Source organism: Pezoporus flaviventris, unplaced genomic scaffold, assembly GCF_033815535.1.
Source record: "Pezoporus flaviventris isolate CSIRO_AGI_PZ_B2104156 unplaced genomic scaffold, CSIRO_AGI_Pfla_v1 ptg000078l, whole genome shotgun sequence".
NCBI classification, from domain to species: Eukaryota; Metazoa; Chordata; class Aves; order Psittaciformes; family Psittacidae; genus Pezoporus; species Pezoporus flaviventris.
Genome location: NW_026892626.1, coordinates 10,451,941 through 10,715,713, shown reverse-complemented (window position 1 = coordinate 10,715,713; position 263,773 = coordinate 10,451,941). Strand labels below are relative to the sequence as shown.

General features: G+C 41.2%; 9 protein-coding genes and 1 long non-coding RNA gene across 20 annotated transcripts; 6 read left to right on the top strand and 4 right to left on the bottom strand.

Annotated features, from left to right (window-relative positions):
- The first annotated feature begins 57,693 nt into the window (after nt 1-57,693).
- On the top strand, nt 57,694-74,390 carry GPRC5B (G protein-coupled receptor class C group 5 member B). Its single transcript, XM_061473994.1, has 4 exons — nt 57,694-57,885; nt 63,771-64,784; nt 69,282-69,394; nt 70,750-74,390. Exons 2-4 carry the CDS (start codon nt 63,779-63,781, stop codon nt 70,792-70,794), a joined length of 1,164 nt encoding a protein of 387 aa, XP_061329978.1. The 5' UTR covers nt 57,694-57,885; nt 63,771-63,778; the 3' UTR covers nt 70,795-74,390.
- On the bottom strand, nt 65,634-114,746 carry IQCK (IQ motif containing K). 2 transcript variants are annotated; one of them, XM_061473996.1, is made up of 9 exons: nt 114,609-114,746; nt 113,193-113,248; nt 111,391-111,529; nt 109,496-109,593; nt 101,162-101,214; nt 100,943-101,020; nt 91,763-91,847; nt 87,819-87,930; nt 65,634-65,831 (listed from the first exon to the last, which is right to left on the bottom strand). In XM_061473996.1, the coding sequence occupies exons 1-9, from the start codon at nt 114,655-114,657 to the stop codon at nt 65,806-65,808; spliced, it is 696 nt and encodes a 231-aa protein (XP_061329980.1). In that variant the 5' UTR covers nt 114,658-114,746; the 3' UTR covers nt 65,634-65,805. The 2 variants fall into 2 exon arrangements, with proteins under 2 accessions (XP_061329980.1, XP_061329979.1); XM_061473995.1 differs by lacking the exon at nt 65,634-65,831 and adding an exon at nt 83,041-83,716 and having other exon boundaries at nt 114,609-114,745.
- Nucleotides 79,766-81,587, top strand: LOC133279823 (uncharacterized). The gene is made up of 2 exons (XR_009746989.1): nt 79,766-80,491; nt 80,536-81,587. It is a non-coding gene; the product is annotated as an uncharacterized LOC133279823 (long non-coding RNA).
- Nucleotides 114,747-115,595: 849 nt separating the features above from the next.
- Nucleotides 115,596-123,775, top strand: KNOP1 (lysine rich nucleolar protein 1). Its single transcript, XM_061474139.1, has 4 exons — nt 115,596-116,974; nt 120,488-120,556; nt 121,044-121,121; nt 123,423-123,775. Exons 1-4 carry the CDS (start codon nt 115,628-115,630, stop codon nt 123,732-123,734), a joined length of 1,806 nt encoding a protein of 601 aa, XP_061330123.1. The 5' UTR covers nt 115,596-115,627; the 3' UTR covers nt 123,735-123,775.
- A 3,135-nt stretch (nt 123,776-126,910) lies between these two features.
- Nucleotides 126,911-183,701, bottom strand: VPS35L (VPS35 endosomal protein sorting factor like). 3 transcript variants are annotated; one of them, XM_061473304.1, is made up of 31 exons: nt 182,986-183,701; nt 180,207-180,306; nt 179,084-179,251; nt 178,622-178,744; nt 178,239-178,263; nt 177,136-177,212; nt 175,930-176,058; nt 171,325-171,409; nt 170,306-170,365; nt 168,054-168,150; nt 167,610-167,657; nt 166,471-166,564; nt 164,418-164,495; nt 163,915-164,037; nt 163,152-163,198; nt 160,857-160,968; nt 160,533-160,649; nt 160,082-160,135; nt 159,584-159,664; nt 158,677-158,739; nt 157,790-157,875; nt 156,685-156,765; nt 154,233-154,296; nt 151,914-152,012; nt 151,005-151,082; nt 149,679-149,793; nt 139,645-139,784; nt 137,650-137,815; nt 135,750-135,868; nt 128,228-128,374; nt 126,911-127,677 (listed from the first exon to the last, which is right to left on the bottom strand). In XM_061473304.1, exons 1-31 carry the CDS (start codon nt 183,051-183,053, stop codon nt 127,579-127,581), a joined length of 2,943 nt encoding a protein of 980 aa, XP_061329288.1. In that variant the 5' UTR covers nt 183,054-183,701; the 3' UTR covers nt 126,911-127,578. The 3 variants fall into 3 exon arrangements, with proteins under 3 accessions (XP_061329288.1, XP_061329289.1, XP_061329290.1); XM_061473305.1 differs by lacking the exon at nt 182,986-183,701 and adding an exon at nt 182,890-182,914; XM_061473306.1 differs by lacking the exons at nt 167,610-167,657; nt 168,054-168,150; nt 171,325-171,409; ... (5 more) ...; nt 180,207-180,306; nt 182,986-183,701 and having other exon boundaries at nt 170,306-170,328.
- Nucleotides 183,702-184,394: 693 nt separating this feature from the next.
- Nucleotides 184,395-200,623, bottom strand: CCP110 (centriolar coiled-coil protein 110). Of its 3 annotated transcripts, none has more exons than XM_061473301.1 (15): nt 200,510-200,623; nt 199,503-199,659; nt 198,018-198,146; nt 195,003-196,644; nt 193,923-194,047; nt 193,595-193,778; nt 192,767-192,906; nt 192,445-192,561; nt 192,083-192,184; nt 191,681-191,797; nt 191,161-191,240; nt 190,518-190,580; nt 189,657-189,716; nt 189,041-189,123; nt 184,395-185,276 (listed from the first exon to the last, which is right to left on the bottom strand). In XM_061473301.1, exons 2-15 carry the CDS (start codon nt 199,647-199,649, stop codon nt 185,224-185,226), a joined length of 3,042 nt encoding a protein of 1,013 aa, XP_061329285.1. In that variant the 5' UTR covers nt 199,650-199,659; nt 200,510-200,623; the 3' UTR covers nt 184,395-185,223. The 3 variants fall into 3 exon arrangements, with proteins under 3 accessions (XP_061329285.1, XP_061329286.1, XP_061329287.1); XM_061473302.1 differs by lacking the exon at nt 200,510-200,623 and adding an exon at nt 200,330-200,414; XM_061473303.1 differs by lacking the exons at nt 189,041-189,123; nt 200,510-200,623.
- Nucleotides 200,624-202,608: 1,985 nt separating this feature from the next.
- On the top strand, nt 202,609-209,235 carry GDE1 (glycerophosphodiester phosphodiesterase 1). 2 transcript variants are annotated; one of them, XM_061473309.1, is made up of 6 exons: nt 202,609-202,911; nt 204,558-204,733; nt 205,711-205,816; nt 206,556-206,648; nt 207,628-207,839; nt 208,233-209,235. In XM_061473309.1, exons 1-6 carry the CDS (start codon nt 202,657-202,659, stop codon nt 208,378-208,380), a joined length of 990 nt encoding a protein of 329 aa, XP_061329293.1. In that variant the 5' UTR covers nt 202,609-202,656; the 3' UTR covers nt 208,381-209,235. The 2 variants fall into 2 exon arrangements, with proteins under 2 accessions (XP_061329293.1, XP_061329294.1); XM_061473310.1 differs by lacking the exon at nt 206,556-206,648.
- Nucleotides 209,236-211,391: 2,156 nt separating this feature from the next.
- On the bottom strand, nt 211,392-240,637 carry TMC5 (transmembrane channel like 5). 4 transcript variants are annotated; one of them, XM_061474223.1, is made up of 25 exons: nt 240,525-240,637; nt 239,806-239,937; nt 230,172-230,333; nt 229,408-229,607; nt 228,955-229,050; nt 227,346-227,438; nt 226,463-226,562; nt 225,811-225,904; nt 225,241-225,489; nt 223,897-224,048; nt 223,257-223,401; nt 222,523-222,678; nt 221,961-222,127; nt 221,373-221,451; nt 220,898-220,995; nt 219,150-219,245; nt 218,480-218,555; nt 216,902-217,035; nt 216,529-216,576; nt 215,590-215,763; nt 214,100-214,178; nt 213,696-213,788; nt 212,479-212,580; nt 212,145-212,190; nt 211,392-211,574 (listed from the first exon to the last, which is right to left on the bottom strand). In XM_061474223.1, the coding sequence occupies exons 3-25, from the start codon at nt 230,243-230,245 to the stop codon at nt 211,459-211,461; spliced, it is 2,667 nt and encodes an 888-aa protein (XP_061330207.1). In that variant the 5' UTR covers nt 230,246-230,333; nt 239,806-239,937; nt 240,525-240,637; the 3' UTR covers nt 211,392-211,458. The 4 variants fall into 4 exon arrangements, with proteins under 4 accessions (XP_061330207.1, XP_061330205.1, XP_061330208.1 ...); XM_061474221.1 differs by lacking the exons at nt 239,806-239,937; nt 240,525-240,637 and adding an exon at nt 237,901-238,011; XM_061474224.1 differs by lacking the exon at nt 216,529-216,576 and having other exon boundaries at nt 239,806-240,597.
- A 1,522-nt stretch (nt 240,638-242,159) lies between these two features.
- TMC7 (transmembrane channel like 7) lies at nt 242,160-257,572 on the top strand. Its single transcript, XM_061473195.1, has 16 exons — nt 242,160-242,279; nt 242,520-242,769; nt 244,935-245,083; nt 245,432-245,599; nt 245,783-245,868; nt 246,387-246,532; nt 247,135-247,282; nt 248,696-248,866; nt 250,273-250,430; nt 251,344-251,461; nt 252,022-252,119; nt 252,459-252,642; nt 253,488-253,618; nt 253,884-254,039; nt 255,463-255,541; nt 257,303-257,572. The coding sequence occupies exons 1-16, from the start codon at nt 242,225-242,227 to the stop codon at nt 257,360-257,362; spliced, it is 2,157 nt and encodes a 718-aa protein (XP_061329179.1). The 5' UTR covers nt 242,160-242,224; the 3' UTR covers nt 257,363-257,572.
- Nucleotides 257,573-258,707: 1,135 nt separating this feature from the next.
- COQ7 (coenzyme Q7, hydroxylase) lies at nt 258,708-263,371 on the top strand. Of its 2 annotated transcripts, none has more exons than XM_061473462.1 (6): nt 258,708-258,837; nt 258,984-259,045; nt 259,605-259,719; nt 259,825-259,964; nt 262,053-262,121; nt 262,777-263,371. In XM_061473462.1, the coding sequence occupies exons 1-6, from the start codon at nt 258,720-258,722 to the stop codon at nt 262,852-262,854; spliced, it is 582 nt and encodes a 193-aa protein (XP_061329446.1). In that variant the 5' UTR covers nt 258,708-258,719; the 3' UTR covers nt 262,855-263,371. The 2 variants fall into 2 exon arrangements, with proteins under 2 accessions (XP_061329446.1, XP_061329445.1); XM_061473461.1 differs by having other exon boundaries at nt 258,984-259,183.
- Nucleotides 263,372-263,773: the final 402 nt, after the last annotated feature.

Below are 263,773 nucleotides of genomic sequence, written 5' to 3'. Positions count from 1 at the left end.
TTCTGATCTGATCAAATAGTGTCTTTAAAATAGCATCCATTGTTATTTTTCACAAATATAACTAGAGGTTATGTGCAGAAAACATGAGCTGAAAGCTGCTTTATAGATTACAGCTGACTCAGGTTGGAAAAGTACAGCCTAAGTAAAGAAAACCAATTTACTTCTCATATGTTTTGCTTCTGATACATCCCAATACAGAAGAGTGTTTGAAATGAATCCTCCTCAGTGCCCAGCACAGCCCGCGCACTCCAAGTGAACCAGAGGTGGTTCTCCCCCTTCTGATGCTCCATGTACCAGCGGTGCGAGTGACAAGCAGCCCTGCGTGTGCTGGTGAGAAGCGCTGTGCCCAATTGCCATGAAAAGTACCACCAGCCCAACTGAGCCAAGACAGGCCCCACTACAAGTCATCCAAACCATCTTTTAAAGCTGCGTGCATCCCAGAGGATCTCCAGCAGACATCTGGCTACAGCTGGCTGCCTAATCAGCTGCCCAAGGGAAGAGGCACATGCATAATAAACCAATTTTCATTTAAGCCAATATTGCACTGGTGTGACCTTTTCCAGGAGTGTCTATGTGTAAACTCCAGCAATCAACAGCACTAATACTCAGCAGCTGCATGTGGGAAGGCTCATGCCTGACAATTCACCACTCGCAGCCAAACCCAGCATACACCAGAGAGAAGAGCACTTTGTGTTTGTGTCTGTGAGCACGGAGATGGTAGCAGGGCTCGTGGGGTGAAGATAAGGATACACATCTGCAGCCTCGCAGGAGAGACCTGTTTAACATGCAAAACCACCATGCTCTGTGTGAGCAACTGCACCAGTGATTCAGAGATGAGAATGAGTAAGGATGAAATCTGAAGTTTAATTAAACTACTAGGAATTATCAAAGTGGGGAAAACTGAGAAAAGGCACAGGGGAATCCACGGGCAGAAGGCAATGGCCATTTTGCTAAGCTGTCATCTAGTACAGGAGTATATTAGTATAAATAAAGGAAATCTAAATCTCAAAAGTCTCAGTGGGTCTCTGCAGGGAGGATCCGGAAGACAATCCAGGAGGCACAAAGATAAGAATTAGGACAGCACAGAATCATTTAGGTTGGAAAAGATCCTTAATACTGAGTACAACCATAGTCTAAAGTATCAGAAGGGCCAGCGTTCCTGTGGATCACCGTCTCAGAGGGGTCCTACCAGATCCCCACAGAGGCTGAGGGCAATGCAGACTGTGCAGAATGAGCTGTCCTTCAGGGGCCACCTGTTACAGCCAGAAACCATGAGAGTCCCTTAAGTGGCAGCCAGCAGATGTGCCACAAGAGGCTCTGCTCTTCTCCAGGCCAGGAGAAACCTCGGGAAAGGAAAGCAGTTTTGGAGACTAATGTAGCAAAACGGCACATGTGAGTGTGCCTTGATCCCGGGCGCTGCACGTTGCTGCTTAAGGGGGACTCCATGCAGCAATGCCCACAACACTGGCCCTGAGCAAAGGCAGGCCAAGCCTGCACAGCAGCAGCAGCACTGCCTGCATTTGTGGGGAGTGAGAATGGAGCTGCAAGCACATCTCCTCCCTCTGCACTCACTGAGGCTCACAGCCATCCCTCAGCGCAACCTCCCATGGTTACAGCCAGCCTCCCCTTCTCCTCTAACAGGACACAGGGAGCTTCCCACGTGGCACAACCACTTTCCAAGAGAAAGGCACATCGGCACACTGGTTTTAAGCATCTATGTATAATCACACACATTAACCACATCACTTCATGAAGAGACAGGAGCTATTGCTTGTTCGGTAACCACTCCATGTCTGCCAAATGGAACAATTACTGCATCACATCAAGCTGACATGCTGCAAGGTACCCCCTGAGCACAGAGTCAGCTATAATCAAGCAGAAAAAGGCAACGGCAGAGATGACAACTAATCAGTGCTGCTGATGTAGGTTAAACGAAAACAAACCATTCTCCATTGAGGCCTCTCTGTGTCAGTTATCCTCTTGAACTCCATGAAACAGAAAAGGATAAATATCGAGTAGACCCCCCCCCCTTCTTCCTTACAGCTAAGTCTGTCATCATCTTTTCCCTGTCTGTACAAGTCTTGGGGACTTTATGAGGACTTGTCCTTTTTTATGAGGACAAGTTATTTTCCCTGCAGGCAGTGATCCCTGGCCTTGCCCACTTAGAAAGTTATTTGATTTATAACAGGGAGAGAAAGCCCCAGATGAAAGATGCTGCCCACAAGCACCCCATGGTGCCCCCTTCAGCAACACAGGACCCCAAGGGTCACTTTATGAACACCAAGAAACTGCCAGGCTCTGCTCCCATCAGAGCTGTGGCTACACTCCAGGAGAGCTGAATGGGGCTGTAGTTGGAACCATACAGCTCTACATGGTTTTGAAAGCAGCTGCTCTTTTCCCAGGTCTTCTCTGGGCTCCCTCCCTAGGTGAGCACAGTTGTGCAGAACGGTTTGTTGCCCCATGCAGGTGAGTACCATTGGCACTTGAATTTACCACAGTGGGTAAAACTGGGCAAGAGTCCACCTTCTCAGGTGCAAACACCTGAAATGCTGCTGACCCAAACATTTGCTTCAGTCTGGGTATGAAGGTGCTCCACTTTACCAAAAACATTCATAAACCTAACCTCCAGGGGAAATTGCTTCTCCAGCGCCAATCTGCTTGGGTGCCTCTAAGAAATGGATCACACATAATGGCTAGACTGAGGGGCAGCTGGAGAATTTTAATACTTTTCATGCTAAAAAGCATATAAAAACTTCATATAATGGATTGTCTCCTCTATCTGCCCTTTACAGATTGCTTATCTCAGGTTTGTAAGCTTCCAAAATCCATGCCCCAACACACCAGTGCTCTGTTTGTGCACCAGACTGCCAAATCCCCTATTCTCTGAATTAGCACATGCACCCACACGTCCTACAAACTGGTATGGATCCAGACCTGAGTCACTGGGTGCCCATTTGATGAGACCCTCAAGCACAAAGGTGCAGGGTGCAGCCAAGCGCTCCCACAAAGCAGGAGTTGGTGGTAAGGAGATGACCAGAGCCCCGATGTCGGTAACAACCACTGATCAACAACAGCGATACAAGATCTTGCAGGATTTAGACACGGTATCCCTTAGCCTTCATGTTCCATGTGAAAGGGCACAGTGTTCACATCAGCTATTTTAGTGTCTGCTAGCATCTGGGTTCCCATGCTTGCAAGGCAACCAGCAAGAGACTGCACTGAATTGCCACTAAAAAACATCATCTCTTTCTACACTGAATTCATTCAGGTGAACAGCTCCTTTCCAAAGACAAACTTGCAAGCTGGACTTGAAAAAATAAAGCATTTTTCCTTCTTCTGTTCTAGCATTTACTACATCTGATACCAGGTTCTAAAAGCTTGAAGTGTTCAGGAGATGAAAGTATTAACTACTCAGCAAACCTCATCTCCACACGCTCACAGGAGACTGAGCATTTAAAATCCACGTTGCACACTCTTTTAGTATTTTCCGGAAAACAAACTAATACATTCTGAGTTACGATGTTTACTGCACTTTCCTTTGTCTATTTGTCTAACAGGCAAACCTCAGTGTGCACTTAGATTACAACATTCATTCTGCCTGCATCTGCAGCCATCATTCTTCCTCCTCAGGCCATTGGACATCCTTCTCAGTTCACAAGCCACACACCTACCCACAGCCAGACTGGGACGACACCGTGGTCCTTCCCCATCTATTTCTTTAATGCATCAGTGGTTCACAGAGGAACACAGACCCCTCTCATTAATCAATAGCTTCCGGCAGTGGGTATCAGGGAAAACCCAGCTTTTGCATTCTTACAGAAGACATTCTGAGTTTGGACATCTCCCACGAGCAACCACCACCCTCAGCTGGGGTCACACCAGCCTTCTGTAGCAAACACTTCAACTGACTCAACCCAAATCCCATGGGCCAGCAGAGTCTGGCAGTCTCAAACAGCTCTCGTATTATGGAGGAAGCAGGTGGAGAAATGAATGTTGCTGTGGGTTCTCAAACCAGCGAACCAACCTCTTGCTGGTTATAAATGCCACCATGCCAACATTACCTCCCACCAAAGCCGCTTCCTGCACCTGCAAAGCCCCATCTCCTCAGTACATTCCCAACGGCCGTGTGATGCTCACTGATGAAGTTTGTGACACAGTTCAGACAGTCAGGGGCTCAGAAATGGGAGGTGCTCATGTCCGGTGAGCTCCCAGCTAAGCAATGGATGATCGGAGTACCTATCCATCAAAACAATGTTTCAGAAGCAGCTCATCTGGATCAGTCTTTTGAATCACATCCTTCTTGCCAAGACAGCTCAGTTTTACAGTTCCTAAAGCAACCTTTCTTTCACATAAATAAACAACCAGGGGCTGAATGCTGCGTTAGTACAGAGTCAGACAAAAGACACCTGCATGCACACTAACGTTTTGTGAATACAGTTTATACCGAGCTGTGCACACTATTAAGGTTTCTCTGGCCAGGCTGGCCTCTCAGCAGGTATGGAGATCTGCTTCAAGACCTGGGGCTAGGATAGACAGCTGCTTTCCAGGACTATGGGGGTACTCTCCAGGCGCACTGCCTTCTTGTAAGTACTTTGCTTAGAGAACTGCAGTGCTGCAGAAACTGCTGTAAGGATGACTGCAAATACACAATCCAACATTAACAGCCACTTTAAAAGCCTATGTATGATCCAAACCACCTCTGCCCTCTGTCAGGAAAACCTGCATGAAGGGACAGCTGTGCTAAAGCCAGTGTTATCTGACAAAGCTGAACCAAGTTGAACATGACTCCATCAATACCAAATGCTGCTAGCACCACGTCTGGTCACCTGGGATAAGTTCCTGTGGCAAACACAATTGACTTCATAGCAAAACTGTAGAGAAAAAGCTGGGTTCCCTTTATGGACTGAAGATTCAGGACTAAGAAATCGGTACATGTTCCCTGGAAATATACAAACATCCAGGTCAGAAATTTAGGTCACGCTGGCCTTGCTACATTGCCATCTTCTGCTCTGTAACAAGCAGCCAGATCCAGAGGACACTACCTTAATATGCAAACGAGGTCATTAACAGGGAGAAGCCAAGAACTTCATTCTATGCTTTCTGCACTGAATGCAAAAAAAATGACTATGAAACACTAAGAGAAGTTATAAATGGACAGAAAGCTCCAGAATGTGCGAACAGAGCTGCAAAATCCAGGAGACCAGAACACTGTACTTTTCCAGGATGGCTATTAACATTCGAGCAGCTTCTAACCTCTTCTAATCCCTGGAGGAATACTGGGAGAGAACAAACCTGTGAGTCCTGAACAAACATGACATTCAAGACAAAGATAAGGTCTACAGTGGCTTGCCATAGAATCATAGAATGGTTAAGGCTGGAAAGGATCTTAAGATCATTTAGTCCCAACCCTCCTGCCATGGGCAAGGACACCTCACACTAAACTATGTCACCCAAGTCTCTGTCCAACTGGGCCTTGAACATTGCCAGGGAAGGAGCATTCACCACTGCTTTGGGCAAACCATCATTATGCTTATCAGGAAGCAAAGAAAACCAACTGCAATTACTAATTCTTACACATTAAAATGAGCAGTTGAGCTTTATTTCATATAAAATAAGAGCTGTAGCCCCAACTCCACTGCTGTGCCCCACCAGGGGTGACAATGGTAAAAATGGCAGGTGAACAAGGAAGAGCGGTTGCCCTTATGAGACCATCTACCATCAGAAAACCAGGTGACCAAGTATTCAATTCCCAGGTTTGGAAAAGCAAAAAATATTTAAAGAAACAACCCCAAAACAAATAAATGAAAAACCAAAACAAACCCCAAGAAAACATCCCAAAACAAAACCCATAACAACCCTTCTGCACCCTTCTGCTTCTGGGCACAACATAAGCTTGTTCAGGTCCAAGAACCAATAGTGTAATTATACCACGTGAACAACTCATATGGAGAAAAGCTGCTTTCTGCATCCAGCTTGGCAAGTGTCAGTAACGGGAACAATTGAACCTGATCATTCCCCAAAAATAAATAGCTTGAGAACAAAAGGATGGACTTGCAGTGTAAGTACTCAGGAGTTACAGCACTAGCAGAAGCAGAAAGAAGATCAGAACAGCACAGAAACAGAGCACAGCATGCTGGCTCCCAGCAGCATCTGGGACCAGCACTGGATGGTCTTGTTCTGCTATCTATAACTTGTCGTTGGGATTTCTAAGCCTCCAGTAAGACTCCCGCATGTCCCTTCACCACATTTCACATGTATTTTATCAACCATCAGGTTTCACTCCCAAGAAGAGGCTGTGCTGGCATGTTTTGCAGCCCAGCACAAGGTGGGAGATCCGCAAGCAAGAATGGGACATCTCAGCCACCCAGCAACAGGGCCATGACAGTGACTGCAGCTCTCAGCCTGACCATGTCCCAGACCTGGCACCTCACACCCAGCTCTCAGGACACAGGCAGTCAGGTAATCTTGTAATCATACACCCATAACCAGATGTTGTGATAACTCCACTGTCCTGGGAATAGCCACAGCTAGAGCAGATATTCCCCCACATCTGCATTTGCTAGCTACCTGCCTGCAGTGCATTGCACATACAGAGGCTCACTGCTACGCTCTATGTATATGTAAATGCATAGACCTGTATATGCTTGTGTATGCACATACACATTTGGGAAAAAGTGTTGCCAAGGGCACTGTCAGTAACTGCTTCAGTAACAAAGTCCAATACGAGACAGTCACATTGCAGACTTGATCCTCCACATGGCTGTTGGAACAGAGTGCTCCAGAGAGCCTCCAGATGGTACTTCTGGCACTGCTTTATTCTATTTGCCAGGGCCACCCTAGAAAACAGTATGCAGGCATTGAGCTAATAAAACCAGCTGCTAGGCATGAAGGGTTAACAGTTCATCTAGAAAGATTAATTTATGCTCAAACCCCATTCTGTTATCACTTACCAAGAGAAAAAAGTTAAGCACTGTAAAATGGGTAGCAATAATTGCATTTCCTTAAGGACGTGTCTGGCAGGAGGTTGCTATCTGTTCCATGAGGTACGTGACCATGATACTGTCATTTTGACAGCATCAATGTATGTAGCCATTAATCTTGCAAGTTAAAAACCCATAAATCTGTTAAACCCACTGTCATTGATTAAGAATTACATTACCACAATACACAGAAGCCTTTTAATTTTGTTTTTCCTCCAAAATGAATAAACAGGTCTGTTTGGTTTATCTCCTCCTATGCTGGAGCGATAAAGGGCAAAGCCATTTCATGGCTATGCATCATTGTTTTGGAACAAAATCATACCTAAGAAGCTTGGGAGAGGGGAAGATGAAGAAAAATAGGTTTCCAGGGAAATTCCAGGATAATTTAGCCCAACTACTTACTATGTTTTTTCAAAAGTATCAAACACTGAGGCAAAACATGTCAAACCTTGAATCTTGTAAATTTGCTTAACATAAAACCAGTGATCAGTCCAGGAGGTCTCCTTGTAGGAAAGAGAAGCACGTTTGTTGCGTTGGATCTTTATCTGTTGCTGTTTTTAATGCTCCTAGCTACTGGAAATATTCCAGATTGATCAGTTATCAATGTGGTGAATCAACCTTCCAAGGCAATGTAGATAGTAACACCTCATTACAGTAATGATGCAATAATCCACGTATATTATCAGGAAATCTACTTCCTGCTGAATTTTGACGTCCGGGTGCTGCTTTAAAATGTAAAAGCAGATGTGAACTTCAGCATACAGACAATTCCATTAGGGTCAGGATTGATGTGGTGGGAGTTCAACACAAGTGCTTTACTAGACCAGTGAACTGACTTCATTTTTCCTACAAAACCCCTATAGTTTTGGTGTGATCAGGTCACCACTTCATCTTGTTCAAGTATTTAATGAGTGTGGGGGAAGGGAGTGAAGCAAAGCAAGGTCTTTCTGATAATTAACTATGAAACTGAGAGCTACCGTTCAGATTTAACCATCTGCCACGTTTATTGTTGGTGGGTACATAGAAAACTTCTGAGAAGAAGGACACATTGACAAGAGCTTTCTGGATGATGTTTTTGTGAACAGCCAGTGGATACACAAGTGGGAGACTGAGCGCCCATGGGTACAGTCCCAAAGCTAAACCAACATCCCAGCTGCATTCCAGTAGTTCCAGTGGGAAATAAAAAGGGCTAAAGGACTGAAACTTGTTCAGCTCTCCTGCCTCTTCACTCACCTTTTCTTGCACTGCCCATCTCCTCTACCTATGGCTTCAAACAAGGAGAAAAACTCAACCAGCTTGTCATAGTTTGTATACAAGCACCTCAACAAAGGGTAATTAAATATAGCGTATGTTCTCTTTTAGTAGTTGTTTACAGCTGAAAGATCAAATGGTTTTCTCAGACTTTGATCTCGATGCTTCTCCTTGAAAAAACACACAGACAAGTTCAATGGACCCCAGTGGCAACTTCTTAGGGATGATGTTGATTGGATGCAGCTCCCTGTGACAGAGCTGCACGCCTTCAGGATGGGGAAACAAACTCAGTTTTCTGCAGTCTGTAAGGGACATATACAATCAGTTAAATTAAAAGGGAGTGGAAGCTCAGGGTGCAAACCCCAACAAGGCAGCTTAGGAGCAGAAGTTGAAGCAACAGCCATTCAGCGTCTCGTTCAGGCTGTTCTCACTGGTGTGCCAGGAGCTGCTTCATCCCATTCCTGCTCTGAAGAGCTGGCTGACTTCATCACTAAGTGCAGTACCACTGTTTCTTTAAGGGGAAAGGACAGATATTTTGTGCATCTCTTATTGGCACAAATGGGCCTTATGTAAGAATGTCATAATGGTTTTCTACAGTTATCATCAGGAAGTTTTTCCTGATTTTCTGGCTAAGCTCTTGCTCTAAGAACACAAGGGAGGTTGTGTAACTTAAATAGTCCCCAGGACCCAGCCCAGCCTAAGGAAACTATGGGAGACTGACAGAAGTCAACAATTTAATTTGCCTGAGGGCTAGAAAGTCAGAAAGTAGAACAAAATCCTCTGAACACCAAGTGGCCTTAATAAATATCCCCCTTCAGAATCATTACAGCTGAATCTTGCTTTTCACAGTATTACACAGACACTAGGAGTCACTTAGGAGCTTGCCAGCTCTCAAATTGGCCAGGAAACCAAAGTCAATCCAATTGGAATTGGAATAGAAACATTTGCCAGAGTGAAGTGGACCACCCAAGATCAATAATATAGATCCTGGGACAAGGGAAAATTACTGCGTCTGAAGAAGGAAACAAATGGGAAAAGAAAGGTCCCAAATCAATTATTACCAGGATCTGGGGGAAAAAGAAATAGAACATGGAAAAGCAAAATGGTAGCTGTGTGTCTAAAATGTGTAGACATGGGGAAAAACATGCAAATTATTTCCAGGAAGACTAATTCCCACTCCACATTCACACAGCTCCTTCCACAAACATACATGTGGGTCAAGAGGACACATGGACTGGATTCAAAGGAAAAACAGTGAAAAACATGATATAAACCAGGAAGGTTCATTCCGGCAAATGCACCTTTCCAAACAGCACAGAAGGAGTAGAGCCTGAGCAATCACTAAAAGGCTTTGAAAAGGAAACACTACTTCTATTTGCTTTCAGACCACTTTAAATACTAAATACAGGCATTGATAACCCATTACACTGCAAAAATATACAGATAACAGGTAATAAAAATAGCAGCTAAGGACTTTTAACCACCTACTAACCAGTGACAGAAGCCAGTTGCCAAGATACATACTTTCAGTATGGTTCAGTACAGTAACCCCTACAAAAATGGGGTATGGATAAAAATTGCAACTCCAACCCCCCTGCCAAGGGCAGGGACACCTCACACTAAACCATGTCACCCAAGGCTCTGTCCAACCTGGCCTTGAACGTTGCCAGGGATGAAGCATTCACAGCTTCCCTGGGCAACCCATTCCAGTGCCTCACCACCATCACAACAGAGAACTTCTTCCCTATATCCAACCTAAACTTCCCCTGTTTAAGTTTTAACCCATTGCCCCTTGTCCTACCACTACAGTCCCTAATGAAGAGTCCCTCCCCAGCATCCCTATAGGCCCCTTTCAGATACGAGGTCTCCACGCAGCCTTCTCTTCTCCAGGCTGAACAGCCCCAACTTTCTCATCCTGTCTTCATACGGGAGGTGCTCCAGTCCCCTGATCATCCTCATGGCCCTCCTCTGGACTTGTTCCAACAGCTCCATGTCCTTTTTATGCTGAGGACACGAGAACTGCACACAATACTCCAAGTGAGGTCTCACAAGAGCAGAGTACAACATCTCAGATGCCAGAAAAGAGAGAAGTGAAATTCCATTTTGAACACTGTTCAGTTTACATCACAAGAATTGCGTTTTATGGCTGATTGCAATGAGTTCAGCAATTTTCCTATGGGTATCTCAGTGACACCTGCCCTTCCAGGCAAACAAACAAGCAAAAGGTTTCATTTGCTCCCTCCACATGCTTGAATTGAGCTATAGCAAATGAGGTATCTTATCAAAGATCACAATATGGTTTGGAAGGGACCCTGGCAAACAAATGTTTTTCCAGTGACTAAAATCAGAGTTTCTTTTTGTTTGTGGATTGGTCAGCTGCTAAAGATAATTTCTTTATTATGAAGTTCATAAAGATAATTTCTTTATTTATGAAGTTTCACTTGCCAAGGACCCAACCATTTGTCAGTCACCACACTAATATTGCTGTCTTTCTGCAGCCAGATTCCTAATTATTGCAACTTCAAGAAGTCCTGTGAACAATCTCCTCTTATTCAGATAATTCCCAGTCACCCATGTGCTAAACCTAAGTCTTTACAGTCTTGGTCACAGCAGAGTACAGATTACAAGCCAACAGCTTTCAGCTGGCATAGCCTGCTCTGCATACAGTGCACTCCTTGTATTTCTTGTACATGTTCACTGAGCCAACAGGATTAATGGATGCTTTCCCCACACCAAATATGATTTCCATGCATACGGCACACATTTAGCAAGCATTCTGGTAATGCCTATTCATCACAGGTAGTGTCAGTGCAGAGATGAGCATCCTTCTTCAAACACACTCAACTGAAACCATACCAGCTTCAGGAGGACTGCATGGCTTTGTCCACATCCATTTGCTGAGTTCCTAATTTCATTTATAGAAAGTTCAAAAATTTCAGCACGTTTTTATGTAACAGGATTTCTTAGAACATAAAGTGGGTGCTAAAAAAAACAGTGTAAAGTTGGAACTAATGGGCGCCTCTGAAATAAGAGTACCAACTACTAAGTTAGCCTGTGTACAGTCAGCTAACAATAAAGATAGGTCTGTGACATGAGACACCAGATCATTTGCTGACACAAATCAGAGCAGCCCTATGGAAGAAGCTCTAATGCAGCCGATTAAAGGCAACTGAACATATGAACCAAAACTTGTCTAGCAGCAGCTTTCAAATATGGATAAAGACTCCTGGTGGAATTAAGAGCTTTTGCTATTTTAGAATGAGACAAAATAAAATTGTTTTGGAGCAGTGACCATTGTAAAAAGTTGTACTACATTGCATTTCTGTGTGTTTGTCAGTTCTGATGTGATGTTAATATCACTTGGATGAATAAGGACTAATTCAAGCCCATGAAAACTGAAAGGAATAAGTGAAGCCTTAAATAATGCAGGCATGAAACTAGTACTGAAGCCGCCTGAAATGGAGATCCTTCCCTCAAGAAGGTGCAGTGCACCCAAGCCATCATTTAGTACCTCTCAGGCAGTGTCCTGTGCTCTCAGGAGAGCAAGCAGGCTGCCTCCAGAGCTGATCCCTGACAGGGAGAGCAGCATCAGCCTCCCCCCTGTCCTGGGATGGGGTTTCTCTGCCAGGACAGTGCAAGGAAATAAACAAGACAAGCATAGTCTGAGGTCACATCAATATCCCCTCAACCTTACCATCACCCCATGCACTCCCCGGAGGTGCAGCCAGCCAGGCACACTGCTGCTCCAGGGCTCCTCTGACAGCAGGAACAGCACTGGACACTGAGGGTTTAGAGCATTCCCCCACTGCTGTCTCTGAAATAAGGTGAAAAGGATACAGGGAGCGAGCCAGCCTGGTTGAGGAAGGGGTGGTATGGGGCAGTGCTAGGGAAAGTGGGAAGCAAGTGCCCAAATCAAGAGTTCTGAACCAGAATCAGAGCTCTGCCTTCAACCCACCCCCTATCAAGAGGGGAGAAATGCAGTGACAAACTTGCAAGTTCACTGCATCATCTTTGGTGATGTGGATTTAATTTAAACCAAAACTTTCCTGGGATTGATTGTTAGGACAAACCGCTTACTGGTGTCTCTCCAAATCAATATCTCACTGCTTTCAAACCACTCGGTTGTCCTTCCCCACAGCAAAAGTACATGTGAAGTGCCTGTTAACTTTAGCAGTATTTCAGTAAAGGCCAGCAGTGCAGTTCCTCCAACATGGTCAATCAATCTTTATGGATTTCAGTGGAGTTACACTGATTTGCACTAGCTGAGTACCTGGACCAGCATTTTTCCCATTAGGAGCCTGAGGAAGCTTTCATATGTTTTTCATGTCACCTGTAAATCAAGATCTGGTGGCACCTGCAGCAAGCAGGTTTGCAGCCATTCATTTTGAGTAGTTAGCCCAGAGAGCCATAAACCACCACTGATGTCTGGTTCTCACCCCACATAGGGCTATAAAACAAAACCCCCTCTTGATTAAGAGAGTTGCATTCAGAAATGCTGCAGCTGGCATTTCACACAGAGATCAACTTGGTATTGCCTCCAAATCCTTCCCTGCCTCCTCTTCGAGGCTCTCCTTTGGAGCAGAAGCAGGTGCCCATTCTTTGCACTGCAACTGGTGGTGGTACTCACGCAGGCAGGACAAGGTGAAGGTTTCCCATCTCCAAGTGTGAGGAGGAAAGCCTGTGGCTTTGTTGGGATTCCCACTCACACCAGTGCCGGGGATGTGCAAGTGGTACCGAGAAGCTCCAGGTCTTCTGCATCCCTATGCCATCACATGGAGCAGAGAAACGTAACTCTGCCTTTACCATCTTGCTTAAAGCACGTGTAGAAAAGTCTCTCACCTACTCAGGACACTTGTGAGCTTGGCTGAAAAGGGTGATCAGTGACCTACAGGTAATTTTACCAGAAAATAAGAGAGGCAGAAGGACATTATTTTTCTTTTGCTCCGGCAAGTCTTGTCTCCCGGTGGTTACCCAGCAGACAGCACACAATACATCTGTCATGGCAGATCATTTCCAGCAAATTGGACCGTGGCATTTTAAGCTGGGAATATGTATATCATTTCTCCACTGCAGCTCTCCATGGATTTTACAGCTCTGTGGAGAGTAGTTGAGAAAACCTAAGGATATGTGAGCTTCTGCTAGCAGCATTGATGCTTTTAATTCCCTTTTCTCAGGCTGTCAAACTGACTGGAATGAGAAGTTCCACTTCTTATCCAGAAGGAAACCGCTATGGGAAAGCCAGGCACCCATGTCAGAGCTAGCAATGAGTGGCCAAGAGAGTCGGCCTGCACAAGTCCTGGGCTGCAGGCACTGCTGTCACCCTCTCTGTGCACCACTCATTTCCACCTGTAACTACACCAGACACTCAGACCACAGGACACCTTCCCTGCACACTGTCGCCTCACTACTGGTCTCCAGCAGCTCTGACAGGTCTGTCTTCAAAGATCATCCATCCTGTTGCCCATGCAGGGGCTAAAGACAGTTTTCCTCTTTTATGATGTGCTTTAGGCTATTGAAGTCTCTCTGACCACCGTCAAACAGTCATTGTACTTTTCTGCATCACCAAGCTTCTTGCAGCCACTTCAACCCTCTGCAAAAGGGCTCTTGCCCTGAGAGACAATAATTTCATAGGCTTTTTCACAGACAAATCAAAAGAAAATCAACAGGCAGTCCTTCCTGGCCAACACCTCCACCCAAAGGAGCAGGAACAGCCAGCCCTGCTAGGCTACCTTCGTGTACAGAAGTCACATTCAGTCACTGTAAGTCAAAACTCCCACAGTCCATCACACCCCTGTCCGCCTGAAATCTACAGTCTGAGCGTTCATCATGGCAAAACACCCCAACCAACTCTGTCCCCACACACAAGTGGGGAAGGAGCCCCGTTCTGCAGCACGGGTTTGCACCAGGCAGATTTTCAATTAAGCGGAAAAGGCAGAATCCACAAAATGATTAAACACCTGCCAGGTACTCACCCACTTGCCTGTGATTTCTTGCAAACGGCCAGCTTCCAACCATGACTCACTTCTGGAGGTAAGGGACCAGCTTTGTCTCTTCAGCTGACACTTTAAAGGTATTACTGAAACATATACAAGCCTGTTTTCTCCCCTACTATATCATGAGACAGCCTTATGAGCACTCAGCTTCTCAATGAGTTAATTGCAAAATGGACAAACACGCTGGGAGATGTCTGCAGTGCCCAGCTGCAGCACCAGCCCTGCTGGGCTTTGCTGGGGTGCCCATGGATGCGGGTCCCTTCTCACACCCTCGGATCTGCAGTGGCATCTGGCTGTGCCCAAATACCAAAGTTGCCCCTTGCATCATTAGGTAACCGCTAATTTTAGGCCATTAAACCTGTCCATGTGCCGAACACCAGCGTATTGCAGGCCAGAGCCCCATCTTAGCTTGGTCACAGCCATGGAGGGAGCAGCAGGAAGTCTCCTGCACGGCAGGTCTGGCCGTGGCGCAGCCAGAAACACAACACAACATATTGCTGCATCTGGGACAAGCCATTCACCCCAACAAGGGATCAGCAGAGCAAACTAAGGGCTCAGGCTGCATTCCCTTCATAGTTATGCAGTGCCCCAGACAAATCCACACAACGCTGGGCAGCAGGGCTGGATTCAGGCGCCTCCAAGGACTACAGCATGCTTTTGAACATAACAGTTACTCAGAACATACCCACCTCTGGGCAGCAAACCAACGGGTTTGTTCTCCTATATTTATCCAGGTCACTTGTCTGCCCCGTCTCCAAAGGAGCATGAGGCACGGCAGGCCCCCATGCAGGTCTGTTTGCTCCTCAGCACAGACTGTACCCGAGCACTCCCTGTACTGTGTTAGCACTCATCACAATATTTGCCTTTAGCACCCTAGCCTGTCTTAAACCAGCCTGGCTGTGCCTCCGTCTCGCTGTCTCGTTACACATGATTCTGTTTACACACAAGCTGTTAGTTCTTTGTGCTGCTCAGCACTGTCTTTGCAGAGCCTCCTCTGGGAATTGAGGCGTGCCCTACAAACTGCTTTTGGTTTATATCACCTCTCTTTGCATTCAGTATCATGCACTGCCCTACCATCTGCCAAGGAAGGGCTTGATCAAGCCAAGATGCTCTTATCACACCAACTATACACCGACACACCATTTACCACTCTTAGTTTGTACCAGACCCAAGGTTTTAACTTCAGGCAAAAGCACCACAGCAGCAGCTCGTAAACAGGGTCCAGCCCACTCTATGGACAGATGATGGCTGATGATGGAGGCATGGGGACAGCCTGGCTCCCCATCTTTGTCAATGCTGGCACCAGCTTCACAGCTAGCTAAGCTGCAATTTGGATGACTGCCACATCTCCCCCCAGAGATGGGCATCGCCAGTGGAGAGCTGGCTCTACACCAAAGCCCTATTTCCTCCCAGTACTATATTCCTCATATCAGAGCTTTTCAAGGAGTTCAGAATTTGGCACGAAATACTCATTTATACATAAAGCCTTTGGAACATCCAAGGGCTCCTCTGTCCTCAGTTTTTAATCCCAATTTCTCACATTCCGCAGTTGACAAAAGCATTGCGATGTGCTGCCCCAGCACAAGGGCACATCACCACTTACCCAAAGGGTCTGGATGAAGGGGTGGGAAAGACAAAAGCAGCATTTATGGGTGTAGCTGTGTTACTTCTCCCCTCCACTGCTCCCAAGACAGAATAAAGCCCTGGCCACCGTCTCCCTGCAGGGAGGCCAGCCTGGGCAGAGGACAGCAGCTTCTCCCCAGTTTTTGTGCTCCCAGCCTGAACATTTATGGGATTGATTCGTTCATTCTTCCTCTTCACCAAGCAATGAGATAAGAGCACTGGTCAGTGTTAACTGCTCCTGAATAACAAATGCAGTTGGCATTGGGATTGCTAAGGCTGGTAAAGAATTCGCTTGCTCAGCAAATGCATTATCAATCAGCACAGAAAAACACATTCCCAAAAGGGGAATGCTTTTACTCTTCAAGCCTTACTATTTCTTCACACAGAGACAGACAGAGGAGCCCATCAAAAGCCTTCAAAAGCACAGAAGAGGCTCTTAAGCAGTGTTCCTTGTTACTTGCTGTAGAAGGGAAAGCAATATTTAAAGCTCCTCCCAGAGATGTTCTGAGCCTCAGAAGGTGAGCAGTAATAAATACCCTGTCAGAGATGGTGGGTCTGCTGAGCACCCCATTCCCCTCCCTGCAGCCCTGAGCAGGGCCATGCACCAGGAGCTCACCTTCACACCAGGACAGGAACCAGCACAGGGTCACACACCCAGCACTTGCACCCCTTCCAAGACGTAGGTGCTGTCTTGTCTGGGTCAGTCTGTCCCAAAGGTTTGGAAGAGATGGGAAGCAGGAAAGCATTAAGTGAGAAAGAATCAAGTGCTGAGCAGTGCCAGGGATCCTTTTGCCAGGCTCAAACCCATGCACAGAGCTAAAGCCTTTGAAGGAAGATGGTTAGGCAACTGAGCAGCTCTGGAAACAATCACCACATTTTAGAATATTTTCCTGGCTGAGAAAAATAGGTAGAGAGAACAAATATTGCTGTGAGACCATGCAACATCCACAGTGACCAGGAGGTTTTAAGGGATACACGTATTTTCCCAGTCAGCGTAAGATGTGGTCCTCTCCTTTGTGCGAGATTTTGGTTGGAAGCTGAACTCTAAAACTGTTGCTGAAGAGAGAGGAGAGAGCCTGTATATGCTTCTTTTATTATTTATTTTAATTATTTATTATATGCTGCTTCTTTTATTGGCTTTAACTCAGCAAGGTCAGCTCTATTCACTGAAGTACACCAATATGCACATAAACACTCTTCCAGTTTAGGTCATAATTGTCCTGGGTTCAGCAGTAGCAGTCAATTTTTCTCCTTCTTGGTAGCTGGTGCAGCGCTGTGTTTTGACTTTCAGCCTGGGAACAGTGCTGATAACACCGATGTTTTTAGTTGCTGCTTGGTAATGTTTACCCTGACCAAGGACTTCGTGAGGCTCATGCTCTGCCAGGGAGGAGGAGAAGCCGGGAGGAAGCAGAGACAGGACACCTGACTCAAGCTAACCAAAGAGGTATTCCATACCACAGCACGTCATGCCCAAGGGGGTAACTGGGAGTTACCCAGAAGGACACAGGGTCTTCTGGGTCAGGCTCGTTTCAGTGGGTGGTATTGTATTCTCTTCCCTTGTTATTCCCCTTCTCATTATTATTATTGGTGGTAGCAGCAGTGATTTGTGTTATACCTTAGTTACTGGGCTGTTCTTAGCTCAGCCCATGGGAGTTACATTCTTTCAACTCTCCTCCCCATCCCCCTGGGAGCAGGGAAGGCGGGGGGGAAGGAAAGAAAGAGGGAGGAAAGGGGGGGAGTGAGTGAACGAGCCCTCTGGCTGGGTTTAAACCATGACAATTATGAAGAATGGGATTCACAGAATGTGATGAACATGAGTGAATTGTGTTAAAGGATCTGTCCTTACCAATATATGTAAAAGGTGCTAAGGTTAGGGTCCTATAGCAAGCTTATTTCTGCCCCACATAATGTGCCTGGACCTGAAGCCAACTACTTCAGCATATATATCATGCTAATATCTAGGTCAGAAGCATTTAAATTAAACAAATTCAAACTCCATTTGAATGTTTAGTCTTTATTGTGGTTATATATTTGCCTTAAAAGAAGTCTGGTTCTCAGAAAGTCCCAGGCACCTACTTAATAAATTGGGGCACTTACAGTCTCAAGTTGGGCACCCAGAAAGAGTGGGAAGGAAGCCATGAGACTTGCTGCTGAGCAGAGATTTGGTAAAAGAACAAACGCTTCCCAGCATCCAGACTGCAGAGAATTTGGGTTGAGTTCCCTATTTTGTGAAAGTGAATTTATTTTAATTAAAAAAAAAAAATTGGCATTATTTCTGTTACACACAGCACTGATGTTCTATACCCTGCTTACATTATTTTGGCCAAACTAGTAAATCTGATAATTCAGGACTGGATATAAGCAATTAGATTTACTGTATGACACACCATAATCTGATCAAGCAGTCTCAAAGGATTTAACTTGTTAGCATTTCAAAAGCATAGGAGGTTTTTGAATAATTTATTACATTTCTTTCAAAGCTCATCTTTGTTAATTCATTACGTAAAGATAAGGCAGATGTTTTACAGAGACTTGTGCCATATCTGTTTTAGCTTGTATTAATCTGTTTCCAAAGACCCAACTTAATCAGACAGCTCAGCTGAAAGTAGCAGGTACTGAAAAGCTTCAGAAGGAGCAGAGGGTTGTGGCTTTCAAAGCTCAGGTCCACAGATAAGGGATTTCCCCCACCCTTCAACTTTCTAAGAAGCTGTTTGCCTTTACTTCTCCGTTTTCCTGCTTGTAGCCTCTCTATCTCATCCAAGTTTGGGTTTAACACATCCACTCATGGTTCTGCTAGAAGCTGCGCTATTTCTTGCATTGAAATCTCCAGAAATAGAAACATTAGCTGGATTAGACAAATCCACACAACCACATTCCATCTGATAGAGGCATTATTTCACCCTGCCCACTAATGTGACTCATGAGCTGGCATTTGCTGAACCTGTTAACTACTAGACAGCACAAGCTCCTTCCCTGCAACACCAGTTGTTTCAAGGGAGGTGGCTTGCTCCCTCACCTGCATCCCAGGAGGATACCTTCATGCTTTGTTCTTGTCCTGCCCAGGAACAAGTTATTCACCAGAGGTTTGAATTCCTGGCAACAAACTTCACTGGGTTCATTTGGAAAAGGGCACACATTCATTACTTGATCCCTTTTCTGGGAGCTCGAGGCAGAATGATAACACCCAAGGGCTGCAAAACCACATCTTTCAGCACAGATCCCTCTCATCCCACTCTTAACTGCGTGATGGCACCAGAGTGGCTCTGTGCCCAAAGACACCATCTCATAGTGATGCAAAACTGAAGCATAACCTTCTCTCCCTTTACTGAGTCAGGATGCTAACTTTCCCAACCCACACTGATCTGACCACTCACTGTAAATCATTTTAACCTAGATTCCTTTTGCAGCTTAAGCCAGATACAAAGGGTATTTCTGTCTCACTGAACTCTTTTTAAGCACTCTTATCCCAAGTGTTAACTGCATTTTTGGTGATAACTCATTCTTTTTTGTAATGACCCTTACATGCCAGAGAATGTACCCATAGTATCCACCTCCACATACATCTGCATTATAACTATTATTACATATATATGCTGCTATTCCGATTTTACTCCAAAGAATCAGCTATACCTTGCCTTAGTACAGTTGGGTGCTGCATGCACTGAGACTGACCATAAAGCAGGTCTAGGCAGAGAAAAGGAGGTCAGCACCAGAAACCAGCCCAGTGCAAGTCACAGCATGCTGCTTGGCGAGAGGCACTGTGCCTCACATGGACAATTGAAATTACTTGGTGCATAAAAGGATGATTAAGCATCAAACATACTCATATCAGGAAACAGATATAAGCATCCTTCTGAAATACCTGTTCTACTGGAAGAAAAGCTCCTAATAGCAAATTCAGAAGTGTTTCTCGTGCCCGGAGCCCACTTTAGTCATAGGAATTTCCTGACGAGCTAAGCTGACAATCACTGAAGTAAGTGTGCAGAGTCACTCTGAAAATACAGAGCTCCCATTGTCACAGACTGTAACAAGCAGTCTGCTTTCAAGGACAATGTCTGAAGAGACCTATCTATCTAGAGTGCTTCTTGGTTTCTTTACTACCAGTGTTAGAAGAGGCATGATATTCCTCAGCTGCACCAAGAAACAATTTGTCTCCCAGTAACCAGCACTCATGACAAACACTCAAACCTCCTAACAGCAGTTTTCCTCACCTTTGTTGGTTGGCACAAAGAACACCAGATAATACAGGATTTCTGTTTCCATCTCTTCACGTCTCCCTCCTATCCCCTCCTCCAAAGAAAATCATCATTAGGTTCAGATACGAACTCAGAGTTTACCACTGTAGTGTATTAATCAGAACAGAGCCAGAGTATTGAATGTCTGTATTTAGATACCAAGTAGTCGCCAACTGTGGTCAGCTGGAAACCCAGGGTGAAATTCATCTCACCTAAGTAGCAAATAGTTATCGCAGTCTAAGCAAGCTGCTGCAATTCAGAAGCTTCTCTTGGGATAGAATGGATCTGGAGCTATTTCTCTCTACTGGCTGTAGAAGGAGCGTAGAGAACTATCTTAAACTTAGCAGATGTCTAAACTTAGGGTGACAGGAAACCCACTGTTCTTCTTTGGAACAGTAGCTAAATTCTGCGAAGTGATGCATGTTCACCTGCAGGTGTCCACAAGTAGCACTACTGATGTGTGTAACAAAGGTTATGGTCTTGCCCAGGGGGTCAGAAAGGGAAAGAAGAAATTACTTGGAGATTTCCTAGAACACTTCTGCAAAAGACGTCCAAGTACGCCAGGTCAAGAGATTTAGACGCAACGAGGAGGTGTTTGCTGGAGCTGAAGGCTACTTGGAAGCAAACTTATATTAGCAAAAGCTACAGACATGTAGATGAGAATTCTGTGACCCAGACAGTGTATGTTATGAATGAGCAGTACTTCTTTAAGGGAGGATTAGGCCCATTTGAGGAAGTTCCTGCTGTTTCCAGTTTGAAGATCAGCAGCTGAAGTTTGGCAAGGCTACATGACGACCATCTGCACCAAGCAGAAACATTTCTGTAGGCAGGCACATAACACGATGGCATTATAACACATACCTGCAGGAATGTTCATGTGCCATATTCATCTAAAATAGAAATCCAATGATAAAGCTGGAATGATCCCAACATTTAATACTATTCCTTAGTAATCCAGAATAATTATTTTTTTAAACAAAAATGAGCTTTGAATTAACTCAATAACCAGAAGCAAATTCTGATTCAGGAAGCTGTATTTTATCTTCATTCCATTTCCAAAGCCATCTGGACACACATCGCAGATAAACCAGTATCAAAAATACATGACTATTCCTAATTATGGTATGCTGTGTCATTTCTCCCACCACCTGCTAGTGATGACACAACATTACTCAAGAATAAAGCTTGATAGGCTCGATGAATAATTTTTAGACTATTTTCTTCAGCTTGCAAGTGATCTCTGAGCAGATTTTCCTTCCCCCCCCCCCCATACCTGTTATTTAAAATTAGTCACAATGGTTTTGGTGACTGATTTCTGACCTGTAACTTGTTTATGAGCTCCTCACTGCAAGTGTTTGAGATTTGAAATGCAAATCTTTGGTGCACAGTTTAGATTTGACCTCTGACTTGAGAGTGGTTTACTCCCGACTGAATAACACCACAGTCACCATCCCAGGATGAATTGTTGCATTTGTAGCCTCAAAGCTCACTTTCTACCACCTTGTAACAGTTCCTTACAGTTTGCTGCACCTTCAGACCATTCAGGGAGCACAGAAGCAGTGCAAACTTTAAGGAAGCTTGCAGGACAAAGGAAAAGGTGGGCGAGGTAAGGAATTGCCTTAGTTACTGCTATGTTTGAACTCCTGTAAAGCCAGAAACCAAGTCAGCTATTCCTAGCAATGCTTCCAAACAGTGTGTTCACCACTGGATCAACATAATATGGGACTCTGCAAGCACCTGCAAACCAAGGCAGAGACCTTCTGAAAACAACTGCCCTCAGCACTGTTCATCTCACAGCCATCTTCCTGCATAGCTAAGATTGGCCTCATTAAGAGGCCATAAGAAGTCACACAAGTGCACTGGTCACCAGATTCAACTTCCTCACATCTCCCATCTTTTAACCTGCATGACATTCACCAGTTACATTTTGAAGGTGGACATATTTGAAAGCACAACATCCACGAGCAAGGTGTGTTTCACGTGGAGACGGCTCACCGAAGCAAGCAGGAGTATTTCTACAATCCCACAGCTGTTCAGGCCCTGCATTTTGGGAGAGGTGTTATCACCCTGTGGGTCAAAAGAGACAACATACCTCCCTTCCTCTATAAGTCTCTTCCAGTGCAGCACAGGAAGTCTCCCAGTTTCCATACCACAGTTCCATCCAGCCCTGTGCAACCAGGACTACAGCCCTGAGTTTTAAGGCATCCCAAGATTGATCTTTTTCCTCCTGGTTTATCTTCTTTAAAAAAGATCTGATTCCTCCCAGTCAGGCTCCTGTGGAAGAGCTTCAAGTCAGCATGGCCAGGAGAGCAAAGACCCCAGCAACTTCTGCACTTTCAGAATCGTCCCTCGCTAGCTGGCCAAGTCCCTTCTCCATGCTTTTGAAACAGCACACTCCATGCCAGGGAACAGTCAGCACAAGGCTGATCCCTAAGGGAAGGATGAGCTCTGAGGGAACCCATAGCATGAACATCCTCACCCACCATCACACAGTCCCAAAGGCCCCAGGCACAGTGCACAAGCCACGTGCTGGTTCAGCATCCATCTTCAGCCCCAGACAGATAGCAGCCACCAAACACACTTCATTGTCACTAATATCAGTCAGCCCAACTATGCATCATCAGAGCTTCAGAACAGGTGCTTAGAAATAAAAGTTGCCATCTTCTATGTGCTTTTCCCTCACGAGCCATCAGCTTTGCCCATGGACTTCCCAATCATCTTCAGGCTGTATTGTAGAACTTGGTTGTTACAGTACCCAGTGCTACAGACCTGCTTGTAACTTCTGAGCACCCATCAGCTTTAGGTACATGTTCACATACTCCTCTTGCTTCCCAGGTGCATTCTGAAGGAGGATTCAGCACAAAACAGGTACCCACAGAGAGAAATGCTTTCAACTGATCCACGTGGAGCAGAAAGGTGGGAGAAGTAAGTGCTCTGCCTGGGACTGTGGAGCTGAGCACTGAGGAAAAGCACAGCCACTGGGGATCACACCTGCTGCCCATAGCCCCCACCACAGGCAATCACATTTCTGGAAACCAGCCTGTAGCTCAAGGTGGGTTAGAAAAAAAACCCTAAATCACCAGATAGCATCTCCTGGCCTATACTTCTCACAGGGTCTGCAGCACTCTAAAGGGATGCTAAATGAAACTTATGAGGAAGAGCTTGCACTTTCAATGCAAAACAGACTGGCTAAACTGTAAAAGATATAGCTTGTGAAGCAGCTATAGCATCTGCCCCAGATAGAGGATGTATCAGATAGTTACACAAGGTGTAGTTAACACCACCCTGCACCTGAGTGCTCTGTGCCACGTTACATCAATCCACTGATCTTGTAGGACTGATTACTTTTACACAATGGCACAAGTTGCTCATAAGGGTCCCTCCAGCCTTAGCTTATGAATATATCATCATAGAAGTTTCTAGAACTATGCTCTCCTGACTGCCCTGCCACAGGTACCTCAAAGCATGCAAAGATGTGCCATAACCAATATTAAACTTCACTACTAATTAAAACACCAGGGAAGAGTTAAAGTTCAGTTTTAATTTGGTCCTGTTAATTATGATTAAAGTATTTTTCACAACTTGCTGGTAGCATTTTGCTCATTCATGCAGTGATATCACTCCATTGTTTTCATCTGCAGTCAGACTCACACCAGCACTTGCGCTTGCCTTGTAAAAATAAATGAATAAAAAAAGAGCAAAGTCACTCTTCCCAGTGAAAAATCATCCTGTGGTCCTACCTGGGAGGTTAATTCAGCCATTCCCTCCCCAGCTGCAGTTCTGTGCTAGGGAGATAAAATGCATGGTCAAATTTCTTACAAGTTTAACTGAGTAAGACAGGACCACTTTGATGGAAGATGTAGCTGATAAAGGGGGAAAAAAACCCCAAAAGAAAGCTCAGCACTCCAGTGGTTGGCTCAGATTCACTCACATGTTCTGCCTGTTTCTCAGCTATGTAAAACAGCTGTGTGCAAGGTGGTTGAAAAAAAGAAAACCGGAACGTTTTTAGTCCTGGTTTTCCTGGGGTGAAGTGCTCAGGTTTCCATCTTCATGGTGATGCTTCCCAGCAGCGCACTGCTATCTGTCAAGGTGGTTCACACATTTAGAATAGAATCGAATCCTAGAATAGTTTGGGTTGCAAGGGACCTTTCAAAGGTGACGGAGTTCCAATGCCCCTGCAGAGCAGGGACTTCTGGAGCCCACCTTGCAGCGCAGGAAAGCTTTCAGGTTGGAAGGTCACGGCAGCATTGTCCATCTCATCTAACTCACACATAGGATCTGGCAGAGAAAGCTGAGCACATCAGGGAAAACACAGCTCTCAAAGAGTGCAGGCTAGGAGTCTTACAGGGTCACCTCTTTAAACCCAAAGTTTTGAGTAAAGGAGATACCCTAGATCAATGAAAACTAGCTCAAGAGAAGACATGTTGGCCTGATGTCTAGGCAAGAGAACAAGGTAACATGGGGCTTACTGAGACTGACTGCTAGTCCTGTGACAACACAGCAGGAATACAGAGATCATTGGGCTAGCTACTGTTTGGTGTTCCTCACCGGGAAACTCAAAGCTTCTGCCTTCCTTTGTATGATCTCTTTATCCTCAGATGAAGATTTACTTCCCAAGGAAAATTTTCTTTAATGGACAATAAATCAAACAAGGCTTTAAAATCATTTTGGAAATAAAAATACTACATCTGGCACAGTTAGGCTCTGACAACACATTTTACTGGCAGCAAAAAGTGGCTAAAGCAAGGATAACAAATGGGAAAGGATAAAACTCAAAATGTGGAGTAAGGACCTTGGCACTAGGACCATGGGCTGTAAGTTTGTTTCCTGCTGCTGTGCTTAACGCCAAGGGAAAGGTGAAAGTAAAGAAGTGAGGGTTGGGTGTCTGTGGGACTGGGAATAGGACACAGACTGTTGCCTCCAGATACAGGCTTGCCCTGCAATGCCAGGGCAGCAGTCACAGTGTTACTGCCCACAGTGCAGAAAGAAATTGGAGGGCATTTCAGGTCCTAGCCCAGTTTCTTGCTTACACACTTATCACCAACAGTGCTGCTGATATGGGATACTGGGACCTGCTCTCTGCCTTCCCAGACAGCCCTCACCACCTGTCCCCAGGGGCATGAGGACTCAGACATCAGGCCATTAGCTACTTTAAATAAACACTGCATTAGTTTAAGTCGTGAGGGAGGGGCTGGGTTTCAATCGCTTTTTGATTTCCTAATTGGCCCTGCCACCTCATTTAATTTCCTTCTTTTTCCCCTCCATTTTGCTCTCCTTATGCTGGTATGAAACATGTTTTATTGTCTCATTTGCTAGCTTCCATTTCTCAGGGAAAACAGAACACTGTGCTGGAATATCTCCCTATTCTCATGGTCTGTTTCATACAGTAAAATCAGCAGACAAAGTACACAGGGTACCATACATCTTGGGCAAAGATGTCCTCACGAGGCACAAGGTGAAAGGCTCCGGTCTTCCCTATAAATTGCAAACTACTGTAAAAGAGCCTAAGGGTGGAAAGAAAGAGGAGAGACTCATCTAATTTGTTAGACCTCTGTTACAGCGGCCTAACTGTTACTGGCTGGGGAAATTACTGTCAGCATGCCCAGCTCTTCAGCCAACTCATTCAGTGACATTACTCCTACTTGCAGTGTGTCTCACAGAGCTCAGGAAGAAAGCCTGTGCTCAAATCAAAGCCAGATACCTGCCACCAGCATCTGGCCTGAGAGAAAGACTGGTGGCTGCAGCGAGCTAAGGGCAGAGCAGAGCATCACTGACTGTCTGCGAACAAAAAATTACCTGGCTTAAGAAGAAATCCTTCACCATCCAGAGCCAGTAGCTCGACATTAACAGCCTAAAGGAGGTGCTGCAGTTCCATCATGGGCTACACAAGAGCAGCACAAGCGCTGGAGGTCAGACTAGGCGCCCTTTTTGTTCTCAGCAGAGCAAGGATCCATCAGGAGACAGAACTGGACCCAATCTTTGTGTGACACCATCTTCAGCTCCATGGCCATGTGAAGGGCACAAGCCCCTTGCAGCTCATCCACTGCCCACAGACCCTACCACCAGTTAGTCTTAAGCTGCAGATCCTCTAACTGATAGGAATGTCCTAAAAGAGTAAACCTGGGATAAAAAATAGAAGTCAGTTCTTAAAGTACTTTGACTCCAGTTGCCAGAGCAAAAGAAGCCCATCTCTTCACAGAGGAGCTTAGGAAATTGAACTGAAAGCCAGGAGAGAAGGGAAGGTAAAAAGCTGCAGAAAACAGCAGCTGACATGGGAGAAGTTAGATGGGAAAGTAGGTATTTGGCAAAGGATGTCTCAGCTTCTCTCTGCATCAGCTAGTTCCACTGATGGCCTAAAACACACGTGCATTGGAGAAAGGAGGGAATGGGAGGAGTAGGAGCCACAGATCATGAAACAAAGCCTTAGTGAATCCAGAAGCCTTGTTGACGCCACCAGCTTCAAGGGCGACTAACCCACAAGACAGAAAACACATTGCAAAGACATACCTGCAGATCCACCCACCAACATCCTCCTCTGGTTCTCCCCTCCGATTACCTGTCTCTCCAAGATGAAAAAGGCCACTTCTAACAAGCTGACACACACCAGCACACTAGACTGAACACATACGATGTTTTCCATGTAATGGTGAACAAGTACTCACATACAAGATGCTCTTAGGTTGCACAGAGAGTACATACAATACACCACAAAGTTACATGTCTGTATTTTACCTGCATGTCGTGTCTTAAGATTGTCCTGTACCAGAGACACCAACTGGGATCACTTGCAGGTCAAGGCTGTAGAAACAGGGTCTTTCCCTCAAAAGCACATGCTCAGAAACATCCTAAGGAGTCTCATTTTCAAAGTAGTTGGGTCCCCACACACCCCTTTACAATATGAGCCAGGACTTCACACCCAGAGGGCTTCTGAAGAGCCAGAGTCATCAGAACTATTTGTTCTTAAGAACAGCTCTGATGCTGTAGGAGCTTCCAGATTTCATTAGCACAACTCCCGTTCAGTTGAGAGCACCACTGACCACCAATCTATAAACCACACATCCATGCTCTAAAGGCAGTAACAAAGCTTGCAGTACTTACAAGCCACAAACATTAAACTGTATGTATTGTGTATTTAAAAGCATCACAAGGTTCTCATTTGTGCGATTAATTACCTGCTCAGTGCTATAATCAAATGAAAAGCACAGAACTCTGCTGACCCCAAAACACTCAAAACAATCAGTAACAGCTAAATAAGAACCCTCCTCCATTTTACTTTCCTGATTTACCTTTCCATAAAGCTTTATCCCCCACACAGCCCTCAGTGCCCCAGCAAGATGACATAAGTCTTTCCAGACCCTTAAAAGCATTTTCATAGACCTATTTTTAAGTCTACTAAAGTCACCTTGTTAACTGTGTCTTCTCAACTCCCTCAGATGACCACTGCAGAGGGTGACTTCACTTTAGGGAGGGATTTGACTGCTTATGTGGATATTCAGACAGCACAAAAAAGATTAGCAGAACAGACACTCTGAACCAAGTCCTGGTGCTTTATTACACATGGCGTTAACATCAGCAAGGTTATACTTTGGGGTTCAGGACTCAGTGAGCACCTGGGTTGATAAGGAAGGCTAAATAAACAGCACATGCTTGAAGTGAGTTTGCAAACATGCTTGCCATCTTCCCTAACAGCCAGAGAAACGCTGTGCATGACTTGGGTGTAAGAGTCAAGTACTGTACCTGAGCTATCTTTAAACTACCTCTAGCTGGACTTAATACAAGCCAACCGGAGCAGGAGGGAGCCTAGTACCTGAGGAGCAGGACCTGTACCTGACAAGCTACTTTATGCTGGTCTGCTGCTGGCAATAAATCAGTTGGTCTCACTCAGGGAAGACAGCACAAGCCACACTCACTCCTTTGACACAGCCTCAGCAGGTCCCACAATGGCATCGTTTCTTACTTGCCTGCAGGCCCACCATCCTGGTTCATCATGTCAGCTCTCCATTCATCAGAGCAGCAAGACAGGAGGGTGTTAGCTCTCTTTGCTTGCTCTCATCTCACTTATTCCTCTGAGAAAGTTTTGAGCCTCCTAACTCTTGCTGTCAGCTGTCAAGACAGAGTTACTGTTTATTGCAGAGCACTTTGATTGACATCTTTGTAAGAGTGCAGAGCTGCTGTCCTGCGGCAGAGCTGGAGAAAAGCATATAGTGCCAATAGTTTTGAGGCAGGCAGAGAAGAGCTGGTGCTGGGAATAACAAAGGATGTTATTCCTTTGGCTTCCTTTTTACAGCACTTATTTAACAGATGACGATGCAATTTCTTGCATTTAACTTTATCTCAAGTGGGTCAGACAGTCTCTGACTGCTCTTTCTCAATGCAACGGTACATCTGGAGAGGGAAGAACAAAGCCTAGGAAAACGCATTTAGCACTCCTTTATAAAGGGTCCCAGCACCAGTTTTGGGAAGTGTCACCAAAGCTTTTCCGACTCCAGCTTCAGGAGCTTTGCTAGGTCATTGCTTCTCAGTCATACACATTACAAAAGAAGAACAGATACGAACAGCTTAGAAGTATCTTTCCACAGGTCAGCACTGCTCCTTCCACTGGGTTACATCCGAGCTTTCCTGCTCTTTATCTGTAGGCATCTACTCCCCAGCTAATGTTTTGGTATGGCACAAACCCCCCAAGAACCTGCTTATATAAGGAAATGCAAGAGAACAAAACTTGCCTTTTAAGCTAAGAAAATAACATCCTGAAAGCCTTTGGTTTGGAACCAAAGTTGTACTACTGCTATAGTTCATAGTTCAATACTTAAGGTGACGTGAGTTACCATCAGATGGTTGTGTTCACGCAGGACAGGCACGGGTTTACTTTAATCTCAATTCTTTCTCCTCCATGCAAAAAATACCTTTCCCAAAATGCAAAGGTGGCATGGAAAGTCTCACCTGAAATGGCTCAGCTGTTGTAAAATTACAGCAAACCCAAACCTTATGCAATAAAGCAGCAAGTGTTTGGTAACCCCTCAGCCTGCTGTTTCTCAACAGATGTCCTGGCACACAATGTCTGACTCCTGAGCTCAGGATCAGGCTCTGACAAAGCCACCCACCCTGTCACTGCTCTGCTCCATGCCTCCAGTATTTATTAACAGGAAAACAATGCACAGCATCTGACTTCTCCAAACAAATGATTCTCATTTGAATGCACTATGAATCCCCAGATTGGATGCATTCAGCAAAAACCCCTGTCTTAAACAGCTGATCTTTTACCACCTTTTCTCCCACTCATTTGCTAGAAGGCATCTCCCAAGTGTTTTTCTCCCTAGCAAGATATGGAAGAAGGAAATGGATCTCATACTAAAAGGCATCCTCATCAGCAACAAAGAGATCTATGATCAATGGATATTTACTGTTTATGAAAGAAAAAAATAGACTGCTCTGTGCTGTGCAGATTAGAGATTTTTTCAAAGGTTTAAAACTGGAGCTCGCACAAGCCCAAAGACACCGTAGTTAGTTAAAAGGCAAGAAGTAGGATGAATTTTAATAATGGAGGCGGATTAGACCATTCCTAATTAACAACACGATGGAGTTCACACTGCACCAGGGTGACTTTGGGTAGGAAAAACACAGTATTAATAGTAAATGGGTATTTATATTTATTTTGTATTTACCCTTGGGCTCAGCATAGCAAAGCCCAGCCAGAACACACAGAGGAAAAAACAGAGTTTATTCATGCTCCAGCATTTCTTATGCTCCCCGTTTTCTCCTATTCCTCTGCAGAGTAACCCAGACCTCTGAGAGTTGGCATCATCAGCCCTAAGCTCCACACCTCCCCAGGGCTTCAGAAAGACACATGGAGCTGAACCTCTGCCTGGCAGCTCTGTGAGTGCCCTACTTCCCAAAAGCAGCACCAAAAGCACTCAAGCCCTCTCAATGCTTGCACTCAACTCTTCCTATAATAAAAAGATAAAGTAAGCCACATTACAGCCAGCAACAGTCAGAGCTCCTCCAGCACTTTCCGCTAAGCAAGGAGCATAGGGATGCGGAAGCCTTCTCAACTGCATCTCCATGCTGTAGTGACGCACCATGCCATGCCTGCACTGAAGGCAGTGGTGTGGTTTGATCCCTCAAAAGACATTGGCTTTCGCATGTGCAGATGCAGCACTTAAGGACATGATTTAGTAGAGGGCTTGGCAGTCCTGGGTTAATGGTTGGACTCAATATTAACGGTCTTTTCCAACCTAAATGATTCTGTGATTCTATGAGCATCTGCAATTAGCAGCACTTCTCTGTTTCATCCATCTCCAGTGCTCGAAAAGCCGACTGTCAGAATAGCTCCAGCTGTTTTAATAAAGCTCAAGCCTGCTGTCTAAATGTTAGTCACTTTCTAAACTACACTTCAGGTGGCCTGGCTTTGGGGGGTTACTTGCACAAAGGACTCTGCTTCCCTTATCCCTTTGTGATTTGAAGGCACAAAGCGAATAGAGAAACAGGCAGAGCTGGCAGGAGTAGTGCTGCAGCCCTTGGAGGGGAGGGCAAGAAGGACCACTGTTAAAAGCCTTCCAGCAGCCTGGGAACATGTGGTAAGCGCTCAGATCCAGCACACAGAGAGCAGGATTGATAACACACTAAAGGGTAGCTTACAGGCTGCTGAAGGAGGTAGAGACATGAAGGAGGTGACCTGCATGTGATAAGCAAGGGCTGCTGAACACCTCTGTGCCTCCACAGCAGAGCAGAGATCAGCTCTACAGGCTACCTTCCCTCCGCCATCCTCCTGAGCAGGCCAACCCAAGCCCCCACATCCTGCTCAGTCCTCCACCTCCATGGTACAATGCCCAAGACATAGATTTGCCTCAGGACCAGCAGCTGCATTGCCACATATCTGCCCACCCCACTCACAGCCAGCTCCCATTTGGCTTTTCCATTTGTGATGAGCAGAGAAGCAAACATCAGTAGGGTTACATGGCTCATAGCTATGCTAGATGTGAAGACCTGACAGTGAGGGACTCCAACTCGATTCCTAAAGCTAAGTCACCTACTGTCTCCAGTATGCCTGTCTCAGGAGGTCAGTTCAGGGCAGCACAGGCAGAAGCAGTGTCCCCTCTTTCCAGAAGGCAGCAGTCTCTTGTTCTATCAAGAAACTCAGCATAACATTGCGCCATTTCATTAATAATATGATTCTATGCCACTAAAATCAGCCTTTAATGACTTTTGCCAGCAACTGCCCTCCAGCACACAATCTCTGCCATCTCCCTTTAGACATTGTCATCCTTAGGCCAGTTTATTGTTACTGGTCCCTAATACCCACCCAAATGAAGCTTGAACACCCTTGCTAGGTGCCACAAGGAAAAGCCCATCAAGCTGCAGCAGCCCCTTTCATTCTCTGGAAGCATTTCATGGCAGCGCAGGGTAACCCTTGAAGCATCACAGCTGACCCCAGGTCTGTAGAAATGGGGCAGTTAGCACAGCTACAGGGAAGGCTGAGCTGGGAAGTCTGTTTGCACTTCCTAGTGATTGACCCAGCATCACAGCAGCAAAAGAATACAGATGCCTGAGGCTGGCACTCTGTACTGAGGCCAAACCCAGCAGCACCTAAAACTGCTCTCAGTATGAATATTTCTTGCATATATACATTGGCTTGGGGCAACAAAGCTTCCCCTGACTTCTAATAGAGGGTCAGGGATGAATTTCAAAAGGCACAAATCAAATCACTTGCACTGTAGCATCCTATAAAATATATCTGTAGGATATTCTTTATAGATGGTGGATTAAAAAAAAAGGCAGAAGACAATGCTGTAGTTAATACTAATCTAATGATGGACTGTACAGCAGAACAATGCTTAGCAAATTGGTGCACACTGACAATGGCAAGTCTAACCAAATCAGATTAGGAAAGGGGGAGGGTGGTGCCAATCATAAGACAGCAACAGAACTGGGTGCAGCCTCTCAATGTAGTACCATCCTGCCAAAAAACAGGCAGCCCATCTCACACATCAAGCACGGAGCATTCATCCCAATTCAGACCAGGCTGACGGGCCCTTAGTGCAGAATTTACACTTCTCAAGGTCTTTTTAGTCATTTCCTGTCTTTCTGGTCTGAAAAGAGGCACTATTCAAAAGGAAGAGGTAAAAATGGGACAGCATCTTAATGCAGAGAATGGGGAACATTTGCATAAAATGAGATTGGAGAGGCTTTCAGCACAGACTGTTTCTGGGTAGAGCAGGGTGGCTTCTGAAGTATCAATTTCACTGTGCCAGAGACTAAGGGGAGAAAGACTGGATGGTTTTTAAGACAGTGGCCTTGACAAGACCATTATTCTTTTCCTTTTCCCTAAACTGTGACATACATGCTTTGCAATGTCCTGCTGAGGCTAATGCAGCTGCAAGACACCAACACCAGCACTCCACAGAGAACCTGGGCTTTCCTTGGAGCCTTCATTACCACACTGGGACAAGCGTCTGGTGCTTTGCATGGTTTCAGTAAAGTGCCATCCACTGTCAAGCCTGCCCTCCTCAAGCAAGTCACGAGGACCTCAGGATCAGCCCATTTAACTCAAAGGTCTTTCATACCAACCACTCCAGCAACGCAGCGTCCATTGCCACATACTGACTTCATTAGAGTGGCAGTATCTTTCATATGCTCCATGCCTCACCAGCTAAAAGATCACCTTCCACTCCCTGCTGGAAGCTGAGAGGAGGAGAAGTTTTCTTGCTCTGTAGAGCTGGCAGAAAGTTTTTGATTCAAGGGGATCCGAGGAGTCAGGGGTTTTTATCTCTGCTAACAAGAGATGATACATTAAGAGCCACCAGCTATTACCACTGCAAAATGCTCACGGCCCATTCTTGTCCTGAGGACCAGATAAAGGGAAACTGGACCATGACTGATGCTAGCCACATTAATGCCTGGAGGGCTCAGAAACTAAAGATACAGATGCACGCAGCACAGGAACCTGTGTGGAGGAGGACAGGTTACAGGGCCATCCTCTGGTAAATTCACTCTGCTTGTCAAAACACAGGAACAAGGAAGTATTCCCACGGTTTTCCTCTGAGTTCTCATTTGAACACTCATTTCCCTACGGTAAGGCTCATACCCAGCAGTACATTTGAAAAGAGAGGAGCTACACAGCAGGCAGGAGAGTTTAGGAAGCTTGAATAAGGTGCAGTACCCAACAAGCTGAAATTCCCTTGGAAAGCAGCAGCCACAGACTCAGCAGCCAGTGTCACTGACACCAGGCAGCTCTAAACACTGCCATCAGCACGCACAAATGCACAGAGTTCTGATTTCAGTGTCTTGGCTGCGCTTTTTAAATGAAATAACCTTTTGGTCTAGGATGGGTCACTGTCCAATCCACCAGGGGTTAGGCAAAGAGCAAAACGGGAAGAAAGGATAAACAGAGTGCCAGTTATTTTTTCAGCTCATTTCAGATTCTCTCCATCCCCACCTTAGCCTCCAGCTCCATCCTTTGCAGCTTCTAGCATTTTTCCCCACCATCATGCATCACTTATCACTCCTGCCATTTGGTTCCTAATCAGTGAAAACTTTATCTGCCTCTCCCAAAGTCTCAGCAAACTGTTTTAGAAGAGATGCCAAGAGCATATCTTTCTGCTGACAGGTAAGTGTGGGAAACTGCCTAATCATGGTCGATACCCTGTATGACAGCCTATTCAATGCGTTATCTGATACTTTATGGTATTAAAAAGAGAACATAAGTTTTTTAAAAAGCTCCTGATGCCAAATCTTGGGAAGCATCTTCAGCTCCAGCTGCCCAAACTTACGCTTACTCATCCATTGTTATTCCTTGTCACACATTTTCTGAGCAGGAAGTCAAAAAGCTGAACACATTTTAACTTAAATAATCATGCACTGACACCAACAGCAGCAACTGCTCTAAATCACTGACGTGTCTCATTTTAGGGTGAAATAAGGATTTTTTGCACTGTATTTCAGCTGGTGCCTTTCCCAGGGAGAGGAATCAGGACAGCAGCCAGGCAAGGCTGGGATCAGTGCTGGGCAGGCAGGAGCAGGCAGACCAGGAGTGAAGAACTCAGAGTGATTTCTCCATAGAGGAACAAACTTGAATAAGAGGTAGCAAAATTTACCCAAGCATATAATGACATATTATTAGTATATACTTGCCATATTATAATGGGTAATAGGATAATGTATTTATATTATATAATAACCACCTAAGCCTTGAGTAATACATTAGCTGTAACCATAGAGCTTTCACTCTACATTCTGTGAGCCAGCCCAAGACCCCCCCCCCAGGCAACTCGAGCTGATCCAGCTCAGGCTGCATGCAGCAGCACAGAAGGGGAAGATGTACAAAGTCTCCCTTCAGGTCAGCTGGGGTTTCCCAGCTTGATGACTGCTCAGCAAGTATCTATGGCAGCAGCTACACACAAGCACAGATTTCTAGTTCCATCAGGGGAATACCTAATCCTGCCACCACCGCACTTCTGCTGCCACATGGCTTCAGTGGGTCCCCTTTGCCAGAGCCCCTCCTGCCACCAGGACACTGGGGGAACTAGAAGGCTCCCTAGGGTTTAGAAACCACAAATATCCACCATAAGGAAACTATTCCCAGCTTAGACAGCCTAGCAGGTCCTGTGGCACTGGACACCAGCACTTCATACCAGACATCATGCTGTGCTAGGTGGAGCACACTATACAGACCAACAGCAGTACTTGTTCAAACAGTCCCATGCTTGAAGATTTGGTTCTCATCCAAACCAGAACTCAACCTGGGCAAACCCAGGCACTGGGAAAAGCTCAGCCCTGAACTTTGCAGCTCGTTTCCACCTGGGTTGTCAATGCAGAGCTCCTCTGTACTTCAGGTGCACTTATGCACTCACCAGCTTAGAGGCCACCACTTACCTTTTGAGTCAGCCCTCGAGTACTCCCAAGCCTGAGTGCAAACAGCTCAAGAGCACATGGACTCCCTGGCTTTTAGTGCCCACACAGGCTTCCTGCCCTCCCACCCTCCTTAGGCTGGGGTTATATCCAGGTCTAGAAAGTGGTTCTTAGTTTCCACTAGTACAAATCAGAGCACATCGAGCCCCACCACATGACAGGACCCTCATCAGCACAATCTTTAATGAGCCAGCACTGGAGAGCAGCACTTTTAATGTACACAGCAACAAAAGCTGCAGCTGCCTCCCAGATAAGGATGCTCATCAGCACACAGAGCTGCCTCCATGCTGCTGCAGCCACCAGCCCAGGACTCACTGCAGCCTCTGTGCACTTCCCAAAGAGCTGCAACTACTCCTACCCCCTGCACGAGCATCCTCCAGACACACAGGGCTATTCCCTCCAGCAGCAGGCCAACACAGCCCTGCTCCACTCGGTTTGCTCCTGATCATCATAGTGTTAGCAAAGAGGAACAAGTGGGCAACAATCACTTTTCCTGCAACAAAAGAATTGTGCAATCATAGACTGGTTTGGGTTGGAAAGGACTGGAACATACCTTGAAGCTCATCTAGTTCCAACCCCCTGCCATGGGCAGGGACACCTTCCACTAGAATACACTGCTTAAAGCTCCATCCGACCTGGCCTCTTTTTAATGTGTTTCATCTGCTTGTTCTCACAACGCAATACAAGTTTTAATCAATCACTATTCAGTTATAGCAATTTTTTATTTCAGCTAACTCTGATAATTAGTCTCAAATTTCCTGCACACTGCCTACTACCCCTTCCTACTCCCAGCACTATTTTTCCATTACTTTACACTTGGGTTCTGCAGCAGAAGTGTCACATTAAACATTTACAACCAAAATACCCCCAGAAAGTATTGGTTTCCAATTAAAAAAAAAAAAAAAAAGATGTTCCAGTAAATGCTTTGATTACCTTAAAATAAGAAACTTGTAAGGAAAAATCTTTTTGGAGTATCTTTTCCTGCAGTTACTGCTTGTATCACTGGCAGGATGCCCACGGCAAGCTTTCTTGGTACAGGCTGGCTTTGAGCAAAGCACTAGTTTATAGCAAAGACCCTGTAATGCTGGACAAGAACAAGACAAAAGGCCAGGAACAGAAAGATGATGAAGTGAAACAGTAAAAGGAAAATCCTCTCCTTCCCACTGTGACAAGTTGCTGCCAGACGAGCTAATTACCCTGCAAGACCACGGGATACTGGTGAGGGACAAAGAACAGCAGCAATATTGAGCATTCATTTTACTGCTGCGCAGATGAACCCACAGCCCCTCCAGCTGTGCTGGGACCTGTACCCACGCTGCTCAGCAGGGAAGAGGAGAGGCTCCATAGGCCCACGGCACAGGGAGGCCAGGATGAAAGGCAGCTCTGGTGTTTGATTATTCTGAGTATGAGGGGTGCACGTACCCTCAGTGCTAGGAAGATACACAGACTGGAGCTGTGCAGAAGATACCCCGAGCATCTCCCTCTTGGTCCTTTGGGAGGCAACTGCCGGCCGAGTTCTGCGTGTCCCATCTCCTCGCTCCTAATTCAATGGTGCCACCTAGTGTCACCAGCCCTAGCACCGGACAGGGCAGCTCTCGCTGCAAAGAGATGCTTCACTTGCGCATCCTTTGGGATGCAAACTGGCTTCGGCCAGCCTGTTGTTCGCGCGGTTCTTCCACAGACAGCCCGCGGTGGGATGGGGTTTAGCACCCCCTGTCACGCTGGTGAGGGTGGTGCTCCAGCAAGGAAGGCATCAGGGGCAGAATTCCTCTTGAGCTTTGGGGTCCAGGGTCTCAGGGACAGGCTCTGGAGAGGGCAGCTATGGAGGTGCTCCTGCTCGCTGCGAGGGCTGACTGTACCCTGACTTCCCATCACCTGCCTTCACCTTGCTTCTCCCAGGGAAGGAGAAGGGGATAATGTGCCATCACTACAGCTCAGCCAAGCTTCCTCACCACAGACCCCTGCACTCCCAGGAGGGCCGGTCACCACTCACAGTCCTCCAGGAGGATTGCAGCTCAGGAGCAGCCAGAGGTCAGATCAGCACAAGAACAGGCTAAAATCGTACCCTTCAGGCTTGAACACCTGCAGGGTGTGATAGAGCTGTCAGACATCCCTGAAGCAGACGCTTATTATACCCAAGAGGGGCTGCGGGTCTGGAATCCTGGGGCCAGTGCAGATACGCTGGGCAAAAAGAAGACAAGTTCTTGGTGATGCCAGCGGAGATGAGAACCTCCAAAGGGCCCATCTATGGGAAGTCCATATGTGACAGAGTCACACGCTCAGATAACTGCAGCAGCAGAGCCATGTGAATAATGACACAGCTGAACCAGGATTGCAGATGGCATCAGTCCCGGCTGCATTAGCCAAAATCCCAACCAAAGACTGCACAGACACAAGGTGTGCGAGCAAGCCCCAAAGCTTTGGTGCTTTGCATGAGCAAGACCCTGTGCAGAGACCCACCATAGTTCAGTGTTTCCGTGTTCAGGCACAGGACAAACGCAGAAAACCAGGAGGTAGAGTGAAACCTCAGCCCCCCAAGACCAGAGCCATGTCCCACCAATGCTGCTGTAATGGCAGGATGCACAAAACAAGTTAAGATGAAGCAGCCTGTTTCTGAAAGCTGTGCTATGTGACAAAGGCTGGCTTAGGCACAGCTTACTGCTCTATACCCTGCTGCATATGAGCAGATATTTGCCTCTGGTCTCCCTGTGCTGTGAGCTGGAGCTCAAAGGCCAAAGGCAAAACAGAAGAAAGGAGACTGGCTGCCTTGCTGAGCTTTTCACCTGCCACACAAAAGTACAACAAAAGCATCACTGTTACCAAGGCTCTCCCTTCAGGATGGTACTTCAGCCCAAGAAATTACAGATAGTTGCAAAAGGCATTAATTTAAAGGGATACAGTACTCAAAAGTCATTTTTTTATGAATGCATCCATTATTAAGTGCATGATTATTAAGACTGCATCCACTGGGAAAACTCCTGCAGGAATACAGCCAAAATGTTCTTACTATTCCAAAGTGCAACCATGCATACACCCAGGTAATTCCAACTAAATTAAGTTGAATTGATCTTGGAATCATCATTTCTTCTACATGGAGGTAGAGATCAATTTTACTATCAGCATTAATTAGCGGCACTGGTCATTTGATTGTCCATTTATTCAAGAGTTCCCATTGGGTTTCTGGAAAATCAGCCCAGTCTCTTTTCCAGGGGTGCACATGACCTGAAAAGGAATCACTTGATTTCACAGCCTTCAGAGACAAAAAGGCAATTTCAGGTTTTGGCAAGAGGATGAAGTTGGATCTGAAAGATGGGGTGCTCATTTAGATCAGAGTCCTGGCCAACCAGCACAGTGTTGTCAGCTCACAGATCAATGCCCAAGCTGCTTTTTGGATCTCTTAATTGGATCTGATGTATGCTCTGAGACGCTGTTCATGGCTCCTGCACCCCTCACCTCAGCAACGTCTCCTGGTGACAGGAGCCACGCAGGCTTTGCAAGGGGCTGGGTAGCGACATAATGAACTACTGTAAAGCGAACTTGAATGTTACGTTCTTTATTTGGATGTATTTTCATTGCTTCCCTATAGTCTTTAAGCACTATTACTAGTCAACAGCAGCAAATTCATCACGCAGTGCGGGCAGGCTGCAGGGACACAGTGCCCAGATGAAGTGGCACGCAGGGAGCACGAGGAGGCTGTGTGAGCCAGCCAGTGTTTGTGTAGGTCTGCGCTCAGGCAAACAGCAGCCTCAGCAAGGCAGAGAACATCTACCCACAGCTGCTCCCGGCAGCACCCCTTTACCACTGCCTCTGCACTACCACCTCCCTGGGACTAATGTCACCGTGACACAACACCACCAGGCACCAGGATTCTCCTGACCTATGTCTGGGGCTAAAGAGCAGATAGCAGACATGTCAGTCCCACCCACAGAAGGACCAGGAGTACTCCGAGGGACAAGTGGATGTCACAGCACGGTGCGCCACAGCAGCTCCTGACCCTGCTAGACACAGGCTTCACTCAAATCATACACAGCATGTCTCAGACCCCCCTATCCACCTCCCTGAGGCACTGTCAGGCTGCAGATACTCCTGAGCAAGGCTGTACCAAAAGCAGGCTTGAGTTCAGTGTGCAAAGAGAGAGGCACCCACTTCTCTCCAAGCCAAAGCAAGGGAGCACCTCCCTGCCAGGGCGGGCTGAAGGGAGCAAGGACAGGAAGGTCCATGCAGCCCTTCCTAGACCAGAGCCAGCTTTACCTGAGCACCCTGCAGTCTCAGTGCTTCAGTGTTAAACACAACATGACTCTATATTCCCCAGGACATAACAGTTCAATGGCACTCTTGAAGACAGATTGCCACACAGCCTCGGTGGCAGAGGGGACAGGAGGTGACACTGACCATCCTCTCTGCAGCCCAGAGGCTGCAGTCCCTTGCCCTGCACCAGCAGCAGCTCCTAGCTGCAGAGGTCACAGCAAAGCCACCCTTACTGCCTAAAGTGTACCAGCTTCTTCTGGTGTTTAAATAGTCCTTCCTCTCCAGAGAGGCAGCCCTCTGACGCACATGTTGCTAACCCCAGTGCCGAGCAGGACTGCTTTCCCCAGACTCTTCTGCGGTCAAGCCATGAGATCTGGGCTGGGGAGATACAGAGTATTTATAACCTTCCACAGGACTCTGTGTGTGTTCAAGCACAAGATGAGACAAAGGGGCACAAAAATCACAAAATGGAATATAGAAACCTTTAGAATTAGTTTTAAGTAATGTTAAGTTTGATGGCTTTGTAACAGTAGCAATGGAAAATTAGCAAAGGCTCTGCGCAAGACCTAGGTGGTTAACAAGTACCTACTTGCTCACACCAAAGCAAGCAGCAGCTCTCAGTGCAGCCACAAAATCCCTGCTAGCCAAAGCTGTAGAAGCATTACGTAGTAGTGTCAGAGCACTGCTGGCTTTACCTGTGCACTCACTGAGACCAAGGCAAGAAATTGAGTCCTTATCAAAGAGTTCAGTTTCCCAGGATCATTCTTTGGCAGCCCCTGAAGATTTCTTCGTTTGTTTGTGAAGTGTCTGAAAGCACCAGATTTTTCAGAGGAAGGGCACTAGAAGGACACTGGTTTTAAATGAAAGAGATAAGAAGTAAGGTTACACGTTCTGACCCCAAGAGGCTTTCAAAAACGTGAACAGCTGATGTTGCACCACAGCCTTTATGTGGGGCCCCTGCAAACGCCTACATGCTCAGCCCAGAGCACATCCCTAATGCAATTCCCCCACTGTCAAGGGGGAAGCTCTCTACCACTCACAAATTCTTTGTGAGCTTTGCTCCCTGGCACAAATTTATCAGAGCAATCAGAGGGAAACAGAGTTTCTGAAATCACGCAGCAACAGGACCAGGTACAGAGAGGGGCAGCAGACAGGCACCCTGCACCTCCAAGGCCAACAGAGAGGAGACACTAAGCCACTCAAGCACAGCTCCCATGGGTAGCAGCAGGGAGCAGGCAGGTAAGTACTAACAGCACACATGTGGATGTACTTTTCTCCCCTTTCCACGAGTACTGATGAAACCAAACCACCTCTTCCCCACATAAACAGCATCTTCCCTTACATGGAGCATTTGCAGCATCTCTTGGGTCCAGGCACAGAGCACAAGCAGTAGCAGGGCACAGCAAGAGCCAGCTGCACCCTCAGGACCAAGCAGGATAGCAGCTGGCAGACCACCCCAAGTACCTGAGCATGGTGAGCAGGGCATGCACAGAGACCACTGGGTTCCAGCAGGAGTTGAGATCACCAGACAACTTCACAATGATGAAGCAGCAACCTGGCCAGGCAAAACATGGCTGTAGTTGAGCTGGAGACCACCATCCTTACAACATAGCTAAGGAGAAGCCTAATTCCACTGAGCTGAGCTTAAATAGAGCTCCTGGCCCACAGGTGGTGGAAGGGGAGGCTTCAGGTGAAGCTGACTGGGGACAATTAAGACCTATGAGCGTGCTCAGGCCCTGAAGGCAGCTGGTAGGAGAGGCAGTCTTCTTCAGATTGCAGGTGGTGCCTGATCTTTACTGTCCCTAGCTGCTGCAGGGCTAGAGGGGAAGTCTCCTGGGGAAGGTCCATGCAACAGGATCTTACCCCTCCTCCAGTGTGAGCAGATGGGCAGAATATGTAAAGGAATCCGGAAAGATTCCTTTAATCAGACACAAGAAACATCCCTCCATGGGCCAAATCGTCCAGGCAAGGATGGCTCCCTTGCCAGCATAACTGCTTATTACTTAACGTGAAGACTTGAAGACTCCACTGCTGACAGCCCTAAACCCAATGAGTCTTCAAAGCCTCAGGACATTAAAAGCCCTGCCATTATCTCATGAAAGAAAAGACTCAACAACATAAATAACGTTTAGGCAGAAGGAAGGGCGGCAATGCCAAAAGGCAGCCATGCAGTGTGGCAAGGGGCCGGCTGAAGTCCCCATGCTGATGGCATGCGGCATAGCTGCTCCCACATCACTGGATGTGCACTGCAGCAGTGATGTCGATGTCAAACTCTGGCAGGTCACAGCTCATCTGCAAAAGCAGGTGGATTAGATGGAGAGACCAGACAGGTGGAAAATCTACAGGCTGGCTCCTGCATAGCAGTGTCCTTGTTGGGCTGTTGGGGGTAAACACTATGTGCAGATTGTTGTGGGGAAAATAACAACCACCACAATTCAACAGGGAAACCATGGGGCGCAGGGAACTGGCTCTAAACGCTCTGCTCCATGTGTGCCTTCATCTAGCTTTTGGTGGCATCGCAGCACCATCTGTTGGAAATGCATTAAAACTGGCCAGCCTGCACTTCACGTTCTCAGCTGATGCTGAGACACAGACCCTGTCATGCTGACATGCAGAGTCTGGGCATGGAAGCCCCAATGCCTCAGTTCACCTGGGGGTTACCAACCAAAACCTATTAAATGTTTATTTCCCCAGGGGAAGACAACCTCCTGAAGCCCCCCCAAATCTGATGTCCACCACACACACCTGGGTGTTCCTTCCTGCTGCTCAACCTGGTGACCACATCGAGATGAAGACGTGAACGTGGTCCTCAGCAGTGAACTGCAAACCTAAGGGGTGTCCTGAAGACCTGTGTCACAGGGAGGTCACTGTGCCCCGAGCCCAGGCTGCAAGCTGCACAGACAGCATGGCTCACTGGGAACTGCACAGCAGATGTCATAGATTTACCTTAGGGACAAAATTTAGTCCTTTGTGGCCCTTTAGGTGGTCACAGTGGTGGACTTTACACCTGGCATAGGTTAAAACACATGAAGTATGTATGCTTTACAGCTTTCTCATGGGAGCTCCCTGATTTCTTGCCTGCAGTACAGCAGGACAGGCCAAGTGGCACAAACCTCCATCCTCCCCCTTCCTGCCAGCAGGCACAGTGCCATTACACCAGCGAGGCAGTGGTAATGCCAGGGCAAGACTGTTACAGATAAAAGTGAGTGTGCTGTAGCAGTGGAGCCCTCCTTGTACGCTGAGGAAAATCCATGTTTGGGTTTGGGCTGATCCTCTACTGCCTGCCCAGACAATTCTGAACTTTGTGTTCACAGGGAAAAACCTCTCTCAATCCCATGTGCCAGTTTCAGGGATTTCAAAGCTGTGGATCCTCCCCTGGGGATGAACTCCTGCAGCTGGAATATGTGCTTCACCGGGTATTCCTGCCTGTGTCCTCTCCGGGCTGCACACACGCTGCACCATTAAGCCAGCACTAGTACTTGCCCCCCCTCCTAGTGCTGCGCTGGCAGGACTGGCCCTGCTGTGTCCTGCAGCTTGGGGAAGATGTTTCTGTTAAAAATATCATGAAAGAAACAGCTTTCCAAAGACTGCACCTTGCTCACTGGGATGCTTCCTGGCCTCATTCCTTCCCAGCGCTTGCAGAGGCATTCCATATGGTTGCCGATGGCCATCCAACACAGGGGCTGCAGCTTGCTCAGTCAGCAGCACCTGGGGATTACTGGACATGCCTAACCATGATGAACCTGGTGACCCTTCTTCTGCTTCATTCCTCTCACCTGCGGGGACACAGGCTCCACTGCTACAAACAGATCCCTTCCCTGCATTCATTTGCTGCCTGCCTTCTCAGCATTATCATTTTATGTAATTGGCTGTGTCAAAAGAGCCCTTATATAATCACAGCCACCCCAGGCACATGTCTCCAAACACATGCATGCCTCCCCTCTCTGTCAGCTGCAATCTTTTGCACATGGCTGGATTCAACCCTTCTTCAGGAAACACTAAAAATAAAGAAAACACACTTGTGAGCATCAGGAACTCGCTGAGCTTGGTGTGTTTCGTGTCTCTCACAGGCAGGATCTGTATACTAAAACACAGAGATACCTGGAAACAACATATGCCAGTGGGAAAATAACAACTTGTTTTACTCATAGTCACCTTCTCTGTATTCAAGCGGAGCGAGCTGTCTTGATGAAAAAGTATGCTTTTAATCTTTGCAAGTGCACAGATCTGTGTACAAGCCATCCATACAGACCAAGGTCCTGTTCAGAAGCTAGAAACAATTTGGACCAAGTCATTTTAATCATCTAAGTGATTCCATTGATTTTTCTGGCTACTTGTATATCTAAATGATTCTGAACAGTTGCATGACTGCTGCCCAAAAGTTTACTGGCTAAAAGCATTGGCACAGTAACTTCCTCTGAGATCAACTTTACCACTGGCACAGGGAACTGTATTGACTGGCTCACCACTCTGCTCACATGGATCGTTTCCAAGGGGCAGGGTATCACTCATGGGCAAAACAAGCGGGAGCTTGCTGTGCAAAGGTGAAGTCACTGGCACTGACTTCAGGGAAAGCAAGATCAGGGCCTAGATAACTAAGGTCATGATTTGTTTGCAAAGCAAAAAGATGCTTATTCCCCCTGATCAGTCACTGCAACCTAACTTCGACAGCAAGATGTAGTTTCTTTTTCTCTTCATGCCCTTATTCTGCTACCACTTCCCATATGCCCTAGGCAGGTGTCGTCTCACCCTATCACCATCAGTAACTGCAAAGCTGCTAACTCCAGGTACATGCTACAAGCAGTCTGGATCAAATCACATACTGATTGTGGCCTCATACATGTTCCTGAATGTTGAAGACAACCAGTTGTTTCGTCCTTTTTGTAGTCAGCATTTTATTTTCCAAGGCTCATTACGACAGCCCTTCGGTGCCCACATAGACTCCTAAAGTGTTGTCTGGCACGAAAATCTTCCTAATTCATGAGATGATGACAAAGTCTTGGAGTTGTGGAGCTGCGCTGACATCACTCCAGCATTAGCTGATGGCCTTTTTGGAAGGAAATTGCTTTACTTTTCTCTTGGGCTATGATCACAGATTGTGTTAGCATTATTAACAGTGACCAGATAGAGGCCAATCATTTACTAATCATTTACTTACATGAATGACCTCTTCAGATCAGCAACTCAGATGGCACGGAAATGGCAGCGGCTTTCTCCTGCTTGGTTGTTGGTAGAGCTGAGCTTTGGCCAGGCATTGACATCAGCTTGATACCAACCCCTGGCCATGGCTCCCTCTTGGCCAGCAGCACCCAGCAGGTCACATCATGCAGGCCAGTGGAGATGACCAGCACTAAGATTAGCAGAAAGCCAGGAGAGCAGGGACTTTGGAGGCAGGAGATAATCTGTTCTGCGTAGAGATGTCTTGTTTTGCTATTTTCACTTTTTAAATTAACAGGATGTGATTTGAGTATAACTAAGTTACTGTGGTTTAGATTGTCCACACTAGAAAAATCACCACATTGGGCAAAACCTGTTGTGTTCCTGGTGGAAAAATTCAGCCAACCACATGTTTCACAGCCCTGCCTCAGACACGTGGATACTTGGCACATGTGGCTGACCTCTGGCTCCTGACCATGCAGGCACAGTAATAATCCAGCTGACGGGAGGCACACCTAACCCCAGCCCTGGCTCTCACAGAAACCACAGCACTCAGTATTTTGGCAGCAAGTTTTCAGCCAGCTCTAATGAAAATCAGGAATCCCCAAGAGCTGCTCTTGGCTGTCGTCTTCTCACCCCCTCCTGCCTTTTTTCTCTGGAGAGCTCGCTGTCTTACAAGCATTAATTAATTAAGCCTCTCACGCACTTCTGTTGCTTGCTGTGAGGTAAGTAAGAGATTTCTGGATCGCTTCACTGACGGCTGGAGCGCAGTCAGCCGTCCGAAGAGGAGCACAGCAGCCTCACACCCAGCTGCAGGACTGCTCCAGGTACCATCTGCTGCACCTGCAGCAACCCGGCACACCGTGCCAAAGCCAAGGCAGTCACACCAGCAGGAGCAATGGGAAAATGTGGGTCTGCACCCAACCGTATGTGCTGGGGAACTTGGAGATGGATGATGCAGCCACTAGAGTCTGCACAGGTCCAATAGCTTCCTCCTGTTGGGAAAAGTGGAGGGGCTTTTTGTAAACCGGCTGATATTCCCAGCGTGTATTTCATCCAGACATCTCTGCAACATGTCAGTAGTCTGAGACTAGGAATTTGCTGGAAGCTTTAGGAGCTCATTGCTCAGACCCAGCAGTAAGTACATCTGATAATGTCATTCTGACAAAATTATTTTACTTTAAAAGTTCAACCCTGTGGAGTAAGAGAACCGCATTCTGAAGGACCAGCACACTAAGAATTCATCTAAGCATTTTCTCCTACTTCTAGCACTGAGAAGACACTCTGTGTGATTTCCTTTTATGTTTTTCCACAGATACAATTTGCTCTGCCTAGGTCTTGGTTAAAGCAAAGCAAACATTGGGTAAGGGTAGGGAAGCACAACAAAGCAAAACTCAACACAACCTAAACACCGCTTCTCTCCTGGAAGTCTCCTGACTTCCCACAGGCCCTCCACATCTCTGCTCCCAAATAACAGGTCTGTCATAGGAATAAGACTGCATGTGCTGTAATGTGGTGGTATAGGCAGGCCCATACAAGCACAGCAAATGCCTTGCCATATTTACAGGGAAAAAAAAAGCATGAGCTGGGCTTATGTAGTTTCAAATAGCATGTGAGTTAATCCCCACTCCTTCCTGAGGCACAACAACCTTGCCTACCAACATGAGCTTACCCCTGAGCCACCCATCCACATTCCCAGTGTTGAAGTTAGGAACAGGGATCAGGCAGTTGTTATACGATACTGTGCAAACATGCAGAAAGGGAAGTACATGAGACATTAACGTAAATATGCTCCGAATGCCAGGGTAACACTGGGTTCTCAGTCATAACTCTTCAGAACCAGGCCACAGTGCTGGAAGGTGGTCAGGGTGGAAGGCAGCTTCCTGGCTTTGCTATGGGTGCTTAGCGCTGTGGTGTACACACACCATGGGCTCTTCATGTTCAGGGCAGTATTACCAGGTAATCTCTGGACAAATGACTTAGTAAGCAAGCTGCATGCTTTGGGGAAGGCCCAAAGTATCAAATTTGAACAAAATCTAAGAAATTGTGACCATTAAAAAGGTATTTTAAGATTTTGCTTTCACGGGTCCGGAAAGAAAATTTCTCATTCAAATTTACCTTCTTAGGCATTTAAAAAGTCTAAAAAGGAACTGAGTTTTTGGTTTAGGTCAAAATGTTTGATTTTTTTTGGTGTGTGTTTCAGTATGAAAAAGTCTCTTCAGTTTGAACAAAACAAATAACATTTTAACATGCTAACCATCATTTGTGGTCAGGCACCAGCCCCCCCTTTTCCCACACATCCACCTGCTTACACATTCCTGCTCTTAAATTTTGCTGAGGGATCTTTAAATCTGCACTTGGGCATTTTATTTTAACATCTTTATTTCCCACCTTCCTTTCCTTTCTCATTTCAACAGCATTAGATCAAAGCATTGTGATGCTCTATGGAAATGTTGTGAAATCAAAAGCCTTCCTCAGCAAGCTTTGTCAGCTTCCCCAGTTCCAGGAAAGTAAAGCTGGCTCGAGTCAACAGTGCAGCTTGTTACAGCACAAAGCATCCATCCCCGAGGATAAACAAGTTATTTGCATGCTTTTTCACTCTTACATCATCATGCTCTCCAGCCAAATGAAACACTGTAAATAGTAAAACAAAGCAGCGCTTCATCCTGCTGGCTAAAGACCTTTATCTTCTGAGGTTACAATGACAAAGAACAGACAAATGAAAACTCTCCCAAACCAAACCAGAATAATGGTTAGACCCAGATGTTGTATTTTTTTTCCATATGGGTATACAAATCCACCTGCCAGATTAGAAAAGTATAAATATCGTGTCTGTACATAGCTGCCTGCAGCACCTGGAGCTGTATTTGTTGTTCAGGTCCAACTGGAGGCTCCTGCTCAAAATCAGGAGTGGGACTCTTCTGTTTACCAGGATGTTAAGTCAGACTGAAAATACTTGACGCCTAAGGGGCTTGAGAACTAAACACAATGTACTTGTACTAACGTACTTGAACAAATATTTGCAAAATCAAGTATCTTAAAAGCACTTGAAGATTGTGATCTACCTGACTGGCTGCCCAGCTCCTGCCCTGCTGCAGTGCTCCTGGGCCAGCTGAACGCCGTCCAAGTTTGGGTTACACAGGCCAACAAATGCCCCCTTCCAGGGATGTGACAGAGACAGTCTGTGTGCACACAGCAGAGTAAACTAGAGACTTTCTGCTTGTGCAACACCTATTTGGATGTGCCCCATCCCTGGCAGTGTTCAGTGCCAGGTCGGACGGGGCTTTGAGCAATCTGGTCTAGTGGAAGGGGGTTGGAACTGAATGAGCTTTAAGGTCCCTTCTGACCCAAACCATTCTATGATTCTATTATATATCCTTCGTCAAGGCCAAGAAGTTCATGAAAATCAATCTAATATTTCTAAAACTAAGTTTCTAATTTTCTTCATTTTAGACCCTAAAGATGGAAAGGGCCTTTTATTTCTCCGTGCTACAAAATAAAACCCAAGGGAGACTAGAAACCAGAAGGAGCCTGGAGAAATGTGGCCCTCAGTGGCCAGGACTCTCAGAAACATCAGCTGTTGTCCAAAGCCCCTTTGAATACCAGCCAGATTTGCAGCCTGAGCCTGAACCTTAATAAAACGAAATTCCTCTGCACCGTGTAGGAAGAACAGCAGCTGGCCAAAGGCCACTTTCTCACAGCTGTATTTGATAGGTAGCTTTGCTAACAATAAATAGGCTTACCAGTGTGGTCCTGTCTGCTGGTACTGAGTGACCCTTCAGAAGCTGCTACCTCTTTTCAGACTCTTCACTTGATTGACTGTGCCTGCAGTAGAGGACAATGTGCCCTACCATAACTTCAGGAGAGGCAGAGGAAGGGCCATAAAATCCTGCCCAGGAGGCAGGAGGGAGCACTCTCGGGGACCTCTTGTCAGCAGGGTGGTGGTTCCTATAAAGACATCCTGCAAAATGGCCTTTCCCTGCCGCTGAGAGTGTGAACCCCACACAAAAAAAAAGAGGATGGAAGGTCCAGAGCTTTGAACTATGTACACCTAAACCTCTCTCTCATGGTGTGCTCCCTGAAGAAGATCAAAAAGCTTCTGACCTCAAACAGCCAGGTCTTACCTGGGAAAAAATAGATAAGACACTTAACTTTCTAAACAAATTCAAAGTCAAACTATCACTGACTGAACATGCAGATCTCTGCCTACCCTATTTCAGGACTTGGCTGCAAGTCAGTGACTTTTTGAGCTGCAGCCAGCAGTGCCTGTTCAAGTGAATCTCTGGGGAGACCCCGATTCTGGCTGCTTCCTGCCCACTCCTCTGCCATTTCTTGATCTCTGTGCCCGAGCTGATCCTGCTCCTGGGCTGTGCTTCCTGTCTTCAGTCCCCTGCCCAGCTCTCAGATCTTTCCTCTGAATGTGCTCAGTAGCACAAAGGGCAGCCTAATTCTGCATCTGGAGGTAACATCAGATCCAGCCCCTGCCTTAAGGAACACAAACATAAATGGGGTAAAAAAAAAGAAACAAGGAAAAAAGATACTCTTAGTGACAAAAGGCACGAAAGATCCTCCTTTGAATCTTGTGACTTCTGCACTACCCTGCAGTCCTGTAACACTCATGATTGAGATGGAGGTGACTTCCAACAACAGGGTGGATGCTCTGCTGCATATTCCTAGTCATGGCTGATCTTGCCCAGCAGAGAGCACCTTCCTCCAAGCTGCACAGCTCAGCTTGTGTGGTTTCCCCCCCTTCTCCCAGCCAAGGCAACACTCTAAAGGACATCTGCAAAGGGACCATCCTGCATCCCACAGATGTGCTGCCATAACACAACAGCTTCTCTCTCTTTCCTCAACAAACTCAGTCGAAAATGCTTTGCCTTGACCAAGTCACAACAACAATTTGTTACCCCAGGTTGTGAGCATCATTATAATCCTGGAATACAAGACCCTGGAGGGAGTCCTGTTAACTCCAGGAGTGTTTTTGGAGGGGAGGAACAAGAGCAGGATCTGCTCTTCTCACTGTGACGGCCCTGTCACCAGAAATATCACTGAGTCTAGACAAGCTTCAGGTGATTCAAACTCTAACACAGCACAACAGATTTTTTTCTGACCTTCAGTTCTCCTTTTGCTGAGATACATCACTGTGTTTTCACAGCTTGAGCAGTCTCTGCTTGCTGGATCCATTTGAGACCCATAATGTTTTTGCTCAACCTCCCTTCCTTCCCAAGCAGTAAGATCTCAAAGCAGTATGACTCAGCCTTCAATAAAACGCACATCAAGGACCATTAAAATTAATACACAGTGAAGGGATAAAATTCATAAGCTACATTTTCTAGGCTAGAATCTTCATTGCCCTTCATTTACCCTCAAAACCAGTATTAACTCATGTTGTATCTCAGTGTGAAGTAAATCTACCAGCAAAATAGAAGTTTTAAATGAAATCTTTCTCCAGTGGGGAGAGAATATCTCAATCTAATAAAGTGATAGATGGGACTGAAGAGGCTGTGTGATGGTCCTGGGGAGCCCACACTCCCGGGCCTCCATGGTACTTAGAGACAACACTCCTCAACCACCTTCTGCCTGAATAAAGATCGCAGCAGCTCCAAGGAAATGACTGACATTGAGTCATTTGAGTGTGGGTGGACAGCAGAGAAGGGAGCCAGGCAGAATTTTCTCTAGTGTTGTATTCACAAGTTGGAAAAGTGCATTTCGGGCAAAGACTTGTGTTCTCAATGAAGCTGAAAAGGCTCTGGTTTTCCCCATTGATGTTTGTGAGAGCTGATCCCAGGATCTACGTGGCTGTGAGCCAGAGGTTTCTAAGTCCTCTTGACATGGAATGGCCTTGAAGTGTTTTGCTCTTTTACAAGAAGTGAGTAGTGAAGTAACCTATAAGGTAGGTAAATAGCATTATTCTTCCTGTACAGTGTGGGGGACTAAGACTCAGCATCCCATACAAATGCACCACCCCCAAAGCCTCTCATGATTTGAAATTTGGTCCTAAATTCTTTGAAATTACTCTTTTCACTGAAATCAGTGGAATTTCACACAGACTCTAGTCTCCCTGGTTTTCTTTTAAACCAGCCACGTGCTTTTGTAAGAGAGACATCCAGGCACCCAGTGTGCTCGGACAACAATAAAGCTTGTAAGTGTCCAAGTTCAGGAATGAAGGGAAATAAAGGAAAACAATGTACCCATTTCACAAAATTACCTAATAAGAAATAAAAATTTGGCCACTTTGCACAAATTCAGTGCTAAGGACTGACTCCAGACAAGGTCAGGAAGTGTTTCTAAAGTATATGAAATCTATTTTTTACAGATGTGAACTAACAGGCGTATGAAAACCATCTCCCCTTTAAAGTTTCAGTACAACATGCAGCAGTGAGCTTGAGTGTCGCTTTAGATGTGCTTTCAGGCAGCAATACCCTTGTGTAACACAAAGTGAGCTGAGGATGCTTGTCATGAAACGGACTCTGTGGCGCTGGCTTTCCTTTCCTACCAGCAATCCCACAGCATGTCAGTAACACAGCTCGGTAACACACAAGAAGAAAATACAGATTTTTAGGAAGAGCTATGGAGTGATGCTCTATTGCAATAACCAGTAAAGATGAAGTTGTGCAGTTGGGCACCTGTTGCTCAGCTCAGCAACTCATTTCTGTGTCTTAAACAGAAAAACTACCAGCTGAACAGTGCATTTCAGCAGTGTGTTAACCTGCTTTCAGGTCTGGGGAGGAATCGGGGGAAGGAGGGGGACACTCCTTGAGACAGAGAGAATAAACCATCCTGCAGTGCTGTATTGTAGCAATGAATTCAGACTCACTCTTATTTATAACAGTTGAGATTCTGGCCCACAGACTGGCAGAAAATGAGCTAGCAGTGACAACAGATGTGAGGGCAGGACAAGGAGAAGGACAGGGCTAAAAGAGGTTTTTAGAGCAATTCTTCTCCTTTCCTATAAAAGCTGTAGAGTAGATCTTCTGTAAAGGCTCCTTTGATTCCTGTTGAGCTCTGCTGGTCAATACTAAGATGAGGCCCTTTCTTAAAGTCATCTTGTATCCATGGTACAATGTGATGAAAATCCACCACAAATAGAACAGCTGGTCCTTCTTCTTTTTCTTTCCTTTGAGTGTTGGTTATGGGTTATTTTGCTGTCATTATGTTTACTTAAACTAGCATTTTATTCCACATCTTCACTGTGATGAGACCCCGGTTACTTTTGCATTGAAACACCATGAAATCTGGATATTTGATTTGATAAATGAGGAAGATTTCTGGATTCCCGATCCACCTCCATTTACAGAACTACTGCCCTGTTTAGAGTTAAGACAAGCCAGGAACATCTTCGTGGTGTAATTTCTAAAGGCAAAGCTGGATATTTAACTCATCAGACTTTGTTCCGAGCTGCTGGTGAGCTGCTCGGTGGCCAGCAGGTGACAGTCTCCGCAACAGAAAGGCCCGGACAGCTCACAAAGGGGGTTTGTTCGGTGTTCTGCCGGGATGTAAATGTGATTTATTTGGTTTTAGATACACAGTCCTCAACAGCGGGTAATACTTCTCACCGAACATGCCAATAAAGAGGAAGGCAGCAAAAGTTCCTGAGGGTTTTTCCCTACCCCCCGGAGGAGATACTGCAGATGAGGGCACTAACAATCGAGAGGTACCAGCACAACCCTTCGCAGCATTCATTAAAAAACCTTGAGATCCCATTGCAGATGTGAAACTAGCAGATATAAATAAAGGCACTTACAAATCTAGCCCATTGGAAACACAAGTGCATTCAAGCCTGGCACAGTTACACTCGATGATACTTGTAATATTTTGATGAGGGAACAGGATGTAGAAAATCTCTGTGGTTTTAGTGATGGCAACATCTTCCTTCCAGCAGCCCTAGACAGGGCTCAGGGCACAACCACAGTCTGTGAACACAAGCATGTGCTTACAGCACACCTGGTTGTGATGACCAAGATAACCTTTGCAGCAAAAGGTAAGAAAACATTTATTCGTTCATTTAGACACACACTTGTTACTTAGAGAAATGGCTGCGTCTTGTTTAACATCTAAAGAAATACAAGATCTGCTTGAGTGGATGAGTCCGAACCAGGATGTGTGATTGAAGGGAAAAATGAGAACCCATAGTGGGTAGAAGGAGGTTTTCTACTCCACAACCTCTTCATGTTATTCCCTACTGCCGAGCTGTCACTACAAGAAACCTCACTGCACCCACTACCACCTACAGCTGCTCACTAGATAGAAGCTCCAGGTTCTCAAGCAGAAACTGCCAGTCTTGCCTGGGGTCACTACCTCCCAAACACATGCAGCTCTAAGGAGATGTTCTTATGCCATGAATCATTTGCCCTAACTGGTACTTTGCCTGAGGAAAGGTCAAGTATAAACTTGTAAAATTGAAATGGTTTGTCTGGTTTGAGAGGTATCTAGCTAGCTAGAGCCTCAGAGAGTGCATAACATTAATTCAATAAGTCAGAGGTATGCTGATTTAAATATCTCTTTCCAGAGGTTTCCTTGTGAAATGAGCATTTGAAGGTGTGCTAATTCCCAACCATAAGAATTTTAATCACATATGCCTGGTGTCACAGACCATTTTGATTCAAATTGTGTTTTAGTCAAATTTGACCAGATGCACTAGATCTTAAAACTTGTCCATGTTTCTCTGCAGTTTAAAGTAAGCATTTATGCATTACTAGTGCGATAAAGAAATGTGTTGAGAAAACAAATTAATATCACATTGACTGCATTGTAAATTGTGCCTGCATTGCTACTTTCTTGTCCTGGTGCTGAGAGAATGACTGATAAGCAGAGGAGAGTCATTGCCTCTCCATAGGGCATATGCCATGGCACGTAACAGGGTGACCTGCAGGACAGATTGTATTTATTACCAAACAGTCAAAGAGTTATTAGCAGGCACAGTGCTATACCTTACCTTGGTTTGTCTAATCCAAGTTGAAAAACAGGTGTAACTTGGATTTGAACTTGGATGTAACATCTGATACTATGGTTGTTCACCCACACTATCCATCCTGAAAGCACCTTTCTTTTGTGTTATGGTTATAAGTTCTTCTGGCTGACATCTCTCCTTAGTGTTTCAATAATTGTTTTTTTTCTCTCTCCCCCATGCATCCATCTCCTTCCTGCCATCCATCTTTTGTTTTGTGTCGATTTCAAGACTCTTTCTTTCTTTCATTTCTCCTCCTCCCCTTCTCCTCACCAACTACATTTGGCTACTCAGACCCACTTAAAGGAGCACTGTGGAGAGCACACTGCCTTTGGCAGTGCAAGGAGCAACCAGAGAAATCGTCTTGCAGTGGTCACACAAATCTCATCGGTGCCTTGGTGCTGCCAACCAATGGGAGCATCAGGATTTGTATCCTGCCCTGAGGAAAAGCAGGGCAAGTATTAGGCAAACTAATCACACTGCAGGGATTTATGTAATGAAAAGTACCTCTGCTTGGGGATCAGAAATGGTGTCAGTCAACCACACACCATTGGTTGGGTGTGCAGTTCATCCGATATCTCTTTATTCTCTTCTGTCATGTTCACTATTGCAGCGTCTGAACATCTAGGAAGTGATAGCACAGCCTGGTCACTCTGGGATTAAGGCACATGGTTTGTCACGGGGTATTACTTCAGAGGCTGCTGAACAAACTGCTTTACCAACTGCACTGCACGCAGGAGGGCTGGCTCCAGCTCGCATCCAGCAGCCCTGTCTCTGCTCAGGGCCTCTACATGTTTCCAAATGCAAACAACAGTAATGCAGACTTAATGATCATTGTCATTTCCATGTGCCTACACCGATCCCTTAATGAAATATTCTGTTTAAACTGCACTGGCACAAGCACAGTTCCATGATGGCAGGAGCCACAAACTCCCTCTACCAAGAGAAAAGGTTCTGCAGAACCTGCCATGCAGTAGGAAAGCTGATGGTGAAATACTGTGTGACAGCTTTTCTGCCTGCTCCTGCAGTAAGCATGACAGCCTCCTGTCTTCCTGGAGGGGAAAAGGGGAACAGAAGACAGAAATTGCCTTTATCCCAGGTTGGGACACAGAAAAAAGTCTGAAATGAGAATGAGAGTCTGTGGCAATGTGGATTTGGTACTTGTTAATGGGTCGGTGCTATCCACTCAGTGCTGCTGTAACAGCACAGCTCTTTGCTATGATGAAATCCTGCTAGGAGCACTGATGTAGAAGAGAAAACTTCACGACATGTAGCATCACAGATTCTTTGTTCACCTATTGGCAAAAGCAGGAAACCAAATAATGAAAAAAGCAGTAAAATTCTGTTCAATGACTAAATGTGAGTTGTAGGCAACAGGAAGAATAAAATTACTGAAACGTGGAGGGTTTTTAAAGCTGAGAATGTTATATGCCCAGTCTAAAATAAAGACAGAGATAACATTTGTACTCTTCGCTATTTCAGAGATGAACAAAAGCAGTGAGCTTACATCTTTTAAGTCATCAGCTCTGGGAAGTGTTGCATCTCATAAGCAGAGCTGTCTAAATGTCACCCTTACTTTGGTCCTGCACACCTTGGCCCTTCCCCAGTCTCCTCCAAGCCCTGGTGACCCGGAGGCAGTTGCTGCCTGCAGCTGCCAGAGGGTCCTGGGAAGCACTGTAGGAGCTGGGGGCACCATGTGAGATCAGGGAATTCGCACAGTCCACACAGGTCATAGCACCTACTCCATCCTCCCTCCAGCTCTCTTGAGGCAAGGTAATGCTGAAGTTGCTGGCGAGCTAGTGGCTGAGTGGTGGAAACACCTTTCCCCTGACTAAAAGTGTACTTTCAGAGCATATTGTCAAAGTTAACTGCTAATGAATTTAAAGCGAGGGCAGCTGTCATTTAGTCCAGCTACTCTACAAAGTTCTTCTACAATGTCCTTGATGATTCTGTCCGCTATGCACTTTCATGATAGCTAATGATAAAAGCTGCTTCGGCAGGACAGAAATCAGCCTTATTTGGTAGCAATCGGCCTGTAATAGTTGAGAGGGACATTTGCTTCTGTCACTGAAAGGCAAACAGGAGAGGCTGCTTCCTTTACTGTACCAGGGGCTGTGTGAGAGACACACAGGAAGAAAGGAACAATGACCAAGATTTGCATTTGCTGAGGGGCTGAGTACATTGCTCCCTTGTGAGCGGGCCAAGACCTTCAGCACATGAATTCTTGTGATTCATCCTCCCCCTTGGTCTACCTCTCTGCATCCAGCATGGTACAGAGAACTCTGTGTGTTTATTAAGACACAAAAAAGTCTTTGCTTGTTACTGTAGTATTTGGGTGCTTGGCTCAGGCTCCCAAGCTGAAGGGGAGTACAGACTGATCTGGTGAATCAGTATTTTCACTCTCCTGCCAGACCGCTGAGTGACCTTGGGCAGTTAGCAGCTGCCTCACCTCTCACCACCTCAGTTTCTGTCAGATTGCCCCCTTTTACTTTGAATAGCATGTAGGTATCGACTGATGCAAGGGCAGGATATTATCGCTTACGTGTGGCTCAAATAAAGCCAATGACTAAAATCCAGAATCAGCAAGGCAGAGAAATTGGAAGAGAAAAGGGCAGAAATGTGAAATCCTGCCTCTGCCTCAGCTGTTCTCTCCCCACTGCCCTGCCTGAACACTGGCAATTACAGCCCAACACACCATCCGATTTACTCTGTGCCAGCCATACTGAGAAGTTCAGGTAACCCCCCAAGGCATAATAAGTGACATCTAAACAAGCCCACGCATGTTAGAATGAGTCTGTTTAAAGGTTGCAGATCTTTTGTGCTGGAGAATGGATGTTTTCAAGCAGACGTCTGCCTTTGGAAGGCTCTGGATACTGAAGCCTAGTATCTAAAGGGGCAGGCAAGAAATCTGGAGAGGGGCTGTTTATAAGGGCATGTAGAGACAGGACAAGGGGGAATGGCTTTAAACTGGAAGAGGGGAGATTTAGTTTAGATATAAGGAAGAAATTCCTCCCTGTGAGGGTGGTGAGGCCCTGGCACAGGTTTCCCAGAGAAGCTGTGGCTGCCCCATCCCTGGCAGTGTTCAAGGCCAGGTTGGATGGGGCTTGGACAACCTGCTCTAGTGGAAGGTGTCCTTGCCTGCAGCACGGGGTTGGAACTAAATGAGCTTTAAGGTCTCTTCTGACCCAAACCAGTCTATGGTTCTATGAAGCCTGGTGAGAAAAGCAGCATGCTGCCCGCTCTCAGGATGGACAGGCATCAGTCCTGACTGCTGATAACACCATGTCAGCTGTAGCTGCCCAGTTTCTCATTAGCTCTTTAACATAAAACCGTGGATGCACAGTGCAATGTGGCTGCCAGTCTCTGATGTGTCTCACAAACATACTCGAATGACTTGAAAAGGCAAAAAAGTTTTGCTGCTCAGGAACATCACACACTGAAGCTGATGGTCCTTCCCTTCCCCAACTGACTCTTTACAGAGTTTCTAGGAAACCATGTCCTGGGCAGAAGGGTTACATCTGTCTCAAGAGTTGAACTGTGGAGAAGCTGGAAAGCTGGAGATGAGCTACATGCTGGGAGGTGGGAGGCAGACACCAAACAGATCCCAGCATTGCCTTTTCAGGGCCTCATGCACTCACAGGCCTGCTCCTGTGTTCTGCTGCCTAAGCAGACTGTAAAATGTCACTTGCACGATAAAGAGGCACTTCTCATTTTCCTCTTCCCAGCACTGAGCTGCTGTCCAGGGCAGGTTGGACAATGTGCATTGGAAGTACATTTAGTGAACGCATCCAGCCCATTGCAAATCTCCAATTGTCACAGGGCTGCAAATCCTCTCACCCCTGAAGTCCCCGAGATGGTGAGGTGTGCACACGCAGCAGCCCTGGGAGGTGATTTCCCAATGCACGCTGCCTGCACACAGGAATGCCTGCCTGATTCCGTGCCTGCTCACTGTCCTGTGTCCTGCCTTCCCGTCACCTTGCAGGAGCAGGTAGAGCTGCAATCAGACCTGTGCCACTCTGCACTCACAGAGGTGTACGCGTGCCATGCTGCACACGCAGGGTGTGTGTGTGTCTGTGTGTGTCTGTGTGTGTCTGCGTGTCTGTCTGTCTGTGTGTGTGTGTGTGTGTGTGTGTGTGTGTGAGCACACCCGCACTGCCCGGGTGTCCCCTCCCGGCGGTGCAGGCACCCCGTGCAGCCGGGACCGCTGGGTGCCAGGAGGGGTGCACTGACCCTTCAGTCCAACCGGCGGCACCGTGCCGTGCCTTTCCGTGCCGAGCAGAGCCGAGCCGAGGCGGGGCAGGGCGGGGCGGTGGGAGGGGGCTGGCCGCGGGACCGTATCGCGGCGGGGCGGCGGGCGCAGAGCGCGGAAGGCAGCGCACCGTACGGTAACGCACGGAACCGCACCGCTCTGCTCGCTGCGCACCGGCGCCAGGCGCTCCATGAGCCGCCGCCGCCGCGGGGGGGCTCGGCGCTACGCTCGCTCCCCGCCGCCGGTGCCGGGATGTGACTTGCGGCGGGCTGGCGGACAGAGCTGCAACAGCCAGCAGGTGAGTGAGCGTGCGGGAGGACCGGCCCCCGGCCGCGGGGCTGTCCCCGGGGCGTAGTGGAGCCCTCGCCCTACTCCGCTTCGTGCGCTGCCCGCGGAATTGGCCCGGTGGCCGCAAGCAGACAACAGGCTGGATGTGGGAGTCCAGGGAGGGATTAGGAGGGATATAGGGCAGGGCGGGGGGTTTGTAGCAGGGGCTGCGCCCCGCGGAGGGGAGTACGGCAGGCCGGCGAGGAGGGGAGAGGAGTTCGAAGACAGGATGGGGAAAGAGAGCAGGGACAGGCGGGGGAAGGAAAGACTGGGAAAAGAAATCCAAGAGGGAAATGAGCGAAGGGACAAAAGAGAGGAGGCTGGAGCGGGCTGCGCTCGCACGGGAGGAGGAGGAGGAGGTTGCAGGCGGATTAAGGGGACACCGGGGAGGACGGGGCTGCCGGGCTCCGCACCCGCGCCCTTCCGCGCCCGGGGGTAGCTGCAGCCAAGCCGGGCACCGTGTCGCGGTTCAACAGAACGCTTCCCGGCGGGCGCCCAAGGGCAGCGGGGCCGGGCCGAGGGCAGAACCTCCCGGTGGCCGCTCGCCGCCGGTGGTCGGTCCCGGGCCGGGGACAGTGAGACCCGCAGAAGGGCTGCCCAGCCTCAGCGGTTTTCTCTCCAGTGAGTAAAACGCCCTGCGTCTGTATTAGCGCTCCCCGAAGCCGGGCAGCGATAAGATTTAGCACTTAGGTGAACCCTTTGTTTACACCTGGCCTAATGTTTATCCCGAGGCTAACAGGATTTCCTGCGTGCTGAACCTAAACACCTAGGCTGGTTATCATCGCTCTAAGACTACTACTGCTCGGTGATATGCATGCTACTTACCAGGTGTTCTCTCACTGCATCAAAAGAAACAAAGTGAAGGAAATCCATCTGTCGTGAGGCTGTGACATGAACAGAAACAGTCTGAGAATTAGCAAAGAAGAACATTTATTATTATCACTGATTGCTACCAGTAGTATAAAGAACATTAGGCATTATGGTCAGAAGTATCTGGGCACGGGTGATGTACAGAATCTGACTTAAGAACATTGTGAGCACCTAGAACATTAGAAAGATCATATTATATTCAGAATTGCAAAGTATTTGTAAGTGAAAGCAGTGCTTTTTGTACATGTCCTTTTGGAGTGGGGTCTTGCTTTCTGTGACCGTGAGGCTGTACACAGCATGATGTGTATTATTCTAATGCAGGGGATGTCTCAACCTCTGCTGTATTTTTGCATACAAAGCATAATTGCACTATTAATTATTATTCTGGAAGTACATCTCTTGAGTAGTCTGAGCTCGGCTTGGCGCTGCTGCTCTGTTATCAGTCCTGAAGCTTGTTCTTCAGATCTGATCAAAAGGAGCTGGCAGAGATCCGTGCTGTGATTAATTCCTCCTCACTAGTGGCTCTCCACAACACTTCGTGGTGGGGGTGGTTTTCTGTCAGAAATTGTACAGTGAACCAGTCTTCTGCCTATGTGTGGCAAAGCAGGTTACTATTTGTGCTACTATCACTTTTATTTACTAGGCTGTTATTCTTCTCGGTGCTTGGAGGCATCTTCCTGTATCAGTTGATTAACATGAAGACTCAAAAAAGGGGAACAAATAATACATCTAACCATGAATAGCCTAACCTCAAATCTTTGCATTATTACAGATTTATTCTTTCTATATATTCTCGAACAGCATCTTTTTGACCAGATGATATTTGCAGTTGGAAGACTTTGACTATTGAAAGCCTCATTGATTTTTAACCATGACAACTTTTTGATGACAGCTGTGAGATTCTTCGTTTGTGCTTAGTTGCTTGTAATTGTACTTTAAACCCGCTGGGGCAGCTTTGTGCCTGCAATTTCTGTAGTGATTCTACACCAGTTAACATAGAGGACTTCACTCTGTTGAAAACAGAGAGAAGATTGTGAATCAAAAACTGGGGACTGGATTTGGAAGCTGTCCTGCAAATTGTTTGCTGCTTTTGCCTGAAGTGTGTGAGGGTTATTGGTTCATTTGATGTGCTTGTGATTGGTCTGGGTTTGGGTATATTGGCTTAATAGTTTTCATGAAATACAATTTTGGAGATGGATTTTGGGGAAACAAAAATAAATCTCAAGCTGATTTCTTCCTGTATGAACAGTTCCATTCAGCTATGTGGGGATATATCAATGTCACTTATGGTACCTATGCTAGAAATCTGTGACATTGCTGTGTTACTGTTGCTGTAGCTGTCCGGTAATATAAGTGAAGTGTCAGCCTAATAGAGTGCTGTTGTTACTACCGTCAGGTTGCATAACATTGCAGAGCTAATGTAGATACAGAGGTAAAAATACTACTCCTCTACAGTTGCTGATTTAGGTAACTGTTGGTGGTAGTGTGCAGACAGAGGATTTTACTACAAAATCTTGAGACACACAGGACTCTGCAGTTCTACCCCGGCACCAACTTGAGGAAGACACTATTTTAATAAAAATCTCAAAGTATTTTTCCAAAACAACTTTTCTGATGAAAAGACTTTCTATTTCCCCCTTAAATTATTGAATCTATGGCTTCTGCTGAAGTAGTGGCATTCCCTTGCCAAACTTGCATGTTGTAATGCAGTGTTTTCCCTTGTTCATACGACTCTCTGGGTCAATGCTGAGTACCAGTGCTAGACAGAGGATTTGGGTTTGGTTATTAACGCTGCCAGTCTTTACCTAATCAGGCAGAAATAAATAGTAAACAGGTTGTAAACATGGCTCTGTTGATAGCAGTGGTGAGGAAAAGATTCCTTGTTTGGAGATTTTTAGGCTTGCAAGCTTTGGTGTGGATAGGATCTAGTGTTTAGCAAGACTTACTTGGTAGGAATACAATTTCAGGCCAAGAATACCTGGCAGTATAAGGAAGTATAAGTTAGCAGTCCTAAGGACTTTGTGGTCAGTACTACAGCTAACTAGGAGCTTTCTAAGAGAATCACTGTTGATCTCCATCAGTTCTCCCAAAAGTAATTTCACAAATGGAAGTAACTTGGGAAAACTCTGGAGTTGAACGTCTCTGCATTTCTGACCATGTATTTTGAATTCTTAATATTTTGTCACGGATTAATTCCCCATTTCCAAAAGAAACTACTTCTTCATGGCAGGGGAAATACTAAAATTCATTAACCCTCCCTCCCCCTCTCCCAAACACTTCCAAATAGGAAGAGGAAACAAATGATGGGCTGACAATATGACTGCTTACCCATGCAGCACAATCTCCATGGAAACAGACTGTCCTAGAATAGCTCAATCACATGAGGGTTACATGACATGAATAAAGTAACCAGGAAACTGGAAAATATCTTAGAACTGGACATACTTCCAGTTAATTCATTACCCCGCAGGTCTTTGGAGGATAGCTAATAAACAAAGCTAGTATTGAAACTGGTTTAGTGCATGCATATCATAGTTTGTAATTGATAGGGTAGTGGAAAATTAACATAATCCTCACTTAAGGGCTGTTTATTGTTTTCAGTTTGGGGCAGCATCTAGAATGAATTTTGAGTGATTTTCCACATGATCCCGTCTTGAAATTGGTACCAGTGGTTCACAGCATTGCCTTAGTAGGTCCTGGTGGATTTCCTCTCTTTGTGTCAGCAGGTACTTACCGTTTCACGCTTTCTGGGACATTTTGGGTATTCTAAAGAGTGAATGCACTAGTTGGAGCAGGAACTGCCTGCGCACAGAAGGAATAGTAAAATCGCCTTCAGAATTTCCTTCTAGTTAATTATGTACTCACAGGGCAAGGAGATTTATTGAGTGTAACCATACTCAATACCAAAATGAATACATTTCACTGATGATTAGTTTTCTGTCTGTAAAGTCAGTATTTTTAACATGAGTGTGGTGACAGAGTCATTGAGAAGCCTGTTACACATACAAGATACAAACAAGTAAATATTCTACCAATTCCCCATAAAGAAAATAACAGCTAGGTATTAAAAAAAATAATCATTAGTCATTAGCTGCAGGTCATTGCATCATTAGAACACTGCGGCTCTTTCCACAGTGCAAGGATACTGTAATTTCTATGGGCAGGCACAGATCATCAATTACCCTTTTCCTGCTTGTCTAATCCCAGATTACCTTATTTGTTACAGTTTCTACTTCTGAGATGAAGTATTTGCTAATACTCTTTTTGTCTGCTGTATGAATGAAAACCATAAAGTCGTTATGCATTTATATCAGTACATTTGCTGTCTTGGTGTCTCTAATAGGAAACTGTAATTTCCATCATGCATCTCCTGGCAGAAGCCAGAATAGCCATTGGTCATTGTACTGTGAAAGGGGAATGAACATCTGTTTGAAGACTGGGATCCCCAAGATGTAACCTTGGTCATTACAGAACTGTAATGCACAGGAAGAAAACCTCTAGTTCAGAGCTGCAAGAGACTCTGTAAGGTTTTGGCTACTCTACATAAACAGGTTTTGTGTTGGTTATGACTGATGGTGTTCAACACAACAACATTGCATTGTTACTTTAAACCGCTTTCAATTCTCGTTAAGTTTTTGACATTTTCATTAAATATATTTCTGACTTCTGAAACATCTTTAGATGTGCAATCACTTAGGGCTGTTTGTCTAACTTACAAAAGAGGTACCAACAGTTTCTCTGCTTCTCGCTCCGTGTCGAAAACACATCACATGAGCCACTGACTAACATTACTGCTAGTGTATATGGTGCTTTTCTTCTGCATGGTCATACCATGCATATGGAAGTTAAACTCTGAACATTTTCACCTAGGCATGTTGCTCACATCAATGCACATAATCCTGCTGGAACCTGCAGCACTAACTGTGCAAGTGAAGGTTAACAGCGTCAGGTTTCATGTCTGGTGCATGAGTTGTTACTTCAGACTGCCCTTATAGGGCAACTATTGCTGGGACAGATTGCTCGTGTAAAGGTTACATTTTTAATAGTCTCATTTGCCATGCTTTGCTTCATAAAAACAAGTGCCATAACATATATCCTTTTAAAGCACTTAACCCATGTTCTTCCTAAAACTAAATTGGGATTCGTTCAGGCTTTTGGTCTTCGCAGTTGAGTGGGATACATTGTGTTCCTAGAGAGTTCGCCATTGTTTGCTCTCTGGATCAGGGAAGGTGATGCTCTGTTTTTTGTTGTTTGTTTCCTTTGAATGGCTTTAGACGTGCTAAGAAGCACAATGAGTCATTCATTTTTGATTACTTGATTCATGACACTGCATGTGTGCACCATTGTCACAGAAGATGGGATTTCTCTAGCCAACCATTCCCATTTGCAAATGCAATCTAATACCTGGGCTTTGGAAGAGGATGAAAGGAGTGAATAACTACCTATTGACTGAGCATGAAAACAAGAATTTCCTTTATCAAAAAAGCACAAGGTTTATTTTCCTGGGACTACTCTATCCTTAAAAAAAAAAAAAAGAAATGATTTGACTTGGCCTTTTTTCCAGTGAAAGGAGCAAGGCTGTGACTGAAACTATCTAATTCTGGTACAACTTATGCTTGCACCAGGCCCAGTGCAATTTACACAAGCTTTAAGCACCTGACTTTGAGCAGTAATGTACTCTAGATAATACATTATTTTGCAACAGAATACAGAATTTCCTCTGGTTGTCTTTTAGGATATTAGCAGGGGCAATGTTTGTAAGTGTTGTTTTCAATCAGTGCAAACACAGTAATGACTCAGTTGGCATTCAGAGCACAACAGGCAAAAGCAGCTTTCTGGGAGGGCAGCAAAGGGGACCCGGGGTAGGCTATTGCCAGCTGCAAAAACCCAGTAAACACAGGCTACTGAGACAAGCTGTGCTTCCAATTGCTGTGAAATCCTCCAAAATGAACTGTAGCTAAGCAAACAATTATTTTGTTGTCTCAGACAGAAAAATGAAAACCTACCGAGCCATTGGGTTCTTCCTCCTCTTCGTGATCAGCTATGGCTCTTCTGAAAACTCAAGTACATCTCGAGGATGTGGACTGGATCTTCTCCCTCAGTATATTTACCTGTGTGACCTGGATGCCATCTGGGGAATAGTGGTGGAGGCAGTTGCAGGGGCAGGTGTGCTGACCACGCTACTGCTGATGCTGATTTTGCTGGTGAGGCTGCCCTTCATCAAGGACAAAGAGAAGAAGAGCCCCCTGGGAATGCACTTCCTCTTTCTTTTTGGGACTCTAGGACTGTTTGGGCTGACGTTTGCTTTCATCATACAAGAAGATGAAATGGTGTGCTCTACCCGAAGATTTCTATGGGGAGTTATCTTTGCTTTGTGCTTCTCGTGCTTGCTAGCTCAAGCCTGGAGACTTCGTAGACTAGTTCGCCATGGGAAGAGTCCATCTGGCTGGCATCTAGCTGGTGTGGCAATCTGCCTAATGCTCGTTCAGGTCATTATTGCAACTGAGTGGTTAATACTGACAGTTGTCAGAGATAACAAGTTGGCCTGCAGCTACGAACCAATGGATTTTGCTATGGCTTTGATTTACGTTATGTTCCTGATGGTATTTACCATGGGATTTTCTCTTTTCACTCTCTGTGGGAAGTTTAAGAAATGGAAGAAAAACGGAGTATGCCTCATTATAACACTTTTTTTTTCCATTCTGATTTGGGTAGCCTGGATGACTATGTACCTCTTTGGTAATGCTGAGCTAAAGAGAAGAGACAAATGGAGTGATCCCACTCTTGCTATTGCACTGGTGTCCAGTGGTTGGGTGTTTGTTATTTTTCATGCCATCCCAGAGGTTCACTGTACCATCCTTCCATCACAGCAGGAAAACACTCCCAATTATTTTGATACTTCACAGCCAAGGATGCGTGAAACTGCTTTTGAGGAAGATATACAGCTTCCTCGGAGCTACATGGAAAATAAAGCCTTTTCAATGGATGAACATAATGCAGGTAAGAATTTACTATAGAGGACTATATGTTTCTGTAGTAGCCAAGAAAATGGGGGGAAGCAATAGAGAAAATACTTATGTTTGGTTAAAATGAGTCTTCTGCATGTTGTTTTTCATTGAAAAACTGAACAATTTCAAATGCAAAGCCAAAACTGAAAGCCTATAAAAATCCACTGTGGGGAAAAAAATAGCCCCTATTTTAAAATCATTTAAATAATATTTGTTGTCATTATTAGTTAACAACATTTAATATGAAATAGTTTCCAAAACCCCAAGAAAAAAATGAAGTGTTCTGTTACAAAATGCTCAGCCTCTTGAGCAACAAAGTAATTATTATTAATTGTATTTCCATTAAAATGGAATTTAGTGCCACTTTGTGACACTTGGGGGGGGGGGGGGGGGTAAAAAACGCAGAGTGGCATATAGACAAGGTCAAAGACAGTATTTATTCTTAATGTCTGAGCAGAATATGCACAGATAGAGGTTTTGAGGTAGTTGTTACTTTCCTTGTCATTGCTGTTTGGTGACATAGAGCCATGTTTGATGACCCATTGTTACAATTTGCAATGATAGTGGTTTTCAGTGGTTGATGGAAAGACCAGCAACAACTGGTTGCTTAAGAGATCCAAACCACTGCTAAATGCTTAACCCATGTGAGAAAATACACAGGGATGCTGATGTGAGCAGCTTAGGGAAGCATGAGCCAAACAGTCTTCTGTAGCGCAGGGCGCAGTCTGGTGCTGTCCCACAGTTGGATAAAGGATTTTGTTACTAGTCACACTGCTTTTTATTCACTCTAATTGAGAAGTGTGGTATTACAGCAATGTTCCCACATTGCTTTGGCAGCCCCCAAAAGGCACATTATCCAGGCACTTCACCTTCCTATTCATTTTTACATATCTTTTATTTCCTCTGAGTTTGATGTTTCCTCTGGATGTAGACCAGATGTGGAGGGAAACAGCACACTTGTCTGGCACGATGTCAGGTCAGGAGGGCGTTTTTCCTCTAGTTTAACACGAACTTTAAAGGTCTCCTTCTAGTACAGAAGCTTTGAACAGAAAGGAGTTAAGTTGTGTGAGTATAATTCCAAGGGCAGTGGTAAAACAAGTGAAAAATCACATGGATAAAAGAATGATTGTTTATTCCAAATGTTCCAGAGCCACAGAAGCAGCTTCATGATGAAAAAGCACTCTTTTTTCCTTTTTTTTTTTTCCTTTTTTTTTTTTTTTTAGCGTCCTCTATTCCCTATCACATTAATGTCCCAGTAGGGTAACTGCAATGGCTTCAGTGGAGCTATTTCTGACTAAAGCATATCTAAGAACAAAACCAGATCTTCCACTCTGTATTATTCCCATTCATGCATAGACTTTAAAAAAGAGCTGGAAGCTCCTTTTTAATCTGATCATTCAGTGATTAAGTCCTTTAGTGAGATGAATAGATGCATGATATCTATAAAACCATTGTCATGTCTATTATAGTGCAATTTATGTTCTCTTTTAATCTATCTGAATCTTACATAGTACAATACAAAATAGATTTTTCTTATCTGATGCCATTATGAATATTTTTCATAACAAATGCATTCCTATTCCTATGGCGTGTGTGATAAGGATACATACATTTTTAATAAATCAAAACAGATTTATTATTCCTAAAGTGATTCTTTACAGACTTACAACAACAGGGTTTGGAGTCAAAACTTTCTAATATGGTAGAGACTTAAAGTAAATACAGGTAGCAATATTCCAGTCCTGTAGTATGGCTGCTGAAGTGTTAGTTTAAGTCAGATTACTATACTGATGGGTGTCAGTGGCTAAGCAATTGGAATCTATTAGCAATTGTCTCTCTGCAGGTATGTAGAGAATGTTCTCATTTTTATCATTTAATTAACCTCAATTAAAGAATTCATCATTAAGAGCTTGGAAATGAAAGGAAAGGTACTTGCTTCAGTTATACTGAAGAATGATGTTTAAGAATGAAAGATCTACTAGTTGTAAAATTGTGGAAGACATGATAACCAGAAAACACCTCTTGGTTCCCTGACTAATATTTGTTTCCAGAAGTAGTTAGGTTGCAACAGAAAACATGCTTGAATAAACGTATTTTCAATTCTTGTTATTTCCATTAATACTTGCATAAAGAAGTTTAGTAATTTTGCTTCCTTTTTTCTTTCTTAAAGAAAAAAAAATATATTTTAAGCAGCATTTTAAGAATCTGAACAACCTTTAAACTGTGGCTCAAACAAGCGTGTGTTTTCCTAGTCTCTTTCTTAGCTCCAAGTTATACATAACAAGAGCTGCTATATTCCAGGAATATCATTAAGCATTTATAAAGCAAAACTATTTTAAAGTCAGTTATTGAAACATCATTTCAACAACACATGATCTGGGATTTTAATATTCATGATAGAGAAGTTGAAATACCTACTTAAAAGAGTTCTTTTCATACCAGTGTCTTGTAAAAGTGTTAGTCAAGTATTTAGAAACCCTGGAAAAAAGCAACTGGAAGTGCAACACACCAGAAACAAACATCAATAGGACAGCTTCTGTAAGGCAAAGAGAATTTGCCTTATATATGACAAATCTGGATGTGCAATGCAGAATGCTACAGCTGTCAGGAAACCCAAGCCAAAGCAGCTCTGGTACTCACTGAATTTCATTTAATAACTTCTAGCACTGCAAGTCACGCTTGGAGCCAATGCCTAAACCCAAAGTTAACAAAATATATGTGTTAAAAGGAAACTTTGACACGACACTCGCTCAAATCTTCTTGGCACTATTTTTTCTTCTTACCTATACGTACTCTATGTAAGTAGATGCATTCAATAGTAATGGAAAAAGTACAAGGAAAAATGGTAAAACTGGTATGAAGAAAGAAAAAAATCCACAATGTATAATTTGTCCATAAGCTTTGTCTCCAATTCTGATGTTTAAAGAATTTTAGACTTATTGCAGGAATAGGGAAGGAAAATTTAGCAATATGGAATTGAATTTACTGGCTCTTTAACTCTGAAATGACCATGGAAATTTTGTGTAAATATTTTAATGACGGTATGCATTATAAAGAGATTTTTTTTTTTAATGTGTACTAGCAAATACCAGTGCAACCATTTGTGTTTAATACACAATATGAATCCAAACTGCAAAGAAAGACTGCTACTGACCCCAAGATGGTTAAATGTAAAATAAAAAATAATAATTCTAGTTTAGGCATTTCTATCCATTATTCTCCCAGTGTTTTGCAACAGTATCTAATTTCAAACTGTAGAGAGAGTGAGGGTCTGTGTGCATCTGAAGTCAACAACTGAGCATTTGCAGGGCTGGATTTCTACATTTCTGTCCTAAATCAATAGCGCTGCTCATCTCGGTGCACAACCCCCAAAGAGAGGACTGGCAGTGGATAGATAAGAACATATGGCAGCAGGATCCATTTAAATCTTGTTCCACAGAGTGCAACTATATTAAGTCCTGGCTTCATTAAACCCTGTATTGAAATTCTTGTAAACTTCAGCTCATTCATGATTTCAACCAGAGTGTAGAACTGCCATTTGAATTAAATGTAAGAGAAATTCTTGCCCCAGGTGCCTGAACTAGGGGTGTTTCTATTTACCAGCTCACAGATGAGTATTGCCCATTGTAACCACACAAGTCACATGGATAGACGCGCTCTGTTCCCTGGCCACATCTGAGTTCAGTGAAGCCATTATTTACCCTGAAGTAAAAAGAGAGTTTGTATGTGCTAGTCCCTGGACTGATTTAGAGAGAAAGAAGCACATCCCTAGCTATGCATCTCTCTCATTCAGAATCTACATTTTGAATCCAAACTTGAGCTCAAATTAATGGAGAGGCTCGTGTATTTCTGGTATAAACATTCAGAAGGACAATCAGTATCTTCTCTTTTGCTTCAGTCCTTCGCCATGTTTAAGCTATTCAAAAGCAGTACTTGCTTCATGTTTCTAGTTTCTCAGAGTAAATATAATCTGAAACATCTGGAAAATCCTTATATGCTAGTCATGCTGAAGTAATGCTCATGGGGGTTGCGAGCATGCTTACTGGCTCGAGCAATGTTTTGGATCCCTGTCCTCTGAATTCGATAGAAAGCAAAATGTAAGATCATTTTACTTAACCCCACCGTATCCAGACCAATACAGTAAGTGCTTTGCAAAATACACTGTGCAAGATACATCAAAGGTTTCGTACTTAAAGCATTTAACTCGTATTGAAATGAGATGAAGCAAACTTCAACAATTTGCTTCCAATAGACTTTTTCCAGTTCCACAACAAACAATTTATGTAAAACTGATTCTTCTGAGATCCGTCCCCAACAATGTAAGAAAAACAGCTGTTGAAAAGCAATGTGAAAACTGGTATAGCACAGAAGTTAAAATTGGTGGCAGAGTTTCCTATCACTAAACTGGAAGCAAGACACTTAATGATTTCAAAGGCAATGCACAGCGTTAATTGTTTCCTAAGAACTATCTCTTTTTTTCTAAACACAGCACTAAGAACAGCAGGATTTCGAAACGGCAGTTTGGGAAGCCGACCCAGTGCTCCTTTTAGAAGCAATGTTTATCAGCCAACTGAGATGGCAGTTGTGCTAAATGGTGGGACTGTAAGTATCAAAAATATGATGATTTAAGAAATCCTTGATATGCACTGACATATACAACCACTGCTAACTAAAAACCTGATTTAAGCTTATTCACAGCAGGGGGGAAACCTTCATGTGAAACCTGTGGCAGCAAGTATGCATGTAATGCTTCCCTTCCCTCTAGAAAAGATGTAATTACTAAGTATTTTGCATTTCTTTACTTGGCCATTCACATTTTGCAGTGTAGCTTGAGTGAACCAAGTTCTTTGAGACTGTATGTTCAATAGCCCTTTCAAATTAAATCTGTGTTAAGGTATTTAACATAACTGTTAAGTGACACAATTTCTAACCTGGTTTTTTTCTCAAGATGATGTGAGTCACACAGATGTTTACAGGCCAGTACATTACTTTAAATAAGAATCACTGTTGCAGATAGTGCTGGTCTTTCACCTATCTTCCATTTTCTTGTAAAATATATGTAATTCTTTGTAAGGAAGTTACAGAGGTGTATATCTCTGGAAAAGAGATTAATAAAAGACAAACAGAACATTTTAATAGCATTGATTTTCCTTTCTTAGACAATAGTTTGGCATGCCATTCTTTGATAGACCTGTTTTTCTGTAGCCTGGTGGTTGTAAGAATGGCTTAGTGATCTGATGCCAGACTTTCTAAATGTTTTCCCCATGATGTGTAATTTATACTTGCAGACATTTCATATAGCAGACATACTGTTGAAAAAGAAGAATTTTCATCCCCATATTTTTCATGCATATCTACATGCTTCTTAAAAATCTACCCATGATCCAGTTTATACTCATATGAATTGGGTTTGCTTTATTTTGAATCATGAGCTGATTCCATAACTCAGCCTCTACGTTTCAAACCGAATAATGTGAACTGATTGCAGGTCTCTTTTGGCTGATTTTAGTGAACAAGAGGGACTAGATAGAAGGATTCTCCTGTAAGACAGTGGGAAACATATCAACTTAAATAAAATGAAAAGACTGGTGTTTTGCTGTCAGTAATGAATAGCATCCTCCTGATGCTTGGATTCATCTATGCCTATGTTTTCTGATACCAGACTATGCAGCTCAGGGAAAAGGCTGAGAAGCTGGAGGATTTCTTTTTGGGTTGGGTTTTTGTTTGTTTTGTGGTGGACACAAAGGTTAACGGAGATAGTAAAATGAGAGATTAATGTGTGCATATAGTCATGGTTTTTACAGAGACGTGAATGCTCTGTATGGGTGTAAGATGAGTTTGTATCCCTTTGCTGTGGAACCACAGTCTGGAAAGCTGTCATGTACATGTAGCATGGTAACACTGATTTTTTAACAGACTAGACCTCTCAGTTATGGGTTTATTATCCTTATTTCCAGATACCAACTGCTCCGCCAAGTTACACTGGACGACACCTCTGGTGAAAGGCTGTAGGCTGTAGAGAGTAAAAATCCTTATTGCAGATGTTGTTCCCTGGCAATGTGTATTTGAGGGAGGAATCCATAACAGTACCAGAACAAAGCAACAAACCATCCAGGATCTTTCGAAATCCTACAGAGGATTTTGTCTAAATGTGAACACTATTGAACTAATAAGATAATTGCAGAAACAAAATTGGAAAACTGAAGCTGAATCTAATTTAAAATAGCAGTAGGCACACCTGAAATTGGAAGAGAGGGATATTGTATTCTGAAATGTACGATATTCTCTTGTCTGTAACTAGTGTGTGAGGCAAGCCTGCTTTTGCTGGTTGCCAGTTGCTTGCAAGATACCCTCCTCTCACCTAAACTTAGTTCATGTTGCCACAAGAGATTGCCACCACAGCATGAAAACATGCCGGATTTCTTTCCATTTTGCTCCTTTTCCCCTCATTTCAGACATCATGAGAAGTATCTTGTTTGCTTCATTATCTAGCTGTACTGTACAGTCACGTAACATCGTGTGTAGATAAGCACTGTCACTCTGTGGCAACTAAATTACCATTACATTGTGGGCTGATACTCTTTAAAAAGCTGGTGTAGGAAATGCAGTTCTGGAGGGATGAAAGGTCTATGTATGTTTCAAGCAAGTTAATGGAGCTTCTTGAGGCAGAGAGAAAAAGCATAGGTCCAGCACAGAGGCAGCTCTCCTTGACCACATGGGACAGATTCCCGGTTATTCCAGCCTCAATCCTGGGTGCAAGGAAAGAGCTGCACGTTCTCACGTCTCCTACAGACGAAGCCATGAAGCAAAACTATGGAAGGATGTACTCTTGCAAAGACTTAGCTGGGGAGAGAATGTGTGACTCAAGTTTTCCAGGAGGAGTTCATTGTGATGGTGGATTAAAGGCAACCCACTGTACTGTCCAAGCCAGCCTGTTCTGGGTGCTGATGGTGCCAAGCAGGACAGCAGTGGCAGCTAAGAAGCACTGACCACCTTTCAGGAGAAACTCAGCAACAGATAGGGTCAAGACCTTCCTTTCTAATCCCTGTTCGTATGAGTAGTCCCCTTGACTGCAGCTGTTTGTGCATTTCAATGTGGTTGTGCATTTTAGTGCCTAGCTAATAGAATCTCCATGCTGGAGGTGGTTTGTTGTTGTTTTTGTGTTTTTTGTTTTTTTTTTTTAATGTGGTTTCTTCCCTACTCTTCCTCCTTCCCTCCACCTTTTTGGGTTGATAGAAGGCAGACTTTCTCAAAGCTTTTTCTTTGCTTTTTCTAGGTTATTTAAAAGGTTCCCATTGCCCATTGTTTGTGCCATGGTTTTCATTATGTTTAAGCAATCATTCCTTTATTTAACATTTAATGCATATCGGACGTTAAAAACATCATTGTATCCTCACTGTTTGGCCAATGTTAACCCTAGCTTTCCTTGATACTAAAAGCTAATTGTTTTTACTTGAGGGCATAGGAAACGTGTAACAATTAAACTTTGCATATGCTGTAATAAATACATATATTTTCAAACTAAAACAAATATAATGTACAAATAACTGAATAACTTGGTAGCTTCACAGACAGAAGTTACTTGCTGTATACTGCAAAAGAAAGACAAGCTTTTTATTTTTCAAGAGTCTTCCTGATTCTTCACGTACCTCCATTTCTACTGAATTAGGAACCTAGTCCTGCAGACTTGTACTCCCACCAGTAGTCCCATCAATACCAGTAGGTCTACATACAGGTACAGAGGCTGCTAGACCAGTCCCTAAGTGTTGCACACAGATATAGATGTATATATATAGAGAGAGAAAAAAATACATATTGCCATTCTTGCCATGATCATCTTATGGTGTTTTATTTCAAAGCCTTTCTGTTCTAGAAGCAATGTTTTTCTGTCATACATGAGTAAAGGAGTATGTTAACTCCCCCCTGCCCTTCTCGCCTCGAGGCAGACGAAGCATGTGCTTGGTTTTGGGATTGCTTGTTTTATTTTGTAAGTAACTAGATAGCCTTAGCAACCAAGTAGGGTAGGGGTGGATATTGCATGCTATCCAGTGACTTAGAAATACATTTTGCTTGCTTTAAGCAAAACTTTGATCAAATAAGATAGTATTTAAAATAATAATAGTTACCCAGAAGATGCATCATTTGGAACAACAAAAAATCTATTACCATCACTTGCCTGCAGAAATTTGCTTTTAAAAAACAATTAACACCCCCCCCCCCCCCAAACACGCTCATAAAACTCTATGGTAAAAACATATAAGATGACCATGGCATAAATGGTAGGACAGCTTTCTTTTCAAGAGTTTATTATGCTACAACCAAGATTAATGAATTACAATGCACATTTTTATAGACCTTGGACAAAATTGTACAACATATATTTATTTTAAACATTTTTTTATTTTCCTAGATGTGACTGATTTGATAGAGTTCCCAGTCCTGCTCTGACAAAGTTGTTTGGCATTTGAGGCCTGTACAAAGATATGGCCAGATCCTACAAGCTCCCATGGCTAGTCTCATTGGGTTAGTCATGTGGACTGTTCATAAAATTAAAAGTTAGCAGGATTGGGTTTAATTTGTGGTGGTGAAGGTGTGGCAATAGATTAGGAGGGTCTTTATTTTCCAATTTCATGCAATTAGTAATAAGCAACTTTTTTTGTAAGTTACTAGTCTGTGATGTAAAAATGCCCCAAATAAAACTGTAATTGAAGAAAGGCACCTTTATGTTAACTTGTATTTTTGTTACAGTATTTACTTTTGCCTTTTATGAAAGTTACCTAGAATGTAGAGCATCTGTGAACAACATAATAAGTAAGTAAGCACAAGCCTTTCACAGTTCAGTTAATTATAATTAGCTTTTATACTATAGAAGCTACTATGTTCTCCCTTGATGGTTATGTGCTCATGATATTCACATGCAGGAAAATGAAACCATAAAACATCTGATAAAACTACTACTACCAATACAAGATTTAGAACAACTGGGTTTTGATCAGTGGCTGGAAAAAAGGTCAAAGCTGTATTTTAGAGATCCTGTCTGCTTTCAGATGAGTTGAGGGAGCTTGACATTTGCCAGAAAATATGTAGTATTTTAAAAAGAAGACTCTCAGTACATACAGTTGTTTATAGTAACAAGGTACACAAACTACTATAGAATTAGATGTTTCTGGTTTTAGTCTAAATGGAGGCATCTTGGTTGGCTTTGTTCAAGCTTGATGCCTTGGGTTCTAACCAAAGGCCACGCAAAAGGGAGCATTGTAGCTTTTATAATAAAACAATTGGACTATTCTACCAACTTACAGGATTACAAATCAGGTGCTTTTTATTAATTGATGAGAGCTGAAGCTCATTTTTGATAGATAATATATATTTATTAAATATATTAATGTGTGTTTTATAACGTGCCCTTTTTTCCGCTGATTGTTGCATACTGGTATCTTATTAAATACATCTTTAAAGGATTTTCAAGACAATCAATGTGTAACATGATGACTGTACATAAGCATACAAAACTACAAAGGTTGTAAAGCATGGGCAAATGTTTTATTTTCAAAATGCTGTTCTTAACGAGAATAAAGGCTTTACTATTTACTTACAATGCTTGTGTTAACTTGGTGCTAAAATCTGCCTGAAATGTTTCTATTACAGTAAACTAATGGTGCTACAGATAGCACCATCCTGTGTGTGCTACCGTGAGTGCAATTCTGCAATATAAACTAAGTTAAACTGAAGGAGACTGGCTCTCAGAGGCTAGGGCCACATTCCTCCACCTCTGGCCACATTCCCATACTTACCCTTAGCTCTGGCACCTATCAGACCCACAGGGAGCCAGTCAAGGAGCTGAGCAGCCAAACTCTTAACACGAGCAGGGATTTTTTTTCTTCCCAGTTGGCTCAGCAGTTTCCTGTACTGGCTCAATTGCTAGTGCTTGTGAAAAGGAGGGGCGAGGATCATACAGCTGGGGTTGAAGAATGCAGGTTGAGAGTTTTTCTTAAATGGTTTGATTTTCCTGATCTGGTGCAACAACCAGCACCACCAACCAGGAAAATAATGAGGGCAGGTACTGGCATAACACTGAAGACAAGGTCCACGTAAGTGATGGAAGAAATCCATGTTGAACCACAGAAACAGCTAGGGGCTAGCCATGATTTATCATCCTTTCATTACAAACAACCAAACCTTTGATTGACTTGCATGGAATTAGTAGTAGAACTTGCAACTATCTTCTCTAATTATGAAATTAGAAAGGCCTAAATAGGTCTCTGCTCAACAAGACTGAGTTAAAAAAATAGTGAGGACTCCTTAGCCCCAACCTGATCTTTATTCTGCTCGCACTTTATGTAAGTATGTACACATAAACAAGATCACTGAAAATGCTCTCACTGTAATCTTAATTTTACACTTTCTCAGTACATGTGCTAAGTGATAACAAAAGGGACTTTGACTTTTCTCCCCTGCAGAAATGCAGAGCAACCCTCACTCATTGCTATCAGTTGGAATTAGAGTGGCACAGCCTTCCTGAAGTAAGATGGTTAGGAACAGAGCCTGGATTTATGTAAACTGTCACAGCTCTACAGAAGACAGTGAAGCGACTTTGTTTATACTAAACAAAGAATCTTGCCTTAGTTTTAAAACTTGCCTGCATGTGGGTGTAACCCCATTTGTTACATATTGAGTTTTGTCTTTATCAGAAAAGCTTGCACAAGAGCATTCAGAAACACAGACTCAGTATTTTTGGTTAAATGTGCACAATTCCATCTGGTTTAACAGAATTGTGCTCGCTTTGACTAGGGCTGAATTTTGTCTTGGCATGATCAGTCCTTACATAATCACCCTTTAGATTTATAACACCTCACATGTAGAAGTAAAACTGTAATGCTAAGAGCCTTTCTAAATCAGTACCACAAAGGTGAGCCCATGAGTCTTCTGTTTTGTGATACTGGTGAGAAAACTAAAATTGAGATGTTGAATCACTTTGTGTATGGTCTCCTAAGCCTTCCAATTTGCTTCCCACTGCAACCCCATAAAATATTACTTAACTTTCCAAAACAGCCACAGAAACCAAAAAAGCAAACATCCATACATCCACAGCAAACACTGCTGTTCAATAAATAATACTAACGAAAAAAACACCCAACCCAACAGACCTATTTCTTCTGTGCATGGCATTTTTTTGACACAGCTTCAGCACTCAAGATACTTGCACACCGTTCTCAGTGCCATCTGTGGGAGTCGTGCATGTGTAGCTAAGGGCAGAGTTGTTTGCTACTAAGAAATTAGTGGATTGTAAAAAAAAATTAGTGAAAGAAGCTCTTTGAGGTTTTTGCTTTGAAGAATTTTCAGTTAAAAGTCAGCACTGAAATCATACAGTTCACCTAGTATATAAATATATTTTTGTCATTTAGGACAACAAGCAAGGTCAATAAAGAATAGTTTTTCTATGATGTCTCAGTGGAAAGAAGAATGTTATCCATGTGATTGCAAAGGGTCTGCCAAATCGGAAAAATCAGTCAAACAAAGAGCACAGGGTTGCTCTCTGGAATAAACAATTCTAAATGAACAAAAGCTCTACATAAAAGTAGAATGTCCCACCCCCTACTGAAAGCTGTTTTCAAAGCTCTGTATTCTTTCAGAATGCTGTAATACAGATTAACCTAATGTTTTTCTTCTGCTGATACAACAGTCTGGTTCCTCGGTCTACTTCTGTGATTTCAGCTGTCATATTCTGTTCTTAATATTTTTGTATTTTACAAACTGCCTTTTAACTTATAAAAATCTGTTTTTCTCTCCCTACCCTTCAGAAAATGCATCTGTACCATCCACCTTTTACATCAAGCAATTTATATATATAAATTATGCTAGAGGCAAAGGAGGCCAAATAAGCCAAAAAAATCCCCTTTTGGCTATACAGTTTCAGGAGAGCTTACCTACCCTTCCCAAGGCATGCAACCAAAACCAAGCAAACTCAATCCTCTTGGTATGTGCCTGGAATACTGGGATGCATCAGACCCGTGTGCTAATTTAAGGTGCTCAGTGTGCTACCAACCTGGGAGACCTCAGCTCATTGAAAACATACAGGAAAAGCGATGTATGAGGAACAAAGACAATACCTTAGAAACCCAAAATATGACTGCAGTGACAGGATATGCCCTATGTTCTACAATGGTCAAGGCAGTACCTGTCCAGTGCCTTGCTGGCACAAGACCCTTCTTGATTTTAGGGCTTTTGTCTGTACAGCTGGTGAGGAGAAAAACCAGAGTGGGTTAAATAACTCATACAACTATGAACATCCCATGTACAAAGTACTAACTATTGCATTGGATTTTATCTAATACCCCTTGATGTGATGAGGCTGGCCTTTGCAAAGATTCCATAAAAACTGCAACAAGTTCAAAACCCCCAAAGCTCACACACACTGTTCCACATTAAAATGAGCAAGTTTTAGGTAGCTGCTAGCAGTTCTTTTAGTCAGGAGTGCTCATGTCTTACCATAACCTGTGTTACTTAAGCATAACAATTTCAAATCACGTAACACTAACCAGCAAGCACAGGTTGTCAGCATGAATCTGGAATTCAGACAGTTATTGAAATAGTTTTTGACGTAACCTTGCTTCCTATGCAGATAGAAAAGTAAGATGTCCTCAGGATTCGGCTAAGCTGGAAAGAAGCTCCCTAGCTAAGTCCTCTCACTAGAAATTTCCATTGGAAACTGTATTTTATGGGCTGTGACACTTCAAACTGAACGAACTTAACTAATATTCTGAAATTCCCAAGGAAGATGTTTAGTTTGTATATTAGCATTGCTCCTGTGAAGTTTAGAACAATTTATACCAACTCATAATCCAGCCCATTTCTTTCTGACAGCATGTATCTAAACCCAATGAATAGTGTAAATGTCAATATGAACAAGTAGCTTACAGCCATGCCATTCATATGCTGAATTTTAACCACTGCAGGCTTAGGAGTCCTGTCATTCCTTCAACAGAGCAAGAGAAAGACCCATTTCTAGTTTCAGTTGCATTTAAAAATATAATAAAAGTTGAACTTTAACAGCACAGTTCCCATTTTATCCCTCTATGTCCCTTGTCATTGTGTGCAGTTATGCTGGCAGATTCCTACCACGGCAGAGCTGCGATTCTATTGCAATGGAGACAATTTCTTTTTCTTCACAGAGATTTCCTGCATACTGGGGAAAGGCGTATGGACATAACGGGGCAGAACAAACTGCCTGAAGGTTGCAACTGTGCACTGCTGCCAGTCTCAGGGAAGTGCCAAGAGAACCATTTTCACAGGAGGCTGGATCCAGCTCCCATGAAAATTACAACCACCTTAACAATCAAGATATTTGTGTAACAGAACGTGTGAAAATTACCTACAGAGAATGCATAATCACTAACGTAAGGAGGTACAATGTAAGATCTAAATAGAAGTAATGCAATCATGATCATTGGCAGCATGATCACAGTATTGCATACAGTTTTAAAACATCAGCTCCTGTTTTGAGTCCTGAGACTGAGGCCCTTAAGTGCTATGATAGTGTAGGTTAAAAACCCCTGACATCTCACTTCCCGTATTACCGCTTCTATCTATATAGGTCATATAGTTTCTACTCTCAGGACAGTTGAATTTGTCAGCACTGTTTCAGTCTCATTACTCTTACTTTTTAATACAGAGCAAACCTGATTAAACTATACTTTAGTCGTGTGTTCTAAATCATAGGACACTATAACCACTGCTACAATAACAAGCACTAGAGGAGACTGTGATTAATTTCCTTGGGAGTGCGCTGGGGGTTGCTCTGAGGAGGTTAGCACAACTGTTAAGTGTTATTTTTGACTTGCTACTCCTACTACAATAAAGTTATCCATTAGTTTGTCTGCCACGTTCCTTGGAAATGCAGCTCATTTGACGTAGTTTCTCATGTATGTGTCGCAACGTGGAGGCACAGGGAATGGCTAAAGGAGGCTTTGAATGCCTTTGGATGTACTGTTTTGGTTAGCTGCTAGGAGTGGGATACTCAAAAATCTGCAAAACTCCTATTAGACATCTGAGGATTGGCCTTTGTTCTATTTACAAATGCATTAAATTCAAACATCTTTACCACCTATTCTGCATAATAGACACAAATTTCCCTCATCGTAATGCACAGGACTGGTGTTCTGGTTTGAGACTTAGTTGTTTCAGCATAAAAGGGAACAAACTGACCTACTTTGTACACTACTGTATAATAGAACTGATTTGTGGCAGTAGCTTATGAAAAGTTTATATACCCACACTGTTTTGTTTAAATAATAAGAAATATGAGAATGACTTTTAGTAATTTAAACATTTGACAACAGTAATGAAAAATACCATAGACCCAGCCAGTAAGAAGATGAAAATCCATTAAAGAAAATCTATTGGAATAACTTACTAGCAAGGGCTTATTGTAAAATATATATATATAGAATGGAGTTTCATCCTCACCTCCCAATGAAATGCCAAAGAAGCCTGAACATGAAATTGGAGCCACCAGCCATCTTTCTGAAATAAGACCTGACTTTTAAAGAGACAGTTCTTTATAAAGCCTAGATAATTTTAGCCTCTTACTACTAGAAGTCAGCATGTATGCAAGCATCAGTGAAACCTTTGACTTCAGGAAATCTCAGTCACCAGTGATAAGGAAATGATGTCTTGAAAAAAGGTTTATTAAACAGACAAATAAAATAATAAACCGGGAATAGTGCCCATAGACATTCCTTCTACTCATGGATCTGAAACAGAACTGTCAGAGGATCACTCAACAGGAGAGGCTTCTGCAAAATGGATATATAAAATTGATAGGACAAACATAATTCTCCAGATCAGCAACAGAGTTTATAAAATGCTCAGTCTTGCCTCCATGACTTTAGAGAACAAACAATTTCAGGGCATTTTCTAGTTCACTTAGGACCAGATTAGGGAAGCAAGAGCTGACACTGGGACTCCCAAACACCAACATCCACTAAGGGAGATGGGGAAAAAGATGGCAGAAAGAATTTGTCCAATGCACCATGCTTTCCTAGTATTTTGACAGAAAGATTAAGAATTCAGTTGGATATATCTGGATGGCATTTTAGAACTTAGGGTCTACAAAGAGAAAAGAAATATTGGAAGATACAAGCATTAGACTAGATGAAGAACTGACACGAACACCTGAGACTAGGAGAGAACAAACTACACAGGATTAGATGTACTGGATACTATATGGCTACTGATTATGCAAGTGCCCTCCAAATCACACAGTGACCTGAGATTCATGAAGAGACAGGCACAGAAACACAACAGCTGAGGAAATAAAACTGAGAGAAAGGTTCAGAATAAGGGCAACCAGCCCATCCTAAGTACATCTGATTAATGCAGGCTTTCTCCATGAAATAGTCAACATAGGAAAAGAGAATGGTGAAAATAGAAAGAACTGAGCAGAAATGAAGAGAAACCATTCCAGAATGGCAGCTCCCCAGCAAAAAGCATTTTGGGCTTTATAGGCAGAAGCCAACATAGGCAGAAAACCAGAACACCAGATTTGCTGGGCAGCTTCATGAAACCTTCATTTACACCCATTAGCCCCTCCTGTTTCTGAAATGTTTCCTGCTTGCAAAATATGATAGGTTCTGTAGTCATCAAATTTAAACTCTGACACAGACTAAAACAAGTGATTAGGTAAAGAAAAAAGGAACAGTTACACTGAAAGAGTATATATATACTAAAGAAAAAAGGAACAGTTACACTGAAAGAGTATATATACTATATATAACCTAAGTGGCTAATGCCAGTGTCTGGGTTTAAAGGGAAGTCTGGGGCAAGTAGCTGCATGTTCTGCAATCTGTCACTCACTTCTTGACTGATCTCTGAATCATATTTTAAGACTCCACTATCAGTTCATGGACTTCCTTTTCTTGCCTCCCCCCCCTGCCCCAAGAGTCTCAAGTCTGTTTTTCCTGCAGGGCTTTGGGGGTTTTACTTTTTAACTGGTGACAGTCTTTTCTCCAGGCTTTTACTGCATCTCATACACATAACTTTTGGGTTTACATCTCTAAATGACTAACAAAAAACACCAATGTATTTTTCAGTAAAATCTCTCCCATTTTTTCACTGTTACCTTGAAAAAGGTTAAAAGAAGAAAAAGAGAAAAAAGATTGCAAAACCCATGAAGAATTTTTCCTCCTTTGAAACAGAAAAACAAACAAAACCTGATATTTCCATAATCACAGAAAAATCACCACATTTCAATTGTCTCTTTTCCATTACAAATCACTATTAACAACTGCAGAGTGATGGGTAAAAATACCCCTTTGGTACTGGAGGATTAGTTCAGACTTGTGCCAGCAGATACAGAGCTGTGCCTCTGCAGCACAGTTCAGCAGATCACAGAACAGGTATTTTGCAGCTTATCTAAATGATCATCTTTCTTTATTTTTTAAACATTCCCAACATAGCTCCAGAAATTCAATGTACTGCAATCTTTCTAACTTTTCAAAGATGTCTGAGGCTGGGTGTGGACCAATAAAGAGGAATCTGTATCATGAGTCTTATGACTTTTATCACTACATTCTCAGCTGTTAGTGACAAGATTAAACTTCCAGAAACATCTCAAGCATCCTGAATGAGGTTTGATGAAAACCACCACATACTCAGCCCTCGGCACTGCTTTGTTCTTGGATTTGGTTTTTTTTCTTCCTTTTAAGAAGAAATATTAAGGTCTTCTGTGCAACTGAAACCTTATACATGTGCTTTTAAATCAAAAGCAATCAATACATGAACCTATTTTAAGCCATTTTGACTGCAGCACTTTTGTTTTCAGAAAGAAACAACCAAATACCTGTTAATACAGTAGTGCTTAAGGAAAAAGGAGAGCCAAATTCTTTTAATCGCAGTGTCCTACTGACAGCAAATAGCTGTCCACTTCAAACCTGTTTATAAGGCTCAGACTGAAACAAAATAATTTGAGGAAATACTTTCAACATGTCAGACCTCAACATAGATATGTAATTGTATATATGCTAGATAATATAACAGGTATATTGAAAGTGTAAAACCAGGAATATGGGCAGGTCACCTCTTACAAGAGCTCCATAATGATATTAACTGAATAATTGCAACTACAGTAAAAGGAGGGCAGAGGAAATCAGAAACAAATTATTTTGCTTAAAATCTTCCTAAAAAATTACAATATTCAACTCCCCTTCGTAAAAGTGAGGGGAAAATAAACCTGAAAGAAACTCTCACATAAACCTGACAAATTCCTTACCCTTTACTGAGCTAAATTTCCTAGATAATCCACAGAGTGGATCTTTAAAAATTTCATTGCTATTCAGGCTGTGTTTTCCTAATCCAGCATTATTACCTACAGTACATTTTAAGTATATTTTTTCAGCCTACTGTAAGATGTCCAATATAGATATATCCCCTTTCCAATATTTTCCTTGGGAAACTACTCAGCCCTGCAAACATGCATGTGATTGTAACTTCATTTATGGCCCCATTAGTAAGGATCTATTACAGCATGTGACTACACTCATGTTTATTTGTTTATGGAATGTATTCCAAGAAGTTTTACAGTGTAGCCTATTTGTTCTGGGTACTGAATTTAATGTTTTTCCCTTCCTCAATTCATTCTGCTTTGATGTGATATGATTATTTACTTTGCTACAATTACATGGAGCCATCCTTCATAAGGGTGCAGACCAGACTTCCCCTGTTCAGCTTGGTAAGCATATTTAGCTTTCGAATCCTTCCTCATAATTCAGGTGGAGACACATCACAGCTGCATAAGGAGCAACTGACTGTATTTCGTTGCTTCTTGACAGTATGCATCTGTTCCTGCTCTAGTGCTCCTAAAATATGCAGCCTGTTCTCCCCTTTATCTGCAATCTCATTCATATTTTCAAGGATTTTCCTGTGACAGAACAGCATGCTGCTGGTCGCATCTTCCCAAAGGAAAAGATTCTACCAAAAAAGCATTTGTAATATCTCTCAGTCTATGTGAGTAGTAACTTCTACTGCCAAAGGAGTAATACAGCTGGAAAATCGAATGGAATGTAAAAGAATATTCCCTCCTGTATCTGGAAATCACACCCCCACATACACCTGCTGTGAAGATTACTTTCTGTCTCAGTCTGGTTTAACTAGATTTTCCACAAACTGTGTACATTTACTGTCACAGAAGTACTTTGCAAAGCCAAGGCTATAGTTGATATGTAAGAACTGCTAGCTAGGAGGGTCACAACTGGTTTTTCCATAAAGCCAGGAATATTTATTTCTTACAGTAAGAACAGTGCTTTTTACAAATAAAATTTTGCAAACTTTAAGCAGGTAAGAAGAAAGCCCTTAGGAAACAAAATAGCTGAATGTACTAGACAGCATCTACAGAACCAACAGCCTTTCCACAGCACGCCAGCAAAGAAATAATCATTGTAACAGTGTCAGGAGAGTGTTTTGTTCACATAAGTGATGAATGAAGATTTAGGTATTTTCATTAAAAAGTTCAAATATTTTCAAATTCCTTTCATTAGGACAGGCATTTTTCATTTCCAGTGATGTCTCAGCAGTACTGCATCTGCATAACATACCGCTCAGAATCATGGCTAGATGGGGTTTGTCCACTGCAGGGAGGCGCAAAACAAATTAACCAGGTCATTAACAAAAACCCAAATGTTTCTTCTTGGAAACATGAAAGCAAAAATACAGCTGGAGCTATGTGGGATACCAGCTAGGAAGCCAGCTGCAGGAAATTATGTCCAATTTCAAATGGATGGTTTAGGGTGTAGATACTGACAGAATAGATATGGACAGCCCTAGATAAATGAATGCTGGGAAGAGTTCTCCTAAGCAATCTCATGGTAGAACATCAGCTGCATGAAACCAAAAGCAGATACTGCGATGTGCATGCCCCTGTGTCACATCCTGCTAAATAGGAAAACATAATCTCAAGTAACATGCAGGTTACATACATTTACATTAAAGTAATTTCAGCAAACAGGAATAATAAAATCAGAAATGACAATCTCAGAAAAAAAAACTAAAAAAAAAAAAAAAAGGAAAGAAAGGGAAAAAAGGGGAAAGAGGAAAGGAAAAGGAAAGAAAAAGCCCCCCATCTTATCCACTAATCACTCACATGCTCTGCAGGTTGTTCTTTATTGGCTGTGTTTTCTGTAAAAGGTAGTAGTATTTTTAAGATCTGTAAAATATTCTGGAACAAATTTATCCCATCAGCTGTGCTATACTGGGGAGAATGCTCTCTCCCTACAAGTCTAAAGCTGTGAGCCACTAAACTGAGTCTATAGTGTTATGCTTCTCTCTAAATTTTCAGTCTGAAACTGTGAAGAGTAAGGACTATCACACCTTAAATATAGATCGCTTTGTGGAATGTGATGTTACAGCCCTGGAGCAGTATAGCAAACAAAATGTCAGCTAAGAATGTGTAGCTTTATGATCTTAGGTAAAGGCTGAAAGAAACACACCTCCTTCTTGGCACTCAGAAAGAAATTTGGCAGGCATATGCACTAAAGAGGTCAACAGTCCTTGCAAAATTATACTTAGAATTTTCATGCAAAGTTTTCATACTTTCTACCCTAGAACACTTTCTGAAACGAGTAATACATAGTGTAAAAGATACAGTGAAAGAAGAATTACAAAGAAAGAAAATAAATGGGACACTTTAAACACGCTGTGAAGCAGGGGGAGGATCAGTAGTTTATATGAGGCTACATTATACCCAGCCCATCAAACCAAGCAGCCACACCATGTAGGGTATGGTTTCACATGACACAGCAGGCACAGGACAGATTAGCTGATCTGAAAGTGAGTGGCCATCACAAATGGGCAGTTTGCCTTCCCTCTATTTACTGTTGCAGTATTTCTCTTATAGTGGATATAAGGACTGTGTGTTTACTGGGCAAGCCAGTTTGTCAGGCTGATCCAGCAGAAAACTAACCCGAGGGGCAGCAGACCGGAACTGAGGAGCAGTTCTTTGTCAGATCTGCTGAGCCCACTCACCGTGAAGCCATGATTGCTAGTGCCAAGAAAAGGAAAGGATGGCAGAAGCCTTGGCCAAGGAAGCACAGGGCTGCCTTTTTTCCGGGAGAAGCTGCTGGATTGCCTTAGCTGCCCAACAGAAATCAGGCTGGTCCTTACTTGATGAAAAACCTCAAAAGTATTTCATGCTGGTTATGGTCTAATGAGAACGAAAACTTCACTATTTGTTTCAATAAAATGAACATGCTTTAACACAATTTCTGAAAACAGAAAAATTAGTCGAGAGTGCCTTTGTATTTGTTAATTACAATGAGTTTATTTTTTAACTTCCTCTTCAAATCCTTTTTAAGTATCAGACTGGTCAAGATTATACAAACATACTTTCATAAAATTATACGTCTTTGCCTCAAACATACCCTTGAAATAAGGTGTACACAGCATTGTGCTGAAAGCCACAACAAAGCAGAATCTGTTAGCTCACATTATCCGAGTCTTTGGCTGATATTTCTAGTAGTGTCAATAGAATCACATTACTGCCCAAGTCAGCATTTTCTAAAAGCTATTTGGCAGCTCACCATTCATCCCCTACAGTCAGATTCGACACTGTTTACAACATTTAATAAACAGGGTTAGACTCATATACGAATTTAAGAGATACTTCACTGTTACTCTCAATGTATTTTACTTTATAATAAATTGTACCTGTTTAAAAACATTTTTCTTCTTTTTCTTTTGATCATGAATCTTAATGCTTTATTTGTGACATCTGAGTGTTTAGTAACAATAAATGCTTTGTCTGCTTCATGAGAAGAGCTCAGTCATTTACTTGAAGGGGATTAATTCAATTAATTCACTTAAACCAAATGTATATAACAACAGGTTAAGAAGTAGTGGTGTTATGCTATTCATTACGAGTGCTCCCAATCCACTTTAGCACAAAGTCAGCTGGGTTAGATGAAACCACTGGTGAAAGCTGACTTTACCATGAAATGGGGTTTAACAACATTAATAAAGCGCAGAATAATAATAGCAGAAATAGGAGCAGCTGGAGCACTAACAAAATTAATTAATTGTGGCATCACAGTTGAGATTGATAATGAAAACCTCTGGACAGTAACTTCTCAAACTACTACAGCTGTTTCCAAAGAGCCATCTGTCTGGGCCCCAAAGCTATTTTATGTATGGATACTCCTAAATTAACTTAGCAGAGTGCAGTTAAAGAATTACAGAAACAATGTGATAATACTGAAAGCTAATGTGATATAAGGAATATAAACTACTGAACTAAGAAAAAAAATGGAAAAAGGGCAATTTTACAAGTTTCTTTGAAGTGGTAAAACAACTGTGTGTCCTACAGTCCTAAAGTAATTGATCTGATGACAGCAAAGCTCTGTGAGAGTGATTAAAAGGAAATATGTTTTTCCTTTTAAAACAACTGGCAAAGGCAGCAAAGGAAATCTTATCACTGCATTACTCTCCAACACAATATACATTTTATAAATAGAATGTGTGTAAAGATTAAATTTCTTCAGGGACAGGAGGGTATTTTAATCAATTCAACTGCCAATTGACACAGTCCACTCCACCCTTAGCACCTCCTTTTCTTAGCTGCAACATTTTGACTTCATTTAAAATTCATTATGAAACCTGTAAGGTCAACTTCTACCATAACCCTCAGGAATGCTTTTTTCAACCATTAACAGTGAATTAAACACATATTACAAAGAGAAGAATTTGGCTTGTATTTTTCAAATCTATAATGAGATTAATTTTATCATAGTAAATCTGAATCCACTGTTTTCAGATCTTCAAAACTACACCTATTTATTTATTCTTAAAAAAAATCAACGGTATAATCAGCTCCTGCTAGTCACCTGGAGATTGGCTCTTCCTTGGCCAGGAACAAATATACAAGAATACCTTCTCATATTCTGCTCAATTTAACCAAGCTGTGGGCTGCTGGAAGCAACTATGCTTCTCTCTCCACAGTTCACTTTCTCCTTTATGTTAGATACAGCGATCATGTGGCAACAGCACAGTGGAAAACTAACCTGCTCCATACCAAAACCCTCACTGAAACCCATGGCGCAGGTACACAATCACTAAAACTGATGCAAGAGCTACAGAGTGGGATCAACCCTTTTGGCAGCTCTCAGTTTGATCCACTTGACTCTGTGAAACTGTACTCTGAATGCTTGTATGTAGTTCAGGGCAAAGGTTGACCATCTGAGCACACAACTGCAACAGTCCCATCAGACTGAAGGACCGCACAGTGGTGACTGGTACAACATGATTTTCACTCTCTTCAACACATGAACAGTACAGCTGAATAACCTCTTCCCACCTCCATCTATTGGTGTGTATTTGACATCCCTACATGCATCATGTCACAGTCCCGTCCACAAAGGCTGATAAAAAGTAGACTGGCTGAGGAGCTGGTGAATCCTCCTGCAGCAGCAGATAATCATAATTACACCTCTGTGCCTGAGTAAGTGAATGATCAATTTGGTCCTGCCAGTAAAGCCTTGTCCACAATCAGGGCAAACGCGAACATACTACAGTGCTGCTTCTTAAACCAATCTGTCCTCATTTCTCTTGGCAATTATATTAGGTTGTTTGGGTTTGCTTTCTTTTTTTAGAACTGTACAGGCTAACTTCTGCTATAAATAACTAGAGGAAAATGCCAGTAGAATATTTACTAGATTGAAATCCCACAGTTCAGAAAAACTGTACTATAACCCATCCGGTAAAAATCAGCATTTACATGTTGTGTAGCTGGTAGAGGTCTGATCCTGCCCTCCAAAATACTGTGCCAGCACGCTGTCATAGTCCTCTGAAATCACTGAGTTTTGGATCTGTACTGCATTTTCATTGCTATTTTCAGCCATGCAGGCAACTAACTCAGAATAAGTAGTATGGAAACAGCCAGCCATTTCCACCAGACATTATCTCCTCTTCTGTGTGTCCTATTTTATAATGCAAAAAATCAACACAATGTAAAAAAAAAAAAAAAAATAGGCTATTCACTTACCTTTAGCTTCCTGAATAGTCCAGAATTCTTTCACTACCTTAACAATGTTTTTCTCCTCTCTCAACTTCCTTTGCCACTGACGTAGCTCTTGTACTTCACTGTCACAGCGGACCTGGGAAAGGGAAAACAGAAGATGCTACTAAAATCATATACATTCATGCTACCCAAGCGGATCATACAATTTTTTCTATGGGGCTGTGACTGGGCAAATACATGAAGTTCATCCTTTTTTTTCTGGGCCTGATAGAAAAGCACAGTCCCAGAGGTTTAGTTTTCAACTTGCACAGAAATAAAGCCCACAAAACTGACAAACCCTATTGAAAACATAAATATGCCAATTAGGGGATCATTTTGCTTACTAAGGATGCCTGAGAATGTGATTGCAGTGAGGTACTTTATTCTTTGAGTTAATTAAAATTTAAAGCATTATGCTAAAGGGTATTTGTGCCTTTAGAAAACCACAACACTGTAAAACCAACCCACTGACCAACATAATAGAGGATCAAAGGAGCATGAAAGGTCGTACAGCAGGAAATTTATTCCAGCAAACTGATTCACACCTGCTATCAGCTGCAAATAGGCTTACTGACAAGCCCAGCTATACAATTTTCACAAACAGGAGAGCCATTAATCTGTTATTTAAAGTAATTGGAATGCATTACATGATATCTATTCTTTGTCAGTCAATCACTCTATGAAAGGCATAATTCTGCTTCTATATAAAATGACAATAGTCACAGGCCTTGACTCCATTTAAGTTGAATTCTTCTATTATTGCTTTCGTACTAGTGTAGATCCTACTAATGTAAGAAAGAGCAAGCTTTACATCAGCAGCTTTTACCACTCCGCTACTTAAACTTGTTCTAAGCAGGATTTGATTAATTAGCAGTATGTTGCCTGTTGTCTACATCGGCATTCACACAGTTACTACCTCTGTGCTGGAGCTAAAATCCACAAGAGATACTGTTCTTCTGAAAATGGTGGGAAAGGGACATGCTAAAATTAGCTTAGACATTGGTTAGTGATTATTCTTTTAAACTCATATTCAAATTTTAATAGAATTATTAAAAATGCCGTTTCTGGTGGGTTTTTTTCTAAATGTTACGTAAGTAAAATGTCATTATGTTTTAGGACTTAATGCCCTAATAATTCAGTCTGGAGTTGAACAGCATGGCAGAAACAAGCAGCAATAAGCTTAGGGTCTCCTGAACACATTCTTGTTCTTGGGAAACTGACTACTTAGTTTTCTAGAAATTTTCTTGTATTTATTTTATTCTTACATGGTAAGGTAATGGGTTTGCTCTGCAACTTGAACTCTACTATCCTACTCCATTATACTCTGCTTTTCTTCCACTTTCCCAAGATACCTACAGACCAAAAGAGCAGGATATGGTTTTCCACTAGTTAAAAAAAGAAGTAAAACAATATAAATTACTTATCATCAGATATATTATTTCCACCCAGAATTTCTCCTCTGTGGTGCAGCTGGGAATGCAATAAACAGTACCTGAACTCCCACAGCAATTTTTAATCCACTTAGAAGATAACTTGCTATGTTTCAGATAGTGCGCTGGCAGAGCAGAAAGGTTACAAGATCAATAATGCCAGGCAAGACTTCTGCTCAGTGACTTGACATCAGATACCTCTGAGGCCTCTAATAATATCCCATTATACTAATACAGTTCTGTATTATCTTCTATAAAAGTTATACAAAGTTCTCACAAAACCATTTTCTATTAAATATATCAGATACTATTTTCAAAAATAAAATACAATCCCCAACCCAGGATATTGTCTTTAGGCTTGCAAGACACTTTTTTTTTTCTGTTATACTGTAATTTATGCCTTTATAAAACCCGTAATTCCCTATTGCATGGAGTCAGTTTATCTGCACAGGAAAGGGTTAAGGCAATGCTTATGGAACATGCAACTGTCAGTAGCAGAAGAGGCAGAAAGATAAAGATATTAATACCTCTATGTCTAAATATAACATTTTTGAACAATTGAAGTGCTCATTTCCAACTGCAGCTATGTTAAGACCTGTATTTTGGCCCGGAGCACTGACGGTTGGTCTGGAGAAGACCAATAACGAAGCACAATACACTGTTCCTTTATCACAGTGCCATGTAAAAAATGCATGGGTGCTTGGGTTTAATTATTCAATATTATTACAACGTGTAATTTTTTATTTTGATAATAATGTTTAAAAGTTCCAAATTCTCTGAATTATAAAATAAGGTTTAATGAAAAACTTCAGAAAAAGAGCTTAAAATATTGACACAATAATATCCTTAGAATGTAAAAGGGCATACTTGTAAGTGTTCAGTTACTGCCACAATAAATCCCTGTTAGCTGACAGAGCTATTTATTTTAAAAGCAAAATATTTGAATTCTTTGGTGAATTTTCATAATATACTTTATCATCAATGTTTTGAAATGCTATTTAAGCTTTGTGTTCTCTTAATTTACAAGCTCAGGCATAACACATGGCCCTATGTAGTAAGTTGTTACTAATGATTTTTGTTTTATGGTCTTGATTTTAATTTCAATTTAAATTTTTAAAACACCAAGTTCTGTCATCTCTAATTAGCTAAACCATTTCACAGCTAATTTTATAGTCTGAATTATTTTTTATGTCTCCTGCTTTTTATTGTACAGTTTCTCTCATTTCTCGGAACTCGTTTAGAATGATAAATAGTACTGTGAAAATTTTGACGTTAATATACATGACAAGGAAGGATAGTGTCCTTCAGAAGCTTTGGTAGAAGCACAGGGTATCTGAGCAACCTTGCACTGTTCAGCAAACATAACTGTTACTGCATAATGGCTGCCTTTGCAATACACCACTGTAAGGATGCCTGCAGTGAGGCTGTCAGTGCTAATTAATGTTAGTGTCAATGCCATCTCTGGTTTAAAATAAGAAAAATAAAGGAAAATGGAAAAGCAGAAAGCATCACACAAATCTTTCAGTCAAGAAGATAATTTCAAGGTATTTTATCATCTTTGGCTGCATGGCACATCATGTATCTACTCATATATTCATGCTTGTTAAAAGCAGTAAAGAAAAACTTAGCAGCGTTTTAAACTGATCGTTACTTAAAGAATACCTCACTGTCCATCACAATGAAATTCCTGCTATAACTGAAGGCTATTTACAAGCATGAAGTTTGATAAAGGCAGTCAAAAGACATTTCTTTGTCACCAGTGTCACCTGAATTTCAAGTCAATTTCTTTCCAAGGCCTGAAGGTGTTAGAACCTTTCAAAGAAAGTATTTGATAAAATCTGTTCAGGATTTTCAAAGTAATTTATTTTGTACCCTGGGGTTAGCATGACTGTTACCCTCCACAAGAACAGCATTAGCCCATTTTCTTTGTATTTATTTTATGCATCTTGCTTTTCCCCTTAAATAAGGATTTTGTTAGTGTAATACTACTACTACCACTTTGTTTTCCCTTTCCTTGAATAAAAGTTCATGCCTCTCCTACATCTCCTGTCTCATTATTGGTCTCAATTTTTTTATCCTTTGTTTCTGTATGCTTTTATTTCTTAACAGACCCCACCAGTCCTCCTTTGTGATCTTCTCACATACTCACTCACTGACATATCCCTGCATGAAGCAAAGTTAACACTTAATCCTTTAGCAACCAACCAAAGATTAAAAAAAAAAAAAGTTGATCACTGTTAATTGTATTTTTGAAAATCAAATTTCTGTGGGTTTTCTGTTGTTGAGGAAAACAGTGAGACTGCAGCAGCAAAAATGCCTGTGAAAAAATTGTAGTCACTAGGCATAAGGCAAAGCAACATACAAAGCCAATGAACCATGGGGGGTCTCAGCAGCTATTTATAGTATCCCCTACTTAAAATTTATGTAAGGATTTTCCCTGGGGCCTTCACAGTTCTACAGTTTTCAACATCAAGCAAAATAATTACAGATTACTCTTACCCGATAGCCTCTCCAGAAGGACTGAATTATTATGCTTGCTTCTTCTTCTGATAGAAGGAGAGAGAGAGGAATTGGTCGTCTAGGACTTAAAAAAAAAAACATGTTTTGTAATCAGACAGCGTATAAATTTAAAACACTTTCTTCCCTAACAGCGTATTTTACGAAAAAAAGAGGAAAGGTTATTCAGGAGCTTGAAAGATACAACTTCTTATTGCTCCAAAGATAAAATGTGCAAAGAATATCTCCTTTAAAAATATATTCTATGTTATGTCTACTACAACCATTTCTCCTTTAAAATAATAATACATAAATAGCACATCAAGAGGCATAATCTTTCTTATTCTTCTACATGGATTTCAAGTTCCAACTATTATGGTAAAGTTTGATGTGGCAGTGGGAGAAGGGCAAGAGAAGTAAACATACCATTTATTTCAAAAGCAGAGGAGGTTTTAGTGTCCATGCAAACAATGAACAGCCTCATGACATAAATGCTCATAACAATAATTAAATACACAGAATGTAAATACACTTTAGTACATTAATTTACAGTGTGATTTCACTAAAAATTAAAATGCACTCAAAATGTAATGATTATCATAACTGCATAAGCATGGGTCCATGTTTAGAAATGTCTGAGTTCTTAAAACACTGAAATTTTACTTTCAATATACACATTATTTGGTGATAAGAGAAAGCAATACATATGTGAAGTCAAGAATTTTCAGTCAAAATTTACAGTAATTGGGTAACATGTTTGCTGATTCTGTCACTACCAATTTTAACGGGAAACATTCTAAACTATAATTACAATTCAGCCATCACTAACAAAACCTCAAATCACTGTAACAGAGCCTGCTTCCCAAAAGCCACATTCTATGGATGTTGATTTTTTTTTCTCACACACAATGATCAGAAGGCATCCGTTGGAAAGGACAAGACGAAATTAATTGATAAAGTTTCTTTCATAATAAATGTAATTTGAAGCTAATGAACTATAGGGCAATAACGGTGCAACTCATGAAAATACCTGTTATGAACACTAGACTTAGCACAGGATTAGAAGGGCTGCTAAGAGCCACTCTTCCTTGTATGGGAAACAGGTTGAACACAAACTTATGAATCTGGATGCAGCAATCATCTATAGACACATGCAACCAATGCAGAAATGTTATTTACCATATTTATACTATAAAAGATACATCTAAAGATATACTGTAATGACCACCATTTAGCAAGCTATTTATGCAGTCTTACATTTTCTGGCTAAAACATTTCTTCTGCCATTTCTTTTGGAAATTTCTTTTACAGTATATTACAGCTCAAGCTAGGAGGCTTGACAGCTTACATTTTCCCTTCACTTAATTTCATTCATATTAGTCTCTACCCTGGTAAGCTTCCTGTGCTCTCTGACATCTTGCTCTTAGAGCTTGTCTTCAGTGAAGGAGCATTTCAACTTAGAGCACAAACTATTATCCAATGCTACACTGACTGCACCATTTTAGTCTGTGTACTCAGCTAAATTGGTCTCATCATCATGTCAGCTGGGTTTTGGCCTACATTTATTTTAATGTGAAAGAAAACCTTGGTCTTTTTGGCAGGGTAGAAATAAGGCAAAAATAAAATGAAGTCTCTCTATTAAGCTAAATGGTTTTAGCCCTGTGAACATTAATTAGCATTTCTACTGCTCAACGGAATCAGAAGTGCTGGACAAGCAAAGCTAACCGCTTCCTAAGATCAGACTTAAAAATACAAAGTTGGGCTGTGCTGGTTTACCTGATAGGCTTTTCATCCTCTATTCTATTTTTGATCTTTTTGAAAACCAAAACTTTGAGCAGGAAAGTCACAGAAAGACCTACATATTTTACAGCAGTTATATCAAAGAGACTGAACTTTCTCTGTGAATGAGCACATCTCCAAAGAACAAGCTGAGAAGTCTCTTAGCCTGCAAGGCTGACTCTAGCATTCATTTGCTTTCATTTTCAAATTAGAAAAATGTCTAGTTTATAATCCAACACTAAATTTGAGAAACTAATATAAAAATCAGGCAAGAACAGGACTTAGTTTTCAGTATGACAGTCACCAATAAATATCAATCATTTCCACAGGGCAACTTTAAAGAAGAGAAGTCATGCCAGGTCCAGTTTTGTCTGAGAGAATATACGCAATTGGCTTCGGGTCAAATAAAAATAGAATCTGAGCACAGGCAATCACCCCTCAGCGGTGAACTAGGAAAAGAGGGAATATATCATTTGTGGCAGAAGACAGCTGCATGCCTCCAAGAAGATTAAAACTGACACTAACTATATTCTGCCTGTTTAGTCTTTGATTATGCATCATCTTAAAAGCCCATGCATTAAACATGTTGATAACTATTTTGAGATATATGTATCACCTATACTGTTTAATGTAAGTTAAATGATGTAAAAGAGCATCAGTAAAATGATTTTTCCTAACTACTGTATTTTACCAACTCTGAATAAAGCAGACACCAAACACAGGAAAGTTGTTTCTTGCTTTCTGAGCAAACTTGCACAGATCCTGACTGTGTAAGATACTTACTAATTATGTTACATTATGCAGGTGGAATGTGGCACTCAAAAGTTAGACAAAAGACTTGGATTAAATAAATGTATGAGGTATTGAAAAGGTTTCTTATTGAAGATGTATTTCTGATTTCCTCATGGGCAGCAGCTGGATTTCTCAGTGAATTCTCAAAAAGGGAGGGGGGGAAAGACCCTCCATTATCTTGTCACCAAAATAGAGAAGTTAACCTCTTGGGGTTCATAGCCATGCTGACAGGCACTGTATACAGTCACTAATTTTACACAGTAATGTCCAGAACACCCAATTGTCATTAAATTCCCAATGTGTCTGACAGATAGGCCTGATTTTTATCTTGAAAAGGAAATACAAGAAAAAAATTAATTGAGCAAAATTTTCATTATTTATAATTCAGGATTTCATAATTGCTCATTTTATTCAAATCTATTCCCTCACAGTAACAGACAACCACCAAATTTAACCACCAGCCTCACAGGAAGCTGGGGCAGGACCACTGTGCCAGCTACAGAAAGCATCAGTGCCTGGGGTGGATAGAGTGTGGGTGACAGTGGGATATCCAGGCACAGCCCATGAATGGTCAGGGTTTCTCTCTGTTTTCAGAAAACTTGTCTCTAGAAATAGTGAAGCAAACTGAATCACAAGGATCAGGCCTTCTGGAGGCCACTCTGTTTCAATACGACAACTACTGCCATATTAAACAGCAACAACCACTTCACCTTTAATTTGACTGTGATGGTTATTGTTCTTGAATATTTATATCATGTGTGAACACAGGCAATGACAGAGTCACTGGAAAAGTCATAATCTAAAAGACACAAGAACTGACCAAAGAACAGGGATAAATATAGGAGACGCAAGTAAATGACATGGTGGTCTGTGTAACTCCTCTGATAAAGTCTATGGCTTGAAAGTACACCAATAATTCACATGCTGGTCTGAACAACCAAAAAAGTTCTGGAAATTTTTCAAAGTTGTTTTCTTTCATATTTTCTGCCAGAGAATCTAGAAATACTATAGCAGCACCTGACTTCATTAAGACTTCTTCGTACAATGCCTAATCCAGAGTTGTAAATATGCACAACAATGAAAAAGTTTTGACTGAAAATACATGTTTCAAAATCTCTGCCTACAGATGCTGTTAAGATCATTCACCCAAAAAGCAGGAATAACATTGTTCATAAACAATCAGACACTGAAATACTGATTTATCTGACCTGTTTGAAACCAATTAGACATGTTAATCAAATATAACACTATCACTGTAGGAGCCTCACAGCTTTACAGGAAATATTCCCCCAGACACTTAACAAATACACCCAGAACATTTCCTCAGATAAAACTGGGTTCAAACTGAGACCTTTCTTTGCAACATTTTAAGAATTAATACAACTATTCAACAGTCAGAAAGAAATTACTGTTTTTCTTCTGCAGTATTCTAAATGCACTAGAATAACAGAAAAGTATTTGGAGAAAAACATATTTTACAATATATAAGAAAACAATTTTGTGCATTATATGAAGGGTACATTTTTGAAGCATTGTAAAAATAACTCAATTTAACCTTCTAGAAAGGAAGTGCAAAGGAGCAGACATTTTGAAGTGTGACTCCTGCTACCTGCCTGAACTCTTCTCTATCACCTCCAAATAAAAGCTCCTTGATACTGTCAATAGCTAAATGAAGAATAAAGAAAATGCACTTTGACCCCTTTTGCCCCCTCCATTCTCTGCATCCTCCACTGCTTTGCTGGTCTTTTGAAAACACTTCTCTACTTTGAATATCCTCAAATACAAAGGCTGTATGTTCTGAACAAACAAATTTCCTGTTTCATTTCTGTCTCAGCCACAATTCTAAAAAAAAAACCCACAATACCAAACAAAAACCACAAACCTTCCCCCTTCCCCTGAAGATTCAAAATATTACAGTATAATAAAACCATAAATTACACTCAGAAGTATTATCAAAGTGGTCATAGTGATAATATGCATACAACTGTTAACACATACAAACTTCTAAAACACTTATTTACCTTTTCATAATGAAGACATGGTAAAGAGTGCAGAATTAACATGAGAAAGATGCTAACTGGGGAGGCAGAGTAATATAACAGGGGAATGAGGCAGAACAGGTGAATGATAACAAGAATGGGAGAGGAATTAGAGGAAGCACAGCAAGAAGTGTTAGTAGTGAGAACATGCCAAAACAGTGGCAGAGCAAGAATCTTTTGTCTTCATTTCTGTCTGAAAATTATAGTAGCTTTCTTGCCTCTCAATATGCTTTTTACTTCGGGAGAACTTATCCATTTTAATGATAAAACTCATCCCTCCTTGCATACTTGCTACATATTTTGCAAGTCACAGTGTGTTGCTTTAATTTTCTCTTTTGGAGTACCAGTATTTATATAGTCTGTAAGAGTGTTTGTGGTCCTAGACCAAAGGAAATCAAACATGGAATTATTCCAAAGTCCACTCATGTTAACGGGCAAATTTCCATCTATGTTTGTGTACTTTAGATCAGACCTTGTATCCTGTAAACATGAAAAGCTAACAGCAGGAGGAATAACCTCCACTTAATGCTCTAACAGCAACATTAAGAAGATGGCACAAACCACTAATACATTTTCAATTTTCTCATTGCCATTTTGACAATCTTTACATAAATTAAGGCAAGTTTCATCACTGCATCAGGATTTGAGCCACAGAAACTCAACCACATAAAACCATTACACAATATAAATATTTTATACAGCAACTTCATGCAGTTTTCCAACACACAGTTGTAGGGTAGGGTTTTAAGTCAAAAATTTCTCCTTCATTAACTCAAATCCTGCCATATAGCTGTAACAGCAATACTTCTTAGATTCACACAGACTAACATCCATACAGACACATTTGTTGGATTTTTCTGTTATTACAACTAATGTGCTGCATACCATGCCCCCAAAGAAAAAAAGAAAAAAGGAAATTAAAGCTCAAATTATTGAAGAAAATGAAAGAAAAAATATAATGTGAATCAAATATACTCTAAACATGGTTGGTTTAGAGATAAACTAGTGAAATATAGCAGTGTGCAGAAAGCAAAGCCTGTAAAAACTGAGCACATTATGGAAAGAAAGCAAGCAGTCATCCATGCAAAATTACCCCTATTGGCCATCTGAGAACTGACAATGAAGTCAACTGTAAAGGCAGCTGAGACCAGCAGACTTCCCTAATTAAAATGGGAGGGGGATCAATGTATATATGGGAATATACAGATATTTGGCAAAAAAGCCACTATGTGAGATTGATTAACAACTTTATATATACATATATATGTATTTATTTTAGCTGTCCACTTCATTAAAACCATGATAATTTTATTTTCTCTGTATCTGCACATTTGTTTTAGCAGACACAGAGTAAACCAGGAAATGCGTCCTTCAGAACTGAGTATCAAGTGAATACCTCTACACAGAAAATGAGAAAATACAGCTAAACAATTTTGGTGTATGAATGTTTATTTATAAAGCACACCTTCAGTTCCTGTAACCCTGTTAAATATGCATTCAAAGACTGATCTTCAACAGCTAGGAATATACTTATGCTTATTCCTAACCTAGATCCGTACACCATTCTCTTTCACTGAATGTAAAGGTTTGAAGGTGAGCTTGAATAATTCTGTCATATTATTAAATTCACATGACAGTAGACATATGCTATCACTCTCTTTCAGAACAGTGGAACTATTTTTTATTGGCTTCTTCATATTTCTTTCATTAATACGCTAAAGATAGTTGGATAGTGATACTCCTGTGATACTCAGAATGAAGACTCAGTCTAACTATGCCAGAAAAGTAAAATTTGGGGAATCGGGACATAAACACAGATCACTCTTTCCCTGCCCCTGGTTCAGTAGATAGAGCTTGGTTACTTGTGCTGAGCTTCACCGCTATTCAACCAGAAACACCACTGGAAAATGCTGACAAAAGGCAACTGTGTTGCTCATTAGCATATTTATAGGAGTACAAAACATTCAAGGCTCTAATTTCATTTACTTTGCTTGGCTGTATCAGCAGGCTTCAATGTAGGAACAGGGACACCAGTATGTACCTCAGCCAGTTCCCAAAAAAACTTTTGTTAGTTTCTTGTTAAACTCCGGTTTCTTGTCCTCTGAAAGGTCCAGCTGCCCTTTTAGACAACAGGAATGTTTTGTGTTCTCCTGGATGTGAAATGTGGATTACCAGTCAGTGTTGAGGCTGCTCCTTCCAGTGCTTTTGAAATTTGCTTCAGGAATCAAGAATTCCCAAGGGATATAAAATTTTGTCAGTACTGCTGGTAGCTCACAGATCCCAGTGGAAACAAGGTTAACTATACTGAGGCTTTTATTTACTGACGGCACAGCAATTACTATAAATACTAAAGCTGGAAGGAAATCCAAATTTGACAAGCTCCTTCACCTACAGTACCCAGCTTCTGAAGGTGCCATGTCTGCATTTCAAATTCTGGAAAACAATACAGCATTTGGGTCTCCTTATAAAGGAAAAGTAGGCTGCAAGATCTCATTTAGAAACACAGAATACAGAGGGTGGGGGGTCACAAGACTGTGGCTTTGATTATTCTTTAAAAAAGAAGAATTGAGCTTCAAAGAAAAAACTGGAGGCACTGGAGGAGAGCCAAAAAAAGTCATACTCAAGTATGGAATATATTAAGAAATAAAAAAAGCTGGATCTCTGATAAAACAAAAAATTATTTCTCTGGAGTTTTTATGGTTTTGTTTTCTTTTTTTTTTTTCAAGCATGAAGACCACTTTGCTCTGATACACCCTATTTTAACACAACCTAGAAATGTATTCCTATTTAACAGACTTCACAAAATGCTTTCCAAATTTAGACAACTGAAAAAGCAACACAAGAGTTTACCCCTTAAAATTGCAGCAATGCTTTTTACTTCTTTTTCTTAATTATACCATCTAAACAGTTGGAATAAGGCTGTTTCCCATCAAAACTTGACCAGCACACTTTAGCATATCGTCTCTTACATATTCATAAATCCTGTTTAAAAAAAGCAAACTCTTTTACAAATAAAAATGGAAATTACAATAAAAAAGTGTAAAATAAATTGCATTTTAAATGTGATACTTGGGAGTATACAATAATAAACTATTTATGACCTATCCAGGAGGACATAATGATAAATTCTCCATTTTTATTGTTATTTAGTATTGCAAGCTTTCATATGCTCTAATTGCTTACTTTATAAGCAGTATTTATTAAGAAATCTGTAATTTTAAGGTATTTCCACAAAAAGGATTTAATAATTATAATTGTTATTTTTAAAGGTCTATTTATTTAGAGGATTTGAGATCAAGTGTGTATCAATTTAAGCAGGACTTTGACACTTCAGTGTCCTTGTGGAGTTGTCATTACGTTATTTAGGAGCACAAGTACTAACAGAAGCTATGAGTCATTCAGGCTGTGATTCCACAGTGTATTTCTCTTGCTGGCAAAGCTGACTTAAGCAATTCCTTCCACCACCTCTATATCTTAGCAGCTCATTTGTTCTCTTCACCTTGCCCTGAGCCCTTCATTTTAATCCTTCATTGTGCCAATACAAAGGTTTGTCATGCTCCCAGGTGAACCAAAGTGGAGAAATTATCTATATTTTAAATAGCTATACAAAACCTCCTCACATGTTTTGGCAGAGAGATTTCTAACTCAGAGTACGTCCCTGATAAGAATAACCAAGCATCCAACCACACAGATTAGGTTGCCTACAAGCAGGTTGGGATGAAGAGCAGCAGAGAACAAGGAGAGATTTTGGTCAGCTTTATTTCCAAAAGAAATGCTTATAAAACTGCTATCTTTGATTTATCTTCATGTTGAATGTTCATTCAATTCAGTGGTATCAAAACTGCCTTACTGATGGTTCTTCAGTATGCTTAAGAAATGAGTATGACAACCTCACCACAGTTCATAATCAGTTTCCAAACCACAAAATTTTCTTTAAATCTGGCCTCTGTAATTTTGTTATCCTCCCACTCGGACTATTACTTTACTTCTCATACAACAATTCCATTTTAAAACAAAACACAGTCTCAAAGACAGCAACATTTCTTTCAAAACTACTGTGTAGTTTGATTCCACAGGAATAATGAAGAATATTGATTGAGGCTGTCAAAACAAGTTCATTTCTCAGATGCAGAGTCATAAATGTCTGCAGAAATGTACCCTGACACCAAGGATTGCTGCAGGTATTTTTAAAACAGCTGCTTACAGTTAGAGGAAGAATTTCTAGACTGCATATCCTCAAAGACTTCCATAGTAGGAAGCAGCATTGAAAACACAGCTTTGTTCCTTAGTACAAAGATATTCATAATACTACCGACTACTCAAACGCTATCCAATCTACAGTTAAAGTATTTAGGAATTTTAAGCTAATTTATCTGTGAACAATTCTGATACAAAACACTTTGTAACTAATGCACTACCAAGTTAGAAAGTATCCCATATTTCTTTGTTTCACACAGTAAAGGGGCATTTAGAGGGCACAACTGTAACACATCAAAGCTCTATTACTTTTTTGGACTACCGGGGAAAAAGAATAAAAGGAGAAAAGGTTGCTCTGAGTACTGTGATAACTTACTGGTCCTTTAGCCAGTCCTTAACAAAAGGAATGGAAAAAAATTCTGTGAATGACTCATCTTTCCTCTTTGGGTTGTTGCTGATAAAGATAAAAAAAAAAAAAAAAAGAAGAAAGAGAAGAAAACAACTCATATTAATTTAGATTTCAACTATTCGATTGGCAAATTAATGCCTTTGATTCATCAAGCATAATTAATAATAAAAGCTATGATTAACTTACTTGTATAACCACTCGGTGAGGAAATCACAGGCAATAAATTTGGTCCTTATTCTCTAAAGATAAAAGATAGTTTCAAATTATTTATTATCCTTGGACTGGACACATGTTTTTACTACTGGAGAGGAACAGAAGCTAAACTGACTGCTTTTATTAAATCAAGTATGCAGTACATTACTCTGTCTACTTTCATATTGCTACTGCCAACAGTCAGTGGTTCAGCCAAACCTTTAGAAATTTTGTGGAACACTTTCAATTCAAGTCAAAAATGACTGAGAAAGTTCTACATACACTATCCTGACATTTGCTGCGGTGTAGCTATAACAAATATCTCTGGTGTGCTTTCCAAGTGGCAATCTCATTGCAAGGAAATTCACAGAACTCATATACGAAAACACATTGTAAATTACTTGCCATTTTGGTCAAAGTTCTATTATTATACTTCAACTACTTCATTGCTTCCAAGGCACAGAAAGAACATTGATGGAATATTGTATTCTCCTGCATGGAACCAGCTTGAATGTGTTGTAAATAAGACACACAGAGAGTGTTATATGGCTGCTCAGATAAAATCATCTGTTGGGTAACCCAGAAAGGAAGGCTGAAACAAGGCATATGTATATCCACAACCATGGGTACCACAGACACTACAGAGAAATCAGGTAAAAAGTTCCAAACCTGGAGCTTTGGAGCTAAACATCTGTGTCCTTTGCTTCCAGTTCTAAGACTTCTTTACTACTATGGAGATTGTGGTGGATTGATTTTGCAAAATGCTATGCAATGTGCTATCCTTAGTGACTCCTGCAGCCAGTACCTGTTAGGCTGGACAGCACTGCACACCGTAAAACACATTTTGAGTTCGAAATTCAAATCATTAATTTTGATCAATACAGAATTAATTAGGATCTTCCTTTTCTCAATTTCCTCTTCACATTCCATCTTTACAGACTGAATGTACAAATAAATACCGGTGCTTATTCTGCTTATCACAAACCAGAGTAACCATGATGTGGAGAAGATAATGTAGATTTCTGGTTGGAGTAACAGAAGACCTTGACTAGTACCTTCTGAATCCCTCTTACATGAGATATGTTATGGATGTGCACAGCCAGAAAGTCAACACTGGAAGCCATTAAGCCCCCACAGAACAGAGAGGCTCAGTGCTTTATCAAAGTAGCTAAGAGAAAGCTCTAGCTCCCTTGCAGAAGGTAATACTTACCCTGTCAAATAGGGGATTCAACTGCAATTACTACTTTTTAGGAAAACAATTCACACTGTTCAAACACATTTGTGAAACTGCTAAATGTCATGAAAGAGGCTGGAGTCTTGATTAAAATGTAAGAAATGAAGGTACTATTACCACCTGCTAAGAAAAATATACTAAACATGTAATTGGAAATGTAATGCATGACGAATGACTTTATTCTATGCATTATCCTCATCGTGTTTCTCCCTGTGCTACAAGAATATGATGCAAAAAGGACTGGGGGATGTGAACAGAGAGACAGAAAAAAAGTGCTGTACATAGCATAATGTGGATGGATTTTTAGCAAAAAATGGCCACGTTCCCAAGTCAGCAAATGCCTATATGTGGAGCTCGACATGAATCGAGGATGAAGGAGGACGTGGGTAAAGAAGCAAAAGTAATGGTGCAAGCCAGATAAGAAGAAACTGGAACGTGCTAAGATACAAAATAGTGAACTGTTGGCAAGTGTTGTGGTTTAAACCCTAGCCAGACAGCTTGTTCACTCACTCCCAGTGAGTGGTGCCAGACTGGAAGCAACCGAGGGCCAACCCCCCCCCCTCCCCGGGGGCTCTCCCCTTCCCCGCTCCTGGAGGTATGGGGATGAGAATCGAAAGAGTGCAACTCCTACGGGTTGAGACAAGAACAGTCCAGAAAACAATGTACAACACAAATCACCACCGCTACCGCTACCACCACCACCACGATAAGAGAAAATAACAAGGGAAGAGAATACAATACCACCCGCTGAGAAACAAGTCTGACCCAGAAGCCCGTGTCCTTCTGGGTAGCTCCCAGTTACACACACACACCCCTTCCCCGGGCATGACGTGCTGTGGTATGGAATACTTCTTTGGCTAGCTTGGGTCAGGTGTCCTGTCTCTGCTTCCTCCCGGCTTCTCCTCCTCCCTGGCAGAGCACGAGCCTCACAAAGTCCTTGGTTAGGGTAAACATTACTTAGCAACAACTGAAAACATCGGTATTATCAGCACTGTTCCCAGGCTGAAGTCAAAACACAGCGTTGTACCAGCTACCAAGAAGGAGAAAAATTGACTGCTACTGCTAAACCCAGGACAGCAAGTTTTAAAGGTTAAGTTCCCATACACTTATTTGATCAATTGTATACTGTACAATTGTTGCTGTATGCTGCAAGAATATGTATCAAAGCATAATATACTAACCTATTGTGTATGTATCCATTTATAATACAGCAAGCTATTGTATATGTAGCCGTAGTTGCTGTGTGCTACAAGAATATGTATCTGATTATAATACAGCAAGCTATCGTAAGCAGATGCAGACAACAGTATAAAAAGGATAGCTGCTTTATAATAATCAGCTTTGGTCTGATCACACTGATCTCTGACTGAGTCCATATATTTTCTGCGGCAGCATAATTCTTTCAGTTTGGGATATTATCAAATAGCATAATTTGTCAATCAATTGGGGGTCAATCAATTACTCCAGCTACAGGTGAAGTAGAAGAGGAACATTATGTGAGGTGCTGACTACACAGTGAAGAACACAGGGTAGTCATGTAGCTATGGGATGAGACACATCTCCTTACGGTATTTTCACACTTGTCATGCTAATATCAGAAACTGTTCTGAGAAGCCAAACACCTGAGCTTTAAGAGAACAACACCTTCACTAGAGAGCTTTCTACAGGTCATTTTAGATATTAAATTGACAAATTTTGACTTGAACAGAATCTGAAAACTAATAGCAGTCTTACAATCACCGTACAGCTATCTGCAACCACAGTATGAAACTGCGCGCCATCACTTAGTGAATTGTTTCAGAGAATAAATTCTATACTTTGACAACAAAATTTAATTTAATTTTGCAGTTGTAATTTAATCTAAGTAAATTGCTTTTCCTTTGCAATGGGAAAACACAATCAGAACAGTCTTGTCAAAACAGCCATCACTAAAGGAATCAAATTTATCTTGCCTTATCCTTGTTAGATCCAGTGAACTTATCAAGGAGGAATTTGGTCAAGCTGAGTATCTTTTTACTTTATTTCTTTTGCCAGGAAACAGTTCCCTTTGCTGTGAATTAAATCATTAGTTGCACAGCAGGCAACACTAATAGAAAGGAAAAAATGACATAAATTGACCTGCCTTTGACACATTCCTCCTATGCTGCATGAATCAGGATAAACACAGGAAATATCTGCACAATGTGCATTGTTAACCTGCAGATGTGTTTATAAACTATTTATATTCAGAATTAATTTCCCATTTTTCAGTTTAAATATGATGTGCTTGGTAATAAGCATGCAAAATACTGGTGATCAGAAGCTGGCAAAGTCATTAGAAAACCTTCTTCCATCACTTTCCCTGATCTATCATACTTTTAAATATAATATATTCCATTACAGAGTCTGGTACAGCACTTTCCTTCTGTGATTGCAAGCTAGAAAGAGAAGTCAGAATTATGCTAATAAAAACATTTAAACATTGTTCAATTTTAATGCTGAAAAATGAATGCATTAGCCAGTTCTCATGAGAGAAAAGATTTAAGAAAATAGTCTTTCCCCCAGAGACATTTGACAGCAGATAGGATAAAGCACAGGAGAAGTTATGCTAGGGAAAAGAAAAATCAGCAAGGGAATACACTGGGCAAGCTAATAGGTTCCTTTCATCTCTAATTTAAAAACTAAGCTTTTGCAGGCTGTTCTCATATTTATGCCAGTTTGAAGTCTGCAAATGTATCTAGCAGCTGGTGGTTTTTCTAGGAGTTTGCTCTTCAGATTTCTCATATGCACTACGTAATGCAAGACAGCCTATTTTAAATTAACTGTTTAAGTTGCTATAGCTTCCAAATAAGTTACAGTTGTTCTATATAGCCTTCCAAATAAGATCTTGCAGCTTTCTTTCCGAAACAAATGGCTACTTTCAGCACAAACGTCTTCCTTTCCTGACTTTCCCATCTGATTCTATAATTCTTCCTTTCCAGACACAGGTGCGTCTTTTCTGATCTCTTCCTTGAATTCTTCTGTTTGTCCCATGATCTGATCTCCTATCCCACAATTTCAAACAACTCTCCAATGTAATTTTTATCATAGCATGACAGAATGGTTTGGGTTGGAAGGGACCTTAAAGATCATTCAGTTCCAACCCCCTGCCACAGGCAGGGACACTTTCCACTAGACCAGGTTGCTCCAAGCCCCATCTAACCTGGCCTTGAACATTGCCAAGGATGGGGCAGTCAGATCTTCTCTGGGCAACCTGTGCCAGTGCCTCAGCACCCTCATAATAAAGAATTTCTTCTTACTGTTTAAGGTAATTCTACCCTCTTCCAGTTTGAAGCCATTACTCCTGATCCTGTAAACTAGTTACAGGAGTTTTAGGCCTGGAAGCTGCCATAAGATCTCCCAGAGCCTTCTCTTTTCCAGGCTAAACAACCCCAGCTCTCGCAGCCTGTCTCCAGAGCAGAGGTGCTCCGGCTCTCTGAGCATCTTTGTGGCTTCCTCTGGACTGGCTCCAACAGGACCATGCCCTTCTTATGTTGGGGGCCCCAGAGCAGGATGTGGTACTCCAGATAATACACCATGCAAAACTGCTAATTGTGTAGATAGGGAAGAGTGAATGGTTTAGGAAGCTGAGCTGCCCCTTGCACCACAGAGGTGTTTCATTTGGAAGGCTGCTGAAGGCTGCTGACAGTGGCTCTGGGACCTGACCCCGTGAAGGTTACCTCTGCTCTTAAAATCACCTGCAGAGGGCCTGGTCCTGATGCTCCATTACTTAGGCACAGGAAGAGGGGAAAATCAGTGGAACTTAGAACTAAAAAAATTACCCAGTGTAAAAATTAAAAAGTGTAGGTGCTGGGCTGGAAATAACAAACACTGAGTTCCGTGTTTGCTGGTTTTATTTGTTGCCTGTTCACGGCATGCAGAGGTATAGAAGACTGTTGAGGACACTCTAGATTTGAGTTGCAGCTGCATCACTGCTGCTTTTTGCCAAACAGCATTGCTTTATGCTAAGACATAAGCTTGTACAGCTTGATCTCATCAAAACCGTTATAAAAGGACATAAATATGCATTAAGACACATACATCTGCCAAAGGTAGAGGCTGTCTGCACTTTCTCCCAAACCTTTGGAACCTGGATTCCTGCATTCACAAATTAGAAGTCCCAACAGCTTTTCTGAGCACGGGGACAGGAATGAACACCGAGCAGGGAGGAAGAACACACAGCATGGTAGCGCTCCTTGCCAGGTGGCAGCAGCAGGTGGGATGAGTCCTGCCCGTGACAGTTCCGTCTGTGCCTGGGCTCCCTGTCCCTGGGACCGGGCTGCCCTAATCTGCTCCCGGTGCTGGTAGCCGGACGGCCGCAGGGCGCACACCTAGAGAGTGGCTGTCGTTCTTTCATGGAACAAAATACTTTCCACATGCTTGTACTTGTGAGCTCTCCCTGCAGCGGTTGGGTAGGCACTAACAGCCTCTGGATTCGCCTGAAGGACAAACGCCCCGCGAGAGCCACGCCGCCCGCCCTGCACTGCCGCCTCAAGATGGCGCTCCGGCGGGCGGGGCGCGCGCATGGATTTCGCGCCTCCCGCCCCTCAGTCAGCTCCGTTCCCCCTCACAGCGGGGGAAGCTGTGGTGAGCCCCATCGAGCAGCAGCTCTGCGGACTGCACCGCAATGGCCCCTCTCTTCTCACAGCCTCATTCAGTGCTGACTGCAGTCGGTTCCATTATTCCTCCCTTTCTTCCAGTGCTCCTTCCACTCATCTTCCACCGGTTTATTCTGCACAGCTGCCCTTTACAGGCTTTAATGATGCATGTCTGGCCAAAATTCAAACCCAGTATTCTGTTCCCATCCTTCATGGCTGCAGTTAGCTGAATCACAATTAACCATGCTCCTCTCCTGCTCGCTCACGAGTTCAACGAATTTCTCTACTCTGTTCTCCTGGTTTTTGAAGCTATATTCTGGTGGTACCACAAGATCCTTTCTCCCTGTCACTAACTCTGGGTTTCTAAGAGCTCTTTACTTTTGACCCTAAATCTGTTCCAGTTATTGCACTAACCATTTAAATACAAATCATAGCATGTTTTTTAATCCAAATCCACATGGAACAAAACACTTCTTATGAAACAAAAGTGCAATTTGAAAAGATGTATTTAAGTCAGATCAGGAAACAGAATGTCCAAGTACCAGCACCTGGACAGTAATGGAAAAGAACATAAATATTCAGTTATAAGGCAAGCACAAAGAGCCATTGTTCAAAAGAAGGAAGAAATGATGTCACAATGGAAAATGATCATCTGACATAAGCTTGCTTTCCTAAACTAAAACTAAACAGCAGGACATCCCTTCATGTAATGACAAAAATCACTCTTTTAACAGATATGCTTACTTTTATGACATTTCCATACATGAAAAAGTAATTGGGTTTAATAGTTTACTATAAAGCAGCACAGACCCATAGAAAATTCATTTTGAGAACAGATACTTTCTAATCTATGTACTACGGAAGCTCTGCAAAATTGCTCAGATTTAAAATAGTCAAAGTAACCTAGATTTGTCCTGAGGTTGAAACTGAAGTATTTCTAAGAATTCCAGCATTTTTTTATTAAGTGCTGGTTTATTGCCTCCAGAAATATGGATCATCTATCAAGGACTGTACTTTAAGCCAGCTGTAAGACACGTCTTTTCCCTGTTAAAGGATATGTGCTTCCTTTAAAAAAAAAACCAAACCCTAATCAATATAGATTTCATTAAAAGTGTGATGAATAATATACATGTTTGAACTGTTCTTAGCTAGGTAATGTAAATGTGATGCCAGGAACGATGCACAGAGGTGTCATGCCATAACGACATGTAAATGAACCATTTTCCTATTTCACCTGTATTAATTACAGGTTATAAACACATATACACACATCTATCAATGAACCAGTTTATAGACACACAAACCTTGTGACGATCTAAGCAAAAACTGAAATAACTTACTGTTATTAAATGTACCAATCTGGATTTAAAATGCTGGTTTGGGGTGCCTGTTCAAGTGTGGTAAGCTTTATTTATGTTGGCTGCGTGAGGCATGTACAGATCAGCGGCAAACAGCACACATAATGTCTATTATCATATATACAGATCAGGACCTAAGATGATTAATAAACCATGAGTAACAAAGTCCTCCTCATTTCACTATCATTTTAATCAATAACCTCAAGAGCACAGACTGTATTTCTCAGATATGTATTATGTAGAAAAAGGGAGAAATTTGCATTTGCATTTATATGAATTGCTTTTTTATATTATGAAGCTGCAAGTAAGAGGAGGCTCTGCCACAGGCATAAAAATATGGAGAGGTTTTACATTGGAAAGTGTGGATGAAAGGCAGAAAGTAGGAAAGAAGCAGAAAAATAATTGCTTCTATGGTTGAAGAAAATAGCAGGAATGATGGAAGACCCCAAAACTCCCAGTATCTAATCTATTGCTGGTGGTTTTCAAGTTAGGCTATGGTGATGCAATAAGCTTTATTTTGCACCAGTTCTAATGCTTTTTTAAGCATTCCCTATATACAGTGAGGAATGTCTCTCCAGGCATAATTATGCACACAAACACTGAAACCAAATGTATAAAAATAGACATAACAAAATTGTTTTTAAAATGTACAATTTTTATAAGCTCATTAATGCTGAATACCCTGGTTTCCAATTAAATGGAATTTACACTGAATGTTAAACAGCTAAAGAACAAAATACACCTTTGTTAGGATGCCAGACTGCAAAAATATTTTGAGTATTGAAGTAAAATTCAAATTCTTTACCTCATCCTCAATAGAGTGTATGAACCTGAAAGGAAGCCTCTTTCTTTAGAATACAACACTATTTAGGCTGATACAACTGGATATTTATGGGGGATTGTCTGGGAGTCAGATATCATCATAACAATCGAGTGCAATATGCAAACTATTCTAAATCACTGGAGAAAACAATATCCAAGACCAGATCCAAAACAACTCGTGCTATGTTATTTCATATTATTGTGATAGGTTTTCTTGCAATAAACAAATAAATACAGCTCGTGAAATAAAACTCTGTGATTTCCTGCCAGTGATTTGAACTGAAAACTGAGAACGAACCTCGAAACACTTTTCCTCCTGTGCTCGATGCAAGAGTTCCTCCATTCCGGGCAAGAGTACTGGAAATACATAATACTCTAAGTATTCTCGAGGAGGACCTGAGAAAACAGCACAGCCTTTACTTACAAGTAAGCACTCAGATTTCACAAAAAAGCAAACATTAGATATCATAAACTAAATATCAGTTATTTTATCAGTACCACCACAGCTTAAACTAAACAGATTAATTCAGTTCAGATACAGCCACAAATCTGTCTTCACTTCTCTTCAGCCAAGACAACATAAACTTGAGTAAATTTCATACTAAAGGTGCATCAACACTGCAAACTACGGTGTTCCTTAGAGATGTCAGACTTAGTTTTAAATGAGCAAGCTCAGACATCAGAAGCAGTTTAATTTACCCTGACAGAAAGAAAAGTAAATTGGCATGCCCTGAACTCAGTCCTGTTATAGCTAGACCACTTTTGGTATCTATCCTCATGCCCCTTACAATGCGCAGTAATAGAGCTGGTCATAAAACTGAATTTCTAGACAGAGGAAAAAAATCAAGGTTATGTTTCAGTGATGCTGTGATTTCTTTCATATAATACTTCCTACTTGCCAGATCCTTCAGAAATTTGAATGTGCCTCCATACACCCAGTTTTCCTAACTCGAGAGGGATGTCTCAGTTTGCATGTCTCTCATGTTTGACTGCGCTGCCCTTACTGCTTACCATACCTCACGTGCTCGCACATATTGGCAACATGGAGTTCCATGCAGAAGCAAGCAGTTCCAGTCTTTTATCACCAAAAACTAGCAGTGCTATGGCCTATGCTCCTCTACATATAGCCTAATAGCTACATGTTTGCTCAATTTAGAGACTCAAGCACCCTTTCCTTCTCAGCTTTGACCCACATCTCCATCATCCCTGACAAGACCTTTCACCATCATAAACTGGGTGAAGTGGAGGAGCCTTCTACCCCTTTTTGTGAAGGCACTGAACCCCTGGGCCAGAGTGAACAGGGAGCCTGACCCTGTAAGAAGGCATAAGAGCACTTCCTTCAGAAAAATGAACAAACCAAAACCTGTTAGGATCCTAGACAAGCAGGCATGGCTTATTGGCTAAAGGACTGTCCTTGATTTAAAGGCAGACTGCCTGCCATTCAGTAAGTATTCAGGTTTTGGTGGGGTCAGTAAAGATTAAGTCATAGAAGTGTTCTCTTCTGGCAATACAGCTGAAAATTTATTCTCTGCTTTATACCTTTAATTGGTTCATGTCCTGCCAAAAAATATTCATAACTGGAAGGACACTATATATGTATAATAGCCAAGGGTAACATTGCTTGTGATTAGCAACCTGAATTCCTAATGGGCACAAATGAATGGAAGAGAGGAAGAGCCAAACAGGAGGGCTAAAATGCATAATAAAAACACACTGCTACTTGGTAAATTTTATAAAGTATAGAAATAGATAAAAATGGAGGAAAAAAAACTTTATAGCTGTTTCCATTCTAATTTGTAAGCAGATGGGCAAAGATGATATTTTGAAAGCAGTTTTCAAACTCAATTGTCTGTTTAATCTATTGATCCTAGTTTCGCATTATTAAATTAGAGGAGAAAATGCTTGCCTTTCTCTGATTTAAGTGGTTAAATAAAATGTCACTTATTTGGAAGAGATGACAGAACCTATCTTAACAGCTAGACAATGCTACTAACTCATGATGCACCAGTTGAGCTTTCTTCCATTGATCAATTGACCAAGCTGGCTCCCTGTTTACAGACCAGGGGTCCGATCACGCAAATTCCACTTAAGGTGGTGTAGCTGTTAACACTTTAAATATAACACATGACAAACCCTTGCCAAATGCAAAAAAAATAATCACAGCAGGGTTCAAGATAATATACTCCTACTTACACGTTTTTGGATCAGGTTGTTCTGGAAGGGGATCTGCCTCGGGTGCGGAAAGCAACTGTTGGACAGAAGTATCAGCTGCAGGGGCTGAATAAAATTGTCCCATACATAATGGCTGCGCTATTCCTGCTTCCAAAGACACCTGTTCAAGATAAATGTAACCTATATAAATATCCCAATTAAGACTGTAAAAAAAAAAAAGAAATCCAATTCAACATGAAAAAGTATAAAGTCAGTCAAAAAACATAATTTCTAATTCAATATTAAATTGTTTCATTATTTTATGAGTACTTTCAAAGAAAGAATTAAGCTTTAAAAATTCTGCACAGTTCCAGCACAATAAAAATATCCAAACCTAACAGAAGGTATATGAATGTTTCTAAGAGAATAAGGTGAGATATCACAATTTAAAAAATATGTTAGCCTTTGCAATTTGAAAATTAAAATTTTATGAATAAGTATTTTCCACCTAGAGGTTGATATGTTTGTTTCTGTATGGTTCAGGAGTCCTGATGCTTGCCTTATAAAGAAAATAAACTTTCCTTCTAAACAAAGCATAGACAAATTCAGAACAAATCCTTAGTTTCCCCACATAGAGACATTTATGGATATCATGAAAAAAGACAGCCCACAATTTTACGGATGTTTTTAGGAGCGCAGGAACTGTTACACTGAGCCTGCAAAATACTCTTAAGAGACACTGAGCTACACCTGTTATAGAAAGACAGGTACAGCCTTTTATCCCCAAGAATGCACCACATTAGAGTTTGCTATGAAAATATGTTATGAAAATTACGTCACCTGAATAGTTTCACTTTAAATTCAACTGGATTCATGAGCTACTGCAAAGCAGGTGGTGGGATCAGGCCACTACACTTGTAATACAATGTATGTCAATAACTGCAGAGATTCCTTTTTAACACATGCAAGATACAAAAAATCAGTGTAACAAGGTATATTATTTCATTTTGAATGCTCAAATATATCAATATATTATGCCCAGACTAATGCCACAAGCAGAGTTCACTATTCAAATTTAATAACAGCCTGGAATGAAGCCCGTTTCATCTGGGGAAACAGGGTAAGTCTAAACAGACCCACTGTCAGACAATTTAAACCATGTCTTAAAATAGCTTTAAAATAACAAAGAATAGTAAGATAATACATCTACAGAAATGCCTAATTTAAATGAAAGCTAACTTTGTATGAGATGCCCAAAAGAATCTTGCTGCTCCTAGAACTTTTGGGGCCAAAGGTTTAAACTGGTTTGTCTTTTTTAAATTTTTATGTCTGCCAAACAAATCTTCCGAGACTGAATTTACCAAAATTAGACTCCAAACGACTTTGACCAGGTTTAATCCACTAATTTCAATGGCCACGTCTATGTGACCTATCATATATGTGACACTGGGCAGTAACTCTGTCGCTGTGCTTGCTCCCCTCTCCCGTGTATTGCAGTACTCGTTCTGCTCAAGCACCACCCAAAGGAGCTCCTGGCATGCTTCAGAGCCCTGCCTGTGAAGCAGACAGTTGCAGCTAAAAGACAGCGAGACGTACAAACCAAACACAGCTGCCAATCTAATTTTAGTGTAACGCCACCCAAGTTGCTTTAAATAAAGTAATTATTTGGAATATTAGGTTTGTTGATTCATGAAAGTTGTTTGCAAAATATGGTTGGAGTTTGGGTTTTCTTTTTTTCATTTTATGAATGAGTGTACTCTGTGGGTATCTAATTTTTCCATTTAGTTATGCGAAATATTTCTAAAACCAGCCCTATACAGATTTTTTTACTGAACTATACTCACATATTCTTGTTTTGATTCAGGACCATCTGGAAATTGAGGCTGCTCTGCTTCATACTCTGGAAGTAAAAAGAAGTACAGTATTTATTCAGAAGACTTTAAAAACATAACTATTTTTCTCCTAAACAAACATCACTTTCTAAAGATACCTATTCCAGATTTAAACAGTAAAATTTAGTATACCACAAATGTTTAACGTGAATTCTAATGTTTTAAAACAAGTGAGAACTTCAGAGCCTCTTGTCTGCGGTTTAAGTCAAGTCCCAGGTTCTCAGTGATAACAGAATCCTTTAACAGAAAGAGACCTTTAATTAAATTAACAATTTAGAATATTTTAATGTAAGTGAAATGCAGATGCTTGCATAGAATTAGCCATTGTTTTACCAGTGTATAATACTGCTTTTTAATTTGCATTCCTCTATAAGCAATTAAATCCCTAGGACATTGCTAAGCATTGGTCTCCACCTTCAAAACAACCAACCAATCAATCAAAACACAAAAGGCGAAAGCAGTACATGACCCATATAGATTACTGAGTGAACCAGGGGAATAAAATTAAAAGATGAGGACAATAGAACTGATATGAAAAAAAATCTTAGAGATTCCACAATACAGAAAACTCCTACAGCCAAACCCGTTTGCCATTCTACCATTCTAATTGGATTTACTGGCATTGCCACTTCCACACATACTACGCATGGCTCAGATGAGTTATATTAGAATAAGAAAGTTTATCCCTGCATTTAAAATTGCCATTTTAACACAAAATAACTACTTTTAAGGCATTATGAAGTGCTAACTGAAGAGAAGCCCACCACAAAGCCACAGTGCCGGTCTCTCAGCTTCCTGACCAGCCTCAGCACTCTGACTTTGGGAAAAGGCCAAGACTTTTGCTATTAGAATCAGGCTCGGGTAACAGAACTTGCCGTGAACAGCAGTAACATCGTCACCTCTCTACTTCCCCAAGGCAACAGTCTAACTCCGCTGCCAGGATAACCCACAAAGCTGCCTCCACGCAGGGCGCAGACTGCTGTGCGGTAAGCCACGGGCCACGACACTACTGCAGTAAGCTGGGTACATGTGGCCCTGTTGGCAGCGGGAACACGCACAGAGGTATGTTTCTGTCAGAAGTTGGTGACGATAACGCTCGGGAGCTTGTTCTCAGCGGTGCGAAGAGCGGGTTTTAGCAGGTACAGCCAGCCCCTCCGCCGGCTCCACAGCGCTGCTGAGACCGAGCGCCTCTCCGCCAAGAGCCGGGCAGGAGCCCCCTTGAACGCTGCAGCAGCGAGGAGCAGCTTGGAAGAGCCTCGAGTGACCGAGGCTGCGGGGCTGTGCCCGCGGGGTCAGGGCCGGGCCCACGCTCCCGGTGCCCGCAGCGGGCTCAGGGCCGGGCCGCCCCCGGCACGTCCCGGCTCCCACCTGCGCACACGCGCTCCCAGAGGCTCGGCTCTCGCCCGCCCTCCGCCATGCTGCGTTGTGTTGTGGTGTGTTGCCGCGGCAACAGCGCCACCGGTCCCCTCGGCGGGGCGGGCGTGCCCACGTTCCCCTTCCGGGTCGGCGGAGCTGCACGTGGCCGCGGCAGGTAAGCGGCGGCGGTAAATGGTGTGTGCCCATATGGGGGGGCCTCCGCGCTCCGTCCATCTAACGGGGGCCGGAGTGCAGCGGGAGTTGGGTGGGCCCAGCCGGGCGGGTCACCGCGGTGTGCTGTGGTACACTTGGGGTTTGAAGGATTGCGGCAGGGGTGTAAGAGGCACTTACGGAGCCCTGTGGGTTAGTTATTGATTAAAGGATGGGAGCATCTAGGTTCCTCAGCAAAGGCAGGGCTGTCGCCGGGTGGGTACCGCAGGCACAGAGGTCTGCTGTAACCTTTTCATAGGCACGAGTGTCCCAAAAACACAGAGCAAGGACAAGCAATCATAAACAGAAGCAAACTCAAGGTTATTACGAAGGTGCCTTGAAAGGATACTGTAATGCCAAGTGGGCAAGAAAGGGATGTGAAGTTCAGTGCTAAATAAGTGAAAAGTTGTACATGTGTGGAAAACCATCTTAACCCCACACACATATGTATACACACATATATACACACACACACATACATACATACACACACATATAGTAAGTATCCGCTTTGTCACTTAGGAAGGATGTTTTAGAGAGTAGCTAAACCTGTGAAAAGATCATGCTGGGCAGCTGGCAGAGAGACACATAAAAAGTTCTAAACAAACAAGGGCAGCAGTAAGGAAGATGAAAAACCACGCTGTGGCCACTCCAGTACACTGTTTTCAGTGCAGCACTTCTGGTTCCTTCTATCACAGAAAGCAAACTGTGAAACTGGAAAAAGAGTGATGAGATACAGAATGGTTTCAGAGTAAAGGGAGACCAGATAGCCTGGGACTTGTTGAAGCTGTGCACTAACATCTCCATTTCATGTTTTTAGAATGATAAAAGAAGTTCATGAGGAACCTCTACAAAAAAAGAAAAAAGCTAAAAGGAGTAGGAGCCAAACTGTCACTAAAACTGAGAAAGATGTTCAAAATGTCATTAAAATTGAGGATGATGATGAGCTTGAGACAAAAACAAAGAGAAGGAAAAAGAAAAAATTAAAAGATGAGCATTTAGACCAATTAGAACTGAAAAATAAGAAGAAGAAAAAGAAAACTGGCTCTAGATTACTGAAAGAAGCACATTCAGAAAGCTTTGTGAATGTAGAAGGCCATCTGGATTCAGAACCTAAAGAAGAATCGGAGGAACAAATTAAAATTGTCAAAAAGAAGAAGAAAAAAGCCCAGTGTCATTCCTCCTTATCATTGGAGAATAATGAGAGTCGTGATGTGGAGCTTTCAAATCCCCATGCAGATGGTACTAATGAAAATGGATTTGCATTTAAAAAAAGCAGAAAGAAGACCTCTTTGAATTTGGAATTGGATGGTGAAGTAACCAAGAAAAAAAAGAAGAAAAGCATTTTTTCTTGTTCATTAGAGGACATCCAGGACAGTGAACATGAACAGGCTGAAAAAGTTCCTAAAACCCCACAGAAATGTATTTCACAAAAACCTTTTACAGATATTATCCATAATGATGGGGAGAAGAATTATGTGAGAAGAAAGAAGAGAAAGAAGAAAAAAGATAAGCCTGACTCCTTTTTACCACAAACAGATAATCAGGACAATACCAATGGAGTTTCTGATAGCCCCACTGCATTAAGTGACTCTGGAAAAAGGAAAAGAAATAATGCCCTGGAAATTACATGGACAAGTAGAGAGGAAGAGGACACAGCTGAGAACTCTGGAAGTAGCAGAGAGACCAAGAAGAAGAAGAGAAGAAAAGATGTTTCTTCCTTAACACATACAGATAATAAAGACTACAGTCACAGTGTTCCAGATGAGCATCTCCCAGCCCAGCAAAAAGTTGAGTCTGAGGAAGAAGAGCTTTCTGGGAAGAAAAGCAGGAAGAATATAAAGGATAATCGTGAAGTCATCAAGAAGAAAAAGAAGATTCAGAAAGAGGAGGATTCAAAAGTTTTGTTAAACAATGACAGTCCATCAAAAAACCAAAAAATAACACTACTCGAAAGCACTAAAAAGAACCAAGAGAGGGAAATGAAGCAAACAGAATGTGTCACAGGGGGCACTGTAGATGGGGTATTGTGCCACAGTAACCACATACGCCGTGATGGAAAAAGGAAAAAATGGAAAAAAGAATCACGCCAGGACTCTGCTGAAGAACCAGGTTCAAAAGCAAACACAGAAAAGATCAAAAGAGAAGACATGGGAAATGAGGCACTGGTAAGTTGTAAAGAAAAGGATGTCTTTGCTAAGGAATCCTGCTAAGGAGTTGAAAGCTTTTTAGGTAGGCACTTTGTGCCTGCAGGCTGCTAAGCCTGTTCAGACCATTGGGATACACTTAGGTCAGTAGGGGCCTTCTCTTGGGTTCAAGAAGCAGGATCAGCTGATCTGTTGATTTCAGCATGTAGTAGTTGTAAAACACTGCAAAATGGTTTTTAATGCTACACTACACTCTTGTAGTGATCGTGTTTCAGCTGTGAAAATGTAAATATTACAACTAAGAGCAAGTATTGGCCCAAAAAGAAAACTCGTATGTACAGACATAGTGTTGTTCTGTCCTTCCTTTAGTTGCTCTTGGCAAAGTGGCAGCACTCCTGTAAAATAGGATTTTAATACCATGTCATTTAACCTGAGCAGGTTGGTAACATTGGCAGCATGAGTGCATCTAACTGTGTTAGACTTTTTCTTAAGCTTTTGCTGCTGTTAATGCTGAAATTGCAGTGTTAGAAACAAGGGGGAAATTTAGCCAAAACCTGTCATCTAACTTGGACAAAACTTTAGAGAAAATCCTACAAATCCAAAGTGTAGATGAGGCCTAGAGCACTGATGTATGAATTCTGATAGAAAAATACTAGAGAACAACCTAAACACAAATTCTTAATAAAGTAAATCAATGCAAGACAATAAAACGATGCAAGAGCTGTAAATTATACCTGAAAGTAACTGGAATTATATCCAGACTGGCTGTTAAAGGAAATCCCATCCTAGAGTCTTGCAGTACTGCCATTTCTGAGGTGAAACAAACATGGAGAGGAACTGATGGAAGATTTGAAATACACAAATACAGAGGTTTTTTCTTTGATTCGCTCCCCAATTCCCCCCTCCCCCTCAAAAAAAAGGCTATTAAGATCTTGTTTTATTGCTTTAACTTTTTTTTAGCTCCTTTTTTAAAATCTGATTAGGTTCTTATTTTAAAGCTATTTAAGTGCCTAAAGTTAGTACCTACATGCCTAACCTCTGTTGTTATCATTGGGAATAAAGCTGTGAGATGCTTAGAAATTCAATAGGTACCTACCTGTATTTTTACTACTTAAACAAAAATGGCTAACTGCAAGTGACTAGGAGCTTGCTTTGATATTCAGAGGTAATGGGAAACCGCACTCCAGTTGTTTTTTATCAAGAATTCGGGGATTTGGCTTGTTTAAAAGTCAAGCTCTAGTAAATAAATCATCATTGAAGATTTCTGTAAACCAGGGACAGGGCAGGCTGCAGCACTGGCTGCCTCTCCAGCCAGCTTCATGGTGTGCTTCGTGTTGTTACGCACTCCTGTATGCAGTTTCTTCATGTTCTGTGGAAACCCAGCAGCTTTCTGGTATCTGGCTAATAATTCAATACAGATTTTATGTAAGCAGGTTCTTCAGTGTCCATGGAGACACAGGTAGAGGCTTTTCCACAAAGGTTTGTGTTGGGAGTGTGTATGCTTCTCAGTCACCAGGTGAGCAGATGTTTGGGGCTTTGTCCTTAGGTTTCTCTGTTTGACCATTCAAAGGACAAGATGGTTTTATTGCTGGCATATATTTTCTAATTAAATTGACACTGACTTTTTGAGACTGTTAGACATTATTTAGATTCTTGTAGCTGTTCACATTCTGTGGAGGCAAGATAAGCCTAATAACAAGTAAAATCTCATGATGAATTACAATGGAAAACACAGCAAATACCTTGCAAACAATTGAGGAGAAGGACGTAGGATGATGCATGTGTTGCTTCTCTTTCCCATATTCAGCTCTGACCTTTAATAATAAGAAGCACTTCAGGGAAATTGTCCTGAAGATTGAGAAGTCTGGGTAAATCAGTTCCAGAGAAATCTAGTTCCTGCCAGACCAAAAGACACTGTTGTAGTAAATGGCGGATAATGTCAGTCTTTCATTTAACTGTGCCATAGTCTTGACACGTTTTCTAGTCTACAGTGTCTCACACACTGCTGCATGCCTTGAAAAATCCTCTGTGGGGCTTGTGCTGCAAACAAATGAGTGAGTTTTTCAAGACAATGTAGAGTGATACCCACTTTATGTCAATGATCATGGTTTTTCCAATTGGAGACCGTTACTGTCACCTTGGGCAGAGTGATGACTTGGTTTACTTCTTTGAAATTACTTGCCTGCAGATAGCAGAATCCTACCACATGTGAACATGCTCCCCTTCCATGAAGCTGGGGGAAGACCACCATTCCTGCAGGGGTAATTTTTGCCACACAGCAACCCTCAGCAAGCCAGCAACAGGCTGTGAACTGGCAGGGATGAGGGTGCACCCTTCCTCCTTCCTCATCTTCCACTTGACCTTCCAGTTAGAAAAAAAAAAAGTAACATTGCAGCTGTTTGCAGAATCCTGTCACATCAGTTCTGCTTGTTTGAATAGATCTGAAAAGACAGTACCAGGCCATCTAGAAGTAAATTGGGGTTTTGATCTTTTCATCCAAAAGAACAAGCTCTCCTTACTGCAGACAGTGTTCTCGCATTTTTAATGGTGCATGTACTTGTGTGTGTGTGGAATCAGTACATAAATGGTGGCTTTGGAAAATGAACTAAATCATTCATGGCTTTAAATAAAACTATAAACCCTAAAAAAAGTAACAGCAGCTTTGGCTGACAGAAGTATGTGACAAATCTTTTCCTTGTCCTGGCGTTCCCTGGCTATTTCATGCTTGGATTATTATGTTAGCTGTATCAATAGATCTTCCCTTTGGCCACCTTTTCCAGGCTGGTCTAAAGCTTATGGCTCTAATTTACCCATCCTGGACCTCCTACTTACCCCATTACACCGGATGCCCCAAAATCTTACCCTTATTACCAATTTGGAAAGGCTGATCTGTAAGTTCCAGTCAGTGGGAGCAGAACCTGCTGAAGGGCTGCACTTCAGAGTAGTATCAGTATTTACTTGGGGACTGACACTGATTTACCTCTTCTTGTCCTGCCCAGTCATACCTGCTGGAGCTGTTCTGTCTCCACATCAGCTCCCCATTCCTCACTCCCAAATGTGGAACTAAAGTGCTGTTTGCTGCCATTGTAGGAGACACTTTATGTATGTCTGCACCTCTTCCTGTGCTCTTTCCAGGTTTTTGAATTTATGTTAACTTTCACTCTTTCTGCCCCCTACTTGAAGTATAAACTTAAACTGTTATGAAGTGGTTTAATTTGAAATGACCCTGTCTGCAAACATTAGTGTATGTGCCAATGATGTGGGCAGGTCCATTTTAATGTGTGAATCCAAAGAAAACCCTTATGCTCTTTGTTTAAAAGGAAAAAAAAGGATCTCTTCCTTGGGGAGAAAGTCTCCCCATAGAAATACACAGCTTTAATTGGCATTTCCAGCTTAAATTTGACTATTTCTTGCCTCACATTAGTACTAATTTATTGCTCGGTGGTTTTACTACTTTTGTAGTCAGAGCTATGTAAATTCTAATTAACCAGAATGGATAAAAACATCCATACAAGGTTTTTTACCGTTTTACAGGAACATGTGGATGATGTAATTATTGTACAGGAAAAAAAAGGAAACTGTGATGAAGTTAACATAGACAAGGTATGCTTTGTCTTAATTGTGTAAGCTTTAAAGCAATACAGCATTTATTGTATGCATAGAATTTGTAACAAAAAACCTTTGTTGCTTGTCTATGCCAAGATTTCCCTAGATAGAGCTCTGCTTAAAGTGTGTTTTACCTTCCATGGGTTAAGTCCAAAATGTACAGCTCCAGTCAATGTCTAAGTAGCTTATTAAGTTAAATACAGGTTTCTTTGCGTCTCATTAACTTTGGCAGTTTCAGCGTAGCTGTTACCTGCAGTTAGAAGACTAAATATATCTGATACAGCAAAATGTTCATTTAAAATACCACTAGCAAAATCACAGTTCTGTTGTTGAGAGTGTAAATGGATCACATGCAACCTTTTAACTATCCTTGCAAAATTCTGAAGAGAACTAATTCTTTTAGTCTTATCTTTTCATTGTAAATGATATTAACTCATTTAACACACAGAAAATAGTGTCTTGTGCTGTTTTTTCTGCATGCTAGGTGAGGCGACAGGCTCTGCAAGAAGAAATCGATAGAGAATCTGGCAAAACTAAGGCTTTCAGTCCCAAAGTGAAACAGGTATGTATGAACTTAGATCATGATCTGACAGAAATACTGTGTCACAGAGCAAGTTCCTGAAAAAGGCACTGTACTCTTTGTACATGGCTCAGGTACAAGGCTTGCCACAACGTTCCTCCTTTTGACTGTAAATTTAAGGGAATGCTCTAGAACAAGTTAGTACAATCCCAGGAGAGTCTGCAAGCTGACCAGTGAACTCCCAACAGCAGCTGGCATTGTACAGTGCTCTAATTCCCAGCATCAGCCCTCAAAAGCAACATTTAGTCTGGTTCCTCTGGAGAATGAGCCATGACAAAATGCTACAGAAGTGTTTTCTGCTGACTCTGAAATACAAATAATTCTAGACTATGGATATAGCAGTCACTGAATTGTATCTGAATTGTTACGTGGAAGACATTCAGAAACAGGGGTAAACATAGAAAGGTAAAAGGGATGACGGCTGATAACACGTGTGATATTTACAGTCAGTCCTCTCCTAACTTTTACATCTTTCTTCTACCTCTTTGAAAGATAATTCTTTATTCTTTGCTTTTGCATCCTACTCAGCCTGCCTCCTGACACATTTACAGGAATGGGGTAGAAATTGTGGCAGGAGTGTAGCAGTGGTAAAAAGATTCAGAAAGAAAGCTTTGCTTGTAATTCAGTATTCTTAGTTGTTTGATAAGACTACCAGTAAGCCTAGAAAGTTGGAATATACCTCAATGAAACACCAGAAACAACTCCTGTAGGTTTTTACATAGTGGGAGGCAGACTGCAATAGCTCTGGAACTGCAACTATCTAATAGTCTTTGAAGTCATTGAGAAAAATGACATCCTTGGCAGGGGATCTCCGTTCTGTGGTGCTGATCTGTCTCTGTTTAGGAGTACACAGAAGAATAGAAAATTAATTCATCAGCTTCACAGAGTGAGCTGGAAATGCAGCAAAAGCAATGTGTAGTGCCTGCCAGTGCTTCACTTAAAAGAAATTACAGAGTTTGACAAGGCATAATTATTTCTGCATCTGTGCAGATGTCTCCCATGCCAAAGGGAGGACATGTATTTATGTGTATCTGCACATGCATCTGTCACAGAGCTGGGCTTATACAGTAATTTGTCTTTGAGCATAGTAAAAATACTGAAGTACTATGGATAGCTCTTTTAACAGCAGGTATTCTGGCCTCTCATAGTGAATGACACTCCAGCCTTGCATTTTTTTAGCTTAAAAAGCCTGCTACAGCTTGCCTGCAATATTGAGTAGCATGCTGTGTGTCATGTTGGCTGTCGAGTGGAGAATGACTGTTTCATGCAAGCTGGAACTGTTCAGTTGGAAGGATTTCAGGCTTCCATAAGACACGCCACTAAATTCACATTTTTCCTTTGATGTAGCCAGCTCAGTCCATTTAGTATCACCCCCAATTTTAAAGAAAAAATTAGGAGTAGCGGTTCTGCCAAAAACAGTTATAAATGAGAGCAATGCTCCTAGATATAGCTTGGGAGTCAAATAAGATCCTTAGATAATGAAGCTTGTTCTTAGGTAAGCCAAAAGTTCATGAACTTTATAAATCATATGATGTGTCTTTGGTAATCCACAAATGGCTGAAGCCTGATTTTACTTGGACATTGGCTGTTCTCTCAGAAGGGACACAGCTGCAGACAAAACAGAAATCCTGAAGGAGTGAACTAGTTCAAAGAATACAGTGAGAGGCGAATACAAGGACCAGAGCAAGCTGCACGGGAGGGAGGCTTTCAGGGTACTATATTTAGTCCTGTCAGATAAGGATTCACCCTCAGTTTTTGCACCCTTGCGATATTAGTGGGATGAGACTGCAAATATTACTCAAAGCTTGAGAGCCAGATTGAACGCTGTCTCCAAAATGTGCTAAAACATTGCTAATACCCACAGATACCTAAACGAGGCAACAGGAAAATGAGAAGATAACTGCACAAAGTGACAGAGTGAAAGAAGATTAAGCTGTCGGTTGTCTTAGAATAAGAGAAATGATTGGACAATATCTGGCTCTTTGAGTATTATCCACAGTGCAGAAAAGCCAAGGTTCCTAAGACAGAGGGAAAGGAGATTCTCAAAGTGCATTAAACCTTGTCTCCAGGTTAAATGGGCTGAAATGCAAATGAGGATGCACTCATGCAGGGTTGTGTCATTTTTTTATCATGTCCTTCGAGAGATACTACTCATAAAATTACTGTTTCTGAGCCCTGTTGGGTTGTTGTAGTTGGTTCTGTTCTCAAGGTACACAGCCAGAAATTGTTGTCCTTAATCTTGGTATTATTTAATTTTAGCACTAACCTTGTTTTGCTTCACAGGATACAAAGTTTGGCCAGTGGAGTACAGCTGCTTTTCAAAGTTCTGAGCAACAAATGAAGTTTCTTAGACTGATGGGTGGCTTTAAAAAGGGCTCTGGTCCTATTCAAAATCTCTCAGCAACTACAAACAAACCAAACATGGCTCTGAACAGGGAAGCGGAGGAGAAGTTACAGCAGGCTCTGAAGATGGAATTTGATAAAGCGATGGACTTGAGGCAACATAGAGGAATTGGTCTTGGATTTCAACCTGCTGCCAACAAAAAAGTATACATAGACAAATATACATCCAGATCTAAAAAATTTGAAGATTAAAACTCCGAAGTAATAAAAGGAATAGAAATTCAACTGGCAAATTTCTTTTCACTTCCCACATCATTTTAACTTGAAAACAGATATATTTAAGAAATTTGATTTATGAGGCACTTGTACTACAAGTTGTCAACTGCATGAACTAGAGCTGAGTCCTCACTTCAGCTAAGCAGTAAGTTTTTGATACCTTTACAATATTTTTTACAAGGCAAGAGACAGTCTGCTTTGAAGACTGCAGCTACATGGGCAATGCCTGTAACTAGCTGAAACTTAGTCAATTTTTTTAAAATGCTGATTTTATAACCTTATTTTCAGCTACATCTGTGTGGTTTAAACTTAGCCACGCAGTCTCTCTCACTACCCCCCTTCCTCTCCCCCACCCCCCACGCCTGGAGGAGAAACAAAAGAATGTAACTCCCACGGGTTGAGATAAGAACAGTCCAGTAACTAAGGTATAACACAAACCACTGCTGCTACCACCAATAATAACAATGATAAGGGAAATAACAAGGGAAGAGAATACAATCGCTCACCACCCGCCAACCAATACCCAGCCCAACCCCGGCAGTGATCTCCCCTTCCAGGTAACTGCCCCCCAGTTTATACAGTGGGCATGACGTGCTGTGGTATGGAATACCTCTTTGGTTATTTGGGTCAGGTGTCCTGTCTCTGCTTCCTCCTGGCTTCCCCTCCTCCCTGGCAGAGCATGAGACTCAGAAGGTCCCTGGTCAGAGTAAACATTGCTAAGCAGCAACTAAAAACATCGGTGTTATCAGTGCTGTTCCCAAGCTGAAAGTCAAAGACACAGCACTGCACCAGCTACTAAGAAGGAGAAAAATGACTCCTACTGCTGAACCCAGGACACTACCTCAGTGATTCAAAAGGATTTTGGTGTTCTGTAAAATCTTGACATTTTTACGCTCAGTGAGTGGTACGAAGCGATGGTGTTTTACTTTGAAGAAACACTACTGACATGCCTACAAATCTGATGATACATTTTGGGCAACTCCCGAGAAGAAGTGAAAATTATGGAGAGGCTCCAGCTTAAAGGGCTGCTATGAATCCATTCCTATACCTGGGATGAAGAAGATGCTGAACCACTTCCTGCAGGGTCTTTGAGGAAACATCTCCTTTATAGTGTCATTTAAAACCAGCACTACCTCAGGGCAAGTCTGTTTTTCACCAGTGATCTCAAAGTTCAGTGACTGGCTTCAGCCAGCACTTCCATGCTTCAGCTTTTGCTTTACTTAAACCCAGGCAGTGGAGGTCATTTTCTGTTCCAAGACAAATGCTGAATTCAGGCCCTCAGCTACTTGCCTAGCAAAAAACTTGACGTAAAATAAAGGAACAGGTAAGAAAACGTCAACTAGTGACTTCATTTAGGAAGAAAGTGACAGCACATACAGCTTTCTGCTGCAGAGCCAGTCCTGGATGGGTAATGACTGGTTTTGCACTACCACAGACAAGATGCTGAAGGTGATATTAGTCCTAGCCTTGCCTTTAGATAAGAACTTTTTCCCTATCTAGAATTGCATAACATATACCAGTATGTTGTTCAACTGCAGCTTTGTGGCCTGGCACCTTTCTCTTGATAATAATATACACATGGAAATGTAGTTTCAAAATCAAGACTCATACCGGGGGAAAAAAACTGTCAGCTTTTTTCAAGCAGATAAACTTGTTCTGGCCTGTGTATGTGCTGCGTATAGAAGAAAGAGGAGGTCTAATACTGTACAGTACTGTAGGTACTGTAGTGATAGGAAAAGGGGTAACGGGTTAAAACTTAAACAGGGGAAGTTTAGGTTGGATATAAGGAGGAAGTTCTTTCCTGCTGGGTGGTGAGGCACTGGAATGGGTTGCCCAGGGAAGCTGTGAATGCTCCATCCCTGGCGATGTTCAAGGCCAGGCTGGACAGAGCCTTGTGTGACATGGTTTAGTGTGAGGTGTCCCTGCCCATGGCAGGGGGGTTGGAACTAGAGGATCTTAAGGTCCTTTCCAACCCTAACTACTCTGTGATTCTAATAAGTGGAGTGTTTTAACTAAAATTAGTTTAACATGGAAATTAGCTAAAAGCAGTTTATTAGAGTGATTGCATTAGCTTCTAAGCTAAATTTTTATACAGTTTACTTCTGATAACTAAGCAGAGTTTCTGCCTGTTGTTGAGCTGTTTTTGCACTAATAAAAGTAGTAAAACATTTCCCATGGTGGTGTTGCATCGATAAAGGAATGAAAGTAATACTGTGCTTCAAAGACAACAGGCAAAAATGGATGCCTGCATGGAAGGAGGAACAGTGGGCATGTCTGTAAGCCTGTTGTAAGAGTTTCTATTTTACAGAGTCTGAAGGAACTCCACACTGGGTTTAGAGCAGTACATTTGCCCCCAGAGGGCAATTTCTGCCATACCACAGCTGCTTAATGTGACCCACTTGGTGGTTTACAGGGCTCAGAGTTTAATCCCATTTACCCAGTTTGTGGCTTACGTTTCCAAACCCAACACGAAGAATCATCTCCGCACTGTTGAGAGCTGTTTTGTGCAGCTGCAGCAAAAAGGAAAGCTAAATTAAAGTGGGACATGATAACATATTTCAATATCTATGTGCACTAGATAAAAAAAATTTTAAGGAACATCAGTATAATCAAAATGGCCATGTACTAAAGTTGGAAAGGTTCTTTATCAAGCTGATACTATTTCATAGTTATCTTGTATTCCTGCAATTTTACTTAGGTTTCAGCTACAGCCTGTATCAGGACAAAAAAGTCCTGGTTCATTTCTTTACAACCTTAACACAAAATACGTATTTTAGATGTACCCTGCTTCTGTAATCACGGAGGAGATGAAAAACAGGCAGCAAGAATGCTTTAATAATTTTAATAATTTATTATCAGCTTGCTAACTCCTTAAACATATGGTTCTGGCAAAATTGATTACTTGCTTAGCCTTAACAAAATAAAGCAGTTTTGTGCAAAAATGTATCTTAATATCTATATGCAGATTTAGCTCATTAAAATGCCACTAAGCAAACCCAGCAATAGATGCAAGGTCTCAGCATGGTTCCTCCTTACCATGGGACAGAAGTGGTGAGAGTGAAATGTTATTAGATGTAATAGCAGTACATGTAACTTAATTCCACGAGGGTGAAGTGACAAATTTGTATACAAAGTCCCCAAGAACAAACAGATGAACTGCAAATTGTTTTATTCAGGGATAGTGTACTTTGCAAACACAGAGTACTTTGCATACATTTCCATTTTTCTTTGCAGACAGCACTTAAAAGATTCTTTCCATTTTACAAAACAACACTGAACTAAAACGAAAGCATAAACATGTCCATGAAAATATATTGCAGAAATTAGGACAAGAACACCTCAGCCATTTTTCTCTTCTACTGGAACTGACCAATCCAATGTTGGCAGCTTCCCAAAGCAGAAAGATGGCTTAGTAGGATTATTATATTGAAATGCTGGTTTCTACAGAGGAGAAAGACTATCCTGCATGTGGGATGAAGTGTGGAAGATGTGAACTGATCCATGCAGTTTATCTTCTTTCTTTGTTGCTAAAATGACAACAGGTTAGCTTTCTAAAGGCTTTTGCAACCACAGAGGTTCAAAATACCATTAACTAAATCTAAATCAGCATTTAATAAGAATGTAGAGGTAAAACTGGAAACAAATTCAGGTTAAATTATTGCACTCAGAACAGTTTTACCTTTACTTGTGTCCAAGTAAATCTGTCCAACTAAGTAAAATAAAAATACACTGAACTCCTCCAGTCACAATCCAGATCAGTGATTCGGGCCTTGGCAACACACTCCCTTGTGCAGGTGACTCCTTGGGAAAGCGGCATTCCTCAGGTCCTGGACTGCAGAGGAAGCCGAAGGGCCAAATCTGTGAAGTGACTCATTTCAGGTTGTTTGCTGCGCTTCTTGATGTATTCTAGTGTTGTCACCTGGGTACAAAAGAAAGGTATTTTGAGATTTTTAGTGTCTTTGTTTTCAGTTCACAGGCCATCACTTAATTTATGTGAAGGTGTTTTGAACAGACACTCATGATTTTCCCTAAATATTACTGGCTACAAGAGCACTTGCTTTTCTTGCTCCAGAGCTGCTTATCATGTATACCTTTCTTAAAGGCTCTAAAACACCCACTTTCCAAGCTTACACCATGCAGTTCCTTCCACTAATAAAAATGTTGTACTTCTCTTAAACATAGTTTTCTGTACTGAGAAAAGCTATAGCACTCAACATTTGCACATTCCTTAATGTGTGAAATACATGTTAAAAGTGCCAGAAAGATACAGACCACTTGAAGTAAGACAAGCTGCTTATTTCTTAAGAAGCATTTAAAAATAAGTGGGGTTTAGACTAATTTATTTTTTAAGACAGCAACTTGTAAAATTATTGGCTTTATTCAGATAAAGAAATGTTACCTTTTCTCAAACGAGGAGTTTAAAAAGATCTTAAGAACTACAATTTCCCTGCATTACCCCTTTTCCTTACCATAGTACTGGTGTCAGCAAAGCCATGCTTCTGAGCAAGATTCCAGAGGTTGACTGAAAGCTGGTTTAGTTTGTTGTTCCGTAGATCCCCATGAGCTAGAATAGTGTTAAAGAAATAGAGTGCCAACTGGCTCTGTCGCTTTAGGGTCTATAATAGAGAAAAAAAATATATAAAATTCCTGTATTATCAGGCAGTCATCCCAAAATATCCAGCATAGCCTCACCGTATTCTCTGAACTCTCAGAAGTGCAAGGGGCAGACACTCATTTTGTGATACACAGCAATACACAAGAAAATGGGCATAGTTTTTCATGTCAAAACACAAGTAGTGATAATCACAAATCAGCCCAAGTTGCTGTAACTAAAATAATTACATAAGGTTCCTACATCTTGTCCCACTTTAGCACAGCATGTAGGTCTGACATGTTTTTAACTCAAAGACTCCCTACAACTGCACAGAAATCACTCTCCACCAACCAACCTTCAACTTACATCACCATAGCTATGTATTTTTTAGGGAGACCACTATCACCATCTAGATGAATGCAACTTCAGGCCTCTTCCAGCAGTCTGTTCCACTAAAGATGGTCTTCCCCTGCTGTTCTTTAACTGAGACTTCGGTGATGCCAATGTATTTGTACCATATCTGCAGCTATTTTGCCAAGGAAGGACCTTAAGGAAGATCCCTGCTTCATGGTAACCTACCATAGAGGAGCACCATGCCCTTTAGCCTCTGGAAAGGGGTTCTGGGGCACAGACAATCCTGCACTAAGCTTACAGGTTGCTACCATGCTGATTTAGGATGAGAGGAAAACAGAATTAAAATGCTATTGCAGATTCTGCTTATTCCTTTAGAATAAATTCTAAAAGGCTAAAAAGATGAATTATTATTGGATGTATGTGAGTGTAGTATCTGTTTATAGTGCTTTGCTGCAGCTATCCTTTGTTTTTTGCTCGAGACAGACCACTAATAAAAGTATAGCTCCATCTTACACAGAAACCGCAACAGCATAGTAGTAGTTAAAACTGTCAGCTGAGCAGCTCGATTAATGAACTTAATACTTCACTTTAGCCCCCTCAGTTCAACACATACTAGGTAGCTATCACACAGCATTCAGATGTGAAGTTACAGAAGACTGAAGCAGAGACTGGGATAAGAGGAGTGCAGCGATCTCTGATTTGCACACTCCTGAAATGATGCCAATGCAACCTTGCAGCCTCTGCCCCTTTTCCTAAGGGATCAAAAGTAAATTAATTTCCCTTCTCACTGCCAGCAAGAGAGGTCAGATGCTATTCATCAAAAAATGGGCACACACTGAGCCATCAGTCCTCCAGATAAACATGGAAAAGGAGAAAGGCGCCATTAAAAACCTGGCTAACTAGAAAAGAGAGCACAGCATGCCCCAGACTAGAAACATCAGACTGCTACTGTATGTACGAGACACACAGAGTGGATTTGTGCACACAGAAAAGATCTGACACATGAGAAACTGTGCACCCACACACAAGCATGCCCAGAGCTGCTCCAGGCCCTGGAAGTTCCCTAAGCACTAAACTAATTGCATGAAGCTCCTGAGATGACAGCTGTTCCTTTAACAGTTATCTGCATTAGCAATTTCCACCCCAGTATCTCCAAAACCCGTTCAGAGGCTAAAACCACAACAATCATTTGGAGTGTTGAACATACCAGACAGAGAAATACAACTGATCAGCCTAGTCCCGTAGTAGTAACAAAAAAAGCTGAAATACAACTCAAAAAGACAATAAAATGGAAAGCAGTTATGTTTAAATGCTACTGTAGTATTTCTCTTGTAGGACTCCCATTATTCAGGGGTAAAACAAGGTACAGCCAGCTGGTCCATGTTTTGCCACATTCACAAGACATCCTGCCACATTAATATGTATCCTGGATTAACAAAGTAACCTGTATTAACTATGGGTTTTTTTCCCATTGACCATCTAATGCCTGTATGTCTTCTGCTGAATACAAACTTCAAAGAGGTTCCTGGGAATTGCCTGGAGGTTTCCTCACAAGAAGTGGGACAGTCAAATTATCAGGCAGAATGCAAAAGCAGCAGTACTCTGGTCTGAATATCAACAAACGACGTTTTCCAGGCAGTACCAATGCAAATACAAAATCTGTTCTTTAAAAGAAGGATGATATTTTGATTAATTTAAACCATATATAATTCAGAAAGGATCACACTTCAAAAAGGTTCTAAAAACACATTAAAAAGCTGGAAGAATGAGATGCACACTAACTCTCATTGTATTGGGGTAGGTGTAACAGGATGTTGGCATCTAGTCATGAGTAACACAATATAGAGAGGAGAGGCAGGCTTGGGTATGCAGTAAATCCCACCACGTCTGAAAATGAGTAAGTCAGAGAAAAGGCTTCACATGATGATGAACAGGAATGTTTGTGTACCACGGCACTGACCTCCAACCTGAGAGAGACACGTGTGCCAGCATGCTGCCATGCCTGCTAACACACCTGAGATGGAAAAGTGGATGGCAATCCAATTTACAGGACATCTTCACAAGCAGCAAGGAGAAAGCAACAGCTGCCATTTGGCAGCCACAGACATCATGGGGCTAGCAATTCCCACATCAAAAGGAACTGCCAGCCTTCTAGGCAGTGCATTTTCCATAATTTTTGGAATAATGCTGATGACAGTGAAACAAAACACCTCATCCCAGAATGTGACTCCCTTGTGCCCGAGCCCCTCTACTGAAATGCACAGCAATGCCCAAATTTCATGTAAACGTAACAGAAAAAAAAAGACCTTCCATACAAATGCCTGTGTAACATATTTCTCCAAATTCTGCCTAGCAATTAAAATATTCATTCCTGTCTGTCAGCGACTTTTGCCAGACATCGATGTCATAAGGATACCTTGAGCCTTCTGTTAGAAAAGCATTTGTGCATTCAGATACGTTGCTCCTCTGAAGGTGCATCCAACCTGCTGCAGCTCCCATGTAACAGGCTCTGATACTCCTTAACAGGCCAACTGTGGCAGCACTGAGCTCAGCATGCCCTGTAAGGCTCCTCCAAGGCACTAAATATATCAGTCTAGGCTGAGTGTCCATGCTGATACAACATCTGTTTGCTGGTGTTACCTGAACTATCTAGCCTGAAACAAATTCCAGCACTACTGTGATGCTGGTGCTTATGTCCTTGTGATCCAAACCTACATACTCCTAAAGAAAGCCATGACAGGCAGCCTTGTCTTTCCTTAAAAGCTCTCACGTTAAGCTCTTTAGGAACCTTTTAACATCCGTTTGTTCACTGGAAAGGATCATGAGCTGCATGGGGCAGACCATGTGCTCAACTCTCTCATTACGCAACTGTCCTAACACAGGATAAATGAAGCACCCAGCACCAACAGCAGCTCATACAGGCTCATTTATAATAAAAGGAAATAATGATCTGAGAAAACACCAAGAACCATGCCGCAGCTGGGAGCTCTTATACCACACAAGAGGACACATATCCCCTATTTCACCATTCCACTAGCATGCTGAGATGGACAGAACAGAAAGAGCTTTCTCTTGGATACAATCCTTGAAACAGCAGTCCTGAACCTCCCTCTGAAGTACACAGTCTCAGTGACAGCCTCTGCTGGCTCAGGGTGCAGTAACACACCTCTAGTTAATGGCAGGCTGAGACACTTCATTTCTAGCTCTATACTGGCACTGTGGCAGCTTCATCTCTATTTCAAAGTCCTTCATGTATTTTTAAAGCTTTTAATATTCATTGTGCTGCTCACATCAGCTTTATTTCCCTCTAAAATTAATCCAACAAAGAAATGCTCCATGTAGAACTAACTTGCGGTTCATGGAAAACCAGACCCTACTTTCCAAAACCATACTGAGTAATCCTGCTGTAGGCTGTTAGCAGAATCCTGATTTATGTATTTTGGTTTCCTCCATTTACCAAGTATGCTGCAAACATGCAGAAACAATGTTCCCAATTAAACTTTCTCTAGTCTTTAAACTCCACCAGCATGCCAGAGGCAATGATGTAATAAAAGGATTAATCTGGGAGTTCAGACTCCAACTTTGAGACAAAGAAGTCGAGTTGACACGCACTCACCAGCCACAGCTCCTAACTGCAATGTACCTATCCTATTGCTGACCCTTCAGCAGGCAAGCTGCAAGGTGCCAAAACAGGAACTTCCACCACCTGCAGTGTCTTCTGGAAACTGCAGCAGATAAACTCTTGTCCCTCTCCTCCCAAAGCGGAATATGATGTTTAACCACCTTAGAAAATCTTGGCCAAGGACACAAAATTCTTAAGGATGAGCAAGCTCTCCTCAATTTAAAACATAACCACACATAGAGAACTACATCCAACTCTGCTTCTAGTTCAGTATTCAAACACATGAAATCAACTGAAGCTTTTATAAGTTTATATAAAATTATCAATCAGATGTTTTGAAAGCAGAAGCCTCAAGAGTATATCCAGAAATTGCTTTTTATTGCTCCTTTTTCGATGCTTACTCTAAAACGTCCAGTACCTATCATATGGTACATGGGAAGACTGCCATCCTGACATGACACTGCCAAGGACACAACAACATGTTTCGAATGTTTTGGATCAAAAGTGGTGTTTGAATAAAACATACTCAATCTGGACATTTACCACCGAGTAGCAAGAGGCAAGGTATTTACACTCCTAAGAAACTGAAGCGTAAGATCAGCCTTCCACCCACCCAAAGGCAGAAAGGATTCACTGGTGCATGCTCTTGTGACCAGGAACAGCTTGAAGTTTACAGAACTATCCAGAACAGAAAATATCCATTCCAACAGTGTCACGTAACTGAAGCATTCTCCAAAACTGCGAAAAGATCATGCTGTGTTAACATAAGATGCACAATTCTCTTCCAAATCGCCCTTTTGGTGAAAGCATTTTACTGTGAGTAAAATTTATCTTCCTTTATAGCTTTTAAAGGAAATGAACCAATAAAAAATGCAGAATCATCAGAGACTTGTTCATTTAAATGAGCAGCCAAGAAGATGAATAATAAAAGGTCACTGACACTGAAGCAATCCAAATACCACAGTGATTTTATGACTGGTTCTGCTTTAGCACAAATGGAGGCGTCTGACAATATTCTCGTTGCCTCCATTCCCTCAGCAACAACAACTTCCTCAAAAAACTATTAATTCTTACACACCAACTTGTATCTTAACCTCTCAAGGACTTTTACTCAACTAAGCAAAATAAATGCTCCCTCTTTGTAAATAAGGACCAACAGAGGAGTAAACCCAGGGCCACAGAGGCAAAGGCAGGGCAAGGACCTATATCCATGCTGCTTAGCTTTAAATCCAGTTTTCTACGCAACAACTGCTTCAGCGAAATAACACAGGATCTCATTACTCAAAGTACTAAGCTTGAAAGAAAAAAACCAGAAGCCTTTCAGAAACCACAGACTTCAAGCTTTACAAACATTCGCACACACATACTCCATATAGGAGTCAGATGCAAAAAATCCTAAATATACAAGCCATAGGCCGGAAAACACTGTTAAAAATCTCTTCCAAATATCTGCTTGGATATTCTAAGCTGTGCAAGAGTGGTTGTTTTCTTCTGTTACTGTTCTGAAAAAGATCTATTCACTGTGGTGATGTGTACAATAATGTAGAGTCATTTGAGCAAAGAGTTTATTCATCTTACATCTCTACTATTGCTAAAGGAAGGATACATAGGATATCGAAAGTAGAGAAAAGGCTAAACTTAGCATAGTGTCCTCCAAATATGTATCATTCAACACATTCTGTATTGGCAAACACTACAGGCTATTGTGCAAACAGGCTACCTAAAAAATTACATCAAATTAATCATCCCCTGCCCTCCCATTTCACTCTACAAGAAACAGGATTTCTATCAAAACAGCAGTTTAGTAAGGGGTGTTTAGGAAGCTGTGGAGGGGCTCGATCTCAGAAACAGCAAATTCTCATTATTTCAGTAATACTGAAAACTTCACTCATCTGCCCTTCACATACAATCCATTACCCTGTATTTGATCCCTTAGAGATTCTGAACTCCAATCAAGAAACCCAATAAGCTGCCTAGAGTTTTCTGTATTCAATATTGAACAAATATGACCCTGCATTAAAAACAGGATAAAGCCACAACATCTTTCCCCTCCCTCTGCACCTTTCTCCTGACTTTATCCTAGTGTCTGGAACCCAAAATTTTTACCAGTTAAAGGTGGTTGCCATTGTATTTTACCCAGTAACAGACTAGTGTTGTGTACAGTTCTGGTGTCTCAACATAAAAAGGACATGGAACTGTTGGAACAAGTCCAGAGGAGGGCCACGAGGATGATCAGGGGACTGGAGCACCTCCCGTATGAAGACAGGCTGAGAAAGTTGGGGCTGTTCAGCCTGGAGAAGAGAAGCTGCGTGGAGACCTCATAGCAGCCTTCCAGTATCTGAAGGGGGCCTACAGGGATGCTGGGGAGGGACTCTTCATTAGGGACTGTAGTGATAGGACAAGGGGTAATGGGTTAAAACTTAAACAGGGGAAGTTTAGATTGGATATAAGGAGGAAGTTCTTTCCTGTTAGGGTGGTGAGGCACCGGAATGGGTTGCCCAGGGAGGTTGTGAATGCTCCATCCCTGGGGGTGTTCAAGGCCAGGCTGGACAGAGCCTTGTGTGACATGGTTTAATGTGAGGTGTCCCTGCCCACGGCAGGGGGGTTGGAACTAGATGATCTTAAGGTCCTTTCCAACCCTAACTATTCTATGATTCTATGAATTCTTACTTTCCCGTTACAAAATTGGGCATTTCAGACAACTGTTAACTTAGCTGCCAAGAAAAGATGGTTTATTTACAGAGAGAGAGAGATGACAGCCATGAGGAAAAAACAGGAAGGACAGATACAGAGCAGATTTTAGGCATAACTATAGGCAGTCAAAAGAGCGACTGTGGCACCCAGTTCTCTTAGGCCAGTAATTGCAATACCAGCATCATCCAGCTCATTATAGTCACTCTCATAAGAAAAAAAGTTATCCCATCATATTTCCATAACCAAACTACACCAGGACTCAAGCCTGTTAATTTAAAGCTAACTCTAAACCACAGAGCATCATGTTTCCATAATCAGACTACACCAGGGCTCAAGCTGGTTAATTTAAAGCCAACCTCACTATGCTGCTCTGCAATCATTATTCTAGGCACTGCACGTGCACAATCAATACAACAGAGTAGCTTCTACTGTTTGTTGGTTTGTTGTACTATCTGTATACAACATATGGCTAAGCAGGTAACTTTAGCCTGAATATTAGCAATGTATTATAATCGCTACATGATCTGTTTCGCATCATTAGGTCTCTCCACCACAAGCCTGCCTACGTGACTGACCCACCTTTTAACAAGTAAAATTACCCAGTTTCCTCCTGTTGCAAGGTTCCTGGAGCTTTGTATATAACAAAGCCTGGTCAAGAAGCTAGACTACTTATTGAACTCCAAAGTAATTTTGGTTTTGTACTGAATCAAGCTGAGTAAGAACATACCTCTTCTTTTCCAAGGGTTTTCAGATGATCCAGGATCTGTGCTATCACTGTTTCACACAGTTTATTAATTTCAGCCAGGAACTTGGAGTCTCCACCATACAGGGTATCATTAGAATCAACTGCAGAGATGAATTCAAGCTTAGGTTTGGCTAAAGAGCTATGCATTTATTTGCTACTGAAAACACCAGCTATTTATAAAAGATCAGATTTAGAAGTTATAAAATGACCCTTCTCCTCCAAGAAACACAAACAGAACAATCTCGTTTAAGTGCCTAACACTTTGTTACCTACTATCTCCTGATTTAAGGGAAAAAAAACACTGAAAAGAATCTTCTAGGTTAAGGCCAGTCCTGTATTCTGGATGCAGCCAGGTTCAAAAACATCTGCTAGACTTAAATGCAAAGCAATATATAGTGTTAATTTTCACTTTTCCCACAGAGACAGACTCCCTGTTCCCATCAGTTTAGAAGAGTATGGCTACAATCTTCAATGGCAGCAGGGCTGGGCCAAACAGTTTACTTACTAAAACCAGCAAGATTTTCAAAGGAAACTGCCTTTTTTAACTAAAATAAAGCCTTGACTACCTCAAAGTTATGGACAGAAATTCAGGAAGTGTATTTTCAAATTCAAAGACCCTGAAGGATATTTTCTGGGGGGTAAGGGGAGAGAGAGCTCCATGTTTTTAGAGCTTATATAGTTACGATTTTAAACACATGTTTTGGCCGAATTTATTTACGTTTTAGTAAGAAGGTGGTTACAAAAATTTGTAAGTTTGCGTGGTTTAAGTATATTCTGGGTAAACCAGAGAGCACTCGAGATAAAAGGTGATCCCCTGTTCTCAAGCAAACTTCATTTTAAGAAGCTAAGGTACATGCTCCACATAGGGGAAAAAAAAAAAATCATCCAGCTACAAGGGAAAAATTAGTAATTTGTATTTCCATGCTTCTTTCCCTTGAAATATAATTAATTCAGATTTCCCATCTTGGGATTATGCAGCTGTTTTGGTCATATAAAACACAGAGTGAAAAAAAGGGCAGCTAAACCACATTTCCTTACAGAACCTGAAAAGTAGATTTACTATAGAGTACTTGTTCAACAGACAACTATTTTCTGTGCTGCTAACTGCAAGAGGTGCTTTGTCATGGCTGGTAACTCTGACAGACTATCCAGCAGGAAAACTGCAGAATGTATTCTAGCCTGCCTCCTTGTGAAAGCCCTGTGCAACTTGAACAAAAGCCGAACTAGCTTGGCCTCTCGAACTAACTAATCATGTCAGTGTGCTTTAAAAGGCCTGATTAATATTCTACCTTAATTTAGTAACCTCTTTATGATCAGAGGGCAAACACTCAAATCTTAGAGCATATTAAAATATATTACAAAAAGACTACAGCTATTTTATAAAATGAAAAATCTTCAGATTCTTTTTTTCTAGTTCTGAAAATTTTTGTAAGTTACCACCACAATTTCCAAAACTAAAAGCCTGTATTCAAAGCAGCAAATACACCCTTTAATAATGAAGAGTAGGCATTGCATGCTAAACTGGAGTAGTTAATAGATGTGAATGAAACACCAACAACAGGTGTAAGTCGACACTTTAGACTAAAAGAAAACCCTCCATACATATGAAGTTCTAATAATTCATAGTTCTAAGTATTTGCACCAGCACCACCAGGAATAAACTATGTAAAACACTCTACACAGTTCCACATTAAAGAACAGACTGTACACCTGTTCAGGAGTCACTCCTGTGATTACTTTAAGTTACAATATCTGGACCTGCATAGGAAAATAATCCATTCTGTATTATTGACTATCATTGACCTTCATTAACTAGGTAAGATAACAATACTACAAATTGCATGGTGGAACACAAGGATACAGAGCCACCCTTATTTATTACCTTTATCTACATGGTAGATATATACTTCTTGAGTCATCGCAGACAGCAGATGCAAAACATTAGTATAAATCCTGACTTTGTCATCACTGTTATCCTCCCAAGTGTAATCCTGGATCACATTTAGCAATCCTCGCACAAGAAACAATACTCCTTGTTCTGGATGGTCCTGTAGAAAAGAAAAATCAAGACAAGTCAAAACCACCACCATAACCACCCCAAAACCAAACTTGGATTATTTGCAGTAATTCAGGGGCTTAGTCATAATATTACCTCTGTAAAAGCAAAAACCACAATATAATTAAAGCTGACAACTACTTTTCTTAAGTAAGTGCTTTCTGCAAATCCTTTTAAAAAATTGTTCCAGTTTCCTTCAAAAATGCCCATTTGACCCATAATCACAAACTTGATCTAAGGCAGTCTCCATGGACAAACTCTGAAATGCTTTGTTTTCTAGTCACGGGGGAGTAGTACAAAATTTAATTGCCAGCTTTGTAACAGCTAAGCCTCTAAAATTACACACACCGGGTAGACTTTTTAATTTAAATAATGTCAGTAAGCTACAGAAACAAGTATATTACTCATATAATTATGAGTTTCAGAAGAACACCTACACTGGAAAGTCAAAGCTACAGACAATCAACAATCTTTCATTATGAAAGGAATATAAAGACATCCGATTTACATAAGCTACAGGGTTTTGCAAGTAGTTTTAATACTGCACCCAGCTTATTTCAAGCTGATGGTGCAATGACACCAACATGCATAAAGACAAATCACAGTCCACTGGGGACACTTCCTTCTGATCATCTATCCTGTAAAGTAAGGAGAAAAAATATTATGGAAGCTAATTTCTGAATTCTGGTATCTCATTGCAAGTTCCTCAGAACTGAATCCATGAGGCAAATTCCTCCTTCAATCATCTGATCCAAGCCATTTCTCTGAGCAGCATCAAGTTCTGATAATAGCCTTCCTTCAGAGGAAGGTCAACAAAATACCTTGGCTGTGTAAGTTTTATCTCAGATCTTCCAGACTAATTTACAATTTTTCCTCATCTTTCAGCTACAGCTGAAAATATAGGAAGGAAAATTACATCTATATGTCTAAACTTGGCAGCTGGCTAAAAACTGGAAGGGAGCAAAATGGCAGTATTTTGTAAAATATTCGTTAGAAGAGGAAAATCATGCACAAACACATCTATCTTTATTTTTTCCCACTCAAAAGATTAGGCAACCTGTAATAAAGTAACTGAAACTAATAGAAACTACAGCTGTATATTTTTCCCCTCCTCAGGTATTAGATTTTATAAGTGCTTAGCTAAAATACCACATTTCTGCAAGGATCTATTAAACCAGTAAATTATTCTTACACAATTAAATGATGGTAAGATTTCTTAGAATCATAGAATAGTTAGGGTTGGAAAGCACCTTAAGATCACCCAGTTCCAACCCCCCTGCCATGGGCAGGGACACCTCACACTAAACCATATCACCCAAGGCTCTGTCCAACCTGGCCTTGAACACCACCAGGGATGGAGCATTCACAACCTCCCTGGGCAACCCATTCCAGTGCCTCACCACCCTAACAGTAGAGAATTTCCTCCTTATATCCAATCTAAACTTCCCCTGTTTAAGTTTTAACCCGTTACCCCTTGTCCTATCACTACAGTACCTAATGAAGAGTCGTTTCCCCCCCCCCCCCCCCCAGCATCCTTGTAGGCCCCCTTCAGATACTGGAAGGCTTCTATATGAGGTCTATCCAAATCCAGTTAAGTGCAAGATGCTACTGAGAGAGGCAATGCTGTTCTCCAGCTCCAACTATTCTGCCTCCCCATTTTGCACTTGGGTGAGTGATTTTGCAGCCAATAAGCAAATGGGTTCAGCTTGCTCATGGAAAACCAAGCACTACATCTCCCACTCCCAAAAGCCCATTGTACTTTAAATTTTTAAACAGGAAAGCCAAAATAGCCTATGTGCTATTCATAAACACATGACTTACCGGAACAACTAATAAGGTGGAAAAAAAATTGCAAAGGAATTCCAGGAGGAAGGCGTCAGAAGGTCGCATCTTTCCATCAACATTGATCATTTTTGGTACTTCTGGAACAAGGCTCACTGCAGCTTTGAAAAAAGCATCAGCTACAAAATAAATATATAGTTGCTGTATTATTACTCCAGCTGTGATGGCACAGCCATGCCCCTGATCCAATGACTGCTTCAAGTTTGTTTGAAATAGACCACAGAAAATGAACCTATGCTTAACTGCAAAGAAACTGGAGACTCAGCAATCAATATCTGCTGCAATTTAAGTGATGCTGGTTTTTCAAAAGAAGTTGCCACTTCACTCGAGGCTTGTGAACTTATAATTCTCCTTTGCTTAACAGGAAGACACCACTCTTTCAAACAGATTGCAAATATAATTAACAAGAAAAGCACACAATTCAAAACTGACTTTTCTGACTAATGCTTATGCCAGGAGAATGGGGAACACAGAGGGGCGTGCAAGGGGAAGATCTTGCTATCTTGTTTGCAAATTCATTCACAAAAGGCTAGAAAGTTCTAAGAAATTATGGGTGGCTTTGTTTCTCTAAGTATTTACAGTTATTAACAGTAAAATGCTGATACAGGACCAGAACCCAAGGTATCGCTGGATAAAATGATTCTAAGAATCACAATAGAGGAATTACAGAAATCATCCACCATTATGGCCTTGGCAAAATAGCTTTTAAGATGTTTTTCACAACTCTCTATTAAGTCTCTAATTCTACAAAACCCCTCAAACATGAGAACATCTATTCCTCAGTTTATTAAGTTAATATTCATAAATTAAAACCAATAGTTTCCCTCTCACCCTACACCTCCTATACATGCTAAAAACTCCCCCAAAAGATTCTGACAGCAACACTGGTTTGCACTGTCTTGGCCACATTTCAAAATATCCAAGCACCCAAATCCCACTCAAGCTGTTTAGCTACATACTTCAAAGCAACCTTCAGAATTAATGCTGCATCTTTACTTCAAGAGCAGAGATCGAGGCCCTGAAACCAGATTTTAGCAAAGCATAAAAAAAATTCTTGGTGAAAGCCAAGAGATGGCTGAGATGGAGACACCACTGCCAGGCATTCATGGGTACTTCCAGGAGTGCAGCTTGCTCTGGAAAAATTCATTTGAGCACATGCGACTCCAAGCAAATTTGCTAAATATAGCCCCAACTGATATCTAATTCAAGCTCCCGAGGAATACCAGGGAAACATCTGCTTTGGAAAAACTGTAAATTTTCCTGACTCTTATTTCTTTTCAGCAGACAAGTGCTCAATCCCTTCTTAACTTTTCAGTGCTTACAACACAGGCCCCTTCAGTCACACATCATACTTCTTTTATTCTGCACATGAGGTGAAATAATGACTTATTTATTTCAAACATGTAAGTTTGAACAGCCAACCCAAAGGAAGGCAAGTAATCTTGCTGAGCTTTATTAGAGGAAGGAAAGCAGCAGCTGACGTTCATTCTAGCACAAGTAAATGAATCGCTGTCACTTCCACAGTTGTCTCAGCAGAAAAAAAAAGCACATGCCCCACATCACTTTATAATAAAAACATGTGACCAGACAAATGAAAAAATGTGTCTCAGAAAATAGTCTGCATTCCAAAGTACCCACATCTGTGCAGAGAATACCCATGCCTTCTGAAGTTATTTCAGCGGGACAAGAAGGGTCTGTGCAGCAATAAGTCTCCATAATGAAAGAGAAATAAAAGTACCTCACCTGCTCTCCCAGCAATCACAGTCCTAGACATTCTCCTCTAAACATTAGACACAGCACGAAAACCAAACCCTCCATCTTCACTATGACTTTCTGCAACTTGATTAAATTTACTCTTCCTTGACCTCCTGCAGCCACTGCAAATGAGAGATGACTTCTTATCTGGTTGAGCACCTTCAGAGACACGAGCTCCCTCATTAGACCTGCTAGTTAGAGCAGCATGCCCAGCTCTACATGTGACTGCTGCTGGGAATGAGGAGAGAACTGTCCACGCCACAAACAGCTCACCAAGACCTATCCTCAATGCAAAAAGCTCCTCTGTGCCTCCATCTTGGTCCTTCCTGACTATGACAGTCACAGAACTGCTGCCTCCCTGCTATGACTCTTTGTGGCTGCTGCTGTCCTCTCACCACTGCCACATGGTTGTGTTTACAGCCCCACACACTATTGCTGTCTCAGCACAACAGGGAGACTGTGGGGCTCTTGCCCCTACACTTTCAAATCTTCTTGCCTCATTCCTCCTGCCCCCCACAACACAGCCCAGCAAGCCAAAAAAACAATAGAGCATAGAAGGAGTTGGCTGCATTTTCTATTAAAGAAATGGTTATTTTACCTTGGTACATCCAGAAGTACCGGCAAAGGAGAGTATGTTCATTCTGCTATGAGTTCAGCCAACCTGCACTAACCACAAAATGGTTCTTACACTTGAAAACTAAAAGCACATTTATCCAAGGTATATGTGCTTTGTGAAAAGCAAAAATAAATTCACATTAATGCAGAGGTTTTACTATAGGCTCTGCAGAAAACTGTCTCCCAAACACTACCACCCTGTTCACTTGCAGAGAGGTGTCAGAGTACGTATTACATGTTCTGAGTTTGGAGAAAAAATTCACTAAATAGAATGTCACAGGCATGCTCTTTTCCTAATAAGAATAAAACGAGCATTGGTATTTAATTCTTAATTACATTAATTATGAGGTTATGCAATGGTACTTTCTCTATATCTTTTAACAGTCAATTTATAAAGCTATTGCTGTAGAGATGTTTTGAGAGAAAACCACATGCTTGCTTTTCCTGGTTTAAGAAGCCACATGAAAAGTACCAAAACCCACAATGATGTTACATTCTTGATTAAAAAGAAACAGAAAAATACAACATACATACAAGAAGACTTCTTCTGGTGAAGGAAGCTGTCCTCTTATCTGCCTAATGTATGACACTAGTTCTAAAGTGAGCCACTGCTAAGTTGGATAAGGGGACAGCAGCCTGCACATTAAAACAAATCATCATGATAAAGTCTTCCCAGACTGCTGTTAATATCTTGTGCAGTGCTCCGAACATGACATACTTCATGCTCTGCTAAATTTATCCTTTCACAGCAGCTCCTTCATTTTAGTTGACCATAATCCCACAAATCTTTCCCCGAGCACACATGTTGACCTTCAGGCTACAAAAACTAAGTCTTGGATATCCAAGTCAGCACTTTCAGTAATATTGTCCCCTATGAAATTGGTGTTGAACATTTTGCTATTGTGTGTATATATGCACCATCATGAATATTGACATTTAATTATACATTCACACAAATATGTGTACCTCCATGTATTTCTATCTATCAATCTGCCTACAAATAAAAATTTAACTTACATCGTATTTGCTACATCTAGGAGAATCAGGCAAAAAACCAAGGAGGAACAAAGCCATTAATAATGGGGAAAACAATTAAGCTCCTTAAGTCCACCTTCAAAGAGCAAAAAGGGAGTGAGTTTGACACACCTACACAAACTATTTTTAGTCATGGATACAATTACACAAGGCTAAGTACACCCAAAGGACAAGATCAGGACCATATGCAGTGTTCTTTCTGCATTACACATCACCTTCATGCCCTACAACACCGTCAAGCCTATTTTAATACTCCGAAGATTTTGCTTCTGCATATGACAGATGCTGGAAATATAATGAAGCCTTATACTCCAGTGCAAAAAAAAAAAAAAAAAAGAAGCAAGTGTGGGGGGGTTTTGTTGCCTTTCCTTTTTTTTTTCTGTTAAATAAAATAATGCATTAGTGTTTTGTCAACCAATCATTGCAAACATTTGGAACTCCTCCTCCTCACCCTGGTGAGGCCACTATGAGAGTTTTGCCACATTGCTGAAATGTGTTTTTCCCCTTGAGCTATTGAACATTCTCCATCTTAGAATTCTCTACACATCACTTCCAATCTAGAAACTACAAAAAATTATTTGAAGTAACAAAGATGAAATTAATGGCTGCTGCATGGTGAACTGGAATGCACTATGTTAAATAATACTATTTCATACTAATTCATACTATGCTGCAGATAAAAAAGTAGTTATGTGGATGAAGCCTGCTAGTGCTAGTTAGAGGAATAGCTTGATTATAGATTGTTACAAGGCCTTAGTACATCCAGACAAAGGCATACAGAGGCGTAAGTGGAGGAGAAGATTTGTACAGGGAGACCATGCAGTATAAGCAAGAACACTGGATACAAGATATTTTATCCTTAAACTGTGATCAATAAACACAACAACAACACCACCACCCAAAAAAGAAAATAAACCCAACAAATCCTCCAAAAATTCAGCCTGACTCTTTAAATTCCATGTAATGGCTAAAGGCTGTGAGGTAAGGTATTGTCAGCAGTCTATCAGTAATACTGTAAACTTCAAGATGATAAACTTAATAAAGTTGAATACTGTAGTTTCTCCTGGTTATTATGAAACGGGAAAAAAAAATCTAGCAAATGAGCAGACACAAGGAAAAACCTGATACAACACTGAAGTGTCAATATGGGTTTTGGAGACAGAAATCATTCCTCAGAAAGTTTTCGTAAGAACCCACAAGTTTGTGTTTAAAGTGACCCACAGCAAACAGGAATACTCAGATTTTTAAAAACATTTAACAACGTTCCTCACACAAAAGGCTTTTAAAACAGCTAAGCTGGCAAAAGATAGGGAGGAAAGTCCTCCTGAGGATTCATAAGGATGAGGTGGAGGGGGAAAGGAGCAGGAATAAAAAGTTTTCACAGTGGAGTGAAATGACAATTGTGTCCTTAAGGTTTGTCAGGGAAACAGGTCCTTACAATGATCTGGGAGGGAACAATGTTTGCAAACTAGTCTGACTAGTGACTGCAAAGAATTGCGGATGGATCTCATGATTCTGAGCAATAAAACAGCAGATGAAATCTAATATTAGTAAGGCATATGGAGAAAGAAGCAGCCCCTGCAGTAACTATAGAAAGTTAAGATCCAAATAGGCTATTTACACTCATGAAAGGTTTTGGAGTCATTGTAGATGGTTCCTTGAAAACTACCTCCTAAATAGCTGTCGAAAAGGCAAGGCAATTATAAGAATCATTAGGACAGTAATGGAAAACTGAGGTGTCACTGTATCATTTTTATAGCTGTTGTGCATTTATACCTGGGATACGGTCCCAATCTTCCCATTTCCAAAAGAATAAAATTAAAAAGGTCCTAATGCACGGAACCGTCTCCTTATTAGAAAAGACTTTACTGACTTGAATTCTTATCAACTTACCAACTCCATCATCTCATAAACAGCGTGAAGAAAATGAACCAAGAATGACTGAATTTATCACAGTACCACTAGTAGCTGCTTGCACTGAAACACTCAATATTTAAACAGCATACGAAAATAAATCCCTAAGTAGTAGATTTCCAAGTACTATGCAACCATAGAATTCACTGTCACATGAAGTTACAAAGGGCAAGAAGTAAAACTTGGTTTAAAAAAATAAATTCCTAAGGATCAGTCCATCTCATTTATTAAACACTGTCATCCTTGTGCAACTTTGCTGAAGGATGTATTTAGATCACCTGCAGCTAAAAGCTAGGAAGCATCATTCTACACTATTGTTTCTTGTATGCTCCCTCGGGTAGATGCTACTAGACACCTTCAAAAACAGGTCATGGGCTAGACAGCCTTGAAGAGCTGGCAAACTGGTATGAAATGCTAGTCCGAAAAGCTTACAGAGACAGAGATGCCCTCTCTGGAAAAGCTATTGGCTGGGATAAGGAGAAGAACAAGAAGCAGCTCAGTGAATGGGAGAAGTTTCCAGCCGTGGAAATTCCAGGTAAAAGTAGTTTGTTTTTGTTTTTTTTTTTTTCAAATAAAGCAACATTTAGTATTACTAGTGAGGAAAAACGTATCTCATCACTTTCTCCTAAAGCTACTTTACTGCCTTCAAGGAAAACAGTATTAAAAAAGATAACAAAGACATAGCAGAGACAGCATACACCGATATCGCCGGAAAATCCTGAGCCAAGAAGCCCCAAAAGCATTTGCTAAACAAAATAAAGATCTGTGTCGGTTGATTTGGGGGTCAAAGACTACCTGGTTTTATGAAGTTTTATGCTTGACAACATCCCAGTGAAATTAGTCACACAGAATCAGCTGAATTACTTTATTCACCCAGCATGTTACCTGTGAAGCGAGGCAAGGATTTCAGGCCTTTAAAATGAAAATGCTGCTCAACACACATTACCAGAAAAGTTACATCATCTCTACCCACCTGCTGAATGCTGTGACCAGCAATTAAAAAATCACGCTGTTCTCTGACAGGCAAAAGCAGCATTTCAGCAGGGAGGAAATATATGCAATAAAAATAATACCTATAGGTCTTTTCCAACCTGGTTGATTCTACGATTCAAAAATTCAGGAAAGTGGTAACAGAGGATGCATTTAATCTGAATTTAGTCCAAGCACTCCCTATGACAGAAAGCATGACTGATGAGAATTCAGTATTTTATGTTGGCAGCATGCAGCATTCTGTGGCTCAGATTGAAAAAAAGAAAAGCATATCTCCATAAAATCTAGCATCTTCCTATCTTCCTTTCTAGGGTGGGCTCTTAAAAGGCTGACCAGAGGTACAAACTGTGCATCCAGGACAGAATCACTTAAAATGTGTTGAATATAATCACAGATTCAATTTATTTGAAGCACTTCTTGGGAGCTGGAAACAAAAGAGACAGTAGTCATAGTATCCCAGACTGGTTTGGATCCTGGAAAGGACCTCAAAGCTCATCCAGTTCCAACCCCCTGCCACAGGCAGGGACACCTTCCAGTAGACCAGGTTGCTCCAAGCCCTGTCCAACCTGGCCTTGAACACTGCCAGGGATTGTGCAGCCACAGCTTCTCTGGGCAACCTGTGCCAGTGCCTCAGCACCCTCCCAGGGAAGAACTTCTTCCTAATATTTAATCCAAATCTACCCTCTTTCAGTTTAAAGGGTGTCATGATTAATACATGTTGAACAGCATGCCTGGACAGACATCTGTCAGTGTATTAATACTGGACTTTTCATGAGCCTATGAATTCATTTTTCCTGACACAATTTCATCATAGTAAAGAAAATCTATTCCAAGAAAAATTACAATTACAGCTTTCTAATACTGAAGTTTTGAGGTGAGTTCAAACAAGCACCACACAGTCACTTTGATTAACAGTGAGGCAAATCCCAGCAGGCAATGCTCCGATTTGATAGAGGAAATTGGAACAGCTAGACACTAGGACTGATGGTTACTGCTGCTACCCCTTGGGATTGCGAATGACACAAAACCCAAACTCCTCCACAGTTACAGATAGATCAGCTGCAGCTCTACAGTTGTCGGTAATATCTCAGTGCAATTCTCAGACTGTCAAACTTTAGTTACTGCTATGACCTGCACATCCATTTTATAAAACAGCAATCTTTCAAATTCCCCTTATCTACCCCAATTGGTACCATAACTCCTTTTTCAAGTTAGATACATTGGCAATTTAGAGAAATCTTCCTATTACCCATTACCAAGAGAAGTCTATTCTGTAAAATTCAATTTCATGGAAAATTCAAATTCACAGAAAACAACAGCTGGAATTTTAAAGAGGAATTGCAGGCACATGTACACACACACATCCATACCTCACTGGTGACTGAGCTATCAGATCAGGTACATTACCTTTCAGTTTTATTTCTCTTCCCAATTCTAAACAGATTAAACTAATTCCAATCAGCATAAAATAAAGGTTATATACAAGGCACAATTTCACTTCATAGCCTACTGCTATCATTAATTACACACTATTAAAACTTCACGTCACACTGCATTAGTTCTTGCAGACCAGTGTCTAATTGCCATCAGTTAACTGACTGGATTTAAAGTTGCTGTTATGAATTAATCAGTACTTCTTATAAAATTGAAATGCATTACAGATTAAACTGTGTTAAAAGTAACTTTCAAGGACGTTATCTGACTACAATACATCAGAATCTGCAAAAACAATTCACAAAAAATGTCCCAAGACTGGTGTCATTGTTCCCTAACTGGTTAACACATGCTAAATTACTCATGCAAGTGACATGTCTCTGACTAAAAATTATACCCGAAATAGCTTTCCTAAGGAAGCAGAAAAATGTGCAACAATAAAACCTTGGTAAACCAAGCGAGCTACTAAACACCAGCTTTGCATACGCTTCATTTCAACAAAAACTGAGATGGACCAAATGCTCCTCCCTCTAGACTGTGGGTCTAAAATTCAGGAGAGAGTGGCTAACAGATACGTATTTTAGAGATTGAGTTCACAATACTTTGCACATACCCGTTACCTTAAAAGATTTTAGAATGGGGATCCTACTCATTGTTTAGTGAGTGCATTGTGTTCATATGTCAAACTCTCACACTGAAAAATGCGGATAATTGTCAGAACCCAGGAGCCTCTCTCAAAGAAGACCTGGATCACAAACATGATGGGAAGGCAGTTTATAAATTGAAAGATTATTAAATCACAGAGTTGGTCCCACCATGGGCAGGACATAGACCTTGAAGACTGAACAATGCAGAAAAACTTCTTTGGATTTCTTCTAACTAGAGATACACTGCAACAGAGCAACAATAACAAAAATTGATACAGATGATAAAGTAAGCTGGTCAATTAAACAAACACAAAGAAGAAAAAGTGAGTCCATTTTTGGTAAACTCTTATCTACAAAGAAACTGCACAGTACTAATTGTACAACAACAGACTTTGCAGATCTTTTATTTTCACAACATACTTGGACAAAATGGCTTTATTCTAAATCCCTCTGCTTTGCTACATGGGCAGTGTCAGATTCAAAACAAAGAAACACAACAGTCACCCTGTACTAAAAAGTCTTTATCAGCATCCTAAGTCAGCTTGTTTGTGCAGCTGGAACTTACTGGTAAATGCAGGGCTTGGAAAGCAAGCTCTTGTGAAGAAGCAGACAGCTAAAACAAAGAATTAATAGCCACAACAAAAGATGTTGCAAAGTAATCCAATTTATTACTCTCACAGCCCCACTGAAAACATGTATAGGAAAAGCATTCACCATTAAAAAGCAGACATTTAAAGTCAGTATTAAAACTGCAAAACAAAGTAGAATGACTTCACTTAAAAGAAAAAAAAAAGGAAAAATAAAATACTGCAAACAGTTAAAAGTATGAAAAGACTTTCAGAATGGGTAACAGGTTCCATAAGTGGCATGAATAGGCATAAGATGACATTAACCGATGATGCAGGCTTAATACTCATTCTGGCGCCCAGAGGAGCTCCAGTTGTTTCCCAGATCACTTTTTGCCAGAATTTCCAATTACTTAAAGACTGAGCTAAAGGATGGTTACAAACTGTACTCAGGCCCTGGTTCAATAAATATTTCAGATCAAAACTAGAAAATACATTTTTCATCCTTCATATTATGTGGTATTACTCCATTGCTTCACTCTGATGCAGAGGCATATTTCTTAGCTAAACATTTTTCACACACGTGCTTCAGTAGCAAGTTTCTAGCATCAATGACCTAAGTTTTAATTCTTTTCCAGCTTGTGGCAGGATTTTGTCAGCTTGTGAACTACTACACAGACGAACTAGTTCCTTTTCCCCCAGTTATAATAAAGCACGTAATTTGTGACTAGAGTGCTTGCATAATTATGCAGGAGGAAAATAAAACATTCCATGCTTTCCATAATTTCTAAGTCATTTAGGACAACCTACCTCATAGCCATGACTATATCATGCAGACTCAGATATCTGTCTTGGTTGTTTAGATCACAGGATGCGTTAGAATTGAAGAGTTGCTTTATGTGACAAGTTTTCACTGTAACAATGCTTGAAACAGGGCTGTATTTTAATTACATCATAAATATCCTTATACAACTTATGATTGCAACCAAGTTATTATTCATAGCTAGAAATACTTCTGAAATAAGAGAACCTTTAAATAGACAGATTTGTGCCTTACCTTGTGAAAGACACTGATTTGCCAGAGCAACCTGTCCAGAGTGCAGATACAGATTAAGGCGTGTGAAGATACCACTCAGAGATGGAATTGTAATGAAGCAGAAGGCAACACAAGCCTAAAGCAAATTAAAAAAGGAAACTGAAGAAAATTCCTATCTCAGAGTTAATTCCTATCTCAGAGTTACAGCAATCATTACTGATTTTACACACCATTAGGAATCAAAATCTGTAAATTGGTTTTGGGAAAGACTTTCTGTAAAAAGAAAACATTATGTGAAGTCCAAAACCAGCAACTTCAAATTTCTTATTATTTCAGTAAGTATAACAATATTTATTACTATTAATTCTTGTTATTACAAGTACATTAACTCAAAGCTTACTCTATGACTCTAGCTCAGAGTCCCTCTCTCCTCAGGTAACCAGCTTGCAGCTCAAGACCAAAATGTAGGAAAGCAGGGACAATCCATGTCAGGTGCACTGTGTGCATCTGGGAGGAAGCAGATCCAGTGCAGCATGCTGCAGCTTTAAACCTACTGGAACAGGCCAAATACCTAGGTTGAGCAAGTAGCTCCCAGCCATACAGAAATTGGCCCATGCCACCCTCACTATCCTTTGTCCAGGACATCAATGCCCAGGTACCATGAACAAAAATCCATTCTTTAATGGTAGCATATGTAAACACCTTCCAGCACACAAAGATGAAGACATCCTAGTTCATAGAATCATAGAATAGTTAGGGTTGGAAAGGACCTTAAGATCATCGCTACATTTCAGGTGAGAAGGGGGGAACACAAGCAACTTGCACAGCTTGTTCATGGTTCAAAGCTCATTTGATCATATCTGTATAGACTCAAGAGGCACTACAGTTGAAAGCAGCACTTTATTTGAAATTCAAATACTGGTTTCAGCATATCAACACTGATATTATGAGACAGTTTAAATATATTCTTTTCTCCCCATCTCCCATTCTTGCTGCGACTGTTACGCAGAAATTACGTACTTGGTTTCATACCTAGTTTGAAAAGCTGAGCTTTCTAGAATTCACATGAACATCCCTCCAATGGACCTTCCTTTGGAGAGGGAGTCAGTCTTGCTGTTCTTTTTTTAACACAAAGCTGCTATATTAGAGGCTTTGGGGCTTTTTTTTTTCTAAAACAGCAGCATTTGCTTTAGAGAGTAAAGATCAATGTTAACAAGAGAAAACAAGATTACAAACAGCGTAAAAATTACTAACACATTGGTTTTGCAAAAACTATAAACTTAAGTGGCATCAGATAGTATTATCTGCTACGGCAGCAGGCTCAAAGTTTGTTAGAGTCAGACCTACCCTGACAAACGCTGCAGTCTTTCTGGAATGATTTCCTTTCATCACCTTTCTTGTTTCCATTGCCAGCTGGTTCACAGACTACACATAAAAAAACAAAAGCAAATCATTAAAGAAAAATGCACAGATTTATTAGGTCAGCAGCAAGTAACAAACTGCGTGTTTTTACTGCACGCACTTGGAGAACAGAAACTGTCAAAAGGGACCCTGAAACGTTGTGCTCTCACTGTACTACTTAGTTTTCACTTGGAGAATTTTAGTGATTGTGCCTTAAGGCAAATACAATTCTGAAGGTTTGTGAAGGGAGACTTGCTGATTTATTCAGGCTTTAGGTCCTCCCTTGCTTCCCAGCTATAATGCTGTCATAACCTTCTCCCCGGTGGAAAACCCACGATTTCTAGTTTATTAAAAAAAAAACAAACCAAAAAACAAGCCCAACCACAAAATAATAAAAGGATTTAAGAGAAGATACAATGCTGCAAAGGAATCAGATGCAACTAATGCTCACCTGACATGTGACTGAACACAGAAAAGAGATTAACCTTCCCCATCACAGCAGGACTCTGCTTGTATCTGCAGTCAGACATAGTCTAATCTCTCCTAGATGGAGGATTACAGAAGATAGAACCAAAATTCTGACTGCATAAAAGTGCCATTTATTTTGTAAGACACAAAATCTCCAGCAAGACAGTCAGTTTTCTTTGTTGCAATGATACCATGCATGCCTGTCAAGCAAGAACTTCACAGAGTTTAGCATGATAACATGAGAGACAAGATCAAAGTCTACTTTAAAAACACCTGATAAAAAGACTTCAGACTTACTCGGACATAGACCAATAATCTGGACAGGGAATGGGAGAATGGCAAATATATCCCCACTTGTTAAGATAATGGAGATAAACTGAAGCTTACATGAATCAACTGGACTAGAACAGGCTCCAAATTGCAAAACATTGACCTGGCTTCAACATAGAAACTCAGCTGTTGTTCAAAGTCACGGCCAAATGAAACCTATAAAAGACAAAAACTCAGTTTTTACCATTGTAGGCCATTAACTTTAAGAAACAAACAAACAAAAAAAATGCATACAGACAAACCACAGATATTCAAAAGTCAAAATCCCTATATAGTGGGGTAAGAAAAACTCCCACCGCTAACAAAAAAACAGCACCTGGGGTATCTGTGTCCTTTTAACTGTATGATTTCAAATACCTAACCTTCAGGGAAACTTGAAGGTTTTGCTGCTTTTTTGGCCATACTCCACAGGATCTCCTACTTCACAGATCAAGAATTTATCAATAAAACAAAATTTAAATCCTAGATTCATGAAGTCCTTTCAAAACAAGCAGAACTCTCAATTCTTCACAGAACAGGGATAACACTTGTTACAGTTCATACTTAAAAAGCAAAACAAAACAAAACAAAAAAGTTCTTTACTGTTAGGGTGGTGAGGCACTGGAATGGGTTGCCCAGGGAAGTTGTGAATGCTCCATCCCTGGCGGTGTTCAAGGCCAGGTTGGACAGAGCCTCAGGTAACATGGTTTAGTGTGAGGTGTCCCTGCCCATGGCAGAGGGGTTGGAACTAGATGATCTTAAGGTCCTTTCCAACCCTAACTATTCTGTGATTCTAAAACCCCAAACAACAGAAAAACAGAAACAGGTCAGTGAATCTGTACTCAGATTCCTGTAATTTCTAGTTGATATAGGGCCTCTGAGAGAGATCAGCATCTTCCTAACCGGATGTACCAGTTGTAAAAGCAGAGTTTCCTCCAGTTTGGTTAATAAATATATGCTTATATAGCATGGCAAAAGCCTGAAAGCTTGCATGCTGGCAGGAAAGAAGTGAAAAAAACAGCCGCTGTGTAAGTGCACCCTAATTCCAAGCCTCTAGATTTAAAAAACCCAAGTGCTGTCAGCTGGAGTGTCTCAGCTGTCAGTTAAAAGCCCAGCAAGAGAAACAGTCTCCAGGCAGTCTACATTTATGGATTCAAATGGATTTTTTCTTCCTAATAGAAGTAAAGGTTGCATTATTTATTATTTCTCAAACCACATACAAAAGAAGATTTTTTTTCAGAATTAAAATGAAAATGACATTTAATCCATACAGGGAAAGATCAAAGGAACTGTGCTGGAAAACAAAGGATTGCTTCTTGCATTACAGACAACTTCCTTTGCCTTTCCTCTATTTGTGCAACTGCTGATTCTTGACTACAGGTCTCAAGAAAACTTCTCTAAAACCACAGTGCTTTCCATACAAAAGCCTGACTAAAATGACTGCTACAACACCTTCCCACCCCACATCTAATGTGTGCTGGTTTAAAATTTATAACTAGTCATTTTGCTGCTATGGGATTTTATTTCTCCCTAAACCAAAACTGTAAAGCCACATCAAATATTATTCAATGTGGGAAATCCTCCTAAAGGGAATAATACAATATTATCCTGCACATAAAGCTTCATAAAGCAAAATTATATTAGAACATATTAAATAGCAAATTATTATAGCTGAAGAGAAAGCAACCATCTAGAGATAAATTCATGGCACTGTAACAAAGAACAAAGACAACAAGTAGAGACAAAGCCTGTCAGCTCTGACTATGTGAAAGAAAAGCCAAGCGTTGAGAGTACCTGGTTAGACAATAAAAAAAGCTTGAGAACATCTCCCTAAAACAACCTGACATTTCAAACACAACAGACGAGAACAAAAGATTTTATTGGGATAAGAGGGAGGGAAGGGTTAAAAATCAGTTTCAAGATAAAACAACTGGAATTTTTGTGGGATTCCTAATTTGATGATACAAATTATCTTATTTATAAATTAAGATAAGCAGAGATAAGAAATTGCAAGTCTTTTTTTGTCTGTTTTTTAAAGCTGGTATTGTCTCCATTTAGAGCTACATAGTGGAACTTCATTCATATAAATCAGCTATAATAGGCAAGACTTTAACTGCTGTTTAACTTTCAAATACTTCCCATGTTCCCAAAAAGCTAGCAGAAAACATGGTTAAACATATGCAATTTAAGCTCTCATGTCAGCTTCAACACTGTATGACATTTATTTCCACACAGACGCACTTCATAAAATTCACCAGTTGGACTTTTCAATGGTCTTAAGCAAGTCAGACACACAGCCTCTGATTTAGTGAAACAGGCACCTGTTTTTCATGGGGATCCCAGGCAAATCCGAGCTATAAGGTACAACTCCAACAGTTGCACACAATTGTCACTCACCATTTTTATGAATCCATTTATCAAAGCTGCTAACATTCTTTTCTCATCCTCTAGTGTTAGTGCACTATAAGAGAAAATTTACATGGCATATTTTAGCATATTTCTTGCCTTACTCTCCATAAAGGTTCAAATGACACATAGTATTTTATATATTATGTTTATATAAAGTATTTTTCACACTAAGTCCACTAAGCTCATAATTTCAGTTATAAAGCAATAAAACTCATTTTAGAGTATCACTAAATCAACCATGCACCAAACTAAATTCCAAATTAAAGAAAATAAATGTAAAAATAACTAAGAGTGTCTTTAGATTTTACAAAAACTCAGTTTTGGAATGAGAAGGAAGCTAAGCTAATGTTCTTTTCTGCAGCGAGCAAATGGCTTCAGCCTTATGTTACAACGTGAGAATTTGAGCAGGAACTGACTATAAAAACCTAAAGAAACTGCTAAATCTATTCTTAGAAGAAAATTATCCTATTTAAGGGGAAAAGATTTTAAAATACACTTTAAATAGTATATGTAACAGTTAAAGTGCTTATTTTAGAAACAACATCTGTTCATTGTTTCGCCTGGGTTTTTGTTTGGATTTTTGTTTTTAACTAACCCTGCCACATAATTAGAAAAATAATTAACATAACCTTGTTACAGTTCTAACTTTTTGATGTTTTAGTAAGAACTGAATTAAAATAATATGCAAAAATAGTTTCTTTTCAAGATTATCACAGACACCTATTCTACAGCAACAGTTCAAATATGATTTGAAACAAATTTGCATCACATGAAAATCCAATAAGCCAAACCTGTTTTGCTGAGAATGGATGAACAAAAAGTTAAATTGCAATTAACTAATACAATTTAATCCTTTTACTATTATCTACTTGGTTCCAGGCTTTGACCTGTAGTATATCAGTTACCAATTTCCTAGCTCAGACACCAGATGGGAAGAGAACAATAGTTTTATTATACAAATTCAGTAAAGGAGGAAAGAAAATCTCAGCATGATTAGTTCATTAGTGCACTGCCAATCAAAAGAGCCAACTGATGGGCTCTGAAAGGCTCAGAAGACTTGTAATGAGATCTCTGGGTCAGTTATAGGTTTCCAGTTCAACTCTGAATCAGACCCCTACCAGCCTACAGGCTGTTATCGTTCAACAGCTGTTATGGGGGTCAGTGAGCCCTGCACAATGGCTTGGGAGTTTCCTGAGCCAGGATGTAAAGTAGCTGCAGGAGTTACTTTAAGTTAGCTAGAATTTATGATGATTTGCCAATCAGAGAATATACAATATAAACAAGCTAGTGATGTACCAGCTTATCCCAGCTAATGAACTGCTGGTTTAGGGGACTTCAAGGATCCCAGTAAATGTTTCAAAATGTTCTGGCAAAATGTCAGAGAGAGCACCAAATATGGGTTGCAATAAACAGCTTAATTTTTTTAACAAGCTCTTTCACCTTCAATATATTGTTCTATGTTAAGGTTGAAGTTGCTTTTAGTACAACATAGAGCCAAATAAGGTGCTTTAACCCAAAATAAAGCATTCTAGCTGGTGTAAATTGGAATTACATGCCAAATTGGACTTCTCTACAGGCATTAAATCTTACATTCATGGCATATCAAGGCTGAGAAAGTTACAAGTTCCTTTATAGCATCTGCCATGCTAAGAGGCTCTGGGCTCAGTGCAAAAAGAAACTGCCCTTACAATTCCACTCAACCCAAACTGCAAGAAAAAATGAGGTTTTTGCTCTTAAGATCTAAAATTTGCAGCACTGTGATTCTGGCTCTATTTTCGGACACAATTTTCTTGTGCTTTTTCAAATTACCTGCAAACCACAACTGTTTTTCACATTGCACAACTACTATTCAAACAGTGAGGGTGACACAGGGCAGCCAGGGTCCCCAGCAACCTCAGCACTCAAAGTCAAGGAGAAAAGAGGAGTATTTAGGGGAAAGGCATCAAATGTTCAAAGAGCTTTTCCTTTGTTCTAACTTCCCCTACTCAAGTTCCTACAGATCTTGCAGGTGACCTTTTAAAGATTTCACACCCCTTTGTAATGGCTGAAAAAAGTGGCCCAAGAAAAGGTGCAACTGAGCACAAAAATTTGTACTTTAACAGCTAAATATTCACTTACATCTCAAAAATAGCTTATTATTCACTATAATTCAAAGATTACATTGGTTTCTGTCTCTGCTTAGAGTCCCTGCTTCACTAGGAAACTACAAAACTGTTGCTACTTTCCTTTTAACATTCTGCTTCAGTATTCAAAATAAAGCAGTAACTAAAGAGCAAATGGTACGTGCTGCAACTTCACTGCACAGCTCTTCCCTCACCGCTAATTGGATTCATGTCTTAATCCACCATGAAACAAACAGCCTCAGAAATGTGAAACTGTACACCAAGCAGCCAAACTTTGCAATAAAGACAGTTATTAGTATGAGTAAAGTTAATCTTACTTCACAGAATCATGCATCGTCTTGCAGATATGCAGAAGAGCATTGAGTATAACTGGATCCTTTGTAGATTCCTGCTGATGCCTGTAAAAATATTTCAGGAAAAGTGATGAATAATCCTGCTCTGTCTAAATGAAAACCAGTTACTAGAATAATACCAATTTAAGGCATAATTCAAATTATCACCATTGTATGACACTACAGAAGTTTTATATTCATTTTCCAACCAACAGAACTCCCTAGAATCATGTGGTTACAGATGTACAATTCCAACAAATGCCAGTCAGGAAATATTATCTTAATACATGAAGCTTTACTGCCAAGCTACAGAATCTGACTCCTTAAGGGACACAAAAAGCTAGACATGGGATACATTAAGGCAATCTAGGAACACCAAAACAAAGCAATCCTAGATCTATCCAGAAGTAAAGTTTCTCAGCTACTGATGGACGGGCACGCATGGTGTATGCCACATTTAGGTACAGAGGCACATGTGCAGCAGAGCACCACTAAGATGATTAAGGAGCTGCAGCATCTCTCATGAGCAAATGCTGTTTAGCCTAGAGAAGAGCAGGCTTTGGGGGAATTAGCAGTGTATATAAATACCTGAAGGGAAGGTGAAAAAGTAAAAAATGTTTCAAGGAACATTTTAATTATTTGAAACATGTTAATTATTTGAAAAGGGAAGGACTTGTAAGTTCATTTTCAACTGTGGAAATACCCATTTTTCTGCATTGGATCTTGTAACAAGAGACTGTCACTCTTCCTCCATTATAGTAAAGTAACAGTTCTCTGCTGTCACATCAGCTGGAACATGAAATAAATTTCATAAACTGACTTAGGCAATGTAAATTTTAAAAAGCTCAGAGAACAAATATTGTGTTAATCCACAGCAAGTCAGCATCAACATTATTACTTCAATTTCAGCTTTGTGAACAGTTCTACAGTCAATCAACAGATTAACCGAATTGACACTTTTTTTTTCCCCAAAATCTGGAACATCTTCACAAGATACGTGGCCTATATACTGACTTACCTTCCCTAGCAATCTGTCAACAAATTCCCCAGACCCTCCAGAGTGCACTTAATCTCAATATTCTCCACTTACTTAATAAAAGATTCCATAATGCACTTGCAAACCTCCACTCTCACACTTTCCTTCTGGAACATATCCAGAAATGGCAGGAATTTCTCCTGAAGGTACAAATACATAAACAAGTAAAATTAGGTATTTTACAAACAATACACTGAAACAGTAAATATGGTGGGGTTTATATTCATAGCTGTTTCAGTTAAAATTATTTTACTGAAACAGCTTAACATATGACAAATTCAGACATCTATGGGAACTAAAGAAAGGATATTAAAAACAATGAAAACAGGCCATGCGCCAGCAACCATTTTCCATGTACCCAGGGTGATTTATGAAGGTCCAAGATAGTCACATTTCCTTCCAAGATAAGGCTTTAGGTTGCTAAAATCCGAAATACTTTGTTTCTGTATCATATCAAGAACATAGCAAGGGTAAGTTTTTCAGAATTATCTGAGCAATTTGTGAACAAGACTTGATTCCAAATCCACAGGGTCACTCCTGAATATTGCTCTTCAACTGGTTTCAGCACTTTGATGCCCTTTGTTCCTCTTTCTCTACCTCATACACAATCCCTGACCTCTCCAAGTTTTGCTTGGTTTCAATGCCAAATTTAAGCCCTATAACAGAGCGTGTTAAGTACAGACTGTAACATAAAACCAGCTATCAGCAATTACACAAACACACAAACAAATAAATGGTATTTTATCTTCCGCTGATTGTCACTTATGCCATAGTAACAAACATACAGAATCTAACAGCCTAAGGAAAAACAAATGGGAGAAAATTTGAATTAGAATAATGAATATATAAGTAGTAAGCAGCAGTTACCAAGTCAGGTAAATTCTCTTACAGAAACAGTGCTAAATGGTTCTTAAAACTTTATTAAACAGAGTATCACTTACCACTGAGAAAAGCAAAGAGAAGTCATAGATATAGGTAATAACTTTCTGAATAATTGACTGCAGCTAAAGAGAAAAAAAATAAAAGTGTAAAATAGAGGGAAATTATTGTAATACAAGTTGCATCAAGACTATCCACACCAGGGATTATTCTTCTCTATTTATTCATAGAAAACCAGGTTGGAAGACACTTCAAGCATTCATCAATGTCATTTCTTTCCCCAAAGCAGGATCAACTACAGCTATGCTGTTCCTAGCAGATGTTTTTCCAACATGCTCTTCTGAACTCATATAATGAGAGGGTGATCAGCCTTCTCAGGCTTTATTTGTCGTTTATAGTTAGGCAGATTTTTCCGATTTATAGTCTGCATATCCCAGCTCTCTTGACTAAAAGAAAACCAAACCAAAATAAACAAACAAAAACCAAACCAATTTTCTAAATCTTCTTTTGTAGGCACTTTATCTACCCTCCAAGTAACCACAAAAACCTTCTTCTAGAACCTCTTCAACTAATTCACATCTCACCTGGCATGCAGAACTGGACATGGTAATTCCCTGAAGCCTTAACAATGCCAAGCAGAGATTATTTTAAGGTTTACTTCTGTATAAACAGCCTGCCATGACTGCTCATTTTCTTCAGCAGAACACCACTGTTGGTATAGGAGTTAACTACTGCTACTTCTAAATACATATGTCATTCTGGTTTACTATTTTTCTGAAAGACTGATGTGCAGACAAAAGTGAAGGAACAAATCACAGCATCACACTGCTCCAAAAGGCTTCCCAAATTACAGCCAGGGTTTAAAAAGAATTATTTTGTGGTAACAGGCATCAGTAACGTTTAAGATTTAAATTCATCTAAGAAAATGCACATCAGATTTTTACAGATCAGGCAAAACAAATTCTTTACCTGGGGGTAAGCATCTTCAAAGGCTCGATCAGGAGTCATGTGTTTGATAACATCAGCCAAAACTGTATTGACCTCCCGTTTCTGTGTAGTGAAAAATGAGGTTACAAAATACAGTAATGAAATCGGCACATGAATCAAGTCACTGAAAACTAGTCGGAGTTCCATTTGCCTAAGCATCAGCTTTCTACAGAGCTCTAGTTAAGTCAGGAACTTCAGCCATAGCTGTAGTAAATCATTACTTAAACTGGTTCACCTGCCATTAAAATAAAAGGCTAAGAAACAGGCAGTGCTGGGCAGCGGTGAAGACTCTTTCAAAGCTGCATCTTTTGTCCCTATTCATCTTTCATGAAAGGAAATACATTATTTCCTCCACTACTGAAGTCCTATACACTTATATTGGATACTCATAGCTTTTCCATTTTTAACACCAAACTGCTAATACAGCTACTTAGTCTATATCAGAAAACCTTCAAATGAAACAAAGTAAGTTGCACATACCGTAAAATGCCTGCATGTGTACTCCACCCACACTTCAGCACAGTTGATATAATCCTAGAAATACACATGGCTTACAATTAGCAATATTTATGAAAGGTTATGATAAGTATTAGACTTAATTATATTTAATTATTTTAATTATTTTTAATTATTTTAATTATTAATTACACTTAAAAGAATAAACTTCTGAGGTACGATTCATGCAGACCTAAAGATCTAACACTAAACAACAGACCTCAAAAGTTGCTGATGACTTACATTATATAGAATTAAGTTGTTCTAACAGAACTCAGAAAAGCAGGGATCATATACAGATATTACCAGGCATCACATTTTTTGACAACTGTCTGTACCTAGAACAGGTAAACAATGTCATGCTAAGCATATGCTTACTAAACAATTTTGCCTTAAACACAGAATGAGTAATGAAACAGAACAGACAGTAACTCACCTGTGGGTTCTTCAGCTTTGTTATAACCTTCCAGGCTTCATTTAATATTTGAAGGCGATCATTTTCAGGAGGATCAGCCAATGCCAAGTTTAATCCCAAGGAACGAAAGAGGAGGTGCTGAAAAGTTAATGAAAAATTTTAAATGACCAGCAGAAGATGCATGTCTGTCCAGCACTGCTCTGGCACATACAACTGTGCAAGAAGAGTTTTTGATTAAACCACCTTCAATTTAAATGCTGTGCAAGTTAGGCAGGCAACTAACTGTATAAAGAACTCTGTCAGGCAATGAACAGGAACTGTTACAAATTGCATACAAAAACTTACCTTTGGGAATCCAGATTCATCACACTCTTTAATCATGCCAATGAAGTCCATAGATCTTGCAGCAATAAACTCCGCTCTGAACGCTGACATTATTGAATTCAACAGCAAAGCACTACAATGAACATAAAACAAATCAATTAAGCTCAACATCGATGAAACTTTGGTTGTACCTTCACTTACATTAATCCAAACTTCTTAAACTAAAAACTGTGCAGAATCAATTCGAAATTTTAAAGAAGGTGATAAGGAAGAAAAAACCCTCAGCAAAACAAGAAAACATTAAGCCATCAGATAAGGAAAAGACAGCCCAGTTTGTAGAATACCTGTTCCACCCCCGTTTGTTCTACCAGGCCATTGTTCTACCAGAAATTTACTAGAAAGATCAAGTAAACCAGGAGTAGCCAACAAATTCGGAATCTTACTCTCTCTTTTTAACTACAGTTCAGAAGTATATTTTGGAAGGGCAAATCTCTATTGAAGTTTTTCTCATTGAATTAAAATATATATATATATATATATATATATATATACACATTAAAAAAGTGAAATTTCTAGCAGCTAAATTGTTAGGATTTAAATAAATCCAAACAGTCATTATCATATGATAACTGGCAGTGACATATTCAGACATTTATGATTAATAATTCCGACCCATATCTGCATTACTATCAAGCCAAAGTTACCGATGGAACAGAGAACTCATCATGTTACTGTAAAACCCAGTTCATTGATTGTATCATGCAAACATAAGAAACAAAATCTACTACCATTCAAAAGGCAGTTGCTTTGGGCAAACTCAGCCATGAGTTAGCACAGAAGCTGCCTCATAAAACACTGTGTCCTTCACTAGGCTGAAGCAGACAGTTTGAACACAGGGCAGTTTACCTTGAGGGAAATATACGGAGTGCTTAGAATAGCCCAGCATCCTCTGTGCTTTCTGACTGAGCTTTAGTGGTCTCATTGCAATTTGACTGGGATTTGCATTTTATCATTAGACAAGAACTTCCAGTTCAGTAGGTATATGCTTCACCATACAGAGAAGCAGGCTCTCACTTTTCACTTAGATGGTGGTGATGTAGTTCACGGAACACACTGAGATTATTTAAAGATTTATATACTGATGCCTCTTGCTTTGTAATATTTTGACAGTCATGAGAAGACAGAAAACCACAGAACTCCACTTTAAAGGAAAACTGTCATGCTTTACAGATCATTTACAATGGATTAGTCAACCTCCCAATAATAATAATAGTAACAACAAAAAAAGATATGTCCCAAAAACATTTCAAAAAACCTCAACTCATCATACTCAGCATTTTGTCCTTCCTTCAAAGGGCAAAATGGCACAAATTAAAGGCCCCTTGCCCATCTTTATGAGAACTGCTAAAAGGTGATTTATAAGTAAGCTCCACAAAGCAAATCAATACCTACACAAAATAATTAATTCAGCAGAGTACACAGATTACTACCCATATTATATACTCTGATATAACAGCATCTTCACATTGCATTTTTAAAATCACGCTTTCCCCACACCCCTTAGCTCAGTCACAGAATGCTAATGCTAGCATTCCTCATCTGAATGATTAACATATTTCAGTTCCTCAGCTACTGCAGGACTGGACTGTGCAAAGCACATCAGGAAAAAAACAGATAACCGAAAACTGTCACAGTACTCAGCCTACCTACCCAACAAAATGAACTGAGATTAGCTTGCCAGCAGGCCAAATTCCATACACACAGCTCAAAGTACATCCAAAACTTTCAGACCATCTTCCTGAACTAGTCACCAGAGGCGATTATTCTGCACACAGGCTTCTAGGAGACATTTGGGATACCTATTTTAACATTGAAAAAAGCAGCCATCTAAATATTACCATCTTCCAAAGGTGTAAGTTGCTTTACAACTTCCCTTGCAAAATTCATGTACGGACTGACTGTAGCCAGTGCAGGCTAGGGGGAAAGGAAGGGGAAGAAAACAGAAAAATGAAGCACAACCAGGAATCAAGCATGGCTGATGGGGAACATATTATGTCTCCTAAACTTTGGCTGAGGAACCAGAATGCAGCAACGAAGTTAAATTAATTAACTTTTGCTCTACAAGTGATCGACCATATTCTAGAATTCATCTCTGGAAAACAGATGTTCATAATCATGATTTAGTAAGATACTGGGAGAACAAAAGCTATACTATGCACCCAAAATGTGTTTTCAAAAGGGAGAGAGAGAATTTTATTACAGGGACTCACAGGTACTCATTACAGACTCAAGTCTTTTACACTGTACAATACTTACTTGTTCCCCAAATTTTTGCATCTCTCCATCATCTCAGTAAGCAGAACCTGAAAGAATTACTTACTAAAATTAGGGAGTAGAGATGGCAAATAAATTCAGCTTTAATTGCTGTAGTAAAATCTACTAAAAGCTGTTTTAATTACCTACCCAATACATTCCAATAATCCTGTCTTATCCTGCATTTATAATACAGGATACAATGTATTATAAATTATCCTCCATTTATAATACAAGAAAACAATGGTGTAGTACAACATAAAACACACCTACTGGAATAAGTACAGTGGCATTTTAATCAAGCCCACCATTTTATGGAAGTGAAATTTGCAATCCTTCAGCCATGCCATTTCTCAAAGTAATTACTATTTGCCAGCCAGGTCAATTACTCTGGCAAGAGAGGTGAAGATTATCAACTCTCTGCCACACAATGCAAAACAGACTGCCTGTTGACTATGTTAAGCAATTACAAAGCTACAGTTTGCTCAAATCATTTTTATATCTATATGACAGAAGAAACTAATGAATTTGGGAAATAAAGATTAAACTAGCTAAAGGACAGCAAGAAAAAAACAGACCATTTCAAATTCATAGGCAGTATTCCTAACTTGAGCTTTGTGGACATGAACGTTTGTCCTGTATAGAAAAGATAAATAGACAGTTCTCACACCCATGTAAATACTGACTGAAGGTGTTTTTTAATATGCAAAATGAACTCTTAACCCAAACACTTTCTTCAGTATCAAGTATTACCATGCTTCCTTACCTCAGGAGCATGATATGCAATGCACTGTAAAATCCAGTCTATAGCAGGAGAATATAGAGTCAAATACAAAGGAATCTCCACACATTGCACTACCAGCTGATTCTGAACTGTGTCCCCATGAATCTGTTGAAACAAAGACAAAAACATGCTGCTGCGAAAAGGTATTTAAATAGCAGACAAACCGGACAAAGTTTGTGTATGAATCAAAATGACAACAGACAAGATCACAAACATACAGAGATTTTCTGACGCATTTCTCGCTTGCTGGGGAAAAAATATCAAGCTCATAAGAATTACTATTAAAGTATGTAAACATGCTGAGCAGAGCAGTTTCAATTTATCTGAATGTATGTAAAGTTTCCCATACTGCATCTGGGTACAGAAGCATCCCCAAATCTAGATTTAAGAACTTTAAAGATTTTTTAAAAGTATGTGGTAGTTTGGTTCAGGAGTGTATTTATGTGATTTTGCAAATAAAAAAACCCAACATCTTATTTGCTTACTTGCTTAAATGTTAGAAGAAAGTCAAAGAAATTTTCATTAAGGCTTTCTTTGAGTTGTGGTGCCACTTCCATTCCAACCTGTATTAAAAGAAAGATTTTATCTGCACCAATCAGCTATGATTCTCCTTCAGCTGTTAAGATAAAATACATTTTCCAGAGGAGTATACCTAGTCACACACATCAAATCAATAATGAATCATGGTTTTGATGGATTATTCCCTTGCTTACTATGCTAGTCATGTCCAGTAACAACTACCCTGAAGTAGTTACAGCTGTGTTTAAACATGGTTCTCCTAACATCAGCTCCAAGTGCCTATAAACAGTGAGGAAATCAATGTCTACCCCAGTGCCCGCACTGCAACAGCCTATATCCATTGTATGCAGAAGGCCTTATGATGAAGAACATCTAAAAAGTCAAAGTTCAGAAGTTGCTTAAAATCATGTGTATTTATTCCATGGACAGAATGAAGCAAAGATCCCAAAGGAAAATACACTGACAGATATAATATAAGCTGATGCACAAACACAAGGCCTATGTAGTAAAACTGATATCGCAAAGGAAACTAATCCTTACATGACTGTTTTCAGTAACACAGATGAAAAATACCAAAAAATTAAAATATATTAAACATATTACTAAAGATGCAATAATGAATGAGAAGCTGCTGACAGATTAGTAACAGATCAGGCTTAATAAACAAACAAATCCATCTCAACAGCTTAAGGTCCCGCTCTTCAAACAAACCCAGGGGTCCGAGTTTCTGGGATCCCTGAGAATATGCAGTTCTAGCTGACTTCAGCACAGTTCTTTATATATCATTTCATATAAAACCATGTGGCTCCACTGTTGTGTAAATATCTGGCTCTCTGGTTTCATACAAGAGTTTATTTGCACAATTCATTACACTGTGGTTTTAGACATCATTTATATTGATACTACAAGTTTCCTATTCTAGAATTCATATTTTTAAAAATACCTGTTTTCCTTATCTTCATTATGGAAGTATTAATACAGTGTCAGCAGCTGGAAGACAGAAGATTAAATGCCTCCCAGTCCACTAAGATTTCTCATTTTAAAGAAAAGTCAGGATTTTAGTAGCTACTATTTTATTCCAAAAACCATCATCTTATTTATTTTATAAAAACAGATCACGCCAAGCACTCCCTAAATTGCAATTACTAATTACTATCACTAGATTATTAGGCCTAACTGCTCTATCATTATGCATCTCTTTAAGGTGGACTGTGCATAAAAATGTTTCCTATGAAACCTTCAGAAGCCTTGCACTATGTAGCAGGAATGATTAAGCTACAACAAAATGCATTATTGTATTTCAAGATTCAAACAGACTAAGCAGCTCATCTATAAGAGTAAACGAGAGGTTAGCCATTACTTGCAGACAAAGGAATTCACATGGACACCCCTGAATAGTGTACCAAGTATTGCTATTGCTACCATTTCCCAGTCATAGTTGAGTTCTTTGCCACTACTTCAAAAATGTGTTTCACAATTATTTTTCCAGTATTGATGACTTCTTGAATCATTTTAGGGTCTCTTCTTGAGTAATTTTATCTTGGCTGAGCTGTTAAGGTAACTGCAGGAGTAGCTGAGGATGTCAGCTGAGACACTGTCTGAACATTTCACCAAGTGGCTCCTCTGCCAAGGAGCTTGCCTTGCCACACACACTTAAGCAGCAGAAGGAAGATGAACATAGAGAAAGTGCTTAACTGTGAAGAAGAGCACCCTGCAATCAGACAACAGCATGTAGCCTCAAAGTCCAAACTCTCTTTCCACTTAGGTCCCTTATATTTTGCCCTACCTGAAGATGAAAAACTAGCATAAGCAGCACATAAAATTATTTTTACTTATTATGAACATTTAAAAGAAAGATTCCCCATTATTAAAACAAGAGAAATTTTATTTTTTTTGTTAGAAGGAGGAGACAGGCTGCTGGCTGCTTCAGATACAAACTGTACTTAAATTCCCCTTTAGCAGCAGAGCTAGCTGCAGTAAATCTTTGTGACAAATCTAAAGTGTCAAATGATAGCCTACCCTGCAAAGGTATGCTCTTGCATAGACTGCAACCAGTGGATCTCCAATTCCTCTAATCATAGACGTTAACCGTGGAAGACATTCCGAAATGCCCCTGTGAAGATTTTTCAGAAACAAAAATGAGATTCAACAATCGATAACAGAATGTCATCACTGAGAGAGAACGTCAGTAGCTGTCTTGTAGACTGACAACTGAGTCTGAGTCACAGAAACACCTACCAAAGCAGCACCACATTAGCACAAACATTTATTTCAGAAGTAAAATTTTCTGCGTATAGTAACACGCACATCCTATATCCAAGTAGCAGTATTTGCCACTAGGAGTAGTGCAGATAGCCAGGTTGGATGCTTGGCTTCTAAAGACAAGCACAACTGAAAAACTTCCTCTACTTCAGAGAGACAGCAAAGCTATAGAAGGGGTGTAATTCAATGAGAAGAAAGCAGCCACTTAAAGCAGAACTGGCAGAACTCCTTGTATGTCTCATTTTCCCACAGGTCCTTTTTGACAGAGCTGTACCAGTGCCTGCAGATGAGGCCCATCAATTCCAGTAAAAGAATAGCTTTTTAGGGATAATAGAGTTGTCACTATAGGAGTAATTTGGCTTACAACACTCATTTCAAAACGAAACTGAAAAAGGAGGATTACAGGTGAAGGAACATTCTCAGCTCAGCAACTGACACTGTTTGCCAACAGAGGAAGCTTATACCAAGATTTTCAACAGATAGCAGTTCATTGCTCCTAAATTGTTTCTCCAACTCTGCCTTTAGCAATATGACATACCAGTATTTTCCTTTCATTTTTTTATGCCATCTTTTTTCCACACTCTTGATTTCAGCATTCTTGCTTCCCCCCCACCACCATCTGAAGCCACTGGTTTTTAATTTGCAAACTCCCGATGTCACAATTATACCTATATTCCAAAAGTGCAAATCACTATTGCATTTGAAATTGTATCACAGTTCACCTTGAATTTTTCCATAGCACTCCCACTTAGCACTCCAAAGCCTCTCAGGACTGCTTCTTAGACCTATTGAGAACCTAATTCACCATTAATCACAGAATTTGCATGCTTAACTCCTGAGATTAATTTATAAACCTGCCCATTCTCTTCCTTCCCATACTTAACATTTACTCTTACATTTTTGACAGGAACTTATTGCACTTCAGTATTGCTGCTTCCACGTAACTAAAATGAAGCCAAGTTAAGGAACAAAACCAAGACACATGCCATTTAAAAACAAAAACAAACTTACATACCAAATACATACTGAATCAACTATTTCACGGCGTTCTGTAATTAATTTCACTACACTTTGTTGATTTTTATGATTTATCTAGATTTTTGCAAAAGTTTTCACACATCATCTCTTCTATGAGTGCCACACTGCCAATAATTCAGCATTCAGCTGACTATGAAACACGACTCAAATTTAAATTCAAAACATACAGCCTGAAACAAACAAAACAAAGACAGTATAAACATCAGATGCTGTGGATTTCATTGAAACAGACATGTTCATTTCAGGGAAAGTCTATGAAAAACCTGCAAACAGACTCCAAGAGTCTGATTTGACAAGGATACAATCTGGGAATGAGCTCTCTGATGGAAGCAATCTTGAAAAACCAGTTTAAGCAAGTTTCTTTGGCCGTGTCGTTCACACTCTCTGGAGAAAAATTATCTGGGGGGGGGAAAAACAAAGGTCCAGAACTAGTTACAGTCTTTCTGGAAACAAGCTACTTTACAGCCGAGGTTGGTTTAAAACTGTATTCTCTTTCCCGTCACCAAGAAATCAGGCGCACCATAATAAACTAGGCAACATGTTTGCTGAGTATACAGACAGCAAGAATAAGTAAGTAGAGCTTCTAGCTTGCATTAACATGTCAGAAGCTGAAGTTGAGCACTTGAAGCTAATCTCACATTTGCTACTTAGGAATCTAACCTCTGCCTCCCCCAAAAGGAGAAATTGCAAGAAAAAATACAGAGAATCTGTGACAAATACAGCTATATAAATCTATACCAAATGCATACATATAAGAGAGATTTAAGCACTCAAATTCTTTACTTTAAAAGGCTAATATATTTTTAAATAATGTTATTTAAAAGTATATTGCAAGAATTAGGAAATATTAAACACTGACAGAACACTTATTTTTGTACCCTAAACATGTAACACTGCAGCACAGTTCTCTCCTCACGAGCTCTGGGAGTATTTGTGTCAGCTGCCAGCAGGAAAAAGCTGCCACCCTGGGGTGGAACAGATGGGTTGGGGGGCAGTGCTCTGGTCAGGGGGGCACGCAGTTGCACAGCAACTGACTCCTCTTTCTCTACACTGCCTGAAGCAGAAGGCAAAAATAGGCTTCGTGGGATCAACAAAGGTTTGAGGCAAAATAGTTGGGGAGGATGGGTTCATTTTCTCTCATTTTTAAAGCTACACAAGCAGCTTCTGCTGTGAATGTCTGTTTATAAACTCTTTGGGAAACAGTTCTAAAATATCAGTGCTCTCCCAACCCTGCCCCCAGAAAGTGAGAAGCTCCAGCTCCACACAACAGTGTCTAACTTCCAAGACTAGCGAAGGCACACACTAGATGCTGACTGAGTAGAGGAAGGTGATCTTTCTCATCTAGAGCCACAAGAGTTCTTGTCCAACTTAGTTTCACATGGTTCCCAAGGGATGAGCATGGAGTTGGGCCTGAAATCCCTGGGGGTTCACAGTGCGTGCACAGCCAGCACAGATTTTCCTTCTCCCTCCCACTTTTATAGCTGCTTGGGAAGTTCCCACCAACAATGCCTCTGGCAGCTCTGTAGCTCAGTTCTCCAGAATGGAGGTAGCTGCGCCCAGTAATCACGACGTGCTATGGGAACTGTCTGCCTTCATTAACATCTACCAGAACAGTTTGTCATATCTGCAACAACCAAATTTATCAGAAATATTTTCTGTATGCTTATTTCAAATTTATGTATTTTTTGATTTCAAGCTTCTGGCTCAAATCCTACACATTTAACTACAACCTAATGGTACTGTTGAATTGCCAGCAACAGAGTAAGAATGTTTCAAGGACACGCATTTAATATACTCCAAATTGCAAGAAAATGCTTGTGTTTCTATGGAATATATCTTTGGATATAGGACCTTCCAAAAGAGCTTCTGCCATACACATTTGTACTGTAAATGTCAAATTAGACTTTTACATTGTGTTGGAACTTCAAGTGGAAAAATAGAAATGGCCCAAATTAGAAAGATTATTTTATCCTAATAAAGTCATCACCAGCTCAATGACGGCCTCTGCAGCTTCTTCCAAAAACCTGCCCTAATTAAAGCAAAATTATCAAGTTTCCAATGTAGCAGCAAAAACATCTGTTTACCAAATTCTGAGATTCTCAGCTTTGTTAGATTTGTACCACTAACTTTAAGATACTAAAACGCAGTACTTCAGAAAGGGGCATATGCTAACAAAAAAAGAAAAAGGTCTTCCTTCATCTAATTTGGCCATTCATGTTTCATTCTCCCTCTACTTATATATCACTCTTTGCAATTCTGAGTCTCAGGAAGACCCACGTCATGTTTAGCAACATCAAAGCAACAAGCATATTTTATTATACCTTAGGTATACTCTTCACAGTTACAATGTAAGCTTGCATGAACAAGCTTATGAATGGTGAATGTTGGAAGCCGTAAGTAATGGATTTTACTCTGCTAAAAACTAAAAATTACAAGATTAAAATCAGAACTTTTCCCACAGGAGGTAACACTAGATGGGTCCTGCTTAACCTTCCTCAGGTTAGTTCAGACATGATTTTTTCCAGGAGCACAGCAGAAGCAAACACCAAGTTACCTGGCAAAGGGACACGGCTGTCCACACACATTGACAGGATCCTTTCATACACCAGTTTCCCTGGTTTTAAAAAGAAACAAAAAATTATTCAGAACAAACAAACAAACAGTGAAACACAAAATGTCGATATAAAGGTTCCTTCTCCAACATACACTGGAATCAGCTGCAACAAAGCTCTCCAGAACACTAACATTGTGCTGCCCTCTAGTGAGGCTGTAGTGTCAAGTCTGAATTTAGCACTTCGCACACTATAAAAAGGAAGATGAAATGACTCGGCTCTCTTAAGAGCAGAGCTAGCACAGGTCAAATTTCTCTCCAGCCAGGAAAGGACAACCGGTGTCCTGCCTTTGCTGAGCTTGGGTATTATGTTATCTTCAGCAACTTTTGGTAAGTAGGAAAGAGCATAAAGAGGAAGCAAAGCCTGAAAAAAACATCTGTTGTAGCATATCCTGCTAAAAAAATACCCTTCTACTTGGAATGCCACTGTAAATCTTTTCCATAACATGGCAAAAACCAAGACAATCACATGAAATGGATGACAATTACACTTAAAGGATCATTTAAAAGTTATTCGAATAAATCAAAAAATCAGTAACTACTTTCTGATCACTTCATAGTCCCTGTTCAGCTAAAGAAAACTTCCCAGCTTCTACTCCTCAAATATAAGCAGAATGAAATACTAAATCAAGAGGCTGCCAAAACCAAAATATTTTCATAATAACGACACTGTTTTAAATTTCAAAATGCAGAGATCATTTTTCTTCCAGATATTCACTAATACATAAAGCACAGAACTAGAAAATGAAGTATTTTTATTCTAAATTATTCATTCATAGTTTTTGAACAATTACATACCAGGTTTATACCACTAATGCCCAAATGTTTATGTTGGAAATATTCCATCTTAAGCCAGAGTAATTTCAGCAATTTTCAGATAACTTTGGTGTTTTGTAACATTACAAGAAATAATTTCACTTTTTTAACAATTGCATAGTAAGTCTGGCACAAGAGACACTTACCAAAAGTATCGAGGATATCTGTAATTAAAACAAATTTACTTGGATAGAACTGGATTACTGTCGTGTCTGAAAGAAGCTTCGAACACTAGAAGGAGGGGAAAAAAAAAACCAAACATAACAGAAACATTTTTAGAGGACAATGCAAGTTTGTGCTTTTACTCCAGACAGGCTAAAACAGATTAATATCTACAAATGGAAAGAACCAACACGAACTATCCAGCAAAAAGCATAAGAACCCCTAACATATACTACCAAACACTCTTGGTATTTTTCAGGCTATTCTTCATTTCCAGCAGAGCAAGACACAGATCTGGTTTTCCTTTATGTAAGGTAATCCACAATGCAAAATTTCAGCTGACCATGCAGATCTGTGCCTTTGTTCAGATAAGACAAATTTTCTCCCAGAAGAAGCATTAAAAGACACTTCTTTCTTAAAATAACTTTTTAAGGGTTTGGGTTGGTTTTTTTTTTTCAGTTACTCAGCATCTCTCTAAGCATCCCCATCAAACACAAAATTTTGTACAGGATAAATTAAGAAACAATTTTAAAAATTTAGCTAATGAGCTTTTCAACACATGTTTGTGTTCAAACATCCTGGAAACAAGCCAGCTGATCCAGTCAGCTCCACAGAGGAATCTGTGATCAATCACCATCCACAGGCACCCAACATCATTGTGGCATTTGGATTATAATGGTAGCTGGTACAAAGTCATGTATGAAAACATATCAACCCATTTAGTTCTAGTGTTGCTGAATGTTAAGTCCAGGTAGGAATGTGTCCATCTATGATATAAATTCAAAATACACACTGAGGAATTTTGAAGATTTTTAATGAAATGGTACTTTGTTTTCAGAGATGATGCACAAACTGCAGACTGAACTGGAATCAAAACTTTGGCAGAAGTTTATTCACAAAAAAATCAACTTCCACCTGAGCAAATCAGGCAAATGATTGACTGAGGAGAGAAACCCACCTTCTCCCCACTTGAGCTAAATGCAGCCTTTGACTACGAGTCTTCTCTGATCTTTATTTAAGACTGATAAGTGCAGTATTCTCTGTGATCTCTGTCCTTTCTCTCTCCTTCATCAGAAAACAGTTCTTTGATCTCAGTGGAATAAAGATCCAAGTTTTCATTGCATTCCAAAAATCCAGGAAGTAATCCGATACCCCACAAGACTGCTTGGTTTTAACAAGACCATAATGACATTTGAACATGCTTAAACGAGGGGCACACTTAGACTTTTTGCTTTATTCATCAGGGAGGAACTTAAAAGTGAGTGCACCAGAAAAACAGGCACAAGAATTCACATCTTACAATGAAAGCAGAATATTGCCTACCGCATGGCAAATCTGTCATCTTCAAAGAAAGGTAATTCAGTAGCTGTTTAGAACCTACATGTACCACGAACACTTAAGTACCACTTTTCTTAGAGCACACATAATCAACTTACTTCAGCTTACTCTAAGTAGCTTATTCCTTCTTGACAAATAAAGTATATTCTAAAAAGGCACTTGAGGAATCATAGAATCGTTTGGGTTGGAAAAAAGCCTTTAAGATCACCTAGTCCAACTGTTAACCCAGTGCTGCTAAGTTCACCACTAAACCATGTCTCTAAGTGCCACAGCTACACCTCAGGGATAGTGACCCCACCACCTCACTGGGCAGCCTGTTCTAATACTTGACAACCCTTTCGGTGAAGAAATTTTTTCTAATACCCAGTCTAAACCCCTCCTTGTTCAGTTTGAGGGCATTTCCTCTTGTCCTATCACTTGTTACCTGGGAGAAGAGACCAAACTCCACCTCACTATAACCTCCTTTCAGGTAGTTGCACAGAGCAATCAGGTCTCCCCTGATGTTACTTTTCTCCAGGCTAAATAACCTCAGTTCCCTCAGCTGCTTCTCCTAAGACTTGTTCTCCAGACCCTTGAACAGCTTTGGTGCCCTCCAGCACCTCAAGGTTGGTCTTATATTGAGGGGCCCAAAACTGAGCACAGTATTTGAGGTGCAGCCTCATACAACTGGCCTCGGCCCAACAATCCAGCCTGTCCGGATCCCTCTGTAAAGGCCTCCTACCCTCAAGCAGATCAACACTCCCACCCAACTTGGTGTCATCTGCAAAATTCCTGAGCGTGCACTCTATCCCCTCAGCCAGATCACTTATCAGTGACCGGTCACCAACTGTATTTAACTCCATTAACACCACTCTTTTGTGGTTGGCCAGACAGGTTTTTGTCCAGCATAGTACACCTGTCCAAGCCATGAGCAGCCAATTTCTCCGGAAGAATGCAGTGAGAAGCAGTGTCAAAGGCTTTACTCAAGTCTATGTAGACAACATCCACAGCCTTTTCCTCATTCACTAAGGTCATCTTGCCCTAGAAGGATATAAGGTTACGTCAAGCAGAACCTGCCTTTCATAAACCCATACAGTACACCTGGTTGTCCTGTACATGCCATGTGATGGCACTCAAGATGATCTGCTCCATGACCTTCCCCGCACCAAGGTCAGGCTGACAGGCTTTTAGTTCCCTGGATCTTCCTTCCAGCCCTACTTGCAGCTGGGCATTATGTCTGCTAACTTCCAGTCAACTGGGACCTTTCCTGATTAGCCAGGACTGCTGATGAACGATTGACAGTGGCTCAGTGAGCACTTCTGCCAGCTCCCACTGTCCCCCTGAGTGGATCCCAGCTGGCCCCATAGACATGTGTGTCTGAGTAGTGTAGCAGGTTCCTGATCATTTCCCCTTGGATGACGGGTGCTTCATTCTGCTCCCGCCCCCGTCTTCTGATACCCAGAGAATAACTGGGGCAAAGAAGGCTTTAAGTACCTCAGCCTCCTCCTAATCCTTTGTCACTATGTTTCCCTGCATCCAATAAAGAATGGAGATTCTCCTTAGCCCTCCTTTGTTGCTGATGTATTTATAGAACCATTTTTTACTGTCTTCAAAGGCAACAGCCAGATTAAGTTCTAGTTGGGCTTTGCCCATTTTAATTTTCTCCCTGCATAACCTCAGGACATCCTTGTAGTCCTCCTGATTTGCCTGCCCCTTCTTCCAAAGGTCACCAACTCTCTTTTTCCCCCCTGAAGTTCCAGCTAAAGCTCTGTATTCCCCCAGCAACTATGCACACCCTGCCTTAATAACCAGAACTTTTTCTGCACTTAAAGTGCTGTAAAACTCCTGCATCAAAATGACAGCTTCATCCCCAATGTCCAAATGAAAGATCAGTGCAATTTCATCATTAGTTCTTACATCAAGATAATTCTGGCATTCAAATCAAAATTGCTTTTTCCAGCCTAGCATACATTTCAGAAAATAACAAAGGCCAAATTTACCCCTCCTGTTATACACTAACCAGTAGGTGATGGTAATCATAGACTATGCATATAATCACAGCCTGATGTCAAGAAAACTGCTTAGTTCTTTTAGAGGATATAACACTCTTAATATTACATTATTTACTAGGCAGAACCACAACAAGAAAAGCTCAGTCATGTTTCCACCCTATCCTGCTTTCTAAGTCTAGAATTGTTATCCTTTATAACTTTTTATTTGTCAAACCAGTCAAACCATGATGATGATACATTTATTAATGCACTGTAAATACAGTACATCCATGTCCCTTTTCATCCGAAGACTTTTCACATTCTCTTTCACTAAAATATTCACACTTCAAAATGTTATATATAGATTTTTTAGTATTACAGTATTAGTGTTTTTCATAGTATTACAACACAACATTAGTCACCCTGGGTCATATATAATTATGTGATCCCACTTACTTTATGGTTCATATCCTTCATTATCTTTACCACAATTTAAGCTGAAATTACTGTAAACAGTTTTCAAACGAGTATCCAGCATGACAAAAGAAAAAAAAAATCATTACTTTATATAACCCCACTTGATGCCTATGAGCATTTTATCAGTTTTACAGCTTTTAAGGATGTCATTATCTCATCTGTCCTCTGATGCACTCTGCCTCTGGCTTTTTTTAAAGGCCAAGCCAAACAAAAAGAGCATTTAATTGTCCTATTTCCCCCTGCCCCCCTCAGAGCCCATCACCCCAAGTGAGCCAGAAGATGACTGTGGACAAGTTTAAAAAAGAAAAAGACAACCATACACACACTTTAAATATCTGGATTTGTTTTCTGTAGCTTGCTAGGATCCTAAATCAGATTATTTGATTGTCTTAGTAATTCTGGATGGGGAACACTGACATTCAAAAAGTCATTCTGTTACCACCTGGGGTAGGGAGCAAGGGGCTAGAAGGGGAAAAGGAGAGAAATTACATGCCCTCAAAAAAGTTGGTATCACTACATGTTATTTATACTAATTATCCCTCACCAGGTAAATTTTCCACATCTGTCATTTGGCCACTCTGAGAATTCCATTCTCCATACCCTAGTCAAAATTAATATATAACAACAAAGTTGAAAATCCAACTGTTGTCAGGAGTCATAAAACTCAAAGAAATTGGTTTCAGTGAAGAACAGAAGCAAGCAACAGAAAAGTATCAGAAAACCTTTCCCCAAGAAAGCAATGGGACAAAGTCACACCACCACCAAACTCACCAGTTCTGTACAGAATGAAAATGTAAAAATTACCTGGATGACTATTTTTAGAGCTTTTACTTTCTGATCAGAGGACCAAGCATCCTTTAAAGACTGATTCAGTTCTTCAATTCGGTTCATGTAATCCTGCTGAGTCAAATTCAACAGCTCTTTCTGTGACCCCTGGCAATTGAAAATAAACCTAATCAGCAAGAGAGAGAGACCATCTTCATTTCATGCTCAGAATCAAAGCACTCCTATGACCTGTCTTCTCAAAGACCTTATAGACCTTATAAAAAGATTACACAGCAAAAATAAGCTAGTTAAACCTGGAAGCAGAAATAATTGTTTAAGCTTTAGAACCAAACTGACAGAGGAAAAAAGTTACTAAAAATGCACTTAGAAAAATCTTAAGGTGGTTCTGGAATAGTCTTCAACAGAAATAAGAGTGACATTAAAAACTAGCTTCAGCACTAGTTTTGATGAGTTTATTAAGCCGTATTACAGACAGATTTCATAATACCTGAGAATCTAGAAACAACCATCAGTAAAACAATCATAGATGAAGAGATAAAATGCAAATGCAATTACAGTTTCATAAAAGGTTATGATAAAGGGTACTTGATTTTTCTACTAAAATAATTCAATCCTTTGTGATATGCAAGTATTAGAACTGTACTGGCTCAGGCAACAGGCAACCTGAAGCTAGTGAAGAGGCAGCAGTTTCAAAGCAACATTACCCAAAACAATTCTAGAAGTACCCCACAAATTCAGGTTCTAGGAAAGTGAGTTATAGAAGATCTCATCTTTGCAGAGTCAAATACTGCAGTCTGAGAAACAACTTGAGTACTCAGTATTTCTATCAAGCACATAAATGTAACTTTAATTAACCTCAGGTAGACAGGATGCAGCTTCTGCAACAACAGCAAATGAAATTATCAGATGTTAAAACTTCAGGCTCCACAAAATTTTAGAGCATCTGCAGACCGTGAACAGAACTGAGGTAAAGCAACACTGGTACATCAGGTGAACTTTCAAATCACAATTTCTAGTGATACAAAAATATGACTCCGCCTGAATTCTGCAACAATAAGGATTGAAGCTACTGGAGAAGTCCTGTGGAAAGTATATACTTAACTAAATATTGCATAAGCACATGCGGAATCAGGACCTTTTTAAAAGTTTCATAAAAGATTTTTATTTCACAAATTTACTTTACTTTTTAAATGGTGATGTAATTGGATCAGAAAATTCTCTCACCTCTTCCAAATCATCCAGTTCTTCTAACCTTGTCCTCACTTTTTCAGAAACTGCTGAGCCAGCAGTTGTAGCTTTTCCTGTAAAGAATTGCATGCTTGAGTTTCTTTACTTGGACTTCTAAGGGGAAATAAACCTGAAGAAGCTTGACAGACTCAGACAACTAGTCTGCTTCCATGCTAGAAGACAAGTGGTTTCATTTATTTGGTGACTATTTATGAGGACAACATTTAAACATACCTACCGCTCATTCACTTTGAACAGGGAATGGCAAGTAAGCAAAACTGAATATAAATAGATTTTCTTGCAAGGTTTGCTGGTAAGAAAGGACCCACTGGGTAATACCACCGGATAATTTAGACTAGAAAAGCCCTATGGAGGTCTATGTCCAACTTTCCTCCTCAAAGCAGGTCTGATTTTGAAGTTATCGCAGATTGCACAGGGTTACATCCAGTCAGTTTAAAAATATCTAAGGACAGAGATGTCACACTCACCCTGCGCATCCTGTTTCAGTTTGACCATTCTCATTCCAAAAAAGTATTTCATATTTTTGCAGAAGCTGAAGTGCTGCATGCTTAATCATATATAAAAGCCCTGATTTACTATGCAATCAGCTATAACTACTAAAGCCAGATTTGCTTTGCTAGAAAACGTGATAAAATATTTAACATTTGGTTCTTTTTTGAACACTCAGCATACAGCTGAAACCATTTCACTTTCATGTAAAGAGAATAACTGAACAAGTTCCCAAGGGACTTGTTTGCTTTCCCTTCCAGCAAGCAGAAGAGTTGATAAAGATGATCTTCAGAATCTTAAATGAAAGTTTTAAGCTATAGTGGAAGGTAATGAATCCCATTTCCTTCCACAACACGTAATCACAAATTCATCAGCCTACAGGAATACAAGACAAAGGTGGCTGCATGGTTTATTTTTAATAATTACTTTAAGTAAAATTCCAGCAGAAATCTTGTTCACAAAAAACGCAGATCCAACTACACGTCGGAATGGGGGAGGACAGGAAAATGCTTTTCAACTATACTTGACCACAAACCTGCCACTATACCCCACCTCAAGCAAAATTTATTGCTGTTAAAGAAACTGCTTACCTTTTTCAGATCCCATGTATAGATTCTGTGAAGAAAGAGAAAAGGCAGACTTCAGAAAACACGTACTCACTAGCATTCTAAGAATTCACAGGGTAATTACACTGCTAATGAAGCCCGTAATGGTTTAGAAGCAGATATAAGACCAGAAATAATTTGTATTGTTACACAAAAAGACGAAGTTATGGCTTCTAAGTATTCACAGATCACTGGACTTGGCTCCAGAACAATTATTATAAGTGAGAGTTGTGGTACAGCTTTCTACAACATTAAAACTGAAATCTGGAGGGACAGTATTTAGCCATTAAATAACTGCAAAACAACAATAATCAAAATCCATTAAAGGTCTAGTAGAAACAAATAAAACTGGAGAAGCTGCCACTTACAATAGAGAGCTTCTCTGTTGTTGTGTATCTAGCAAGAATTTCACCACGTTTGCTTGACCATGGTTCAAAGTCACTTCCTACTGCTGAGCTGTCATCTTTATCCCGTTTCTTTCGTGTGCTATCCTACGAGGGGAATTAGAGAACAAATGTTAAATACAATTCTGGAAAAAAAAGAGAAAACCTATAAAGGTCAGCTTCATATTTCAAGTTATAACTGATCCTTCCAAAAGTTACAATATATATAAAAAAATAAAACCGTATTTCAATAAGTATGTCAACATCAACCACACAGAAGAGGTAAAGAAAAGAAGAATATGCTATTCTATTAATAAAGTATATTTCTCATTTGCATTAACCTCCTAATTGGCAAAACAAATCTATTTTATCCAGGGCTGGCTTTGTGGGAATTTTTTGAGGGGAGGGGTTATTTTATGTAGTGGACATAACTGCGTCCAGTATTACCATGGTCGCAGTAGTAGTCACAGGATCTGCAGCTGCTGCGAACAATGACAAGGGATCAGTACCATCCAGTACACTGCTCAATGGATCCAGCATAGAACTGGAAGAGGAGGAGGACGTAGAAGAAGTGCTTCCTTTCCGGTTCATTTTCTTGGTCTTGGATTCAGTAACCTAAAAGAAAAGTTCAGCACTACTAAAAAAGCTTTCTCTTTCCCCTTTTTACTTTAATAAATCATCAAAATATGTGCTACATGAATTGTGTTGTTGCAATGAGAGCAAGGACAACTAAAACCAATTCTAGAATGAGCATCCACATTTAAAAGGAAGCATCTCCTTTACCCTTGAACCTGGAGGCACTCTTTGATAGCATTTCCATTGCTTTTTTTTTTTTCCCCTTCCAATTCCAGGTCCACAGAACTGTAAGAACAACCACTCTAAATTTCTTTCCAGCACAGCCCCCCCCCCCCTCCATTTTATTGGTTTTGTCCATCTCCTCCAACCTCCTCCTTGATATTTGTTTTCCTCTGCTTGTCTCATGTTTACTTTCTTGTACAATACTCAAGCCTGAAACATCAGGTCCATTTTTAAGACCTCCGCCATATCTCCCTACTGACCTTCCTGAGCAGAAGGTGCTGTCCATTTATCATTCAGTACTGTATGACTATCATTTCTTTGAAGCTGGATTTTTTTTGTACATCCATAGTTTTAAAAGCCTCTCATACATTAAAGAAATGATAAATGTTTTAATGCATACAGCTGACTGGAAGTTAACCCAAACCCGAATCTTACATCAAGCAATTATGCAGGTTATTTGTAATGCAACAATTTGATTTTAAACTTATCCATTATTCAGCATTTAATGCAACGAAGAAAACCCACAAGTTGGAATGCTATATTTGTCAGAAGGAGACTGGTTTTGACCCATAACAGCATCAGCAAATTTCTGTAAAGGACAAACAGAATAAACCTTGATCTCTCTAACATAATAAGCCACTAACAGAAAGCAGCTTCACTAGTACTACCATCAGCTTCAAAGCATTTTAATTTTGAAGGAACAGAAGTAAAAAGAAGAATGCTATCAGTTTTAATTCACTTCAATTTTCCAAAAGGACAAGAAGAAACTCACTGTAATGGGCTTTAGTGGATGGTAATCGCCAAAATCCAAGGGTATGGATTCCAGTTTGCATACTTCAGATTCTGAAACATAGTTTCTTGATCTTGCATGCCTTAAAAAGAGTAAAGGGAAAGTATTTATCCATATAAATAACCATATACATACTTAATGAACAGAGAAACACATCCCACATCTATACAGATGCAGACACGTTAACAGAAAGAAACGCATGTTGAAAAGTAAGTCAATATAAAGACAAGAATTTCCCTCTCTACCAAGATACATAAAACCGAAACAGAAGAAATTTTACTTTCAGCCACTCAACTTTCCATACCTCATCTTTACAGATATTTCCTATATAGCAGTAAATAAAGATGTCACTGACAGCTCACACTTGGCATACCACTCACAGGCCAAAATCAATCCTACTCTAATTAGAATGCGAGACATCACCAGGCAGTATATACGTCTAATACACACGTGTGAATGATCAGCAACCTGCAAATAAGTCTCTCAAAAGTACATTACAATGTGGCTATTCAAGTGGTAAAACAGCTTGTAATGTATCTAATACAGGGGGCAAGTCCAAGCTTGCACTGAAATGATGTTCCACTTACTCTCCTGGGAAAAGAGATGAAGAATTTCCTTCTTCATCACAGCAATGCAGCCAACTTCTGAGAGTAAACTTATTTTAAGTAAACTTAAAATAAGGCTTGCGCCAAGCAAGGGTTTCATCTCCAGTGCATACTGTAAGATACACCCCTGCCTGCAGGCGCTCTTTTAACAGCGGCTTTCAATCCTCTAAACACACACAAGCATCACTGCAATTGCCACCACTCTCTACCTTCAACAATTGCCAGTCTGCCAACATCCTAAAGCACAGGCTTCAGAAAGCTTACAGGGAGCACAAACAAGCATGGCAGGTAAAATGGAAAAGAATCTCTTTACAACACTAGAGGTATATTGGTATTGATAACAGAACAAAGTGCACCCAACAAACGAATGTACCTATCGTTATTTTACATAAACCTCAAACAATATATCTAGATATTTACACATATTTAATACAAAAATGAATTCTAGCCCTAGGTTTTAAGCTTCATGTGTTTGCAAAACAGCTCTTTAAAATCAGCATCCAACAATGCTTAAAGGCAGCTAGTGTTCTGCTAAACCCTGCAGCAAGACAGTATCTTCCATATTACAGAAAAACACGCATCAGAACATTTTACTCTGGTTCGTTATTTCTCCATGGCCACTTCTGCATCAATGTTACCACTTGTTAGCCAGCTACCTCAGTGCTGCACCACACAAAACCCAAACTGTTGTCAGCCCCACTGCTCTGCTTTCTGGCTGCAGGCCCTGGTTTTCATCCTATTTTGGTACTGCTAGAAATTCGTAAGTTACAGACACATTTATTCCTTCCTGTTTCTGCAAGCTCACTGACCACACATACAGATCCCACCAAAACTACTGTGCTCGCCAAGCACCAACAGTTCCAGCACCCAGATGTGTTAGAGCTCTCTTATATCCACAAATTTCCTCAGCTACATGGGTTCAGGTTTTAAAGTGCACCGGTGTGTTCATTATAAAAAGTGCAGCTCTGGTGTTTTTATGAAACCAACTGAGGTTTTATTAACCTTTTAAACTTTTAAATCCATGAATTATTTCCACTTTTTATTAACCATGAAATTCTGCTCACATGTTAATGTCATGAGAGTGATTTCAGCATGGCAGTGGATATATGGAAGATACCTTCGGGCATCCTAATGCTCTAATTGGCTCTCACTACTGCCTATCACTTTCGTCAATGAACCTCACATGAGGTTTCATTTCTAGTTTTCTCAGGACTAACCCATCAGCCACATCAAAACCTAGAACTGGGTGTATTTCTTGTGTTAAAAGAACAACAAAAGAACACAAACAGAAAATTAGCTCATTTTAAACGATTTTGAAGAAAAACGAGCTATGAAGATATTTTCCTTTTCTCTGGCACAGAAAGAGTGCCTGTTTTATCCTTCCTTTCCACAACAACCACCAGACGAAGCTATTCCATGTCCCACTCAGTGCAGCTTCTTTAGCTGTACACCGAGTTTTCCCGCAGAAATACTGCACGTCGCAAGAAGCCGCCTTTAGTTTGCAGCCCTTAAGCACCGTCTCTACTTCCGAAGGGCCAGTGAAAGAAGCAGCTAAACTGAGCCAGTAACCTGTGATGTAAACTCAGGTTCACGGTACGAAACCTTCATCTGGTTCCGCTCCTTCAGCGGCTCCTTCCTCCGAGCAGAGGGGATGAAGTGATCAAACCAACCCAACACCTTCTCGCTTAGAAGCAAGACCCGCACCGGGGATGCTCGCTCCCTTGGCCGCCTCCCTCACGGACCCCGAGGGCCCGCTGCCGTGTGGCAGCCCCGTGTCCCCGCCGCGGCACCCCGCAGAGCCCAGGGTAACACCACGGCGCTGTAAATCTGTGCTGCACCGCCCCATCTCTCCGGACGGCTGTCAGCACCTCCACAGCCTGCGACCCCATGGCACCGCAGCCACTGCACCCAGCGCCCCACTCCCTCCCGCCACCCTCGGACGTCCCACTTCCCTCAGGCCCCACAGGAGAAGAGCCCCGGGAGCGGCGAGCGCTTTCGCTCCCGGAGGGCGAGGCTTCCCCTTCCGGCACACTCGGGCGTTCTCCGAGCCCCCTCCCCACCTCATCCCCTCGGCTGTGAGGGGCGCTGAGCACGACGGCTGCCTCACACAGCCGCGGGGACCCCCACAGCCAGCGGCCCCCCGCCCTCCGCCTCACCAGGGAAAGGCAGCCATCTTGCACCCGTTCACATGACGCCGCGGCCGGGCGTCGCCTTCCGCCGGCATTTCCCGCCCAGCCCCTCGCCTCAGGGCCGGCGGCTGCCCCCGCGCGGCCGGTGAGAGAAAGGCGGTTCTTGTCAAAGACGTTAAAGTTTATTGTGCAGTGTGTCCGGTGAAAACGAAATGAAGTACAAAAATAAATACACTTTCATAACGATGTCACAGTTCCACACAAAACGAAAAGATAAATAGGTATAAATACAAAACACCAAGTACGAAAACAAATTCTGGCACTTGTCAAGAAGAAAAGGCCTCGTGAAAGTTAAAAAAACCCTTGTGCTAGAATGGTTTAATACACACACTGGAAGCATGCTTAAAGTAAGAAAGGTTTAGATGTGAAACCTGAACAGAAGGCAAGCATTCATTTTTACCAACACTTAAACTAAACCTAATTTTACATCAACATATCACCTATGCTAATAATAAATACAGCACATAAACCACCCCTTAAAAACATCCACCTTTAGCACTGATATACCAACAGCACATCTTGTCGCCTGGCACACAGGTCACTCTCGTCAAGGTAAATGTTTCCCCTCGAGCTGTTTTCCACTCCCAAGGAAAGGTGGGAACCAAACTGGAGCTTCCGTGGGGGAGTGGGAAGCTTGCCTCAGGCATTTCCGGCATTACACCTGGCATTTTGAGGATCACAGCGTTTGTATGGGGGAGACAGGTCCTCCACTGATGAAAACTCTTAAATATACACCATGAGGAACCCCCACCGCAGGCTCTTAAATAAATGCCGTGGCAAAGAGCTGCCAAGCAGTGGTGTTCTTCAAAGCATTCAGGCAGCATTTCCTCACTGCCCAGGTGTGCACTTTGGGTAACTTACTGCATGGTATAAAACGTGTGTTCTGAACAATGTCACCAGCTGCAAAGCACAGACGTGGTCGCAGATGAAAGGCACAACCAGTGCCACAAGCAAGACAATTCACTCGTTGCTGCCCTGAAGACACTCTCCTCACCCCACCATTAATGTTCCTCTTTCATGCTATTTAACACAAGGAAATTTTTGGTCAGCCTTTTTTCTTATAGCCATATAAATATGTTACAAAGCCTTCAAAGTCAGGGTGTTGCACTGTATCCATACTGAGAAAGTAACAATATACAATCCGTTTCACATTCTGTTAGTCAGCTCTCTACTACTACTGTTGCAGAGCAAAGTAAGCACTGCAAAGACACACACAGCCAAGCTCTTCCTTATCAATTCCCTATTAATGTGCCAAGTTAATTAAAAGAAGTTACAGAATTCTGCTCGAGTTGAAGGATAATATCCATCAGGAGGAAAGCCAAGGGAAAATATAAGCACGATCTTTTAATGTTAAGATTATTCCAAATATGAGAAAATGTTTGCTGGGATTTAATAGGGGTATTTTTCCTCCTTGGAACCATTATTTCGGTACAAGGGCCTGTCAGGTCACTGTAGAAGAGCAACTGCTCAGAAAAATCATGACTGTCATCAATGAAACAAAAGATACCTGAATTATTATTATGAACAATCACTTGTAAGTCTGAAATGGTAAAACAATTAAAATCTTGCCTTCTGAAATTTTTGTAGCACGTACACTTCTCACTTCATCTTGGCCAAAAGTTGTTCCATAAGAAAATGCTGTAGACAGCAAGGAAAAAAAATCCTAGGACTCTTTCAGCACATCAGTTTGATCTACCTCATGTATAAAAGCACTGTTTCAGTATAGTCTTTGAAAGTACTTCTGTCTGGTGAGCAGTGAATCTGTATCCATGTCTGTCCAACTCAGCAGAAATGCAAAACATGTAGGCCATTAGTATTTAAATTGAGGTAATCTCAGTCACACACAGAAATTGTGATTTGAAGTAATGCAAAAAGTGTGTGTCAGACACAAGAATTAAGAGTGGGAAAAAGTCACAAATTAATGTTGCCCTGTGGTGGTCTTTAAACAAACAAGATTAATAATCTTATGTGCATGTAGCAGTATGAATATATAAGTTTTAGCATGCACTTTTTCCACAGGTATTCAAGCTTCACAGCCCTTTATTACTTCAATATGATTGTATTAATGTGTCATCATCTGGAAATGACAAAATATGTTTATAATTTCTAAATATACATATATGCATAGGAGATGCATTATGTCAATCAGTGCTGAGAATGCCATCATTAAAGAACAGCCATTTTATCCCAGTGAGTGCTGTCTTCTTAAATTGTCACAACATTTGGCTTCTTTCTTTGGGTTCTTCCTGCATATGCTCCTAAAAATGAAGTAGAAACATTACCATTTTAGAATAAATACTACTAGTTTTTCTAACAGGATTATCCATCAAATATAGCTGAAAAAGCATACGACAATTTATATATTTTTAAAGCTTTATTATATATCCAGTGGCTACTTTTAAAATGTCAGTTTTCATGACGTTACACCCAAAATGCCTTACAAAAATTACCTATGGGTTTGAAATTAATGACATTTTGTAATATTTCCTTCCTCAGTAATTATTCCATCTTCTTTTCTGCTACTTTAAAACATCTACAACTATGAATTTTTTATAGCACACCTGTCACATTACCAAGACAGAGATTAAATGACTGATAAGTTTAATTATGCGACATACTACTTTCAAACAACCTATCAATTAAAAAATGTTATAAAATAAAATATTTAAGATAATTCTTTTCTCCAGCTGCCACATTAATAAATCAAGAGACATTTGTAGATTTCTACAGGTTCCATATACACAAAGTGCAGTATGAATATGGTCATCAGGCAGGGCCCTTACAAAAGTGAAGGTGCTCAAGTATCAAAATAATAACAAATAAATCTCTGCCATGAAACAAATATATACACAGATTTATATATTTATAAAGCCGTACTGTATTATGCATAGCACAAATATCTTCCATTAATAAGGGTTTAGCGCTGCAGGCTGCTAAGAAGTAGCACAACTCAGCATTCACTAGGTTCAGGCAGCTCCCAAGTGCCCAGCAGTGTGACACTCACACAAAGACATTCACACAAAGCAGTGACAATCCTACTATGTGGTGCAGAGCAGTGGAAATGGAAGACAGCCGTGGAGAGAAAGAGTTACCAGGCAAATAAATGAATGTAACAAAGTACATGCCAGTCCTTTTTAGGCTCTTCAGCTACTCTTTGTCAGAGTTGCAGTGGTTACTCACAGTTGTCCGAGGCCCACATTCAGCACCGTGCAGAGCAGCTTCGGAAATGCCCACAGAGACCTCACCCTGTCAGGATCCCTAACATCTGAACACTGTTTCCCACTACACAAAAAGGCATTTGTGCTGGCCCAACACTCTCCAGTGCTGTACTCTTCAGCTCACCTGTGATCTTGCAGGACAAACAACCAGGCTGACAGGCATGATGCTTCGTTAGTGATTTTACACTAGCTCTTCACTTTCCTCCAAGTTACATAAAAATCTCCCACACATAAGAAGATAGCATAGGGAAGTGGCATCTCCCCTATGGTATACAATTGACCTGCTGTTCACACAGAGCAAGCTTGACGCCTTTCTGCAGTGCTGGCTCAATTCAACACACTTCATAGCACACCCCATCTCAAACGGGCCATCTTGCTTCCAGCTCAGCCGAGACAGGCATGAGGGAAACACCACACTTGGCGAAGTGCTTCGGCCACCCAAATACTCTATACGCCTCATGCCCTCTTTTCCACAACACTTAAACTGGGCAAAAACAAAGGAGATTAATAGGTCTAGTTGTAGCAGCAGCCTGATCTCAAACACCTTTTTAACACAATCAGACTACATTAAATGCCACCCTGGCACAGCTTGCAGGCTCCTGACTGAACATCTCTGTGCTACTTAAAATGTACTTCTTTGAAAACTCAAGAAATAAAACTCTATAGATTTATCAGTTTCTACTTTTCTCTTTAGAACAGAACTTTGAAGGAGTACAAAACAACAAAAAGTAAATTTAGGGCCACTAGCTGATTCCTGAATGAGATGCCTTCTTGCCAGAGAAAGACAACCACCAATTGGAGTGGCATTAAGGTACAAAGCACTCTGTAGACAGAAGTTAAAACTATCAGAAGAATGAAAGAAGAAAAAAGAAGAAGAGTTGGATGAGTACAGTATTGTTTTCTTCTGAAGGTTTGTCTTGTATCTAATTTGAATGTATTTATAATAGCTGTATTCTACTAATCCTCCTGCCCTTTTGGCCCTCTAATAGACACAATTTAACTGGGAGTCAGGGATGAATGAAGACAAGAAATTAAAAATATTATGGGTTAGGAGTACAGCAGACTAGTACAGTTGCAGATATAAATAAATCTCTGTATTGCCTGGATGAAGCCACTGCTACGAGTCTTTGTTTTCTGACATGCACAACTTCTACTAAAATAAGAGAAGCATATGTATTTGTTTGGCTTTTTACATCCTCTTTTCAAACCTCTATTCAACTTACTGCCAAGCCTTTCTTCACTATTCACATTTTATCCATGTATAAAGAAAACAATTTCTATTTAAATGCATTCAACTTACGGTTCTTTTTATTATTGCAAAATTATGGAAGTTATTTCTTTCATGCCAAGCATTCCTCACCTAACAATTTCATTTTTATTAATACAAGTAGTCTAGCCTATTTATAAAGGAGCATATGGAAGTATTGGTATTACAACATGGGAACACACGATGTTCAAACACTAAATGAGGTTACGTAGTGCAACCAGAACTAGGCAGCATAAAGTTGGTTAGACACTTCTGCTCTAAGTTCCAAGGCCACTACTGAAGGCATTATGCAGGTTTCCAGGTACTCAAGAAACATCAATAAGGAAAGGCAAAGAGAAATTTAGAGATATAAACCAAAGCAATCTTTTCATTGCCAAGTATCAGCTGTTATGACTTCAATAATTATGACTAAAATAGACTCGGAGATTAGCAGAGCAGCACACTCTGCCGACACAGAGAAAGAATGCTTTAACTGGAGGTCTGATGCCAGAGGCAAATGTAAAAAACACTGCATGTCATTATGAGCTGAGCATGAATTATATGAAATTTGGGATGGCATCCAAATCTCAAACCAGTGATGAACCTGACACTGACATTACCCTTACACTACTACTCTTTTACAACCTCTGTAACTGGTACCCATATTGACTGTTTTGTTGTCTTCTTCAGCACTCTCATTTACAAGTCAATACCAGACACAGTTTTGCAAACTTGGAGAAGAAAACTTCCCTTAATGACTACCTCTGGTTGTTAAAATTACATTGCTTACTTAATGTTCTTCTTTATATTTCAGAGAGATTATTTACAACCTTTGCTAGTTTTGCTGGAGTGTCACTCAGTGCAAATGAACAACTGCCTTGCTCCACTTTAGTGGTGACAGCACTAGAACAGAAAAATAAATTAACAAACCTTGTTTATAAACTCCATGTTTGCTTTTTCATTTTCACCTCTTCAAACTGAAATGCTACAGATGTGTTTGCCTAGTTTCTTATGGTACACCCTTCTATAGCCACTTCTCTTGGCTTCACAAAGTACTATGGAAAGACCAAACACTATGGGAAAACATCACATTTAAACAGTACACACTGCACTAAACCTTGGAGATATTCCCTGCCAGCACTGCTCCAGGGCAGTAATAAATAAGAATTTCCCTTATTAAAAAAGGTTTGACACTAATACATTCTGTAGGATGCTAGATTAAGATTCTAATCCATTATCCATCCAAATAATCTACAAATCCATTTTGACTACTATGAGCTTCTCAAACAGTTAGAGTGAATATACCTGCCAACTTTTTTATGACTGGTCATCTGGTGAGTGAAAGCAAATGAGCTGTGCTGCACATTCTATATACTATGTTTATAGAATTTGAAAGTGGATGGTTAAGTTACCAGCGCGTTTGTTTAAAGAGATAGGTTAGATTTCAGACATAGCAAAGCAGGTGCACAAGAAAAGGAAACAACATATTGACCATTTACTTTTTCTAGATACTAATAACATATTTACTGTAAGATCCACGCACCAATTTTCTACACACCTGAAACAGCCTTGTTAGACATTCTGCTCTCTGAGGCCTTCTTTCTATTTTGCTCAACCCCCTTCACTGAGGTCTTAGGGGTTCTAATTAAATATAAAAGAGTTAATAAGTCACTTGCAACAAAGTTTAAAGGCTGTATCCAAACATATAAAGACACTATCAAACTGTGTTTGGCATGAAAACATTTTTACAGTGTTCCACAGAGCCTCCTCCTGAGTACAATTCCTATTGATATTATTATGGCCTACATAGATATATTAAATAGGAGAACATCTCCCCATGAACAGATTTTTAAAGCTCTATTCAAGAAACCAATTCAGTTCAGATACTGAATATAAAAATACACATATTTCATTACGTGGAAGCGAAGCTTCATGGAATGAATGTTACAAATAGAAATGTTGGAACACAGTGTAAATGGAGACAATACACAAGAGGATGAGAACACTATTTTCTTGCAGTATAAGGTAAAACAAAGCTTCATCACTCTTTCCAAATACTGTGAGAAGTATTTTTACCTTGCACAACAGTTGCACCAGTATGTGTAAATATTATTCAGAAATCACTGTGCTCTTACGCTTTGCTTTATTCAGGCTGTAAAATGCTGTGCCCTTACCCTTGTCTGCAAAGAAGCCTGTGAACTGGGGCATTCTGTCCTTGGTTGGGTTGAAGTACGCTGGTAAAACACAAACCTTTATTAGTGCTTTTTTCCTTCTTTAAAAAAAAAAAAGACCAAAAAACCCAAACAAAAACCAAAAACAAACCATAAAACCAAACCAACCCAAAACTCATAAGGAATACCACATTCCAACATACATCATGTTTCACATAATACATCTCAGAAAGACCAATGGGTTCTGTAATGCAGATGAAATGTAGGCAAAAGTGGCTGGAATTAAAGTTCCAGAATAGGATTACTATTCCCGCTATTTAAAACAAAGACACAAGAAAGCACGCAGATAAAAGTCCTCAACAGTGCCTTGGGGTCCTAGGTATTGATAAGAACATACAGGAAAATACGACTGAATAGCTTTAACTAGTCACTGAAGATTGAACTGTGTTAGTAAACAGCACAGCACATCTTCAAAGCTTTTGGGTAAGCATGGGATAAAAATTGGTTTTAAGGCATGCCAAATATCTGACTTTTCATATTAGAGAAAGGTGCAGACAGGCCTCATAAGAGAGCAGCTGCTTAAGAAATACTAATAGTGTATCTTGGAGAAAAACCTTGAACCTGAACACAGACATTTCAAGCCATAAATAAATAATTTCTGAAGATAAAATTTCAGAACTGACTCTATGCATCTTTTCTAACTTCTAACAAACCCCTTTTCAGCCCATGCTAAACCAGATTTCATTACTGGCTGTCATAATAGTGGCAGGAACTGAGCTGACCAATGGCAAACCAGCAACACAGATCAAGGAATCTCTACGATAGCTCTTTAAATGCATTCTAATACAAGTAATCTTCACTCACCGGCTTTCAGGAGTTTTTTGTTTTATGATTATTTTTTTACTCGGCATTCCCATTTCTGAAGCCCTAGAAAAACAAAAGTATAGAAATATATTTAAATCATAAAATCATCATTTAGGTCTTGAACAGAAACAGTAAGAGAAAGCCTACAACATGATCTACAGCAGTACTACGGATTATCACTTTTTACCCTCAAGAAAGTGTCACACAAGTGTTCAGTCCACTGTGTTGCAGGACAACACCTGCTACCATCCCCTCAAAAAACTTTGGCAGAGATACTCCATCAAGTATCTCTGTTGCTAGGCGCTTAGAAAGACTGCTAAAATCACTTGGAACAATTTTGCAATTTACAAAATCAACCATAACCTAAGTACTCACCACTGGAAAATAACATAAATGCACAACTTAGAAAAAACATTTTTTCTCCCATGCAAACAAGAAGTCTCTTAAAAGGAAGAGTGAACTATTATCACTAAGACATCACACACCCACAGACAGATTTTTATTCATTCTTCCTGGGAGATACATTAGTTTGCAAAAAAGCTCTTACTCCAAAAACGTCTTTTCACTACTTCCAATGCCTCCTACTCATCCTCTTGCCATCCACCACCACCCACCACCACCACAAAAGGAGAACTGCACATACTTCATGTACTTCTTCCTGTCCAGAGATTTCTGTGTAGCTGTTGAAAGTGTCACTCGCTCTCTTGGGCTCTTTATTTTATCCTAAAAAAGCAAAAGAACCGACAAAACCAACAGTGTTTTCAGTACTAATTTCACATTCAGCCTGAATTCGAGGGTTTTTTCTTTTTAAAAATTCAAGGATGCCCCTTATATTCCCAGGTTAAAAAGGTTTGTGTGCCATAACAAATTCTTGTTAGGGACTTTCTGTTATTATTTTCACCATGTTTTTAATTCTAACTTTTTATACATCTACACATTAAAAGTTTCAACATAATAATTCCTAGTGCACTAACCTCTCTTTTTCCTTTTTTTTATCCGAATAAAAAGCATAATTAAACAACTTACATCTTAAAAACTTTTTTAAATAATTAAACAACTTAGATTTTAAAAACTTTTTACTGGCTGAGGAAGAACCTTTTAAAAGCAAAATGGTTCAGTACTGAAAGTCTTTAACAGTTCACATTCTCTTGAATATAACATACCATTTGCCTGAGCATCTTCTCTTTACGAACTTCACGATCATGACGCAGAATATTCATTCTTTCAGATGCCTCCATTGTAAAAAAGATGTCATAGATGTCATACAGAGCAGCTCGCAGCTGGAAAGAATAATTAACATTTATTAACATTTTAATAAAGTAACGAGTCAAGTTTTGATCATCAAACTCTTCCTGCTTTCAGTCTAAACAAAACACTTGAAAAGATAATTCTGATATCTCTCTTAATGTGTCAGCATAAAACTGTAATCTTCTCTTCACAGAAATATTTTAAAGTTTTTACTTTAAATAAAGTCACCCTGAAGGTTTTAGGTATTTACACTACAAAAGCAGAATAGCTAGGAAAGAAAAAAAAGGGGGGAAAAAAAAAAGCTTAAATTGTGTCACCTGAGCCATGACTCTTTCATGAAGGGATGCATCTTGTGCAGAAACACTTCCTCTTTTTAATGGGGCTTCAGACTGAAAATTTTTTATGAACTCCATTGTATCCTGGGGAAGACAGCAAAACAAGATTAAGCACCAACCATCATCCCTCACAACAAAGAAATCATTACAAACAGTATGCGTTGGACACACAGTCTTTGACTTGGGCCTTATGACACTGAGCAGTACAATACTTAAACGTGTTCAAGTGATAGACATGCTGAAATTCTTTTGAAAGCAGAAAATGCATCTTTTCATGTGTCATGAAGACAGAAACAAAACCAAACAGGCGGTGAAGCTGCACAATATAAAAATGCTGATCTTACTTTCACAGTTTGCTTCAGATGTTTCAGCTTTTCTGTCTGCAGGAGTCTACGAGTGAGAAACCCCTTTGCCACAGCAGTGATCTTATCGAACTTCTTTTGTATCTCGGGACTGAAAACCTTAAAAGGAAAATAAAAGCATTTTCTAAACATTTGATTAAAAAAGCCAAGAATTATGCATTTTCACTCAACTAACATCAATCATGTGACCAACATTTTGAGGTGAGAAACAAGCTGCTTATGATAAAGTTTTGGCTGTGCCAGAAGTACCCACTTACAAGAACTACAGGTTTTTAAAGCTAGAAATAGCTTTTTTTTTCTTTACCTGAGTCCACCTAGTTTTGATCCTGTTACTTGGCCTAGATACGGAGGTTTTTATAACTCCAGTGCCTGATGGTCCCCAGAGAAAGAATGATGTTTCACTTGTTGTAGCGAAGGTGCTAGGTGTTGTAGTATGAGCAAAACCTGCATGCAAAGCAGAAAGCACAGTTCAACCTACACTTTTGTCCATAAAGTAATGACTGTGTGTGTATACACTCAGCTCCAAGGTAGCAGCTTTGTTTACCAGGTCAATTGGAAGAAGCAATCTGAGTATTTCTGATGCATTTCCTAGCAAAATTTGATAAACAGAAGACAAACCAAAACATTTCATAATGCCCCGGAACCAGTGAGAGGTGTTCCAACAGCTATAGCTGTATTTTCTTGCATTCAAGACCCCTTGGCAGAGCCCTTCTAATCCTTCTACACAAAGGAGAACATCTGTCACACTGCTGTACAGCTACATGGCGTGAGAATGAACCTTCTGCGACATGATGCATATCCACTTGCACACCCTTGACCAAATGAGTTTTCTCTTAGCCTGTTATCCTCGAATATGCCCTATAACAATTATATAACAAATGCAGTGCATGGCGCAGTACAAGGATGGCTGAAACCGTGCTAAATGCCATCTAGACAAAGATGCAACACAGAATTTGTTTTACATGTGCTGGATACAGCTGGAGGCAGAAGCTGTCCACATGATCCTTATCAACAAGTATTCCAGGGCAGGAACACTGCCTTTATCAATACAGTGGGGCACCTCGTCCCATCAAGCATTATAGATCAAAATATATCACAACATTTAATCTTTGTTCTACCCTGTCAGTTTTACCAATGCTGGTAGAGTTTGCATTATGGACCGTCTCCAGCTGAGACTGCACACTTTCCAGCAAGCTGCTTTCACTTTTTTTCCTCCACTCCAACTCCATCCTACTGTTAATGTTCACTTTGGAAATTTCCATTTCTGTTGTAGCAACCTTCTTCCCTTGCAACTTTCTCTCCTGTTCTTCCAGTTCCTACAAAAGAAAGAATCAAGTATGAGACTATTTTTCTACCTCTACAAAGCAACAGAACATACATTTTTACATCAACTGCTTTCTGACAAGCTGCAATACAACACACATGCCCTTTGCTTAGAATTTTTCCTCTTTTTAGCTTACCTTCTGCAATTTCTCCTGTTCTCTCTCTTGCTCAGCTATCAGAATCGACAGCTGTTGTGCATGCTGTTCCTCAAGTCTCTTCCTCATTTCTTCAAAGGCCAACATTTTAGTTTTTAAAATCTCCTCTGAGAAGATACATTACAAAGAATCAAATATTAAATAATTTCTATATGATCTTTGCCATGGACATAGATACTTTTAATAGAAGGATTTTGCATCATCAGTAAAAATGTACAACAGATCTTTGCCGTCAGGTTTCCGTTACGTATTGTGGAGAACCTTGATATCACGTTTCCATGATGTCTTGCAAAGAACCTCAGTTACTGCAGTCCTTCAAAATATTTGCATGTTCACATTAGTGGGATAAGCATATGAATGGACCAGCAGTAATTCCATCTGAGACTATAGTAAAATGAGGTCACAAAAAAAATAGCTCTAAGAATAGCACACCTGCACCTGCTTGGGTGAATTATGCCACTCCAGCTTGATTTGTTAGAGGCACATACAGATATAACAGTCTTGAATTTGAACAAAATACCTATACAGTGATTTGCAACCCATTAAAAGGTATTTTAATATACACAGGCTATCTTTAGTGATCTTATTTAAACCTCGTGGAATAAACCATGATTTTCTTAGCAAAACCAAATTCAGATTTCTACATTCAAACAGGAAATTACTATTTGTGCTGTCAAATGATACCACTGAGAATACAGAACTGACAAAACTGATACACAATGTTTTAGCCGATGTTTCCTCATCAATTGTTTCATCAAGTATTTGTTACAAATAACTGTTGTAAGACTTTTAACTCCAAGTGGCTCCTAAGACAGCCATTACTCCATCCTGTAGCAGTTAAAAACAGCTCACGTAGCAAGTTGAATTTCAGAATGTGTCATTACTTAAAAATGAGGGAAGTAATGAGGTTACTGAAAAAAAGGTATTTTTCACTCAACAAAATTTTTTTGATATATGCACATACTTAGGAACAGCAATGACAAATGATCATTGGGTTTTTTTCCAAAAGATTTATAAACTGATAAGTGTAAGAAAAAGCTTCAAGTACAGGAAATCTTTTACCTTTTGCCATATTGTCAGTGGCTGCAGTCTTGGTAATGTAAACTGATCCCAGGGGATACTTCTGTTCCTGCAACCACTGCTTCTCTTGTTCTTCCATTCCAACTGTAAGAACACAGGGACTGTTTTCTTTTTGGCAGTTGTCAGTGTCCAGATCAAGTCTACGTTTTACCTTTTCAAAACTATTTTCTAGAAACTGCTCATGTGCTGAGGAAACACTTGGAGTGTCCATCTGCTGTTGCATATTCTTGCTCTGCGTTAGTAGTGGAGATGGGTCTTCTACATCATAGGACTTATTGAGTTCTACTGGAGAATTACATTTAGTATTTTCTAGCAGACTAGATGGGTTGGTTTCGTTTGCAGTCAGGAGCTTCTGTGTGACTGTAGACTGACTGCTGACAAATGGCTCATTCAGTTTTGCAGCAACATTAGTGCTGGTCTCTACTTTATAGGGGCCTCTGCTGTCCATCACTAGCTGTCCTTCCACTGTAGTCAACAATGTTCCTTTGCTTTCGAAGTGTCCAAAGGAATAGCGATTTGGCCTGCCAACTCCCAACCCATCATAAGGGCCTGAAGAATTCCTGTTGACACCAGGAACTCTGCCAGGGCAAGCCATAGTGAAGTCCACCATGAACTTTGGCACTGATTCGGACACATTGTTTTTGTCTGCAATATCTTGCATGATTAAATCCATCGCTCTACCCTTGCCCTTAGGACTCAACTCATAGGCGTTCACTGGGTTATTTATAACTATGTGTCCCATTGATAAAGGTCTTGGGCGCCTCCGGTGCATTTTAGGGCTCATGCTTGGCTCTGGGCTTGGCAATCTGGCGTAAGAGCCTGTGAGGCTCCTGACAATGCTACTGTCACGATCAAACATAGAAGTCTTTTTAAATTCTTCATCTGAATCTGAATCCACCAGTGGGGGTGTTCCAACTCTCATCGGTATGTCCACTTTAGAAAAACTGGATAAAGTGGACATACTTGTGTTATTTGCATGAGTAGAGGCACCCTGGAGAAGAGTATTTGATTTATTAAGACTAGGCTTATCAAGTGTCAGAGCAGTGCAACTTCTGCCTGCAAGCTTTGCTCTTTCTTTCACAGAATCAGCTGTTTTAACACCATCATTTTCTTTATCTGAATGACTTTCATTCATACTCCTCTTTGAATTAGTTTTTGAGCTACGCTTAGTTTGCTCTTTCTCTATGGACTCCCTAGATTTCTTCATCAGGTTCTGAAGACTCATTACATATGGATCTTGGACTTCCTCATCTGACGGCGACGCTCCTAGTGCCTCCTGCTTTTGCAAAGCAAATGAAGCAGGCTTATTATGCACATTGTCAGGAGACGCAGCCCTTGGACAAGGCACACCTTTTGAGATGTGACTCTCACTTTGCTTTGAAATAACATTTTCTTCTGCTGCTTTAACTACTTCTGTCACATTTGGTGTCACCTCCCCGACAGCATCTGATGCCTTAAGATCTGGTGTCTTTTCAAGCACTGTAGAACTATGCCTTTCAGAAGAACATGCCGAAGTGCCATCTGATAGAGCTGTGAAGTCAGCTGAAGCTTTTGCATCTGAATCAGGACAAGTATTCTCAGCCTCCTGTGTGTTCACATCACTCACACTAGGTCGTCTCCTGATCTGTAAATAAAAATTAAAAAATATCACGTTTTCAATTAAATCTCCGATTCCTGCAAGCTTCATCTGATTTTATAAAAGATTACTACCACTTAAAACCAATACAGTTCAACTGTTACGAATTTCCTAGAAATTACTTAAAATACAAAGCTCTTTGCAATGAGAAACTAATTATTTGAATTAAAATCTGAATTTGAATAATGATCCACTTAGAATTTTTACAGATATAAGTATCAGTGTGCAAAAATGCTCTTTTCTTCATAAGGTGATCTGGATATATTAAAATCATTTTATGGCTTGAAAATATCTTGCAAGATTCCTCTTAAAACATGAAAACATGTTTACAGTAAGAAATGTAATTGAAAAAAATCACCACAAAATATAGATAAACCTACAGATAACTAAAAACAAATCTATATAATTCCTAATAAAAATAGTGTAACTAAAACCTGTTCATTTCTTCACTAATCCAGGGACAATTAAAGAGTTTTGACTTGTACAGTAGTTGAAAAACCACCTTTATTTAAGTATTATATGCTACTTTTAGCCGGCATCTGATAAAAGGATTTTCACACTGCAATTATCCTATAGGTTATTCTGTCTGTTGCAACTCAATTATTAAGGGGACACCTTCAGGAAAAAAAGAAAAGGCTAACTTATTTTTGTATTGTATTCCTGATCTGCTCTTCCAATCCCAAGCCACGTGAATGTTGCAATGTACAGTTCAGTTAACAATGCAAACCACAAACTTTTGTTTGCCACCTTAGCAACCCAACAAATCCAGTGTTAACTGGATTTGTTTAAGACACAGGTTAAATTAAAGACTGTATCACAACTGTTTCAAAGGTAAATAGTATCTCAATTAGACGTATTTAATAGCTTTTTCAATTTAAGCAGCTAGTAAATTCGTCATTGAAGCAGCGAAGAAAACAGCTGCAGTAAAATTCAAAGTACACAGAATTGCAAGTTAATTGTAATTCTGTAAAGTTGACTATAGATTATTTTCTAATTAAACTGTAAGCATGCAACTACAGCAAGCTCTAACATGTGGAAGGGGTAAGATGTTCATTTGTTTTTACTATTTAGTTGTTTCAACACAGCTACAAAAGCAACAGTTATTCATCTGGTGTGGTGTGCCTTTTGCATATACCAACAAAAGCAGCGAAAAGCAAGTCCCATGCAATATAATGAATGCAGAGATTATCACTAAATAATCCATTATCAGGTCACATACCATGAAGTACTAGCACATACTGCTTCTGAAGAGTTAACTGCTATTAATTTCATGGTGAATACTTAAACCCCAGCACTTTCTCAAAATGCCTATAAGGTGATGTTTTCTGTAAAGCTGTAAGGTGGCTTTGGACTAACGCTACCTGAACATTATCTAGAATCTCCTGAACACGATTCAGTAAAGCTCTTTTCCGGGAGTTCTGTCTCCAGGTCTCTAGGTCCAGTGCTTTCTGTTTATATTGCTGTATTTCCTTTTTCTTTTCAAGGCTAAGCTGCAAAACAGAGTGTAAGAAACACGGTTTATATCACTAATGCAAACTGCAATACAGAATTTCAGAAATAAATTAGAAAGAAAAACAAAAGAACAATCCAACAGAACAATAACGATCACCCGAGACTTTGCACACATTTTAAATGGCAGTTTCTTTTTAACCACTTATATATATTTTTTTTTTCCAAGGAAGATCCACAAAACTCCTTCTTGGCACACATGCAAATGAACATGAATTTAAGAGGCTGTTTATGAGAACATTGCATGAACATTACATGCTATAGCACCAACTTCAAATGACACAGGACTGACACTGCAGGACAGGTCTTTCTCAGCCCTCTATAGAGGTGGTAAGTTTGGCCATCCTGTGGAGCCCCTCTGCAACTCAAACCTGTACTCAAAATAGTTATGTGAAGGACTAGCCCACATGTGCCCTCCTGAACCAGAGGGGAATTTCACAAGAAAGAAATGTATGCAAGCAGTCTGCTGGATCCTTTCAACAATCAGAATCTGAAAATCTTCTGAGTTACAACTTTAGAATATGTGGTTTGGATAAAAGTCAGAAGTAGATCTACAAAATACAGCTACAAAAATTAGTTTCACAAAGTTCTGCAACATTTAATAGTATCAAGTCAAATGATACATTTATTTTATGAAACCATAAAATAACAACTCATTTGTAAATTAACAGTATTAAGATGCACCATTTACTCTGATGTATATCTGTATCCTGATTTTGGGACATGGTTGTTAGAAAGTCTCTCCATTCACTTCCCATCACTGAAACAAGGAAGTCAGCTGTATTACTGCACAAACTACCAACAGTCTTCTGCTTGGGTCTGTTTGCATTAACCATAGAATGACTTAACATAATTGATGAGCCTGTGAAATACATTAGAGGAAGCTGCAAACACATGCAAAAAAGAAATTTACTTAAAAGCTTTTTAAGTGTCCCAGTATTTCCTATTTGCACTGGGTTTGTTGGGGGGTATCTGTGACACTTTTAAAAACCCTCATGTATTCAACATTTGGAATGTTGATACGATTTTCTATGAAGTCAAGCCCAGCAGTAATATTCATCTATTTAATACCACAAACACTTTTATTCCCCTTCTGAAGAGAACAAATTTAAAAAAAATAAAGCAAACATAGTCAATGTAAAAAAAAGTACATTTTACCCCTTTACTTTGTAATATTAAAGCTAAGAATGCCTAGAATAAAGAGCAGACTAGATGATACCTCACACAGAGCTGTACCTTCAGTAGAATCATTACATGAAGACATCAAGGCTCGTGCCAATAGCACAAGTTAGCACACCAGAGAAGAAAATAAAAAATAAATAAATAACAGCCCTTACGAGAGGAGAAAGCACAGGAACTCCATGGAATTGAATGAGGGAGATATTTTTCTGCTGAATAGCGAAAGAGGTTTCTCTTTTTAGTGCCTCTTCTTGGATTCTGGCAAGATGCTTCTTACAGAATATTTCATAATCCTCCATCTTCATTTTAACTAAGCTACAAAGAATAATAACATTACACTTCCATGTACTTCCAAGACCACGAAGGGAAAACAGTATCACAACTAATTCTGTATTGCTCTGTTCTGGGAAACAAATGATACATTAGAAAACCCAAGTAAGTTTCTCTTCTTCCTATCACTAACAAAAGCCGAAAAGCTGTTCTTTTTTTTTTCCCATATAAAAATAGAATATGAATGAGCAAAAAATTATGATCACAGGTACAGAGATGATCGATTTACAGAAGTACACATGCCATAGACAATCTTCACCATTTCCACCCAAGACTAAACCTCTAAGGCCTCCCACAGCTATCAGACAGATCCCATCAACTTTAATGAATAAATAAAATTGCAGTAAAAAAATACATAGAAATGCTGGTGTTAAACCAAGACCAGCCTTTATATTTAGGGGAATCTCTGTCTCAACCCCACGAGCCTCCTCCTTCATACATGCCTGTACGAACACACGCCAATGCTTCTACCAAAACCCTAAATTAGCCCTGTTTCCCTACAGAAGCCGACATTCCTCACACTGCCCATGCCGACCGGAGTCAGAACCCAAAGCCAGGCACCTCCTGGCAAGGCCCGCCAACGCTTTTGTTCCCTTCGCACACCCCTTCAGCCTATTTCTGCCTGCCCGCCGTCCTCCCACAGCCCCGTGCGCACCGAGCCCTCCACAGCCCGGGCGGCGGCCCCTCCTCTCCCCTCGGCCGCCCTGCCCGACATCGGCTCCGGGAGGCCTGTGGCACCGGCGGGCCCCGTGGCCCTCCCCGCCCGACGGCAGCGCGCCCACCACGGCCGCTGGGCCCTGCGCTGGGCCCGCGCTCACGGCGATTCGCTTGGTACCTGCTCGGGGCCCGGAGGCCCAGCCCTGCCCGGCCGCCCGGAGCGACACCGCCTCCCGGCAACCGAGCCCGGCGCCACAGCACTACAGGCCCCAGCGCGCACTGCGGCCCACTCCGCTCCGCTCCTCCTCCCGGGCGGGCTCGGGCACACGAGCTCGGGGCTGTCCTCTCTGCGGCCCAAAGTTGAGGATAAAAACCTCTTGATTTGGTCTGGGGAAGGGCGTGAGCGCCATCCACAAACCTGCTCACATCACTGCGCCCGCGGGACAGCTCCCGGGCAACGGCAGCTCCAACGTTCAGAGGCGTGAGGTGGCACCGAGGGCCACCCGGGACTGATTCCCAGGGATTCCCACCCATAAGTTTCCAGGAGATCCCTATCAGCACGGGTGAAGCTTCTTCTGCTTTATCACACCAAGTATCACACGGCTGGACAGTTCTAGTACAACCTGGACCACAGACTGTCACTAGCAAGTATTGGTACCACCAGAGACACTGTGATGAGCAAGATGAACATGAGAAGTTGCTAATACGCTCTTCGAGGACAGCATCAGGTTGTCATGGCAGACAGTCACCCCATCCCACCCGGGCGGCAGGCAGCTGCTGGTCCTGCCAGCTGAGGAGCAGGTAATACTCATCCAGGAGGCAAGTCAGGTGGAAAATGCACATTTGTCTGCCAGCAACAGGCCCAGGAACAATGAATTTAACATCTAGTTCCCCATGAACGTTCCGGGGTGTTAAAGGTGCTGTTCTTGTTTCAGAAACACAACTCCATCTGTTACCTCTTCAGTAGGTTAAACATCATTGAGGGGGGTTATATCTTTGTCTTTAATCCCAACAAATGCTGTTGTTTATCAAGAGATCTCTAAATATGTAAGACATTTAATTATACATTCCATTATGGTATGTGTCTGCATGTGTGTTTCAGGTTTTTCCTCAGACACACCCGGATGAAACACAAAGCCATAGGACAGAAAAGAATATCCAAGATGCTCAGAACCAGGTAGGACAATATGTGACAAATATATGTATATATATATACCCAGTTTAGAAGATTACCTGGTGCCTATTCCACTTCTGGTTGGCAAGAGCCCCTCACTGCAGTCAGTTTCTTCACATCCTTCCCACAGAGAACACAAAAAAAACCTCAAAATCCTCATTTATGTGAATACAAACTGCTATCTCCTCTGCGTTGCCACTCTATTTCTGTACCAAACAAGCCCAGTTTCCTCAAGCTTCACCGATTTCCCTGTCTTGTTGCTTTTTCCTCTGCATTCTTCCCTTTTGTCACCAACAGTGCCAGGAGCGAGCATCCCTCTCCAGCAGACACCTCCCTGAGCAGAGGGAATGTGGGTCTGTCGGTCGGATGGCTCTCGGGCTCTCGGCCCTCCTCACAGCACTGGGGTTTAGTCTCGGGTTTAGCTTGGGAGCAGGTGCCGCAGAAAAAATATGGACTCAGTCAGAGATCAATGTGATCAGACAAAAGCCATTTATTGCAAAGCTGCAACACACTATTGCTCACAAACACAGTGATTTGGCATATTATGATTGGATACACGTCTTGAAGACCCTTAGTGACTAACATATAATTGGTTAAGCACAGGTGTGAGAACCTGACCTCAAAAGCTTGCCAACAGTCCACAGTTCTCATGAACTCGGTGAATTCCAGCTTCTTCTTATCTTGCTTGCTGAAGCTTCCTCGGGCCTCTCATGGCCTTGCTTTCGGGATTATTCAGAGTTCATGCACCAATTATCCATTCTCCGGTGAGAACACTGTGTCCACAAGCAGGCGTGAGGGACAGTTAGCTACACAGCGTACACAGCTAGCTCTATCACATTTATGCTTAACCTGGAACCCCCCGCACCTCGCACCATTGCTCTGACCATTACCTGAGGGCAGGGGGGGCTCCCGCCACCGCCTCCCCCGGCCCTCAGCGCGGCAGGGGGCGGGGACAGCTGGTTGGCTGCAGGCTTGGGAGCGGCGGGCACCGATTGGCTGCTGGCGGCTGAGCTGGGGCGGGGCGGTGTTGCTGTCGCTGTCGCCCCAAGGCGTGTTCGCGGTCTCGGTGCTGTCCGGCCCGGCTGTGCCCGGCTCGGCTCGGCTCGGCTCGGCTCGGCTCGGCCCGGCCCGGCCCGGCGGGCACCGCCGCCATGTTGTGCCGCGGGGAGGGCCTGCTGGGGTCGCTCACGGCTCTGCTGGTGGTGGCGCTGGCGCTGAGCCGCAGCCCGGCGTTGTCCGGCCTCCTGACTGCCGGCCTCTACCTGGCGCTGCACCTCTTCAGCCTGGAGCCCGCCGCGCCCCAGAGCGCACAGCGCGTCCTGCGGCCCCGCGGCACCGCCGCCCGCATCGCCCACCGCGGCGGCGCGCACGACGCGCCCGAGAACACGCTGGCGGCCATCCGACAGGTCAGCATCCAACAGGCCTCACTGCGCCCCGAGCCGCTCCTCTCCGACCCGGCGGCCCCAGCCGCCAAGAGACGTGCGGGGCCCGGACGAGGTTCGAAGTGTGAGGCGAAGCTGCCCGATGCTCTGCAGAGAGCGGGCGAGGCCCGGGAGCCCGTCTCCCCGTAAGGCCGGTGTCGAGGCAGAAGTAGGTGGGCAGCACTACGGGCCTGTGGGGTCTGTTTGAGGACCTGCCTTCTCAGCAGGCACCAAGCCCTCCTCGCGCTGAGTAACTCCAGCTTCTTCCACCTGCCACCGGGGAGCTGTGTATGGATGTCAGTCCTTCATCCCGGAGCGGGATCAGAACGGTTTGGTCAGGTTCGAGACTCGGGGGAGCTGGTGGATATTTTAGCAGTGTAGCAATAATGAAATACTGTGTTTTGCTGATGTTGCAACAGAATATAGAGAGCAGACAGCAATCTAGTAACAGCTTGTTTGCTGTCTCAGCCTTGAAGATCTGTAATGAGAAGCCGCAGTCGCGGCAAGATCTGATATTGTGAGAACTCCACTGGTACAGCCCTGCCATGAAACTTAACTGCTGCCTCATTTGCGAGGCACCGTGGTGCTGCCAGGGTTCAGAAGGTGCTTCTGAGAACCATCTGAAACCGTGATTAGCAGCCTCTCAACGCAGTGTACCTGTGATGATGGGACGTTGCTGCTCTGATCATTTCTTACCTTTGGGCAAGGCAAGGCTTGCTCTTCTGACAAAGCCTGAAGCTGTGCAATATACTAACTTGGCAGGTACCTCTGGAGTAACCTCTAGTGGTGTAGCCTCTGGGTTACATGCCTGGCATTTGTCTTTCTGCTGTGTTGGCCCTTTTCCCAGGAGGGCATTTGCCCTTGAGAACAATTCAACTTGCTTGCAGTTCACTTGGGTGCGCTTCTGAGGAGTTCCTGGGAAAGAGCCAGGGGAGGAGCAGGATGTATGAAATGCTTTAAGGCAGCCCAGCTGCTTATTGCTCTCCAATATGGGCATTCCTCAGTCAGGAGCATGGATTTTCCTGCATACATCTAGTATTTAGTACAAGCATGGTGTGTGGTGCTTATGGGTGGTTTTTCATCTACTGTGTATGGTGGATTGACCATACTGCATGTGAGTGGTGAATCTGACTCTCACAGGAAATACTGCACCTGTGTGCCATAGAAAGAGGGGTAATAACTTTTCCTTGTGCAAGCAGGCACTATGGTGGCCTGCTCTGACTCTGACTTCTAAGTGTTAATCCATAAATTATCTAAAGTGTAGGCATTTGCTTCCCTTCTCTCTTCAAAATTAACAGAGGACTCAGGGGTTATTAGACCAGAAGGAGAAAGCAGGATTCTTTTCTGCATTTTCATCTTGAAACAGCCCCAGTCCCAAGACTGAGACATTAGCACTGTGGTTTTAGCGGTAAAATAAGTTATATGCTTTCAGTTGATCTATGAATGCTTCTTGCAATAACTTGAATAAAACCTACTTTGTTCCACAGAGCAAGCTTACTGAATAGAACATTACTAGTTTATCTTTTTTTTTTCTTTTTGCCAGAATACAAATTATATCTGTGCCTATATTCAATATCTATAAAGCTTTCTCCTGTTGTGTATGTGATTTTGCTTCTTCTTTTTTCTTTAAGGCAGCTGAGAATGGAGCAACGGGTGTTGAGCTGGATCTCGAATTTACTGCAGATGGGGTTCCCATCCTAATGCATGATGAAACAGTGGAAAGGACAACTGATGGCTCTGGAAGATTGCGTGACTTGACTTTTGAGGAAATTAGGAGGCTTAATCCATCTGCAAAGCACAGGCTATGGTAACTGAACTGTTGCTGTTTCGAAACTACAGTTTCAACAGTGAAAAAAAATATTCTTGGTAAAGAAAATTATTGATTTGATCTATCACTGGTGAAAACTTCTGTAAATTTAAAAATGAGTCCCATATGCTGCTTCTGATTTGAATTTAGAAGTGTATGAGACTGTCTCTCCTTACATATCCTGGCAATCAGAACAGTGGAGCAGAGTCAAGATAATTGGCTTTCAAGGATAAAATCTACAGGCACCTAATGTGAAACAGGTTAATCTATATATAAGCTTCCCCTAATCTGACTGCAGGACACCAGCGATGCTGGGAGTTTCAAGATATGTCAAAATTGGCTTGAGTAATTACTTCTAAAATTAATTTTATTCACATTCATTTCTTGAGTGATTGTGTTTTAGGGATTATAAGCATCAGGATTATACTGTTGAAAAAGAGCCAGACAGATTTCCTGGGTAGCCTCAGGTAGGAGCTGTGATTAGGTCCTTTCCAGTGTATGCAGGAGAAAGTATTTTTATATGTTGCTAACATTTTGATAGCAGTGCAACTTATACAGTATCATAAGTGAATTCTTTTTAGAGGAAGAGCTTTTAGTGTGTGCTCCTGAGACACTGCATTAGGGATTTCCAGGCTCTTGTAAATGTACCAGCTGTGAGTCTGTAGTTCAAGTAGCGTCTTCCCCATCTATTACTGGGAAGGTGATCACTTGAACATAGGCAGTTACCACTAACCAGCTGCTGTGTATTGTCACCTTACCAGGAATAATTTATGGATATGTGAAGCTGCTTCTCCTATATCCTCATTTTATTTGGCTTATTCTGCCAGGATCTGTGATTCTGGCTCAGGGCTAGGGACACAGGCACAGCAGGGTGAAGTCAGAAGGCCCTAGGAAACAGCTCTGTGTAGTTGTGTGCCCTTGCATGTGCACATGTGAATCTTGACTGCATTCCAGTGAGAAGTTCTTTGTCTCTGCAGGAGCAAGTTCCAAGGTGAAAAGGTACCAACTCTGAGAGAAGCTGTTGTGGAGTCTATGCAGCACAATCTTATAATCTACTTCGATGTCAAAGGCCATGCAAATCAGGTACTGCTTGCTGTACTAGACACCTTTTTTCACCTTTTCTCTGGGTTTCTAACCTGCTTTTCTGTTGGTCTCAAACTGATGTGTAGGACAATCCTTTCTCTAATGAATGAGAGTGGGTGTGCTCTTTGTGTCATCCAAAGCTGGGCTGTCAAAGCAAAGACATGTTCCCTCGTCCCATTCTGTTTCCAGGGAAGCTGCAACTTAAAATCAGCATGAGACTTGTGTGACTATTGAGTTCAGCTCACACCACCACCACGAAACAAAGCAAAGTGAATTCCCAGCCTGTGCTGAGGGGAGTTGGTACCTTGTCTTCAGCCTCCAACTAGGGATCCTGCTCTTGTGTGTAATTTGTGTTACTGAAGGCAGATACAGATGATCAGTCATTAAAAATCTATGCAAATTGGAATATTTTCTCTCGCATAGCAAAATATGGAGAAAAAAAAAAAATCCCCTTGAAATAAACTCTAGGTGTGCTTTATTTTATCCACTATATATTTAAGGGTATTGTGAACACCAAGAATGCTACTCACTACTGTAGACAGAATCATGCTTATGTTGTAAAAAATAAAGTGTCATTTCTGTGTTAAAGCTATAAACAATACCCCATTTTTTTCTCCCTGTTTTCCATTTCCATGTTGCTACACAAGTATTTTTCAAGGGGATTATTCTAACAGGACTTTGCAGTGTGTGTATGGGTGTGTGTACAGATATAACAACTGAGTGTCTCTCCAATTGGCAGGCAGTTGATGCCCTGAAACAGCTCTACCTGGAGTTTCCATCTTTATACAACAGCAGCATAGTCTGTTCTTTCATGCCAGATGTTGTGTATAAGGTGATGTTTCCTCAATATTTACTTGGGTTTTTTTTAGTTTTGCCTGGGAATTTGTTAGATACACAACTGCAGTTTGGGATTACTTTTGGGTTGTTAAAACTGCCAAGACTTTTGAAAATGAATGAAGTATACATTTAGTCTGGAAAAGAGGTGGCTCAGGGGGGACTTTGTTGCTCTCTACAACTGCCTGAACAGAGGTTGGAGTGAGGAGGTGGCTGGTCTCCCCTCCCAAGTAACAAGTGATAAGAGGAAATGGCCTCAGGTTGTGCCAGGGGAGGTTTAGATTGGAGATTAGGAACAATTTCTTCACAGAGAGGGTGCTCAGGCATTGGAACAGGCTGCCCAAGGCAGTGGTGGGGTCACCATCCCTGGAAGTGTTCGCAAAGGGTGTAGATGAAGCCCTCAGTGATATGGTTTGGTGGTGGCCTTGGCAGTGCTGGCATAATCGTTGGACTTGATGATCTTGAAGGTCTTTTCCAACCTAGCTGATCCTGTGATTCTATAATGTACAATGTTACTGGATCACTCTGTGCTCATTAAATGCACATAGGAACCTACAGCACTCTGTCCATCCTGAAAGCTGAGTAGAAAAAGGTGCATCGCTTTTACAGTTGGCATATGGCCAGATATCTGTGCACAAGAGACCTATTAAATAGACCTCATGTTCTGATGGAAGTGTAGACTATTCTTAAAACTGCTTCCAAATTCTCATTGCCCTGTCCATTTATTGTGTATTTTATTCCATTGCCTCTTACGCAGTTTTATAACATTAAAGCTGTTGTTTATTCAGTATGTTTTAAAGAAAAAAACAAACAGTGAAATACCATAAACAGCTTTCTAAAAGAGTGACAAAAGGATCAGGAGGGGAAGGGGAGAGCTGCAAATGCAAGCTAGCACTTTGTACCTGACCTCTCACAGTTCATATTTAATGCAGCTTGGTTTTTGTATGAATTAGAGTCTTTTCTCCTTCATCTTCCAGATGAGACAAGCTGACAGAAATGTTGTAACAGCACTAACACACAGGCCTTGGCAACTGAGCCATTTTGGAGATGGGACACCCCGTTTCAGTTCCTCCTGGAAACATCACTTGTATATGATGCTGGATGTCATTCTAGATTGGAGCTTACACAGTTTCTTATGGCGATTGTGTGGGGTTTCAGCTCTCCTTGTACAGAAAAATTTTGTTTCTCAGTAAGTGTTAAGCTTCCTAACATACTGAGAGGTATTACCATTCTGTTAGTACAGAAGGCTGGAGTTAACATAGTACGTGCTAATCAATGTGTTCCGTTCAGTGTTGGGTAAGGTTATTTGAATAATTCCTTTACCCCAAGCTATTTTATTACTTTAAGCCTCTATCACTTTAATCTGTATTTTTATCTTATGCTTTATGTTTGAAGAGGGAGAAAATTGTTGCTTTTGTTGTTTACAGTAATAAAACACAAAAAGATGGCGTTGCAAAAGGATGCGCTGTCATTCTTGATGTGGTAACTGGTGTGAGACTAAAACTCAGCTGTAGCCTCAGCACTGTCTGCCTTAAATATGGTAGTGCCAGCCTTCCTCTTACGGTGTCCTTGTTCCTTGCAGAGACTACGTGAGGCACTGGTCTTCAAAAGGGATTCAGGTGGTTGCCTGGACAGTGAACACGTTTGCAGAGAAAAGCTACTACGAAAGTGTCCTTGAATCCAACTACATCACCGACAGCTTGGTGGAAGACTGTGAACCTCATTATTAGACCTGTGCTGCGCACACACCACCCGAAGTAAGCTCTCTTGCCTGGGCAGCGTGAACTCCCCATCAGGAGGGTACCCACTAGCACAGATGGGATCGCCAGCAGCGGTTCTGTACTTCTGCTCTGTGGTCAGACCTCAAATGCAATAACCTTCTGATGCAACACCAGGGAAAGACAAAGTACAGGAATATGCAGTCTGAGTAAATCACACTCTAACACAAAGGGATCCAGTTTGACAAGTGACCTGTTGCTTTATGGTTCTCAGACTCTTCCTTTGCTTTGTTCAGCTCTTGATTATGAAGCCAAATCGCAATTTTTGGTGGCAAGTTTTAAAGTAATATTTTTTTTTTTTTTTGTAATTTAAACAGTCTGTTCTACAGCTGTATAATAATTTGAGATTGATTTATGGTATCTTAAAAACATCTATATTACTGTTCTTAAAACAGAACCTGAAAATAATGGTGCCAGGTAGAGCATGCGTATGTTTCCCTCCTGCTGCACAGGAAGATGCCTATGCTGTGTTTTGACCTGGAAAAGCAAGCCAAATTTCAGTGTTCAGTGTGTAGACTGTGAGAATCAATGAATAAAACTTGAATAGCTGCCTATCTTCCACACTTTTTAAAGAACCAAGGGAGGATAGAAGGTTATTTCTTCTAATGACACAGAACATGAATGTATTTATTTAAAGAAAACTATGTATTGAATACTGGAAGCAATAGAACAAATGAGAGCTGAAATGTCTTTAACTTTCCTTATTGTTTGGATGATTGAAGGGCACACACAACGATATGTGGGAAACTGTAACCCAGGTTTAACTTGAAATCAAAAGTTACAATAAACAAGTAATCTGATAACTCACAGTTACGGTGTTCTTTATCAGCTGCATGGCAGCAGATTGATGTACGCTGTCAAAGCTAGCGCAGGTTGTGTGCTGTTCTGACATGTAAAAACCCCAGGTATTCCCATCAACATGCAGTGAACAATTTTGGCTCTGCTCTGGAAGGAGCTGGTGGTTAGAGAAGACTGTCAATGCTTAAAAGAGTAGTGTGGAGCCAGCCGTACCATAAGTTAGACTACCTTTTCTTCATGGCCAACACGTGGAGTTACTAAGTTTAATGATTTCATTTCAGGAGAATGTAATACTAATTTCAACGGAAATGAGGAATTTGAGCATTTAACGTGTCACAGGTTGCAGGCTATTCAGACACAGTCTCACAAGACACTGTTGGCTGCATGTAGCAATGTGCATATTTGACCAGGAAGTGTAACCACACTTGAGTAAGGTAGTTCCTTGTGCTGCTTCGATGGTGTTGAATTCAATGTTTCCCTGCTTAGGCACTGCTGTGTTTCAGGTGAGGTGCTGCACTGTGCACTGGGTGAGCACTTCACAAGGTGCTGGGGAAAACTGCCTTTCCCAGAAATGGAACAGCAGACTGGGGGTGCAGCTGGGTACTGTACTTTGGATATAAATGCTCTTGAGAGCCTGCCTCATGGTTAGAATTGTTTCTCATTCACAGAGCCAACTGGGGCTCTTAAAAAAACTTCTATAAACGATGGTTTGCCTACAAAAGAGACAAAGTGTAATTAAAAAAAAAACAGTAAAAATCAGTCATTGGTAGAAAGAACTACACAATTGTCCCAGTTAAGGTAAGTCCAAACCTATGAATTAGCAGCAGATTAATGCTGCCTTCTGCAAGGGGTGATGGATTTTTTTGCTTGTACCTTTAGCTATAGCTAAGCATGAAGAAACATAGGAGTAAGGAGCTGATTTTTAATGGCAGGATAAGACAAACCCTCTTCAGTTCATGTCCCTCATCTACCCTGCACTGCAGAACCACCACACCTCACCTCCTGGTGCACATCCTATCACACGTGTATGCTATGCTTGTGACCTCTACCTCTGCTGCTATGTTCTACAGGCACTCCCTGAGCAGCCGGCGGGAGGCCAAGTGCCCGTTGCTATACGAGTTGCTGGCACTGGAGTCATCGTCCTCAGTGCAAACACCAGGCCCATCTCACAGAATAGGTGGGGTTGGAAAGGACCTTAAGTTCATCAGTAGTCACAACCAGATTCCAGAGCTCTGCATGCAGAAAAACATATTAAATACAACTGAACCTCTGGTCTCACATTGTATATAAAGTTCATCCTTTTCTTCTGTACCTTTGGTGGCTGTTTCTGGATCCTTTCACCAAATTACAAGCACGACAGCAAGATGTGCCTCTTCCCTAAGGCATTTTTATGTCTAAAGCAGTGAGAGAGGAATAAACCAGGAAGTAGTAGAAAATGGGCTAAAAAAAACAAAAAATTATCACCAGGGCAAAGTTGTGCCTCTGAATACAAAGAAGCTGCATTGAGTGTCTCAAAGTCATACATGATAAAGAAAATCTCACCTGTGTTACTTCCAATCTACCCTTTACAGGAAAGGATGTATAAACTTCTTGTTTACAAGCAGTGGTTTTACACATGAGACTTTTGGTGAGTAATCACTCTTTAAAAAAAAGGGTTTGATAGCTTCTAATGTCTGTAATAAGCTATAACAATGGCTCAGAAAAGTGCAAATGGAATAGAAACTTAAAGTGGTTCACACAAATTATTTTGCAGCCATTCCAATGTCTTCAGCGTTAAAAACAACTGCACTTTAATTTCCTTCTATTTTTATTTGGCCAATGCATTGCTTTTGGTTTAGATTAGATAAAAGCAGTTTGAACAATATAACTGTTATAAAAATAGTTTTGGAACAAAGCTTTATTTACAATAAGGCACAAGTTTCCTGTCTTTAGTCAAGAGCAAGTGACTGCTGTGGAGGGATCTTTACAGTGTCAGGGTGTGAGCCAGTCCTGGAGAAGGCTGTCAGCACAGTATCCCTACTTCAAAACCAAACCAAACACACAGGATATTCCCCATCACAATAATAAACTCCAGTCAGAATGCATTTTTCTATTTGTTCTCTTATCTTTTTCTTCTATTTAAGGGTAAAAAAGGAGGTGCCAATGGTTCACAGTCCTTATAGTGCAATCGATCACTGCTTTCTGCAGAACACCACTCACTGTACATTCATTATTGATTCTGCTGGCTCGCAGTCAAGGATAGGTGTCATCATCTTCGTATTCCCACCGAGCTGCTTCTCTGGCCCGCAGAGAGATCACCACTGCCTCTGACATGCAGGACCCACTGCTGCGTGGGCTTCCCTCCAGCCCTGCTTGTCACAGGGGAAGTAACATTAACTGTGCTGTTGTCACTATGCTAACCACCCCCACTGAAGTGCCGCATGCTTTTGAAGTGTCTCATCTGCCCCATATTTGGAACGCAGTTACATATTTGTGTAAACCAGGAATAGTTCAACCTACCACACTAAGTTTCCATAGTTTTTTTATGTTCTGGACATACCGTGTCCTAGGGACTCTACATCATTAATAGCCTCTGATGAGGTTCACACCAAGATATAAAACATCTCTCTAATGTGATGTAATATTCTTGCTTGTGGCTGCTCCCATAAAACAAAACATCTCATTTACCCAAAGAAATTCAACTCTCTGGCATACAGAAGCTTGTGATCAGTCTTCAGAAGTCACCACCAACACCGCAACAAGCACACCCTATAGGAAATGTTTACCCCAAACCCCTGGTCTTTTTGTTTTCTCTTCAGACAAGATGCTAAATCCTGCCTCTCTTACATCTGTTATGAGCAGTGTCTGTATTGTAACAAACACTTTTACTGAGCTGAGCTTCTACAAGCTGTTTTCTGTGTTCAGCATTTGTTGCTTACCTTGTGGGAAGCCAGTCCCCCTTAAGATCCCAGCAGCATAGGGATACTGAAAACAAAATTCACAGGGAGATTGAGGTTGATGTTTCCTTTATGTGCCATTTATCTTATACTTCAAGATACTGGTTACCTATAACACAACCAAACTCTCTAGATCTTAAGCAGACTTGTACAAGTATTCCAACAGCTATTCTGATTAATTGCTCAAATTAATCTTTAAAATTACTTCTATGCATACAGGATGACCTCTTTGTTCAACATGCACCCCTTGTCTCCACCTTGCCCCAGGCTCTATATAGGGAAATCTAGCAGAGATTTCTGCTTTCGACCATCTCACCTCGTTGTAGGAAGCATTTTGTTTTCTGTCAAATGCCCTTCCTGGGTAGCCTGGCACTTGCTGGGCAGGCTGCCAGGATGGGTGGTATGAAGAAGAGCTTCTCTGAAAGACAGAATAGCTGCATTAGTGGTACTATGGTCTGGCTTCCAGTCCTGACTTTACAGCCACCCAAGCCTATGCCCCTTGTTCTAGGGAGGCGGCTCTTCTATCAGAACCACAATAAGATTATTCTGGCATCTCCTTTTGAAATCTGACCTTAATTAGTACAAGGACATCCATATTTTGTAGCAAACCCTGCCCTCAGGGTCCCAGGTGGGACTCCGGATGCAGCCACAGGGTTGTCAAGTGTTTGAAAATCCCCAGCAGACAGAAGATGCCCATTCACTTTACAGTCCCCTCTTTACAGTCAATATTTATTTATATTTGTTTATATTAGCACATATGTATTGCTGTTTATCAATATATCAATACCAATTATTACCAAAGTTTATTTACCTTTATTTGTATCATCACATTAATGACAGCCAGTCATACCAGGCGATATGTTTTATGGGGAGAAAGGAGAGGAACTGAACAAACCCTTTTTCTTCAGCAGTATGTAGGGTCAAAGAGTGTTTCACTCAACCCAAATGAAAACCACACTCCACAGCACCTAAATGTGCATGTTTTAACACTAACTTGATGGCTCAGCGGGCAGGACTGACTTGAAAAATAAGTTCAAGCTTAAGAAATTAGGCTCCTATTATGATGTCATATGGGATTTAAAATGGGGTTAGGTCAAAGCACTCAGGTTTACCTCAGCTGAAAAGGTTGGGTGGAGGAGCAAACCATGAAACCCTAAGGAAATAGAGTCAGGGAAGGAAGGCAGCTTCCTTCTCAGTTTAGGCAAGGTTCAAGTGGGGCCAAGCCCTTCAGTGACCATCACTGCACTCCTAGATGAGGAGTGCTTTCTTGCAGTTTCACAATCATAAACAATGTCTAGTGAGGGTAAGAACTTCTCTATATTCTTCCCATGCTGAATTCTAGTCTGGAACACATAGTTAGGCAACTTCCATGGTATCCTCTTCCTGCCTGGAGTTAATTAGCCGTCAATCAACTTACATGAAACTTCAAAACCAGACATATCCCAGCATGCCAGCCTGTTTGCAAGGCTAGAGGAACCCCATGAAACTGCACCAAGCACATAACTGAGATGGTATCTAAACTATCAGACTGACCTGCTGGCCTTGTCCTCCTGGTGCAGGTGGGGTTTGCTTTGCCATTTGCAGTGCCCGTAGTTTTTCAAGTAAAAACACTTTATCTTTTCCTCCCTATGGTCAAGACGCATTTGATCATTAGCTCAAGGCCTGTAAGCAACCACTGACCACAATAATCATTACAATTCCTTTTATGCTAAAGTAATCCATCTACAGAAGGAGCTACAGCAGCACAGCTTGAGGGTAAAATCATTCTGCAACAACTCTGAGTTTCCCTGCAGCTCCCATGGCGGAAGGCTCCCACCCCCCTTGCCCTCTCAAAGGAAAAGCAGATCACAGCTCCACAATAGCACTGATTGTGCCATGAGACAATCAACAAGGAAGCCAAGTTTTTTTAAACAGATAAAGCTGAAAGTCAAACTTACATTAATAATTTGCTTTTGTAAGTGTTTGATCATGATCTTTCTTCCTTCTATTATTTGCCAGTAAAGATAAACAATAACTCTAAAAAATAAAAAATAATATTAAAAAAAAGTCCAGCATATGAGCACTCCCACCCATGAGTATTCCCTCCTAGTCATTGCCTAAACAGAATGTTATCTGTTACAAGATGCACACAAGCACACACATATATAGCCCCTGCCCATGGCAGGAAGGTTGGAACTAGACGATCTTTAAGGTCCCTTCCAACCCAGACCATTCTATGATTCTGTTATCTATAGATACACACACATATATACACATATACATATATATACACATACACACACATGTATTAAAAAATAGATGTATACAATTACATTTACACAAGGAATGGCAAACACATGAAGTTGTTTAAAACATTCTCTTGGAAAAGACTCAAAGATTTGTGGACCTGTGTTTGAATGAAAGGTACAATTAAAGTAAGACAAAAAATACAAGGTGCATTTCAGATAACAAATAGGAGCCTAATGCTCTTATCCAACTTTTTGTCACTTGCTTACATATATGCCTGGTCTAAATCACAACACTGAACACCTACTGCTTCCAGGTCAGTCTTGGTCCCACCAGAATGAGTGAGATCTGGTTTCATCAGGACAGGTTTGGGTTCTTCAGTGTGTGTGGCCTATACCAGAAATACCAGGCAGCACAGCTACACCATCAAACCTACATACTGGGTTTGCCAAAATAATATACTTCAGCCAAGTGGACAGTATGTGAATTTACCAGAGATTAGCTGGAAGCAGACTGCAACCTACTTAATAGCATTTCCCTATGTAGTGTGTTCACTTGAACACACTGTTTGTGCACTACTATGCCCTTCCACCACAGTGTGCCTCTGGTATTTCAGCTATCCTTTACATGCTATCATCTCCTCTTATGACTCCATTGATGAGAAATGGTCAGAAAAGTCAAAGCAACCACCTCCCAGACTTCTGCTTTTTATGTTGCTCAGAGTCCTAGTATACATTTGACCTGTACTGGCTGTGCTTGTGAAAGCTGGCTTTTCCCTGCTGATTTATGACGCAATGAGGAAGGAAGAAACTAAAAAAGCAATGGTGAAAAAAAAAACAGAAATGCAATCTATGCTGCCAAGTGTATGCAGCGTGTTTCTCTTCACTGATGTTCCTGAGGCAAAGTGTGCCACTGGTAATAAGATCTGCCTAGGCACAGTAAACAAGAAATACTCAGTTAAAAGCAGTGTATCCTAGGGTTAGCATGAAGTTGGTTTGTAAAGAGCTTTGTCACCCCAACACAAAAGGAATAGGTTTTATAACTTCTTTATGTACTTCAAATACATGAATTTCCAATATATTAACCATTTCTGATACTTTAAAAATGACCTTGCAATTATTTTAACGAAGAATGGCTGTGTCAGAGGCAGTTTTTTCCACTTCAGGTCCTTTTCCAGTGCTTTCAATTTACAGGTACTTACAGGATAGAAACGGATAGGACGAAGAAGAAAATTTCACTTGTAATTAAGTTATGGTAGATCCACACTACCCATTTTGAAGCAGTGTAATTTTCCAGTATTGCTACCCACTCGGAGACTGCAGCATACATAGAAGACAAACCTCTGAAAGGACCACATTCATTTGAAGGTTTTAACCTGAAAGTGTGAGAAAACAGCTACTTAAAGCTTTATATGTTGACCAGTGATTTAGTTAACATTGTGATTTTGTGCATTAAGATGTTCATTAGTTTGCTACAGCCCACTGCTCTCTTTGGACCGCCCAGGAATTTCCATGATCTCTGTTTGATTTTTCACTTGGGTCACTCTCCAGCCATTGAAATGCCCACCCCAGACTACGCAGTGAAAGATAAGAGACCCTGCTGCTCTGGACAGGTACCAAGCCCTTGACATAAATGCAACAAGTTGATCAGTAGTACAAGCTACAGCTAATAGAAAACCCAGATTGTCAAAGTTTCACCCACATCATTTCACCTTGCCTTTGAAGATATCAGTCACTACAGATTTTCAGTAACAACAGGATGTGTTGAAGTAAGGCAGCCTATAGCAAGAATTAACATTTTCAGGTAGACTGAAATAGGAAAGTATTGTTTGCTTTGAAACTCAACTGCTGCAGACAGCCTGAAATTCTGACCTGCAATCTGGAAACGTTTGCTCTGAAGTACTGCATCCCACCTGGTTTCATGTGTAGTCACCTGCCTTACTAAGCATCACAACCATGTGGCTGAGAATTGCCAGGCAAAAGAAAAGGGGTAGCCATGCTGCCCTCCTTACTGTGGCCAGTGATGTGCAGGTAAACAAAGCAGCTTTAAACTCCTGGTAACAACCAAGATGCATTATTGCAGAGGTCAGCACCTACTGCAAAAAGAGTCCCTGAAGTTCATAAATAATCCAGACGTTTACCTCAATTGAGTTTTTCCAGCTACTTTTCCACTGCAGACCCAGTATGGCCTATAACATGAATAAGCTCAGGACCTAGGACTAAGTCACCGAAACCTTTATGGAGGAGGAAAAGCCAAATTTGCTGCGCCATTTAAATAAAACCCAAAACTTCAATGTAACCTTGTTTCTCCTCCTACTTTCTTACGTGTTAACCATATTCTTGCAAACTCACTGAGCATGCCTTGTTTTCAGACTGCAGAACAGCTCACGAACATCTGAAACCTTCCATTAGCAACTAATACAGCTTTATCAACAGAAAACCACAAGTTATTCTGTGTTGTATCAGGTCACACAGCATAGCATAGCAGGCTTGAATGCCAGTGATCTTTCACACCTCCAGACAGTGACTCCAATGACAGACAGAACTCCAAGGAAGGAAGGGAAAAACAGCAGGAACATGAAGGTTGTTGTCATTTGAGCAGTTCTCCAGACTTTGCGAGGGGGTTGGCAATTCATCATTAGACTGACCTTTAAAGAGATGAAGACACACTGACTGTTGGAATGGTGTTACCTGCCACGGCAACTCAGTTTAAGTCAATCCCATTGAAATTGCTGGCAGCAGTTTCTGGAATAGCATGCGTCAAGTTTCCAATACCTTCTTTTATAAGACTATGACAGATAAACTGTAGAAAATGTCAAGAATATCATCTTTAAGTAGTAAGAGACAAAACAATGGGTTCTTCAGGACTCTGCTGGGCAGAGTTTGCTTTTGTAGCATATGTAAACCCATAGTTTAGGGAACATGAGTTTTGACAGCAACATGGTCAAAGGAAGTGATCCTGCCCCTCTAGTCTGCTCTCATAAGACCCCACTTGGAATACTGTGTACACTTCTGGTGACCTCAGTGCATGAAGGACATGGAGCTGTCGGGATCAGTCCAGAGGAGGCCACGAGGGATAATAAGGGGGCTGGAGCACCTCCCTTATGAAAACAGGCTGAGAAAGTTGGGGCTGTTCAGCCTAGAGAAGAGAAGGCTGCATGGAGACCTCATAGCAGCCTTCCAGTATCTGAAGGGGGGTACAAGGATGCTTGGGAGGGACTTTTCATTAGGGACTGATAGGACAAGGGGTAACGGGTTAAAACTTAAACAGGGGAAGTTTAGGTTGGATATAAGGAAGAAGTTCTTTACTGTGAGGGTGGTGAAGCACTGGCACAGGTTGCCCAAAGAAGTGGCAAATGCTCCATCCCTGGTGGTGTTCAAGGCCAGGTTGGACAGAGCCTTGGGCAATATGGTCTAGTGTGAGGTGTCCCTGCCTATGGAAGGGGAGTTGGAACTAGGTGATCTTAAGGTCCTTTCCAACCCAAACCATTCTATGTTTCTCTGAATTTTGAACCACCCTTTCTAGCTATAGCTATGTGTGACACTATCAACTGTTTGGTGACTCAACAACTGATCTATCATCTGGTCATACTACTGAGACAAAGAATTCTGAAAAGAAACAATTTCCATTATGATGCTTGGTTGAACCACTCTGCTTATGCTTAGATAACTTGGGAGGCCATCAGTGGGAAGTAGGAACATAAGCAGGAAGCCAAAATGACAGCCACAGGCTAAGTGTCTATATTGACATACGCACTTGCACATTATTAATTCTTGAGCCTTTAGTTTTACTTTATTTTCTCCCCTTTCTCTCTGAGCTCTTAACCCCTCCTATAACCCTTCCAATAACCCCTCCTTAACCCTTCCACACTTTTCCCCTCTCCCAAGTTTTACAAGTTTGTAATTCAAGGGCCTGAATCTAAATTGTGTTCCTTTAAAGCAAACTCCACCCTCCAAAACCCAGCCAAAAAACCTGCTCCCCTAAATACAAGACCCCAGAGCCTCCAGTCAAAACCAGCACTTTAACACTATACATTCTGCCCGGATTTCAAACTGTGTCAGTTTATGATGAATACATGTAAATCTTGTTACCTTTTTCACACAAAATACTATAGAAAATGATATTATCTGGATACCGGGCATCAGAGGTGAGAAGAGGATACCAATCCTACAAGAAAGGATTTATAAGAAAGTTAAATCTTCACTATTCACCACCCAGCTCTCAGTGCACTGAAAGCAGAAAATATCACAGTAAATTAATATACAGTTAGAGTTTGGTTATTTGGAAATTTAATCATTAATAGTATTGTTATTAACACTGATCCTGTAACAGAAGTCAGCCTTTAAAAATACGCAACTTCAAAATACATGTCTATGTACGTGCCTGCAAAACTCTCTTGTAATAGGAGTAACATACTCATTCCTAGAAATAAGGCATCTTTTCCAGGGTTTAATACTGAGACTATTTCAACAGGAACACCATTCCAATGGGGAAGTAAACAAAACTAGGGTGTCCCCTTTATGGGTTTCTCTAAGACCAGTGACTGCAGGGTAAACTATTGGGTAAAGCTATTGGTAATACCTGCACTATTACAAGAGAACTGGCATGTCACAATCCTTACAAAGATAGTTAATGTCATCTCCCTCAGCATGTATCCTGCTCTTTCCCCCATGATGGGAAGCATCCAGAAGTGTCAGAGTAAGAATGTTCCATGGTATTTCTAAGTGCAAATGAGGTTTTGGCTGTAAATGTAACACTTACCAGGTCAAAGTCTGTGCATAGATCAAATCTAAAACATTTCGTCCTATATCAAACTCTGGCAGCCCCAGGCTCACACAAACTGTAGTTCCAATAATTCTGGAAGAAGAAACCAGCACCACAGCATAATAGCATTTACTACATCATAAAACATCATAAAACCCTGCATAAAAATCTGCAGAACGCCTCCTGAATGCAAGCATCAAGGACAAATTATTTAGGGGCTGCATTAATCACATCATGCAAAGCAGCCACAGCTTACTGATAAAACAGCTCATTAAAAATGAAACAGAATTGGGGAAAATCAGTTTCCCATAACATACAGCAGGGTTGGAACATGACCTAGGGTATTGTTCAAGCAACTCAAAAAAAAAAAAAAGGAAAAAAGAAAAAAAAAAGGATTGTCAAGTGTATCAGAAAGGTATGCTCATGCTTAAACAGTTCAAATGGCAAGTTGCCTCAGTACAAAATTGCAGCAGCTTTTCAATTGCTGAGTCCTCAGAATTTTCAGCCTCAACCAGTCAAAAAAAATGCATCTTTTAGATTGATACTCATCGTATATCCTACTTCACACTAACTGAGGTTGCAAGCAGCTGAGGCATACACAGATAAGCAAGTACTCAGAGATTTCCTACTGAGGACCAACCATCCATTTTTACCATCTATTTTTTTCCTGTGCTGGGGAGATTCAATTTCTGCTTGTTGTAGCAAGAACAATAAAGATTTTGGTAGCTATCCCATCTCTCCCTGAATACAGGTCTTGCTGGCCTTATCAGCTGCATCATAAATACAAGCAATTGTACTTCTAATCTTTCACAGCTGTAAGTCTGGTGCTTTTGCACAGCTCAGTGAGGACATTCATCACAGCTGACACTGCAGTTTTGGTACTGTGGCTGTTTGCTGGAAGGTGGTTTCCTATCTGAACAGAACAAAGACAGGAGTAGGATTAAAGTTCGCTGGCAAGAGCTGTGGAGGGAAAGTCTTCAAGGGTTTCTCAATGTTGTTTTGTGTTAACATGAAGTTTTTAACTAAGTATTCTACCTTGTTCACGTCATGTGCGAAGGGCAAACAATGCATCTCCTACGCAAGTATGGCCACAAACTCAAAATGCTCATAAAGCTGGCAAACACTCAAATACTTTACTACCTTAAGTCAGAAATAATGTTTGGCAACAGAAGGGTATAAGCAGCAGATGTCAGATGTAAATTACTTCTTGGTTACAAAGCTTAGCTGTATTCATGTTCGGTTAACAATACTTTCTCATTTACCATGCTACAGACCTCTACACTCAAGAGTCACACTTCATCCTTAATAAGACTGATTAAAATAAGATTGTTAACTTGTGTGCACTCTATAGAGTAACATAACTAAGAGGAAAAAAATTACAGGAGGATAAACTAAAGAAAGCCAGCAGTGTGTTCATGCATATGCAGAAAACAAGTTTTTCTGCTTGAGGTGTTGGCTCTTTGTCACCCCATTCAGGAGATGCATGGGAGTACAATGCAGCATCCTCCCTGCCTGTGTTTCCACCCCCAAAAAAAAAAGGACACATTAGGAAAGTTTAACGGTATACACTCTGACCTCCTCCTAAGAAGGAGCTGAAACACACAGAAGACAAGTATCAGAGGCTATGCCTGGTAGAGGCAGCCAAGGAAGTTTCATGCTTCTGTTAGACTGTGTTTCTCATACTGGAAAAAAAGACCATGCCTTTGGTTAATGAATGAAAACAAGATTAGAAAAGCAGTACTCACCTTTGTAAAAACTCTCCAAAGAAAGAGCCAAGCAAACAAAACATGAAGTCAACTACAATAAGACGATAGATATCTTGGCCAACCAGAGTTTCCCAGCACTTTCAGAAGAAGGAGGAAAGAAAAAAAGAACATTAAAAATGCTTATCTAGAAGTCAAAGATCATGTGATTTTAACATTGTTCCCAAATGCTTGGGCATATGGGACTCAAGCTACAGACCAAAGATTTGCTAACAGCCTGACCCATCCTAGTTGACCTCTCACTGAAAAATGCTCCAAAACAACTGAGATGTGAGTTGGGAGACTCCTTTCTTCCTACAGTTAACTTCTCTAGAGATGATGAGTAAAAAAATGTTGGGGTGGCAAATTCAGCTTCCCCAGACACTACATGCACTTCTCTTTGCTGGATTAAGTCTCTTACAAAAGTGGTTCCTAACCTGGCATTGTAAATCAAAGATTTGTATTTCTGAAACTTTACCTGTGACTCTGATGCAGCCACAATGTTAAGCCAGTAGTAGCACAGAATTCCAACAATTGATATTTTCAGGATGATACTTCTGAAAAGAGAAAGTAACAGTAACTGCACTGACAGCTGGTCCATAAACTCACTGGAGAGAATGATGGCAGGATGATCATTGGTTACACTCTATTACCTTCTCTTATAACAACAATAGCACTGCAGAGTGCCAGGACCAACAGGAACTCTCCTCAAAGCTGAAGCACAGCATTATTCTATTGTCTTGGTGGAAAACGAACTGGGCATGACAACCTCGGCACAGCCTCTGCAAAAGGGGCTGCTGGTTGGGTGTGTGGGCTCCACAGGGGAGGAAGGTCTGAGGAGCACCAGCAGTTACACACTGTTAATTTCAGGCACCTGTATTTAAGTAAGATCTCATCACTCCTTTTTCCCCTTTCTTTCCCTGGTGTACAGAGCTCTTTGGAGAAGATGAATTCTCCTCCATAGCTCCTTACTGCCCACCACATCATCTACACATAGATTGCTATCAAAAAAGAAGAGTCAGGCAACTTCAGGCAAAAAGCACTAAGAGGCGGTAGCAACAAATACCTGGCAATAGTGACATATATATGCTGTCCAGGAGTCTGAAATCTTTCCAGACGTCCAAGCCATGAGTAGAAGAACGGGATGAATGCATTGAGGACAGATGTGACAACAGGTAGCACCAACATGGCAGCTTGGCTCTCTAGGTCATTCCTGTGCCCTTTCACAAATAGCTTAGAGGCAAAAAACAAAACAAAACTTAAGAGCCTTAACCAAAAGAGTACATCAAGTTGTGTCCACAGGGAAGACTCCTGGCGCATGTCCCTGCATGATTGCGAGTTAGAGATTATCATGGTTTATGGGCCCATGTCCAGCAGCACAGAGACCTTCTCCCCTTCCCCCATTTTACATGGGACCAAGGGTGGGAGCCCCAAATTAAACGCAGCTCCTTGGCAAAGGAGAGGCAGGCCTTGATGAGGCTGCTTCTTGCTATTTCTTTCAAGGTATCTCCCTAAGGTAGCCATGAACCCAAGAAAGCAGCTGTCAGGTGATGGGGGAGAACAGACCAGTGCTTGCACTCAGTGTAAGATACCCATGTCCAAAACCAGACTGTAAAATCTGTCCTTACCTTCAGGTTATTAGTGGAGAGGAAGTAAACACCAGCACAAGCAGCTACTGCTGTTCCCAGAGAAGTGACCCACGAAGCAAAATGAATAGCAATGCAAACAACTCTCTCTGTTACAGAAAAACTTAGAACTTCCCGGTTTACTTCAGAGAGGTCTTCCTGCAAGGAAAAAATTCTTAATGAAGAATTCCTTAGTCAACAGCATAAAGCAAAACTTGCTTCAAGTAACTACTTGAGAGACTGAATGAAAGATTATTTCTCCAGAAGATGGGCAGAGTAATACCCTGGGGACATTTAGTAGGCAACATTGTGTTCCTATCCTAAAAATCTCTTCTCTTGACAGTTACCCTGTATTTCACAGATATTACTAGTGTGCCTTTTGTTTACAACATGGTTAAATAGCAGGAAGGAAAACCAGAATACTCTGTCCAGCAAATATTTAATAGTCACAGAGTCACATTCATTCAATAGAACAGAAGCATACAAATATTTATATGTAGCTTAAAGAGAAAAGAAAAGCAAGTAGCTAAGACAACTCCAGGAGTACAAATCAAATGAAACTTAACAGTCAAGAAACCTTAAATCTATGAACAACAGGGCCAGCAAGTTTGAGTCCCTCTGCCAGAGACTTCCATGTGCGTACACAAATTTCTATGCAGAAACAAGCCTCTGGCAGAGTGATTTGTGCATGTGAGTTTTGTACCTTTCTACCTTTTTGTACCTCCTGTGCTTTGTACCTTTATTTGTGTGCTGAGATTCTTTTGTTTCAGCTTCACAGCTTTTTCATTCGTGATATTGAACTCCCAAGTGCAGAGAAGTTTGCTAGCATTTCCAGGGAATGCCTGAGGGTTAATGAAGTTCCTGCAGAAGGACTTTGCCATGCTGCAATGAAAACTGAGTTTGTGAGATGCATAATGGGGAAATACATAAATCTGCACAGCAGGGCAAGAAGGGAGATTCATCAGCTTTTCTGTCCCACCCCAAGGCTGCTGCACCTATGTCAGAGCACGTCACACAAGACAAAACAGAAAATAAATGTTCATGTAAGAAACAACTCTGACATTTCCTTCTGATCATGGCTGACAATCTTTACCTTTGGAAGGTCACATCAGTACCAGGAGATATTAGGAGCAACAGCTTCCAAAAGGGGTATCATGATATTCATTGGCTTGAACTGGGATTCTCTCCATGTCCCTTACTATGTCACAGTTATTCTTTGTTTGTCTAAAACAAGATTTGATTTCTAGAGATTGTCTTTTGAGCAGAAACTTCTACTTAAACTCTACACCTGGAAATAAGGACTTACAGAAACACTCCAGTAATTGTAATTGCCAATGACCTCAATATAAGTGAAACAAGAACATATAATTACTTTACCTGAACAACAAGATAAGAAAACAGATGACAAAATATATTCCAACAGTGAAAATATAGGCCAGCTGCATGTTGTAAGATGGACCATTCTTTATTTTACTGATTGTAGCATTGGTGTAAAAGCCATAGTAGAGTACTGTTTGTTGAAAATAACCCTGAAAAGACATGGACATCATTCAGAATGTTTGCTATCACCTGTATATGGTTAGAAGTACCATCATCTGAAGCCCAGTTACTGGAAGTGGGAACCTTCCCATTCCCTACATGAAACCAGAGGTGTGAATAAATTTCTAAATATCAGGCCCTTTGTTTCTTTCTATCAGCTAAAATATTCCATAGACTTGAGAGCTTCTAGATATATGTAAATAACTCATGTCCTTCTGAAGATGCACACTGTATGATCATGAGCATTCAATGTCTTTGCAGGACCTGCTCTTTTCTGAAAATTCCTAAAGAGGGAAAGGTTTAATTGCTTCCTTCTTGGGATCAAGGTTCTGTACTGACAAATTGCATTGACTATAAAGGAATCAGATGACATTTAACACTAGAGCTATTAGATTATAGCTGAACTCCTGCGGTAATGACTGTACTTTGCAAAACAGCACTACCACAAAACATCGCAATTTAAAGGTAATTTAAGAAGGAAAAAGCTGACACCATTCCTCTTTAAAAAGACCTCTCAACTAAGCATTAGTAAGAGCAGGCTCTTGTTTATTAACTAGAGAAATCATTTAACAACAGTAAAAATAACACACTTTTTACAGTAAAGACATAAAAAAAATCCCTTCTCAGATGACTTAGTTGATGAATACCAGTAGAGTTAAAGCAGTGTGAAAACTTCCCTTAAAAACAGCCTGGGACTTTATTCCCTGAAAGTAAAGATATCCACACAATGGAAGGCCCTTCTGTCTCCAGGCCCCACTGAATTCAGCAGGTTGCCACAGAAAGAGCTGTGTGCTCCTTGGAAGAACACAGCTTTGGAAATTTCACAGGATCACATATGGAAATTTGCACTGCATTTTCAGAGGAAAATCAGCATGGGAAAAATGTCCTGCTGAAGACCACTGCAGCTATCGCCGACTTCCTTTCTGTCTCTGCCACTGCTTTCTCAAAGAGTGATGAAAGCCTTGAAATACTGCTGAACACAGCAATTTTTTACAGTGAGACAAGTGCATCAGGACAAGTTCCATTCATCTCACTCTGTTGTTTCTAGTGTCTAGAATATTGTTTCTAGTCATAAAATTCTAACTCCATAACAAGAGATACTAAGTTTTTTACTCTACTGTGAGTTTTTAAAGTAGATCTGTTGCACACAGTACTAACACAAATCTGCTGTTACATACTTACAGCTCCAGTGAGCAGCTCCAGACCCGTGAATGAAAGGTTATTTGGTTCTGCTGCAAGAAACTGAGGAATTGTGAGGAAACTGAAGTTTATGAGGAATGAGAAGATGTTGAAAGTTAGCAGCCACTTCAAGAAAATAAAATAAGAAAGAACACTTGTTCCAAACTTGGCACCAATGACCTTCAGAGTCTTCTGCTGTAACTGCAGTAGGTGAAAATATTCTGACAAGCTATTTCCAAGTCGCCGAAATGACTGAAGTGCGAAAGAGGAGAGAGATCAATCTCAGCAAGCAGCCTTGAACAGGATTCTCATTCACATAATGAAGCTTCACATTCTTCACAGTTCCATCTTAACATAAGAACAAATTTCCCCCACCACCTGCACTGTAAGATGCCCAACTCTTGTTCCTAAGTGCTACCATAATGCACGTAGCTATTAGCGAAGACTGCAGCAATTAACCAGTTCTTTGGTAAATAACATAAATTTATATAAAACATAAAGCCAGACACCAGGTACCTCTGCAGACAGTGATAACATTGCAGCTATTGTGGCTTGCAGGAGTTTGACACTTACCACTGCTATTCCCTGCATACACTGTGTGCAGGAGCAAAGTTGAGTGCTGCAATGCCTTGATTTTTTTTTTGTTATTTCTTCAAGAACTTTATTCCTGTGGAAAAGAAGGGCAGGGGATGACAATGGTATGGGTTGTAATTACAACAAGATGACAAAGAAACTGCTGGAAATAGTGTTTCGTACACGTCCACATGAAGAAAGTTAATATGGAGCTATTCTGCTAGTTCTTTTTCTACTAGCTGACACCATGGCTCTTGTCCATGCTATGACAGCATATTCTAATCCCTCTACATATCACATATCACTCTGGGAACAAAACTTCAATATATTCTGTGAGGACACAAAAGGATGGTTGAGAACATTCGCTCTCTTCTCCATTTTCAATGGCAACATTCAGTTTCCTTTGAAAAGAAATCATAAGTCAGCATTCATAATCAAATATCAAGGCCTTGATTTTTATATTAGCATGAGAGATTCTTCTCATCCAGAGAAAGGACAGTGAACCATCTTTAAATTATTTCCATTTGCAAGATGTTGACTTTTTTAAAGTGTATTAAAAAATACTTTTGGTTCTTTCAAAGTGACAAACCAAAGCTGAGCATGTTGAAAGTACAATGTTTGTAAAACTAAACAGACATATTTTTATTTTTACCTGATCTCTCTCTTTTTTTTCATGGTCTCTGGCATCTTCTGGATTGCTTTAATCCTTTCACTGGTGGACATACTTGCAAGATTTTCAACTAAAGTTTCCTCTGCATAAAACCCATGAAAAAAATCCAAGTATTTGCAATAATAACACAGTAATAATTATACAAAATCTGAAGTGGATATGACAACACTTCCCATTGTCACTGCTACCAAAGTGTGGTATGTTCCGAGACTACTCCCCAAAAATATCCTCAGCTCCATCAGCACTTTAATACAGATACAGGTAATACAATATTGAAAGTTAAAACCAAATATCACTTGTCTGATGCTTGATTAGTATTCATACAAAGAGCTGAAATACAAAGGAGAACAAAAAACTGTCAAACTCCAAGATTCTGGTCTATTGCTTCATCAGTGTTTGATAGTGTCATTTCTATGATGCTATGTACTGGCTTGACAGCCAAACTTTTATTTATTCTAGAATTTTAGTTTATGTTTCTGCCCAAACTTTGCACTACCTATGAAACAGACAGAACTGTATTACTTGACAATCAGGCTGGTTTTGCATAGTTGGAATTTGAGGCTATTTCCAGACACACTGGCTGAAAACAACCCATTAGCTGGTCAAATAAATTCTAATAAAGAGATTAGCTTTTCTGTCTATGATTTAACACATTCAGACTGCACTGTGCTTCCTTTATCATGGGATTTTAATGTGATAGTAGAGTATAAAAGATGAATCACTAGCGTTAACACAAAACCAAGTTGTTTCCATAACCACAGAAAGACTGTACATGCAATTCAGGTGAATAAATCAGGAACAGTATCAACCACACCATCTTGTGCAAGATGCTATTTCAAATTGAACCCCTTACCTAAACTCCTACTTTCTTTCCACACTGGATTTGCTTCAAACACACTGGAAGAAGTCATGAAGATCTCATCATGTGGTCTTCTGTCGCGTCTCCGAATAAAGCTACCTAAATAACATGCGTTGGTCAGTAAGCCCAGATATACCTGACAAATTGACTTTAGAAATTTGAATTTTGAAACAACTTCAAAGCATACCCTTCAATCTCACTACCTGCATGCAAATATATACTCCCCCATTCACTTCTTTCCTGGTCGTGCTTGACAACCATGTGCAGTTTTTCAGATACATCTTGGAAGAGAGGTACGGAGCACAGCCTTCAGCTACATGGAAGACTGGATAACCAACTCATAAATGTGCACATTGATTGTTCAAAACTTTCTTCTAGAAGATAGGTCCTTTCTTTAAAAATCCTTACACTGACTCCAGAGGGATTGTTTTAGACTCACAATCATGCTGAATAAGTTATATGTATCAGATTCCCACTTCCCTGAAGCCAAAATGCAACTGTTCTTTCAACCTTCTTTCATGCAATTATCCAAACATTAGTGACTGTATTCCTTAAAAGCATCTGCCTTCCAGCTATGAAACAGATGAGTTTAGCCACAGCTTTCCTTGCCTTCTCAGTAAGCTAATGGCAAATCTGTGCAACACTACACCTCCCTTTTGAGGTCAACCCTCTGGTGTAGAAGGCTGCAACTGACTGATGCACCTGCTAGTTGATGCACATGATGCAGGCACCTGCACCATATTTACTATTTAGACCTAATGGTTCCTTAACGTTAGTGTCATTTACACTTGGAGACAACTTCCTTTGTAGCAACTAAAAAGAATCAGAAAAAGGAAAACATCTGCGCCTCCTCAGGTACTTCTTGAGCTTTCAGCACCCAGACATTTCTCCTCTAGTTACGGAAATGCACTCTCTTTCCTCTTTCCTACCAGGTATTAAAAGCCATATGTGATAGGTAATGTTTGGAAATGCCCTATCTCTATGGTCACTCACCGAGCAAGGCATTTCCAGGTTCCAGAAAAGAATTCTTAGTTACATTCCAAAAGCAGCAGACAAAAACTGAACTGATTGTAACAGAAGAATTACACAGTATGGTGAGAACAGTTCCTACCCAGAACACAAACAATAAATCACTACAGCACCCTAAATTAGAAGCCAGAATGTTCTATGCCAGACCCCTTATATTTTAAGGAGTATAAAACTCTAATAATAATAATTAGGGTCTAGAATTTACACAGAGACAACATAGTGAAAAAGCCACTAAAGAGTATCAAAAATGTGCCCTATCCTCCCCTTATTTCCTCCTATAGTAAGTCTCTTCAGATAACTCTAGGTTTGTTTTATGCTGATCCACTTTTAGGGAGTTTGGGTTAAAATGAGTAGGCATTACATCTTTCATTGCTCAGGAAAAAAAGATCATCACCTGCAGGAAGATACTGAAAAATTCAGCTACAACAATGTAGGATAGTAAAATAGAATTTCTGTTTTATGGTTCCTTTTATTACATGAATATTTTCATATCTGAACCAAAAGGCTTTTAAGTACTTATTATTTATTTTATGGAGGGGGAGACTAACATACAACATCTTGACACACCACAATCCTTGTATCTTACCTTCCGATTCATTGGAAATGCTGTGGGTATAGGGGCTATGGAATGGAGAAGGTGGGCTGTATGCCAGTTCAGACTCAGGCTCAAAGGAAAGATTATCTGTTGAATGGAATCAGAGTTATACAGAAAGTTGTATACTGATTTGGATTATTTACACACACAGGGTATCAGCCCCCTTGACCAAACTCCTACATCTCACTCCAGTGTATATCCTAGTTCTCAACAATTTATTCAGTCCACACAAGTCAGTATTTACTGATCTGTTAATACAACAGACAGTCCATGGATCTGTTAATGTAACACCTGAACTACTTCTAGGGGGGAAAAAAGGCACACACACACACACCCGCCAGCATCTACAAATACATAGAGTTGAGCTTTCCAGAGCTACAGGACTCCTTCAGGACATTACTGTTTCAGTGTTTCTGTAAGCTGTTCATACGAGAAATTACATACCTGTGGAATTTCCATATGGACTTCTTCTTAGGACATTAACTCGTGGTAAACCTTCACTGTATTCAGAGCCGTGTCTCATGGAGGCCATTGGTATGTCCAGAGGGTAATTCTGCCCTCTTCCACTGTGTTCTCTGTAGGAACCAGGTAGTGAAGAATCATAAGTGGCTTGGTAAGAGAACAGATTCTCTTGAGAATTCCTCCTGTGTGAACAATAAAAAAGAACACTCAAAGTGCCACAAAACCTCTCCATAGACATCCTTACTAATTGTCGCCTATTATCATCAAATTTGAGTACTTTATAAAGCAAACTCATACTGAGAGGTATTTTGTATTTAGAACTCTAACATCATTATTTTGATTTGGTCATTAACTGAATTAGAAAGACTGAAACTTTTCTTCACCTGAAGTAAGCTTGGATTGCACCTACACAGGAATAACTGCTTGGAAAAAATGAGGACATCCAGGGTTATAGCACACTGTGAAAATTACCGGAACTAAAAAGTTTCCATGGCATTGGACCATAAATACTAAGATACCTTGAACTGATAAATTCATCCAACAGGTAAAAAGCAGATGTGCTATTTCTCTTGAATACTGCCTTCCTAATAGCAGTTTTAAAAATCTGTGTCTGAGAATGCAAGCATAAAGGAGGCATTAAAAGAATCCCAAAACCTAAAATTCTGGAGAAGAAGCTTCTCCTGCATGTAAATAGATAATTTAATTGCTTATGGCACAATCGCAACAGCAAAATTAAACAAACTTACCTTCTATCAATTTCCAGTGTCTCTGACAAGTGGTAGTCTGGATTTTCAAAGGCTTCATTGTAATGATGAGACATGACAAGTCTTTGGGTGGAGAGATGAAATACTCCTTATTTTCGTCTCTACTGCTTCATTAATATGTTCATGGGAAGACTGATCACAGACCTAGCTCCAAAGCAGATGTATGCACATACAAAATGAAAAAAAAAGTTCCTTTCAGCATCTGCGTTAGGAAATTTTGCCACCCTGCTAACAAATTACAAATGAAACAGTACAAATCAGAAATGATTCTAACTTGGAGTTACTGTCACTAAATTGGGATCCAACAGAAGTAGCAGGTAAAATGGGAGCTAGTGCTTCTCTATAGTAAGCTCTCTACAAAACTAAGGAACAGGAGTGCCACAGTTTTCCCCAACACTAACAATGAAGCCAGGTTTTAGAAGCATGGTAAAACACTAACAAAAAGAATTTTCTGAAGATGAAAATTTTCTCCAAGTACTACATTTTCAAAACCAAAGAGGAGGTGAAGTCTGCCCACCTTCTTACCAGCAGTGGCATTTCTAAGCTTTAGTGTTGTGAACAAGGGACCCACCATAACACTGCTATGTACAGAGCTGGCATTATTTAGAGACCCCACTCTTAATGAGGGTTCTTCTAATGACTTCATGTCTTGATCCTGTAAATAAATTTGGTTTTAGCTTTATTTCTCACAGAGTGCTCCACTTTAATCTTAAGCAAACCAGACTTGGTCAGAGTTTAATGAACAGAAGTCCAGGTAAGTCAGTGAACAGGGAACATTATGCTAGAAAAACAAAGTCAAAATTAAACAGGAGTTTCTTGCAACTAATCCATCATACTCAAAATTAAAAAGGAAGCAAGCTTTAGCATTTGTTCTCAAACCACAGCAAGTTTGATCAGCTGGCAAGCTCTTCAACAGGGAAAGAAAAAAAAAATAAACAATAAAGGACAGGTCTGGAAGAATCCATCAGACCCTGCTTTTATCTCAGATCCACTCCTAGGAAAGCAGAGCTGAATCTCATTTAACAGTACAGTCTCAGCCAACTTCTCTGTCTGCAGTGGTTTTTATTTGTGATTTCTACTGCAGTAAAGGAAGTATCACATGAAGAGAAGAATCTTCAGAATGAGTAACTGCAGTGTCTAGTTTCTGAAGGCTTGTCAAAATCTTCTCATTTTTGCCAAAAGCAGCTCTGAAATTACTATTGTATTATTTACACACCTAAAGATCTTGGCAGTGTAAAATCTTGCAGAGTGACACAGCTGTAAAGCACTGCCCAGGTTTTGCACACTGATTTGCAAAGAGATTTGCACATAAACACAGGTGGTTGGTTGAATTTGAAGTCCTACATTTTAATGAGAACATTGCTTACACTTGCATTACAGCCTGATGAAGCATGCTATGAGGCCCACATCTTCAGCAAACATTCACTAAAAAGCATAGCAGGAAACCTGAATATATGGTACGCCACCCATCCCTTCTGTAAACAGTGGAATGTGATTACTGCCAACAAGAAACTAAAAACATAGTCTCCCCTAGGTGACATTTGTGTTTTTTTCAGGCCACTTCACACCCATAGAGACAGAGTGAGAGTCTCATGTATTCAGAAAAGTAATAGCAGAGCCTCCTCCTCTTCTCTAAAAGAAAACCAACAAGCACCCCAGGAATCTAAACCTCTTACACAGAAGTCACAGGAAGTTTAAATCTCCCAAGAGTAGGTTTTATTTGACAGGAACCACTTAACTCTTGATGATCTTTTGAGAACTAGCTTAGAATATACAAACTCTTCAGGAATTAGTGCATTCTGTCCTTATACTCCATTAAAAAGCATGGGAACAATTCTTGTAAAAGGTGATCGTGGAACTCTGCAAAGGCATGCTCGGAAAACTGAATTTCCCCCTGTAAAAGTGTTTTACATTTCAAACCGTAATGAAAAGCTCAAGAGGAGAAGATTACTCAGGGGAAGACAGTTCTCAGACAATTCCCTCTGAAGAGTGTGCAAAATGAATTTTTCTGGTTTTTAACTGGTTTTCTAGGAACCCAACTTACTTGGACTCAGCCATCCAGAAAGCTGGGAAGCCTGCCAGCAAGGCAGCTGGAAAGCTGAGCACTGATCTAAACAGCGCCTGGTCTTCATTCAAACTAGTTTGAATGAAGATAATGAAAGATAGTTTGATGGAAATGCATGGGTTGTGTAGAATCAGCATTATGATGAAGCAAGCTGGTAGGAAGCATCAGACAATTCTATCAACCAAATTCCTAAAGCACAACCAATCAGAAGAAGGTCAACCTGGTTAAAAAACATATCCATCACTTCTTTCTCTTGCTCATTTTAAAGATCTTTAAGCGTATCCGTGAAGTCTGGCTAGGACACCCAAATAAGCCTGAGACAGACTGTCTATTGATTCCATTATTATCCACTTTATTTCCTTTGTCTTAAGAAGCACTTCATGCCAGGATTACTATGAAAATCCACAGGCACATCTACCATCTAACACTGAACCCAGCATCTGAAGCCACTCTGTTTTTCTCTCCACCCATGATATTTTAGGCATTTTAAATAAATTCAAGCTCAAGGCATTTGCAGCATGCAAGGAAACATGAATGCACATAACCCATAGGTTTCTTGACTGCGGCTGTAGTCACTCAGAGGTTACTATGCCACCTGGAGGGTGGGATGAAAGTGTGTATGAGCAGACATGCTCCGGGTGCACAGGGGGCATGCCAAACATGTACAGATTATGACAATCTACCCACTTCCTCCACCCCAGGCCCAAAGATTATGAGAAAGTCGTCTTCTCAAATCAGATATCTACATTATAGGTTTAGTTTGGGGTTTTATGAACTGGCAGTTTATAAATTTCTAACCAGTCTTGATTCATTGGAAAGAACCTGAAACAGGTAATGCTCAAGCTAAACCATCTGTTTCTTCTTTCTGACCTGTGATGGAAAGCAGTCAACAATAGCTCCAGGAAAAGCTATGATGTTTAGACTTAGCTTTCCCTTTAAAAAGGAAAAAAATAGCTGGAGAACAGAGATTATTTGTGAAAAACAGAAAGCAGGAGCTTGACAAATCATCCCTTTGTAGAGTGGTTTCCATATGTTAGACAACATTTTGAATCTAGGCAAGCAACTAGACAAAACCTGTGTTCCTCTGGGGAATGAAATATTTTAAGATCTGTGTGTTTAGCAATCATTAATATGTAAGTAAGTTACAGGACAGGTGGGAGCAAGTGCTTTCCGCTTAAGTCATCCAACACACTGTAATGATACAGAGCAGGGAACTCCAAGCAGTGCACTCATACATCTGGATCATTTCCCAGAAAAATAACTGCCTGCACGTCATAGACAAACAGCCTTGAAAAAAAAATTCTGGGTTAGTTTCCTCCATTCCTGTACAGGTATTTCTCAGCTATAGCCACTAATCCTCATTTAGAATAGAAATCAAACAAACATGAATGTCTTGCTAAAGTAGCCCTTTGACCTGGTATCAAGTTCCAGGAAAGACACATAGACCTTCAAGTCATTTACCCGTAATCCCTCAGTAAAAAGGATTACATAAAGGTATATTCTACTTCCACAAATCTTGAAGAAGAGTGGAAACAGTAAGTTCCAGAACTACCTCATATTTGACTTACTAGTGTTGAATTAAGGGAATGGAACTGATTCAGAAGTTGAATGCACTCTGTTTCCGTAAGTATCTTTTCATTTTGTAGCATACAACTGAACAGGACTTCGCTGCTACCCAAGTTATTTTTATTCATTAATCCCTGTCCTGTTTAACATGTCCTACACAGCTTCATACTGAAAAAAAAATCAGACTGATTTCTGGAAGCCAAAAGTGAGTCTGAGAGACAGACCGGAATTAAAACTAGATTACATCTAGATTACATGCTGCATCAATAACCAAATTCCAGTACCGACCACTACTCTTCAACTATCTCAATCTCAACAGTTTCAGCACTCCTGCAACAAACCAGGAAAGCCTCTGAGAAAATCTAAACAGCCTGTGAATTGACAGTAATCCAACACTATGCTCAAGAAAACCTGATTGTGAATTGACGTATTAGCAATGGAACAAATGTGATTCACACACGGAAATGAAAGTCACTTACCTTTTATGTATATTGCCACACCTCCTGCCAGCCTTGCACTGTGTTTTTATTGATCAGCGGGGTCAGTTACAGGAGCCAATATAAACTTTGTTATTTTAGACCTTCAATTCTAGCAATGTAAATTGTGCCTCTGCTATAAAAGATCTTCCCAGTGAAAGATGACATAGTAGCACTAAAGAGTCATCTGCATACTACTGCATAGGCAAAGGACAGAAAACCAAACTGGGAAGGGAAAGGAGAAAGTGACAGAAATCCCTATTATGGTCTCCCAACAGCTTGTCGGATCTTCAGCTCACAAAGGAAGGTACTTCCTAGACCTATAGTGTGATGCTACCTACCACAGTTCAGATCCCATCCTTCCTGTCCCCCAGTCCTTGGTGAGAGTGGGGTCCAGAGAGCAGCTGCAGGCTGGCAGAGTCAGGCAGAATGGTGTCTGTCTGACATGGGGAACATCTGACTGTGTGACTATCTCTGCCCTCAGCTGGCTGCTCCCTGGAGTAAACTCCAGCTGTTGCTTCAGCATCATGAGCTCTGCTCCTTATTTGCTCTGTATCTAGTTCCTGCACCTACTCACTTGTTTGCCTTGTCTTTTCCTTTTAACATTCCTCTTGCTATTCCCCCCCACCCCCCATAGTTAAGAGAACAATATTTCCATCCTGCTGACTTTGTTTGTAAGTTATATCCTTTCTATCACTTGCGGCTGCTTAGACAAGCCTACTTTGTGTTTGCAGTGTATCAAACAAGTTCCTATTTCTTCACCTGACTTTAGACACCTTTATTATAAACATGCTTCTGAAACATTCAAAAAACCATTACAACAAATTTTAGTGTCCAGTAAAGTATCGTAAAGATGTGCAACACACTTTAGAGTTTTTGCTAAACAACAGTGGATGAAAGTCCAGATACTTCATTAATTCTGAGAAATTCACAGTAGTTTCCCTAACCTACCACACAAATCCCTGCTTCTCCACCCAAAAGGCCCCATGGGATCACAATTCTTAAGGACTGAAGTACATACCACAATGATTTTGCATTACCTAATCCTTTCTCCAGAGACCACTTGGAGAGCAAGTCTTTTTATTTGCTGTTTTGTTGCATTTATTTTCTTAACTGTGACCACAAGTTGCAAACTTAATGCATTGGGAAAATTATGAGCATTGGGTAAAGAGGAACAAACAGGGATAATTAACTACTAAAATCAAAAATAGTGAAGAGTAAGAACAGTGTACCTGGCAGAGAGAGGAAAGATTAGCAAGAACAAGAAACCGTGAAGAGAACTCTGTATTATTTCTTTAACACTTGAAAAACTTTACCTACCTCAGTCTGACCATTAAGGGCTAAAAAAAGGCTAAGGCAAGAATCACTTCATATCAGTACAGGTCAGTCTTGGGACTCAAATTGCAGACTACAGACTATCACATTCTTTGCACACAACAGGACTGAATCTTGTTCTGTAAAACAAGTTCTCTAAGTCTGTCTATTAGCCAACATTACCAGCTGCTTGTATTTGGAGGAAATGACTGGTTACCAAAAAGAACAAAGCAATTTTTGAACACCTGTCTGGAATTAGTTTTCTGCTATTGTTACTGATTACTAGAACAGTTCTAACATTTTGCCTTAAAAGAAAGCTTTGTTTATTCTGCAATGGATACTATCCAGTTTAAATGCAATCTTCAAATTACACTTTAATGAGCAGTATCAGTTACAGGAGCCTCATTCACAAGTTCAATTTGAAAAGTTTACAGAAACTACACTTATGGTCAATTCAGATGATAAACAGGGATTTGAAGATACACAATGTTGTTGAACTAAGTAAAGGGCATTGTTTTTTTTCTAATTTCTATCTTAAATTCCTCCTAGTATATTGTCATCTCATTACTATTTGCACAAGCAGCATTTCAGACAACCCTGAGGGAACACAAAAACCATCCACAATATTCTGGCAAAACAACTGAGAAGCTGGAAAATGCCCAGAGAGAACCAGTCAGAAGAAAAGAGAACCAGTTTTGTCACTGGTTTCTCCTAACTCTTCAAAACTCTTATATGCAGTTTTCAAATTACTGGCAAATAGTTTCATATAAAGACTTTCTTTTTTATTTTCAAACAAAATGCAGTTACATTAAAACACAGTGTAACATGTTAGTACGTTAGGGTTCTATTCTACAACAAACGTACAGAAGCTATGGACTACACAAGTCACAATTAGAGGCTTTTCCACAAAAATGTGAATGGGGACACCACTGTAGAGTGCCAGCTCCTGTAATACCAGCCCAAACAGCTATAGCATGCCACTTTACCACTTTTCATGGCAAGGATCAAAGTCCTTTCAACGAGCTTACTCTGGAAGGGGGGGGAATCAAGAACAAAAACCCTCAAAACACCTGAAATCAACTGCTTTGATAGGAGTGGAGCACTGACATCTCAGCCCAGAACAGCTGCCATTTTAACTACGCTGCTTAGCGCAGGCAGTCCTCTGCTGTCCTTATCCCACATCAGGGCTGTGTCACATGGGCAGGGACTGACACAGCACCCACACTTCACCTATCACCCCTCGAACGTGGCTCTAGAGCTATTGAAAGAGTGCTGCTGCTACTACAGAGAGCAGAATCAGGCTGCTATTGGGCCCAGATCAGGTAGAGAAGACTACGGCGACACGAGTTCAGTGGAAGCAGAAGTTAACACAGCTCCTATGCCATGCCATGGACTGTTTGCAGGTTTGTTTAAGTAACGGAGCATTACTAAGGCACAGAAACTTAGCAATAAAATCTTGGCTTTTAGATGTGTATTTAATCTCCTGCATAAAAATGTTCCAACCTTTGTAGGTTAGGATGTAAAGGAAAAAAAAAAAATGTAGCACTGAGGCTAAATAGTAAGCCTGTGTGTTTTGAGGAAGTGACAGAATGATTGACCACAAAGAATGTTACTACTTAAACCTGAGAGTTTTCACACCTATTTAATACAAAAGTACTTATGGCTTCCCATCACCTACAGTAACACATAAAACTCGGAACCTGCCACTTGGAAAACGCAGTTACACATTCATTCACCAGCTAGCAGACTCAACACGCAGTCTACACCAAAATGAAAGCAGATGTCCCGCTGGAAGCTGCTGACCCCAGCAAGGCTAGTGCAATATCTCGCAGACTGAAGTGTAACCCAGTGGCTAAATACACCAGGGAAGGATGCGGCTGTTAATTCTCCCGTGGGACCCACCCTTCCAGCTGAAGACAGCAGAAGCTCGTATGTGACCAACGGGGCGATAAAGCTGTGAGATACCACACCGCAGGGCTGACATTAACATCAGGGTTATGTACTGCTCAGATAGCAGCTGCCCAGCACAACCCAGAACACGCGTGCAGTCCAGCCCTAACAGTTCTATCACCCCAAAGTAACTAAACTGGTAAAGTGCCGTCGCCTGCCAGGCAGCTCGGATGACTTCTCCAGGGCAGTCACATGGAGAAGCCACTTTCCAGCCCCACCGGCAGGGTGCAGACCCTGCTCGGACCCCGGCAAGCTCCAGCCGCGGCGAGCCCGGCCCTAATCGCAGAGCAGCAGCGGCGGACGGGAATCCGCAGACCCAAGCCTCGGCCCCTGCCCTTACCTGCCCGCTGCCCGGAGAGGGCTGCCCGGCCCCGGCTCGCCCGCGCCAGGTGCCGTACCGGCGGCGCGCGCTCCACAGACCGACACTCCACCCCGGTAACGGCTCCTCCCGATGTCCCGGTCCCGCCTCCGGCCCCGATGCGGGGGCTGCCATGGCAGCCCTCTTCGCTTCCTTTCCCCCCGGAACGGGCTGTGCGCGGAACTGCACGCCCGGAGAGGGGTACCTGAAGGCTTGCTCTTGCAGCTCAGAGAGACACCGGAAAACCACCCAAACCAATCCTTTTTGTGATACCTGCCGTAGAACATGTTGCTTTCTTTCTGTTTGATCTCCAAGATATTAAGTTTCCCTCCTTCCATGAATTTAAACGTGTTGCTTTTGGTCTGGATCACAATAACAGCACGATAAAGGAACAGAGCAGAGAGGAATGTTTTCCAGACAGATGATGCATAACCTTTATCCCTGGATTAATAATTTGTAGAGCAGAGATAAAGAACGATTTTGGCCTCATATACTTTCATTTATATTAAAGGAAGGATCATCTAGGGGTGAAAAAATTAGTTCACACTAATACAGGCAGTAATTAGCAGTTCCTAGACAGCGAACGTAATACCAGCCCTGTTTTCCTGTACTCTGTAGAGACCAGAAGAAACAAGAACTTCTTTAGTGTAACACAGAGATACTGATTTTTCTTTTCTTCCTCCTCTCCCTGTGTGTCTTCCTTTCAACCAGATACAAGCAAAACTATGGACTAGACAAAGCTACAGGCAGGCACCAGGCAGGGGGAAAGACAGAGAAGCCAATTATGTGCTGGGGTGTTCCTGTTCCAAAGCAGCTCAACACAGATACCTGCATTACCTTCACTCCTGCTGTTGCAGCAGATGCTGCCAGCACACCCACCACACAACAGTCACTGCCAGGCTGGTGCCCAGTGGCCCCCCCAAAGGCTAATGCTGTCCTCTGAGCAGAGGAACATTCTCAAATGAAACGCGTGGCACAACAGCCACCACAGGGACAGGCACAGAGAAAAAGGAAGCAGGATAAGGACAAGACTGGTTCTGCTCTCCCAGACCTGTGGTCTGCCCATTACTTTTTTCCTTTTGCTAATATCATAATTCTAGACCCCTAACCACTATTGTGTTAATATAGCCTGTTACCCCATTTTGGGCATATTTATCTCCCCAGAAAAAACACACATCTTAAAAATTCCAGCAACTATTCCTAAGTAACTTCTCTGGTCAGCAAGATTAAAAATCAAACAAACAAATGAAAAATACCCCTGTCAACCTTTGGATTAAAGGCACTCTCACTACCCCATGGAGAATTGGTAATAAATCAGTTTGTTCTGCATTCTGTACTGTTGTAATGGCTGAGGATCATTTTTACCAAATGGCTAGTGCTTTTCCAGCTTCCTATATGGGTAAAACGTGTCTATCCTGTACCAGACACATTCAATGTAGGCTTAAGTGAAGTTTTCTAATACTACTTTAAGATTATGTTTCGCCCAGAGCAACATTCCTGGCATGACTGCAGAGGACTTGTCTGCAGATCTCTTGTACTGATTCAGGAGCTGCCTGCATGCTGCACAGGCCACAGGGCAAAGCATGGGGGTAGTCAAACACACGATTCCCCCAAAATTAAAACAATCACTTAGAACTTTCCTGAATGTTTAGAACAACTTTCTAACCTGACCTGGTTTAGAAGCAACTTCTGACCTGAGCTATGGCATTATGAAGAAGAACCATATAAAGTGTCCTGGAAACACAGGGTGTTACTGAATGTGACAGATGGACCTCTAGCATCACAGGAAACAGTATACGGCACTGGCTTCCCTGCTCAGCACAGACTGAAAGCTGTTGCTTTTGTGAATAAGGGACAGTGGACAAATAATACATGAGAAGAACCTACCACACTCCATATGTGTGACTGTCAGGCTCTGGCAGAATCATCCATTCTCTTCTCCTCAGTATGCCTGTTTTTCCCACATGGGATTGCTGTGATCCATAAAATCCATTGAAACATTTCCAAGTGTCTGAAAGACTTTCTCAAATAAAAATTATAAAAAACCCAAACCAGAATAGAGGATGTTCTCAAAAAAATCCCTGGGCAAGTCAATCATGTTTCAATTCCTCCAATCTTTATTTAAATTTGTTCTCACAGGGTCATTAACTCTGTATTTTTCTAGCATACAGAGTCTAATTAATCTGCAAGTGTATTACTCACCTTTCTTCTTTGTATTCTTGGTGGTAAGAAAAGGAGCCTAAATAAAAGGCAAAACTGACCCCCCAGCTGACTCCCTTAGGAAAGTCTTACACTGTAAGTATTCCTATTTAAGGCAGAACTGGCCATGCTCTATGTTCACAGCTAAACACAAAAGATGGTCCACACTTGGTTAGCTTAAAGTAACCAATAAAAGTGGGTACTTCAGCTCTGGTGTTTCAGTACACGATCATATCTGATGTATCAATCACACACTTAGCATGAATGCTCAACAATACTGAAGGATTTTTGAGGAAAGCTACCAAGGGGTTTCAATTTCCACCTCCTGAATTTTCAGGAATGATCAACTGGAAGCTGTTTAAACAAAGCTCATGAAATGTGACACTCAACCAAGGAACCTAAATCACCTGTGTAAATGGGCTTCACTGAGGTGTCAGTTCTGTTACCAACAAGCTGATCCTGCATACTCCCAAGCTGAAGCCCAGCCCAGCCTCTTGGAAGAACAGCAGACAGTCACGCACCTATACAAAAAATCCCACCTGGAAAAGATCATCATGAATATCTATGAAAAGGAGAAGGCAAGAACAGTAGGCTTGAATTCCTGCTCTCTTGTACGAGCCTTCAGAGTGATTTATTGTAGGATGAGGGCAAGTTATAGCCTATTTTCATGAAAAAATAGCTAAAACCCATATTAGTTATGTGGTACCAGCATAAAGGCAAGAACACCTACAAATTGTTGTGTTGTATTTGTTTTGTTTTGTTTTTAACTAGTTCAGAGCAATAAGGAAGCTCCTGTGCTTTAATTCCTTGTGTCTGTATTTCACAACTCCACTTTAGATATATGCCTCCTCTGCCAGTAATACATCAACTTACTGATCATAAACATGTACATCTAAATTACTTTGAGAACTTTCATTTTAATCAATAAAATTTTATGGTTTTATTATGAAAACTGATGATCCATACATATTCTTACTGCCAATAAAACAATTCCAAAGTCACATACCTGAGCTGTGACACACACGGAAAAGAACTTAAGAGATGACCAGCTCTAATGATGAGAGATCTAATGATGATTTATCTTTAGAAGTACCTCAGAAAGTGGATGAGGAATGTTCAGAAAAATCTGGTTACTGATTTAACTGTCAGTAGAATACAGTAAGAAAGGCTAGAAATGCTTTTCATCCCCCCTCCCTTTGAAACTACCGGAGGTTTCATTTTCTTCTTCATCATACATGCTGTTATTTTCACACTAGAGGCAATATTATTCAAAGAAATAAGTCTCCCAGGGATGTTTACTACAACTTTACACAAATACCACCCTGTCAGATGGAAAAAGAGAAGCAAGCATCTACTAACTTTGCTACTGTTCATGCCCAGTTTTCACATTCAAGGGTAAAGCTGTGCTCTTTCCACTGCAGCTCATGTCACTGGGTCCAGTCACTCAGAACGAACCAGAGAGTTTGAGCCTGTAACCCAAAGGGAGTTGATCAAATACCAGTTTTAAAGAAGTTTTTACAATATCCAACACCAGCCCAGACATTCTGTAGTAACAGAAGTCATTGAAACAAAGCTTATTTGTAAACCAAACATCTGTGAGAGATGTCTGGTGGGCAGGCAGAACGCCCCACAGCCCTGCCCATGGGGTGCTTGGGCAATGCCTCATTCTAACGGAGGGAGTGCTCTACTAGTCACGTTTCTTCACGGCATTTTTAAAGAAAGCCCTGGGTAACAGGAATAAAAAGACGCTGATATCCTAAATATGAACCTAATATTTAAGCATACAAGGTTAAAGATACAAAGCAAAGCCGTGCAGGGAGGACATCCAGGATTAAAGACAGCTCTACCGGTGCAAGCGGGACCGGGCCCAGCGCACCTCAGCCCTACCTCAGGGGCTCCCGCCTCACACTGGGGCTGCCACCTGAGGGCACAGCACCGCCCGTCCCGCCCCGCCCCACAGCCCGCGGTTACGGGCGCCCCCTGCGGGCCAGGCGCCCCGGGGAAGGCGGCTCCAGCGGGGAGCCTCGACCCACCCCGCCACCGCCCCACAGCCCCACCGGCTCCTAACGCCCGGAAACGGCAGCACCGCGGCTTCCCCCGCGCAGACATGAGCGGGCTGGGGGCCGCTGCGGAGCCGCCGAGTTGGCGGCGGGGCAGCAGCGGTAAGGGCGTGGGGAGGCAGATACCGAGCGCCGGGGGGAGGAAGCACCCACCGGCGGGAGCCCGCCGCAGGTGGCGGGGGCAGGGAGGGGCCGGGAGCGGGGCTGCCCTCGCCTCACCTCGCCTCACCTCGCCTCACCTCACCTCGCCTCCCTCGCCTCCCTCAGCGCGGTGGGGGTCTGGGGGCGGCCGGGCCGGGGCTGCGGGCTGGGTGCCATATTGTGGCTTCCTCCCTCTCGCAGAGGTCTTTCCTCCTGAGGAGGCGGGAGCCGCCGCACCTGGGGGGTTTCTGCAGCAGCTGCCCAGCTACCAGTCGGCGCGGAGGCGGCGGAACGCGTCCGGCGTGGGCACCCAGGGGCGGCGGGCGGCCCAGCAGGGCTCTGGGGGGCGCCGCGGGGCTGAGGCCCGGGGGCCGGAGCAGGAGGGAGGCGAGCGGGAGGCTCGTCCTGCGAGGGAGTACCCCCTGAGTATCGCGGAGAAGCGGAGGCTGAGGTAAAGCTTTACACGTTTTTTCTGTTCTGTTTCTTAATAACAATTTCCTGAACGCAGCGCAGGTGGGGTGGTAGGCTGAAGCAGCACTGGGCTCGTCTGTGTCTCTTTCACACTGTGACATGTGGTTTTGACCAGAAATTGCCGGGTACTCATGGAACATGTGGCAAGCTCCCTGTGGCACCTCCGGTTGCAGGAGCATGGCTAGGTGCTCTTGGCTGGCAGGAGGGACTAGCTGACTTGGGGGAGGAATAGGTTGAATTGGGGAAAATGAGTCAAAACCAGGAAATACCTGCAGCAGCCGAACGCGTTTTGTACTGGCTTCCTTTTTTTTTTCATTCTTCTTGCATCAGGGTTTTGTGCTTTTAAGGGTCACTGCGGGTTATTTGTCATCAGAAACCCGCTGCTGCGGGCGAGTGCTGCTACGAGTCTACTGAGCAGTTCTTCCAAAATGCATTGCCCCCTCTCTGGTGTGGCTCAATACAGGTAGAAAGAACCCTTCCAGGACCATTGCTTCCTTTTCTTGGTTTATTTTTCTTTTCCCTACTCTTTTTAAACCGCTCTTTGCTGTGAGCTGCAAACAGTTCCTGCCTCTCTAGAGGTTACCCACAGGAGAGGCAGGGAATTGCAAAGGGCATGCTTTGTCCCGCCTGTGCTTCTCTGCTTGTTGTCTCATCTCTTACTGCTAGGCTGAAAGCTCGTTTGGGGAGAGAGGCTATGGCATGTGTTTTTACATTGTCAGACAATGGCTGCACCTTTAAATCAGTTATTTCTTAGTTGTGGTTATGAATCAGGAGAGAGGTGAAAGTACAGCTAATGTCTAGTGCTCCACAGAGAACAATAATAACTCTCAAGAGCAGTGGGAAATGAGTTGCACCCTGACTCTGGACTTAAATTTAACCCTACAGCCTGTACACAAGAACAGCAGATGATTTAGGTCATGGTAAAGGACAGTGCTCAATACATTGAATTTTTATTTGAAGTTGTGTATCAAGAAAAAGCAACTGCAGTCCTTTGGCTGTAGCGCATGTTAGGAGCAGAAGTGGGATATCCCAAGCTTGTTTACATGTTTTAGAGCTGAGAAATTCTGGTGGGGCTTCTTGGCACTTTTGTAGATCAGTGATCTTTGTGCATTGTGCAGCAGCTGCCAACACAGAATGCTTGACATAAATGTCCTGAAAGCTGAACACTCAGCTTCTGTCACACAATGAATATGCAGCCCAGGCCTCTGTTTAAAATGCGGACCAAACATGGGGCAGATAGTTCTCCAGTGTGTCTGTCTAAACCCTACATGCTCCAGCCTGTAGTTTCCACAAAGTGGAATCTTTTGAGAGTACCTGTATTTGGACTTAAAAATGAGGTCACCAGTTGCCTGTTTGATGGTTGTACATAGGGTTTAATTTGGCTTCCTGTCAAAATGCTAATTTTACTTTCAGCCAAAAAGGATATGGAAACTATAGCAATGTACAGCACCCATGGAAGTGGCATGTCAAGTCAGGCACACACTTCAGTAGGGGTGTGTGCAAAGGCTTTTCTTCAAGCTGTGTTTCTGGATAGTTTTGTCTGGTTTTAAGGCTTCTTAAAAAAACATAATGCAAAACTTTTATTACTTTCCCCCATCCCCCCAGCATATGTTGACATTTCATTCTGATTTTCAGATGTGTGAATTTTCTGCAAGAAAAGAGAGTAAGGTTCTATTTTGAATAGCTGTATTTCTAACATTAAGAGAGGCAAGCTAAACATTTTAGAGAACTTTTTTTAAGAGCCTCTTGGTGAAAATGCTCTCTCCATGTCAGAAGTTTTCAGAAAATAATCTCTCTTCCTTCCCCAGACATTTGTAAATATGAAATCATTAATGGAATCTTCCATGAGATCCCACCAGGAAGTTCAGGCTACATGTTTTTCCTGTGCTATGCTATTGTCAATTGGATTTTTTATTTTTTCCCCAAGAGAAGCAACTGTTTTCTGCAGGAGGACTTGCTGTATTTGAATTAACTTGATGTCACAGTTACCAGGAGGAACAGATGAGGACAGCTAGCATACGCTACTCAGATTATTAGCACTGTGGTATCTCTCCCAAGGCTGCAAGCAGGCTCCGTTGTGCCAGGCCCTGTTACATGTTGTGAAAAAGTATTTCTTGTGCTCAGTAACTATTTCTTGATCCTCAGGGTCTTGCAGAAGGCTGATACAAAATATTTATCTGGGTGGAAGCAGTGGAAAAGAGCTAGCAATAAATCATTGAAAAAAGTTCTCAATGAAGTGAAGGAGTTGTCATCTTACCTGGAGCTTTGGCGACATGATATTCACAGCATAGAGGGTATTTACTGTCTGATGTCAATTTCTTATCTTTAAAGTTGCTTCTGTTATTGGTAGTTTTACATGTGTAACCATAGTTTCAGATATAACTGTATGTGTTTAAGAAGTTACCTTATTATTGCTGGTATAAAATCCGTGATGGGGTAAATGGAAATATATTGGATAAAATGATTAAAAAGTCACATTTTCATTTGAATTGTTTTTCTAAAACCCTGCAGTACTTCAAACTAGCTTTAGTAACGTTTCTTCAGCTTGCTCAATGTTACTGAAACGATTGTGCACTGCTCATTGTGTACTTTCAATGATTTTTATCGTCCTAATTATTGGCACATGTTTCTTTAATTCCCAGGGAAATTTGGCACTGGCATCCAGTCCTACTTCTCCTTCCTGCGTTTTCTGGTCCTGCTGAATTTTATAATGTTTATCCTGATGTTCAGTTTTGTTACCTTTCCCAGCATCATTTCCAAATATGGAATATTCAACAGTACCTTTGCTAAAATTCCTCCGCAGAACACAGGTAAATATCTTCTCTATGTACTGCTGATGTTTGTAAGATTCCCCCTTTCTGTCAGCTTTTCCTCCACCTCCCAGGAGAAAGAAATGCTTTTATTAGAAGAACTTTCCATGTTTGAGTTAAATTTATCTTACAGTTTTATGGCCTTTACTATTTGAGTGACGTGTTTTGCCTTTCTGTTGACAGAGCCTCACTGCACAGTTTATACACCTAGTGGTAATAAGGGACTTGTTTACTTCTATACTTACCTCAAAGATTTGCTCAGTGGCACTGTAAGTAATTAGATATTTTTTTTTAAAGTTTTTATGTTTCTCATAATGTTAAAAAGCTTTACTTGGGGGAATGAAGCTTTGGTAATTGTGAAAAATGACAAGGCATATGCATCACTGGGGTAAAATTAGCCGTTATTATCTGTGAGAAAGGGAGTTTTCAAACTGACTTCTACTGCATGTCTACAAGCCTGGTTGGGCACATGCTGCAACCTGTGCCTCTCCTCCCCAGCTGCCAAGCGTTACATATCCTGTAGCACACTGCCTGTTGTGCTCTTTGTGCAGGGTATCAGTGTTTTTGTCGTAGAGCTCTTTGATTGGGAGAGGGGAGGGATTTTAAGCACTGTCTGTTACAGTTTGGTAGATGCAGTGGCAGTATTTAGAAGCTGTGAAACTGTTGTAGCTTGCTGGGCATACAAATAGTAATTTTAGATTCACAAAATTGCTTAACACCATGTTGAATATAACTGGGCAGTTGCTGCTACTGTTACAAATTCTATTCCAACTTCATATTTTCACAGGGGTTCCTTGAAGTGACAAGTTTGTTTTATGGCTATTACACAATACATACCGCATGGTTCAGTATCCTGAGCTACAATTTGCCACTAGCGTATCTGTTGGCTACATTTGCCTACCTTGCATTAAGTTTCATCTGGATAATAAAAAGGTAAAGGTGTTGGCGTAGTTTAGGTATATATTTTCTGCTACCTGTTGCACAGTTTACATTGCATTTTTGCTAGTAGGGAGCATACTCTTTTATATGCAAATGGAGAATATTTGAGGATGCAGTGCCACAGTAGCTTTTGTCTGTTTGGGAAACTAAGCCAGCAAAATAAGTATAAATAAATAAATTTGAAGTATTACTATTTTTCATATTTATGCATACATGTATAGTTGAAAGCCCTTTATTTGTAATAGTTGTAGGAGGATTTTCTGTTAGGTTTTTTTGGTGCTTTTGGTTTGTTTTTTTGCCATCTCAGCTTCCTGAGACAGCTCTTTGCAGTGTCAGATGATAGGAGAAGGTATGACTGTGGCTAAGTGCAGAGGGAAGTAACCCGTGTCAGTCATGGCTCTACCTCACTTTGGTTGCTGCAGAACCTCACACTGAAAGCAGCCCAGAGACTTGCTGTTAGAAAGCAAGTGTGGCTGTTTGCTCATGAAGGGGAGAGTGTCATTTAGTCTTTGAACCAGGTTGCTTGAGTTGTGTTCTTGTGTTTCTTTTTCTGTGGATAAAATGTCTTTTCATGAATGAATTGCATTTTTCTTTAGGTCTGTGGAAGGATTTAAGCAGAACTTGGTGCATGGGGAAGATCAATTTCAGAGTTACTGTAACAAAGTCTTTGCAGGCTGGGACTTTTGCATTACAGATCCAAATGCAGCACGGCTAAAACATCGCAGCTTGCAGTATGAGCTCCAAGTGAGTAACTTTGATTTCTCTATGATTATAGTTAAATATAGCTTAGATGGCTAAAAAAGAGGTGTGTAATTTTGCAGGTAATGGAATAAGGATAAAAAGGATTGAAGTAGCTTATATTGGGGGCAGGGCAACCCACATCCTCTTGCGTGCTTTCTGGGTAGCTAGAATTGTGATGCAATGGCCCTTCCTCTGTCCACTGGGGACTGAAGCCAACCTGTCTTCTTCACGCTCCAGTCCTGCTTCCTGTGTTTCTGCATAATCCAACAGAAAATACTATCCAGGTTGTGGGCAAAACCCTGTACTGTTGGGAATCAGTCTGAGTATATTGGGTTATAAATCTACAATGTGGGAGGCAGTGGTTTGGGGAGGAATAAAATTCAGATGGTGCTCTTCATACAATCTGAGAGCATTGTTGCAGAAGGTAAACAGATATTGAAAGGTTTTCCCTAGGTGTCTTTGACAAACATGCACATACGAAATGCTGATACACCTAATAGATTTCCCAAATCATAAAGCTCTCTGAAAAAGAGATTAAAGTATTTTTCTGATGAAACCAGTACCACCTTTTTGTTCTCCATACGCTGAAAGCAGAGGTCTGTGTAGTGAAATAACTACCTTTGAAAAGATGCTTCCACTTCAAACCACAAAGCAGTAATTACAGATTTCATAAATTACAGAGAGTTGCTTTCTGCTCTAGTAAAATCCAGGGTCATCTTTTTCATCATATAGTCAGAGCCTCCTTCACTTATCACGGTTTTGCCTCTAGAACTCGCACCTTAGGAGAACTTTCCTCTTCATATTATTGTTTGGAAATAAGTTCTCAGAAAATACCTGAGTAATCTCTGGGTTTGCTCAGGTTAAATTGCTTTCACAGATGATACTGTGTTTTCACATCAGCTAAGGTGAAATATATCAAATTTACATGAAAAGCTGTTCAAGACTGTACTGCTTTTTCTCGGAGCCATCCCTCAATTTTCCTTCACAAAAAGTAGGAGAAAGAAGCTTGAGCGAGGACTGGTTACTTATCTGCAGAAGTAAAGAGATGAGTGGGCTGATATACATGTTTCAGAGATCAATACCAAGCTGTCTGAGATCAGTCACAATAAAGAGGCAAGTTGTCTTTGTATCCTTAAGGAGATACTTACCAGTATAGTAGAGATAAGAGGATTAGAAGGCTTTAGCTACAGGGCCCTCGGCCTGAAGGTTCTGTGCTCAGGCTGAACACAAAGGGGCTTCCACTACTGCATGGTCCCGTTTGTGTTGATGAAGAGGCATTCTCAGTTGAGTGTGCTTGGGCAGGTGGTGGAGTTGACCCTCTTACAACAGGCTATGGGTTTGCATATTCCCAAGGTAAAAGACAAGTATTGTATGCTGCACCAGAGAACCACTTACCCTTTTTCTTTTTCGTTTTAGACAGACTTGGAGGAGGAAAGGCTGAAGCGAAAAATAGCTGACAGAACAGTGAAAGAAAAGCTATGCATCTACTCTCTGAGACTATTTATAAATATAATTGTCATTGCAGTTTTATCAGGATGCTTTTACTCTATTTATAGAGCAACTGTCTTCTCTCAAGAAAACTCTAGTGTAAGTATCAGACATGACATGAGGACAGATTCAGCCGGGGCTGGTGATTACAGCAAGAGGAACTATTGTGAAAGAGTCAAGTATCTTAATATAGCACCTTTCATATGAGGGATCTGAAAACTTTCTACAGTGTTAGAATTATTTTAGTAGGAGAGAGTGAGAAAGATAAGAACCATGTGCATAAAAAAACAAACAGTTTGATGCAAAGGCTTTGTTGTTGTGTGCTTTGGAGCTAGTGCAGCTGAAAGAAAGAAAAATGGTCCTCACTTTCCTTCTCATGTAACTGTTCTCACCTCACTGTGATCTGCTAGTACAAACTTTGTATACCTGGGCAGTGAACTGGATGAGGGAACTGATCCAGTTAAAAAAAAGTGATCATTTCATTGTGATCAGTTTCTTGATTTGGTTCACTGCTTAGTTGCAAAAATGAACAGCAAGGGAAGGAGAGAATAAATATAATCTGTATTGTGGTAGAGTTACAGCTACAGGAACGCTTTGAACGCAAAGGATTTTGCAGAAGAAAAGGTTAGTGCATCAGCAGTGGAAAGAATCAGGTTAGCTGGGGTTGTTTACCCCTGGCTGGACGAGCAGATGGGAAGGTGCTTCAGAAACAGAGGTCCAAGAGCAGACAACAGTTTCAACAGTTTCTCAGCATTAATTGATTTCTTTGTAGGACCCCAGGATTGACTTAGCCTGATACGAATCAGGATCACAGTTTTCTCTCCAGTCTGTTTGTGATGTGAGGGGCACTGGCTGTGCATGGGGAAAGTTGTGCTCATGATGAACCTTATTCTTAACTTCTGTAAACTGCCAGGGTTGCAAATAGAGGAGCAGGAAATGGAGACTTACAAAGTGCTTGTGTCAGAGGTATTGTTTGAGGCAGAGGAGGATAGCACAATACTGAACATCTTGAAAAACAGCTTCACTTACTGTGGGCTTTATGTATAAGGGTTGATGTCTTGACTTTGCCTAAATGAGTAGGTAGAGGAGCTTGTTAGGATGGTAGAAAATTTAGGGGGGCTGCTTGGCAAATAACTTGAAAAGTGTCTGCACTTTGACATAGGTGAAAAAAAATTATAGTGTTAGTGCTGGATGAGGCAACAAGGTCAGACACAAGCCTTGGTGAGATGATTCTCTTCAAAGAGGAGCTTTGGGGAAGTGCAGAAATACTGTTATCTGGAGGTAGGGGGAGTTACTGGTGAAGGGAGCAGGGTGTGTAGCAGGAAACTGCAGAAATAGATAGCAGTGGTCAGGCTTGCAGTTCCAAATACAGGTGGGGAGTGAAAACAGTAAAAGATGCCACCTGAATCCTGGGTAGGAGAGGCTGGTGGGTAGCTGGAGAGAGCACAATGTCAAGAAGGTGTGTTTTTCTGAGTGTTCTCTTTCTCTCATCTCTTCTTGTATAGGACATCAGCAATATGAACTTCCAGGCTAATCTCTTAGTGCAGTATTTGCCTTCCATAGTGATCACATTGGCCAACTTCATTGCTCCTCAGATCTTCTCATTTCTGATTGGATTTGAAGGTTATTCGCCGGCCTTTGAAATCAGGCTGACACTCATGAGGTAACGATGTTTTTATTGTGGCCTTGCATGTTTCAGCAACTTAGTAGGTTATAAGTACTGTAAACATTTACATGTCAAGAAGCAGAGAGGTTGGCCTCTCTGCACTGGAGGCCCCAGGCACTGGAAGCCAAGGAGGCATTGTTTGACTTAAGTTTACTTGGAAACTTTGAATCTGCAAACCATCTCCTGTTTTGAGGACAGTACAAGCCGGTCATTCCAGTGTCCCAAGTTTTTCTCTCGGTCCCATTTAGCTGTGTGATCTGGACATCTTCAACAACCTGGAATAAATAGTCAGTAGAGAAGTTGTGGCTGCAGAGCTGTGGATTCACACTGTTTTGTGTGCAGGAATTCCTTGAATGAGCAGATGACTGTACAGCAGTGACTGAAACACTGTTTTGCTCAAGGCAGAATTTAAAAGTTTTGGGCTAAAAGGTGCTTCAGTGTGAGAGCGTGAAGAACTGTTACTTGGCAGCTTAAGGCATTAAGATCTGGGTTGAAGCATGTGAAATATGCAAGCCCCTGTGCTTTTTATTTCTGATTTGGCTAAGTGCCTCTGAAGGTCTGAAGCCACTTGAGGAGGAAATGCTGCACACAAAGTTGTCACCTGGCCTCTCAAGCTGTACTTGAGAGAATTGCAGCCCATTGCAGCATCAAGATCTGCAACTGAAATGGCTGATCTAGAAACAGTACTGAAAAAAGAAATGAGGGACTGTAGCCTAAAGCAGAGAAGATGAAAAGCAATTTAACTTACTGCTAAGGAAAGAAATGTGTTTATTATCTATCTGGCTGTTCCATTAAAGCTCTGGTAGACCCTTTTGTGCTTCAAGCCTTCCTGGGACTCCTGTGCAAGCTGAGCCAAGTGTCATAATGACTTCTTTAGTAGGTTTGAAATTAGGTTTTGCCTTTTTTCCAGGTGTGTCTTTGTGCGGTTGGCCAATATTGGTGTCCTCTTGTTCTCGCTGTGGAGTCAGATCTCCTACTGTTCCACCGATGAGTGTAAGGCCTGTGGATACAATTACAAACTCTATCCTGTAAGCAGATATATCTTGGTTTTTAATTATCTGAACTTGTGAACGGAGATTTGTTTTCCAAGAGACTTGCTTGTCTGGAGCTATTCAGAATCAGATGTGGGGTTGCGTTCATGTTAATGCTTGGTGCTGATTCCTACTGCTCAGTGCAAACCAGTACAGTTCTTATGTATATCTTTTCTTTGTCTAAAACTGATTAGAATTAGTTCAGGGGGATGTAGTATCATTTGAATAATAGACTTTCTGACTACCATAAGAACTGTTTAAAGTAGCTCTGGTTTAGACATAGTTGTGTTACTGCCTTTTGCTCCAATTAGACAAATGGCCTTTCCTCAAAAAAACCCAACACAAACCCAACAACAAAACCAAACAAACCCAAAAAACAAACAAAAAACTCAACATTGAAATCCTGAAACACTTAAATATATTAGAAATGGGAGTTAATACAGTTGGAATGTTATAGTGTTACCTGCCTGAGATGTTTGTTGCCTCAGTGATTGACAGATTTATTTTTCACTTGTTATTGAGCTCCTGATCTTTTTTTTCCTGACTTGTTTTTATAGTGCTGGGAAACTGAAGTTGGGCAAGAAATGTATAAACTGACAATATTTGATTTTATGATAATTCTTGCTGTGACCCTGTTTGTGGACTTTCCTAGAAAGTAAGTATCTGCCTTTTGAGCATATGTTTGCAAATGACATATAAAACAGTTTCCTTTTTTTGTTTTTCTTTTTTTTTTTTTTTTTGTCTGTTACTATTTCCCCATGTTTCTAGCCAAGCTACCAGTTTTACAATAAAACATAAACATATATCTGGTGGCTTGAGTATTTGTTTGCTAATCAGATGGCTGTGTATTTTTTCATGTTTGAGTCTTTTCTTTCTTCAGAATTTTTGTGTTGTCTACTGCTTAAATGCTAAATATCTGTGTGTTCCAAATCTGTTAGAATTCAGCTAAGTTTTATGACTTTAATTTAGACTTAATGATATTCTTTGGTTTTAGGTTGTTAGTTACTCATTGGTCTTGCAAGCTAGTTCAGTGGTATGGATTGCAGGAATTTAGAATTTCTGACAATGTCCTGGAAATTATTTATGGGCAAACTATCTGCTGGATTGGAACCTTTTTTTCACCACTTCTCCCTGCAATAGCAACTATAAAGTACTTCATCATCTTTTACATTAAAAAGGTAATGAAAGTGTGTGGCAAACAAAGAAAACTGAGCCCATTTCTGTGGGTTTTGTAATACAGATATGCAGTTGATATAAAATAAACAAAAGCCCCTAAAAACACCAAAGGATATGGTGTTCTGGAAATGAGGCAATGGCATTCTGTTTTCTGTAGGGTTTTTTTTGCGTTTAAGAGGAGGTAGAATTTTTAATAAAACATTTTTATATAATAAAGCTTAATTATAAGTGTTTATAGCATTTTCCTGCAGTAATCTGTTTACTAGCAACACATCTTAGAACTTGGCGAAAATTTTGCCAAGTTACTAAAGATTTGGAAACATAATGGAAGATCCAAGCTGGGTTGGATGCTCAAGATGTGATTTCTGCACATAAGAAGCTTTGTTCTCCGACTGCACAGCTCCTCCTATGTGTCAAATTCTTGCTGATATTTTAGCTCTTACAAGAGGGGATGTATCCAGTGAAGATGTGGCAGAACAAAGCTGGTGGCTGTGCCATGGGTCATACACTAAATGTCAGTTGACTGTGCAGGTGTATGAGGCCCTCTGGATCAAAGTTTTACTCAAAATAACTTATACCAGAGTTATTTTGAATATAATAACTCAAATTATTATTCAGTTAATATTATATTGAGTTATTATTAATAACTCAAATAACATCTGACTGATACCAGAATGTAAAGCATTCTTGCTGTAGCCCTCTTCAATTCGTGTACATCAATGAAAGGATGGTTATGTGGTAGCAGGTAGCATATCTGTGAATGGAAAATCCAGTTGGTGGGGAAAGTATACTTGGATGTATGTATATAGATGTACTTCTAACATTCTCTCTCACTTTCCCTCTTCAGATCAGTTTGATACACACATGCAAACCTGCAGCCAGACCTATCAGAGCATCAAGTTCCAATTTTTTCTTCTTGCTGGTGCTGCTGATTGGGCTCGTCTTGGCTTTTATTCCTTTGGGAATCAGCATAGCACAGTAAGTGACAATTTAACTTCATAGAAGTTGATACTTGTTCTGAGGTTGTCAGTTTCCTAAAAAGAGAGACACAACTTTGGAATGATAAATTGGAATAAAATATATGGTGCATTATAAATCAAACTCTAACTCAGTTCATATAAACAAAAATCACAGTTTTAAAGATACTTTTACCCCATTGGCAAAATGGGGCTGGGCTTGTGTTGGATTATTTTATCTTTACATTTTGGTGTAGCATCTCCTTTCTGTTCTGTTTCTTTGACAGTATCCCCTCCTCCAAGGCATGTGGGCCATTCAGGAGTTTTAACACTTCATGGGAAGTTGTTCCAGATACAATACTTGGGTTTCCAACAGGTCTGCAGCAGGTCTTTCATGGCATAGCATCGGAAGCCTTTGCAGTGCCTTTCTTTGTGGTCATTTGGTGAGTTCTGTGGAGACTTGGTTCAGTCATGCAGCTCTGTGGTTCATTGCCTTCCTTACTGAGCTGATACCAAAGAGTTATTGGACCAAATTTTCCATCTGCATTCAAAAGCATCAAAGCCCACATGAATCCTCAGCTCTGCCCATGTGCTGATGCTCATAGCTTTATTCCATTTCCTCTTGTATGTCCCATATCCCACACTTGTCTTTCTCAGAAGTGTTGACTGTGAATCATTCTACAAATTAGTATTTTAAACGTTATGGTCACAAATCCTATCTGCAAGCCTTGGTTTAAAAAACCCACAACAAACCAACCCCTCAAAACAGTAACCCTGTAAGATAAAATCAGGATTGAACCATAGAATTTTCAAGGTTGGAGGTCAGCTGTAGAGATCATCTAATCCAACCCTCCTGTTCAAAACAGGATCAAGTAGGTCCTCGGGAACAGTGTCCAGATAGATTTTTGGATACCTCTGAAGGTAGGGGAACTTCACAGCCTTTCTGGGCAACCTATTCCAGTCTTTGGTCACTCCAGTATAAAAGACTTTTTTTTTCCCCTATGTTTAAATGATTTTTTTTTTGCATTTCAGTTTAACCCGACTGTTTTCAGATCTTGGAGCCTTGTTACCTGATACTTTTTACACTTGAGAAACCATTCAGTTTATTTCAGACCGCACCCAACGCTTTCTTCCATAACATATGTTTATGTGTTCTCCTGAACTGACCGTGTTATTGTATGCACAGGAAATACCAATTCCTCTTTTTTAACTTTTTCTTTCTTTTTTTTTACTTTATCATACAGCCTATGTAAGAAGTGGAGGATGACTTGCATTGCTACCGTACTACTTACTATTTGGAAAAGAAAATATGTGATTTATGTAGGCATCTGTTCTATCGTAGTTCTTGCTACTGTTCTCCATCTTTTAATGCCCTGTGAATAATCTGTGTCACAGATTACATCTGGAATACGTGCTATAAGAAATGGCTGCAATTCTGATCTGTGGCTGCTTACCATAGTTAGAAACCCCAATGGGAGCAAAGAGTTACTCCATTGAAACCTCATTAAACTTAATTTCTGAGGAGCAACCTCCTCTCATACCTACACTTTGAGCAGGGCAGGAACTGACAAGTCTAGAGAGCGCTGTCAGAACACAACCTGTAACATCTGAAAAGTGGCCATGCCTCTGTGTCCCCTCACACTCTGTCCCTGCCTGCTGGCAGCACAGATTTCTGAGCAAATGCTTTTGAGTGGAGCTATGTCATATCTACCCCAGCTGTGTATTGTTTATTTTATATTTTTTCTCCAGCAGCTTCTCATCTGAAGCAAATGCACAAACTGACAGTTCCTCCAGCCTGTAACAGTCTTTTTCTGACTAATTCTGTTTGGGTGATGCTAACACACAGTGTTGGTTTGTTGTTCGCAGCATCATCATGTTCTATTTTATGGCCTTGGCTGGAGCACACAAACGAGTGGTTGAGCAGCTGAGGGAGCAACTGGTTCTGGTATGATTTGACCTACTTTTGTGTACCCCTAAAGTTTTCTTTATTGTGTCAGTAGTGGAGCATGCAGAGGAGCACCAGTTTTCATTATCTGGATACTCGGTGTTTGCATAGACAGTGAAGAATGTTTTGCAAATTACACAGGAAATATAATCAAAGCACTATAGTATTTCTCAGTCTAGTTGGTTTTCTTGGGTATCAGCTGCACCTGCAACAAGGTCTGATTGTATGAAGCAACATACATTCATGAGAGATGCCTCTGAGAAGAAGTCTTCCTGTTCTCTATCTATTGTCTTGCTTAAATACACCCATCTGCACGGTTTTTTTTTCTGCCAAACAAGAACATGAATCTTGTGCTTCCTATCCCCTCCTCCATCTCACACAATGCCCACCTCCATTTTCTTCTCCACTCTCATGATCAGGCACCCAACTCCCTACCCTTCTGTTCTGGTTTAAGCTCAGCCAGTAACTCAGAACCACACAGCCACTCCCTCACTTCTTTTGTTTTCCCTCCCTGCTCCCGACGGGGTGGGGAGGAGAATCGAAAGAATGTAAACCCAAGGGGTTGAGATAAGAACATCCAATAACTAATGTATAATATAAAACTACTACTACTACCACCAATAATAATGATGATAAGGGAAGTAACAAGGGGAGAGAATATAAAACGAAAAAGGGAAGGAAAAGAACGTCAATAAACACAAGTGATGCACTGTACAATTGCTTACCACCTGCCAACCAGTCCTGCTGCTTACCACCAGCCAGACCTGAGCAGGGAGCTGCCCTCCCGGGAGACTCCCCCTAGTTTATATGCTGGGCGTGGCGTGCTGTGCTATGGAATGTTTGGCTAGTTTGGGTCAGGTGTCCTGTCTTTGCTTGCTCCTGGCTTCTTGTACCCCTCCTCACTGGCAGAGCATGAGACTGTATAGTCCTTGATCAGGGTAAGCATTTCTAAGCAACAACTGAAACATTGGCGTGTTATCAGCATTGTTCTCAGACTAAAGCCAAACCACAGCACTGCACCAGCTACTAAGAAGGAGAAAAATAACTCTTACAGCTGAACACAGGACACCTTCCTTCCAGTCTGATGTTTCTACTGCATCGTGTCTGGTCTTATTCCTGAGGGCAGGTCCAGCACTGCTTGCAGCAGATACTCAGAGTAGAGCAAGTCCCAACTAACTAGTTCTTCAGAAAACAGTGCCAGTGCAGACTTGCTGCTTTGTGGCCATCAGAAGCATATACTGTGGTCTGTCAAACTCTCCACTAGTCAGAACCTAGCCTCACTAGTAAGTCTTCTCACTTTGTTAGGAAACAGCCCTTTTCCTGATGTGTGCTTCTTTTAGATACAGTGTTTAGCAACCCATCCTTAGAAAAACGCTGTGCTGGGGAGAGCTTTTTGACCAGTGAGGAATACAGGAGCGAAAGCCTTGCTGCTTTTTCAAGGGTTCCCGAATCAGTTAGGAATTCTGAAAATCCTTGCATGCTTTTTATTTTTGTTTGCTCATTGTTCTTGAGCTTCTTGGAAGTACAGGTTTAAGTTTCCAGGTGTGTGAGCTGCTTTTACTAGGTTCAACACGGAACTGTTAATGTGAGATAGATGAAGCTAAGACTATGATAAAGTGATTCAGGCAGTTGAGAGTGTGCTGAGAGTCACTAATGAGAGTGCAATGTAGTGAGTGCATTTATTTATTTCTAATAAAGAAATGAGCTGTTCACTGATAACTTCCTTTAATCTAGAGCATACTTTTTATTCTGTCTTTCAAGGCGAGTCGTGACAAGCTGTTCTTAATCAGGAAGATAACAGAAGCTCAGAGGCATCCTTGAAAACCACGAAAAGCCAGAAGAACTTGACTTCCCCAAACTTACAGAACCACTAGATAAGAGTAGAAGCACCTGCAGCACCTAAAAACTGAGCAGCTGACTGCATCCTGGCATTGTGGTCTATCTAATGGACACCTGTGGTCTTATTTTTGATTGTTCTAGTGGGCCTTAAAGATTCCATGACTGGAAATGTAGCTAATACATACTGTGCTAGACCTCTGCAAAAAATTGTATGGTAGGACACTATTGCTGCTACAACGTCGGGGTGTTGGGGTTTGGTAAGTCGCTATTTTTTCAGGGGTTTTGGGTAAAATGTGATCAGAACTGAAACTGTTTAAGAATTTTGTACTGTTTCTACAAATTACGCCTTAAGAAGAGGGAGGGGGAAGAAGATGCAGTTTTACATGTTTCTATCTCACTTCTCTTGAAACCAAAGCAAAAGAGAGATATGTCAGTATTTCAAAATACTGCGTAGAAGAAAATATGGCATGGGTTTGAGGAGGAGAGACTTTGGAAATTATTTTACTCTGAAACAGCAAGTGCAGTTGAACACTGGGTAATTTCACACAAGGGCTCAGAGAAAACAGCTGATAAAAGAACTCTGAATAAACAGTAGGAGTTGGAAGAGACCACCATGCAGGCTAGCAAGTGGGGACAGCCATTGCTCAGGTAGCAGACTCACTGTTGCAGAGTGCCTTTTTTGTTGTTTCAGTGTGTTAAGGCATTGTTACTTGTATTTTATTCTTGTACAAACATCCTGACTACTGTTCTCTTTGTTCTAAAATGTGAATAATGAGATATAGTTTGGAAATGCAGCCTTCAGAAACTTACGTGTCAGTACCCTTCAAATTCACATTTCTTCTCACTTAAATAAACTACAGGAGCTGTGTGGTTTCGAGAGAACAGTATTTCCAAGTAGACCACTGCTTTCCTTTATTTATAGGTTGTGCTTAAGGACTTTCTGTGCAGGGTTGTGTTCAAGATTTGAAATTTGCAGTAGTACACTGTTAGTTAATACGTGAGAGACTGATCTTTTTATAACGTATTGGAATGTTTTCTGACTTCATTTTTAAGAAATTATATTGTAAAATAGTAATTTATTGGACGTTAATGCCTGATGTTGCTCAGATAGGTTTGCTCCGGCTACGGGTGCAGCCCCAGACCGTCCGCCTCGGCCGGCACCTCCGCGCCGCTAGGGGCGCCTGACTCGCAGCAGCCTCTGAGGAGGTGTCGTGCCCTCGTTACCATGGCAGCCAGGACGCCAGCACTGACTGGCAGCTCCGCTGTCCAGGGCGGGAGCGCTGGGGAGCAAATGGGAGCCGTGATAGGGCGGGATGGTGGAGGGAAGCGGCTTGCGGTGATGACGTTGCGGCGCTGCGACGCGCTGGAGGTCAGCGGGATGGCGGTGGCCGCTGCCGGGGCGGCTCCGGCTGTTCGGCGCTCGGTGGAGCGGTGCCGGCCCCTGTGCTGCGGGGCGGGTATGGGCTCGGCTCCCGCGCCTGACCGAGCACCCCCCAACGTGTCGGGGTGCCGCCTCAGGCTGCCCGGCCCCGCGGGTAGCAGCGCCCGCCTCGGACGGGGGCCGGGCCCGGCAGAGCTCGCGTCACCGTTGTCTCTCCGGCAGGTCCGCGGGGCAGATGGGCTCTGCCCGCCGGCGGCGGGTCCCTCCGGCTGTGCAGCACGCGGGTGAGCCTGGAGGGCATCAACAGGCCCGTCATAGACCGCATCATCCGGGTGGACCACGCGGGGGAGTACGGGGCAAACCGCATTTACGCGGGGCAGATGGCCGTCCTGGGGAGATCGAGCGTGGGACCCCTTATCCAGGTTAGTGGGCCTAAGAGCGATCGCTGTGCTTGTGTTTAATTTGCGTTTGGTTAACAACGGACGGGTGAAGTTGAAAAGTGGCAGTTTTTTGTGGTAAGATAGCTGTCCATTTTCTAAACGCTTTGAGACATGCATCTTATGAAGAGAGGTGGGATTACTTGATAAGGGAGTTGCAGTACTTACAGCTACTTTAGTGTTGTCACAAAGACTTACTTTGTAAATGTGTTTTATGTTGTCTTTTTGTAACTATCCTCATCTGGCATTCTTAACCATTAACTCTTTGTAATGTGATTAGTGCTACCTCTGCAACCAAAGTATGAGTGGCCTGAGCCATTTTGGTTTTCTTTGTGTTTATTAGTTTTATTGGAAATGCTTAGCTTTCCTGGTTTTACACTTCACTGTGATCTCGTTCTTTTTCCAGCAAATGTGGAATCAAGAAAAAAAACACCTGAAAAAGTTCAATGAGCTGATGGTTGCATACAGAGTTCGACCTACTGTCTTACTGCCTTTTTGGAATGTAGCAGGTTTTGTTTTAGGTGAGTTTGTGTTGCTGTTGTTGTTTTGTTAAGTCTTCAAATGTGTAAATTGTTTGCATGGCTTCAGGTTTCAGTGTTCTCATCATTTCGGTACCGCAATCACAGGGGCTGGAAGTGCTTTGCTTGGGAAGAAAGGAGCAATGGCTTGCACAGTGGCAGTGGAAGAGAGTATATCAGATCACTACAATAACCAGATCCGAACACTTGTGGAAGAAGATCCAGAAAAGTACAAAGAACTCTTACAGGTATTTAAGTATGACTTAAAAAGTAATTTAGCAAATTCATTAAGGTATCTCTTGTGACTTTAGTCTTTAAAAATAATATGTTCATAGAGTTTACAGTAGATCTCTTTTTGTTCTATTGCTTGGAATACCGATGTCAACAGAAACTTTTAAGTTAAATGGATGTTTTATCCTTCAGCAGCACTAAATTTATCAAGCACCAAAATTAAAATGTGTGTTGGATTAGCTTCAGCATGGTTTCAATAATTCAGCATTTCCCTTTTATTGGAGGAACTATGCTTTAATTTTGCTTAATTTTAGTTGAGCAGAAGGGTTTAGAGGGGAAACAAAAGGAGAAAATAAGATTATATTGTGTATAACATTTTGCTTATAATGGCTGTGATTATACAGTTAGACTAGAATATTTCAGTTGGAAGGGTCATATAGTGATCATCTAGTCCAATTGCCTGACCAAATCAGGGCTGACCAAAAGCTAAAGCATGTTATTAAAGGCATTGTCCAAATACCTCTTAAACACTGACAGACTTGGAGCATTGACTACCTCTAGGAAGCCAGTTCCAATGTTTGACCACTCTCTTGGTAAAGAAATGCTTCCTGCTGCCCAGTCTGAACCTCCCCTGTGAACCATTCCTATGTGTCCTGTCACTTGATCCCAGCGGGAAGAGCTCAGCACATCCCTCACTTCCCTGCTTCAGGCAGCTGTGAAGAGCTGTGAGGTAACCCTTCAGCTTCCTTTTCTCCAAACTAGACCAGCCCAGAGTCTGTAGCTGCTCCTCACAGGACATGGCTTCCAGCCCTTTTACCAGCTTTGTTGTCCAACTCTGAATGCAGTCAAGCACCTTCACATCCTTCTTAACCTATGAGGCCCAGAACCACACACAGTACTCCAGGTGAGGCCACACCAACACTGAGCACAGCAGGTTAATCCCCTCTTTTGAGCAGCTGGTCATGCTGTGTTTGATGCAGCCCAGGATGTGGTTTGCTCTCTTGGCTGCCAGGGCACGCTGTTGTCTCATGTTGAGCCAGCTGTTGACCAGTGCCCCATTCACATTCTAGCCTTGAATACTGTTCAGAGCATGTAAAGAGCTAATATTTGTAAGCTCTGCAAGAAAATTATTTCCCAAGTATTTTAGGTATCAAATTGGCCTCATTCTTTTAGGGTGTTTGTGGGAGACTGACCCGTTTCCACATGTAGCACCTTGGGCTTGTTTGCACTGTTTGCAGGAGTTTGCTTTAGGGTCCACAAGTTCATTTCCAACTTTGCTGACTATTTGTATATTCAGTTGGGTATAGTTTAACATGTAGCCAAATCTGGTTACTCCAAACTGTCTTCTTGTTATAGAAATAGTACCCAGAATCTGCTGACATGCACAGCCTTGTGCACGTTTCCCTTAAAATACTGCCACTGAAAATAAAGGCTATAAACTGAGAGGGCACAAACTAAACAGAAAAAAGTGAAGCAGCAGAGGGTTATTCACAGTGGCAGTATGAGGAAGACCAGTGATGAAACCAAAAGCAGTGCACATCTGTTGAGTAGGGACAGTGCTTGGGTGTCTGTAAATGCTGAGCACTTTTAAGCAATCACAGTGATGCAGGCACCTTGAGAGAAAATTCTTTAAATCTTTTTGCCCAGTTGGAAAATTAAAACGGGAAAAAGAGTGTTCTTTAGGATATGATAGAATGGATAGAAGCCCTGTTGGCTTACAGGGAGATAACAGAATTCCTGGCAAGGCAGGGACCTTAATTTCATTATCTTAATTTTCAGAATAATTTGTATGTGTGACACTACTGTAACAAGTTACTACAAGTATAGATTTTCTTGGAGACAATGAAGAAGATAGTGATATATCAAACTAGCAGCTGGGTTTGTAAAAACTTTTTTTTTTTTTTCAAGAATATTAAAAGATCTTTAGGTTTGGGGAATGCTGTAAATAATTCCCTTCTTGCTGGATTGGGGATATAGGTCTTTGAGAAGTTTTTGAGATACCTGAGCCTCAGATGCCTGCAATGGTCACCAGCGTATAGTTTTGCATTCTGGCTGCCTTCACTTCTCTGTGAAGTAGATTTACTAATTAACTGCTATTTTTAAAGATAATAAAGCAATTTCGTGATGATGAACGGGAGCACCATGACATTGGGATTGAGCACGATGCAGAAGCAGTAAGTACAATGTTAACTGATTGGCACTGTTAGCAAGGATGCAGGTGTAATATTCTTGTTTTCCTCACCTAGTGACTGTGCTGTAGTTTGTTACTTGAGAAATAGAAAATAAGGCACTTGATAAGAAAGCACTGCATGTTACAGCTTTCTAGAGCAGAATTGAATCTGTTGGACTCATGTCAAGTGTTCAAATGATTGTGTTTTCTTGAGAGGTGTCCTCTGCACAATTTTTAATCTAATGTTTAGATTAAATATTTTTGAGGGTAAGGCTAATAAGTGCTAACCATACAGCTGGGAACTTGAGGCATCATCTTGGTAGATGAACACAACCATGTTAGGAAGTGTGAAATGCTGAACTAAATTCTGTGCTTCTTTGAATACTGTATGAGGAATGTGTGACTTCTTCCCTCTTTTTCTTTTGACTTATATTTCTGGAGAAATGAAAACATTTTGTGAAGTTGATAGTTTTTAATTTGGTTTTCTCTGGGGTAGATAAGACAACAAATGCAGGTGGCTTTTGGTGGGGTTTTTTGTGTGCTTTTTGCTTTGTTTTGGGTTTTGCTTTTTTAGATGATGCTTACTATTCCTTACCACAGTGTGGCTCAAATAGAACACTTCATCAGATGTATTTAATCTTTTATTCTTTGTTTTACAGGCACCAGCTTATTCAGTTTTGAAGACAGCCATACAACTTGGATGCAAAGCTGCAATTTTTTTATCAGAAAGAATTTAGTTATATTTTCTATTATGGAAATAAACTGTGGCAATAAAATGTGACATAAAAGTGTATGGAAACTGTGGAGGATTTTATACAGCCTTTTAAGTTTTTCTTCACTGAGCGTCTGATTCAGCCATCCTTCGTCACATCGAGTACGTGTGCAAAAGGTATCAATGTTAAAGTCGGTTGAGGTAAATGTAAATGAACATGGCAGAATTGGGTTTGTATGAACTAAACCTCCTTACTCAGATACTGTTCACAAGGTGGCAGCAAAATACGTATGTATGTATATGACTTACATCTATAATATATGTGTGTATATATACACAGACATCAAAATGATAAATAGGTTCTCTGTTGCCTCTAAATTTATATGTACTTGAAATAAGCTGGAGCTCATTCAGCTATTTTTAAAGTGATTAATACTGGCTAAGTAGGATATTTTTGAGTTGTATTTTCAGGGTAAGTGAAGTACTAGTAAGTATTTCTTTTCAGTCTGTCTTGAATAAAGGTTGGTATTATAAGATTTTAATTTGAAGAAGTGTTTTATTGTTTCGGGTCTTTTTTCAGTTTTAATTATATAGATTTTTCAGTTTTAATTATATAGATTTTTTTTTCTTCTTCCTTTGGGGTTCTTGGGGGATTTTGCTGTTGGTGGGTGGTTTTGTTTGTGTTTTTGTTTGGTCTCTTTTCCCTGTGTGTGTAAGGAGTTGATCCCTGATATAAAGCTGGTGGAAAAAGCCACTTGGAGCACATGTGGAGTTGCACTTAATACTCTGTTAGAGCTTTCAAGTTCATCTTCCTTTGTTTCTAGTCTTCAGTGGCTCTTGAATAGAGATGCTCTTGCTTCCTTGATTTTCACACAATTTCCCCACACTTTCTGCTGGCATCCTGACATGGAGCAATAGAAATAAAACAAAGTTGCGCATGGTTG

Coding starts and splice junctions, on each gene's coding strand:
- GPRC5B (XM_061473994.1), top strand. CDS start 63,779: ATGAAAACCTACCGAGCCATTGGGTTCTTCCTCCTCTTCGTGATCAGC. Junction 64,785..69,281: donor AATGGATGAACATAATGCAG/GTAAGAATTTAC, acceptor TTCTAAACACAG/CACTAAGAACAGCAGGATTT. Junction 69,395..70,749: donor TTGTGCTAAATGGTGGGACT/GTAAGTATCAAA, acceptor CCTTATTTCCAG/ATACCAACTGCTCCGCCAAG.
- IQCK (XM_061473995.1), bottom strand. CDS start 114,657: ATGGCGGAGGGCGGGCGAGAGCCGAGCCTCTGGGAGCGCGTGTGCGCA. Junction 111,530..113,192: donor CTGAATCAAAACAAGAATAT/GTGAGTATAGTT, acceptor TATCTTGAACAG/GTGTCTTTGGAAGCAGGAAT. Junction 83,717..87,818: donor GACTATTCAGGAAGCTAAAG/GTAAGTGAATAG, acceptor CCTATTTAGCAG/GATGTGACACAGGGGCATGC.
- KNOP1 (XM_061474139.1), top strand. CDS start 115,628: ATGATAAAAGAAGTTCATGAGGAACCTCTACAAAAAAAGAAAAAAGCT. Junction 116,975..120,487: donor ACATGGGAAATGAGGCACTG/GTAAGTTGTAAA, acceptor ACCGTTTTACAG/GAACATGTGGATGATGTAAT. Junction 120,557..121,043: donor ATGAAGTTAACATAGACAAG/GTATGCTTTGTC, acceptor TCTGCATGCTAG/GTGAGGCGACAGGCTCTGCA.
- VPS35L (XM_061473304.1), bottom strand. CDS start 183,053: ATGCCGGCGGAAGGCGACGCCCGGCCGCGGCGTCATGTGAACGGGTGC. Junction 164,038..164,417: donor TTCTTCTAACATTTAAGCAA/GTAAGCAAATAA, acceptor TTGTTTCAACAG/ATTCATGGGGACACAGTTCA. Junction 152,013..154,232: donor TAAATGGATTCATAAAAATG/GTGAGTGACAAT, acceptor TGTCTTTTATAG/GTTTCATTTGGCCGTGACTT.
- CCP110 (XM_061473301.1), bottom strand. CDS start 199,649: ATGAAGATGGAGGATTATGAAATATTCTGTAAGAAGCATCTTGCCAGA. Junction 193,779..193,922: donor AACAGGAGAAATTGCAGAAG/GTAAGCTAAAAA, acceptor TTTCTTTTGTAG/GAACTGGAAGAACAGGAGAG. Junction 191,798..192,082: donor ATGAAAGAGTCATGGCTCAG/GTGACACAATTT, acceptor TATTCTTTCCAG/CTGCGAGCTGCTCTGTATGA.
- GDE1 (XM_061473309.1), top strand. CDS start 202,657: ATGTTGTGCCGCGGGGAGGGCCTGCTGGGGTCGCTCACGGCTCTGCTG. Junction 204,734..205,710: donor TCTGCAAAGCACAGGCTATG/GTAACTGAACTG, acceptor TTGTCTCTGCAG/GAGCAAGTTCCAAGGTGAAA. Junction 205,817..206,555: donor TCAAAGGCCATGCAAATCAG/GTACTGCTTGCT, acceptor TCCAATTGGCAG/GCAGTTGATGCCCTGAAACA.
- TMC5 (XM_061474223.1), bottom strand. CDS start 230,245: ATGTCTCATCATTACAATGAAGCCTTTGAAAATCCAGACTACCACTTG. Junction 216,577..216,901: donor ATTGGAGTCACTGTCTGGAG/GTGTGAAAGATC, acceptor TTCATGTTATAG/GCCATACTGGGTCTGCAGTG. Junction 212,191..212,478: donor AAAATGCTTCCTACAACGAG/GTGAGATGGTCG, acceptor TTTTGTTTTCAG/TATCCCTATGCTGCTGGGAT.
- TMC7 (XM_061473195.1), top strand. CDS start 242,225: ATGAGCGGGCTGGGGGCCGCTGCGGAGCCGCCGAGTTGGCGGCGGGGC. Junction 245,084..245,431: donor TGATATTCACAGCATAGAGG/GTATTTACTGTC, acceptor TTTAATTCCCAG/GGAAATTTGGCACTGGCATC. Junction 247,283..248,695: donor GCTTGCAGTATGAGCTCCAA/GTGAGTAACTTT, acceptor TTTTCGTTTTAG/ACAGACTTGGAGGAGGAAAG.
- COQ7 (XM_061473461.1), top strand. CDS start 258,720: ATGACGTTGCGGCGCTGCGACGCGCTGGAGGTCAGCGGGATGGCGGTG. Junction 259,184..259,604: donor GCGTGGGACCCCTTATCCAG/GTTAGTGGGCCT, acceptor TTCTTTTTCCAG/CAAATGTGGAATCAAGAAAA. Junction 259,965..262,052: donor AGTACAAAGAACTCTTACAG/GTATTTAAGTAT, acceptor CTATTTTTAAAG/ATAATAAAGCAATTTCGTGA.